Here is a 288,358-nt window from a genome sequence, read left to right as displayed (position 1 = left end):
CCTCCACTGGTGGATACTGTTTTATCATATGGACTAGAACCCTGGGATCATTCTGTAGAACATATTTCTGAGAATGTCATTTCTGGGAATTCTTTAAAGCTGCTGGTGTGTTCCAGTGGTAATTTTAGCATGAAAATATTGGTGGGGCAAACAAACAAAAACTGTGGGATGCATGCCAGCAAAGCCACTACACAACACAACACTAAACAATACATTAATTGCACTATAACGGTGACAAACAGTGCCCACAAACTGTTAGGGCCTACATAAAGCTGTCCCAACAGCAGAGTCCCAACAGCACTCCCAACACCTTACCACTGCTACACCTGGCTATCAGCGGAGCCTTGTCTGGCAGCGAAACAGTTCATTCAGCCTCATTTACTGCCTTTAAAAAAAACATTGTTGATATGGCTGACTTGCTTAAACAAATGTGGTTTCTACTGAAAATTGAGATGTACAAACTATGGCATAAGGGGACGACAACCGGATAAAAGGAAATCCGTAATTTCGATTAAGACATTAATGAGTGAGATAAGGACGGATGCAGTCAATATAACTATTTGTTCAGCACTTTTGAAATGTACAGCGACAGAATTCAGAAGATGGGCCGTTCTTACAGTGTTCTCCCTGTACACCAAGTCAGAACCGTAGGATAAATAAAGGGGGCATATAAGCAGAAAATGAAAGCTCTTACAATATTCAATGATTACATTTCTCTAAAACAGGTTATAGGCTACATGTGCACCACCAAGTCAGAACAGTAGGCGAAATTAAGAGGGGAAAATAGACCAAATTATTAGGTTGAGGCACATGGGCTACTGACAGCATACCACACAACATACATTTAGTATTACTTTTTTAGCTACAGTATACATATCTCTCTGGCATATTACATAATTTATGCAGCAGCATACAAGGACTCACCTTGTTGTGCTGTGCTCACTTGAACAGGAAGGTGGCGCGGCAGTCCTTCGTGGGCAAATTTTGTCATCAAACTTTGTCATCAAAGTCTGGCATTCTCTGGATTTATGGTGCTTTCAAGACAATTGGGAACTCTGAAAAAAACAAGGTTGAATCATGATGACGTCAGTGATCTTCAGTTCGTAGCTCTAGAAAGAGGCCCGAGTTCCCGATTTACAATTCCGAGTTAGATGACCGTTCAAAACGTATTTTCCCAGTCGGAGCTTGTTTTTTCCCGAGTTCCCAGTTGACTTGAACTCACTGTAGTCAGATTTCCCAGTTCTGAGTTAACAGTTGTTTTGAGCGCAGCACAAATCATGCTTCATTGACAGCATGGCCAATGTTTATCATTTTAAGCTTGGAAAAGAGACCCTTAATCTCAGACTTGGGACCACACAGCCACTCCACTGAATAGCAGGCTAGTGATTGCTTTGCAATGTTTGCAGTTAGCCACTGATTTCTTCCAAACCACTCATTGTTGGATTTGCGAGGTAGGATTTTTTTACACAGAAACTTTCAGTTAAAATGTTGCACTGTGTCTCACTGACACAGAGAAGTGGGAACTAGCTCTCTCTTTGTTTGATTATGCGATTCAGTGTGTGTGTGTGTGTGTGTGTGTGTGTGTGTATGTGTGTGTGTGTGTGTCTTTTGCATGTATTTGGCTATGAGAGATTCTGATAGGTCCATAATACGGCCTCAGTTCACAGTATCATAGATGCCTTCCTCATCACAATTTCACTGTATTTACAGTAGGTCAATGTGTGTATATGGGTGTGCATTTGTGTGTGGTGAAATTATATTTGTTTTGTAAAACAAAAATCATATATTAAATAGCTTCTTAATGCTATGTATACTTTGTGTTTAGATTTTTTCTCGTAAATATTATGATACTGTATCTGTACTGTCATTTGTAAAGGAAGAAGACTATTCCATTTGTATAGTTGTGCTGTGTGTAAAACCATTATTCTAATAGGAGAGGGACAGGAAAGCAGGATCATTGTCTGTAATGATGTATGGAGTCAGTCCGTCTCCTAGATGCCCTCAATGTCACACAAATTATCAACGAACCTACCAGGTACAACCCTAAATCCGTAAACATGGGTACCCTCATAGATATCATCCTGACTAACTTACCCTCTAAATACACCTCCGCTGTCTTCAACCAGGATCTCAGCGATCACTGCCTTATTGCCTGCGTCCGTAATGGGTCCGCGGTCAAACGACCACCCCTCATCACTGTCAAACGCTCCCTAAAACACTTCAGTGAGCAGGCCTTCCTAATTGACCTGGCCCAGGTATCCTGGATGGATATAGATCTCATTCCGTCAGTAGAGGATGCCTGGTTGTTCTTTAACCCTCCTGTTATGTTGTGGGTCAATTTGACCCGTTTCCACTTTTGCGTTGTCTAAAATACTAGTTAACCACTCTTTTTCGCCATGAAATTACATGACTTTTCCTCATTTAGGGTCATGAACCTAACTGCAAAATGTGGACACACTGATGTGTTGTGGAATGTCTGTGTACATTTTGTATACAAACATGATGTTGTGGGTCATTTTGACCCGGAGGCTTTCATGTGTATATATATTTGCACAGGTGCAAAACAAAAAAGTGTCTTTGATGTATTTTGTTTTGACTGGTCCTGGTTGCACTTTTAGAATTGTGTTTGGGTTAAAAGGGCTTTCCCAAGCTTCTCCTCAGTGTGAGAGCAGCAGGTCCCTGACACAGACACTCAAAATGAGCTCCAAAAGATTTTCAATCAATGAAGTCTTATCACAAATTCTGGACTGTGACAGTGAAAAGAAGAAGAGGTTTCAGAGACAGAGGATATTTCAGAGATAGAGGACAATGCTGTTGATGATCCAGATTTTGTCTTCATTGAAGAGGATTCAGAGGAGGAGTCTGCCGTACCATCCCCTACATCAGATGAGAGACAGAGCATGCAACAAGCATCATCAAGAGAAGAGAAGACATGGAAGTCTAAAGATGGTCATATTGAATGGTCACCGTCACCACAACGAGGTCAAGGTAGACTCTCAGCTTCCAATGTAATAAAAATGGTTCCAGGACCTACACGATTTGCTGTCACTCGAGTCCATGACATACAATCAGCTTTTGAGCTCTTTTTACCCCAAGCAATAGAGAAGATTGTTCTGGACATGACCAACTTGGAGGGGAGCCGTGTGTTTCAAGAGAACTGGAAGCCACTGGATCGGATTGACTTGCATGCATACATTGGATTGCTCATATTAGCTGGAGTCTACCGGTCAAACGGAGAAGCAACGGCCAGCCTGTGGAATGAAGAGAATGGAAGGCCAATATTTCGGGCAACAATGTCTCTACAAGAATTCCACATAATTTCTCGGGTGATTCGCTTTGATAACCGTGATACCAGACCGGGTCGACGTGAAAGAGACAAACTAGCTGCAATCAGAGATGTATGGGATAAATGGGTGGAAATTCTACCGTTACTGTACAATCCCAGTCCTCATGTTACAGTTGATGAACGCCTTGTTCCATTCAGAGGACGTTGTCCCTTCAGACAGTATATGCCAAACAAGCCTGCAAAATATGGCATCAAAATATGGGCAGCATGTGATGCCACATCAAGCTATGCATGGAATATGCAAGTTTACACTGGGAAGCCACCCGGCGGAGTGCCTGAGAAAACCAGGGGATGCGGGTGGTGCTGGACATGAGTGAAGGGCTGCAAGGTCATAACATCACGTGTGACAACTTCTTCACATCCTACCGCCTTGGTGTTGAACTACAGAAGAGAAAGCTGACCATGGTTGGAACAATCAGAAAAAACAAACCTGAACTTCCCAGTGAGCTTCTGAAAATGCAGGGCAGAACTGTGCATTCCTCTAAATTTGCTTTCTCTGAAAATGCAACTGTTGTTTCATACTGCCCAAAGAAGAACAAGAATGTTCTTGTAATGAGCACAATGCACAAAGATGCATCGCTGAGTGCAAGAGAGGACATCAAGCCACAAATAATACTGGACTACAATTCCACCAAAGGAGGAGTTGACAATTTGGAGAAAGTCACAGCAACATATAGTTGTCAGCGCATGACTGCCCGCTGGCCTTTGGTGATTTTCTACAACATTGTGGATGTGTCTGCTTACAATGCCTATGTCCTGTGGACTGAAATCAACCAGCAATGGAATGGTGGCAAATTGTACCGACGCCGGCTTTTCCTAGAGGAGCTCGGCAAAGCTCTCATCACTCCCAAGATCCAGAGGAGAGTCCGGCCTCCTCGGTCGACAGCAGCTGCATCTGCCGTCCAGAAAATTCAAGCTGGACCATCAACACATGCCTCCAATCAACCAGAAATGGATCCAGTGGATACAGGCAGTGGCAAGAAACGGAAAAGATGCCAGCTCTGCCCCCCTCGACAAGACAGTAAAACAAGCACCACTTGTGTAGAATGCAATAAATACATCTGCAGAAAGCACACACACACATTGTGTTCAACATGTAGAGAGAAAGACTGAAGGGATAATATGGACCAATAGGGGGGAAAAAACCTACTTGGGGAAACTGAAAAATCTTGTTTGTGAGAAAGGAAATATGTTTAACAAATAGTTCTTAAATATTGTTTAAAAAAAAATAAAAAGTATTGTATTTCTTCTTTCTGAAATGTCTGATAAGACAAAATAAAGTTGTTTCTGTTTTTACTTAATTCTTTGACTGTCTTGAGTGTGTTTAAACTGTGCGGGTCAATTTGACCCGTAACATAATGGATGTCATTTTTTTCCAGCAAAGCACAAGGGTTAAAAGTAATTTCCTCTCAATCTTAAATAAACATGCCCCATTCAAAAAATACAGAACTAAGAACAGATATAGCCCCTGGTTCTCCTCAGACTTGACTGCCCTTGACCAGCACAAAAACATTGTGTGGCGTACTGCATTAGCATCAAATAGCCCCCGCGATATGCAACTTTTCAGGGAAGTTAGGAACCAATATACACAAGCAGTTAGGAAAGCAAAGGCTAACTTTTTCAAACAGAAATGTGCATCCTGTAGCACTAACTCCAAAAAGTTTTGGGACACTGTAAAGTCCATTGAGAATAAGAGCACTTCCTCCCAGCTGCCCACTGCACTGAGGCTAGGAAACACTATCACCACCGATAAATCTACAATAATCGAGAATTTCAACAAGCATTTTGCTACGGCTGGCCATGCTTTCCACCTGGCTACCACTACCCCGGCCACCAGCTCTGCACCCTCCGCTGCAACTTGCCCATGCCCCCCCCGCACTTCAGCCACGCTCAAGGTCCTAAACGATATTATAACCGCGATCGATAATAGACAGTACTGTGCAGCCGTCTTCATCGACCTGGACAAGGCTTTCGACTCTGACAACCACTGCATTCTTATTGGCAGACTAAATAGCCTTGGTTTCTCAAATGACTGCCTCGCCTGGTTCACCAACTACTTCTCAGATAGAGTTCAATGTGTCAAATCGGAGTGCCTGTTGTCTGGACCTATGGCAGTCTCTATGGGGGTGCCACAGGGTTCAATTCTTGGGCCGACTCTTTTCTCCGTGTATAGCAATGATGTCGCTCTTGCTGCTGGTGACTCTCCGATCCACCTCTACGCAGACGACACCATTTTGTATACATCTGGCCCTTCATTGGACACTGTGTTAATAAACCTCCAAACGAGCTTCAATGCCATACAACACTCCTTCAGTAGCCTCCAACTGCTCTTAAACACTAGTAAAACTAAATGCATGCTCTTCAATCGAAAGCTGCTGGCACCCGCCCACCCGACTCGAATCACTACTCTCGACGGGTCTGACCTAGAGTATGTGGACAACTACAAATACCTAGGTGTCTGGTTAGACTGTAAACTCTCCTTCCAGACTCACATTAAGAATCTCCAATCCAAAGTTCAATCTAGAATTGGCTTCCTATTTCGCAACAAAGCCTCCTTCACTCATGCTGCCAAACATGCCCTCGTAAAACTGACTATCCTACCGATCCTTGACTTCGGCGATGTCATTTACAAAATAGCCTCCAACACTCTACTCAGCAAATTGGATGTAGTCTATCACAGTGCCATCCGTTTTGTCTCCAAAGCCCCATATACTACCCACCACTGTGACCTGTACGCTCTTGTTGGCTGGTCCTCACTACATATTCGTCGCCAAACCCACTGGCTCCAGGCCATCTATAAATCACTGCTAGGCAAATCCCCGCCTTATCTTAGCTCATTGGTCACCATAGCAACACCCACCCGTAGTATGCGCTCCAGCAGGTATATCTCACTGGTCATTCCCAAAGCCAACACCTCCTTTGGCCGCCATTCCTTCCAGTTCTCTGCTGCCAATGACTGGAACAAATTGCAAAAATCTCTGAAGCTGGAGACTCTTATCTCCCTCACTAACTTTAAGCATCAGCAGTCAGAGCACCTTACCGATCACTGCACCTGTACACAGCCCATCTGAAATTAGCCTGCCCAACTACCTCATCCCTATATTGTTATTTATTTTGCTAATTTGCACCCCAGTATCTCTATTTGCACATCATCTCTTGCACATCTATCATTCCAGTGTTAATACTAATCGTAATTATTTTGCACTATAGCCTATTTATTGGCTTACCTCCATAACTTGCTACATTTGCACACACTGTATATATATTTTCTGTTGTATTTTTGACTTTATGTTTTGTTTTACCCCATATGTAACTCTGTGTTGTTGTTTTTATCGCACTGCTTTGCTTTATCTTGGCCAGGTCGCAGTTGTAAATGAGAACTTGTTCTCAACTGGCTTACCTGGTTAAATAAAGGTTAAAAAAATAAAAAACATATGACAAACAAAGCAGCTTTAAGAGCTGTTCAGTGAGCAGGGGGGGAGTGATATAGGAGCACCGGAATAATGGATTGACTGTGTGTGGATGTGTGCATGTGTACAGAGAGGGTGAGAGACAAACTGATATGCAAAACATATATATATTTGTTTAGTGCAAAAAATGTGCGGCTCAAAACAGGTGGGGCTCTGCCCTGAATGACGGGTCGCCACTGGTGTGTTCAGTATTTGGGACATGCAATTCATTGATCCTTTTTTTAACCACAACCTCTCTCACATTTCCTAAAGGCCCTAGACTGTTCAATAAGGACACAATAAAGCCTTGGTCATAATGATGTCAGCTCAAACAAGGCAGAGCAGAGGCCTCACCTCATCAGGGAACATTACATTACTAATCTCCTGAACAAAGGTACGCCTACTTTATCTCAACTAGACCCATTCTTGCACACAGTGTCAGAAATAATCAATATTCTATGCATTATCAGTACCAACACACACACCTATGCTTGCATATACACACACACGCAAGAACATGGTCAGAGATAGAGTGAGAGAGAGACAGAGAGAGAGAAAGAGAGATGAGGTCTCCCCACTCATTGAAAACCTCTTGGGTTTCCCTGATCCTAGTTACCTGATATCAGCAGCCTTCCTCACTACGGTTGCCATTGGAACGTTGATCCAGGGAAGGGGCACACCTATGTTTCACCTGAGGAGGCAGGATGGGGGATTCTGCTCTCTCAACAGGTGAGAGAGAACACACTGGCTGTTGAAGTAATATGGCTACTGGTTAATCTGCCAATATGGCTACAGGTTCATCTGCCTCACCTAAAGCCCATTCTGGTGGGAAGCTGCTATAGACCACCAAGTGCTAACAGTCAGTATCTGGAGTACATGTGTGAAATGCTGGATAATGTGTGTGATATCAACAGAGAGGTATATTTTATGGGTGATTTATATGTTGACTGGCTTTCATCAAGCTGCCCACTCAAGAAAAAGCTTCAAACTGTAACTAGTGCCTGCAACCTGGTACAGGTTATCAGTCAACCTACCAGGGTAGTTAAAAACAGCACAGGAATGAAATCATCAACATGTGTTGATCACATCTTTACCAATGCTGCAGAAATGTGCTTTAAAGCAGTATCCAAATCCATTGGATGTAGTGATCACAATATTGTAGCCATATCTAGGAAAACCAAAGTTCCAAAGGCTGGGCCTAATATAGTGTATAAAAGGTCATACAATACGTTTTGCAGTGATTCCTATGTTGTTGATATAAATAATATTTATTGGTCTGTGTTGTGTAATGAGGAGCAACCAGACGCTGCACTTGACATATTTATGGAATTGCTTATTCCAGTTACTAATAAGCATGCACCCATTAAGCAAATGACTGTAAAAACTGTTAAATCCCCAAGGATTGATGAGGAATTTAACATTTGTATGGGATGAGGCAAAAGGAATGGCAAATAAGTCTGGCTGCACAACTGATTGGCAAACATACTGCAAATTGAGAAATCATGTGACCAAGCTGAATAAAAATAATAAGAATCTATTACTATGAAACAAACATAAATGACATAAAGAATGATAGTAAAAAGCTTTGGAGCATAAACTCAGCTCCATCATTCATTGAATCCGATGGCTCATTCATCACAAAACCCACTGATATTGCCAATTACTTTAATGATTTTTTCATTGGCAAGACTAGCAAACGTAGGCATGACATGCCAGCAACAAACGCTGACACTACACATCCAAGTATAACTGATCAAATTATGAAAGACAAGCATTGTAATTTTGAATTCCATAAACTGTGTGTGGAAGAAGTGAAAAAAGTATTGTTTTCGACCAACAATGACAAGCCACCGGGGTCTGACAACTTGGATGGAAAATTACTGAGGATAATAGCGGACGATATTGCCACTCCTAGTTGCCACATCTTCAATCTAAGCCTACTAGAAAGTTGACAACAGACTTTCAGCACGCTTACAGGGAAGGATATTCAACAAGCATGGCACTTACACAAATTACTGATGAATGGCTGAGAGAAATGTATGATAAAAAGATTGTGGGAGCTGTTTTGTTAGACTTCAATGCGGCTTTTGACATAATCGATCATAATCTGCTGATGGACAAAATTATGTGTTATGGCTTTACACCCCCTGATGTACAGTGGGGGAAAAAAGTATTTAGTCAGCCACCAATTGTGCAAGTTCTCCCACTTATAAAGATGAGAGAGGCTTGTAATGTTCATCATAGGTACACGTCAACTATGACAGACAAATTGAGGAAAAAAAATCCAGAAAATCACATTTTAGGATTTTTAAATAATTAATTTGCAAATTATGGTGGAAAATAAGTATTTGGTCACCTACAAAAAAGCAAGATTTCTGGCTCTCACAGACCTGTAACTTCTCCTTTAAGAGGCTCCTCTATCCTCCACTCGTTACCTGTATTAATGGCACCTGTTTGAACTTGTTATCAGTATAAAATACACCTGTCCACAACCTCAAACAGTCACACTCCAAACTCCACTATGGCCAAGACCAAAGAGCTGTCAAAGGACACCAGAAACAAAATTGTAGATCTGCACCAGGCTGGGAAGACTGAATCTGCAAATGGTAAGCAGCTTGGTTTGAAGAAATCAACTGTGGGAGCAATTATTAGGAAATGGAAGACATACAAGACCACTGATAATCTCCCTCGATCTGGGGCTCCACGCAAGATCTCACCCCGTGGGGTCAAAATGATCACAAGAACGGTGAGCAAAAATCCCAGAACCACACGGGGGGACCTAGTGAATGACCTGCAGAGAGCTGGGACCAAAGTAACAAAGCCTACCATCAGTAACACACTACGCCGCCAGGGACTCAAATCCTGCAGTGCCAGACGTGTCCCCCTGCTTAACCCAGTACATGTCCAGGCCCGTCTGAAGTTTGCTAGAGTGCATTTGGATGATCCAGAAGAGGATTGGGAGAATGTCATATGGTCAGATGAAACCAAAATAGAACATTTTGGTAAAAACTCAACTCGTCGTGTTTGGAGGAAAAAGAATGCTGAGTTGCATCCAAAGAACACCATACCTACTGTGAAGCATGGGGGTGGAAACATCATGCTTTGGGGCTGTTTTTCTGCAAAGGGACCAGGACGACTGATCCGTGTAAAGGAAAGAATGAATGGGGCCATGTATCGTGAGATTTTGAGTGAAAACCTCCTTCCATCAGCAAGGGCATTGAAGATGAAACGTGGCTGGGTCTTTCAGCATGACAATGATCCCAAACACACCGCCCGGGCAACGAAGGAGTGGCTTCGTAAGAAGCATTTCAAGGTCCTGGAGTGGCCTAGCCAGTCTCCAGATCTCAACCCCATAGAAAATCTTTGGAGGGAGTTGAAAGTCTGTGTTGCCCAGCGACAGCCCCAAAACATCACAGCTCTAGAGGAGATCTGCATGGAGGAATGGGCCAAAATACCAGCAACAGTGTGTGAAAGCCATGTGAAGACTTACAGAAAACGTTTGACCAGTGTCATTGCCAACAAAGGGTATATAACAAAGTATTGAGAAACTTTTGTTATTGACCAAATACTTATTTTCCACCATAATTTGCAAATAAATTCATAAAAAATCCTACAATGTGATTTTCTGGATTTTTTTTCCTCATTTTGTCTGTCATAGTTGACGTGTACCTATGATGAAAATTACAGGCCTCTCTCATCTTTTTAAGTGGGAGAACTTGCACAATTGGTGGCTGACTAAATACTTTTTTCCCCCACTGTATTGTGGCTAAAGAGTTATATTATTTATCGATTGACTATGACTTTTCAGATCACCCAATAATGCTTTCTGCAGCGTTAGCTCCAGGTAAATATTGCAATCCTTTAGCCATTCCTGGACCTGTGGCCAAAAACAAGCTACAAATGGACAGTACCAAAACAAATGATCTAATGATTCTGTCTCTTTGCAGCAATATCTGCAGAGCTGGGAAGATTGTATCCCCCATATAAATAACATTATATTGGTAGCAAGGATTTTATACAATAATTTAAATTGAATAATTATAAGTTTTGAATCCGTTGTCGTTTTGCGTATCAGTTCATAAACACTATGCCATGGAATCGGTACGTCAAAAATCTCTTCCCAACTATTTTGCAATGTATATGGGATGGCTGTCAATCCTTTGGTCCTTAAATGAAACTGGTATATAGTTCCTTACTTTTTCCCCCTTCCACTTTCCTCTTCCATTTTTGCGTTAATGCTGCAATTATTTGGTTGTAATTTTGGGTAGAGCAGACATTTCTATATGTTTTTGTTAACTGCCTGTGCGACATAACTCCACCAGTCCTACCGATTATATCATTTACGAAGATTATCAATTAGTATATTTGAGTTTAACCACAATATTTGTTGCATTATTTGTTCTGTCGTTTCTGGAGGATTAAATTGAAATTGCAACCAACTTTCTATGGCTTGTTTTAGAAATAGTGATATTTGGGAGATTATTTGTAATCTGAATAAAGGGGAAAAGGCTATTCTTGAACTTTGGGTGAGACAATCTTACTAATTTGCTAGAGAACCAGTTCGGATTTAAGTATAACTTTTGTATGAATGAAGCTTTTAGTGATAGGTCTAACGCTTTAATATTTAATCATTTCTGTCCTCCGAGTTCCAAATAAAATGGAATATTATTTTCTCATATAATTTAAAAAACTGTTCGCTAGGCGTAGGCAAGACCATAAGCAAATAGGTAAACTGGGATAATACTAAAGAGTTAATCAGGGTGATTTTTCCACAAATTGACAGGTATTTACCTTTCCATGGTAACAAGATCTTATCTATTTTTGCTAACTTTCTATTAAAATGTATTGGAGTGAGATTATTTATTTCATTTGGGATATGTATTCAGAGTATATCCACATCACCATCAGACCATTTTATTGGTAAACTACATGGTAATGTAAAAATTGTGTTTTTTAGTGAGCCAATATGTAATATAGTACATTTATCATAATTTGTTTGTAGTCTAGAGAGGTTAGAAAATGTATCTAGATCCTCTATGAGGCTGTAGAGGGATTCAAGTTGTGGATTTAAAAGAAAACATGAATCATCAGCACATCTTTGTTTTTAAGTCCTGGATTTCTAATCCCTTGATATTATTGTTGGATCTGATTTTAATAGCTAACATCTCGATGGCCATAATACATAGATATGCCGATAGTGGACAACATTGTTTCACTCCTCTTGACAGTTTAAAACTTTCTGAGAAATAGCCATTATTTACTATTTTACACCTAGGGTTACTATACATGATTTTAACCCAATTTATAAGAGATTCTCCAACATTGAAATGCTCCAGGCATTTATACATAAACCCCAGTCGTACTTTATCAAATGCCTTTTCGAAGTCTGCTATGAATAGCAGTCCTGGTTTCCCAGATTTTTCATAGTGTTCTATTGTTTCCAGTACATGCCTTATATTATCTCCAATGTATCGTCCATGTAAAAAACCTGTCTGATTAGAATTAAGTTGGAAATGTACATACACTTAGGTTGGAGTCATTAAAACTCGTTTTTCAACCACTACACTAATTTCTTGTTAACAAACTATAGTTTTGGCAAGTCGGTTTGGACATCTACTTTGTACATGACACAAGTAATTTTTCCAACAATTGTTTAAGAACAGATTATTTCACTTATAATTCACTGTATCACAATTCCAGTGGGTCAGAAGTTTACATACACTAAGTTTACTGTGCCTTTAAACAGCTTGGAAAATTCCAGAAAATGATATCATGGGTTTATAAGCTTCTGATAGGTTAATTGACATCATTTGAGTAAATTGGAGGTGTACCTGTGGATGTATTTCAAACTCAGTGCCTGTTTGCATGACATCATGGGAAAATCAAAAGAAATCAGCCAAGACCTCGGAAAAAAAATTGTAGACCTTCACAAGTCTGGTTCATCCTTCGGAGCAATTTCCAAACGCCTGAAGGTACCACCTTCATCTGTACAAACAATAGTACACAAGTATAAACACCATGGGACCACACAGCCGTCATACCGCTCAGGAAGGAGACGCGTTCTGTCTCCTAGAGATGAACGTACTTTGGTGCGAAAAGTGTAAATCAATCCCAGAACAACAGCAAAGGACCTTGTGAAGATGCTGGAGGAAACAGGTACAAAAGTATCTATATCCACAGTAAAACGAGTCCTATATCGACATAACCTGAAAGGCCGCTGAGCAAGGAAGAAGCCACTGCTCCAAAACCGCCATAAAAAAGCCAGACTACGGTTCGCAACTGCACATGGGGACAAAGATCATACTTTTTGGAGAAATGTCCTCTGGTCTGATGAAACAAAAATATAACTGTTTGGCCATAATGACCATCGTTATGTTTGGAGGAAAAAGGGGAATGCTTGCAAGCTGAAGAACACCATCCCAACCGTGAAGCACGGGGGTGGCAGCATCATGCTGTGGTGGTGCTTTGCTGCAGGAGGGACTGGTGCACTTCACAAAATAGATGGCATCATGAGGAAGGAAAATTATGTGGATATATTGAAGCAACATCTCAAGACATCAGTCAGGAAGTTAAAGCTTGGATGCAAATGGGTTTCCAAATGGACTATGACCTCAAGCATACTTCCAATGTTGTGGCAAAATGGCATAAGGACAACAAAGTCAAGGTATTGGAGTGGCCATCACAAAGCCCTGACCAAAATGCTATAGAAAATGTGTGGGCAGAACTGAAAAAGTGTGTGCGAGCAAGGAGGCCTACAAACCTGACTCAGTTACACCATCTCTGTCAGGAGGAATGGGCCAAAATTCACCCAACTTATTGTGGGAAGCTTGTGGAAGGCTACCCGAAACCTTTGACCCAAGTTAAACAATTTAAAGGCAATGCTACCAAATACTAATTGAGTGTATGTAAACTTCTGACCCACTGGAAATGTGATGAAAGAAATAAAAGCTGAAATAAATCATTCTCTCTACTATTATTCTGACATTTCACATTCTTAAAATAAAGCGGTGATCCTAACTGACCTAAGACAGGGAATTTTTACTAGGATTAAATGTCAGGAATTGTGAAAAGTTTTTATATTTGGCTAAGGTGTATGTAAACTTCCGACTTCAAATGTAACTGCCTTATTGTTACATTGGCAGCAGCTAATGGGGATCCTTAATACAAAAAAATACAAATACCTTTAATTTTACTGTAACCTCAATCTGGCCCGTGTAAAAATCACTTGATCAAAAACAGGATTATACAAATGCTCTCATCATTACAATCATCAAGCAGCTGACTTTTAATGGTTGGAATGAGGCAGACATACAGGCAGGCAGGCAGGCAGACAGACAGACAGAGACAGAGACAGAGACAGAGACAGAGACAGAGACAGAGACAGAGACAGAGACAGAGACAGAGACAGAGACAGAGACAGAGACAGACAGACAGACAGACAGACAGACAGACAGACAGACAGACAGACAGACAGACAGACAGACAGACAGACAGACAGACAGACAGACAGACAGACAGACAGACAGACAGACAGACAGACAGACAGACTTACAGTGAGGTATGACAGGAGGACAGTAGGAGGAAGAATAAAGAAAGGAATGTTTGTAAATGATGAGGAACTGAATGATTCCAACTGGGCCAGACTAGAGAGAATGACTAGGCAGATTCACTTTCACGTTTTCTGTAGAAGTAGGTCGGCTGGCCAGCGACGTTGCCATGTGGCTGATTAACATGCAATCTGAAGAACAGACAGCAAAGTCCAACAGGCAGCTGATAGGGATGCATATTTAATCATCCTCAAGGACCCCCATCCACAACGGGTTATCACAGATTCTTTAACCCCTATAGAGGAAACAATGATTGTTTGTGTGTGTGTGTGTGTGTGTGTGAGTGAGTGAGTGAGTGAATGAGTGAGTGAGTGAGTGAGTGAGTGAGTGAGTGAGTGAGTGAGTGAGTGAGTGAGTGAGTGAGTGAGTGAGTGAGTGAGTGAGTGAGTGGCAATTAGCCATCTGTCCGACTGTAGTCAGTGTGTGAGGGGTGTCTAGGGAGGGACAGGGCTGTTTACTGCAGATAAAGCTCAAAGGGACTCAGTAAAGACCAACCATGGTGTCCTTTGGGCAAATCAGATTTCAATGTAGCCTACATAAAGCCAAACTCACTCTGAATTTATTTTCATATACAGCTTGTGTAAGAAAAGTTAGAGTAGTTACATTAAACTATTCAATGTTATTTAGCTAGTCTACTCAAATGAGCAATGAAGCTGATCAATGTATAAATGTGTTGACATGATAGCTCAGCTGAACCGTACACAGCTTGTTTCCAAAGCTAAGCAGGGTACATAGAGGTAGGCATCTGGATGGTAGACTCGTTCTCACTTGTTCTGTTTACAATGCTGGTTGAAATGAGATGAAAACAGTGCTGGTTTATCACCTTTTTCAAATCCAATATATTTTCCACATTGATTCCACGTGACAATACATTGACAAATTACATTGAAACAACGTTGATTCAACCACTTTGTGCCCAGTGGGAACCCATATCTCCCTTGGCTCGCACAATACTGTATTACTGTAAATCAGGGTTGGGGTCAATTCGTACTAGCTAATTCAATTAAACTGAATTTCCAATTAAATAATTGAAAAAATAGCATCTATTTTCCCACCTCACCTGTAACACTGACACAGCTAAACCAGGGATAGCTATCTCTAGCTGGTATCAAACTGTCAACAGTTGGTTACTTCTCAAGACTAGTGCGCACAGTAGGCTACTGACATTTCAATTCAATACAACTCGTTTATCCCTTCAGGGGCAATTAAGGAAGGCATAGTCGGATTACAAATATCAACATCCTCCTCATTTAGTACAGTATAGAGACAACAGACATCACATTTCCAAGACATACAAGACAAGAGAGTTGAGGCTACTGTGAGGACAGGCTCAAATCCTCACAACAAGACGGTAGACTGTTCTGCCTGCCTTGTTGAAGGGAAAGAAGACATTCTTCTTTAGGAAAGGACTGGTCATAGGGCAGTTCTGGCAAATACCAGATGGGCTGGTCAATCTTTAGCCCAGTGGGCATGTCTAATTAAAAAATGTTGGCGCAGAAATGCCCAGGCCGATTTCTGGTCCCAGTCTGTCTCTATTCCTCTTTCTACAGTATCCTTGTGTTCTCCCTGATAATTCTCAGGCAAACCGTCTGTTAATAATATTTTTATCAGGACAGGTGAGGACCTGTGACTCATATTTACAATTCAACATGTCTTTCAGCTATTTACGTCTGTAAACAACAGATAAATGTACAAGTGTTGTGAAAGAGAGAGAGAGGAGGATATTTTTATTTACTGTAACTAAGACTATCCCATTGTGTTTACAAATGATCTGATTACATCAGTTTACTAGAAAAAAGAAAAAAAAAATTACAGGGAAAGCAGTTGCATAATTTGCATTCTGAAAAGTGACTGACTTTAAAAAAAGATTAGGTCACCTCAATGACTTGAAAACAGAAACACACATCTTGAAGGTAGTTTATGTCATTTACTGTAGGTTAGTGTGCCATTCACAGTCAATTAGTAACAATCCTTTTTTTATTTATGGTGTTACAGCACTTAAAATGACTGCTTCCATTAGTGTGTATGTCATACTGTATGTGTGTGTGTTTGCCTTGCATTCTTTTTTAATAGGCTACCACTGTGTAAACAGTTTGCGTTGTGTCCAGGTATTGTGTCTAAGGCATTTCCATGTAAAAGGACCAACATGTGAAGTTCATAGGAGCATGTCAAAGCTGGTGCCACATGAATGCTAGGAGTCTATATTATTTAGAAATTAAGGCATATATACATTTTCCACCCATTTTCTATCCTAAATACTAGGAATAAGCAAAGGCTGTGATTTCTGGTCAAATAGATAGAAAATAGGTTTTAGAAAACATCTAACAGAAAAAAGTATTAAAAGGAATTAGAAATACATCAAAACACAATAATGTTGATGTAAAGACCCCTGCCAACTAATTTTAACAGTTATATTAAGTTTTGGAGAAATTATTTGTGTTGTGTAAGGTTCAGAAACATTCCCCTGTGCCATGAAATTCAATTTCCAAAAACACACGTACTGTATCTTTAAGAACTGTACTTTCAGATTTCTCTCCATCATGACTAGGGAGGATAATGAAAGTTCACAGAAGTAACAAAGGTAGACCTTCCAATTAGTTATAGTGTTTCTACTGATATGGTTTATGAATTATTTTGTGATTAAAACAAATAATTATATTACCGTATTGGTAACATAATTTCTAAAAATGCTGCAGTTGATTTGGTTACAATGTGAAATCATACTGATCTACAGTTGGGTCATCTCTCTCTCTCTCTCTCTCTCTCTCTCTCTCTCTCTCTCTCTCTCTCTCTCTCTCTCTCTCTCTCTCTCTCTCTCTCTCTCGTTAATGTCACATCGCCCAACTCTTACTGACACCTACCCATGAGCCTCCATTTACTGTAACCAGCATCCTTACCCACTGAGCACCGACCGACACCGGACGTCAATGGACATTGAAAAGTATTTGAATTTTGGTCAGTCTGCCCTGGCCTTGATTTCAACATCTACAGATGTCGTTTTTTTGGTACAGTCTGGACCAGCTTTAATTTCAATGTCCACAGATTTGAGTATAGTTCAGTGCAGTACAAGAGAGCATCGTAAAGTACAGTAGAGTACTGTAAAGTAAAGTAAAAAAGTTGAGTGTTGTATATTTCAGTACAGTCCTGTACAGTATTGTACAGTAGAGTATAATAGAGTAGAGTAGAGTTCATTACAGTATACAATAGAGCACACTCGAGTTGGGTACACTATAATGTACTGTATTGTACTGTACTCTATTTTAATGTACTAAACTATACTCTACTTTACTGTACTGCACTGTACTGTACTCTACTCATTAAAATAATAGCCAGTGTGTACACTAATAATACAAATATGCAAAGGAGGATATTGCATCACCATGAAGAGAAAGACATTCAAACCCATGTAATACAGATCAGGGACCCATGATGAAATTACGTTACCCTAATTCTGTTACCGGGTGTAAATCCACTTCACTTACTGTAGTTCAATAACCAACTGAACACTCCATTCTTTCTGCAGACATCTTTGAATCTTCATTCGGAGCAGATATTTAACAGAGTTTTTGGAAAATGTGGTCACATAAAAAAGTGAGGGAGATTTTACCGAAATTCAGTACCAAACTGTGCATCTGTACAGTTCTTCCAGTAAATGTGTTTTTGTAAAATGTTCTGCATAAATTGTGCATACATTTGTATGGTTTGTTAAACTTTAAATCAATGGTTGTTGTTTGGCATACCTATTAAAGTGAACAATCTGAGTTTCAGCGCAATTCTGTAAACATCTCTGTCCTTTCTTACACTCTTAGAAAAAAAAGGGTTCCAAAAGGGTTCTTTGGCTGTCCCCATAAGAGAACCCTTTTTGGTTCCTGGTAGAACCGTTTTTGGTTCCAGTTAGAACTATTTTGGGGGACTATGGGGACAGCCGAAGAACCCTTTCAGGTTCTAAATAACACATTTAGTTTCTAAGAGTGTACACACCCCTGTGTGTTTGCATTGTATCAATAAATAACATGGCTCACTGGAAAACAGAAAAAGCACAAAAAGGCCAAAAAACCCTGACTAGGGTTATAATTTAGGTTGAAACTGGATCGGTTTTACTTTTACGGACATAGATTAAGTAAAACCAAGAGTAAGCCTGGTTAACTTTAGTCCCGAAGGATCCCTCATCTAATTTTCATATATCAGTCGCTAAGAAACTTTATTTCAAACATTTCGTATCTTGTGTGTGTGTGTGTGAGTGTGTGTGTGTGTGTGTGTGTGTGTGTGTGTGTGTGTGTGTGTGTGTGTGTGTGTGTGTGTGTGTGTGTGTGTGTGTGTGTGTGAGACAAGGCCTTGAGTGGTCATGCTCTGTGTAACATGGAGAGACATGCAGAGTTAAGTGACTGAGACACAGGGTCATGCAGGTACAGAATCGTGCTCTGGGAGTGCATGGGGAGACACAGAGGCAGCAGCAAACACAAACCTGTTGTTTTCCAAAGGAGTACATTATGGCTGTCTATACTGACAGTGTGTGAAGATACACAGCACAATCTTCAGGCGGTGAGAAGGGGACATGCAGTTTGCTGGATAACATGTCCAGTAGGCCTACTAGTCTATTGGTCTGATGTCAGTTATTTTTCAATGTTACACATTTTCTGTTAGTCAGCATCAAATCAAATCAAATGTTATTTGCCACATGCGCCGAATACAGCAGGTGTAGACATTACAGTGAAATGCTTACTTACAAGTGTCACGGATTCAGCCGAGGCTGCCCCTCTTCCTTGCTCGGGCAGGCTTCGGCGTTCGTCGTCACCGGAGTACTAGCTGCTACCGATCCATGTATCTATGTTCGACTTGTTTTGTCTTTATTGGTCACACCTGTTTCCCATTATGTAGTTATGTCTTCCCTATTTAACCCTCTGTCTCACACTGTGTGTTGTGCGTGTTTGTTCATGTTTCAGTTGTCGTTAGTGTGCGGGTTTATTCCCTCCCTGCGTGGAGGTTGTTGTTCATTCTTTTACCTTCGAGTAAAGTACGCCTTTTGATTAGCTCTGTGTCCTGCGCCTGACTTCGCCTACCGCATTACACTGACGCCTTGACAACAAGCCCTTAACCAACAATGCAGTTTTTTTAAAGAACATTTTAAAATAAAAAAAGTGTTAATTAAATACAAATAAAAAATAATAGCAAATAACTAAAGAGCAGCAGTAAAATAAAATAACAGTAGGGAGGCTATATACAGGGGGGTACCGGTAATTGAGGTCATATGTACATGTGGGTAGAGTTAAAGTGACTATGCATAAATAATAAACAGAGTAGCAGCAGCGTAAAAGAGGGGGATGGGGTGGGGTGGGGGTGGCAGTGCAAATAGTCCGGGTAGCCATGATTAGCTGTTCAGGAGTCTTATGGCTTGGAGGTAGAAGCTGTTGAGAAGCCATTTGGACCTACACTTGGCGCTCCGGTACCGCTTGCTGTGCGGTAGCAGAGAGAATAGTCTATGACTAGGGGAGTCTTTGACACTTTTTAGGGCCTTCCTCTGACACCGCCTGGTATATAGGTCCTGGATGGCAGAAAGCTTGGCCCCAGTGATGTACTGGGCCATACACACTACCCTCTGTAGTGCCTTGCGGTCGGAGGCTGAGCAGTTGCCATACCAGGCGGTGATGCAACCAGTCAGGATGCTCTCGATGGTGCAGCTGTAGAACTACTAGAGTGTGTGTTGTTTAAACCTCGTCCCCAGGCTCAATACCGGTAAATGCGTGAGCCTAAACGAAATGCCAAGAAAACTATGGGCAATTACACCATTATTTAACATTATCGCATGTCAGCTGCATGAAAATGAGCGAATTGACTTGAAACTGGCGGTATTCCCTCAAAATTGCATTGTGGTTAGAGGAGAACATTAATATTTTGCCACAGTGGAGATAAGTGGCCGAGATGCGCGAACAGCAGTGGATGCATCAATTCAGGCTACAAGTGTAGTGTGCCTAATGACAATCATTGAATGTCATTACACTTTTAGTTTTTTAGGGGGGTTTTCCATTCAACAAATTGTGGGCACACAGTGCACTGTTTGGAAGATGGAATTATTTTGTGAGAGGACAAACGTGCACGGGTAACCAACAGGAGCACCTTTTGAAGTGATAATTTGACAATCAGATGAAAACATCATGACTGGTTGTGCTTATTCCACATTATACATGATAAAAGTTATATGGCATATCTTTATTAGGCCTACTAGGCCGACAGAGATCATACCAACTTAATAGAGATTATATATGTCATTCTATGATTAGACCCATAAATCTTTTCCCACATTAAATATGTTACCCGTACCGGTAAGAAATTAAATCTACTTTCACCCCTAAATTGACCTCCATACAAAAAATCACCACTTGGTCTGCTTATCGCTGTACTCTCGCGTGGAGAGATATTGACGGGAGAGGAGCCTCTCGTGTTGCCTTTTCCTCTCTGGTTATGTGCTGAAGATGCACAAGTGGTAAAGGTGCTGAGGCTACACTGCCTTATAGGCTGATGTTTATGCAACTCATCAGCCAATCAAATTCAAATTGCGGATGGAGGGACAGCAAGAACCATTTTGAAATCGTACATGCAGTTGTGCCTAACTGATGCAGCTCAAAAAGGTAAGAAAGAACATTGCATCCAAAAACACTGAAATACTATTTGCAAAGACTATTTCCAATTTATACAGGCTGATATAGATTAGCTAGCTGCTTTGCTGGTTAGTTATATTTTCAAATTAGCTAACTCAGCTTGCTAGCAAGCTAGCAAGCAAGATAGCTAGCTAGCGGCATATGACTGACTATTTGGCTAATGTTTTTCATCTAACTACATAATGCAGCAAGTACAGCTACAACTATTACAAACTGCTTAGCTACCTATTTTCTCTGAAACAATTAGCTCATCACAAGCTGTAACTTAGCTGGCTGGTAAGATATACAGAACAAAATATAAACGCAACATGTAAAATGTTGGTTCCATGTTTCATGAGCTGAAATAAAAGATCCGATAAATTTTCCATATGCACAAAAAATGTATTTCTCTCAGATTTAGTGAGCATTTCTCATTTGCCAAGATAATCCATCCACCTGACAGGTGTGGCATATCAAGAAGATGATTAAACAGAATGATCATTAAACAGGTGCACCTTGTGCTGGGGACAATAAAAGGTCACTCTAAAATTTGCACACAACACAATGCCACAGACGTTTTGAGGGAGCGTGTCATTGGCATGCTGACTGCAGGAATGTTCACCAGAGCTGTTGAATTGAATGTTAATTTCTCTACCATAAGCCCATAAGCCCCCTCCAATGTCGTTTTAGAGAATTTGGCAGTACGTCCAACCGGCCTCACAACCGCAGACCACGTTTAACTACACCAGCCCAGGACCTCCACATCCGGCTTCTTCACCTGCGGGATGGTCTGAGACGAGCCACCAGGACAGTTGATGAAACTCTAGGTTTGCTCAACCAAAGAATTTCTGCACAAACTGTCAGAAACCGTCTCAGGGAAGCTCATCTGCGTGCTCATTGTCCTTACCACGGTCTTGACCTGACTTCAGTTTGGCGTCGTAACCGACTTCAGTGGGAAAATGCTCACCTTCGATGACCACTGACACGCTGGAGAAGTGTGCTCTTTACGGATGAATCCCGGTTTCAACTGTACCGGGCAGATGGCACACAGCGTGTATGGCATCGTGTGGGCGAGCGGTTTGCTGATGTCAATGTTGTGAACAGAGTGCCCCATGGTGGCGCTGGGGTTATGGTAAGGGCAGGCATAATCTACGGACAACGAACACAATTGAATTTTATCAATGGCAATTTGAATGCACAGAGATACGTGACAAGATCCTGAGGCCCATTGTTGTGCCATTCATCCACCGCCATCACCTCATGTTTCAGCATGATAATGCACAGCCCCATGTCGCAAGGATCTGTACACAATTCCTGGAAGCTGAAAATGGCCCATTTCTTCCATGGCCTACAGTTCTACTGATCAGACATGTCACCCATTGAGCATGTTTGGGATGCTCTGGATGGACGGTTATGACAGTGTGTTCCAGTTCCCGCCAACTTCGAACAGCCATTGAAGAGGAGTGGGACAACATTCCACAATCAACAGCCTGATCAACTCTATGCGAAGGAGATGTGGCAAATGGTGGTCACACTAGATACTGACTGGTTTTCTCATCCACACCCTCTACTTTTTTTTTTTATAGATTAGGGCCTAATTAATTTATTTCAATTACTGTATATATATTTTTTACTTTCACCTTAATTTACTTAGCTCCGCTAATGCAGCTAGCTAGTTTAGCCTACACAAACACCCGGCTCAAACAGAGAGGGATGCTATGTTACCTAGCTGGCTATGGCTAGCCAGCACTGGAACTCTTCAAGGTAAGAATTTGGTTTTATTAATTTATTTAATGCCACCGGTGCCCACCGGTGTAACTGCTAAACTGCTTGCCATCTGTACACTGTACATTTACATTTTAGTCATTTAGCAGACCCTCTTATCCAGAGCGACTTACAATTAGTGAGTGCATACATATTTTCTTTTTCATACTGGTCCCCGGTGGGAATCGAACCCACAACCCTGGCGTTGGAAGCACCATGCTCTACCAACTGAGCTACAGGGGACTGTACTGCATGATTGTAGCGGGTTTACTAATGCATTAGTTCTAGTAGCTATGTTGTTTACTTGACGTTAGCTAATATGGTCACAACAATGTAGTCTGTGTGTAGTGGTTAGCGATTGGAAAGGTTTTTTCGTCTGGTCACAGACAGCTGATGTGTTGTCCAGTGAAGTCCACAAGCGAAGGAAAAAGGTGAGAGGAGAAGAGCGCGTAGATGCAAGAAGAAATTATACAACCATCTCGCTGCTATGAAAGTGAACTGTGCTTGCATGTGATCAGGGGTGTATTAATTCCGCCAATTCTGTTCAAAAACGTTCTTAAATGGAAGCAAACAAAACGAAACGGGAATAAACATACCTGAATTTGTCCAATAGAAACTCTTGTTTGCAACTGTTGGACTAATGATTGCACCCTAGATCAGTGAGATTCAGGCAAGATTGTGGAAGGCGACATTGAATATGTCTATGTCTGTCACCTTGATTACTCAAAACTTTCATTCATAGGCTAGGTTGTAGCAACCTCATGATGGGTATAAGGAAAATTTTACCTAAACCTATCGATGTTACATTGAGCTGAGTGAATGGAATATGAATGACAGTCATCAATATGCTGTAATAGAAATAAGGCCATGCTCATAAAAAAATGTTATGTCCTCCCTCATCTTAAACGGCACCGACTGCCACTGATGTATATACTATACAGTGAGGGAAAAAAGTATTTGATTCCCTGCTAATTTTGTACGTTTGCCCACTGACAAAGAAATGATCAGTCTATAATTTTAATGGTAGGTTTATTTGAACAGTGAGAGACAGAATAACAACAAAAAAATCCAGAAAAACGCATGTCAAAAATGTTATAAATTGATTTGCATTTTAATGAGGGAAATAAGTCTTTGACCCCTCTGCAAAACATGACTTAGTACTTGGTGGCAAAACCCTTGTTGGCAATCACAGAGGTCAGACGTTTCTTGTAGTTGGCCACCAGGTTTGCACACATCTCAGGAGGGATTTTGTTCCACTCCTCTTTGCAGATCTTCTCCAAGTCATTAACGTTGAGGCTGACGTTTGGCAACTCGAACCTTCAGCTCCCTCCACAGATTTTCTATGGGATTAAGGTCTGGAGACTGGCTAGGCCACTCCAGGACCTTAATGTGCTTCTTCTTGAGCCACTCCTTTGTTGCCTTGGCCGTGTGTTTTGGGTCATTGTCAAGCTGGAATACCCATCCACGACCCATTTTCAATGCCCTGGCTGAGGGAAGGAGGTTCTCACCCAAGATTTGACGATACATGGCCCCGTTCATCATCCCTTTGATGCAGTGAAGTTGTCCTGTCCCCTTAGCAGAAAAACACCCCCAAAGCATAATGTTTCCACCTCCATGTTTGACGGTGGGGATGGTGTTCTTGGGGTCATAGGCAGCATTCCTCCTCCTCCAAACACGACGAGTTGAGTTGATGCCAAAGAGCTCCATTTTGGTCTCATCTGACCACAACACTTTCAGCCTGTTCTCCTCTGAATCATTCAGATGTTCATTGGCAAACTTCAGACGGGCATGTATATGTGCTTTCTTGAGCAGCGGGACATTGCGGGCGCTGCAGGATTTCAGTCCTTCACGGCATAGTGTGTTACCAATTGTTTTCTTGGTGACTATGGTCCCAGCTGCCTTGAGATCACTGACAAGATCCTCCCGTGTAGTTCTGGGCTGATTCCTCACCGTTCTCATGATCATTGCAATTCCACGAGGTGAGATCTTGCATGGAGCCCCAGGCCGAGGGAGATTGACAGTTATTTTGTGTTTCTTCCATTTGCGAATAATCACACCAACTGTTGTCACCTTCTCACCAAGCTGCTTGGCGATGGTCTTGTAGTCCATTCCAGCCTTGTGTAGGTCTACAATCTTGTCCCTGACATCCTTGGAGAGCTCTTTGGTCTTGGCCATGGTGGAGAGTTTGGAATCTGATTGATTGATTGCTTCTGTGGACAGGTGTCTTTTATACAGGTAACAAACTGAGATTAGGAGCACTCCCTCTAAGAGTGTGCTCCTAATCTCAGCTCGTTACCTGTATAAAAGACACCTGGGAGCCAGAAATCTTTCTGATTGAGAGGGGGTCTAATACTTATTTCCCTCATGAAAATGCAAATCAATTCATAAAATCTTTGACATGCGTTTTTTTCTGGATTTTTTGTTTGTTATTCTGTCTCTCACTGTTCAAATAAACCTACCATTCAAATTATAGACTGATCATTTCTTTGTCAGTGGGCAAACGTACAAAATCAGCAGGGGATCAAATATTTTTTTCCCTCACTGTACATACCTGGATAGGGGCGCATGAGATTACCATGGAGGGGGAAAGCAGCATCTCCAACAAACACATGCAGGACTGTGGTTGTGGTGCCAGGCAGGTATTGAGGTGGTGGCAACTCGAGCTTCCCCTCGAGGAGACGAGACCCAAAGGTGCCCTCCTGAAACACTCCTTCATCGCTTTGCCGTCCGTATGCCCCCACGTTTACCATGGTGAAATGATAGTGGCCATCACATACTCCAAGAAGCACTATGGAGTCTGTGCCCTTGTAATTGAAATAATCACTACCCGCTGAAGGAGGTGCCTTGACCTGGACGTGCGGCCCATCAATACAAGCAAGGCAATTTGGAAGGTTCCACACCCTCCAGAATTAGTTTACGATGTCTTTTCACTGGTAACCTTTAGGAAAGCAGACGAACTCGCTCCTCGGGTCTGTCCAAAGGGCTTTGCAAACCTCAGAGAGAATCGCAGACACCGTGGAGGAACATAGCTTGTAGCTTGCAGCCACACTATCCTGAGAACTCCCAGAAGCGAGGATCCGAAGGGTCACCGCCAAACGCTCGGACACATCCACCGAAGTACTATGGGTATTCACATGTTTGATGTACGGGGCAAGGCGCTGGATGAGATCGTCGAATCGGTTAGGAGACATCCTGAAGTACCGAAAGTGCATCTCCTCATTAATGCCACACATTTTCTGCACAAGTAGGATTTCTTGCTGTCTGGTTATATTAAGAGGTCGCACTGACCATCTTCTCCTGCATTTTCTGCGGTTCCTCTTTCTCCGCTCCAACATAAGACACAGCAACTCTTCCTCCTCTTCATCGATAAGTGTCTCTTCATCATATGTTGCCTTTTTGTAATGTTGTGTTGTTTGTATTGTATCACCCCTATCCTCTTCTTCTACAGATATTCAGAAATGTTCTGCTGAATTGTACATTGATCGTATATGCTGCCACCTATTGTATTGGATGCGTATGCTAATCTCCGCTCCGTAACGTTGTTACAAATTCTACTGTGTATAATGTTAAATGTAACCCTGCCTTGTTATAAAGTCTACTGTGTATAGTGTAAAATGTAACCCTGCCTTACATAAAGGCTACATAATTAATAATTGCAGAAGAGCACTGTAATCAGATTAACAAATTATAGGTTTTATGACATAACATTTCAATACTTTTCTACATTGAAACCTGTATGTCTTGTTTATTTTTAAAAGTCCAATGCTTAACATTGTGTGTGTGTGTGTGTGTGTGTGTGTGTGTGTGTGTGTGTGTGTGTGTGTATAGAATGAAATATATGTTTAAAGACATTGTAACCATTGTTTGCATAATGCTGAGCCCTGCAATAGTAGTTGACTAAACTACAGAGTATGTTGTCCATTGAAGTTGTCTCTTTTGATATCAGATTCAGAATGAACGATAACAAGGTTTTTGGGAGTTTGAAGGGGTTTGATTCACCTTAGGCCAGGAGTGGCTGCAATTGGCCCTGTTTGTTTACGTTTACTTTATTTACAAACATTGGAGTAAAACAAGCTTATATTTTGTGTTCTGATGGGGTACGGCAGTTGAACTAAGCTCATGAGACATTTATATGTTATATTCTTCAAGAATCAATGGGTCCAAAAATGTATTTTTCTGTAGCAACTAAGGATTGTCCCTTTAATCAGAGACACGTGTTACAGTCAACATGACTGCTTGTCATTACAGTAGAAAATTAATGCTTACAGTTGGAGGGAAAATCTCCAACCCAAATGTAGTATCCAGGCAACCAATACACAGAATGCTCTTAAGAATTTTTTCCTAAAGCCAAACAGATCAGAGCGGTACACAGTACTAGTAGATTGGAGAATGAATCTGCTTGTGACCGTGTATCTAACTATCAGCTCAATGTATCTCTCCCAGTAAGAATCCACAGTTAGAAAGATTGATAAAGTAGCTACCAGTATATACATAGATACATGTATGTGTCGTGTCCCTCCCTTAAATGCATATGATGTTGTGTATGATGTGTTATTATAAGTCTATGGTATGAAACCCCTCCTCCAGTCTGCTGCTGCACGTCGACCGCGATGCCTGCAATGCCTGCTCTGCATCCTGGTCACCATGACGACCCACCTTCCCCATTTTCAGCCTATCCCTCCAGGTGACAGGGGTACATTGGGGGGTGGGAGAGGGGGAAGGGACGGGGGTACTAACGGGAACCTGTCCAGGGGTGTAGGTCAAGGGGGTAGAGACTGGCCTCTGGATGGGGGGTCTGTTGGTCCTCCTCAGCAGCCCCAGACGGGAGGGCTTCCTCTGGGCTTGTTCTGCTGCCTGCTGCTGCTGGCTCTGGAGCTGTTGCTGGAGGATCATCTGGACATCGTCCTAATAAAGATACGTTTTTTATTAATCTCATCATGGTATTCCAGTATTGCAATTGTATTTATATTGTTTATCTTTTTCTGCCCACTGCTGCAACTTCTACCCCTTAGACACCAAACTTGGTACAACTTGGTATATATTCTGACTACTTGGGCAGTGCACCATTGTCTTTCTAGTTCAATCTGACCTAGGATCAGCTATGTACCCTAATTCACAAATGGTTATGATCAGGAGAAAGAATAAGCCAGCTGTTGCTAGATCAGTGGTCTACTGTCACCAAGAGGGTAATATATGTAATATAATGTTCTATTGCACCACTAGAGGGAGCTGGTCTCTCACAAGATGACCCCTGAGGCCCCAGTCTCAATTACTACAGTATCATGCCAGGACACCAGCTGGTGATATTACAGTGTAAATAATGTATGTGTATTTCATACCTATGCAGGGCCGGACACAGTCAAATTTTACAATAATTATATTTTGTTTGTTTTTACTCCTGAACTTCCTCCGATCATTTTCATGATGCCCATCTGGTTTGCTTCTATATGCCATATTTTTCTAACTGTGCTCTTTCACAAAAGCTCTCAACATATAACCTATATACTTATTATGGACACAGTATGCTTTACATTACTTATCTTGTTGTTATTAGTTGTTGTTATTAGTCCCATCCTTCAGCTCCATTCAACACCTCCCATCTATCTCTTAACACCATCCATATATTTTTCAACTGTACTGTGATGTTTTACAAAAGTTCTGAACATTTCTATTCTCATTGTTTATACAGATCGTAAATTGAAAATAAACAATTTTGCTAAAAGTATTATTATATTATTGATCGATTGACTATGGCTTTTCAGATCACACAGTAGTGCTATCTGCAGGTTTAGCTCCAGGTAAATATTGCAATTGTTTAGCCATTCCTGGACCTTTGTCCAAAAACAAGCTACAAATGGACAGTACCAAAACAAATGATCTAATGATTCTGTCTCTTCGCAGCAAAATCTTCAGAGCTAGGAAGATTGTATCCCCCATATAAATAACATTCTATTGGTAGCAAGAATTGTATATAATAATTTAAATTGAAAGATTTTAAGTTTTGAATCCGGCGTCGTTTTGCGTATCAGTTCATAAACACTATGCCATGGAATCGGTATGTCAAAAATCTCTTCCCAACTATTTTGCAATCTATATGGGACGGCTGTCAATCCTTTGGTCCTTAAATGAAACTGGTATACCTTTTTATTTATCACAATTTTCTTTAACCAATTATGTTCTTTAATGCAAGGCCGACAGACAAGTTCCTTACTTTTTCCCTCTTCCACTTTCCTCTTCCATTTTTGCGGTAATGCTGCAATTATTTGGTTGTAATTTTGGGTAGAGCAGACATTTCCATATGCATGTGTGACATAACTCACAATTTTATTTTATCAATTAGTATATTTGAGTTTAACCACAATATTTGTTGCAATATTTGTTCAGTCATTTCTGGACGATTAAATTGAAATTGCAACCGACTTTCTATGGCTTGTTTTAGAAATAGTGATATTTGGGAGATTATTTCCTTTTCAAATAACTTAAAGTGAGAGGTTGTAATCTGAATAAAGGGAAAAAAGGCCATTCTTGAACATTGGGTGAGACAATCTTACTAATTTGCTAGAGACCCAGTTCGGATTTAAGTATAACTTTTGTATGACTGAAGCTTTTAGTGATAAGTCTAATGCTTTAATATTTAATAATTTCTGTCCTCCGAATTCATATTCATTATATAAATAGGCCCATTTAATTTTGACTGGCTTGCCGTTCCAAATAAAATGGAATATTATTTTCTCATATAATTTAAAAAACTGTTCACTAGGCATAGGCAATACCATAAGCAAATAGGTAAACTGGGATAATACTAAAGAGTTAATCAGGGTGATTTTTCGACAAATTGACAGGTATTTACCTTTCCATGGTAGCAAGATCTTATCTATTTTTGCTAACTTTCTATTAACATTTATTGGAGTGAGATCATTTATTTCATTTGGGATATGTATTCCGAGTATATCCACATCACCATCAGACCATTTTATTGGTAAACTACATGGTAATGTAAAATTTTTTTAGTGATCCAATACGTAATATACTACATTTATTAATCCAGAGAGATTAGAAAATGTATCTAGATCCTCTATGAGGCTGTGGAGGGATTCAAGTTGTGGATTTAAAAGAAAACATGAATCATCAGCACATCTTTGTTTTCAAGCCCTGGATTTCTAATCCTCTGATATTATTATTCGATCTGATTTTAATAGCTAACTTCTCGATGGCCATAATAAATAGACATGCCGATAGTGGACAACCTTGTTTCACTCCTCTTGACAGTTTAAAACTCTCTGAGAAATAGCCATTATTTACTATTTTACACCTAGGGTTACTATACATGATTTTAACCAAATGTATAAGAGATTGTCCAACATTGAAATGCTCCAGGCATTTATATATAAACCCCAGTCGTACTTTATCAAATGCCTTTTCGAAGTCTGCTATGAATAGCAGGCGTGGTTTCCCAGATTTTTCATAGTGTTCTATTGTTTCCAGTACTTGCCTTATATTATCTCCAATGTATCGCCCATGTAAAAAACCTGTCTGATTAGAATGAATAATGTCCGACAATACCTTTTTAATTCTATGCGCTATACATTTTGCTAGAATTTTTGCATCATAACACTGAAGTGTAAGGGGCCTCCAATTTATATTTTCCACTTGTATCCTGTTTCAGTAATAATGAAATCAGACCTTCTTCTTGAGTGTCTGATAATCTACCATTTACATAGGAGTGGTTAAAACATGCTAATAACGGTCCTCTGAGTATATCAAAAAAGGTTTGGTATACCTCAACTGGTATGCCATCCAACCCTGGAGTTTTCCCGGACTTAAAGTCTTTAATTGTATCCAGAAGTTCCTCCTCTGTAATTTCACCTTCACATGAGTCTTTCTGTATGGCTGTTAATTTTACATTATCAATAGAAAAAAATCTCTACAATTTGCTTCAGTTAGAGGAGATGGAGGCGACTGAAACGAAAACATATGCTTAAAGTACTTTGTTTCTTCCTTCAAATTATCATTTGGTGAATCATGGGTGACTCCGTCATTTGTAACCAGTTTCAGTAAATTATTTTTGGTAGCATTCCTATGTTGAAGATTAAAAAATAATTTGGTGCATTTTTCCCCATATTCCATCCAGTTTGCTGTATTTGTATAATATATTACACTTGATCTTTCTTGAATAAGTTTCTCCATTTCTTTTTGTTTCTCTAATTTATTCTGAGCCTCTATGTTACAGTTTTTATTGCTATCTATCTGTTCTGTTAGACCTTCTATTGCCTTTGTAAGTGTGGACTCTTTTGACATAAAATGCTTTTGTTTTCGAGATGAGTACTGAATTGCATGGCCTCTAAAGGCACATTTAAAGGTGTCCCATACAATAAGGGGATTTGATGTACCTATGTTATGTCGGGAAAAAAAACAGTTATAAATTCCTCTGTCCTAGTTAAAAACAAGTTATCATCCAATAGGCTTTGATAAAATTTCCAATATCCTCGCCCACGTGGAAATTCAGTAAGAGTAATGTATATGCCAATTATATGATGGTCCGACCGCATTCTGTCCCCTATCAACACTTTTTAAACTTTTGGTGCCAACAAGAATGACATAAGAAAGAAGTCAAGACAACTAGCTTAATTGAGTCTCCGCCATGTATATCTCACTAGATCAGGATATTTAAGCCTCCATATATCTACTAGTTCTAATGTATCCATGACATTCACGATTTCCTTAAGAGCACGAGGGTGATTGTTTGTAGTGTGATTTACTTTACGGTCCATTGAGCTATTTAAAACGGTATTATAATCTCCCACCATAATAATAGAGTCTTGAATTGCTTGCAGAGTTGATAATTTATTATATATATTTTCAAAGAAGTGTGGATCATCATTATTTGGTCCGTAGTGTGTAGTTCCTGTATTTAGCTACACCACTACATGGCAAAAAAGCAATTAACTACTGAAAACACTCCCAATATTAGAATTGTGTTGAACTACCACCAAGCTACTACAAAATGTTATTCAATTACTCATTTAACTAAATGTAGTTTACCCCAACACTGGTGTTAAACCATGGGTAATTTGCTATTGGCCCCTGATTAGTCAGAGCTTGTTTTCCACAGTAACACCTCTCCCCAGCTGAGCTTATATGTTCCCACTGTATGTCTCAGACATATCCCTTTTTCCTTCCCATAGACTGTGACGCTCTCTCTCTCTCTACTCTCTCTCTCTGCACTCTATCTGTCTCTCCCTTCCTCCCTCTCCTTCTCCCTCTCTCCCTCTCTCCCCTCCTCCCTCATCCTTTCCCTCTTCCCTTGTCCATCTCCCTCCCTCTGTCTCTCCCTCTCCCCCACCCCTCCCTCTATCTCTCTCAGTACCTTCCAGGTCTCTAGTTCCAGAGCGAGCTCCAGTCGTTTCTGCACGGCCTCCAGCAGCTGGTTGTTAAGTAACATCATCTCTGTCTTACTGTGGAGAAGCTCCGCCTCCATGGCCTTCTTCCTGTACAACAGGAAGTCGAATAAAACAAAATATCAATGTTATTCTTCTACAGACGAGCGGCATTGACAACTCTCTTTGCCGTGGTGTGTGTGTGTGTGTGTGCGGTGTGTGCGTGTGTGTGTGTTAGTGTGTGAGCCATGTGTGTCTGCATGTGTATTTGTGTGTGTGTGTGTGTGTGTGTATACTCACTTCTCCATGGCATCATCTCTGTCACGTAGTGCCTGTTGTAGAACAGCACTGTCATCGACACCGTTTTCTCTCTGACCCCCGGACTTGGAATCCTTGGTAAACAAAGGAAAGAGTGGTTGGGAAAGAAAGGAAGTTTGTTTTATTGACATTCATAGGTGTCATTGACATAAAATAATGTTTCTTGCAGTGCCGGTCGGTGCCGTTTAAGATGAGCATGGCCTTATTTCTATTACAGCATATTGGATGACTCATTTATTTTCCATTCACCCAGTTCAATGTAACATTGATAGGTTTAGGCTACTACATGATACTCACATTTTCCCTATACCCATCATGAGGTTGCTACAACCTAGCCTATGAATGAAAGTTTACAACGCAGGTGCACACAGGACGAGATAAATATTTTAGGTGACAGTGACACATGGACAGACAGTGACACATTCAATACCACCTTGGGCACTCTTGCCTGCATCTAGCTGATATAGGGTGTAATCATTATTCCAACAGTTGCAAACGAGAGTTGGACAAATGCAGGTATGTTTATCCCCATTTTGTTCCGTTTGCTTCCGTTTAAGAAACGGTTTTCATAGTAGCCACGTTGTATTCCTTCTCTCATCTTTGAGCTCTCCTCCCCTCACCTCTTCCCTTAATTTGTTGACTTCAATGCACAACACATCAGCTGTATGTGACCAGGCGAAAAAAACATTCCAAAACAAACCATATCATAACCGCTACACACAGCCTACATTGTTGTCACCATATTAGCTAAAGTAACATCATAGTCAGAACCCCACCTGTTTTGGGCCCCACCTGTTTTGCATGTTATTTTGGCATTAATACATGTCACATATCAGTTTGCAAACAATGTAAAAAAAACAAAAAAACATTGCCGCATACAAACATGGTCTCAATTTCGCTTTCTTGAGTCAGGCAGCTCCAAACTGCAGGTATTTCAGCCTAGCTCAATGCTTTCTGTGGTGGTGGGGCAGCCAGTGGAAAATACAGAGCGTAGGGGTTGGTAATGTTCTCTAGTTGCGCCGTGATCGGCTCAGTGTTCTGTCACTCATGGGGACACTGTGTCACTGCAAACTCTATGGGGAACTCGGGCCTCTTTCAAGAGCTTCGACCTGAAGATCACTAACGTCATAATTCAACCTTGTTTTTTTCAGAGTTCCCAGTTGTCTTGAAAACACCATAAATCCAGAGAATGCCAGACTTTGATGACAAAGTTTGATGACAAAATTTGCCCACGAAGTACCGCCGCGCCACCTTCCTGTTCAAGTGAGCACAACAAGGTGAGTCCTTGTATGCTGCTGCATAAATGATGTAATATGCCAGGGAGATATGTATACTGTAGCTAAGAAAGTAATATTAAGTGCATGTTGTGTAGTAAGCTGTTAGTAGCCAATGTGCCTCACCCTAATAATTTGATCACTTTTCCACGCATAATTTAGCCTACTCTTCTGACTTGGTGGTGCATATGTAGCCTATAACCTGTTTTAGAGAAATGTCATCATTGAATATTGTAAGAGCTTTCATTGTCTGCTTATATGCCCCCTTTTTCTGACTTGGTGTACAGGGAGAATACTGTAAGAACGGCCCATTTTCTGAATGATGTCGCTGTACATTTCTAAAGTGCTGAACAAATAGTTATATTGACTACATCCGTCCTAGCTCGCACATTAATGTCTTAATCAAATCACGGATTGCCTCTTATCAGCTTGTCGTCACCTTATGCCATAGTTTGTACATCTCAATTGTCAGTAGAAACCACATTTGTTTAAGCAAGTCAGCCATATCAGCTATGTTTTTTTAAAAGGCAGTAAATTAGGCTGAATTAACTGTTTTGCTGCCAGACAAGGCCCCGCTGATAGCCAGGTGTAGCAGTGGTAAGATGTTTGGACTGCTGTTGGGACAGCTTTATGTAGGCCCTAACAGTTTGTGGGCACCGTTTGTCACCGTTATAGTCCAATTAATGTATTGTTTAGTGTTGTGTAGTGGCTTTGCTGGCATGTATCCCCAAAAATTTTCGGGAGTTTGCTCCACCAGGATTTACACGCTAAAATCACCACTGATTACAGTGTAAAGTAAGTAAGCAGTTTAGCAGTTACATTGGCGGGCCCCGGTGGCAATAAATTAGTCAAACCAAACGCTAACTTTGACATGCAAGAGTTCCAGTGTTGTGTTGGATAGTCATAGCCAGCATAGCATCCCTCTGTTTGAGCAGGGTGTTTCAGTAGGCTAAACAAGCTAGCGGGCATTTGCTAGCTAAGTAAGTGAACTGAAAGTGAAAAAAATGAATGAATCTTCAAAACTGTTGAATTATTGTATTTCTCTCTCTTTCAGTCAACTACTCACCGCATTTTATGCACTGCAGTGCTAGCTAGCTGTAGCTTATGCTTTCAGTACTAGTTTAATTCTCTGATCCTTCATTCTCTGATTGGTTGGATAACATGTCAGTTCATGCTGCAAGAGCTCTGATAGATTGGAAATTGTCATTATTATTGTGTAAGTCTATGGAAGGGGGTGAGAACCATGAGCCTCCTAGGTTTTGTATTGAAGTCAGTGTACCCAGAGGAGGACGGATGCTAGCTGTCCTCCGGCTACGCTATGGTGCTACCCTACAGAGTGCTGTTGAGGCTACTGTATACCTTCATTGCAAAACAGTGTGTTTTAATCAATTATTTGGTGACGTGAATACAGTGAGGGAAAAAAGTATTTGATCCCCTGCTGATTTTGTATATTTGCCCACTGACAAAGACATGATCAGTCTATAATTGTAATGGTAGGTTTCTTTGAACAGTGAGAGACAGAATAACAACAACAAAATCCAGAAAAACGTATGTCAAAAATTTTATAAATTAATTTGCATTTTAATGAGGGAAATAAGTATTTGACCCCTCTGCAAAACATGACTTACTACTTGGTGGCAAAACCCTTGTTGGCAATCACAGAGGTCAGACGTTTCTTGTAGTTGGCCACCAGGTTTGCACACATCTCAGGAGGGATTTTGTCCCACTCCTCTTTGCAGATCTTCTCCAAGTCATTAAGGTTTCGAGGCTGACGTTTGGCAACTCGAACCTTCAGCTCCCTCCACAGATTTTCTATGGGATTAAGGTCTGGAGACTGGCTAGGCCACTCCAGGACCTTAATGTGCTTCTTCTTGAGCCACTCCTTTGTTGACTTGGCCGTGTGTTTTGGGTAGTTGTCATGCTGGAATACCCATCCACGACCCATTTTCAATGCCCTGGCTGAGGGAAGGAGGTTCTCACCCAAGATTTGACATTACATGGCCCTGTCCATCGTCCCTTTGATGCGGTGAAGTTGTCCTGTCCCCTTAGCAGAAAAACACCCCCAAAGTATAACGTTTCCACCTCCATGTTTGACGGTGGGGATGGTGTTCTTGTGGTCATAGGCAGCATTCCTCCTCCTCCAAACACGGCGAGTTGAGTTGATGCCAAAGAGCTCGATTTTGGTCTCATCTGACCACAACACTTTCACCCAGTTCTCCTCTGAATCATTCAGATGTTCATTGGTAAACTTCAGACGGGCCTGTATATGTGCTTTCTTGAGCAGGGGGACCTTGCGGGCGCTGCAGGATTTCAGTCCTTCACGGCGTAATGTGTTACCAATTGTTTTCTTGGTGACTATGGTCCCAGCTGCATTGAGATCACTGACAAGATCCTCCCGTGTAGTTCTGGGCTGATTCCTTGCCGTTCTCATGATCATTGCAACTCCATGAGGTGAGATCTTGCATGGAGCCCCAGGCCGAAGGAGATTGACAGTTATTTTGTGTTTCTTCCATTTGCGAATAATCGCACCAACTGCTGTCACCTTCTCACCAAGCTGCTTGGCGATGGTCTTGTAGCCCATTCCAGCCTTGTGTAGGTCTACAATCTTGTCCCTGACATCCTTGGAGAGCTCTTTGGTCTTGGCCATGGTGGAGAGTTTGGAATCTGATTGATTGATTGATCCCTTTAAGAGTGTGCTCCTAATCTCAGCTCGTTACCTGTATAAAAGACACCTGGGACCCAGAAATCTTTCTGATTGAGAGGGGGTCAAATACTTATTTCCCTCATTAAAATGCAAATCAATTCATAACATTTTTGACATGTGTTTTTCTGGATTATTTTGTTGTTATTCTCTCTCACTGTCTCTCACTGTTCAAATAAACCTACCATTAAAGTTATAGACTGATCATTTCTTTGTCAGTGGGCAAACGTACAAAATCAGCAGGGGATCAAATACTTTTTTCCCTCACTGTATATTTAGTATAGTTTTATGTAAAAATGAATTTCACTGAGGAGGATGGTCCTCCCCTTCCTTCTCTGAGGAGCCTCCACTGGTTTCTTGGTATTGATGATATACATGCGTTTAACAATCCTTAATGTCTTGTCTTGTAGACATACCCTCAGCAGTTATTCTGCCTAAATTGTTTGCTGATACATTCTGATAGGATTTAAGCTCACCTGAGACTATATGAGTGCAAGCCTGGGTCACATGTACTAAGACCAAATATATATTTTGAAATCCCAAAATGTTAATAGATGTTCTTGTTTTGACAATCAGGTAGCACCTCCTCAAAATGTTTGTGCCATTAAACCATGACACCCTATTTGGGTCTACTGAATATGTCCTTAAGGACCATGGTCTGAGCTCACCTGTACCGTGTGGCTGAGACTTGAGAGCTACTTTAGACTCACCTGTACTGTGCGGCTGAGAGGTAGTTAAAACTAACCTGTGCTGTGTGGTTCAGTGCTAGATTGCGGGCTACGTTCTGCAGCAGAACCAGTGCTGTATCCAGACTGTTCTCCTGACCAGAGGGTTCTACTGGGCTGGACTCTGTCAGAGGAAGCAACAACCTCAGAATGGACTGAACCTCCTCTGTAACCTGGAGAGAGATAGGGGTAGCGAGGGGGGGAGTGAGAATGGTAGCGAGAGGGTAAGAGCAAGGGGGTTGAGTGAAAGAGAGAGATAGAGAGAGAGAGGGGGGAGGGGGGATGGGTGGGTGGGAGAGAGAGAGAAGAGGGGCGTAAAGAGGGAGAGAGCGAAAGAGGGGAAAGAAAGTTCAACATACACACAGACTTCTAAAGGTGATGTGCTCCACAGAAACCAAAAGGACTAATTTCTTGTGTGCAGTAAGTAATACTCCATTCTCACACAGTTATCAGCATACTCCGTTCAAGCCCCATTGTTGTGTGCTTCTTGTTGTTCTTCAACCTCTATACATCACACTGTTTTTGTTTTGTGTTTCAACGATTGTATGACCAGGCCTTATGCCTTTGAAAGGATCTTTGAAATATCTGGTTCTACTTGAATGCTCTGAATGCTTGTCTGTATTTGTGTGTGTGCGTGTGTGTTTGTGTGCGTTACCCTCTCTCTGTGCTGACTCCAACCCAGTCCCTCTCTGTTCTCCTGTAGTTTGTCCACCTGAGCCTTCAGCCTCAGACTGCGCTTCCGAGACAGCTCCACCTCGCGACGCACCTCCTTCAACTGAACACACAGAAGTAAGTTTGTAAAGAAACACGTTAATCAACTTCCTACAAGAATTCCCCTTTTCACTTCAACTAGACATACACAGACACAGTGTTACATGCAAACACACACACACACACATATACAAACCACCTTCGAGGCAGTACCTTTAACCATGCATGCACGCACACACACACATAGACACACACATGCACATGCACACAACCTTTCCCTCAAAAAAACACAGTGTCATGAAAAACTCGGACACAGTGGTAAACAGAAACCTAATCCAGATTCCTGGATGATGAGAGAAATAGCACACGCACACATTTCTCACTCTCTCTCTGTCTCTCTCTCTCTCTCTCTCTCTCTCTCTGTCTTTCTCTCTCTCTCTGTCTTTCTCTCTCTCTGTCTTTCTCTCTCTCTCTGTCTTTCTCTCTCTGTCTTTCTCTCTCTCTCTCTGTCTTTCTCTCTCTCTCTGTCTTTCTCTCTCTGTCTCTCTCTCTCTCTCTCTCTCTCTCTCTCTCTCTCTCTCTCTCTCTCTCTCTCTCTCTCTCTCTCTCTCTCTCTCTCTCTCTCTCTCTCTCACCGTGTCTGAGACTGGTCCTACTGTTCTGCGTCTGCTGAGTGGTCGTCCACTCCTGATGAGGTCGGGTAAGATTCCATCTATGTAGCTCCGTCTGGAAGTGCTCCTATCCTCACGGACCGCATCAGAACCGTCTCCTTCTCCCTCACTGACCACAGTCAAACCCTCTGGACCGTCATTCGCTACGGTCAAACTTTCTCTGACCACGGTCAGCTCACCAGACCCATCAGGACCAGCATCTTCTATGGTTAGAAACGGCATCGAACAGTCACTGATCATAGACATGGTCAACAGTTCAGGACCGTTGTCCCCCTCTTCAGTCAGGGGAGTCAACCCTTCTGTTACCACATCCTCTTGCTCTAGTTTGGTCGTGGTCGAGCTTGAATCTTCCTGTGTTTGTGATACATCTCTCATTATTGTAGACCGTGTGGTTGAACCACCCCTGACCGTGTCAGGCCGCTGTGGTCCATCTTCCAGGGTGTCCAGGGAGTAGCAGAGGCGTTCCATGGCAGTGAACCGTGGTCTCAGTCTCTTGTTTAGGAAGGAGAAAGCCATAGGGTCTCCCATGGTCTAACACAGTGGCCACCACCACCAAACAGCAAACCAACAAGAGAGGAGAGTTATAGAGAAAGAATGGAAGAGGAGCTCACAATCTCACTGGGACATCAAAAACTGACTGCCAGTGAGAAGAGGATATGACAGAGTGAGAAAAAAAGAGGAAGAGAGAAAAATAACCGTGGGGGTGGGGGGTGGGGGGGAACACACAGAATGTCTAACAACTTGTTTTTCCTGATCTTTGAGGGACATGAATAGGACAAACACATGTTATGGGTGATGATGTCATTGTGTGGTGTCAGAAGAGGCTGCACCCTCACCTTACTTTCGTCAACTTGTGTTTTAATTGCTACAGTGACGGTGTAGCCTGGATATGGATATATCAACAGGGCTTGAGGGAAGTGGCCCTTTGATGCCTTAACATGAACACAATCAGACACAAATTACAGATATGATGTACAACATCTAACTGTTTATATTGCCCTGTTATCCTATAACAACACTGTGCTACACAGATACCCATTACAGGAGGAGGAGGAGAAAGTGTGTGTGAGAGATAGAAGAGTAAAGAGAGGGGAAAGGACAGAAAGAACAGAAGAATGGGGACAGAGAAAGAGAGTGAAAAACATTAGGGAGTGGATTAGAGATAAAAATCAGTCTCAGATACAAACAGTTTCAGTACAGACTGACTTTCTTTGGAAATGGTCAAATATGTTGAAAGAAGAAGAAAATGGAGAAGTGCAAACCCAGCATGACTACATCACTTCCCTAATGTGTGTCCAACTAGGAACGGAAAAACACCACCTTCTCACTGATACTCCTGATAAATAATCATTTTGACACAGCGGAAGGAGGCAAAGAATGTGGGATCTGTTTAGCCCCTGTAGAAGAATGCCGAGTGTGTATACAGCAATGCTCTGTGATGTTATTCTCATTTGTTCCGTCCCAGTAATCCCTTGTGTATCACAATGAAACCAGAAAACTCCTCAGCAGCCATTCACTCCACAGAGAGTAAACAATATATATTTATTTATTTTATTTAACCTTTATTTTATCAGGGAATCATACTGAGACCAAGGTCTCTTTTACAGATGAGCCCTGAATTACATAAATTACAGAAAATACACACATCAAAATATAAATACAAAATGCAAGCAGAATGAAAGAAAGAAAAACACGGTCATAAAAAACAAACACATTCATTGGTAATAAGGTCCTCAATCAGCTTTCTGAATTGCCCTAGAGGCACCAGAACATCAAATTTAAGAACATTTTGAAGATTGTTCCACAAATAAGGTGCAAGAAAACTAAAAGCTGATTTACCTAACTTAGTAGATACCAAAGGAATTTCCAGAGTTAGCCATCCCTGAGACCGGGTGTGGTAACTCGTATGTCTGAAGTTTAGTAATGATGTCAGGTACAGTGGGAATTTTTGTAAAAGGGCTTTATAAATGAAAACATAGCAATGTATCAACCTAGGTGACATCAAAGAGGGCTAACCAACTTTCTGGTAGAGAATGCAGAGTACTAAAATTGTCACCCATGATAAAGCACAGTACACTATGATAAACTGCATCTAATGGCTTTAATGAAGTGGCAGCTGCGTTCATATAGATGATGTCGCCATAGTCTAGGACGAATAGGAACGTTGAATGAATAATCTGCTATCTACTATTTAGCGAGAGGCAGGACCTACTGTATTTCTATGGAAGAAGCCCATTTTTATTCTCAGCTTTTTAACTAACTCATCACTATGCTTTTTAAAAGACAGCTTTTCATCTATCCAGATGCCCAGATATTTGTAATCAGGGACACGATCAAAATAGACACCTTCCAAAGTACATATGCTTAAATCATCAGACTTTTTTTTATGCGCTCTAGAGAACAACATATACTTAGTTTTACCTGCATTCAGTACTCATTTCAGGTCAATAAAGTGTTTTTGTAATACAATGAAGGCAGACTGTAGTTCAGATAGAGTCTGTACAACCGTGGGGGCAATAGCATACACAACAGTATCATCGGCATACAAGTGCAGGTTACAATTTTTACAGACAAGTTGATTTTGTTAATGTAAACAGTAAAAGGTACAGGACCCAGAATCGACCCCTGCGGGACACCTTTCGTAATTGTAACGATCCCGGCAGTCTGAGTCGGGTCCTGTCTGGTGACTAGTTTTTCTGTTCGTGATCTCCAGTTTCCCGAGGGTTCGGGAACGCTCCGGGGAGCTCTCTTGATTTCCGCACCTGCATCCCATCAGCAATCTGCACACCTGGTCCTGATCATCACCCTTCTTAGGCTCTGGCCTAACATCCATTCCCTGCCGGATCGTTAGCCATGAACAGTAGGTTTACCAGAGTATCAGTCTTAGAGCCTAGCGTTAGTTTTGTTGTTTTTGCACCTTGTTGGTTTGTTGCTTACTTACCCCCGTTTTGTTCCATCTGCAGTCACCCGTCCGGAACCTTCATCCAACCTCTGCCTGGTGGTCGGGCGGCTGCCGACTCCAGGATGGGATCACCCACTGCACCCCCAACAACTAATCAACGCCGCCCGCTCTGTTCCCTGGATTATTCAGCATCACTCTTGAATTTGTAATAAACACTCACCTTCGTTTCAACTTACCTTGTCCTGGTCTGCTTCTGGGTTCTGGCTTAGCAACTCGTGACAGAACGATCCGGCCTGGATCTAAGAACGGCAAGGCGGACGCCTTGTCCCGGATGTTCTCCAAGACGGAGGAGAGTGGGTCCAAGACCGAGACAATTCTCCCCCGGAACTGCGTCGTGGGAGCAGTTATGTGGAAGATTGAGGAGGAGGTGCTGGCGGCCCTTCGGACTCAGCCCGGTCCCGGTAACGGTCCACCCGGTCGGTTGTTTGTGCCTGAGTCGGTTCGTCCTGCTGTCCTCAAATGGTCCCACGCCAGCAAGATGGCTTGTCACCCTGGCGTGGCTCGGACAATGGCGTTTCTTCGCAGACGTTTTTGGTGGCCTGCCATGGCCGAGGATACTCGGGGTTTTGTTGCTGCCTGTCCAGTGTGTGCGCAGAATAAGAGTACCAATCGGCCCAGCTCTGGACTACTTCACCCCCTTCCTATTCCCCGGCGACCATGGTCGCATCTGGCCCTGGACTTCGTCACTGGGTTGCCCGCTTCTGAGGGGAACACGGTCGTTCTGACTATCGTGGACAGATTCAGCAAGTTCGCCCACTTTGTGCCAATTGCCAAGCTTCCCTCTGCCTCGGAGACGTCCGAGATCCTGGTTAGGGAGGTTTTCAGGGTCCACGGTTTGCCCAGTGATATCGTTTCCGACCGTGGCCCTCAGTTTACCTCTGCTGTCTGGAAGTCCTTCTGTTTGGCCATTGGAGCTACAGTCAGTCTCACATCTGGTTTTCACCCCCAATCCAATGGTCAGGCGGAGAGAGCCAACCAGAAGATGGAATCCACGCTACGCTGCCTGGTCTCTTCCAACCCCACCTCCTGGGTCTCTCAGTTGCCTTGGGTTGAGTATGCCCACAATACTCTCCCTACATCTGCCACTGGGATGTCTCCCTTCCAGTGCCTGTATGGCTACCAACCTCCCCTGTTCCCTTCTCAGGAGAAGGAGCTCTCAGTGCCTTCTGTTCAGGCCCATATTCGTCGTTGCCACCGGACCTGGCATCGGGCCAGAAAGGCACTCCTTAGAGTTTCGGACCGGTATCAGCTCCAGGCGAATCGTCGCCGGATCCCCGCTCCCACCTATTCCATCGGAGATAGGGTCTGGTTGGCCACACGGGATCTTCCGTTACGGACTGAGTCTAGGAAGTTGTTACCGAAGTTCATTGGTCCGTTTGTGGTGGAGAAGGTGATCAATCCGGTGGCAGTTCGACTCAAACTCCCGAGGACGCTCAGAGTCCATCCCACCTTTCATGTCTCCTGCCTCAAGCCTGTTTTCCTCAGTCCTCTGTTGCCTCCTCCGCCTCCTCCTCCTCCTCCTCGGATGATCGGAGGTGGTCCTGCCTACACGGTGCGTCGCATCATGGATTCCAGACGGCGGGGCCGGGGTTTCCAGTATCTCGTGGACTGGGAGGGGTATGGTCCTGAAGAGAGGAGTTGGATTCCGCGGCGACAGGTCCTAGATGCTGACCTCATCAGTGACTTCTACCGCCTCCATCCTGGCGCTCCGGGGAGTCCGCCCGGTGGCGTTCGTCGGAGGGGGGTACTGTAACGATCCCGGCAGTCTGAGTCGGGTCCTGTCTGGTGACTAGTTTTTCTGTTCGTGATCTCCAGTTTCCCGAGGGTTCGGGAACGCTCCGGGGAGCTCTCTTGATTTCCGCACCTGCATCCCATCAGCAATCTGCACACCTGGTCCTGATCATCACCCTTCTTAGGCTCTGGCCTAACATCCATTCCCTGCCGGATCGTTAGCCATGAACAGTAGGTTTACCAGAGTATCAGTCTTAGAGCCTAGCGTTAGTTTTGTTGTTTTTGCACCTTGTTGGTTTGTTGCTTACTTACCCCCGTTTTGTTCCATCTGCAGTCACCCGTCCGGAACCTTCATCCAACCTCTGCCTGGTGGTCGGCGGCTGCCGACCCAGGATGGGATCACCCACTGCACCCCCAACAACTAATCAACGCCGCCCGCTCTGTTCCCTGGATTATTCAGCATCACTCTTGAATTTGTAATAAACACTCACCTTCGTTTCAACTTACCTTGTCCTGGTCTGCTTCTGGGTTCTGGCTTAGCAACTCGTGACAGTAATATCCAGGAAACCTGATTTAACACCATCAGTAGATATACATTGAGTTCTATCTGTCAAGTAATTTTTAAACCAGTTACATGCAGCCTGGTCTAGGCCAATTGAGGAAATCCTCTGAATTAGCAGTGAGTGATCAACAGTATCGAAAGCCTTTGACAGGTCAATGAAGAGGGCAGCACAATGTTGCCTTTTATCCATACATTTAACCACATCATTTATAACTAGGGATGCAGCAGAGATAGTGCTATGACATGGTCTAAAACCCAACTGATGTACACTACCAGTCAAAAGGTTGGACACACCTACTCATTCAAGGGTTCTTCTTTATTTGTACAATTTTTTACATTGTAGAATAATAGTGAAGACATTAAAACTATGAAATAACACATATGGAATCATGTAGTAAACAGAAAAGTGTTAAACAAATCAAAATGTATTTTATATTTGAGATTCTTCAAATAGCCACCCTTTGCCTTGATGACAGTTTTGCTTGGCATTCTCTCAACCAGCTTCACCTGGAATGCTTTTCCAACAATCTTGAAGGAGTTCCCACATATGCTGAGCACTTGTTAGCTGTTTTTACTTCACTCTGCGGTCCGACTCATCCCAAACCATCTCAATTGGGTTGAGGTCGGGGGATTGTGGAGGCCAGGTCATCTGATGCAGCACTCCATCACTCTCCTTCATGGTATAATAGCCCTTACACAGCCTGGAGGTGTGTTGGGTCATTGTCCTGTTGAAAAACAAATGATAGTTCCACTAAGACCAAACCAGATGGGATTGCGTATCGCTGAAGAATGCTGTGGTAGCCATGCTGGTTAAGTGTGCCTTGAATACTAAATAAATCACAGACAGCGTAACCAGCAAAGCACCCCCACACCATAACACCTCCTCCTCCATGCTTTATGGTGGGAAATACACATGCAGAGATAATCCGTTCACCCACACCGTGTCTCGCAAGTACACGGCGGTTGGAACCAAAAATCTCAAATTTGGACTCCAGACCAAAGGACAAATTTCCACCGGTCTAATGTCCATTGCTCGTGTTTCTTGGCCCAAGCAGGTCTCTTCTTCCTAATGGTGTCCTTTAGTAGTGGTTTCTTTGCAGCAATTCCACCATGAAGGCCTGATTCACTTATCCTCTGCAGCAGAGGTAACTCTGGGTCTTCCATTCCTGTGGCGGTCCTCATGAGAGCCAGCTTCATCATAGCGCTTGATGGTTTTTGCGACTGCACTTGAAAAAACTTTCAAAGTTCTTGAATTTTCTGTGTTGACTGACCTTCATGTCTTAAAGTAATGATGGACTGTCGTTTCTCTTTGCTTATTTGAGCTGTTCTTGACGTAATATGGACTTGGTCTTTTACCAAATAGGGCTCTCTTCTGTATACCCCCCTACCTTGTCACAACACAACTGATTGGCTCAAACGCATTAAGAAGGAAAGAAATTCCACAAATTAACTTTTAAGAAGGCACACCTGTTAATTGAAATGCATTCCAGGTGACTACCTCATGAAACTGGTTGAGAGAATGCCAAGAGTGTGCATAGCTGTCATCAAGGCAAAGGGTGGCTATTTGATTAATCTCAAATCTCAAATATATTTTTCTTTGTTTACATGTTTTTTGGTTACTGCATGATTCCATATGTGTTCTTTCATAGTTTTGATCTCTTCACTATTATTCTACAATGTAGAAAACAGAAAAAATTAAGAAAAACCCTGGAATGAGTAGGTGTGTCCAAACTTTTGACTGGTACTGTACATTTAGAATATATTTCAAAGATAAGAAAGATCTTAGCTGAGAATTAATCAAGGATTCAGATATTTTAGCTAGGCAGGAAAGGTTAGAAATAGGAAGATTAATTATTTAGGTCACAAGGGTCACCACCTTTGTGAAGGAGGAGGACATGGGCCGCCTTCCAAACCTTGGGGATCGTACCAGATATAATTGTTAGGTTAAAAATATGGGTTAGTGATTCAGCAATCAGGGGGCAGAGAGGTGCAGCAGAAATGGATCAAGCATATCAGGTCAAGTGGATTTATTTTTTACATCAATCTTAAGCAAGGCATCTAGCACATCACAAATAGCAAACTGTTGAAATGAAAAAAAAAATCACTAGAAGTTGATGGTTTAACCGTAGAGTCAGCTACAGTGCATTGCAAAAGTATTTATACCACTTGGCGTTTTTCCTATTTTGTTGCATTACAACCTGTAATTTAAATGGATTTTTATTTGGATTTCATGTAATGGACATACACAAAATAGTCCAAATTGCTGAAGCGAAATGAAAAAAATAACTTGTTTCAAAAAATTCCAAAAAATAAATAATGGAAAAGTGGTGCGTGCATATGTATTCACCCCCTTTGCTATGAAGTCCCTAAATAAGATCTGGTGCAACCAATTACCTTCAGAAGTCACATAATTAGTTAAATAAAGTCCACCTGTGTGCAATCTAAGTGTCACATGATCTGTCACACCTGTTCTGAAAGGCCCCAGAGTCTGCAAGACCACTAAGCAAGGGGCACCACCAAGCAAGCGGCACCATGAAGACCAAGGAGCTCTCCAAACAGGTCAGGGACAAAGTTGTGGAGAAGTACAGATCAGGGTTGGGTTAATCAGAGAGGCAACAAAGAGACCAAAGATAACCCTGAAGGAGCTGCAAAGCTCCACAGCGGAGATTGGAGTATCTGTCCATAGGACCACTTTAAGCCATACACTCCACAGAGCTTTACGGAAGAGTGGCCAGAAAAAAGCCATTGCTTAAAGAAAAAAATAAGCAAACACATTTGGTGTTCACCAAAACGCATGTGGGAGACTCCCCAAACATATGGAAGAAGGTACTCTGGTCAGATGAGACTAAAATTGAGCTTTTTGGCCATCAAGAAAAACGCTATGTCTGGCGTAAACCCAACACCTCTCATCACCCCGAGAACACCATCCCCACAGTGAAGCATGGTGGTGGCAGCATCATGCTGTGGGGATGTTTTTCATCGGCAGGGACTGAGAAACTGGTCAGAATTGAAGGAATGATGGATGGCGCTAAATACAGGGAAATTCTTGAGGGAAACCTGTTTCAGTCTTCCAGAGATTTGAGACTGGGATGGGGGTTCACCTTCCAGCAGGACAATGACCCTAAGCATATGTCACGCCCTGACCTATAGAACTCTTGTTTGTTGAGTCAGGGTGTGGAATTCTATGTTAGACATTCTATGTTTCAGTTCTAGTTTTTCTATTTCTATGTCTGGCCGGGTATGATTCCCAATCAGAGGCAGCTGTCGCTCATTGTCTCTGATTGGGGATCATACTTAGGTAGCCCATTGCCTGCTGTGTATTGTGGGATCTTGTTCCTGTTAGGCTGGTATGTGTATAGCCCTTTGGACTTCACGTTACGTTGTTTCTTGTTTTGTTTAATGTTTATTTAGTTAATAAACATGTACGCTTTTCACGCTGCACCTTGGTCCGACCCGTCTCTCAACGATCGTGACAGCATACTGCTAAAGCAACACTTGAGTGGTTTAAGGGGCAACATTGAAATGTCTTGGAATGGCCTAGTTAAAGCCCAGACCTCAATCCAATTGAGAATCTGTGGTATGACTTAAAGATTGCTGTAGACCAGCGGAACCCATCCAACTTGAAGGAGCTGGAGCAGTTTTGCCTTGAAGAATGGGCATAAATCCCAGTGGCTAGATGTGCCAAGCTTACAGAGACATACCCCAAGAGACGTGCAGCTATAATTGCTGCAAAAGGTGGCTCTACAAAGTATTGACTTTGCACGCTCAAGTTTTCAGTTTTTTTGTCTTATTTCTTGTTTGTTTCACAATAAAAAATATCTTGCATCTTCAAAGTGATACAAACCCCCAAAAAATCCATTTTAATTCCAGGTTGTAAGGCAACAAAATAGGAAAAATGCCAAGGGGGGTGAATACTTTCACAAGCCACTGTACACAGCTGATTCAAATAACCAACTCATCATCAAGTTTTGAATATTAGAATCAGCTGTGTAGTGCTTTGGCAAAAAACAAAACGTGCACCCAGTGGTGCCCCAGGACCGAGTTCGGGAAACCCTGAGCTATTGCACCAATAGCATCCTCCATCGCAGCAAGGGGGCGGTAAATCCCAGCAACCAAAAATGGTGTATTCTGGTTTATGGACACAACTATGAGCTCACATTTCTTGGGATCAGAAATCAGATTTTACATATATGGCCAGTCTTCCCCCTTTCTGTAATATGACACATCTAAATACATTATAATAATTTAAACTGAACAAAAATATAAACACAACATGTAAACTGTTGGTCCCATGTTTCGGCAGGTAGCTTAGTGGTTAAGAGCGTTGTGCCGGTAACTGAAAGGTCGCTGGTTCTAATCCCTGAGCCGACTAGGTGAAAAATCTGTCGATGTGCCCTTGGGCAAGGCACTTAACCCTGATTGCTCCTGTAAGTCGCTCTGGATAAGAGTGTCTGCTAAATGACTAAAAATGTAAAATGAGCTGAAATAAAAAATCCCAGAAACGTTCCATATGCACAAAAAGCTTATTTCATATTTTGTGCACAAATGTGTTTCCATCCCTGTTAGTGAGCATTTCTCCTTTACCAAGATAGTCCATCCACCTGACAGGTGTGGCATATCAAGAAGCTGCTTAAACGGCATAATCATTACACAGGTGCACCTTGTGCTGGGAACAAAAAAAGGCCACTCTAAAATGTGCAGTTTTGTCACACAACACAATGCCACAGACGTCTCAACTTTTGAGGGAGCGTGCAATTGGCTTGCTGACTGCAGGAATGTCCATCAGAGCTGTTGCCAGGGAATTGAATGTTCATTTCTCTACCATAAGCAGCCCCCAACGTTGTTTTAGAGAGTTTGGCAGTCCATCCAACTGGCCTCACAACAGCAGACCACGTGTAACCACGCCAACCCAGGATCTCCACATCCGGCTTCTTCACCTGCGGGATCGTCTGAGACTAGCCACCAGGACAGCTGATGAAACTGAGGAGTATTTCTGTCTGTAATAAAGCCCTTTTGTGGGGAAAACCTCATTCTAATTGGCTGGGCCTGGCTCCCCAGTGGGTGGGCCTGGCTCCCAAGTGGGTGGGCCTTTGCCCCCTCCCCTGCCCAGTCATGTGAAATCCATAGATTAGGGCCTAATACATTTATTTCAATTAACGGATTTCCTTATATGAACTGTAACTCAGTAGAATCGTTGAAATTGTTGCATGTTGCGTTTATATTTTTGTTCAGTATAATTCAATGTCTTTATCAGATACAGAACCATTTAACCATGTTTCCGAGAGAACTAGAATGTCAGGACATGAGTCCTGTACCCAAATGTCACTTGTGTCCATTCTTGAAATCATACTTCGCACATTTAGGTGCATTAGCCCAAGCCCCCTAGGAGATTTAAAGTCAGAGGGGGTATTAAGCTCATTCCCATAAGAGGTAACAGGCTTAGGGGTCATCTGCAGCTATTTATTGAGTGAGCTGAGACTTTGCCAAGGTCCCTAGCCAACCACATGAGAGCAGAGCAGACTCCACATCAAATTAAAGATTTTTCTTGATCAAATAACAACTTTTTGTGCAGTATTAATTTACCATCCTTACAAACCACTTAATGTAAATGTACATTAATGTATCGTACATAGGCTGGTCATCTAGGTTTGGTACCATTCCATCACCATGAAGAAAAACAATGCACAATACAGTAATTGAGTACATTGAGACAGCAAGTGATTGTGGTGATGTGGCTCAGTTGGTAGAGCATGGCGTTTGCAATGCTAGGGTTGTGGGTTCGATTCCCATCGGGGACCAGTATGAAAATGTATGCACTCACTAATGTAAGTTGCTCTGAATAAGAGCATCTACTGAAAGGAATGAATAGACCATTTCAGTTTACACATATAAATAAGTTGCATTTGCAAAGTATTTCATGAAACTGGAAAACATATATCAAGCAAGTATTTTTATATTCCACAAGTATTATCAGATTAACTGTTTTGTACAGATAATTACCAGACTCAAGTTACAAATGCTGGTAAACACTCAAATACAAATACATTTTGTAAAAACAAATCACAAAGGTAGTGCACTGGGCCTTTACTAGTATTAGCGGACCAATAATAAACGATGTGGTCTGTAAGCAGGCAGCATGTAAAAATGTATGTGTATGTGTGGGCCTAACCATAAAGTAGTGCAGAGCCTCCACCTAGTAGGTGAAATACCCCTAAAGAATATATAGGGTGTTTCTCAATATGCATACTACTGTGCTCCACAGTCTCATGCTCCAAGTGCATTCTCAGAGGACGTTCTCTTCAGTGCGTTCTTGTGAGGACGAGAGTGTGGAGAACACATAAAACATTTCATTTGAGAAGCACTCGCACGCCCCCTACTGTACTACATCACGCTGCACGCTCACTGAACCTTCATCCAGCCAGGACAATGGCAACAATAGAGACGAAACAAGATATACACAAAGCAAACATTTTACTTGATAATTATCAGCTAGATATATGTGAATCGTAATAATGTAGCTAACCAGATATTATAACAGGCAAAAATGACCTAAAACCAATTTTATCCATGGCAGATGTCAATTCTTCGTGGGTAGCTAGCTAACAATTCTTCATTGCTATCTGGCTAGCTAACAGTAGTAGCTAGCCAGTTAGCTCTGTTGACTTACTATGGGCTTACGACCTACAGTGGGTATTGTAGGCAGGTAACCATGCCAAATGAACACAGCGTGTATTTATTAACATATCAAGATAAAATATTGTAGTCAGGCAAGATATGAGATGTGAATAGGCAACATTTCATTCCGAAGTCGGAGTGTATTTTCTCTCACTTCAGCTATAATAATGGCTGCCATTGATTTCAATAACATTTGGGTCATTTGTATGTGGTTGCATCATATTTCTTTGCATACTTTCCATTGAAGCTTGCATCGATGTATGCTTCAAAATATGTACAAATGGAGCACGCATTCGAGAAGTGCCCCCTGTGCACCGTTTCGCATACTTTGATTTGGACTCATACTCCGACCCTCCCGTGCTCCAATTTGCGTGCTAGGAGCACCATAGTATGCATTTTGAGAAACACCCATAGTTTATCCACTAGGAAATATAATATGCCTACACAGTATATAGAACTACACACCAATTAAATATCCCTTTAACTAAAGCAAGGAATGAACAGTTATTAATTATTATTGAACTCAAGACGTAAGTGTAATCTCAATCAAATCAGTCTCAGTAGAAAGCTCAAACTGGAATCATATGTAACCCAACAATTATTATTTAACACATTTCAATGCTCAAATAAATCACAGATATACACTTATTTAGGACCTGGTACCAGGGATTGAAGATCCCCTTCAAACCAATAAAAGAAATAGCAGAGTAATTAGTCCCCAATCCAATGAAACTCACAGCCCGGAATCCAGGTCACATGTGTGTGACTGATGATAAGCACACGAGTGCAAACAGTCCAACGGGCCTGTCACTCAGAGCTCAGTCTCTCACAGCATCTCCAACTGTTGAGGAGAGCAAACAGTCCCAACGGGCCTGTCACTCAGAGCTCAGTCTCTCACAGCATCTCCAACTGTTGAGGAGAGCAAACAGTCCAACGGGCCTGTCACTCAGAGCTCAGTCTCTCACAGCATCTCCAACTGTTGAGGAGAGCAAACAGTCCCAACGGGCCTGTCACTCAGAGCTCAGTCTCTCACAGCATCTCCAACTGTTGAGGAGAGCAAACAGTCCAACGGGCCTGTCACTCAGAGCTCAGTCTCTCACAGCATCTCCAACTGTTGAGGACAGCAAACAGTCCAACGGGCCTGTCACACAGAGCTCAGTCTCTCACAGCATTTCCAACTGTTGAGGAGAGCAAAAGCAGAGGTCTTCCGATGCCAGTTGAACCCCAACAACAACAAAAAACGCTGTCCTCATGGTGGTCGGGGATGCGGGGCTGGGGCTAACAGTTCATTAATGGGGTTCCTCAGATGGAGTTAAACTAACTTTTTAAAACAATAAAACAATTAACTAGCCGTCTTGAGAGCTCACAGAGTTTGTGGGCTTCACCTTCTCCTCCCTCTCTCAAACCTTAGACTGTTGCTTAGCGATGGCTCCATCTCTAAAATATGTCCCCCATGCAACAATGTAAGTCCTCCATCGGGGTCTTGAGAGGCAATAGGACTGATTTGGTTAGATACATTTTATAGCTTGAGATTAAGCAACATGTATCTATGATCTTCGATGCGTTTGGGAGCAATTGAGATACATTGTCTAGATAGAGTAAAATATCGTCTGCGTTTAATGAGATTAAATGATGAGTAGATTTTAGGGAAATCAATATTATTTCCTTCAATTGACGAACTGCCTCGGGCCAGGGGTTCCATGGATAATAAGAATAGCAAAAGCAAAATTGGATCGCCTTGTCTGCTGCTTCTAATAATTCTGAACAAAGCAGAGCAGATATTCCCTGTTATACAGTAACTATGGCTGAGGGATTGGTACATAGTATTTTAATCATATGAATGAAGTTGGAGCCAATTCCCATATGTTCCAAGACTGACCAGGCATATGACCATTCTAGTCTATCAAAAGCTTCTTCTGTATCGAGAGATAAGGAGCTGTTGTTTCTGATGAAGCATCTAAGGTATGTAATAGTCGACGGAGGTTATCCAATGATAAATGCTTTTTAACAAACCTGCTTTGGTCGGTGTAGAATAATTTCGGTAAGTAAGTCTCTAGACGGGACGACAACATTTTAGAAATATCTGTGTTTATCAAAGAAAGGGGCCAACAGTGAGAACACTGGTGGTATCCTTACCTTTTTTAAATAAAAGTGAAATTAGTGCTGTATTCACATCTCTCCCAAATGAACCTTTGTGAACGGCTGTATTAATCGTTTTGCCCAATGGTGGACCTAACTGATTCCAAAATGTTAAATAGACCTCAGGAGGAATATTGTCCCATCCAGGTGTATTGTTCATGCTTTATTCATGCTATCCAATACCCTTTTGAGTTAATTGAGAGAGATTCGGGCTCCCAGCGAAGTGGCCTACTCTGTTGAGAGAACAGGAGTTCTTAATTCTTTTAGAAAATACTTAGTCTGGCTTGGTGTGGATTTAGAATCAGAGGTGTACAGTTCTTTATAGAACTGGGAGAATCTTTGATTGATTAATTTGGGTTCTGATAGTAATTCCCCTGTTTCAGATTCAATAGTTGCTATCTCAGCTAATTGATCATTACTGCATAGCTTGTTGGCCAGTAAATGACTGGGATGATTACCATGGAAGTAATGGTTGAGTCTTACTCGATGGATGGCAAATTCTGCTCTCTGTCTTAACAATAATTTAAGTTCTGACTTTGGAAAGAGTAATAGCTACCTGGTCTGAAAAGAATGTTTGTTGAGAACGCTCTAACACAGTTTCTTTAATTGTGATTTATTCAACCAAGATGCAAATGCAGTTGCATTATATTTAATAAAACCTTTGGTGGCATCCCATAGAATCCGGGGGTCATCGACTGAATTGTTATTGATCATTATGAATTAATTTAGTTCCATTTCAAATTTATCACAGAATATAGGATTTTGTAGTAATGAAACGTTGAAACGCCATCTTGTGGCTCTTTTAGGAGATTCTGAAATGTGAAGTTGGCAGTAGTAATCGTGGTATTTAGACAAGCTCACATGTCTTAATTAAAGAAAATAGAGGTGTAGATAAAAGTATGAAATCGATTTGTGATTCCCCTTCTAGCTTAGTTTGCGCTGTTTCCAGGTCATGGAGTCGCCCCTCTGTCACATTGGCTGCTGTCTCCAAACGTTCCACTTCAGTTGAGTAGGTATCCACTTTAGAAGTGAGCAGTGCAAAATATTAATTTATTGGTTTTAATTGCAAGTCGAGGGCAGAGGTAATTTCCTCACAAACAATCTCTCGGATAGTAGTGGCCAACTCTTTCTGTTGTTGGGGGTTGAGAGCCGCCATTTTCCCACAGGTGAATTGTGAACAGACAGAATATGCCACCCAGGGGAGCGAAATAGACCTGCTATTGTTCCTTGTAATACAGTGGACGTCCCACACCTTAATGTGATGTTATATGTTGACAATTATTTGAAAATAAGTCCATTAATTCATAGTTATTTAGTAAAATAAAGCCACGAGAAAGCCACGCATGTCACCGGAACACACCGTAATCTGATTACTTTCTGGTTGCACCATTCCTGTGAAGAAGCATCTTGTTTTTAGGACACACCAGTCAAAAATTATGTAGACCATGGTCAAGGTCAAATTGCAGGTCAAATTAACCCAGAACCTCATGGATGTCACTATTCCAGTACCGGGTCTAATTTAAAATTTTCTTTAGACTCAATGTGCCCTCAAATGTCTTGGGGCTCTGAGCAAATTTTAGGTCTTGTGAGCGAAAACTTGAACGTTGTGAGAATTTTGTGCAACCTCCAGCACGTGTTTACAATGAACACTGAGATTGTACCCTTACAGTTTTAGACAGTAGCCAATAGGCTATTGTGGCTATTTGATCATAATGTAAGCCTACCAACAAAACCAATGGAGCCAATCATAACACTTTCACATGGAAATAGATTTTGATTTCTATGATATAGCCTACAGTAGCCTATATGTGGTGTTCAATGCAGGCCTACATTGCATGAGACTTTTAAAAATTAAGCTTGACACTAATTAATGATTTTTACCTGGTCTGTAACTCCATATGGGCCAAATAGGTGACTGTCAATTGCATTGTATTTTGTTGTATAATGCAAGAAACCACTTTAGAAAATAAATTATTAACACCATACAGAGAATTAGACAATATAGGCTACCCCTCTGCTTATTGGTTTATTTGCATATTCAAGCCTGTCTCAAAATACAACAGTGCCCCTTTAATTAAGACATAAGCTTTTTAACTGACAGGCTTTTCAAAGACAGCTTGAAATGTAGCCTACATGTTTTGTCCTCTTGTAGGAAGCTGTAACTCCCCATTGCTGACCTATACTTATCTATAACTCCATTGCGTGCTGGCTCTGCCTACAAAAAAATCACAGACTCAATCTTGCAAAGTTAGATTGGTTTTGGTTTGTTGCATTGAAAAGGGGCTGATATGTTGATTCGATCACAGAAAAAACATTGATCTATATAGCGCAAACTAATGGGGGCAACTCAGTGAAGTTCAATCTCTTGCGTCTCTGTGCAGCCTGGCATTTCTTCTGCGTGGCAGCCCTGGGAGACGTGCACGGCCAAGCACGCACTCAGTTTAGAGGGAACATTGCTTACTCATAATTGCACGGTCCGGACGTGTGAGGGGGCTGAGCAGTCTGTGCCATGCAGCGAGCCTCACTACATGAACTTTGTTACAGTTCCCACCAAGTGAGTATGTTACACACCTGTCTGTGTGTGCCGGGGGGGGAGGGGTTATATAATACACATGCAAGCCTGCGCAGACAGGTGTGATATGCATACAAGCGTCACACACGCACGGTATAAAACTTATATACATACAATGGGCTCCTTTTAATTGAAATAAGTCACAGGAAACAGACGTTTACTTTCATTTAGACATTTATGAATTTTCTTAAATGAGAGTAGAAATGTCTTCAAAGGGGTCAGGGAAACAGCAAGGTGGAATACAGAGAACCAGACAAAAAAGTTAACAGTTCCTCTCAGAAATGATTTCAAAATGGCACACAATGGACACAAGGCTCACATGACTAACAGAATATTTGAGAACAACCTGGATCTCCTTGTCACGACCAGCAACCGCCAGCAGTGAGACACCAGGCGAAGAGGAGCAGGCGTGATTACATTCAACACACACCCGGTGTTGTGACCAGAACGGCTCACCATCACTGATCCACTCATCACCACCTGTGTGGCCATTTCTGATAGTACAGCAGATGTTTATGACAATTGAAAGAAAAACACTTGCGCAAAGCAACAAAATAACAACAATAAAACATACAAATCTCATAATTTGAGTAAAAGGAGGTTTGCTTAAGTAACTAAGGCTGCGTTTACACAGGCAGCCCAATTCTGATCTTTTTTTTCACTAATTGGTCTTTTGACCAATCAGATCAGCTCTGAAAAACATCTGATGTGAGAATATCTGATGCGATTGGTCATTAGACCAATTAGTAGAAAAAATGTCAAATTGGGCTGCCTGTGTAAACGCAGCCCAAGTGCTAGTCGACCCTCGTAAATCACATGGCTGGTGTGTCTCAATCAAAGAGCAGAGGTGTTGAGACGAGTCCTCAATTAAAAACAGGGTTTTACAAAATGTACATATACACCTTGTACAGTGAATCCCTAAATCCCATTCGTTTTCTCTGTAGCACGTATTGTTCTATTCATCAGTCAGAAACAAGAGTGTAATACTAGTTAATTTCATTGGATTACAGTTAAATGATAGTACTCTGTCCTGCAGCTTTTCTCATATTCCAGAGTAGGTTCTTGAGCTCTGTGTCGGAAACATCCGTGTAGTGTGATGTCGCAAATTAATCTACTGATACTGATGCACGTCAGGCAAGTTTACGTCAATCAATCAGCTAGCTCACACACACACACACACACACCCCTACCGCAACACGACCGCACTCTGACACACACACGCACACAAAATGCAGACATTCAGTTTTGGATCTCCCCACCATTTCTCCAAGCACACAGTCATAAACACAGAGGGAGAAACATCTTAATTGTTACCACCACCACAAATCTACCTCCCGCACCCCCCTTGCCCAGTAGGACCACTTCAACACTATTGGTAACAGCTAGTTCCAGAAAAGAGCACTTGGATAAAATCACAGAAATATGACTCCTTATAAACTGTAACAATCAGAGAAGGGGGGGCGGGTATTGTTCTCATTTGTGTAAACAAGAACAAACAAGAATCACTTCAGTGTTTTTTTCTTATATCCAGCAGTGTGAGTTACTGGGTTTGTGTGAGAGGGACAAGGGGAGATAGAAAGAGGGAGTTTCAGAGAAAGAATGAGAATGAGAGCGAGAGAAAACAAGAAAAATGAGAGCGAATCTGTGTCCAAATCTGTGGAGCAGTAGTGTCCTATAGCGCCACCTATAGGTTCTAGTCCTCCCTGTGCATGGCTGATGTGCTACTGCTGCTGCTGACAACGTGAGGTACTGAGGTCCTGTGCAGTTCACAGGCTGCATTTGTGCATGACCATAGTGTAGGCGGGGTTTGAGAAGACAAGATGGCTGCAAGCCTCGGCACTTAGAACCCCGCTGTAACCAGAGATCCATCGGCCTATGTGGTGTCTCAAGACTGCAGTCTTTTTTATAAGTGTGGACGCGAGTGAGTGAGCTGATGTGGTGTGTCTCTCCAGTGTGTGTGCACCCGTGTGTGTATGGTGTTGACTGTCACTCTCGTATGCTGGCGGAGTAAGAGAACTGGGGGAAGTGCGCTGGCTGGTTGGGGTCCTCACAGTCCAGGTTGTCATCTGGAAAACAGAGAAAACAGTCAGTGTCAGCGCAGTAACGTCGTCACTGCTGGTGGCATATTGTGTCATAAATCAAGTTTCCCTCCAACCTTTTTATGCAAGTAAAGTATATGTTGGATTAAAAAATGTCACGACAGACCTGATCGAAACAGCAAATTTGTCAGTAAACTTTACAAATGTAGCCAAAACTAAATACGCTAGACAATAGTACTGGGGGGAAAATATATATCTACACAGTTACATATCGGGATACTATTTTTGACGATATATCGTATCGTATTGACAATGTCGCAATATTCTTTTTGCGCTAGTTTGCTGTACCTGCACCAAAACGCCAGTATTTTTCCTTCATAGCTTTTTCTCCATCTTTTTAAATAGGGAGCCAATTTGTTTTCAGCAGTTTTTTACCTGACTGAACAAAACTTGTTTTCTCATGTTCTCGTCTCTCTTCAGCAGACATATGGTGAGCAATATGTTTGTAACATTGAATTGCAATAAAATCACAGTATCGAATCGCAATACGTATAGAATCATGAGAATCACAATACATATCGTATTGGCACCCAAGTATCGTGATATCGTTTTGCAGGATCTTTTTTGTGTCTGTAAAATTAATTATGCTAGAAATTGCAGTGGAAACGCCTTTATGCTCAAATATCCATATCGAAATAAACTTGGAGTCACAATGTTCACCATGTTGTGTGGTCCACCCACTACGACTCGGGAAAGCATGCAGTTTATTAGGCTACAGATGAAATAGGTTATGATGAACTTCACAGGGTGGTGAAAGTGCACGATGAGCTTGATGCTCCTTTTGTTTTTCATGCAAATGTTTGAATATTCGCGTGAACATCTGTCGCCAATTGGATGAAAACCTAGCTACACACTAATAAAAACGCTTGCACACGCACATGCACACACAACCGCGCACACACACAAACTCACACTTGTCTGGAGGCGTGACTGTGATGGTCTGTGCTGTGAACTCATCGTCAAAGTAGCGGGTGTCGGTCTCCGACGTCACCTGAGGCTTGAAGGGAGGAGTCAGCTGAGGATGGAGAGAGCAGTGATTGGCTAATGGTCCAGAAGTAGACATCACAGTACCAGTACTAACCTTTCCTATACCATCTCAGAAGATTTGTAAATCATATTGGCCGAGTTCGAGAGCATCAAATGTGTGATGCAATGTGGGTAAATTTTGATTGACTGCCATCTACAAATAATACCGATCTATGATGCAACCAGCTCTGTGGCCTTGTGGTTAAAGTGTCCGCCCTGAGATTGATAGGTTGAGTCATACCAAAGACTCTGAAAATGGGACCTGATGCCTCTTTGCTTGGCACTGCATATTTTAGAGTGGCCTTTTATTGTCCCCAGCACAAGGTGCACCTGTGTAATGATCATGCGGTTTAATCAGCTTCTTGATATGCCACACCTGTCAGGTGGCTGGATTATCTTGGCAAAGAAGAAATGTCACTAACATGGATATAAAAAAAATAGTGCCAAACATTTTTAGAGAAATATGTTTTTTGTGCATATGGAAAATGTCTGGGATATTTTATTTCAGCTCATGAAACATGGGACCAACACTTTACGTTGCGTTTATATTTTTGTTCAGTATAGGTGGGTGAGGGCAGAGTGGCGTGCATTTGAGATTGCGTCGTCTATGGATCTGTTAGAGCGGTATGCAAATTAGAGTGGGTCTAAGGCAGGGCTGCCCAACCCTCTTCCTGGAGATCAACTGTCCTGTAGGTTTTCAGTCCAACCCTAATTTAGCATATCTGATTCAGCTAGTTAAGGTCTTGTTGAGCAGCTAATAAGTAGAATCAGGTTTGTTAAATTACAGTTGGACTGAAAACCCACAGGATGGTAGATCTCCAGGAGACGGTTGGGCAGCCCTGTTCTAGGGTGTCTGGGATGATGGAGTTGATGTGTGCCATAACCAGCCTTTCAAAGCACTTCATGATTACAGATGTGAGTGCTACAGGGTGGTACAGGGTGGTAGTCATTGTGGCATGAAGCCTTCGAGTTCTTGGGAACAGGAATGATGGTAGTCAATTTAAAAACGTGGGGATTACAGACTCGGACAAGGAGAGGTTGAAAATTACTGTAAATATGCCTGCAATCTGATCTGCGCATGCTCTGAGAATGTGCCCTGGAATACCGTCCAACCCCGTGGCCTTGCGAGTGTTGACTTGATTAAAGACCTTACTCACGTCGGCCTCAGAGCGCGAGATCACCCAGTCTACCCAGTGGGGGCCCTCACGCACAGTATGGTGTTATTGTTATTGTTGAAGTGTGCATAAAATGCATCGAGTTAGTCTGGTAGAGAGGCATCGTTGGACAGATCATGGCTGGGTCTTCCTTTGTAATCCGTAATGGACTGTATTCCCTCCCACATGCGACGGGCGTCGGAGCCTGTGTATTATGATTCCACTTTATTCCTATATGGTCCTTTTTCTCATTTGATGACTCTGCGGAGGTCGTAGCGGGACTTGTTCCTGTCCTCAGCAGTAGCCCCAGGGTTGTATACAATAGCTCTGTGTGCGGTAGCCCTGTCCTTTAGTTTAGTGCCAACCTCTGTGTTAATCCAGGGATTTTGATTGGGGAAGCAGCGAACCTTCACTGTGGGGACAACTTTCGCCGATGCATTTCCTTATGAAGCCGGTGACGGAGGTGATTGTTGTAGCTTGTTGATGTTATCGTCAGAGTCTCTGAACATATTGCAATCATTAAGGAAAAGGATTCAGGATCCTCTCTGCTTGGCACTCAGCATTAAGGAAAAGGATTCAGGATCCTCTCTGCTTGGCACTCAGCATTAAGGAAAAGGATTCAGGATCCTCTCTGCTTGGCACTCAGCATTAAGGAAAAGGATTCAGGATCCTCTCTGCTTGGCACTCAGCATTAAGGAAAAGGACTCGGCTTTAGGCCCTGCGATATACTAGCGCCCTGTCCAGGGGGTGCACGAGGTGTACTTCTACATCAAGCTGCCTCCCGCTACAGAAACAGGTGATAGTCTCCTGCCCTATGGGGCGTTCTAGCTCAGACAATTGACTTATTGATGATGCAAGGTCATTTGGTGATCAGTCATTCAGCAGTTGATGTCAAACTGCAACTGCCAAAAAATGACCTGGAATGCCACCATTTTTTGACTGACACTATCAGTACCGCTAATCTATCAGCCTCCATTCACTCACCTTCCTATCTACCACATCCTTCCACTTGATGGAGGTGAAGAACTTGTGGGACATCACATCTTTGGCATCATCCGGTCCTCCCCCTAACCTGTCAATAAACAACAGAATATCAGAGACCCCAGCTTGCATCTCAACAGTATATTCTACTGCATTAGGGGCTGTGTTGGCAGGCCGCAATCATGCGCGAGCGCACACACCTTTTTTGAGCAGACACCCAGCCAAACACACACTAAAACAAATGGTGTACTTACTGAGCAGGCCAGTCAAACAGTCACACAGACCTACATCCCAACCCCACCCCGACGTACCTCTGCTTGGGGTCCTTTTTGAGCAGGCCTGCGAGCAGTGCCTTTCCCTCGGGGGCCAGGTTCCGGGGGAAGCGGATCTCCTCCATGAGGATGAGCTCAAACAGCCGCTCATGGTCCTGGTTGTAGAAGGGCAGCCGACCGCACATCATCTCGTACATGACCACGCCCAGGCCCCACCAATCCACAGCGCGACCGTAGTCATTGTCCTCCAGCACCTGGACGGGCAGGGAGGGAAAAATGTCTTAGTCACTTTATGGGGGCCTTCAAAATAAATGTTCCATAGGCAATTGATTGATGACATTAGCATACAGTAGGAGGTATCCTTCTAAATACTCACTGCATTAAGATTAACATAAAAAACCATACAATGGAGAATCAGTAGATAAGCCAACCAATCTTAAGCAGGGTATCTGCAGGTTCCATGAAGTTGAATTAAAAAACGTTAAGACCTTTTTTTAATGCCACTTGGAATGCAATTTAATACCAGTTTTGAGGTCTGCGCGCACCACACACCTGCTAATATTCCATTCCAGAAATGAGCCCATGTTGGCAAAAATAAGTGTTTTTAGGGCTGGCTCTTTCACCAAAGGCCATAGCCTACATGGTTCATATTATCAGGCAGGTGTGTTATTTTAGCAATGAGCATTAGCAATGAGCATTCTCCTGTAGCCTAACAGATGTAGTAGCATAGTGCCTAGGCTATAGACGGCTGAAGAATGGGTTTGCCCATGTGCATTTGTTTAGGGAAGCCCTATGGGCTAATCATGACAAACTAGCTAGATGACAAACTAAGTGTTCAGAATTGTGGCTTCGATACCAATACCAGCTTTGAATAATTATACTCAATACCATAACTGTGAAAAAATGTCAAATATACACCACTGTTAACGTTTAAAACACATGGTCAACTCTCCATCTGGAGAGCGAGGCCACTGGGTGTGCAGGCTTTTGATCCAGCACTGCTCAAACACACCCGAGTCAGCTTAACAAGGTCCTGTTGAGCAGTTGATTTTTAGAATCTGGTGTGTTAAGAGTAGGGCTGGAACAAAAGTCTACACACCCAGTTAGGCTTGGGCAATATACCGTTAATACTGTATACCGGGGTATTTCGAAATACTGACGGTATGATACTCGCGGGGACTGTGGGGGTGCATTCCACACATAACTAAGATGTGTCAAATAAATGATATGCAGCTCAGGGCTCCAGCTATGCATTTGGTTTGCCAACTTGACACCCCCAATAAAGGACTGGTTTTGCAGGTGGTGACCAGAGACCACTTCTCAGTTCCTATGCTTCCTGGCTGATGTTTTGGTCACTTTTGAATGCTGGCGGTGCTTTCACTCTAGTGGTAGCATGAGATGGAGTCTACAACCCATACAAGTGGCTCAGGTAGTGCAGCTCATCCAGGATGGCACATCAATGCGAGCTGTGGCAAGAAGGTTTGCTGTGTCTGTCAGCTTAGTGTCCAGAGCATGGAGGCGCTACCAGGAGACAGGCCAGTACATCAGGAGACGTGGAGGAGGCCGTAGGAGGGCAACAACCCAGCAGCAGGACTGCTACCTCCGTCTTTGTGCAAGGAGGAGCAGGAGGAGCACTGCCAGAGCCCTGCAAAATGACCTCCAGCAGGCCACAAATGTGCATGTGTCTGCTCAAACTGTTTCTGACCGACTCCATGAGGGTGGTATGAGGGCCCGACGTCCATAGGTGGGGGTTGTGCTTACAGCCCAACACCGTGCAGGACGTTTGGCATTTGCCAGAGAACACCAAGATAGGCAAATTCGCCACTGGCAACCTGTGCTCTTCACAGATGAAAGCAGGTTCACACTGAGCACGTGACAGACGTGACAGAGTCTGGAGACGCCGTGGAGAACGTTCTGCTGCTTGCAACATCCTCCAGCATGACCGGTTTGGCGGTGGGTCAATCATGGTGTGGGGTGGCATTTCTTTGGGGGGCCGCACAGCCCTCCATGTGCTCGCCAGAGGTAGCCTGACTGCCATTAGGTACCGAGATGAGATCCTCAGACCCCTTGTTAGACCAAATGCTGGTGCGGTTGGCCCTGGGTTCCTCCTAATGCAAGACAATGCTAGACCTCATGTGGCTGGAGTGTGCAAGAGGAAGGCATTGATGCTATGGACTGGCCCGCCCGTTCCCCAGACCTGAATCCAATTGAGCACATCTGGGACATAATGTCTCGCTCCATCCACCAACGCCACGTTGCACCACAGACTGTCCAGGAGTTGGCGGATGCTTTAGTCCAGGTCTGGGAGGAGATCCCTCAGGAGACCATCCGCCACCTCATCAGGAGCATGCCCAGGCGTTGTAGGGAGGTCATACAGGCACGTGGAGGCCACACACACTACTGAGCCTCATTTTGACTTGTTTTAAGGACATTACATCAAAGTTGGATCAGCCTGTAGTGTGGTTTTCCACTTTAATTTTGAGGGTGACTCCAAATCCAGACCTCCATGGGTTGATACATTTGATTTCCATTGATAATTTTTGTGTGATTTTGTTGTCAGCACATTCAACTATGTAAAGAAAAAAGTATTTAATAAGATTATTTCATTCATTCAGATCTAGGATGTGTTATTTTAGTGTTCCCTATAATTTTTTTGAGCAGTGTAGATTAAATTGTTTTTTTCCCCCCTCATCAATCTACACACAATACCCCATAATGCCAAAGCAAAAACCGGTTTTTAGAAATGTACCACATTTAAATAAGTATTCAGACCCTTTACTCAGTACTTTGTTGAAGCACCTTTGGTAACGATTACATTATCAAGTCTTCTTGGGTATGACGCTACAAGATTGTAGACCTGTATTTGGGGAGTTTCTCCCATTCTTCTCTGCAGAGCCTCTCAAGGTCTGTCTGGTTGGATGGGAATCGTTGCTGCACAGCTATTTTCAGGTCTCTCCAGAGATGTTCGATCGGGTTCAAGTACAGGCTCTGGATGGGCCACTCAAGGACATTCAGAGACTTGTCCAAAAGCCACTCCTGTGTTGTCTTGGCTGTGTGCTTAGGGTCGTTGTCCTGTTGGAAGGTGAACCTTCACCCCAGTCTGAAGTCCTGAGCGCTCTGGAGCAGGTTTTCATCAAAGATCTCTCTGTACTTTGCTCCGTTCATCTTTCCCACGATCCTGACTAGTCTCCCAGTCCCTACCGCCGAAAAACCTCCCCACAGCATGATGCTGCCACCAACATGCTTCACCATAGGGATGGTGCCAGATTTCCTCCAGACGTGACGCTTGGCATTCAGGCCATTTCAATCTTGGTTTCATCAGACAGGAGAATCTTGTTTCTCATGGTCTGAGAGTCTTAAGGTGCCAAACTCCAAGCGGGCTGTCATGTGCCTTCTACTGAGAAGTGGTTTCCATCTGGCCACTCTACCATAAAGACCTGATTGGTGGAGTGCTGCAGCGATGGTTGTCCTTCTGGAAGGTTCTCCCATCTCCACAGAGGACCTTGAATGCTGCAGAAAATTTTTGGTACCCTTCCCCAGAGCTGTGCCTCGACACAATCCTGTCTCGGAACTCTACGGACAATTACTTCGACCTCATTGCTTGGTTTTTGCTCTGACATGCACTGTCAACTGTGGGACCTTATATAGACAGGTGTGTGCCTTTCCAAATCATGTCCAATCAATTGAATTTACCACAGGTTGACTCCAATCAAGTTGTAGAAACATCTCAAAGATGATCAATGGAAACAGGATGCACCGGAGCTAAATTGAGTCTCATAGCGAAGGGTCTGAATGGTATTTATGTAATTTGTAAAAAACTGCTTTTCCTTTGTCATTATGGGTATTGTGTGTAGATTGCTGAGTAAAAAATTAAATATATATCCATTTTAGAATAAGGCTGTAACCCAACAAAATGTGGAAAAGGTCAAGGGGTCTCAATACTTTCCGAAGGCACTGTATGTACGTGTATGTACATATATATATATATATATATATATATATATATATATATATATATACACACACAGTGGGGAAAAAAAGTATTTAGTCAGCCACCAATTGTGCAAGTTCTCCCACTTAAAAAGATGAGAGAGGCCTGTAATTTTCATCATAGGTACACGTCAACTATGACAGACAAAATGAGAAAAAAAAATCCAGAAAATCACATTGTAGGATTTGTAATGAATTTATTTGCAAATTATGGTGGAAAATAAGTATTTGGTCAATAACAAAAGTTTTTCAGTACTTTGTTGTATACCCTTTGTTGGCAATGACACAGGTCAAACGTTTTCTGTAAGTCTTCACAAGGTTTTCACACACTGTTGCTGGTATTTTGGCCCATTCCTCCATGCAGATCTCCTCTAGAGCAGTGATGTTTTGGGGCTGTCGCTGGGCAACACAGACTTTCAACTCCCTCCAAAGATTTTCTATGGGGTTGAGATCTGGAGACTGGCTAGGCCACTCCAGGACCTTGAAATGCTTCTTACGAAGCCACTCCTTCGTTGCCCGGGCGGTGTGTTTGGGATCATTGTCATGCTGAAACACCCAGCCACGTTTCATCTTCATTGCCCTTGCTGATGGAAGGAGGTTTTCACTCAAAATCTCACGATACATGGCCCCATTCATTCTTTCCTTTACACGGATCAGTCGTCCTGGTCCCTTTGCAGAAAAACAGCCCCAAAGCATGATGTTTCCACCCCCATGCTTCACAGTAGGTATGGTGTTCTTTGGATGCAACTCAGCATTCTTTGTCCTCCAAACACGACGAGTTGAGTTTTTACCAAAAAGTTATATTTTGGTTTCATCTTACCATATGACATTCTCCCAATCCTCTTCTGGATCATCCAAATGCACTCTAGCAAACTTCAGGCGGGCCTGGACATGTACTGGCTTAAGCAGGGGGACACGTCTCGCACTGCAGGATTTGAGTCCCTGGCGGCGTATTGTGTTACTGATGGTAGGCTTTGTTACTTTGGTCCCAGCTCTCTGCAGGTCATTCACTAGGTCCCCCCGTGTGGTTCTGGGATTTTTGCTCACCGTTCTTGTGATCATTTTGACCCCACGGCGTGAGATCTTGCGTGGAGCCCCAGATCGAGGGAGATTATCAGTGGTCTTGTATGTCTTCCATTTCCTAATAATTGCTCCCACAGTTGATTTCTTCAAACCAAGCTGCTTACCTATTGCAGATTCAGTCTTCCCAGCCTGGTGCAGGTCTACAATTTTGTTTCTGGTGTCCTTTGACAGCTCTTTGGTCTTGGCCATAGTGGAGTTTGGAGTGTGACTGTTTGAGGTTGTGGACAGGTGTCTTTAATACTGATAACAAGTTCAAACAGGTGCCATTAATACAGGTAACGAGTGGAGGACAGAGGAGCCTCTTAAAGAAGAAGTTACAGGTCTGTGAGAGCCAGAAATCTTGCTTGTTTGTAGGTGACCAAATACTTATTTTCCACCATAATTTGCAAATAAATTCATTAAAAATCCTACAATGTTATTTTCTGGATTTTTTTCCTCAATTTGTCTGTCATAGTTGACGTGTACCTATGATGAAAATTACAAGCCTCTCTCATCTTTTTAAGTGGGAGAACTTGCACAATTGGTGGCTGACTAAATACTTTTTCCCTCACTGTATATATATATATATATATATATATATATACATTTAATAATAATAAAATAATTTTAGAAATAGCGCTCCTTGTGTGCACATTCTGTAATACCGTATGCTCCGTTATGGTACAGAAACGTTATGAAAATCTGGATACCGCCCAACCCTACAACCAGTAGCTATTTTTGAGGTATTATGCTATAACATTATAACATACATTTAGCCTACAACCAAAAAGTATAATAAAATAATTCCCTCATTCAGTGAATCAGGTATCAAATGGCTATACTTCGAAGCAAGTACTCTAGACTGACTTTTTCCAGGGCCAAGTAAGACATTAAAGAAGTTAGCTATTTCACCTGAAATATGCTGGATATTTGGATGTCAAAATAGGATCCAGAATAATCAGATATCTTATTGGCTCCTTAGAGATGTATGCATATTGGCCTAGGCCAGGGTTCTCCAACCCTGTTCCTGGAGTTACCCTCCTGTAGGTTTTCACCACAGTGAGTCTAGAATGGCCTCTCGCCTTGTCTCTTTTCCTGCATTTGTACTGTTACAAAAAGAGGCAACGGGTGAAAGCATAATACCAATGTTTCCTGTCCAGTTTTTTCAGATTCTTACTGACAAAGGGAAGAGGACACCAAGGGGAGAAAGCAGTTTAAGACTATCAAGACTATCAGGGACGTGTTTATTAGGGCACTGAACGGGACATATTTTTCTATGGAAAATAAAAAGTAGTGTTTCCAGGTAGTCCCTTCCTGTTTTAGTTTGTTTTCTTGTTTGGTGCTTAAAGCTGGAATCCTTAATAGTGAAACAGCCACGTCCATTTGCAATATTACAACATCAAATTTTTGCAAATAACACACTCTTTTTTTCCCCTCTGATATCATTGCTCACGTGATGATTATTTTTTTATGCTGCGGGGCCCTCCTCAGCTCCACAACAAAAACAATAACTGTGGCGGGGTAGCCAGTGGCGCCGTTTTCCCCCTACTGCAGATTCCATCTAATGAACACGACTACGGTCTCATGTATGCCAACTGTGTAGCACTTGCTTGGCCACTAGTCATGCCCAGCACCGGGCCCTCACCTCCGGTGCCAGGTACTCCGGGGTGCCGCAGAAGGTCTTCATGGTGGCGCCGTCCGTGATACCTTCCTTACACAGCCCAAAGTCGGTGATTTTAATATGTCCGTCATTGTCCAGCATTAGATTCTCCAGCTGAGAAAAGACACCGGGATGGATGAGACATTAGAACAGAGTCCCTGGTGATGTCACTATCATCAAGGTTACAGTTGAGTAAGTTAATCAGTCTGCATCCTGACAGAACACCTACTTATAGGATTATCTTGAAGGCTAGCTAGCAAACGGAATCACACTTACGAGTGTCAATTGATTTAAAAAGTTGTCATACCAACAATTTTTTGAGAATGGTGAATGGCACTTCTGTAAACGTCTTGAGAATTTACATGATAAGGCATGATTATTATTACAATTCGGAGAGGAAAAAATAAATTAATGGAGCACGACAGCAGAATGTCTTTGGAACAACCCAAATCCTTTGATGTATCAAGGGAGAGAAGAGTAGGACAAAATCAACACAGTTAGTGCTTACCTTCAGGTCCCTGTATACCACATTACGAGAGTGGAGGTACTCCAACGCAGATACAATCTCAGCGCCATAGAAACGGGCCCGGTCTTCCGTGAACACGCGATCCCGAGACAGGTGGAAGAAGAGCTGGAGAGAAGAAGACAGCAAAAGTGTGGTTGCTGATGCGTATGTGGTTGAATCACATACGCGTCAGCATACATGGACACATATTCTTTGTTTAATGCCAGTGGCAGGACATTAGTAAAAATAGAAAAGAGTAGAGGGCCTAGAGAGCTTCCCTGCGATACACCACACTTTACATGTTTGACAGAGTAGATTCCATTAAAGAAAACCCTCTGAGTTCTATTAGATAGATAGCTCTGAATCCACAATATGGTAGAGGTTGAAAAGCCATAACACAAGTTCTCAACAACCGGTTTATGGTCAATAATATCAAAGGCTGCACTGAAATGTAACAGTACAGCTCCCGCAACCTTCTTATCAATTTCTTTCAACCAATCATCAGTCATTTGTGTCAGTGCAGTACATGTTGAGTGCCTTCTCTATAAAACATGCTGAAAGTTAATTTGTTTACAGAGAAATAGGAAAATGTTGTTTGATCAAATACAATGCTAACAGTTTTCTAAGAGCTGGCAGCAAGCTGATAGGTCTGCTGTTAGAACTAGTAAAGGATGCTTTACCACTCTTGGGTAGCGGAATGACTTTTGCTTCCCTCCAGGCCTGAGGACAAACACTTTCCTCTAGGCTCATATTAAAGATAACAGATAGGAGTGGCTATAGAGTCAGCTACCATCCTCAGTAGCTTTCCATCTGAGTTGTCAATGCCAGGAGGTTTGTCATCTAATGAGATGTATTTTGCAAAAACAACTAACAAGCTTAGACCTTAGAATACATGTCACAAAACTATCTGAATCCATCAGAACGGTATCATTTGTTATCAAATGGTCATTTCACCATTCACTAGATCAGTGTTTCTTAATCCTGGTCCTGGGGTACACATTTAGTTTTTTCTCTCTTGTAATAAAGATTTGTGTCAACTGTTTTGCAAAAAAGTGTTTAGCATTTGCATTTAGCATGAAAACAATGTGAAATGAGAAACGTATTATTTTGGCCATGTGGATCCCAGTTTAAATCACAGTGTTCAAGCAATTGAGAAAACTGTAATGACACATTCATGTTTGTGTGTGTGTGTGCGTGTGACATTGGGACACCCACCTCTCCTCCGTTGGCGTATTCCATCACAAAACATAATCGGTCATGAGTCTGGAATGCGTATTTCAGTGTCTGGAAGAGTGGAATGAGACAATTGATCAATTTCACATCCCGCATGCCCTCCTATAAATAAACAGCATGTGTGGGTGTTCTGTTCTGGACCAGCACATGTAATGAGGTGACAGTAACACGGACCACTCACCGTGAGGAAGGGATGGCAGGTGTTCTGTAACACTCTGCTCTCTGTAACCGTGTGTGCAACCTCATCCTGGACACACATTTACACAAATTAGATCAGAGGGTCAGCCTTTCACAGCAACAATAAACACAGAGTACTTAGACCCTTAGCTTATAACTAATTATAAACTGGGTGGTTCGAGCCCTGAATGCTGATTGGCTGAAAGCCGTGGTATATCAGACCGTATACCATGGGTATGACAAAACATTTATTTGTACTGCTCTAATTACATTGGTAACCAGTTTATAATAGCAATAAGGCACCTATGGGGTTTGTGATATATGACCAATATACCACGGCTAAGGGCTGTATCCAGGCACTCCGCGTTGCGTCGTGCATAAGAACAGCCCTTAGCCGTGGTATATTGGCTATATACCACACCCCCTCGGGCCTTATTGCTTAAATACACCACTCCCCACATAGTATGCCTTATACAGGACAATAGGACTAAATAGATTAGGCCTAATAACAAAGGATCTTCATTTCCCAATAAATTGATGGCTAGTAGTCTTCACCACTGTAAAGTGGTATAGGTTCGGCCTATTTCTTTACCTTAGCGATGATGACCTCCTTGCGCAGGATCTTCATGGCGTAGTACATCCCCGTGGCTTTCTCCTTCACCAGGATCACCTTGCCAAACGTGCCCTTCCCCAGCAGCTTCAGGTAGTCAAAGTCACTCATCGTCTGACAACACAGATACAGGGTTGAAAATTCAACCATCTTATCTTATGTAACCAAGCCCAGCCAAACACATTGATGTATGATACTTTACGAAACAGATCATTCACACCATAGGCTAAATTGCCACGGGGGATAGGGGGCATGTCCCTACCCAATATTCAGAGCAGGTCGATTCGCCCACCCCAATAATTTATTTAAAAATAATAATAATAATAATAGGTTGGGGGCCTGACAGCATATGAACAAGTCCTAAGTAAAGGCAAAACGTGTAGAATTGCAGAAAATGTAACTAACAGTCGACTTTGGGTATGAAAAACGGTCCAACTCCTCCTCTTTCTCAATTTTCTAACAGAAATGGGGTGTGCCTTTGGTAGTTCAGCAATGTATCATTCTGGTCATGCGCGCCGCAACTGACATAGCTAGTTTGTTAGCTAAGCTAGACACTTGTAGCTAGCTAGCCAGTAACTCATCAAGTATGTGTTGACGTCATTTCACAGGATTGGTTTTTGGACGGAAGCTGTAGAGATCAGTAAGAAATGGCACTTCTGTATAGCCAAATATCTTATTCATCCATTTTCAATTTTGTTTTTAACGCATTAAATGACCTGGTATGATGGTGCATTGATCAGTTATACAGTTTAAAGCAGTTATTTTTGACCAAAGCCGACCTTTAAAAGTAACTGTCCAGTGTTTCCAGATTTCTATGAAATATGACCTATAATTAATTATAATATGAGTGAAATAGTTCCTTCCAACATTTTTTTATTAAGAATGCTAAAAATCAGCTTTTCTGTGTTGGAATGGTGTGGGCGTACCCCAACAACAAAATGGTGTGGGCGTATACCGGTCAATAAAAATATTCACATGAGTAGACCGCTGATTGGCCAGCTCATCTTCCTCTATGACGTAATAGCAAGCATTTTTTAAATGGTCTGTTTGAGATACAAGTTTGAAACAGGGTTTTTGAAGTATTTTCTTTCTCTAATTTATGCTTTGGCCACAAATACGAATATAGGATGAGTCAACAACATTATTTGGGTATGAGTTAACAGAATACTAATTTTTAAAAGTGAGATTTGGACAGTTACTTTTAAACTGCAAAATGTTCTCTGCCCCATGGCAAAATGTGTAGAGAATTGCAGGAAATTAAAATGTTTACTCCTCCCCAAATAATGTTTTCCCTATCCTTCCACTTATACTGTGTTTTCAAAATACCCCTCCATGGAACCCCTCAAGACAGGCATAATAAGTCATGTCAAACCATATAGAATTGAAGGAAACTAATTCCGGAAGAGGACCCTTTACAGATCATCTCCCCAAATATATACACCACATACATGCGTAGGAACCAGTGGAGGCTCCTCAGAGGAGGAAGGGGAGGACCATCCTCCTTAGTGAATTTCATAAAAATAAATAAATGAAACATTAAAAAAGTTATCCTTTTTAGATAAAACTATACTAAATATATTCACACGTCACCAAATAATTAATTAAAACACTGCTTTGCAATGAAGGTCTACAGTAGCCTCAACAGCACTCTGTAGGGTAGCACCATGGTGTAGCCGGAGGATAGCTAGTTTCCATCCTCCTCAGGGTAAATTTTCGTCAATACTAAAACCTAGGAGGCTCATGGTTCTCACCGCCTTCCATAGATTTACACAGTAATTATGACAATTTCCTGAGGACGTCCTTCAACCTATAAGAGCTCTTGCAGCATGCACTGAAATGTTGTCCACCCAATCAAATGATCAAAGAATGAATCTAGTACTGAAAGCAGAAGCTACAGCTAGCTAGCACTGCAGTTCATAAAATGTGGTGCGTAGTTGACTCAAAGAGATAGAAAGACAATAGTTGAGAAGCGAGAGATTTTTTTTCACTTTCACTTAGCTAGCAAATGCAGCTAGCTATTTTAGCCTACTCAAACACCAGGATCAAACAGAGAGGCAAGCCATGTTAGCTAGCTGGCTATGGCTATCCAACATTGGAACTCTTCCAAGTCATGGTAAGCTTTTGGTTTTATTAATTGATTGCCACCGGGGCATGCCAATGTAACTGCTAAACTGCTTGATGACTGTACTGCATGATTGTAGCAGGTTTACTAACGCGTTAGTTCTAGTAGCTATATTGACTAGCTATGACGTTAGCTAATATGGGGACAACGATGTAGGCTGTGTGTAGCAGTTATGATATGAAGGTATGGCTTGAAGAAGGTGAGAGGAGGGTGCGTAGATGCAAGAAGGAATTCTACAACAAAGAAAATGATCATGCGGTTTGTATGTAGCTGCTATGAAAGTAAACAGTTTGCGTGTGATCAGGTGTGTATTCCTTCCACAGATTCTATTAAAAAACGTTTCTTAATTGGAAGCAAATTTAACGAAACGGGGGATAAACGTACCTAGATTTGTCCAACAGAAACTCTTGTTTGCAACTGTTGGACTAATGATTACACCCTAGATCAGCTAGATGCAGGCAAGAGTGTGCAAGGCGGTATTGAATGTGTCACTGTCTCACCTTGATGACTAATTTTCTCTCGACCTGTGCACCTATGTTGTAAACTTTCATTCATAAGCTAGGTTGTAGCAACCTCATGATAGGTATAGGGAAAATTCTAGCATCATGTGGTAGCCTAAACCTATTGATGTTAGATTGAGCTGGGTGAATGGAATATGAATGACAGTCATCCAATATGCTGTAATAGAAATAAGGCCACACTCTTTAAAAAAACCTCATCTTAAACGTCACCGACCGCCACTGGTAGGACCAAACCAGGATTCAGCACCCAACCATATTGGAAGAATAATCTGTGAGTGAGCATGTTGTCTATCATGTCATAGAAACATGAGGACATGCATGTACGTACACACACTCACCACTTTGGAGCGGGTCTTGGACATGGCCACATCCATGCTGCTGTTATCGCTGGGAGAGCCAAACAGGTCCATGGGCTCCTCCTCCTCTCGCACCTTCAACCCATTGGCCACTGCCTGGATGGCACGCATCCACTCCTCTCTGACACACACACACAGCCAAAGAATGTGCAATTACTACACCATCGTGAGCTTGTAGAATTCCATTGAACCACTCCCTCCACCTCCATGTTGACTACTGTTATCCCTCCTCCCCACTCTCTTATCTACCTTTTCCATTGGCCCATTATTACACCCCGTAGTTGCCCCTATCCCCTCCTTACCTCTCTGCATTGCTTTCTACATGGAAGGTCCTCTCGATGACCGTTGTCCACTGCAGGCAGCGGATAACGAACGTGTTAGGCTTAGGCCGCTCTGTCTTCATCAGCTGGCATTCTGGGACAAACGGGGGAGGATTACGGCATTACAAATGTTTTAATGTCGCAATCCAGTGTTTTTACCTCGTTGTTTCATTTATAGTGTGAAGACCCCCAAAGCAACATCTAGTCATGTACAGAGGTGGCTCTGCAAACCCTGCAAAAATAACAAACACTGCCACAGAGGCAAGAGCACGGGACATCAACATCAAGTTTTCCCTTTGAAGGACACTCACCTCCCACTGAGAAGTTGTTGAGTGGGGGCAAGCTCTGGTCGGAGAGCTCAGGCTTCTCTTTGTAGCCGATGAAGGAGCCGTCACTCTTCAGGATGAAGTAGCGCGGCCTCCAAGTCTTAATGTACTCACCTGCATAGAGAGACACACGTGGGCTTGAGTACACACCACCTGAATACTCTCATATAGCCTAGTCTGAGGTCAGCCACAATGTACATTCAGTGGCAACTACATACAGCGTGGATTAGAATGTCTCTCTGCCTGGCTTTGTCAGACAATGTTTTTGAAATTGTGTTTCGAATGTTATTCTATTTGCTGTGTATAATAAGAAATTGCAAGTCCTCACCTCTCTTGTGGAGCCATCCTTCTCGTACTACGCTGACCTCATTCATAGTCAAGGGTGGGATAGTCGTGGAAGGGGGTAGGGGAGGGGAACGGGTGGGGTTAAGGGAGGGGGGCCTGGGTGACTTGGACTGGTCAGGAGGGTGTCAGTGTTTACAATAACCCAGCACCTAAACAAACAAAGCACAACACGAGAGGAATATTAATGTGTTTGCAAGACATAGGCTAGCCTACACAGACTATGAAGAGATGAGCATAGATTAAGTGATTTGCGTCCAAGATGATTTTCTAGACAAAAACATTACTGCCATCTAAGCTTTCTGGCAGAATCACAAAAAACTAAAACTTTTATGAAGCATAGCTTGTATTTGACGATGGGGCAAGACTTGAATGGTGCTGCAAGAACGGATAGATCAGAGAAATGTGCCAGAGGGTACCAGTAAGCACCCCAGCACAGCTGGGTTAAAGTGTTGCAATGGGTGTACAGAGAGCATACGAGGTCGAATTGGTCAGCTAGCTAGGCTAGCAGACACTGTCAAATCAGCTGTTTAACCTATAGCTAAAGCAAAACCTGTCAGAAACGAGTAAAGATGGCAAATTAGTTAGCGAGGCTACATCAAGTTTCAGGCTGACTTGAGTAGCTCTGAGAGTCAAGACAAGCTGAAAAAGTCAGGCTGAAACTTTATGTAACTAACGTTAACGTGCTACAGCTAAACAGATAGCTAGCTAACTGGAGAGCAATGGCTCGAGTCAATAACTACTCAATTTTGTTGGCAATCAATGTGCAATGAATGGATGGTTGATTTGTTGCTAGCTAAATTAAAATAGTAAATTGAAAGGGCATGGCATAAACGGTCTAAATGTTGGCTCGCCACTTCTATCTGTAACGTTAGATCGGCTATTCCTGTTTTTGGTAACCAGCTCACACGACACTAGCTAGTAACTATCTAATCATAGCAGCTAGCTATCGTTAGCTGGCTAGCACTGTTAGCAGACAAGTAAAGCTTCAACTCTGTTTGCACAAGGACTGACAACACCTGTCACTTTTCCACCCGCAACCGAAACTAAAACGTAACGTACAAATTGACCTTCTTGACAACAACTTGGCGATTTAGCTACTCTTTAGCTAATATTGTAAACAAACAGAATAAACGTCTAACTTACTATAACCTTTGACGTTAGCTAGCTAAACTAGCTACCTAACTTCCATTTATACTCCCCACCATGGCCTCGTCTTGGGGAGAAAAAGTAGACACCGATGAACCCTCTCAAGACTGTTCCCTGTAACGTTACAACAAGGCGATCTCAGTAGTGTAGCTAGCTAGCTAACGTAACGTTACCTGAGTTTCGGCTGCTTGCTGCGGTGGCGTGTTTGAGTCAGGGTGCACTAGTCTTCTAGTATGTATACGCTGCAGAGCAGTAGCTAGCTATTTGCTCTTTGAATTAAAATGACCAAACCTGTAAAACATATACATGCATATTTATACGCTGTTTTCTCTCCACGTTGTTCTTGTTTAGGTCCGTCTATTTTACAGGCTCAATCCAGTACTTTACAGGCCATCCGAGAAGGAGTCCCAAAAAGGCTTAAAAACGGAAATGACGCAGCTGGGGGACGTTGTGCGTATTTACGAGCGTCAGCCTGAGCAAGAAGGCATATCAAATATTGTTTTAACCAACCCAAGATAGACCAGAGCCTGTCGTTTCCAATGGTAACAAATTATTCAGAACAGGGAAGAAGGTGGTCAGAGCCAAGCACGAGCTAGCGAGATACTATTGGCGCGTTCTAGCATTATTTGCATATTTCCGCCTACTCTGTGAAGTGCGCGTGTGCGTTAACTAAATTCGCCCATGCACTCCTAAACAACGCCATTTTTTGAAACTTTTGCAAAGTGTAACGTTTACAAAACGTAGTCCACTCTCTTTTCTACACATTCTAGGTTTGAAAATAGAAAACTGTATTGAGATCAAATGTTTAATCGAAGAGAAAATGTGCAGAATGTCGACCAAAATTAATCTCGCTCCATCTTCTCCCACTGCCAGCCACTGGGCTTCCTCTCATCACCATATTTGGTAGTGAGTGGAAGCGCCAACCAGATGCTTCACATTTAAACATACGGTGAAATATCTGGCTCATTGTTATATCTGTGTGCATGATCTTCTTTAAATTTGTTTTGGCAGACCGCAACCAACTGAAAGGTGGATACACCGCAAGCTACTGGACTGGAGTGTTAATCTATTTCTCTTATCTAGCCCTGTGTTTCCGCCTACTGTTCTGGAGTTTTAATTCATTACACTTTGTGACACAAAAAGGGAAGGGACAAAAGACAGGGAAAAGGGAAGAAAAACTGCCATACCAACGGACCCTACACCCATTAAAACCTCACCACTATTCCACTACTTGTCCCTATCTGATCCTACACCAGGCTGGCATCCTGGGAGGATGGGACACTATCGTTCAACACACCTTGTAACTCTTCTGCAGTAAAATCTCGTACACCCAAGTACTTCTCTGCAGCTGCCACCACAACATCTACTTACTGTAATTTACATTCAATTTCTGCGGTACAGTTGAAAACCATGGCTATGAACACTAAGAAACCAACTTTACAGAAGCACATGTTATTCCTATCACTCTCTATTGGCCTCGGTCTACTCACAGGGAGCTTCTTAGGATCCCTCGCCCTGAAACCATGATCCCCTACTACTCTCTTCACTGCCTCAGCATACGACACCATCTGTACTACTCTGATCCTGGCAACCTCAACCTGCCTTTCTCTCACCAGACACTTCTGATCTCCAGCACCATGGGTACCACTACAGTTACCACACACAACTTTTCCCACCGATACTACAGATTCCTTTGTCACATACCCTCCTGCACACTTCTCACAACTAGGAATCTCCCTCCTACACACTGCTACAACATGACCATAAGCTTGGCACATAAAACACTGTAATGCGTTCGGGACAAAAGCTCTCACGGGATAACTGACACATCCTAACTTCTCTTTGTTGGGTAAAGACTCTGCATCAAAACTCAGCCGGACAGACAGTGTCTTCTCTGTTCCACCACACTCTCAACCGGGTCTGTGTCACACCAAACGGCGGGCGTCACAGACACCAGGAATCTTCCATTTCAGTTGATCCTCCTCAACCCTTAACGCCACCCAAGTTATCACTCCTTTCAAAGGCGCCCTGCTCCGGAGACTAAACCAAGTCACAGTTCTTGTCCCTAGGCGAGTGGTGCGGAGTGCCCACTCCCTCTGAACGGAAGTAACACAAAAAATCATCACGATTCCACTTCGAGCTACTTTCACCAACTCAACAGTCCCCAACCTCCTCTCCACCCAACCTGATACCACATATAGATCAGCCAGAAGGCAATAATCCATTCTCTCCAAAAATCTCACTCCCAGTGGGCCAGAATCATCCTTGTCATCATCAGTCTAGGATCCAGTTGCACAGGACCCTGAGCTTAGTGATGAGCTTGAAGGGCACTAAGGCGTTGAAGGCAGATCTATATTCAATGAACAGCATTCTTACATACAGTGCATTTGGAAAGTATTCAGACGCCTTGACTTTTTCCACATTTAGCTACGTTACAGCCTTATTCTAAAATTGATTTTATTTTTTTATCCTCATCAATCTACACACAATACCCCATAATGACAAAGCGAAAACAGGTTTTTAGAAATGTTGGCAAATGTATTACAAAATAAAAAACAGAAATACCTATTCAGCCCCTTTGCTATGAGACTCAAAATTGAGCTCAGGTGCATAGTGTTTCCATTGATCATCCTTGAGATGTTTCTACAACTTGATTGGAGTACACCTGTGGTAAATTCAATTGATTGGACATGATTTGGAAAGGCACACACCTGTCGATATAAGGTCCCACAGTTGACAATGCATGTCAGAGCAAAAACCAAGCCATGTTGTTGGATGAATTGTCCATAGAGCTCCGAGACAGGATTGTGTCGAGGCACAGATCTGGGGAAGGGTACCAAAACATTTCAGCATTGAAGGTCCCCAAGAACACAGTTGCCTCCATCATTCTTAAATGGAAGAAGTTCGGAACCACTAAAACTCTTTCTAGAGCTGGTCACCTGGCCAATCTGAGCAATCGGGGGAAAGGGCCTTGGTCAGGGAGGTGACCAAGAATCCAATGGTCACTCTGACAGAGCTTCAGAATTCCTCTGGGGAGATGGGAGAACCTTCCAGAAGGACAACCACCTCTGCAGCACTCCACCAATCAGGCCTTTATGGTAGAGTGGCCAGACAGATGCCACTCCTCAGTAAAAGGCACATGACAGCCTGCTTGGAGTATGCCAAAAGGCACCTAAAGGACTCTCAGACCATGAGAAACAAGATTCTCTGGTCTGATGAAACCAAGATTGAACGCTTTGGCATGAATGCCAAGCGTCATGTCTGGAAGAAACCTGGCACCATCCCTACGGTGAAGCAGGGTGGTGGCAGCATCATGCTGTGGGAATGTTTTTCAGTGGCAGGGACTGGGAGACTAGTCAGGGTTGAGGGAAAGATTAACGGAGCTGTGGGCCCGCCGCTGATCCACGGCCCTAACTTTTTTTTAAAGGTATTTGTGACCAACAGATGCATATCTGTATTCCCAGTCATGTGAAATCCATAGATTAAGGCCTAATTTATTTATTTCAATTGACTGATTTTCTAATGTAATTCAGTAAAATCGTAGAAACTGTTGCATTTTGCATTTATATTTTTGTTCAGTGTAGTTAATAAATCCAATGTGAAACGTGATAACTATTGTATCCTTACATAGCATTGAAAAGTTTAATCCATTCTTCTCTAATTGCAAATCTCTTTCCCTAATTTCTGAATTACTCTTGTAACGTCAGTAGGCTACAGGGGCAGGTAGCCTACTGACACATTTACATTTTACATTTTAGTCATTTAGCAGACGCTCTTATCCAGAGCGACTTACAGGAGCAATTAGGGTTAAGTGCCTTGCTCAAGGGCACATCGACAGATTTTTCACCTAGTCGGCTCGGGGATTAGAACCAGCGACCTTTCGGTTACTGGCACAACGCTCTTAACCACTAAGCTACCTGCGACACGCTTTGCATACGCTTTGCATACTGCTTTCGAAACACCCATTTCTTTCCCAGTGGTGACCCGTCATTCAGGGCAGGTTGGGCAGAGCCCCACCTGTGTTGAGCCCCACATTTTTAGCTAAAAAATATACATATATATTTTGGGGGTTTGCCTATTTTGCATGCTATTTTGGCATTAATACATGTCACTTATCAGTTTGCAAACAATGTAAAATAAACTAATTGAGTTAATAAAGCCACATACAAACATGGTCTCTTTTTTGGTTTCTTGAGTAAGGTGTTTCAGCTTAGCTCAGTGGTTTCTGTGGTGCTGGGGCAGCCAGCGGAAAATATGGAGCTTAGGTGTTGGTAATGTTCTCTAGTTGCGCCGTGATTAGCTCAGTGTTCTGTCACTCGTGGGGACAGTACGTCACCACCAAGTCTAAGGGTAGAGCTTGAAAATTAATGCCCCTTGGGTACTGCCATCGAGTTATATTAGAAGTGCCCATCCAAGAAGGCTCAAGGTCATTAGCCACAGATAAAATGACGTCAAATCACGTTATATCTACAGTAGCTTTGATTAGACGGATCATGTCAACATACTTTCAGAATTTTAGCCAGCAGTCATCATCATGAATCAAGTTGACAATCTACTGGCAAGTCCTTTTTAATCCTTGTCATATGAAGATAAATAATGAAGAAAAATTTGAGATATAACGTATGTGGACATTACACAACAAGTTTGAAATCGCTAATTCAACAATGAGTGGTTTGGAAGGAATCCGCGGCTAACTGCAAGCATTGCAAAGCAATCACTAGCCTGCTATTCAGTGGGGTGGCTTTGTGGTCCCAAATCTGGGATTAAGGGTCTCTTTTCCAAGTTTAAACTGATAAACATTCAACATTGGCCATGCTGTCAATGAAGCATGATTTGTGCCGCGCTCAAAATAACTTTTAACCCGAAACTGTGAAATCTGACTTCAGTGAGTTCAAGACAACTTGAAACTCTGGGAAAAAATGAGCTCCGACTGGGAAAATACGGAACTTGGAATTGTAAATCTGGACCTCGGTCCTCTTTCCAGAGCTACAACCTGAAGATCAATGACATCATCATGATTCCATCAAAGTTCCCAGTTGTCTTGAAAGCACCATAAATCCAGAGAATGCCAGATTTTGATGACAAAGTTTGATGACAAAATTTGCCCACGAAGGACCGCTGCTCCACGTTCCTGTTCAAGTGAGCACAGCACAACAAGGTGAGTCCAAAAATGTATTGTATGCTGCTGCGTAACTGATGTAATATGCCTGGGAGATATGTATACTGTAGCTAAGAAAGTAATACTAAGTGTATGTTGTGTAGTAAGCTGTTAGTAGACCATGTTCCTCACCCTAATAATTTAGTGTATTTACCCCTCTTAATTTAGCCTACTCTTCTGACTTGGTGGTGCACATGTAGCCTATAACCTGTTTTAGAGAAATGTAATCATCGAATATTGTAAGCGCTTTCATTGTCTGCTTATCTGACCCCTTTATTTATCCTATGGTTCTGACTTGCTGTACATGGAGAACACTGTAAGAACGGCCCATGTTCTGAATTCTGTCGCTGTACATTTCAAAAGTGCTGAACAAATAGTTATATTGACTACGTCCGTCCTAGCTCGCTCATTCATGTTTTAATCGAAATTACGGATTGCCTCGTCTGCTTGTCGTCCCCTTATGCCATAGTTTGTACATCTCAATTGTCAGTAGAAACCCAATTTGTTTAAGCAAGTCAGCCATATCAGCTATGGTTTTTTAAAAGGCAGTAAATGAGGCTGAATGAACTGTTTCGCTACCAGACAAGGCTCCGCTGATAGCCAGGTGTAGCAGTGATAAGGTGTTGGGACTGCTGTTGGGACAGCTTTATGTAGGCCCTAACAGTTTGTGGGCACCATTTGTCAACGTTATAGTGCAATTAATGTATTGTTTAGTTGTTTTTTTCCCCCACCAAAGTCGGCACTGTCCTTTCCACACGACCACTACTTTGCTTTTGATATACCCACTCGCCCATACTCTGGTCGCCATTTTGGGCTGGAGTTAACCCCTTCTCGTTAATTTGACAAAAGCTGTATCCCTTTTAGCCATGCCCAGATGTCTGGGCTGGTGGCTTTTTCAACATTGCAGCCGACATTGCAGGTTACTGACATTGCAAGCGACTGCCGACTGACTGATCTACAAATCACCTTTGATCATAAATAACTACTCATTAATATTTGTAGATGAGTCTATCAGTCACAATTTACCCACAATGCATCACAGATTTGATACTCTCGAACACGACTGTAAAAAAAAGTAATTTAAAAAAGTTTGCTGCAAGGCCTTGCGAGAACAGGGTAGCTGCAGCCCAATATGGCGTCCGGAGTATTGGCGAGTGGGTGTGTCGAAAGTAAAGTAGTGGGTGTGTTGAAAGCGCTTTGCTATAGGGCTACGATGGGCCATGCCCCTCTCTCCGAGTTTATGGTTACAGAAATGACAAACCCACAAATGTTTAGCATACAAATTTCAACAACATGCTGGTTGTCTGGTTCCAAAACGTTGAATAGGTACAAAAATCTCCATGGTGAACCATTCTTTCAAAAGATTCTAAATCTGTCATATATGACAGAAAAGTCAAGAGGTACAACACTGAGTACATACCAGAGATATGCAAACAAACTATTCATCCCATACAGCAGTGCAGTGCATATCGTCCAATCAAAGAGCAGATAGAAGTCGGTGACCACTGGAATCTTTCCTTAGAAATTCAGAAAAACATGGCGGTTGTTGATTGGGCTAGGTGTTGCGTTTCCAATTTATGTTAGCTAGCAAAGTTACCATACACAGCACTAAAGTAAACCACAAGATATGTTAGCGAACACATGATGGTACTCGAAAGCACTGTCACAGTTGCAAACTGACTTTGTTAGTCAGGTTAGAACCAAGGGGCCAGGGTTCCGACTTCTCCAACAGTCTTGCTTCGGTACTGCAGTTTAACTGACGTCTGGCCAGAAATACAATTTACGTAAATAAGTCAGATTTGAAAATTCCTAATAAGACTTTAGTCATCACCCTTGTGCACAAAAGATCCATTGAATTATTCAAAAAATTGTCGCTGATTGTTTTTCAACCACTTACAGCCGAAGATATTACAATTTTATATTCATTCAATGTCTGCCATGTTTTTGGATGACGTGATGATCCATGCTAGTGCGCATGTGAAGTTGGGCCGTGCAACCTGGATATAGACGGTCCATGAATCGGCGTATGTGAACGGCAGTCTCCAGTTCTTTTATACCTCAGTAGTTAGAACAGACCCAGGGTCTGTTTCTGTGGCGGCAGAAATGCTAAGTCTCAAGGTTAGTGTAGTTTTTGGAGCTCTTTGAAACCAGGAACTGATGGTAAAAGCACGATTTCTTAACACAGAGGTTGAAACATTCATAACAGATGGGCAGTACAATAACACAAATCTCGGGTGAAAATAGAATGTCTACGTTGCACAGTAATATCGCTCTCGCTAATATTTAATATCACCACGGGTTACAAGGATTCTAGTCGGAGCCCTATAGGTTATAAGGTTTTGATTAAGCTGTGTTTTTTTCACTTAGTTTTACACTAATAATTGTACATTTTCAGTTATAAAACTGACCACTGTTTATTTTTTAGTATAAGTACTGATGAGTATCACTCCTACTCCCCAGGAGCTATCATTTGTTGCCTTCTGTAACCGTAAAAGTCTTGGTTTTCTGCACATAAATATCAGAAGCCTCCTTCCTAAGTTTGAGTTATTCACTGCGTTAGCACACTCCGCCAACCCTGATGTTCTAGCAGTGTCTGAATCCTGGCTTAGGAAGGCCACCAAAAATTCTGAAATTTCCATCCCCAACTATAACATTTTCCGTCTAGATAGAACTGCCAAAGGGGGGTGGAGTTGCAATCTACTGTAGAGATAGCCTGCAGAGCTCCATCATACTATCCAGGTCTGTGCCCAAACAGTTTGAGCTTCTACTTCTAAAAATCCACCTTTCCAGAAATAAATCTCTCACTGTTGCCGCTTGCTACAGACCCCCCTCAGCCCCAGCTGTGCCCTGGACACCATATGTGAATTGATTGCCCCCATCTATCCTCAGAGTTCGTACTGCTTGGTGACCTAAATTGGGATATGCTTAACACCCCGGCCATCCTACAATCTAAACTAGATGCCCTCAATCTCACACAAATTATCAACGAACCTACCAGGTACAACCCTAAATCCGTAAACATGGGTACCCTCATAGATATCATCCTGACTAACTTACCCTCTAAATACACCTCCGCTGTCTTCAACCAGGATCTCAGCGATCACTGCCTTATTGCCTGCGTCCGTAACGGGTCCGCGGTCAAACGACCACCCCTCATCACTGTCAAACGCTCCCAAAAACACTTCAGCGAGCAGGCCTTCCTAATTGACCTGGCCCAGGTATCCTGGATGGATATAGATCTCATTCCGTCAGTAGAGGATGCCTGGTTGTTCTTTAAAAGTAATTTCCTCTCAATCTTAAATAGACATGCCCCATTCAAAAAATACAGAACTAAGAACAGATATAGCCCCTGGTTCTCCTCAGACTTGACTGCCCTTGACCAGCACAAAGACATCCTGTGGCGTACTGCATTAGTATCAAATAGCCCCCGCGATATGCAACTTTTCAGGGAAGTTAGGAACCAATATACACAAGCAGTTAGGAAAGCAAAGGCTAACTTTTTCAAACAGAAATTTGCATCCTGTAGCACTAACTCCAAAAAGTTTTGGGACACTGTAAAGTCCATGGAAAATAAGAGCACTTCCTCCCAGCTGCCCACTGCACTGAGGCTAGGAAACACTATCACCACCGATAAATCTACAATAATCGAGAATTTCAACAAGCATTTTGCTACGGCTGGCCATGCTTTCCACCTGGCTACCACTACCCCGGCCACCAGCTCTGCACCCTCCGCTGCATCTTGCCCATGCCCACCCCGCTTCTCCTTCACACAAATCCAGACAGCTGATGTTCTAAAAGAGCTGCAAAATCTGGACCCCTACAAATCATCTGGGCTAGACAATCGGACCCTTTCTTTCTAAAACTAGCCGCCGAAATTGTCGCAACCCCTATTACTAGCCTGTTCAACCTCTCTTTCGTAACGTCTGAGATCCCTAGAGATTGGAAAGCTGCCGCGGTCATCCCCCTCTTCAAAGGGGGTGACACTCTAGATCCAAACTGTTACAGACCCATATCCATCCTGCCCTGCCTTTCAAAAGTTTTTGAAAGCCAAGTCAACAAACAGATCACCGACCATTTCGAATCCCACCGTACCTTCTCCGCTATGCAATCCGGTTTCCGAGCTGGTCATGGGTGCACTTCAGCCACGCTCAAGGTCCTAAACGATATTATAACCGCGATCGATAATAGACAGTACTGTGCAGCCGTTTTCATTGACCTGGCCAAGGCTTTCGACTCTGTCAACCACCGCATTCTTATTGGCAGACTAAATAGCCTTGGTTTCTCAAATGACTGCCTCGCCTGGTTCACCAACTACTTCTCAGATAGAGTTCAATGTGTCAAATCGGAGGGCCTGTTGTCTGGACCTATGGCAGTCTCTATGGGGGTGCCACAGGGTTCAATTCTTGGGCCGACTCTTTTCTATGTGTATATCAATGACGTCGCTCTTGCTGCTGGTGACTCTCAGATCCACCTCTACGCAGACGACACCATTTTGTATACATCTGGCCCTTCATTGGACACTGTGTTAACAAACCTCCAAACGAGCTTCAATTCCATACAACACTCCTTCAGTAGCCCCCAACTGCTCTTAAACACTAGTAAAACTAAATGCATGCTCTTTAACCGAACGCTGCTTGCACCCGCCCACCCGACTAGAATCACTACTCTCGACGGGTCTGACCTAGAGTATGTGGACAACTACAAATATCTAGGTGTCTGGTTAGACTGTAAACTCTCCTTCCAGACTCACATTAAGAATCTCCAATCCAAAGTTAAATCTAGAATCGGTTTCCTATTTCGCAACAAAGCCTCCTTCACTCATGCTGCCAAACATGCCCTCGTAAAACTGACTATCCTACCGATCCTTGACTTCGGCGATGTCATTTACAAAATAGCCTCCAACACTCTACTCAGCAAATTGGATGTAGTCTATCACAGTGCCATCCGTTTTGTCTCCAAAGCCCCATATACTACCCACCACTGTGACCTGTACGCTCTTGTTGGCTGGTCCTCACTACATATTCGTCGCCAAACCCACTGGCTCCAGGCCATCTATAAATCACTGCTAGGCAAATCCCCGCCTTATCTTAGCTCATTGGTCACCATAGCAACACCCACCCGTAGTCTGCGCTCCAGCGGGTATATCTCACTGGTCATCCCCAAAGCCAACACCTCCTTTGGCCGCAATTCCTTCCAGTTCTCTGCTGCCAATGACTGGAACAAATTGCAAAAATCTCTGAAGCTGGAGACACTTATCTCCCTCACTAACTTTAAGCATCAGTTGTCAGAGCACCTTACCGATCACTGCACCTGTACACAGCCCATCTGAAATTAGCCTGCCCAACTACCTCATCCCTATATTGTTATTTGTTTTGCTCATTTGTACCCCAGTTTCTCTATTTGCACATCATCTCTTGCACATCTATCATTCCAGTGTTAATACTAACTGTAATTATTTTGCACTATAGCCTATTTTATTGCCTTACCTCCATAACTTGCTAAATTTGCACACACTGTATATTATATGTATTTCTGTTGTATTTTTGACTTTGTTTTGTTTTACCCCATATGTAACTCTGTGTTGTTGTTTTTATCGCACTGCTTTGCTTTATCTTGGCCAGGTCGCAGTTGTAAATGAGAACTTGTTCTCAACTGGTTTACCTGGTTAAATAAAGGTGAAAAAAAAAAAAAAGATGGGTGTACGGTTGCTTGTATGCGTTGTGTGCTTACTGTGACTGTCGCCCTGATATTGGCTACTACTGTAAGTAGCTACTTCCCACACTGTTGCGGGACAGTAGTAATTGGCAAGTGGGAGCAAAGGACACTGTGTCCAGGTGTTGTTGCCGTTCATGCCCTCCCCATTGAGTAGACTGTATGTATCTAGGTGACATCTCGATGGTTATCACCATTAGTTATTTATTGTGTAGGCTGCTATCCTACTTGAGATAAAATAATTGGAGGGAGAAAAAAGTTGCCACATTAGCTACGGCTGGCGACATCGTGATACAGCTGCCAAGTCGGCAGGCACCTCGATACAACACTGGTGCACTAGTCTTTCGCACCGGCTTATCGACTCGTCAGGCCCTATCAGCCACACAAAACAGCCTTGAGTGGCAACAATCTGCCCAATTCACTGATTTGCTTTCCATACACCCTCCTTCGACACACCCACTCGCCCCTACTCCGGTCGCCATATTGGGCTGCAGCTACCCATATTTGGGACATGCTGGAGACGCATACTAGATCTTACAACTACAGAATAAATATTAGAAACTTAGTCATTCCTCCTCCTCAACCGTCACCCCTCACCTAGTCAAGTCTCAACACTAGTCGAGTTGGATCTTTCTGCGACCCCGCGTCCTGGGCAAGAACCGCCCAGGAAAGAGCCACACAGGGAAACCACACCCAAAACCCGCCCCCTGTTTCAATTGGTTCCTGGATACTTACATCTTATATTTTAGTCATTTAGCAGATGCTCTTATTCAGAGTGACTTTATAGTGAGTGCATACATTTTCATACTTGTTCGAACTGGCGCTCTGTGGGAATAGAAACCCAAACGTGGCGTTGCACGCGGGGCTTCTCTTTAATGACTTCAATTGAGTAATGGGTAACAGCTGGACAGCTGTATCAAGGTGTCGCCAGCGGTAACGATACCTAACATGGCGACCAGTGCACCGGTGTTGTATCGAGATGCTTGCTGACCTGAGGTGCTTTCCACTGGGCATCTGTATCACTGTGTCGCCGGCGGTAGCTCGTAACCTTGCCCATTCTTTCCTCTCCCAGGATTATATTTGAAGTAGGATAGCATTTTACACGAGAAATAACTAATTTGGTAGCCATCTAGATGTCACCGTGATACAGTCTACCCAATGGGGAGAACATGAACGGCAGAGCAAACTTTCCGATATCCCGAACTCACTTCCTTGTTTAGCCAAAATCACTTGCTCGCACTTTGAAATCCACAATGTAGATGGGAGGTTCTAAGGGGTACGCTAGATGGTGATGGATTAAGAGATCAGCCAATGAACATCAAGCGGGAGTTTTTCCCGCTCCTGCCATAGGCTCCATTCAAGTCCCTTTCTGAGATGCTGTGAAACCAGACCGTTCGAAAGAGAAAGAGCCGATTGGTGGACGAGATTAAGTGCCAATGTACGATGTCGATATCCATATTAACAACACTGTCATTGAAATTAGCTTAATTTTAGCTGATTATGATAAATCAGAATTGCCAGATACATTTTCCCAATCTTATACTTCCATGTGTTGTTGTTGTTGTTGGCTCTTTGCATGTATTTCAGCTAATGGAAAAGCTCATCATTGTGAATAAAAGAGTGCAAGGGTAAGTGGTAAAAATAAATTAGGCTTGACCAGAGCAGGGGTAAGGGTTGAGGAGGAGGGGTGACGCTTTACAAGTGAGGAAGAGGAGTGATGCTTGACTTGTGCAGGTTTGATATTTGACTAGGGGAGGGGTGAGGTCTAAGGAGGAATGACGAAGTTCCTGATATGTATTCCATAGATATATCGCTAAAGAGTCTTACAACAGATTAGCTAGCTTCTTATAACATCTATTATTATTATTATTATTATTATTGGATTTATTTGACAATTGAAAAACACAATACAACCATACATGTGGGTTAATGCATTTAAAACCATAGAGAATGAAAAAAAATGTTTTAAACGTATTTCCATTCTGGTCCTCATAAAACAAAACAACAACAACATACACATATAAGCTACACATAGCAGGCTAGGCAGTAGACCTACTAAGGCACAAACCATAAATTCACCAGACATTCTAGCCTTTGGACAAAGTTACACAAATAACAGATAGGACAGGACAAAACATTGCAGTTAAACACTCATGTGCAATAATAGAGCAGCAGGACCCCCAGCTGGTTGGTTGATCTCAGAAATTTCTGAATCATTGATCGGTCATCACTCACATCCGGAAATATTAACGTTTAATATCCATCCAGTGTCTGTCAATCATCTGGCTGACGTGATGACGTCCTCTTCGCTGCTTGCGCTTGCTCCAGTGCGCACTGAGTGCTAGTGCGCAGGCATTATCGGCTCTGTCAAGCAGATGGCAGTGACCATGAAACAGCGTATGCAAACATCAGTAGATTACGTTGAAAACAAAAGGTGTCCATCTTGGCAGCAGTCTCTAGTTATTTTATACCTCAATGGACAGAACCGACACCAACCGACAGCATTTACAAAATGAAGACAAATGAAAAAAGTAGGCCACCAACATTGTAAAGTACATTGCAATTTGAACTTCATAATTGAGAATACAACAATGTGCATTTAAAATAGTATTTAATATGAAAGACAACTTAAAAACGGTATGTTCCTAGAACAAATATTTAACCCAATCAGCCAACCAGGTAGTTTTGATAGGTAGCTGTTTTTGTCTACCTTGATGTCAGATGTAAAAAGTATTCAAAACTTTTTTAGGGGATTGCTATCATACATTTTACATGATAGGCCTAAATCAAAACGTTTTACGGTGTTCTGTGTCGATTAACTCCACATAGCATGGTTAGAGCACTCAGAGGAATTAAAAAAGCATTTGATGATACAACTCAGCAACAACTTTGAAACCATCATAAACATCCTAAAACTTTTTAGACCAATAATGATCTAAACATTAAACACATTTAGGAAAATGACTGCAAACAAAGGTTCCACGGTGAGGGACATCAGTGCTTCCCCATACAGATGTAGGATCTTCATTTGATCACTCTTTTGTTGCTGAGAATTTTATTGCACAGCAGGAAATGCAAACTTGTAGTGTATTCGAGGTTTAAAAAGCCTTCTAAAGTTTGTAATTTCCACTTAAAAATGTCAGACTTGAATTGCCATAACAAAAGATGTATCAACCCCTACAAAAATTTTCCATTAATTATGATCCACATAATAATTCACATTTCCTGTTGCTGCAGGATTATTTTCCTGCTGTAGCAAACTGGCTCAAATTAATATCCTACATCTGTACCTCTCCTAAGGTTGGGATAGTTGCCTGGAATTGGGCCCATGCCGTGAGGGGTTGGTCCTTTCAAAGCAAACAACAATCACAGGAGTGATGGGGGAGAATCGTTTGCAAAGGTGCAGGCTGAGTTGCACACTCCAATGCTGTATCTCCATGTGGGAACACTAGTGAGTCTGTTAGTCAGTCAATCATACTGTATTTCAGGTTCCCCGATTAGATGTACTGTAAGCAGCAAAAAATTTCCATCCGGAGTTGAGTGCATTTGCTGCTCCTTTCCATTTGTAACCAGTCTCCCTCTTTGTGTGCACTATCTTTCCTCTACCTAATCTCTAAACCAAAAAAAAAAGAACTTTTCTTTTCATATGCAAAAAGTAAAAAAATATTGATTGTGATAGACGCACAATCCAAATTCCAAAACGAAAACCTCAACATGTTAAATAGGAATTGGCAACGACAAAAAAACTACACTTGAGTTTTAGTTGAAAATATATATATATCGATATGTACAGATCCCATGTCCCAGGTAACCCATCACTGAAAAAGAGAAAGAGTAGAGACACACATTCACTAGCAGGTAAATGATACTGTACAATCATACTATACACCAGTGGTTCCCAACCTTTTTCGGTTACTGTACCACCAACGAAGTCGAGGGCCGGCAAACCGTGCCAATATATCCTCCAAACACCGGCTTCGAGGGCATTATCACTTTTATACAACGGGTTACCAACATATTCAAATAATGATTTACATATTTTAATTAAAAGCATTATTTTGAAGAATTTATTCATACCATTTCATCCTTCCACAAGATATAATCCTGACAAAATCTAGGGTTGCTACCCAAGCCGGCCGGTCGTTCGTTCTATCGGTTCAGTTGCTAGAGACGCGACCCAGTCATTCAGTATTTTTGTTCTGTATCTATGGACTCGACCCAGTTGTTCGTTTTAAATGTTCCATTGCCATACTGGCTGGCAACGTTCTTATCGCTTGCTTGCTAGCTAGCCAACTACGGCTAACTTAGTCACGTCAAAAAGTGCAGCCAGAATAACAGCAAAGTAGCTGCATTTGCATTTGTTTAAGCTATTTTCTAGTGACATTTATTTGGATACATCCATAATTATTATTTATTATAACAATGAGCTAATGAGGCGCGATTTCGCCCTGCATAGAAAATGTTCTTACTCGTGAGGACACTGCTGTTCAGAGCAGGAGCTACCCAACAACACAGCTAACACAATCACTTCAAACTGAAGATGGAAAGACTGCAAACTAGCTGCACTTCGTTTCGTTTGACCTTTTTTCAATTTACATTTCTTTGTATATATCCATAAAAATTATGCCAGCTGATTCATGATTTCGACTGGCTGAGAAACGCTGCCTACCTGTCTGTCTGTCTCGTCCCGACTCCCGACACGTTCATTACTATGGGACAGCTTGAGATCGAATTTGAATATTGAAACAATGTTGCAAATGTCGGAGAGACAGATAGAAAGGTTTATACAAATCTCAGCTGTTGAAAACTAAATGTTAGTCTAAAATACAGTGGGGGAAAAAAGTATTTAGTCAGCCACCAATTGTGCAAGTTCTCCCACTTAAAAAGATGAGAGAGGCCTGTAATTTTCATCATAGGTACACGTCAACTATGACAGACAAATTGAGGAAAAAAAATCCAGAAAATCACATTGTAGGATTTTTAATGAATTATTTGCAAATTATGGTGGAAAATAAGTATTTGGTCACCTACAAACAAGCAAGATTTCTGGCTCTCACAGACCTGTAACTTCTTCTTTAAGAGGCTCCTCTGTCCTCCACTCGTTACCTGTATTAATGGCACCTGTTTGAACTTGTTATCAGTATAAAAGACACCTGTCCACAACCTCAAACAGTCACACTCCAAACTCCACTATGGCCAAGACCAAAGAGCTGTCAAAGGACACCAGAAACACAATTGTAGACCTGCACCAGGCTGGGAAGACTGAATCTGCAATAGGTAAGCAGCGTGGTTTGAAGAAATCAACTGTGGGAGCAATTATTAGGAAATGGAAGACATACAAGACCACTGATAATCTCCCTCGATCTGGGGCTCCACGCAAGATCTCACCCCGTGGGGTCAAAATGATCACAAGAACGGTGAGCAAAAATCCCAGAACCACACGGGGGGACCTAGTGAATGACCTGCAGAGAGCTGGGACCAAAGTAACAAAGCCTACCATCAGTAACACACTACGTCGCCAGGGACTAAAATCCTGCAGTGCCAGACGTGTCCCCCTGCTTAAGCCAGTACATTTCCAGGCCCGTCTGAAGTTTGCTAGAGTGCATTTGGATGATCCAGAAGAGGATTGGGAGAATGTCATATGGTCAGATGAAACCAAATTGGAACTTTTTGGTAAAAACTCAACTCGTCGTGTTTGGAGGACAAAGAATGCTGAGTTGCATCCAAAGAACACCATACCTACTGTGAAGCATGGGGGTGGAAACATCATGCTTTGGGGCTGTTTTTCTGCAAAGGGACCAGGACGACTGATCCGTGTAAAGGAAAAAATGAATGGGGCCATGTATCGTGAGATTTTGAGTGAAAACCTCCTTCCATCAGTAAGGGAATTGAAGATGAAACGTGGCTGGGTCTTTCAGCATGACAATGATCCCAAACACACCGCCCGGGCAACGAAGGAGTGGCTTCGTAAGAATCATTTCAAGGTCCTGGAGTGGCCTAGCCAGTCTCCAGATCTCAACCCCATAGAAAACCTTTGGAGGGAGTTGAAAGTCTGTGTTGCCCAGCGACAGCCCCAAAACATCACTGCTCTAGAGGAGATCTGCATGGAGGAATGGGCCAAAATACCAGCAACAGTGTGTGAAAACCTTGTGAAGACTTACAGAAAACGTTTGACCTGTGTCATTGCCAACAAAGGGTATATAACAAAGTATTGAGAAACTTTTGTTATTGACCAAATACTTATTTTCCACCATAATTTGCAAATAAATTCATTAAAAATCCTACAATGTGATTTTCTGGAATTTTTTTCCTCATTTTGTCTGTCATAGTTGACGTGTACCTATGATAAATTACAGGCCTCTCTCATCTTTTTAAGTGGGAGAACTTGCACAATTGGTGGCTGACTAAATACTTTTTTCCCCCACTGTAAATGTGAGATAATGTCTAGATGCTTTTATGGTGGAGATCAAGTTCATAAATTGCTTGGCTGGGCTGATGAGAAAGTGGATTGCGCAGTCAGATGGAACAGAGTAAATAGGCATTTTAACGTCATAGATTTAGCCGGTGGTAACTTGTGGAATAGACACCGGCTGGATTGCAGTTTTGACCAATCAGCATTCAGGATTAGACCCACCCGTTGTATAAAACTTCTTAAACACCCCCAAGACAGCTAAACACCCACTTGGGCCAGAGCAGGCCAAGCAAACAGAGAATAACTATTGCTGTACAAACCTTATGCGAACACCCTGGTATGGGCAATCCATCCCGACCCTGGTGATAGAAAAGAAACACCTTCATTAAACAAACATGCAGTATTGCATTGCCCACAGAGAAATACTGATGTCTTGTAACAACAAAGGGGTAGGAGGGCCAGGCTCTGGTAACTATAATGAACTTATCCTCTGCAGCAGAGGTAACTCTGGGTCTTCCTTACCTGTGGCGGTCCTCATGAGAGCCAGTTTCATCATAGCTCTAAATGGTTTTTGCGACTGCACTTGAAGAAACATTCAAAGTTCTTGAAATGTTCCGGATTGACTGACCTTCACGTCTTAAAGTAATGATGGACTGTCGTTTCTCTTTGCTTATTTGAGCTGTTCTTGCCATAATATGGACTTGGTCTTTTACCAAATAGGGCTATCTTCTGGATACCACCCCTACCTTGTCACAACACAACTGATTGGCTCAAATGCATTAAGAAGGATAGAAATTCCACAAATTAACTTTTAACAAGGCACACCTGTTAATTGAAATGCATTTCAGGTGACTACCTCATGAAGCTGGTTGAGAGAATGCCAAGAGTGTGCAAAGCTGTCATCAAGGCAAAGGGTGGCTACTTTGAAGAATCTAAAATAAAAAATATATTTTGATTTGTTTCACACTCTTTTGGTTACTACATGATTCCATATGTGTTATTTCATAGTTTTGATGTCTTCACTATTATTCTACAATGTAGATAATAGTAAAAATAAAGAAAAACCCTTGAATGAATAGGTGTGTCCAAACTTTTGACTGGTACTGTGTATCTGTGCCCCGTCGTGGAGTGTGTGCGCACTGCCGAAGCTGTTTGTTCCCCATTCTTCCTGACTCGTTTTTTATAGATGTCACTGAGGGGTTCCTGGCTTTCTCCAATGACCTTCCCACTGATTTGTATTACCCTGTTAAATGGGTTCTGACTAGTGTTCCCTAGAGCCCCAAACTACCCCACAATATTAAACGATAGGATGGATTCTATAAAGCATTTATAAAATGCTTGGAGGATGGATTGGTGTACATTAAAATTCCTCAAGAACAAGCGTTGTTGACATTCAGAGTAAATCTGTTTGGTGTTCCTTTTGAAGGAGAGCTTGTTGTCAATGATGGTTCCTAGGTATTTGTAGTCTTACACTCGCTCAATGATCTGGCCGTTACTGTCCAGCACAGGGATGGTAGGTTGGTCTCTTCTGAAGTCAATGTAGATAATGGATATTTTACTTTATACCATGGCATTGTTGAATACTCCTTTCTAATTGACTTAAAAGGCATTCTAGAGTGTGTATTATTTCCCTATAACGCACTGTATATTTGCACAGTATAATTCAATGGCTATAGATAGTTTGAGCTGCTTTTGAAAGCAAAAGTCGAATTGAAAACAGTATTGCTATTGTTGAATTCGATTTTCATAATAGCAAGCTAGGACTGATGGTTTGGTTAGCTAAACTAGCAAGTCTATTTGTTTGGTTACGATGGCAAGTACTGTAGATATCTAGTAAACTTGCTAGCTACTTCAGTGGATGTTGAACTCATTTCTACCGGCAAATGAACACATTTCTAGTGACAAGTGTTAGATTATAGCCATGGTATAAAAGGAATAATCAACTCGGGGCTCTATGCGTTCTCTGGAAAATAATGCAATTCCATGGAAGGTCAGTTCCACTCCGCTAACACGTCATGGAATACACTTTCCACATCATTCATTATTTTCCATAGAACGCATTGCCCCTCATTGATTATCCTTTACATAAACTCTGCTCTACCAGATGACTAATATGATGTAGATGTTGAGCGGCTTCACTGCAAGTAGATTGTATGTTTTAAATATTCAATACAAATAATAATAATAACTCTGCTCTACCAAATGTAACCTAATAATTGTATTATTTAGAGAAAGAGAGGTTTGCCCTTGAATGAGAAGACAGTGTTTGAGGAAGAGTGAGCGGAGATGAGGCAACAGGAAGAAGTGACATACCACAGGACAGGGCTGGTCCAGTCCAGGGGGGCCCTGCTCGCCCTTCTGTCCCTTCAATCCCTTCTTTCCCAGCATCCCCCTGTCACCCTGAGAGAGAAGAGTGACAACAATAATATATAATAATATATTTAGCGGATGCTTTTATCGAAAGGGACTTAGTCAGGCCTGCATAAAAACATTTTACGTATGGGTGGTTCCAGGAATCAAACCCACTATCCAAGCGTTGCACGTGCCATGCTCTACCAACTGAACTACAGAGGACCACAGAGGAGACAAACCTCTCATCGAGCATCAATGTCTTCTCCAGATTTTACTATAACATGTTAGGTAAGAGAAGATTAATAAACATTGCCACAGTAGCCACTGTTGTGGCTGATGCCCACCTTCTCTCCTCTGTCCCCTCTGTCTCCTTTTTCTCCCATCAGCCCGGGGAAACCCTGACATGGAGAGAGGTAGTGGTTAATGAAGGGTCTTTATCAACCAGACTAGTAGCAGGGGGGATGTGACAGATTTAGACACACTTACATCTAATCCCGGCAATCCTTGCTCTCCCTGTTGAAATGAAATATGATTGAAGTTAATTCAGAAGCAGCTTATTTTGAAAATACTGCAAGGGTCTCTGATGCCCTGTACATTTCCTCTACAAACAGGTCATATGAAAAATGCTGCTAACCTTTCTCCCTATGGTGCCAGGGAGACCAACCAATCCTGTAGAACCTGGAATACCCTGAATACCCTGTGTGCAGAAATAGTGTCATCAGTTATGTGGGCCGTAATGTCATATGCAGCAGGGTTGGGGCCTTGCTAATTAGTTGCTAATTCCTCATTAATTTTAATTCTTGAATTTTAATTTAATTTGAATTGGCCACACCCCACAGTAAGCAGAATTGGAATTGAATTCAACGAAATTAAAATGGTTAATTTATTCTACACATCACTATTATTACTTTCCCTAGCAAGAAACCAAAAATTGTCACTAAAACAGAAGGGGGAACTAAAAGAATCACTAACAACAACCAAAATGAAACAGGTGGGGTTTTAGGAGGGGTTCTGAAAGACACTCATGGGGGTGTCCACTGAAAGCTGACGAGCAACAACAACTGGGACCTAAAAGACACCCACCATGAGCGCCCACTAAATTTGCCCAAGAAGAGGCAAACAAAATTAAAACCCACACCAAACTTAAAGACAGGAAGCAAACCAAAAAGTGGAGCAAAATGAAAACAGGGAAGATCAGATAAAGGATTGTTTTCGTTTTTGGGTTATGGTCCTTCAACAACCTCTCTCTCAGCAAGCTTAGCGGACCTCTGAAATGATGTCCAAACATGAGCTCATTTGGACTGAAACAAAGAGATTCCTGAACAACCTCACGCGCTGCAAACAGCACAAGACCCCTTCATCCCAGTCTGTCTCTAATTCAAAGCAGTAAGCTCACAACATAGACTTCAAAGTCTGATGAAATCTCTCAAGAACACCTTGAGACTCTGGGTGGTAGGCACTAGAGGAGCAATAGGCAACACCCAACTGTTGCAGCACTCGTTGGAAGACCCCGACATGAAACTCGAACCATGGTCCTGGGGGCTCATCCGGGATCTGAACCGGAATCTGAGCCAGTCCAATTCAAATTCCAATTTCAATTAATGGGTTGAATTGAATTACATTCAGAAATTCCGAATTGACCCCAACCCTGATATGCAGTATGAGTGACACGGAATAGAAGATAATTACCCTTAACCCAGGAGGTCCTCTGTCACCTGCATCCCCTTTTTCTCCTTTCACTATCTCGCCTGGTTCCCCCTGTGAGACATTGACAAAAGCACAATTTCAAGCTGGTGCTTTTAACTACAATCCATCTTCTCTCTGACTTACTGCAAATACAATTTTCATCCCCTATTCTAACGTCCAGCATTTCATTTTCTGTTAGGGCAACATTTTGAATGACAGGGCATTCCAGTGCTGCTTTAGTAACCTAAAGAATCCTGTGTCCTTCTAGGGGCAGGAGGAGATCAGAGCCCTGACTACCCACCTTGGGGCCAGGCATTCCATGATGTCCCTGAAAAACACAATTTGTTATGTCATTCTTTTTGTAAACACTGTTCATCACAAGAGCCTATTAAAGCACATAGATCATTTAAAACACTTTAACAACAAAGTAGACATTGGGGTTTACTAGGTTCCTCTGAGAACAGGTTGAGTATTGAGTGTTTGACAGTCATCTTTTTGCAGAGAGAATATTGGTATCTAGAGAGTTGAAGCTATTGATATCCCCCTATCATTAAGAAGACAGAGAGACCAGTTACCCACCATGAACCCCTGGAGCCCAGGAGGTCCGGGGGGCCCTGGAGGGCCTGCGATAGAGATCATCTGGGCCTGAAGCAGAGAGCATTAGTTAAGATAACCAGAGGTCACACAATCATATAACACTACTCGACCATGATGAGATATCACACTTAACAGTTTGTTATAGATACAAGTTCGGTATCTAAAACGTTACTGACCAGATTGTCCTCAAACCTTGAATCTCCTCTCTCTCCTGTTTTACTGTCAGCTCCCTAAGAGAGAAAAAATACATTATATGGACAAAATATACAAGGCAGTGGGATACTAGGCTACCATGCCATGCCCATAGTCCATTGGGTATCCATCAGGACACAGCCCATATCACACTTACCGCAAACCCAGTTAGGCCCGTCAGACCTCGCTCTCCCTTTTCCCCTGCCACTCCAGGCATCCCGTCATCACCTCTCTCCCCTTTGGCTCCCTACAGAGAGGAGGCACAACATGAGGTGGATACTATGATGTGTAGTACAATAATAATTCATTATCACAGAGTCATGTCATTTACCCTATCCCCATCAGCTCCAGGTGCACCAGGTGAGCCTGAATCTCCCTGTTGGCATGAAGGAGACAGGTAAACATGTGTGTGCCTATTGTCAATCCATAAACCAAAGCCCTACTGTAGTTCACTGCACCAATGCTGCATATGCCAACATATGAGACATTGACACTTACAGTACCAGTCAAGGGTTTTTCTTTTCTTTTTTACTATTTTTTACATTGTAGAATAATAGTGAAGACATCAAAACTATGAAATAACACATATGGAATCATGTAGTAACGAAAAAAGTGTTAAACAAATCAAAATATATTTTATATTTGAGATTCTTCAAATAGCCACCCTTTGCCTTGATGACAGTTTTGCACACTCTTGGCATTCTCTCAACCAGCTTCACCTGGAATGCTTTTCCAACAGTCTTGAAGGAGGTCCCACATATGCTGAGCACTTGTTAGCTGCTTTTTCTTCACTCTGCGGTCCGACTCATCCCAAACCATCTCAATTGGGTTGAGGTCGGGTGATTGTGGAGGCCAGGTCATCTGATGCAGCACTCCATCACTCTCCTTCTTTTTAAAAATATTGTTTTGTTTTTTGTTTGAGTGTTTTTAAATTTTTAGTATTATTTATTTTTATTTTTTGGGGGGGTAGATCAGCTTAATATTGCAGATAGATTGTAACTTCCATCAATGTAATTGTCTGCATCACTTCCAATCCCCCATGTTTTTTATATATATATTCCCCTTTATTACTTTCCAACCCCGCCACCCTTTCCCTACTTTGGGTAAACTAGTGAACAACAATACTTAGGCCTCTAATTCCAGCTTATACTTACTATCTACATTTTATGGACACAGTCAATTTTACAATAATTATATATATTTATATTTTTTTCTTCTCCTGAACTTCTTCTACTCTCAACCTCTCCAATCATTTTCATGATGTCCATCCAGTTTGCTTCTATAGACAAGTTTTTGAGCCGTTTCCGCTCTACTTCCTGAACTCCTCCCATCGATGCAATCCACTTCCGTTCTGCCGGGCTGGGTTTGTTTTGCTAGCTAGCTCCGTTGTGCCGACAAAGCACTGATATCGCAGTGACAAAGAGGATATAAAAATTACAATTACAACATGAAGAAAAGTGGTTCGGGAACGACGTGTGCGGTAGTTGGTTGCAAAAACTTGAGAAAGCACCTGAACGAGTGGTTAGATAGAGAGTGCTACGACCACAAACCAGCTACGAAGAGGCAATGTCCATGCGCTCCATTGTTTACATTTTTTCGCAAGCCTGATACCGACTCGGAATCAAGGACCTGGCTGAAGGCATTGAATCTAAAGAAACCACCCCTCAACGTTTTTGTTTGTTCCTATCACTTTGTTGACCAAAAACCTACCAAGGATAATCCTTTCCCAGAGTTGTGGTTGGGATACAATCGCCCTCCCCAGCCAAAGAGGCGTCAACTCACCCAGCGGATCACTGCCTCCCCCCAGATAAAGAAACGCAGACTTGAATCTGAGGGTAAGTTCAGCAACTTTAGCTATGAAGCTGACAATACTGTTAATTATGAAGAAGTTGTCATACATTAACATTGCTACCGGTATTTTGCTAAAGCAGTTGATTGTTTTGGAGATGGGACAAACAATGCCCACGATAGCTACATCATTAATTGTGTGTGTGTGTGTGTGTGTGTGTGTGTGTGTGTGTGCGCCTGCCTGCGTGTGCCTTAGTCTACATCATAAATACAATGCAAGGTGGCATGCTGTTGTGATGATGATTGTGTGTGTGCGTGTGAGTGCAATGTTGTAGTACACATTTTTCCATTGTGATGTTTGTAGTGAGAGGACTCTATGCCTGCATTAATTTTGCTCCATCCATGTTTTCTCTTCCCCTTTTTAGATGCTCCAGAAACCTGTCAGCCTGTCTGTGAGGCCGAGCCTGCTACACCAAAATTTCGAGATGCCCAGACCCAATGGGAGGATCCGTCACATATTGATCACATTTACTGTTCAACAACACAGTCTGTTAAAGTAGACAAGGCCACACAGTGCGAGGCAGAAATGTGTCCTACTGTGACCAGCACCACGGTCATTGATGATGCTAGGTCCCGGCTGTATACAGGAGTGCTTATGGTTCAATTCTTCACCCTGGTGACGGTGTTGTTGCCTTTCAGTAAGCCATCAATTACCCTTCCTGTTGTTGACCAAATACTTATGACGTTGATGAAACTAAAACTAAACCTAATATTAGGAGATATTGCTCACCGCTTCAATGTGTCTACATCCATGGCAAGCATTGTGATTAGTCACTGGATTGACGTGATGGGTGAACAGTTCAAAGTCCTGATCCCCTGGCTTCCAAGAGAGACCATTCGTGCCACCATGCCCTTGTCGTTTCAGAGGAACTACCCTCGAACCACCTGCATCATTGACTGTGCCGAAAGTGCCATGCAGAGAGCCACAAACCACGACTCAAGGAGTGACACTTTCAGCCAGTATAAATCACGCAACACTGTGAAATATCTCGTCGCTGTGGCCCCTAATGGGCTAATCATGTTTATATCTGATGCCTATGCTGGCAGAAGCAGCGATAAGTTTATCACAATGGACAGTGGGTTCCTAGACTATCTGAGGGCTGGTGATGAGGTCATGGCGGACCGTGGGTTCACCATTCGAGACTTGCTTGATGAGAGAAGGGTCAGTTTGAACATCCCTGCTTTCACCTACAGGCGCAATCAGTTGACCAATGAGGAGACGACACGCACCAGGCGAGTAGCCAATGTCCGCATACATGTGGAAAGAGCAATCCAGAGACTGAAGGTGTTTAAGATTTTATCCCAGAATGTTCCCATCAGCATAGCACCGAAACTGGACAACATCTTAACCATCTGTGCTGGCCTAGTTAACCTGAAGAGTCCACTGATCAGTGAGGTTTAGAATCTTGCCCTGTGTCCCTGTCTACCAACACCCAGCCATGTTGTTCATTAAATACAGATAAACACAACAAATACTGCGTGCATTGTATTTTTTAATATTATATATGAATATTTTCATAGTGATGTAATTGTGTGGGCTGCTTTTGTATTTTACTTTTGAATACCTGTTAAGATTAAACACGCAATCTTTCTTGTTGAAGCCATTTGTTTAGTTTCCTCAAAACAATTAATTAATCCAGTGTTATTTATGTACAGTATGAGCTTACTATGAATTATGAACTGTGTTAAAATAAATTGTAGCACTCTAAGGATTGAAATTACATCAAACTTTATTTTCACTCAAACAGTAGGCACACTGATACAGTGGGGAAAAAAAGTATTTAGTCAGCCACCAATTGTGCAAGTTCTCCCACATAAAAAGATGAGAGAGGCCTGTAATTTTCATCATAGGTACACGTCAACTATGACAGACAAAATGAGACAAAAAAATCCAGAAAATCACATTGTAGGATTTTTTATATATTTATTTGCAAAATATGGTGGAAAATAAGTATTTGGTCAATGACAAAAGTTTCTCAATACTTTGTTATATACCCTTTGTTGGCAATGACACAGGTCAAACGTTTTCTGTAAGTCTTCACAAGGTTTTCACACACTGTTGCTGGTATTTTGGCCCATTCCTCCATGCAGATCTCCTCTAGAGCAGTGATGTTTTGGGGCTGTCGCTGGGCAACACGGACTTTCAACTCCTGCCAAAGATTTTCTATGGGGTTGAGATCTGGAGACTGGCTAGGCCACTCCAGGACCTTGAAATGCTTCTTACAAAGCCACTCCTTCGTTGCCCGGGCGGTGTGTTTGGGATCATTGTCATGCTGAAAGACCCAGCCACGTTTCATCTTCAATGCCCTTGCTGATGGAAGGAGGTTTTCACTCAAAATCTCACGATACATGGCCCCATTCATTCTTTCCTTTACACGGATCAGTCGTCCTGGTCCCTTTGCAGAAAAACAGCCCCAAAGCATGATGTTTCCACCCCCATACTTCACAGTAGGTATGGTGTTATTTGGATGCAACTCAGCATTCTTTGTCCTCCAAACACGACGAGTTGAGTTTTTACCAAAAAGTTCTATTTTGGTTTCATCTGACCATATGACATTCTCCCAATCCTCTTCTGGATCATCCAAATGCACTCTAGCAAACTTCAAACGGGCCTGGACATGTACTGGCTTAAGCAGGGGGACACGTCTGGCACTGCAGGATTTGAGTCCCTGGCGGCGTAGTGTGTTACTGATGGTAGGCTTTGTTACTTTGGTCCCAGCTCTCTGCAGGTCATTCACTAGGTCCCCCTGTGTGGTTCTGGGTTTTTGCTCACCGTTCTTGTGATCATTTTGACCCCACGGGGTGAGATCTTGCGTGGAGCCCCAGATCGAGGGAGATTATCAGTGGTCTTGTGTGTCTTCCATTTCCTAATAATTGCTCCCACAGTTGATTTCTTCAAACCAAGCTGCTTACCTATTGCAGATTCAGTCTTCCCAGCCTGGTGCAGGTCTACAATTTTGTTTCTGGTGTCCTTTGACAGCTCTTTGGTCTTGGCCATAGTGGAGTTTGGAGTGTGACTGTTTGAGGTTGTGGACAGGTGTCTTTTATACTGATAACAAGTTCAAACAGGTGCCATTAATACAGGTAACGAGTGGAGGACAGAGGAGCCTCTTAAAGAAGAAGTTACAGGTCTGTGAGAGCCAGAAATCTTGCTTGTTTGTAGGTGACCAAATACTTATTTTCCACCATAATTTGCAAATAAATTCATTAAAAATCCTACAATGTGATTTTCTGGATTTTCTTTTCTCAATTTGTCTGTCATAGTTGACGTGTACCTATGATGAAAATTACAGGCCTCTCTCATCTTTTTAAGTGGGAGAACTTGCACAATTGGTGGCTGACTAAATACTTTTTCCCCCCACTGTATATTGCACAGCATAAAGAGATCATGTAAACAATGGACATCTGTTGGCTCCTGTGGGCATGACCTAAATAAGGCAGTTTATTTTGGTTTTAAAATGCTGAGATATTTACTGCAGAACTGTAACCTTCCCTCAACCAAATCATCAACAATTTTCGGGAGCATGTGGGCAAAGTAGAATGTGCGCAGCCTTATGATATGCCCCTGGACAAAGCCTTGGTCGTAGGGTACTTCGATTTCTAGGTGCTCAGTTTTGTTCCAGATCACCAACTTGGAGTGCTGAAGCCCTGTGCAGTGCATCCCAATTTGTACCTGCATGTAGTAGCCTTTTGGACCATTGCAGGCAATATGGTAATCTACCCTATCTCCGTTTGCCACAGTTGTGATTTCGCAGTTCTTTGTTGCCAAAAATTCTGCAAGTGACTTGTTTCCCATCACAGGTGATTTGATCTCCAACAGAATGTCGTTGTTTATCACTCCATCGGGAGATGCTGCAAGCCACGGTTCCTTTTCGCACACCACTAAGCCTTTGGTTTCAATGCTGTTGCCCAGAGTTTCCAAATAGTCCCTTGCAAGTTCCTCCCCCTCCGCTCCTTGACGGGTTGCGGCATAGTAGTAGAACCGTGTTCCCAAGCTAGCGTCGACATCGCTGTGTTTACACCGGCAGACGTTGTGCCAACAACTTCCGGCGGAAATTAAATGCATTTGTGTAGAGTTATGGCGCCACCCGGGATACAGCGCGTAAACTTGTCTATATGCCATATCTTTCTAACTGTGCTCTTTCTCAAAAGCTCCCAACATACAACCTATATACTTATTATGGACACAGAATGCTTACATTATTAGTTATCTTGTTATTATTTTGTTGTTAATTGTTATTAGTCCCATCCTTCAGCTCCATTCAACACCTCCCATCTATCTCTTAACACCATCCATATAAGATTTCTATTTGCCATATATATTTCAACTGTACTGTGCTGTTTTACAAAAATTCTGAACCTTTCTATTCTCATTGTTTCTACAGATTGTGAATTAAAAATAAACATTTTTGCTAAAAGTATTATTATATTATTGATAGATTTACTATGACTTTTCAGATCACCCAGTAATGCTATCTGCAATGTTAGCTCCAGGTAAATATTGCAATCCTTTAGCCATTCCTGGACCTGTGTCCAAAAACAAGCTACAAATGGACAGTACCAAAACAAATGATGTAATGATTCTGTCTCTTTGCAGCAAAATCTGCAGAGCTGGGAAGATTGTATCCCCCATATAAATAACATTATATTGGTAGCAAGAATTGTATATAATAATTTAAATGGAAAGATTCTAATTTTTGAATCCGGTGTCGTTTTGCGTATCAGTTCATAAACACAATGCCATGGCATCGGTACGTCAAAAATCTCTTCCCAACTATTTTGCAATCTATATGGGACGGCTGTCAATCCTTTGGTCCTTAAATGAAACTGATATACTTTTTTATTTATCACAGTTTTCTTTAACCAATGTTGTTCTTTAATGCAAGGCCGACAGACAAGTTCCTTACTTTCTCCCCCTTCCACTTTCCTCTTCCATTTTTGCGGTAAGTCTGCAATTATTTGGTTGTAATTTTGGGTAGAGCAGACATTTCCATATGTTTTTGTTAGCTGCATGTGCGACATAACTCCACCAGTCCTACCGATGATATCATTTACGAAGATTATACCTTTTTAAAACATTTTGTCAAAAAAAAAGTGTTTTTGTCAATTAGTATATTTGATTTTAACCACAATATTTGTTGCATTATTTGTTCTGTAGTTTCTGGAGGATTAAATTGAAATTGCAACCAACTTTCTATGGCTTGTTTTAGAAATAGTGATATTTGGGAGATGATTTCCTTTTCAAATAACTGAAAGTGAGTGGTTGTAATCTGAATAAAGGGAAAAAGGCCATTCTTGAACTTTGGGTGAGACAGTCTTACTAATTTGCTAGAGAACCAGTTCGGATTTAAGTATAACTTTTGTATGACTGATGCTTTTAGTGATAGGTCTAATGCTTTAATATTTAATAATTTCTGTCCTCCGAATTCATATTCATTATATAAATAGGCCCGTTTAATTTTGTCTGGCTTGCCGTTCCAAATAAAATGGAATATTTTTTTCTCATATAATTTAAAAAACTGTTCGCTAGGCGTAGGCAAGAACATAAGCAAATAGGTAAACTGGGATAATACTAAAGAGTTAATCAGGGTGATTTTTCAAAAAATTGACAGATATTTACCTTTCCATGGTAGCAAGATCTTATCTATTTTTGCTAACTTTCTATTATAATTTATTGAAGTGAGATAATTTATTTCCTTTGGGATATGTATTCCGAGTATATCCACATCTCCATCAGACCATTTTATTGGTAAACTACATTGTAATGTAAAAATTGTATTTTTTAGTGATCCAATACGTAATATAGTACATTTGTCATAATTTGGTTGTAATCCAGAGAGGTTAGAAAATGTATCTAGATCCTCTATGAGGCTGTGGAGGGATTCTAGTTGTGGATTTAAAAGAAAACATGAATCATCAGCGTACAATGACACCTTTGTTTTTAAGCCCTGGATTTCTAATCCTCCGATAGTATCACTCTCCTTCTTGGTAAAATAGCCATTACACAGCCTGGAGGTGTGTTGGGTCATAGGTTTCAGGACTGGTCATTCAACTGAGACTGCTCTTCTCTGTGTCACGGAGGCTCTCCGCACTGCTAAAGCTAACTCTCTCTCCTCTGCTCTTGTCCTTCTAGACCTGTCTGCTGCCTTTGATACTGTGAACCATCAGATCCTCCTCTCCACCCTCTCCGAGCTGGGCATCTCCGGCGCGGCTCACTCTTGGATTGCGTCCTACCTGACCGGTCGCTCCTACCAAGTGGCGTGGCGAGAAGCTGTCTCCGCACCACGTGCTCTCACCACTGGTGTCCCCCAGGGCTAAGTTTAGGCCCTCTCCTATTCTCGCTATACACCAAGTCACTTGGCTCTGTCATATCCTCACATGGCCTCTCCTATCATTGCTACGCTGACGATACACAACTAATCTTCTCCTTTCCCCCTTCTGATAACCAGGTGGCGAATCGCATCTCTGCATGTCTGGCAGACATATCAGTATGGATGACGGATCACCACCTCAAGCTGAACCTTGGCAAGACGGAGCTGCTCTTCCTCCCGGGGAAGGACTGCCCGTTCCATGATCTCGCCATCACGGTTGACAACTCCGTTGTGTCCTCCTCCCAGAGTGCGAAGAGCCTTGGTGTGACCCTGGACAACACCCTGTCATTCTCCGCTAACATCAAGGCGGTGACCCGATCCTGCAGGTTCATGCTCTACAACATTCGGAGAGTACGACCCTGCCTTACACAGGAAGCGGCACAGGTCCTAATCCAGGCACTTGTCATCTCACGTCTGGATTACTGCAACTCGCTGTTGGCTGGGCTCCCTGCCTGTGCCATTAAACCCCTACAACTCATCCAGAATGCCGCAGCCCGTCTGGTGTTCAACCTTCCCAAGTTCTCTCACGTCACCCCGCTCCTCCGCACACTCCACTGGCTTCCAGTTGAAGCTCGCATCTGTTACAAGACCATGGTGCTTGCCTATGGAGCTGTGAGGGGAACGGCACCTCCGTACCTTCAGGCTCTGATCAGTCCCTACATCCAAACGAGGGCATTGCGTTCATCCACCTCTGGCCTGCTGGCTCCCCTTCCTCTGCGGAAGCATAGTTCCCGCTCAGCCCAGTCAAAACTGTTCGCTGCTCTGGCACCCCAATGGTGGAACAAACTCCCTCACGACGCCAGGACAGCGGAGTCACTCACCACCTTCCGGAGACATTTGAAACCCCACCTCTTTAAGGAATACCTGGGATAGGATAAAGTAATCCTTCTACCAACCCCCCCCCCTAAAAAAAAAAAATAATTGTAAAGTGGTTATCCCACTGGCTATAGGGTGAATGCACCAATTTGTAAGTCGCTCTGGATAAGAGCGTCTGCTAAATGACGTAAATGTAAATGTAAAATGTCATTTTCCTGTTGAAAAACAAATGATAGTCCCACTAAGCGCAAACCAGATGGGATGGTGTATCGCTGCCGAATGCTGTAGTAGCCATGCTGGTTAAGTGTGCCTTGAATTCTAAATAAATCAGAGACAGTGTCACCAGCAAAGCACCCCTACACCATAACACCTCCTCCTCCATGCTTTACGGTGGGAACTACACATGCAGAGATCATCCGTTCACCCACATGCGTCTCACGCAGGTCTCTTCTTATTGGTGTCCTTTAGTAGTGGTTTCTTTGCAGCAATTCGACCATGAAGGCCTGATTCACACAGTCCCTTCTGAACAGTTGATGTTGAGATGTGTCTGTTACTTGAATTCTGTGAAGCATTTATTTGGGCTGCAATTTCTGAGGCTGGTAACTCTAATGAACTTATCCTCTGCTACAGAGGTAACTCTGGGTCTTCCATTCCTGTGGCGGTCCTCATGAGAGCCAATTTCATCATAGCGCTTTGTGGTTTTTGCGACTGCACTTGAAGAAACTTTAAAAGTTCTTGATATTTTCCGGATTGACTGACCTTCATGTCTTAAAGTAATGATGGACCGTTGTTTCTCTTCGCTTATTTGAGCTGTTCTTGACATAATATGGACTTGGTCTTTTACCAAATAGGGCTATCTTCTGTATACCCCCCTACCTTGTCACAACACAAATGATTGGCTCAAACGCATTAAGAAGGAAAGAAATTCCACAAATTAACTTTTAAGAAGGCACACCTGTTAATTGAAATGCATTCCAGGTGACTACCTCATGAAGCTGGTTGAGAGAATGCCAAGAGTGTGCAAAGCTGTCATCAAGGCAAAGGGTGGCTATTTGAAGAATCTCAAATATAAAATATAATTTGATCCGTTGAACACATTTTTGGTTGCTACATGATTCCATATGTGTTATTTCATAAGTTTGATGTCTTCACTATTATTCTACAATTAAAAAAAAAAATTAAAATAAATAAAAACCCTTGAATGAGTAGCTGTGTCCAAACTTTTGACTGGTAGTGTACATTTTGGTCATTTAGCAGACACTCTGATCCAGAACGACTTACAGTCAGATAATATGGGGCGGCGCACAATTGGCCCAGCGTCGTCCAGGGAAGGGGAGGGAATGGCCAGCAGGGCTGTAGCTCAGTTGCATGGCGTTTGCAACGCCAGGGTTGTGGGTTCGCTTCCCACGGGGGGCCAGTATGAAACATTTAATAATGTATGCACTCACTAACTGTAAGCCGCTCTGGATAAGAGCGTCTGCTAAATGACTTAAATGTAAATGTAAAAAAATATAACCGACACACTGTGCATTGCGTATAATATATATAATATATAGGCTACAATGACAAATCTCTCCAGAACAAAATCTCTTCCACAGACAAGGATGGGATTCAAACCCATGCATGCACAGCACAATGGATTAGCAGTCCATCGCCTTAACCACTCAGGCACATCTCAAACACCACTCTCACCTTTGGCCCTTGGCCTCCTGGGGGCCCTGGTGGCCCTGGGGGGCCCTGCAGGAATAATAAAAGGTAGAAAAGTAGAAAATGAAGGTGAGACTTTGTACTGCACAGGGGACTGTTATACATAATGCATACCTAGAAGAATATTATGGTGTGTGATAATTTTAATCATTAATAAAATAGTACTGAATATGTGGGGTTGCAGTACAATGCATAATGTTGTTTCTGATCAACTTTTAAAGGACCCAATTAAGAACTCACCTGAAAGACTTGGCCAAGGCCGATGTTGTCATAGGAGCCAAGAACAGCCTTCTCTCCGGGTAAGCCCTGCAGAGGGAGACAGAGTGAAACACACAGATAGAATGAATGAAGATAAATAAATGTATAATCTTCTTGGAAGATGGGTCTAATGCAGATATTTTTTCATAGACCCACAGTAGATGACTTTAGGTCAAAGAGTGTGATATGAGGAGCCACTCACCACGTCCCCCTGAGGCCCTGTGTCTCCTGTGTCTCCCTTCTCCCCCTGAACGAGAACATAGCTAGAGTGAATACACACAGTGGAACCTCAGCATGCCTGTCATTTCAGTGCATCAGTACATAGTGCCACATGTCTCAGGGCCAAGCCCTGTGAGTTGATACATGGCTGTATATTCACACCATTTACGATTCTTCCTCTTTACCTTCATCCCTGGTAGTCCATCAAGGCCACTCCTGCCCTGGTCACCAGCAGGCCCCTGCTCCCCCTGTCACAGACATGGAGATAGAGTGAGATAGGGAAAGAGAAGGGAGAGAAGGAACAGGAAGGAATAATAATATTTCACACCCTTAGCCCTGGAGGCCCCTGTGGTCCAAGCATGCCATGCTGTCCATCCTCACCCTGCAAGACATCAGATTATTGGAACATGTTAATTTACCTGCAAGACATTAGATTATTGAAAAACATTAATTAACCACAGGTTATATACACTCTTAGAAAAAGGTTTAGATTTGTTCTTAAAGGGGTACAACCGCTTGTCACTGGCGTGGTACCCTGTATGGTCATCCTTTGTACCTTTAGTTATAGGTACATACATGTAATTGTACCCCAGTTCATACCTCAGATAGTACCATCATTACATATAGTCCACAGGTACAAAAGCATGCTTTTTTGCCTTTATAGGGTACCACCACAGTGACAAAGCCATTTGTTCCTTGTAAGTGATAAGTGTACCTCTACAATAGACCACTTTAACTGGTACAACACTTCTATTCACATGTGGCCAAAAATAACTAACTGAAAGCCACAACCCCCACAGTGTGCCTTGCCCTTATTTCACAGTGTGCCTTGCCTTTTCGAGTAAATTGTAGAGTTACCACCCATGACTGTATTTGTTAGTGACAGAGACATGGTTGTTGAATTTTCAGTCCTGTGACCTTCACCAACTGAGTTCCTTGGTGAATGTTACCATTAAAATTAAACTCATTATGACAATACATTACATATCTCATCAGGCTTTATTTTGAGACAAAGTTTTACCCTAATACAGTGGCCTGAAACTCATGGTTTACAAGCCAAATCATGCCTGTAAGTAGCATTGCAAAATTCCAGTACATTTCCCCAAATTCCCAGATATCCTGGTTGAAGGATTCCAGATGCCCTGCTTATTCCCTCCAGTTTCAAGGAATTTTCAAACCAGGATTTCTGGAAAACCTGGGTAATTTGGGAAAGTTACCAGAATTTAGCAACCCTACCTGCAAGTCACATTATGCTGGCTTGCAAAGTGATACGTAATTCCTATTGGAATCCAGCCAGAGTGAGGATATCCAACAGTTGGAATTTTGATTCACCCACAACCTGCATTCATAATAACTTCCAGGGTTAGATACATTGTGAGGAGACTACCTAAGCCATTTAAACTGGGACAACCATTTCAATAATCGGTGCAAAAAATCTAACTAACTGATTGGATTAGTTTAGAAAAATGTATGTTATTTATCTTTGTGTAGCATATGATTAATGAATCAATCAATGTACAGTGGGGGAAAAAAGTATTTAGTCAGCCACCAATTGTGCAAGTTCTCCCACTTAAAAAGATGAGAGAGGCCTGTAATTTTCATCATAGGTACACGTCAACTATGACAGACAAAATGAGATTTTTTTTCTCCAGAAAATCACATTGTAGGATTTTTAATGAATTTATTTGCAAATTATGGTGGAAAATAAGTATTTGGTCAATAACAAAAGTTTCTCAATACTTTGTTATATACCCTTTGTTGGCAATGACACAGGTCAAACGTTTTCTGTAAGTCTTCACAAGGTTTTCACACACTGTTGCTGGTATTTTGGCCCATTCCTCCATGCAGATCTCCTCTAGAGCAGTGATGTTTTTGGGCTGTCGCTGGGCAACACAGACTTTCAACTCCCTCCAAAGATTTTCTATGGGGTGTAGATCTGGAGACTGGCTAGGCCAATCCAGGACCTTGAAATGCTTCTTACGAAGCCACTCCGTCGTTGCCCGGGCGGTGTGTTTGGGATCATTGTCATGCTGAAAGACCCAGCCACGTTTCATCTTCAATGCCCTTGCTGATGGAAGGAGGTTTTCACTCAAAATCTCACGATACATGGCCCCATTCATTCTTTCCTTTGGCCCAGCGTCGTCCAGGGTAGGGGAGGGAATGGCCGGCAGGGATGTAGCTCAGTTGGTAGAGCATGGCGTTTGCAACGCCAGGGTTGTGGGTTCGATTCCCATGGGGGGCCAGTATGAAAAAAAATAAAATAAAAAAAAATGCACTAACTGTAAGTCGCTCTGGATAAGAGCGTCTGCTAAATGACTAAAATGTAAATGTAAATTTCTTCAAACCAAGCTGCTTACCTATTGCAGATTCAGTCTTCCCAGCCTGGTGCAGGTCTACAATTTTGTTTCTGGTGTTCTTTGACAGCTCTTTGGTCTTGGCCATAGTGGAGTTTGGAGTGTGACTGTTTGAGGTTGTGGACAGGTGTCTTTTATACTGATAACAAGTTCAAACAGGTGCCATTAATACAGGTAATGAGTGGAGGACAGAGGAGCCTCTTAAAGAAGAAGTTACAGGTCTGTGAGAGCCAGAAATCTTGCTTGTTTGTAGGTGACCAAATACTTATTTTCCACCATAATTTGCAAATAAATTAATAAAAAATCCTACAATGTGATTTTCTGGATTTATTTTTCTCAATTTGTCTGTCATAGTTGATGTGTACCTATGATGAAAATTACAGGCCTCTCTCATCTTTTTTAAGTGGGAGAACTTGCACAATTGGTGGCTGACTAAATACTTTTTTCCCCCACTGTATATGCAAAAACACATATATTAAAAACAATTGTAAAAAAATCATGATTATGGTACAAATTTGCCTTTTTAGGGTGCCACCCCAGTGATAAAGCCGTTAGTTCCTTTTAGGTGGCAAAAATTGTTCATTGTACCTTATTGGGGGTATTGAGGGTACACAAAATATGTTTGTACTCTGGGAAACAGAAATGTACCATCACACCATACCCCTTTCTTTGAGAGTGAGAGTGTGATGATTGTACCTTTTTATATTCAAAATATTTTATCTTTATCTGCAAAATGTACCCTAAAAGGTACCGAACAGTACCATGTGAGATCATAGTGTGTACCTCTGAAGGTATATTATGTGTACTTCGATCTTTTTGTACCCCAGGGAATAATACAGTAGCCTAACCGTACCCTTATTTCTGAGAGTGTAGGCTACATACATAGTATACATGTATACCGGTATGTGTGGAAGTGTGTCTGCATGAGAAATGTGGATATTTTACCTGTCGTCCAGGAGGACCCATTTGTCCCTGTGTAAAGAGGACACATTATCAGAATGATTTGGGCCATATGCATGGTATTTATATAGCGCTTTTCAAGGACCCAAGTTGCTTTACAATTGTATAAAAGAAAAGCAAGAAACAACTATCTAAAACAATACCAGACTAACCAAAAAGAAAAAGAAACATGAAACAAAGAGTAGGGAATGTATGCACTCACTAACTGTAAGTCACTCTGGATAAGAGCGTCTGCTAAATTGACAAAAAAATAAAATTAAAATAAAAGAGTGGGGCTCAAGGAAAGTGAATACTGTGATGTGATGTGTGAGTATGTGTGTGTGTGGGAGAGAGAGTGTTGGTGTGTGTGCACCTTATTATATCAGAAATACAAAATAATCTTTGAAACATAGGCTACCTCTAATCCATCAGTTCCATCTCGACCAGGTGGACCCTGTGAAGGAAACCTCAAGTTTAATAAAACATCAACAAGTAAAGATGGACCAAATTGAAGAGCGGGGCAATTCAATTGCAAAAATCAAATCAAATGTTATTTGTCACATGCGCTGAATTCAACAGGTGTACCATGACTGGTACTGTATATATATATATTTTTAAATAACACAATAAAATAACAATAACGAGGCTCTATACAGGGGGTACCAGTACCGAGTCAATGTGCGGGGGTACAGGTTAGTCGAGGTAATTTGTACATGTGGGTAGGGGTAAAGTGACTATGCATAAATAATAAACAGCGAGTAGCAGCAGTTTAAAAACAAAGGGAGGGGGAGGTGTCAATGTAAATAGTCCGGGTGGCCATTTGATTAATTGTTCAGCAGTCTTATGGCTTGTTAAGGAGCCTTTTGGTCCTAGACATGGCGCTCCGGTACCGCTTGCCATGCGGGAGCAGAGAGAACAGTCTATGACTTGAGTGACTGGAGTCTTTGACAATTTTTTGGGGCCTTCCTCTGACACCGCCTAGTATATAGGTCCTGGATGGCAGGAAGCTTGGGCCGTGATGTACTGGGCCGTACGCATTATCCTCTGTAGCGCCTTACGGTCAGATGCCGAGCAGTTGCAATTCCAGGTGGTGATGCAAACGGTCAGGATGCTCTCGATGGTGCAGCTGTAGAACTTTTTGAGGATCTGGGGACCCATGCCAAATCAGTCTCCTGAGGGGGAAAAGGTGTTGTCGTGCCCTCTTCACGACTGTCTTGGTGTGTTTGGACCATGATAGTTTGTTGGTGATGTGGACACCAATGAACTTGAAACCCTCGACCTGCTCCACTACAGCCCCGTTGATGTTAAGGGGGCCTGTTCGGCCCGCCTTTTCCTGTAGTCCACGATCAGCTCCATTGTCTTACTCACATTGAGGGAGAGGTTGTTGTCCTGGCACCACACTGCCAGATCTCTGACCTCTTCCCTATAGGCTGTCTCATCGTTGTCGGTGATCAGGCCTACCACTGTTGTGTCATCAGCAAACTTAATGATGGTGTTGGAGTCGTGTTTGGCCACGCAGTCGTGGGTGAACGGGGAGTACAGGAGGGGACTTCAAAGGGTTTCCCTTTGTAGTGCGTAATAGTTTTCAAGCCCTGTCACATCCGAAGAGCATCAAAGCCGGTGTAGTAGGATTCAATCTTAATCCTGTATTGACAATTTGCCTGTTTGATGGTTCGTCTGAGGGCGTAGCGGGATTTTTTATAAGCCTCCGGATTAGTGTCCCGCTCCTTGAAAGCGGCAGCACTAGCCTTTAGCTCGATGCGGATGTTGCCTGAAATCCATGGTTTCTGGTTGGGATATGTACGTACGGTCACTTTGGGGACAACGTCGTCGATGCACTTATTGTTGAAGCCGGTGACTAAGGTGGTATACTCCTCAATGTCATTGGATGAATCCCGGAACATATTCTAGTCTGTCCTAGCAAAACAGTCCTGTAGCGTAGCATCCGCGTCATCTAACCACTTCTGTATTGAGCGAATCACTGGTACTTCCTGCTTTAGTTTTTGCTTGTAAGCAGGAATCAGGAGGATAGAATTATGGTCAGATTTGCCAAATGGATGGAGAGGGAAAGCTTTGTATGCGTCTCCGTGTGTGGAGTAAAGTACACATGCTGGTAGAAATGAGGTAAAATTGATTTAAGTTTGCCTGCATTAAAGTCCCCACCCACTAGGAGCGCCGCTTCTGGATGAGCATTTTCTTGTTTGCTTATGGCCTTATACAGCTCGTTGAGTGCGGTCTTAGTGCCAGCATCGGTTTGTGGTGGTAAATAGACAGCTACGAATAATATAGATGAGAACTCTCTTGGTAGATAGTGTGGTCTACAGCTAATCATGAGGTACTCTACCTCAGGCGAGTTTGGTGGAAAAATTACAAGATTATGTTTAATACTGTTTTATGCAATAGAATAGGGTTCTTAGGAACTCTCTCTTCTGTGTCTGTGTGAACTGAGAGGAGCCTCTGAAGCTGGGCCTGGCAATTGATTTAAGGATGGCTAGGTGATAAAACCAACAGCCACATTCCATTTCATGATTAATGGTGTGTGAGGGAGATGTCTCTGGTCTGACTGAGCCTGCATTTTCATAGACTGAATTGGTGTTTGTGTAATGTAAGGTACCAGGGAGAGATGGCTCGGGTATGGATAATGTTGATAAGAACCTTGTCTTGGGGGCCAAACCCTGGTTTCCATACAATGAGAACAGTCTTCACCGCAGATACTGTCTGCTGTGAATTATTCATTTATTTCATACAAATCCTAACCTTTTGACTCATTCCACACATCTGCTGTTTGTCATGTAGACTGAGAAGGTGTATATTCACTATAAAATATATTTGTATTGTCTGTATGTCAGAGCTCTCAACCCAACAGTCTCACTTACTACCTTATTAATACGTTTTGAATAAAGTAATATCCTGATTAGTGATTGACCTTGTCTCTCCTCATTATTGATTAGAATTTCCACGACATGAGCAATACCTCGAGACTGCTTTAATATTAGACATTGCGCACCATCTGTTACTGACAAATAGACACACACACACCCCCCTTGTCTTACCAGACGTAGCTTCTCTGTCCTGCCGAAAACCCAGCCAGCTCTATATTATCCATGTCGTTGTTCAGCCACGACTCGTGAAATTACAGTTTTTCATGTCCCGTTGGTAGGATAGTCTTAATCGTAGATCGTCCATTTTGTTTTCCATTGATTGCACGTTGGCCAATAGAACGGATGGTAGTGGAGGTTTACTCACTCGCCTACGAATTCTCAAAAGGCAGCCCGACCTCCGCCCCCTTTTTCTCCATCTTTTCTTCACGCAAATGACAGGGATTTGGGCCTGGTCTCGAGAAAGCAGTATATCCTTCGCGTCAGACTCGTTAAAGAACAAATCTTTGTCCAGTTCGAGGTGAGTAATCGCTGTTCTAATGTCCAGAAGCTCTTTTCGGTCATAAGAGATGGTAGCAGCAACATCATGTACAAAATAAGTTACAAACAACACATAACAACTAACAAAATAGCACAGTTGGTTAGGAGCCCGTAAAACGGCATCCAACCTCTCCGGCGCCATTCTTTATCATCCACTAGATGGCATTATTTATACAAATACAACAAAAGTGTTAGGTACTCTAGTAAATGAGTGAAGTGTTTCTGTTGCATCTACTGAGATGGTATTTTTGCTAATTAGAACGATATACATTTATAGAGCAACACAACAAAATGCAAAGCAAAACAATAATAGCAATTTTTTCCAGCTCTAGTGAGATAAAATTAATCACCAGGGGCGCAACTTTGGTTTTAGACATGTCCCCAGTGAATGTTGCTCCCCTGTTAATCACTCTCCTTTAACAAGGAGGTCTAAAGGTAAAATATACACTGATTGTACAAAACATTAAGGACACCTGCTCTTTCCATGACATAGACTGACCAGGTCAATCCAGGTGAAAGCTATGATCCCTTATTGATGTCACTTGTTAAATCCACTTCAATCCCTGTAGATGAAGGGGAGGAGACAGGTTAAAGAAGGATTTCCAAGCCTTTAGAGGAGACATGGACAAAAGATGTATGTGCCTTTGAATGGTGTATGATAGTAGGTGCCAGGCGCACTGGTTTGTGTCAAGAACTGCAACACTGCTGGGTTTTTCACGCTCAACAGTTTCCCATTTGTATCAAGAAAGGTCCACCACCCAAAGGACATCCAGCCAACTTGACACAACTGTGGAAAGCATTCAAGTCAACATGGGCCAGCATCCCTGTGGAGCGCTTTCAACACCTTGTACAGTCCATGCCCCAACGAATTGAGACTGTTCTGAGGGCGGGTGCAACTCAATATTAGGAAGGTGTCCTTAATGTTTTGTACACAAAACTACATATTTTGACACAAAACTAGTTACCAGGACAACTGTCTGTCCTGTCTTGCCTTCACCACCACATGTGCGGAGAAGATGACAAGACATGGCAGACCCACCACCGGTTGCTCTCCTCTAGCTCCTAACGAGGTGGTTTCAGTAAGCTAAGATAAACATAATTAGAGAGACAACAACAGGAAATGGCCTCGCTGCTTGTTGATCTAGAAACATCTGCTGGCAATATGGAGAGCGATGTGATTGACCTCATCTCAGAGCTGTCCTGGCTGGAATGAATCAGATTCTCTTTCATTCAGTAGGAAAGCTAGACAAAGAGAGTGAAAGGAAATGAATGGTTGGCTTTGTGTACTGAACTATTCTGCATTTCACTGATTAACGATGTTCGAGTTCCTTTCTATCCGCCTGAACCACCAGAAAAGGCCAACTGAGCTGAGGATCCTTTATTTATCTCTCCTACCACCATATGCTGATCCATGCTGGTTTATGCTGGTCCATGCTGGTCAGTGCTAGTCTGATGCTGGTCAAGCTGGTCTGACCAGCATGGTCTAACTGGTTCTGCTGGCCAACCAGCATGGTCTAGCTGGTTATGCTGGCAGACCAGCATGATCTAGCTGGTCAGGGTGGTCTGACCAGCATGGTCTAGCTGGTTATGCTGGCATGCCAGCCTTCTTTGTGTGTTCACTGGTGACCAGCCTTCGCTGTATTTGGACACACATTCAAGTCACATTATGCTGGCTTGCAAAGTGATGTTTAAATCCTATTGGAATCCAGCCAGAGTGGATTCCCACAATCTGTATTCAGAATTACCGCCAGGGTTAGAAAGATGAATTATAATAATATAATAATATGCCATTTAGCAGACGCTTTTATCCAAAGCGACTTACAGTCATGCGTGCATACATTTTTTGTGTATGTGTGGTCCCGGGGATCGAACCCACTACCTTGGCGTTACAAGCGCCGCGCTCTACCAGCTGAGCTACAGAGGACCATTAATGAATGAATGAATGAGACTACCTAAACCATCTAAACTGTAACAACCATTTCAGTAACGGGTGAAATAAGTCCAACTAACAGATTGGATTAGTTATAAAAATTTATGTTATTTATCTTTGCATAGCATAAGATACATTAATTGACTAATTAATCAATCAACACTTGTGTACAGCACACCCCCGCAGCCCACGCAAGGCGGGGGGCCCACAGGGTCTTTTCTCTCAGCCTCATGGCAAAATAATAATAAGATAAATAATATGCCATTTAGCAGACGCTTTTATCCAAAGCGACTTACAGTCATGCGTGCATAATTTTTTTTTTTTTTGTGTATGGGTGGTCCCGGGGTTCGAACCCACTACCTTGGCGTTACAAGCGCCGTGCTCTACCAGCTGAGCTACAGAGGACTGTATAGAATAGCAGGTAATTAGCTTTTAAAATGTGAAATTCTCCCAGCCTCATTGCAAAATGTGTAGAATAGCATGAGATTAGCTATGAAACTGCAAATGTTTCTCTCTGCCCAATGGCAATATGTGTAGAATTGCAGGAAATTAGCTTTAATACGGCAACATTTTCTCTCAGCCTCATGGCAAAATGTGTTGAATAGTATGAGATTAGCTATACCTTGCTCAGACCTTGCAGGAGGGCCCGCGAATCTGTGGTATGCCACTGTCAATCAATGTACATGCAAAAACACAGATATTATAAGAAACAATTCTAAAAATCTAACTGCAGTAGAGCATGCTGGGAAATATGATAATGACATGCGTGGTTTTGCAGACCATCAAAATACGCTTGGGAGTCCACCTCACTTGGGATTTGAACACACAACCTCTCGGTCACTGGCGTAGCACATACTCCCTCCCCCACAGCTACTGTACCATATGAATATGTGACGCACAAAAAATGTATGGTCACAGTTTTGTATTGATTTAATGTGTTTTAGATTTTTAAGAAATTGTTTTATTATATGTGAGCCATAACTTGTATTACTTTGATTTCATTATTGGAATCCTCCAGGTTTATGCATTAATATGCCCTGAAAGGTATTGGTACCACTAGGTGGAGCCAACAGAACTGTTGTTTGGTGGCCTTTACACTGGTGATCATGACCTCACTTCCTCATTCTATTGACAGAACTTTTTCTGAAACCAGTACATTTTCTCGTCTCATAATTTCTCCTGTTTTACAGGTTTGTAATGTGTAACTATACAAAATATACCTTGAAACAGTAAGATAACAACATGTTTCACTAACTATTTCATGGGTTGTGTGACATTTAAAGTGTATTTGTTAAGTTGTTTTTGTCCAAGCTAGAAAATGCTAAGTCTCCCCATTATAGGATTTAACATGGAATAAAATCAAATTGGTACAGGTTCAGCCCCTGGTTCGACCGTGATCTGGCAGAGTTACGGAACCTCAAGAAAAGCTTATGACACAAATACTCTGACTAGCTGTCTTTCAGGCAAATGAGAAATAAGTGCACTCAGGCTATCCGGAAGGCCAAAGTTAGTTACTTTAAGGAGCAGTTCTCTCTCTGTAGGTCTAATCCCAAGAAGTTCTGGAAAACTGTGAAAGACCTGGAGAATAAACCCTCCTCCTCACAGCTGCCCATGTCCCTTAATGTTGATGATGTGGTTGTTATGGTTGTGTATGGCTGAGCTCTTTAATCACCACTTCATTAAGTCAGGATTCCTATTTGACACAGCCACGCCTCCTTGCCCGCCCAACACTTCCTTATCTCCCAGCCCTTCTAACATGCTAACCACACCGCCTGTGTTGCGCACGCGAGCTTTGCAAAATAAATGTACACATACATGTTATTCAATCATTTCATCCCTACTGCTCGCGCGCGTCAACGAGCGTCTGCATAGCCAGGCTCTAAAATATAACTTTGTTCTATTTTTGACGCTTGATGCACTGCAAGTCCCGCCTCTCCCATCTCCTCATTGATTTTTAGGAGCATATACCCACGTGGGTGATTGAAAGCTGAACTGAGGTCCACACTCCAGTCCAGTTGGTGGTGGTAATGCACCTTAAAGTTGGTTGCCAACTGCCATATAAAGTCCACAGAAGAAGAAGAAGGAGAGATTACTAGAAACTAACTAGGTTTCCCCTTTAATATGTGGATTAATTGTCAGAGTAGAGAACACACAATTTTGTGTGACTCAGAATGGGTCAAAATTCTACAAAGATCCAGGAAAAAAAGGACCTTGTGCATTTCAGGTAAAATAACCACCAAATGTTTATATCCCAGCACAAATTAGCTAGCAACAGCAAGCTAGCTAGCTAAATGTTCATGAATGTTTCACATGTTTCAACCTGTCCCCAAATTGATATAGTTGGTTCAGAGTTCGTTTTGATATTTCAACCTGCGTGTCCTGTTCGCAGCTGGTGTGGATGGACAGAATCAACATGCGCGCGATGGCGCAAGAGCGTGCCGGTCTAGTCAGCATGTAAAGCAACTAGCCCTGATGCCCCTCCCTCTTTTTCCCCTGCCCCGCTACACAGCTTCTCCCTGAGTCTAAGGTGCTAAAGGAGCTCCTTAAATTTGACCCCCAAAAAACATCTGGGTCAGATGGTTTAGATCCTTTCTTCTTTAAGGTTGCAGCCCCTATCATCGCCAAGCCTATCTCTGACATTTTTAACCTGTCTCTCCTCTCTGGGGAGGTTCCCATTGTTTGGAAGGCAGCCATGGTGCATCCTTTATTTAACGGGGGAGATCAAGCTGATCCTAACTGTTATAGGCCAATTTATATCTTGCCCTGTTAATCAAAAGAGCTGGAAAAACGTGTCAATAATCAACTTACTGGCTTTCTTGATGTCTATAGTATTCTCTCTGATATGCAATCTGGTTTCCACTCAAGTTATGGATGTGTCACTTAAAGGTCCTAAATGATTTCACTACTGCCCTTAATACTAAGCAATGTTGTGATGCTATTTTTATTGACTTGGCCAAAGCTTTTTATACGATAGATCATTCCATTCTTGTGGGTCGGCTAAGGAGTATTGGTGTCTCTGAGGGGTCTTTGGCCTGGTTTGCTAACTACCTACAGTACCAGTCAAACGTTTGGACACACCTACTCATTCAAGGGTTTTTCTTTATTTGTACTATTTTCTACATTGTAGAATAATAGTGAAGACATCAAAACTATGAAATAATACATATGGAATCAGGTAGTAACCAAAAAAGTGTTAAAGAAATCAAAATATATTTGAGATTTGAGATTCTTCAAATCTTCCTTTGCCTTGATGACAGCTTTGCACACGCTTGGCATTCTCTCAACCAGCTTCACCTGGAATGCTTTTCCAACAGTCTTGAAGGTGTTCCCACATATGCTGAGCACTTGTTGGCTGCTTTTCCTTCACTCTGCCGTCCGACTCATCCCAAACCATCTCAATTGGGTTGAGGTCGGGGGATTGTGGATGCCAGGTCATCTGATGCTGCACTCCATCACTCTGAATGCTGTGGTAGCCATGCTTGTTAAGTATACCTTGAATTCTAAATAAATCAGAGACAGTGTCACCAGCAAAGCACTCCCACACCATAACACCTCCTCCTCCATGCTTTACGGTGGGAACTACACATGCAGAGATCATCCGTTCACCCACACTGCGTCTCACAAAGACACGGCGGTTGGAGAAAGAAAATCTCAAATTTGGACTTGTCCATTGCTCATGTTTGTTGGCCCAAGCAGGTCTCTTCTTATTATTGATGTCCTTTACTACTGGTTTTTTTGCAGCAATTCGACCATGAAGGCCTGATTCACACAGTCCCCTCTGAGCAGTTGATGTTGAGATGTGTCTGTGACTTGAACTCTGTGAAGCATTTATTTGGGCTGCAATTTCTGAGGCTGGTAACAATAATGAACTTATCCTCTGCTGCAGAGGTAACTCTGGGTCTTCCATTCCTGTGGTGGTCCACATGAGAGCCAGTTTAATCATGCACTTTTTTGCGACTGCAGTTGAAGAAACGTTCAAAGTTTTTGAAATGTTCTGGATTGACTGACCTTCATGTCTTAAAGTAGTGGACTGTCGTTTCTCTTTGCTTATTTGAGCTGTTCTTGCCATATTATGGACTTGGTCTTTTACCAACTAGGGCTATCTTCTGTATACCCCCTCTACCTTGTCACAACACAACTGATTGGCTCAAACGCATTAAGAAGGAAATAAATTCCACAAATTAACATTTAATAAGGCACACCTGTTAATTGAAATGCATTCCAGGTGACTACCTCATGAAGCTGTTTGAGTGAATGCCAAGAGTGTGCAAAGCTGTCATCAAGGCAAAGGGTGGCTATTTGAAGAATCTCAAATATAAAATATATTTTGATTTGTTTAACCCTTTTTTGGTTACTACATGATTCCATATGTGTTATTTCATAGTTTTGATGTCTTCACTGTTTCACATTCTACAATGTAAAATAAAGAAAAACCCTTGAATGAGTAGGTGTGTCCAAACTTTTGACTGGTAGTGTATCTCAAAGAGTGCTATGTGTAAAGTCAGAACATCTGCTGTGTCAGCCACTGCCTGTCACCAAGATAGTACCCCAAGGCTCGATCCTAGGCCCCACGCTCTTCTCAATTTACATCAACACCATAGCTCAGGCAGTAGGAAGCTCTGTCATCCATTTACAGTGCATTCGGAAAGTATCCAGACCCATCACCTTTTCCACATTTTGTTACGTTACTGCCTTATTCCAAAATGGATTAAATTACACATTTTCCCAATCAGTCTACACACAATAACCCATAATGACAAAGCGAAAACAGGTTTTTAGACATTTTTGCAAATGTATTAAAAAATAACTGATACCTTATTTACATAAGTATTCAGACCATTTGCTATGGGACTCGAAATTGAGCTCAGGTGCATCCTGTTTCCATTGATCATCCTTGAGATGTTTCTGCAACTTGTCTATATACAGTGCCTTCGGAAAGTATTCAGACTCCTTGCCTTTTCCACATTTTGTTACGTTACAGCCTTATTCTAAAATTGATTAAATTGTTTTTTTCCCTCATCAATTTACACACAATACCCCATAAAGACAAAGCAAAAACAGGTTTTCAGTGCCTTTACTCAGTACATTGTTGAAGCACCTTTGGCAGCTATTACAGCATCAAGTCTTCTTTCTTGGGTATGACGCTACCTGTATTTAGGGAGTTTCTCCCATTCTTCTCTGCAGATCCTCTCAAGCTCTGTCAGGTTGGATGGGGAGCGTTGCTGTACAGCTATTTTCAGGTCTCTCCAGAGATGTTCAATCGGGTTCGAGTCCGGGCTCTGGCTGGGCCACTCAAGGACATTCAGAGACTTGTCCCGAAGCCACTCCTGCGTTGTCTTGGCTGTGTGCTTAAGGGTTGTTGTCCTGTTGGAAGGTGAACCTTTGCCTCAGTCTGAGGTCCTGAGCGCTCTGTATTTTGCTCCGTTAATCTTTCCCTCGATCCTGACTAGTCTCCCAGTCCCTGCCACTGAAAAATATCCCCACAGCATGATGCTGCCACCAACATGCTTCACCGTAGGGATGGTGCCAGGTTTCCTCCAGACATGACACCTGGTATTCAGGCCAAAGAGTTCAATCTTGGTTTCATCAGACCAGAGAATCTTGTTTCTCATGGTCTGATAGTCTTTAGGTGCCTTTTGGCAAACTCCAAGCAGGCTGTCATGTGCCTTTTACTGAGGAGTGGCTTCCGTCTGGCCACTCTACCATAAAGGCCTGATTGGTGGAGTTCTTCAGAGATGGTTGTCCTTCTGGAAGGTTCTCCCATCTCCACAGAGCAACTCCAGAGCTCTGTCAGAGTGACCATCGGGTTCTTGGTCACCTCCCAGACCAAGGCCCTTCTCCCCCGATTGCTCAGTTTGACCGGGCGGCCAGCTCTACGAAGATTCTTGGTGGTTCCAAACTTCTTCCATTTAAGAAAGATGGAGGCCACTGTGTTCTTGGGGACCTTCAATGCTGCAGAAATGTTTTGGCACCCTTCCACGGATCTGTGCCTCGACACAATCCTGTCTACGGACAATTCCTTCAACCTCATGGCTTGGTTTTGCTCAGACATGCACTATCAACTGTGGGACCTTATATAGACAGGTATGTGCCCTTCCAAATCATGTCCAATCAATTGAATTTACCACAAGATGCACCTGAGCTTAATTTCGAGTCTCATAGCAAAGGGTCTGAATACTTATTTTAATAATGTATTTCAGTTTTTTAGGTTTAATACATTTCAAAAAAATTGTAAAAACCTGTTTTTGCTTTGTCATTATGGGTTAATGTGTTTCGATTGCTGAGGATTTCTTTATTTAATCAATCTTATAATAAGGCTGTAACGTAACAATGCGGAAAAAGTCAAGGGGTCTGAATATTTTCCAGTTGTACAGTGCATGTCATAGCAAAAACCAAGCCATGAGGTCGAAGGAATTGTCTGTAGAGCTCAGAGACAGGATTGTGTCGAGCATGGTGAAGCATGGTGGTGGCAGTATCATGCTGTGGGGATGTTTTTCAGCGGCAGGGACTGGGAGACTAGTCAGGATCGAGGGTAAGATTAACGGAGCAAAGTACAGAGAGATCCTTGATGAAAACCTGCTCCAGAGCGCTCAGGACCTCAGACTGCGGCAAAGGTTCACCTTCCAACAGGACAACAACCCTAAGCACACAGCCAAGACAACGCAGGAGTGGCTTCGGGACAAATCTCTGAATGTCCTTGAGTGGCCCAGCCAGAGCCCGGACATGAACCTGATCTAACATCTCTGGAGAGACCTGAAAATAGCTGTGCAGCGACACTCCCCATCCAACCTGACAGAGCTTGAGAGGATCTGCAGAAAATAATGAGAGAAACTCCCCAAATAGAGGTGTGCCAAGCCTGTAGCGTCATACCCCAGAAGACTCATGGCTTTAATCACTTCCAAAGTACTGAGTAAAGGGTCTGAATACTTACGTAAATGTGATATCAGTATTTTATTTTTAATAAGTTTGCAAAAATGTATAAAAACCTGTTTTTGCTTCGTCATTATGGGGTATTGTGTGTAGATTTATGTGGAAAACCCCCAATGTAATCCATTTTAGAATAAGGCTGTAACGTAACAAAATGTGGAAAAGGTCAAGGAATCTGAATTCTTTCCGAATGCACTGTATATGCAGATGATACATGGTTCAAAAGTTCGCTAGCTAGCGTCATGCTAAGCGCTAGTTTAGCACTAGCTATATGCTACCTGTGTGAAGCTAGCCACAATAAGGATTAGCCACACTGGTGGAATTTGCATTTCGCCTTCAAAATAAAAGTTGAAAGTGATTCAAACTGATACAAATTGTGGAATCATGCCATATTTGCTCTATATAATGCTGAACAAGTTCAGAATGTTGTTATTTAAATTCCACAAAAGACAATAATTAGTTAATTTGTCAACAAACAATAAAGTACAAATCTGTTGAAATCGCGCCGTGGATATATTAGACTTTAGAATTGCATTGGGGGAGACTTATATGCACTTTACAGACGTACCTATAGTTCTTGGGTCCATGAATTGGGGTATCAGCCTACTCGGTGACACCCACAGAACAGTGAAGAGTGTTCAAAAATATTAGCGTCGTAGGACTTATTGCGGGACTCTGAAACCGGTGTGAAATGAGCCACATTAAGCTCACCAGTCAACCTACTATGTACAGAACATTCATATTGCAATGTACAGCCTTACCCCATTTTGTGTACCCAAGATCCATCGGTATCAGCCTACTCTGTGTAAACTCTTCAGTATTGTAATCTGTGGGTTTCACTAAATTTAGCATTGTAGCTAATATTTATGGACCAAGAGCCATAAGTAAGGCTGTACATTGCAATATGAATGTCAATACACACAATAGGCTGTATAGTGAGGCGATTTCCCACAGTTAAAGTTCCCTTATATGAGCTAGGACGCTAATATTTGTGTAAACTCTTTAGAAGTGTAATCTGTGCATGTAGGTGGATACCCCCATTTCATGGACCCAAGGTCCATAGATAAGGCTGTACAGTGCATTTAAGTATGCTCCCAATGCAATTCTAAAGTCTAATACAGCAACAGTGGGATTTCAACAGATTTTTATTTATTTGTCAAATTAACTAATTATTGTCTTATGTTGAATTTATATAACAACATTTCGACCTTGTTTAGCATTATCTAGTCCAAATATGTCATGATTCCAATATTTGTATCAGTTTCAATCACTTTCAATGGGGGACTTTTATTTTGAAGGCAAAACGAAAATTCCACTTGTGGCTAATCATTATTGTCACTAGCTTCACACAGGTCTATATGCTTAGCTGTTAATGTATAAATGTATTTTACTGTTAGCAGGGCTAGTGGGGGTCATTGTGGTCGATCGTGAAGCATTGGGTAACATTTATGTTTACATTACTACAGTGGGTAACCTGTTGAGATGTGTTGGAAAAACATACATACAAGATAGCATACCCTTTGTAAGTGAATAGCCATTATTTTTGGTACAGATACTAATTCATTGAATAGCAATAGCTATATGTACTGTTAAAGAGACTGAACATAGGATATGCAAGTATGTGAATTTATATTTTTCTACAAAGCAATGTAGAAAAACCAGATAATTGACCCTTGACACATATGTTTATGAAATTCTATTGAGAGATCTTTTCCTGAAACTTTCTCTTGTCTCATCATTTCTCCAGTTTTACAGGAAACATTATCTGTTTTCCTGGTCTCAATCCTGGGAACAAACATGTCATAAGCCATTATATATTTTTTTAGTATTATTACTGAAAATTAGCTCTAAAAGAGCACATTTTCTCTCTGCCCCATACCATGGGGTGGGTCCTCTGTAGCTCAGCTGGTAGAGCACGGCGCTTGTAATGCCAAGGTAGTGGGTTCGATCCCCGGGACCACCCATACGCAAAAATGTATGCACGCATGACTGTAAGTCGCTTTGGATAGAAGCGTCTGCTAAATGGCATTTTATTATTATGTTGTTATGATAGTGTTATCTGGTTTAGGCCTGGCTAATGCTACCACACGTTCATGGATGTTACCCTGAACATATTGTGTAGACCTGTTCTGGATTTATGGTATTTTTTTTGTGCATTTTTAATAATTAATTTTTTCTATGGCTATTGTATTTGAATGCTCTAGTCAGTTATGGTTAAGTGGCTTTACACATGCTGGAACTGCTCAGATGAAACCTATCTCCTGGATGAAACAATTGATCAGCCACTCTCCCCCATCGTCACCTACAGGTACTCCTGGCTGGTTGAGTTAGTGCTGTATAGCCTATTTGAGCCAATGCAAACACAACACTATTTAGGATATCTAGTTTATTCGGTATACTGACTTGCTTTTGAAAGAAATCCTGAACATGCTGCAAAGCAATTGTGGTCCCACAATGGAGCCTGTTTATAGTATCTGTATACTATCCAGAACTTCCCAAAATAATCTAGACATAACTACTAGACATTTATAAAATTGTATTTATTTCACCTTTCATGCTACACAAAGATAAATAGCATAGATTTTTCTAAACTAATCTAATCTGTTAGTTGGACTTATTGCACCCGTTACTGAAATGGTTGTTCCAGTTGAGATGGTTTAGGTAGTCTCATTTATTCATCTTTCTAACCCTGGCAGTCATTCTGAATGCAGATTGTGGTGAATACAAATTCAAATTTGTTGATATCCCCAGTTAGGCTGGATTTCAATAGGATTAGACATCACGTTGCAAGCCAGCATAATGTGACTTGATGCTGGTTTTGCGGATGACCAGCATATACTGGTATGCTGGTGGCCAGCTTATGTGTCTAAAATTCAACGAAGGCTGGTCTCCAGCGAAAACACAATGTAGGCTGGTCTCCAGTGAAAACACAACGAAGTCTGGTCTCCAGACCATGCTAGTTTATGCTGTTTTTATTCAGCGGGGAGTGAGATAAATTAATTAATCAAATTGATTTTTTAAGCCCTTTAGACATCAGCATGTGTTACAATGTGCTTTACAGATACGCAGCCTAAAACCCCAAAGAGCAAGCAATGCAAAGGCAGAAGCACAGTGGTGAGGAAAAACTCCCTAGAAGGCAGGAACCTAGGAAGAGTGGTGGCCAGTCCTCTTCTGACTGATGACTGTAGTGACATGGATGAGAGAGGGGCTGTCTTACCTGCTCCCCAGGGTGACCTCTGGGCCCATCCTTCCCTGTGTTCCCAGATGGTCCTCTAGGACCTGGTGATCCAGGGGGCCCCGGGGGGCCGGGAAGGCCAGCCTGACCCTGGTCACCCTGTATAGGCATGGAGAGAGACGTATGAGATGAGGTAATAATCCCAATTCCCACAGTATTATCAATCAAAACAAATTGCAGAATAATTGTATTGTCACACCCCAGACAAGTTCTTGAACCACTTTCAACATCTTAACTTTGATCAATGTTCTGTACAGTTAATTAAAAACTTGTCTGGCATTAGTCTCTTTTCACAATGTGTCTGGCGTTTGCTGCCAACTATCCTTGCCAATGTCAAAGTGTTAAAGCAAGGCTTAAACTGCTGCTATGCATATTATTCACTCTAGAATACTGTTGAATGCCTGATGTGGTTTTACTCAAAACAAGATGTTTAACACAGTCATATTAACAGCAATTTATTTTGTCAAGTAAACAACAAGCTATTCTTGTTCTCCAATTACCGTAGTTCTGACTGGCATTCTTTCCACCAAATTATCATCCACAAACAATGTAATTTATTCAAACTCACTTTCCAAAAAGACATCATTTATTTTCCCACTCATTTTCTCTCAAATTTGAAGCAGACATATGGAAAGAAGTGGCAGAGCGGCAAACCAAAAAATGCTGGAGGCCAATAACATACAGTGGGGAAAAAAAGTATTTAGTCAGCCACCAATTGTGCAAGTTCTCCCACTTAAAAAGATGAGAGAGGCCTGTAATTTTCATCATAGGTACACGTCAACTGTGACAGACAAATTGAGAATTTTTTTTTCAGAAAATCACATTGTAGGATTTTTAATGAATTTATTTGCAAATTATGGTGGAAAATAAGTATTTGGTCAATAAAAAAAGTTTCTCAATACTTTGTTATATACCCTTTGTTGGCAATGACACAGGTCAAACGTTTTCTGTAAGTCTTCACGAGGTTTTCACACACTGTTGCTGGTATTTTGGCCCATTCCTCCATGCAGATCTCCTCTAGAGCAGTGATGTTTTGGGGCTGTCGCTGGGCAACACGGACTTTCAACTCCCTCCAAAGATTTTCTATGGGGTTGAGATCTGGAGACTGGCTAGGCCACTCCAGGACCTTGAAATGCTTCTTACGATGCCACTCCTTCGTTTGTGTTTCGGATCATTGTCATGCTGAAAGACCCAGCCACGTTTCATCTTCAATGCCCTTGCTGATGGAAGGAGGTTTTCACTCCAAATCTCACGATACATGGCCCCATTAATTCTTTCCTTTACACGGATCAGTCCTCCTGGTCCCTTTGCAGAAAAACAGCCCCAAAGCATGATGTTTCCACCCCCATGCTTCACAGTAGGTATGGTGTTCTTTGGATGCAACTCAGCATTCTTTGTCCTCCAAACACGACTGAGTTGAGTTTTTACCAAAAAAGTTATATTTTGGTTTCATCTGACCATATGACATTCTCCCAATCCTCTTCTGGATCATCCAAATGCACTCTAGCAAACTTCAGACGGGCCTGGACATGTACTGGCTTAAGCAGGGGGGATACGTCTCGCACTGCAGGATTTGAGTCCCTGGCGGCGTAGTGTGTTACTGATGGTAGGCTTTGTTACTTTGGTCCCAGCTCTCTGCAGGTCATTCACTAGGTCCCCCCGTGTGGTTCTGGGATTTTTGCTCACCGTTCTTGTGATCATTTTGACCCCATGGGTGAGATCTTGCGTGGAGCCCCAGATCGAGGGAGATTATCAGTGGTCTTGTATGTCTTCCATTTCCTAATAATTGCTCCCACAGTTGATTTCTTCAGACCAAGCTGCTTACCTATTGCAGATTCAGTCTTCCCAGCTTGGTGCAGGTCTACAATTTTGTTTATGGTGTCCTTTGACAGCTCTTTGGTCTTGGCCATAGTGGAGTTTGGAGTGTGACTGTTTGAGGTTGTGGACAGGTGTCTTTTATACTGATAACAAGTTCAAACAGGTGCCATTAATACAGGTAACGAGTGGAGGACAGAGGAGCCTCTTAAAGAAGAAGTTACAGGTCTGTGAGAGCCAGAAATATTGCTTGTTGGTAGATGACCAAATACTTATTTTCCACCATAATTTGCAAATAAATTCATAAGAAATCCTACAATGTGATTTTCTGGATTTTTTTTCTCAATTTGTCTGTCATAGTTGACGTATACCTATGATGAAAATTACAGGCCTCTCTCATCTTTTTAAGTGGGAGAACTTGCACAATTGGTGGCTGACTAAATACTTTTTTCCCCCACTGTACATGTGTGAGAGAAAGTGATAGAAGAAGAGAGGGTGAGAAGCCAGCTTGAAGGGAGAGAGGGCTGAGATGCGACTAGCTCTACCTTCAGGAGGCGTTTCTGAAAAGTGTGCTGGTCGCCAGAGAGAAAGCCGTGGTCGAAGCGTGGGAAGACCATCTGACTCCAGAGAGAAAGGGAGAGAGGGACGCCACCAGAGACACAGTGAAAAAAAAACAAACAGAAAGAATGTAAGAGAGAGGTTAAACAGAGAGTCAGTAACTAGTATTCTCTACAGGCTTAACAGAAGAAGAGAGGGAGAAGGAGAATAAAGGAAGGGGACGGCAAGGCTGGATGGAGACTCAGAGGACCCGGTCGAGAGAGAGAGAGAGAGGGGTGGGACAAACCTTGACTGTGAGAATCTGATTACTGGGCAGACCTGCAGAGCCCATGAGTGCAGGGAGTCCCTGATGTGAGGTTTGGACAGTGTTGGAAAGGAGCATAAGGATGGAGGAGGGTTGGGTAAGAGGGGGATAATGAAAGACAAGGGTGAGTAGGGTGATAGACAACAGAGGGGGTGAAGGGATTGAATTGAGGTTATTGATCCATCTGTTAGTAAGCACAAAAATCCTGTCTTGGCACAGTTCCAGCATGTGTAAAGCCACTTAACCATAACTGACTAGAGCATACAAAGACAATAGCCATTCTGTCTGGTTTCAATCCTCAAACAATAGAGGCCTAGTTGTCTTGTGGCTGATTGACTTCATATGAATATCAACCATCCATGGAGAGATTCTGGCAGTGTTGTCCATGATTGTGTTAGAGCTGTGGTCAACATGAATTGCAGTGGGTTTAGAGGCTAAAACCATATTCTTCCTGGTGTAATTCACATCTTCCCTCTGCTTTCTCAAATATCAAATTGATATTTTATATTCTAACCTCCCGAGTGGCGCAGTGGTCTAAGGCAGTGCTAGCTGTGCCACTAGAGATCCTGGTTTGAATCCAGGCTCTGTCGTAGCCGGCCGCGACCGGGAGACCCATGGGGCGGCGCACAATTGGCCCAGCGTCGTCTAGGGTAGGGGAGGGAATGGCCGGCAGGGATGTAGCTCAGTTGGTAGAGCATGGCGTTTGCAACGCCAGGGTTGTGGGTTCGATTCCCACGGGGGGTATGATTTTTTTTTATATAATAATAATAATAATAATAATGTATGCACACACTAACTGTAAGTTGCTCTGGATAAGAGCGTCTGCTAAATGACTAAAATGTAATATTGATAACTACAAATTACGTAGCCATAAATAAGCCCTTTGGAGTGCAGACTAGTAAAAATGAACTCAAATGGAAACCAGGCCAGAAACAACTTTGAGGCAGAATAAGAGAGTTGAGAATGACAGGAATGCATCTGCCTCAACAACCCAATGTAAAAATGAGCTAATGTGTATAATATCTTAATAGCAAAGAGTGACTGATTGTGAACCAATTGCTTCTTGATAGAGATATTTGAACATGGCTGGGAGACTAGTGCCCAATGGGTCAGACATCGACCTGGGCTCACGCTGCTCTAGCTTTAATTAACTTCCAAGGTCAGGGGACCCAAACAGCTGGAATAGTATACTTCCAGGGTCATGTACTCCTGCCAAGCTGCTGTTCACTGGGTGATTTACACATGCCCCTATTTCTTCTTCCCAATCAGAAAGTTCAGCTCATGGGATGTTGCAATGATAACTTAGCCAAGCAATTAAACAGACTGTCTAAGACAGATCCTAAAACTTGGTGTTAAAAGGAGGGGCACATTTAACAGTCAAGCGAATCCATGCCTTATATGCTTAGGAACTGGTTCAATCAAAACAGGTTGCCATGTTTCCGAGATAAATCAAAGACAACACCCTGAGCAGAGAGATCTGCAGATGCGCTCTTTTTGTTTCTCACAATACAAATTGTTTCGTTGACTACATGACTCCAAAGTGCATTCTCGCAGTGCAAGAAAAAATATGTTTTTGTCTTATCACGGACACCTGGTAACCAGGTCTTTCTTTTGAGAACTAGACTTATTTGCACAGTGAACAGCAGTGCCCCAGAATGCCCTTCCGTTGGGGCTTAAATACAATAACAAGGCAATAATCATTTAATAGGCCAGCCCAGGCCACCTGTTTCTAATAGAAGTGTGTTAGGCTGTGGGTTACAGGGGAGTCAGTAGGGTTGACCTATCAGGTTACGATAGGTTCAGATGTTATATAAAATACTTTTTCTTTCAGGATTCCTGATCCGTATTTCTTCCTATAATGTGGTAGACAGAATAAACTGTGGGTTAAACAAAGGAAGAGGGTGTGTGGCGGGAGCGTATAAGCATTGTATTTGACCTGAGAGAGTGGAGCTGGTAGAATTCTGGTGTGCTGGTGAATGATAATAGATAATATACAGTGAGTGTACAAAACATTAGGAACACCTTCTTAATATTGAGTTGCACCCCCTTTGCCCCCAGAACAGCCTCAATTTGTCGTGGCATGGACTCTACAAGGTGTTGAAAGCGTTCCACAGGGATGCTGGCCCATGTTGACTCCAATGCTTCCCACAATTGTGTCAAGTGAGGCTGGATGTTCTTTGGGTGGTGGACCGTTCTTGATACACACGGCAAACTGTTGAGCATGAAAAACCCGGCAGCATTGCAGTTCTTGACACTCAAACCAGTGTGCCTGGCATTTAATACCATACCCTGTTCAACGGCACTTAAATATTCTTTCTTGCCCATTCACCCTCTGAATGGCACACATACATGTCTCAAATGTCTCAAGGCTTAAAAATCCTTCTTTAACCTGTCTCCTCCCCTTCATCTACACTGATTGAAGTGGATTTAACAGGTGACATCAATAAGGGATCATAGCTTTCACCTGGTCAGTCTATGTCATGGAAAGAGCAATTTGTCCTAATGTTTTGTACACTCAGTGTATATAGTATATGACATGTTTAACTCTCTCACCCTGGGCCCCATATCTCCTTGATATCCCTAGAGAAAACAGGAAAATGTGAGAACAATATGGATGATCAAAGTACACAACAGGTATATCAAAGGTACAAAGCAAGTTACAATCATGCTTCGAGAATATCTTTCCATTTCATGTTTAACATTTTATTATAACTTTATTAATTGCACTAGACTAGAAAAGTAATTTTACATGAATCCAGAAAATTGTGTGAATTGCTTCCGCTGTTTAAAGTATTTTTATGGTAGTTGAAGACGTTTAAAACAGGTATAGGTGGAAAGTTGATTGAAATTTGATTGCTTCCTACATTTAATTCAGATGTACACATATTTATTTTGAGACATAGAACTAAACATTTTGACTTGGTGGTCAAGGGAAATTGAAGTGTTACTTCTTTGAGTTGCTGAGTCAGAGGCGTTAAGCCTTGTGGGATATTAATTAATATGAACTCGGCAACCGTAACAACCGGCCGTGATCGTGAGTCCCATAGGGCAGCGCACAATTGGCCCAGCGTCGTCTGGGTTGGGGGAGGGTTTGGCCAGGGGGGCTTTACTTGGCTCATCATGCTCTAGTGACTCCTTGTGGCGGGTCGGGCGCCTGCAGGCTGACCTCGGTCGTCAGTTGAACGGTGTTTCCTCCAACACATTGGTGCGGCTGACTTCCGGGTTAAGCGGGCAGGTGTTAAGAAGCGTGGTTTGGCGGGTCATGTTTCGGAGGACGCATGACTTGACCTTCGCCTCCCAAGTCCGTTGGGGAGTTGCAGTGATGAGACAAGATCGAAAAGGGGGTAAAAAACAAAAAAAAGGTAGCTTTTCTATAGGACTAATTGTACTATAGAAAAGGTGTATTTTGTCATACCTTGTCTCCTTTTGGCCCAGGCAGTCCCTGACAATAGAGGAGAAAAAGGAAATAATGGACTGTGATGACCGCTGACAAAACTCATTCCTTCCAAGATACTTTCACTTTCCCTGTAAAGACCCAAATGAAAGCCAGGCCTTCTACGTCTTGAAGGGTTCAGGGTTGTGTGGGTTTGAGGGACACAGCTTTTCTTCACTGATTAACTCTCCCTCTCTTACAATGGGTGGAGGACATATGAGTTTAGGCCTCAACGGGTTACACTCTACAGAATCTCATGATTGCAATTAATTCTGTGATGAGGTATCCGCATGAGGCCTTCTTAGAGTGTGTTTAGATTGCCATGAAGGATATCTGCTAACATGAGCTTTGCGAATGAATGGACACAGGTGTTTAATAACCCTAACACAGATGCAGTATATAGACGTCAGTGTCAGAGTGATGTAACTGGTGTTGGAGCGTTGGGCAGCTGCTGTTGCGTTTCACTATACTGTCAGATAACAGGAGCCTCAACACCCATACTCTCTCCACACGCAACGTATACAGTCCATCTTTACACAGGTCTTGCAACCTTTTTTGCTATGTATATAGTACACATAATTGATGGGGATGCATGCCATTTTACAGTGCATTCGGAAAGTATTCAGACCCCATCCCTTTTTCCAAATGTTGTTACGTTACAGCCTTATACTAAAATGGATTAAATTAATGTTTTTACTCATCAATCTACACACAATACCCCATAGTGAAAAAGAGAAAACAGGTTTTTAGAAATTGTTGCAAATGTATTAAAAATTTAAACCGAAATACCTTATTTACATAAGTATTCAGACCCTTTGCTATGAGACTCAAAATTGAGCTCAGGTGCATCCTGTTTCCATTGATCATCCTTGAGATGTTTCTACAACTTGATTGGAGTCCACCTATGGTACAGTTCAATTGATTGGACATAATTTGGAAAGGCACACACCTGTCTATATAAGGTCCCACAGTTGACAGTGCATGTCAGAGCAAAAACCAAACCATGAGGTCGAAGGAATTTTCCGCAGAGCTCCAAGACAGGATTGTATTGAGGCACAGATCTGGGGAAGGGTACCAACACATTTCTGCAGCATTCAAGGTCCCCAAGAACACAGTGGCCTCCATCATTCTTAAATGGAAGAAGTTTGGAACCACCAAGACTCTTCCTAGAGCTGGCCGCCCGGCCAAACTGAGAAATCGGGGGAGAAGGGCCTTGGTCAGGGAGGTGACCAAGAACCCGATGGTCACTCTGACAGAGCTCCAGAGTTGCTCTGTGGAGATGGGAGAACCTTCCAGAAGGACAACCATCTCCACAGCACTCCATCAATCAGGCCTTTATGGTAGAGTGGCCAGACGGAAGCCACTCCTCAGTAAAAGGCACATGACAGCCTGCTTGGAGTTTGCCAAAAGACACCTAAATGACTCTCAGACCATGAGAAACAAGATTCTCTGGTCTGATGAAACCAAGATTGAACTCTTTGGCCTGAATGCCAAGCATCATGTCTGGAGGAAACCTGGCACCATCCCTACGGTAAAGCATGTTGGTGGCAGCATCATGCTGTGGGGATGTTTTTCAGCGGCAGGGACTGGGAGACTAGCCAGGATCGAGGGAAAGATGAACAGAGCAAAGTACAGAGAGATCCTTGATGAAAACCTGCTCCAGAGCGCTTAATCCCAGGATTGGGGCGAAGGTTCACCTTCCAACAGGACAACGACCCTAAGTACACAGCCAAGACAATGCATGAGTGGCTTCAGGACAAGTCTCTGAATGTCCTTGAGTGGCCCAGCCAGAGCCCGCACTTGAACCCGATCTAACATCTCTGGAGGAACCTGAAAATAGATGTGCAGCAACGCTTCCCATCCATCTTGACAGAGCTTGAGAGGATCTGCAAAGAAGAATGGGAGAAACTCCCAAAATACAGGTGTGCAAAGCTTGTAGCCTCATACCCAAGAAGACTTGAGGCTGTAATCGCTGCCAAAGGTGCTTCAACAAAGTACTGAGTTAAGGGTAGAAATAATTACAGTGCTATGAAAAAGTATTTGCCCCCTTTCTAATTTTCTGTACTTTTGCATATTTGTGATACTGAATGCTATCAGATCTTCAACCAAAACCTAATATTAGATAAAGGGAACATAAGTGAACAAATAACACAACAATTACATATTTATTTAATAAACAAAGCTATGCAACACCCATTTCCCCTGTGTGAAAAAGTAATTGCCCCCTTACACTCAATAACTGGTTGTGCCACCTTTAGCTGCATTGACTCCAACCAAATGTTTCCTGTAGTTGTTGATCAGTCTCTCACATCGCTGTGGAGGAATGTTGGTCCACTCTTCCATGCAGAACTGCTTTAACTCAGTGACGTGTGGGTTTTCAAGCATGAACTGCTTGTTTCAAGTCCTGCCACAACATCTCAATTGGGATTAGGTCTTGACTTTGACTAGGCCATTCCAAAACTTCAAATGTGTTACTTTTTAGCAATTTTCATGTAGACTTGATTGTGTGTTTTGTATTATTGTCTTGCTGCATGACCCAGCTGCGATTCAGCTTCAGCTCACAGACGGATGGTCTGACATTCTCCTGTAGAATTCTCTGATACAGAGCAGAATTCATGGTTCCTTCTATTAAGGCAAGTCGTCCAGGTCCTGAGGCAGCAAAGCATCCCCAAACCATCACACCACCATCACCATGCTTGACCTTTGGTATGATGTTCTTACTGTGGAATGCAGTGTTTGGTTTTCGCCAGGCATAATGGGACCCATCTCGTCCAAAAAGTTGACTCAAGTTTGCCAAAAAGCACCTGGATGATCATCAAGACTCTTGGAATAACTTTCTATGGACAGATGATTCAAAAGTATAACTTTTTGGACGACATGGTTCCAGTAATGCCTGGCGAAAACCAAACTCTGCATTCCACAGTAAGAACATCATACCAAAGGTCAAGCATGGTGGTGGTGGTGCGATGGTTTGGGGATGCTTTGCTGCCTCAGGACCTGGACGACTTGCCTTAATAGAAGGAACCATGAATTCTGCTCTGTATCAGAGAATTCTACAGGAGAATGTCAGACCATCCGTCTGTGAGCTGAAGCTGAAGCGCAGCTGGGTCATGCAGCAAGACAATGATCCAAAACACACAATCAAGTCTACATGATAATTGCTAAAAAGCAACAAATTGGAAGTTTTGGAATGGCCTAGTCAAAGTCCAGACCTAATCCCAATTGAGATGTTGTGGCAGGACTTGAAACGAGCAGTTCATGCTTGAAAACCAACACGTCACTGAGTTAAAGCAGTTCTGCATGGAAGAGTGGGTCAAAATTCCTCCACAGCGACGTAAGAGACCGATCAACAACTACAGGAAACATTTGGTTGGAGTCATTGCAGCTAAAGGTGGCACAACCAGTTATTGAGTGTAAGGGGGCAATTACTTTTTCACACAGGGGAATTGGGTGTTGCATAACTTTGTTTATGAAATAAATATGTAATTGTTGTGTTATTTGTCCACTTATGTTCCCTTTATCTAATAGTAGGTTTTGGTTGAAGATCTGATAACATTCAGTATCACAAATATGCAAAAGTAGAGAAAATTAGAAAGGGGGAAAATACTTTTTCATAGTACTGTATGTAAATGTGATATTTACGTTTTAATTTGTTATACATTTGCAGAATTTTCTAAAAACCTGTTTTTGCTTTGTCATTATGACGTGTTGTGTGTAGAATGATGAGGGGGAAAAATGATTTAATCAATTTTAGAATAAGGCTGTAACATAACAAAATGTGGAAAAAGTCAAGGGGTCTGAATACGAATGCACTGTAAGTCTTAAGATTATGGTGCGTTTCTGTGTTACATTTAGTCCATCAATCGTAATTGCAAATTCTTAATGAGCTGCAGGGAAAGTGTTGAAAAGCAGAGGCCTCACGATTATCGAAAACATTAAGATCGTGTATAAGTGCCTTCAGAACAAGGTAATAAATCAGATCATCTTCTAAGAAAAGGGTACTTTTGAAAGAAGCTCACTTCAGTCAAGACACACCCCATTTATTATTGTGTGTGACATTGTTCCCACCTCTCCTACCATGTAGCAGACCAGCCCGCTGTGGCCCCTTGGACATAGACACAGGCATATGCACAGGGCTGCCTTCAGGGCTGCCTGCCTTCAGGGGCTCATATAGCACACTGATGAACGGATAGGCCTTTCCAGACTAGGAGCACAGCTTTGCCAAGGTGAATCAAAGTTAAAAGGTCTCCCCTAACCAGAGGGTGCTGATAATGAGCTGACCGGTGGAGAATAGAGGAGTGTTCATTTCATTCAGGCAGCCATCCGGCTGCTGAACAGTGGGACATAGGACAGATGTAGGCCCAATAGGACGCAGGGACTGTGAATATGTGTCCATTAACTATTTGTAGTGTTAGTCCTGTGTGGCTCAGTTGGTAGAGCATGGCGTTTGCAACGCCAGTGTTGTGGGTTCGATTCCCACAGGGGACCAGTACGAAAATGTATGCACTCACTACTGCAAGTCGCTCTGGATAAGAGTGTCTGCTAAATTACTAAAATGTCAATGTAAAAATGTAGTGTTTTCCGAATTGCATGTAGTATTGTGCATTGTTTTTGTGTAATTGTATGCTGACTTTACAAAATGAATTTTCATGTAAATGGAAAAATAAAGTATATAGTATCGTATGGTATGGTATCATGTTTTGGCAGATGTTCAGCTCTGCTACATCACATCTGCTTATAATTAGACACCTTGGTGTTTGATCATCCAAAACTGGGAGTTTAACAGACTTCTGAGTTCTCAGTGATTGCCTCCAAGGTGGTTACTGACTAACTCCATTACTGCAGTAATTAATAAAGCTCAATTGTTTTGAGGACATCTAAAAGTCTCTCCTTTGATTAGAATTATTACCACGACACAGATAAGATGATTATCATACATACCTGGCTTCCCATGGGACCAGGAGCACCCTGTATATGGGAAGACAACGTTTAAATCACAGAATGATTACATCACAAGTCATACATAGCAAAAGTAGAACGCATAAAATGTTCACGGTAATGAAATTAACACATCATTGAATAGAGCTGTACTGTATAAAGTGCACTGTGAGCTGAACATCAGCACCATATCACAACATTAAGATGATGAACATGGGTACTTACAGGCTTCCCATCCATTCCAAGTGGGCCCTAGAATACAGAAACATTTATCAAAAATACATATGTTAAAGATAAACACGGTTATGTACAGTATATGCAAGTTTTGGTAGCAAAAATATCAGATCAATTGGGCACACAGCTGGCCAACGATTAAGCAGGCCATAGACAAACATAGGTACAAATCCAGTCAGTCTAGAGTCCACGTTCACTGTATCGCAAAGCCATTATGTAGGTCGCTGTCCATTGCTACACAGGTGCTGAAATGCTCTTGAAGTTTGTACAAATAACTATTATAATATTCCACAGCCAGTAGGGTGAAAAAGACGGATGAAGATGCAAGGATTTTAAGCGAAAGAGAGGTACATCAACTATTCTGTGAATACTGTAGGGGGAACTGTGAGTCCAACTGGGCCCACATGTGGTTCGGTCATGAACAGAGTTTGGACTCACATCCCAGTTATTATTGGAGCAACTTTACAGGTTTGTGCATTTCCCTGTTGATCTTAAGTAAGCATGTGGGCTGCCAACACATGCAACCCAACCCATCTGGACCTACTGTCAGAACAACTGTCTTAAACCTTTGTCTGAGTAGAAGGGAAAGAGAAGGTAAAGGGGATATCTAGTCAGTTGCACAACTGAATGCATTCAACCGAAATGTGTCTTTCGCATTAGCCAAACCCCTCTGGAAAAATCTTCCGTTCTGCCCTTGAGCAAGGCAGTTAATCCCAAACAACAACTGCTCCCCGGGCGAATTAACCATTTGATGTTATTAAGACCTCAACACACACAACCAAATGTGAGACAGCTTGAGACCACAAAATAACACCTTTTAAGTTCCTGAGAGGTTGATAAGTTACAGCACCATAAATGAATTCTGTCCTTGAGGAGAAACTTGTAGAGATGCAGTCAGTAGACTTGTTTGAATTGCAAAAGAGAGCTTTTCCTGATGTATCAAGTAGATGGCACTCTCTTATGGTCCAGGAGAAGTGCAGGTGACTACACACAATAGCGGAACAACTCAACTGGAGCCATAAGGGAAGATAACCATAGTCTAGGACAGGGCTCTCCAATTCTGTTCCTGGAGAGCTACCGTCCTGTAGGTTATCTCTCCAACCCTAATCTAGCGCACCTGATTCTAATAATTTTATTTTATTTATTTTATTTATTTCACCTTTATTTAACCAGGTAAACCAGTTGAGAACAAGTTCTCATTTACAACTGCGACCTGGCCAAGATAAAGCAAAGCAGTGCGATAAAAAACAACAACACAGAGTTACATATGGGGTAAAACAAAACAAAGTCAAAAATACAACAGAAATACATATAATATACAGTGTGCAAATGTAGCAAGTTATGGAGGTAAGGCAATAAAATAGGCTATAGTGCAAAATAATTACAATTTAGTATTAACACTGGAATGATGTGCAAGAGATGATGTGCAAATAGAGATACTGGGGTACAAATGAGCAAAATAAATAACAATATAGGGATGAGGTAGTTGGGCGGGCTAATTTCAGATGGGCTGTGTACAGGTGCAGTGATCGGTAAGGTGCTCTGACAACTGATGCTTAAAGTTAGTGAGGGAGATAAGTGTCTCCAGCTTCAGAGATTTTTGCAATTTGTTCCAGTCATTGGCAGCAGAGAACTGGAAGGAATTGCGGCCAAAGGAGGTGTTGGCTTTGGGGATGACCAGTGAGATATACCCGCTGGAGCGCAGACTACGGGTGGGTGTTGCTATGGTGACCAATGAGCTAAGATAAGGCGGGGATTTGCCTAGCAGTGATTTATAGATGGCCTGGAGCCAGTGGGTTTGGCGACGAATATGTAGTGAGGACCAGCCAACAAGAGCGTACAGGTCACAGTGGTGGGTATTATATGGGGCTTTGGAGACAAAACGGATGGCACTGTGATAGACAACATCCAATTTGCTGAGTAGAGTGTTGGAGGCTATTTTGTAAATGACATCGCCGAAGTCAAGGATCGGTAGGATAGTCAGTTTTACGAGGGCATGTTTGGCAGCATGAGTGAAGGAGGCTTTGTTGCGAAATAGGAAACCGATTCTAGATTTAACTTTGGATTGGAGATTCTTAATGTGAGTCTGGAAGGAGAGTTTACAGTCTAACCAGACACCTAGATATTTGTAGTTGTCCACATACTCTAGGTCAGACCCGTCTAGAGTAGTGATTCTAGTCGGGTGGGCGGGTGCAAGCAGCGTTCGGTTGAAGAGCATGCATTTAGTTTTACTAGTGTTTAAGAGCAGTTGGAGGCTACTGAAGGAGTGTTGTATGGAATTGAAGCTCGTTTGGAGGTTTGTTAACACAGTGTCCAATGAAGGGCCAGATGTATACAAAATGGTGTCGTCTGCGTAGAGGTGGATCTGAGAGTCACCAGCAGCAAGAGCGACGTCATTGATATACACAGAGAAAAGAGTTGGCCCAAGAATTGAACCCTGTGGCACCCCCATAGAGACTGCCATAGGTCCAGACAACAGGCCCTCCGATTTGACACATTGAACTCTATCTGAGAAGTAGTTGGTGAACCAGGCGAGGCAGTCATTTGAGAAACCAAGGCTATTTAGTCTGCCAATAAGAATGCGGTGGTTGACAGAGTCGAAAGCCTTGGCCAGGTCAATGAAAACGGCTGCACAGTACTGTCTATTATCGATCGCGGTTATAATATCGTTTAGGACCTTGAGCGTGGCTGAAGTGCACCCATGACCAGCTCGGAAACCGGATTGCATAGCGGAGAAGGTACGGTGGGATTCGAAATGGTCGGTGATCTGTTTGTTGACTTGGCTTTCAAAAACTTTTTGAAAGGCAGGGCAGGATGGATATGGGTCTGTAACAGTTTGGGTCTAGAGTGTCACCCCCTTTGAAGAGGGGGATGACCGCGGCAGCTTTCCAGTCTCTGGGGATCTCAGACGTTACGAAAGAGAGGTTGAACAGGCTAGTAATAGGGGTTGCGACAATTTCGGCGGCTAGTTTTAGAAAGAAAGGGTCCAGATTGTCTAGCCCAGATGATTTGTAGGGGTCCAGATTTTGCAGCTCTTTTAGAACATCAGCTGTCTGGATTTGTGTGAAGGAGAAGCGGGGGGGGCATGGGCAAGTTGCAGTGGAGGGTGCATTGCTGGTGGCCGGGGTAGTGGTAGCCAGGTGGAAAGCATGGCCAGCCGTAGCAAAATGCTTGTTGAAATTCTCGATTATTGTAGATTTATCGGTGGTGATAGTGTTTCCTAGCCTCAGTGCAGTGGGCAGCTGGGAGGAAGTGCTCTTATTTTCCATGGACTTTACAGTGTCCCAAAACTTTTTGGAGTTAGTGCTACAGGATGCAAAATTCTGTTTGAAAAAGTTAGCCTTTGCTTTCCTAACTGCTTGTGTATATTGGTTCCTAACTTCCCTGAAAAGTTGCATATCGCGGGGGCTATTTGATGCTAATGCAGTACGCCACAGGATGTTTTTGTGCTGGTCAAGGGCAGTCAAGTCTGAGGAGAACCAGGGGCTATATCTGTTCTTAGTTCTGTATTTTTTGAATGGGGCATGTCTATTTAAGATTGAGAGGAAATTACTTTTAAAGAACAACCAGGCATCCTCTACTGACGGAATGAGATCTATATCCATCCAGGATACCTGGGCCAGGTCAATTAGGAAGGCCTGCTCGCTGAAGTGTTTTTGGGAGCGTTTGACAGTGATGAGGGTGGTCGTTTGACCGCGGACCCGTTACGGACGCAGGCAATAAGGCAGTGATCGCTGAGATCCTGGTTGAAGACAGCGGAGGTGTATTTAGAGGGTAAGTTAGTCAGGATGATATCTATGAGGGTACCCATGTTTACGGATTTAGGGTTGTACCTGGTAGGTTCGTTGATAATTTGTGTGAGATTGAGGGCATCTAGTTTAGATTGTAGGATGGCTGGGGTGTTAAGCATATCCCAATTTAGGTCACCAAGTAGTACGAACTCTGAGGATAGATGGGGGGCAATCAATTCACATATGGTGTCCAGGGCACAGCTGGGGGCTGAGGGGGGTCTGTAGCAAGCGGCAACAGTGAGAGATTTATTTCTGGAAAGGTGGAGTAGAAGCTCAAACTGTTTGGGCACAGACCTGGATAGTATGATGGAGCTCTGCAGGCTATCTCTACAGTAGATTGCAACTCCACCCCCTTTGGCAGTTCTATCTAGACGGAAAATGTTATAGTTGGGGATGGAAATTTCAGAATTTTTGGTGGCCTTCCTAAGCCAGGATTCAGACACTGCTAGAACATCAGGGTTGGCGGAGTGTGCTAACGCAGTGAATAACTCAAACTTAGGAAGGAGGCTTCTGATATTTATGTGCAGAAAACCAAGACTTTTACGGTTACAGAAGTCAACAAATGATAGCTCCTGGGGAGTAGGAGTGATACTGGGGGCTGCAGGGCCTGGGTTAGCCTCTACATCACCAGAGGAACAGAGGAGGACTAGAATAAGGATACGACTAAAGGCTTTAAGAACTGGTCTTCTAGTGCGTTGGGTACATAGAATAAAGGGGGGCAGTTCTCCGGGCGTTGTAGAAAAGATTCAGGGCATTATGTACAGAAAAGGATATGGAAGGATATGAGTACAGTTCAGGTAACCCTAAGCGTTGGGTAACAATGAAAGAGATAGCGTCATTGGAGGCATCGATGGAGCCGGTCTCGGCGTGTATGGGGGGAGGAACAAAGGAACTATATGAGGCAGTTTGAGAGGGACTAGGGGTTCTACATTGAAATTGTATAATAAGAACTAACCCAAACAGCAATAGGCAAGGCATAATTGACATGGGAGAGAGGCATAAAGCAGTCACATGTGTTATTAGAGAGAGCTAAGACACAACTGGAAATAGCGATAACGTTTGGGCTAAGACTAAACAGAATAAACAGGACAGGGTACCGTGTAAAGGAACAGTCCAGCAGGCATCAGCTGTGCAGCTGAGTGATCATAAGGTCCAGTGAACAGCAATATGTGAGTCCGAGAGCAGTTCAAATTGGTGCTTCAGCACAGATAGCAGGGTGCTAGCGGGCCGGGGGAGGCAGATGGATCTTCGTGGTCGTCGCAACGGGAAGCCTGTTGAAACCACATCAGACTATTTCGTCGGCAAACCAGTCGTGTTGGATCGGCGGGGCTCAGTGTCAACACTAGGAGGTCCCGTCCGGTTGACAGAGAGGTAGATAGCCGGGAGATGGGCCTGAGGCTAGCTCAAGGCTAACTGGTGCTTGCTATAGGGTAATGGTAATCAGCCAACAACAGGTTGCAGCTAGCTAGCTGGTTGTGATGATCCGGCGCTAGGGTCCAGTGATTCCGGCAGAAAGTCCAATAAGCTCTGGGGTCGATAGCACGCTGGGTCGATAGCACGCTGTGCAGACTGGCCGACGAATTGTCCAGGCTAGAGCTAGAGCTGGCTGGTGGATAGTGTAGGCCACGGACAATGGTGACGACGCTAACGGTGACTAATAACAGGTAGCCACTATTTTCAGCTTACGGTTCTTGATGAAAGTTATAAAGAAATAATAGAATCCTTTCCACGTTGGGTGAGGCGGGTTGCAGGAAAGTATATTTTGTTAAAGAATGAAAGTAAAAAATTGAGAAATATAGACAAAAAAACAAGAAACGGGATATTTACACAGGACGATAATTAGCTGGTTGATAAGCTGAATCAGTTTAGTAACACCTTGGGTTGGAGCAAAAACCTATAGGACAGTAGCTCTCCAGGAACAGGATTGGAGAGCCCTAGTCTGGGACTCTAGGTTAGGGAATATCATATTCTAGGTCATATCAAATCAAATCTTATTTGTCACATGCTTCGTAAACAACGGGTGTAGACTAACAGTGAAACGCTTACTTACGGGCCCTTCCCAACAATGCAGCGAGAATGACAATAGAGAAATAATTGAAAAGTAAAACACGTAATAATAAAACTAATAATAGATACACAATGAATAACATATGAGTAACACAATGAATAACACAATGAGTAACATATTATGCGGGTTTAGAGTATTAAAATAATATAACATTTGCTCAGAAAAGAGAATTAGAGTGACATTTACCGGGTAACCATCCCGTCCAGGCGTGCCCTGTTAGGATTATACAGAACACTAGATAAGATAATATAATTGAAGGTTAAAATTAACATGCTTTTAAACAATCTCACTTAATGCTGGGCCCTTAATAATAATAATAATAACTATATTTCTATAGCGGTTTTCGATACAAATAACGAAGTGCATCACATCATAAAATAATCAAATAAAAGTACTAACAAAGAAACAGACAGGAGAAAGGAGATTTTTAAAAGATAGCTAATTCAAATTATAAGTTGAAATCAAACATTTAAAGCATCTTTATGAAAGTGTGTCTTCAGCAGGGATAAAAAAAACGGAACTTAATCTGCAAGCCTGTTGACCATTCCAAAGTCTAGGGGCCCTAATGGCAAATGCCTGGTCTCCTTTCATTTTCAACCTAGATTTTGGAATGGTCAACAGTGCCCTGCCAGAGGATCTCAGGCTGTGTCCTGGCTCGTAGCGAGATAAAAGATCAGAGATATACAGTGAGGGAAAAAAGTATTTGATCCCCTGCTGATTTTGTATGTTTGCCCACTGACAAAGAAATTATCAGTCTATAATTTTAATGGTAGGTTTATTTGAACAGTGAGAGACAGAATAACAACAACAAAAAATCCAGAAAAACGCATGTCAAAAATGTTATTAATTTATTTGCATGTTAATGAGGGAAATAAGTATTTGACCACTCTGCAAAACATGACTTAGTACATGGTGGCAAAACCCTTGTTGGCAATCACAGAGGTCAGACGTTTCTTGTAAAGTTGGCCACCAGGTTTGCACACATCTCAGGAGGGATTTTGTCCCACTCCTCTTTGCAGATCTTCTCCAAGTCATTAAGGTTTCGAGGCTGACGTTTGGCAACTCGAACCTTCAGCTCCCTCCACAGATTTTCTATGGGATTAAGGTCTGGAGACTGGCTAGGCCACTCCAGGACCTTAATGTGCTTCTTGAGCCACTCCTTTGTTGCCTTGGCCATGTGTTTTGGGTCATTGTCATGCTGGAATACCCATCCACGACCCATTTTCAATGCCCTGGCTGAGGGAAGGAGGTTCTCACCCAAGATTTGACGGTACATGGCCCCGTCCATCGTCCCTTTGATGCGGTGAAGTTGTCCTGTCCCCTTAGCAGAAAAACACCCCCAAAGCATAATGTTTCCCACCTCCATGTTTGACGGTGGGGATGGTGTTCTTGGGGTCATAGGCAGCATTCCTCCTCCTCCAAACACGGCGGAGTTGAGTTGATGCCAAAGAGCTCCATTTAGGTCTCATCTGACCACAACACTTTCACCCAGTTCTCCTCTGAATCATTCAGATGTTCATTGGCAAACTTCAGACGGGCATGTATATGTGCTTTCTTGAGCAGGGGGACCTTGCGGGCGCTGCAGGATTTCAGTCCTTCACGGCGTAGTGTGTTACCAATTGTTTTCTTGGTGACTATGGTCCCAGCTGCCTTGAGATCATTGACAAGATACTCCCGTGTAGTTTTGGGCTGATTCCTCACCGTTCTCATGATCATTGCGACTCCACGAGGTGAGATCTTGCATGGAGCCCCAGGCCGAGGGATACTGACAGTTATTTTGTGTTTCTTCCATTTGCAAATAATCGCACCAACTGTTGTCACCTTCTCACCAAGCTGCTTGGCGATGGTCTTGTAGCCCATTCCAGCCTTGTGTAGGTCTACAATCTTGTCTCTGACATCCTTGGAGAGCTCTTTGGTCGTGGCCATAGTGGAGAGTTTGGAATCTGATTGATTGATTGCTTCTGTGGACAGGTGTCTTTTATACAGGTAACAAACTGAGATTAGGAGCACTCCCTTTTAAGAGTGTGCTCCTAATCTCAGATTGTTACCTGTATAAAATACACCTGGGAGCCAGAAATCTTTCTGATTGAGAGGGGGTCAAATACTTATTTCCCTCATTAAAATGCAAATCAATTCATAACATTTTTGACATGCGTTTTTCTGGATTTTTTTGTTGTTATTCTGTCTCTTACTGTTCAAATACACCTACCATTAAAATTATAGACTGATCATTTCTTTGTCAGTGGGCAAACGTACAAAATCAGCAGGGGATCAAATACTTTTTTCCCTCACTGTAGCATGTATAACTTTCTCCAGATCAGCGACTGAAATAAAATAATTCACTTTAGCTATATTTCTTAGATGATAAAAGCAGAATTGGACAACCTTCTTTACATGCAGCTCAAGGTTTTGGTCAGTGTCAAAGAAGACCGCAAGGTTTCTGGCCGTAGGCTTTACATTGGTGGACAAATGATCAAGGTTATTTACAATCTGGTTTCTAGGGGCCAAATAAAACAACCTCTGGTTTCTTCTCATTGAGCCAGATTAAATTGTCAGACATCCAACATTTGATGTCAGCAAGACACTACACAGCTTGGTCACTGGGTCGGAATGGTAAATAAAGCTGTGTGCCATCCACATAGCAGTGAAACTGAATGTTAAGATTGCGGATGATGTCACCTAGGGCTGTGGCGGTCACAAAATTTCGTCAGCCGGTGATTGTCAAGCAAATAACTGTCAGTCTCACAGTAATTGACCGTTAATTAACATAAACACAAATTTAGCATCTCCTGGCTTCCACACATAGCCTACAAGCCACTGATGCAGACCTTTGGAACATCTACATTTTAAAAAGTCTAATAAATCCATGTAATATAGCCTACACCTTCACAATAAATCCATTATTTATTTTAGACAGGTCTAAAGAAGCAAGATAAGAAGAGAATGTAGTTTCAGAAGAAAATAATAGCATACTCTGAGTTGTCCTTATGTTAGGTCCTGATGTGGCTATGCCAAATGGCTGTGGGCTACACTAGTTCATTTAGCAGACAAGATTTGCTTAGAATTCCGTGGCATTATTATTTTTTATTTAACCTTTATTTAACCAGGTAAGCCAGTTGAGAACAAGTTCTCATTTACAACTGCGACCTGGCCAAGATAAAGCAAAGCAGTGCGATAAAAACAACAACACAGAGTTACATTTGGGGTAAACAAAACATGAAGTCAAAAATACAACAGAAAATATATATACAGTGTGTGCGAAGTTATGGAGGTAAGGCAATAAATAAATAGGCCATAGTGCAAAAATAGTTACAATTTCGTAATTAACACTGGAATGATAAATGTGCAAAAGATGATGTGCAAATAGAGATACTGGGGTGCAAATTAGCAAAATAAATAACAATATGGGGATGAGGTAGTTGGGTGGGCTAATTTTAGAATGGCTGTGTACAGGTGCAGTGATCAGTAAGCTGCTCTGACAACTGATGCCTAAAGTTAGTGAGGGAGATAAGAGTCTCCAGCTTCAGAGATTTTTGCAGTTCGTTCCAGTCATTGGCAGCAGAGAACTGGAAGGAATGGCGGCCAAAGGAGGTGTTGGCTTTGGGGATGACCAGTGAGATATACCTGCTGGAGCGCAGACTACGGGTGGGTGTTGCTATGGTGACCAGTGAGCTAAGATAAGACGGGGATTTGCCTAGCAGTGATTTATAGATGACCTGGAGCCAGTGGGTTTGGTGACGAATATGTAGTGAGGGCCAGCCAACAAGAGCGTACAGGTCACAATGGTGGGTAGTATATGGGGCTTTGGTGACAAAACGGATGGCTACATCCAATTTGCTGAGTAGAGTGTTGGAGGCTATTTTGTAAATGACATCGCCGAAGTCAAGGATCGGTAGGATAGTCAGTTTTACGAGGGCATGTTTGGCAGCTTGAGTGAAGGAGGCTTTGTTGCAAAATAGGAAGCTGATTCTAGATCTAACTTTTGATTGGAGATGCTTAATGTGAGTCTGGAAGGAGAGTTTACAGTCTAACCAGACACCTAGGTATTTGTAGTTGTCCACATACTCTAGGTCAGACCCGCCGAGAGTAGTGATTCTAGTCAGGTGGGCGGGTGCAAGCAGCGTTCGGATGAAGAGCAAGCATTTAGTTTTACTAGTGTTTAAGAGCAGTTGGAGGCTACGGAAGGAGTGTTGTATGGCGTTGAAGCTCGTTTGGAAGTTTGTTAACACAGTCTCCAATGAAGGGCCAGATGTATACAAAATGGTGTCGTCCGCATAGAGGTGGATCCGAGCATCACCAGCAGCAAGAGCGACATCATTGATATACACAGAGAATAGAATCGGCCCGAGAATTGAACCCTGTGGCACCCCCATAGAGAGCCAGAGGTCCAGACAACAGGCCCTCCGATTTGACACATTGAACTCTATCTGAGAAGTAGTTGGTGAACCAGGCGAGGCAGTCATTAGAGAAACCAAGGCTATTTAGTCTGCCAATAAGAATGCGGTGGTTGACAGAGTCGAAAGCCCTGGCCAGGTCGATAGTATGAAGAATACAATTGAACAAAGCTGAATAAAATAGAAAGGATATTTTCTCCAAACAATTTGAGGGAGTGCGCACATGCGGCTATTCTGTGTTGAGCGGTTAACAAAGAAATAGGTATTCCTATATGCTTAATTTAGAGTTATTCATTTAACTTTAGTTGTTCTACAAATGTTGGGCTAATAAAGAATATCACATTTACATAAGTATTCAGACCCTTTACTCAGTACTTTGTTGAAGCACCTTTGGAAGTGATTACAGCCTCAAGTCTTCTTGGGTATGACGCTACAAGCTTGGCACACCTGTATTTGGGGAGTTTTTCTAATTCTTCTATGCAGATCCTCTCAAGCTCTGTCAGGTTGGATTGAGAGCGTTGCTCTACAGCTATTTCCAGGTTTCTCCAGAGATGTTAGATCGCGTTCAAGTCCGGGCTCTGGCTGGGCCACTCAAGGACATTCAGAGACTTGTCCCGAAGCAACTCCTGTGTTTTCTTGGCTGTGTGCTTAGGGTCGTTGTCCTGTTGGAAGGTGAACCTTCGGCCCAGTCTGAGGTCCTGAGTGCTCTGGAGACTGTTTTCATCAAGGATCTCTCTGTAGTTTGCTCAATTCATCTTTGCCTCGGTCCTGACTAGTCTCCCAGTCCCTGCCACTGAAAAACATCCCCACAGCATGATGCTGCCACCACCATGCTTCACCACAGGGATGGTGTCAGGTGTCCTCCAGACGTGACGCTTGGCATTCAGGCCAAAGAGTTCAATCATGGTTTCATCAGACCAGAGAATCTTGTTTCTCATGGTCTGATAGTCTTTAGGTGCCTTTTGGCAAACTCCAAGCAGGCTGTCATGTGCCTTTTACTGAGGAGTGGCTTCTGCCTGGCCACTTTACCATAAAGGCCTGATTGGTGGAGTTCTACAGAGATGGTTGTCCTCCTGGAAGGTTCTCCCATCTCCACAGAGCAACTCTAGAGCTCTGTCAGAGTGACCATCGGGTTCTTGGTCACCTCCCTGACCAAGACCCTTCTCCCCCGATTGCTCAGTTTGACCAGGTGGCCAGCTCTAGGAAGATTCTTGGTGGTTCCAAACTTCTTCCATTTAAGAATGATGGAGGCCACTGTGTTCTTGGGGACCTTCAATGCTGCAGAAATGTTTTGGTACCCTTCCACGGATCTGTTTTTATACATTTGCAAAAAAATATAAAAAACCTGTTTTTGCTTTGTCATTATGGGGTATTGTGTGTAGATTGCTGAGGATTTGTATTTATTTAATCCATTTCAGAATAAGGCTGTAACGTAACAAAATGTGGAAAACGTCTATGGGTCTGAATACTTTCCGAAGGCAATGTAAGCGCAGCAATGCGCTCATTGTAGTAGGCTATAAGCGCGAATGTTCCATTAGAGGAAAACACCATTATCAAAGGTGACCGCAAATGCAATTATGCATGAGAGTTTGGAATCTGATTGATTGATTGCTTCTGTGGACAGGTGTCTTTTATACAGGTAACAAACTGAGATTAGGAGCACTCCCTTTAAGAGTGTGCTCCTAATCTCAGCTCATTACCTGTATAAAAGACACCTGGGAGCCAGAAATCTTTCTGATTGAGAGGGGGTCAAATACTTATTTCCCTCATTAAAATGCAAATCAATTTATAACATTTTTGACATGCGTTTTTCAGGATTTTTGTTGTTGTTATTCTGTCTCTCACTGTTCAAATAAACCTACCATTAAAATTATAGACTGATCATGTCTTTGTCAGTGGGCAAACGTACAAAATCAGCAGGGGATCAAATACTTTTTTCCCTCACTGCAAGTATTCCCTCTGCACCCTTGTCTTTGTGTGTGATTGTTTATTGTGAGGATAGTGAAGCTCGGTTGAGCTCCTAGTATTTTGTATCGCTGGGTTATTTTCCCCGTGTGCCTTGTTGGTTCCAGTGCACCTGTTTTGCGCACTGGACTGTTTGATGCATTACTGCGTAACTCTGTATAAATCATTTTATTCTGTGATTTACCCTCCTGCGTCTGACTCCGTCAAATCACACATCACAAACCCCTTATTTTTGTTGGCACAAAACTACCTCCATACTTCCATTGATTAACTGAAGATGGCGCCGGAGGGGATGGCTGCGGTTTTATGGACTCTTCACCAACCGTGCTATTTTGTGTGTTTTTTCGCATTGTTTGTAACTTATTTTGTACATAACGTTGCTGCTACCATCTCTTATGACCGAAAAGAGCTTCTGGACATCAGCACAGCGATTACTCACCTTGAAATGGACAAATAATGTTTCTTTAATGAGTCGGGCGAGAGGGATTTGCTCCAGACATCCGACAGGGCCCTCATCCCGTCATTCGCAGTAGAAAGAAAAGGAGATATCGCGGAAGGAGATCGGGGTGTCTGGTAAGGAGCCGGCGACGAGTGGCTAATCTGCCTTTGCCATCGATACTATTGGCCAATTTACCATCGCTTGATAATAAAGTGGACAAACTACAGGCAAGAATATCCTACCAACGGGACATTGAAAACTGTAATATCTTATGTTTCACCGAGTCGTGGCTGAACGAAGACATAGATAACATACAGCTGGCGGGTTATACACTGTATCGGCAGGATAGAACAGCAGCCTCTGGTAAGACAAGGGTTGGCGGTCTATGTATATTTGTAAACAACAGCTGTTGCACTATATCTAAGGAAGTCTCAAGGTTTCACTCGCCTGAGGTAGAGTATCTCATGATAAGCTGTAGACCACACTATCTACCAAGAGAGTTTTCATCTATATTCTTCGTAGCTGTCTATTCACCACCACAAACCGATGCTGGCACTAAGAGCGGACTCAATGAACTGTATACGGCCCAGTGACACGAGCCTATCAGACGAGCTAAATTAATTCTATGCTCGCTTCGAGGCAAATAACACTGAAACATGCATGAGAGCATCAGCTGTTCCGGACGACTGTGTGATCACGCTCTCCGTAGCCGATGTGAGTAAGACCTTTAAACAGGTCAGCATTCACAAGGCCGCAGGGCCAGACGGATTACCAGGACGTGTACTCCGAGCATGCGCTGACCAACTGGCAAGTGTCTTCACTGATATTTTCAACCTCTCACTGTCTGAGTCTGTAATACCAACATGTTTCAAGCAGACCACCATAGTCCCTGTACCCAACAACACTAAGGTAACCTGCCTAAATGACTACCGACCCGTAGCACTCACGTCTGTAGCCATGAAGTGCTTTGAAAGGCTGGTCATGGCTCACATCAACACCATTATCCCAGAAACCCTAGACCCACTCCAATTTGCATACCGCCCCAACAGATCCACAGATGATGCAATCTCTATTGCGCTCCACACTGCCCTTTCACACCTGGACAAAAAGGAACACCTATGTGAGAATGCTATTCATTGACTACAGCTCAGCGTTCAACACCATAGTATCCTCAAAGCTCATCACTAAGCTAAGGTCCCTGGGACTAAACACCTCCCTCTGTAACTGGATTCTGGACTTCCTGACGGGCCGCCCCCAGGTGGTAAGGGTAGGTAACAACACATCCGCCACACTGATCCTCAACACGGCGGCCCCTCAGGCGTGTGTCTTCAGTTCCCTCCTTTACTCCCTGTTCACTCATGACTGCATGGCCAGGCACGACTCCAACACCATCATTAAGTTTGCTGATGACACAACAGTGGTTGGCCTGATTACCGACAACGATGAGACAGCCTATAGGAAGGAGGTCAGAGACCTGGCCGTGTGTTGCCAGGACAACAACCTCTCCCTCAACGTGATCAAGACAAAGGAGATGATTGTGGACTGTGGACTACAGGAAAAAGAAGAGGACCGAGCACGCCCTCATTCTCATCGACAGGGCTGTAGTGGAGCAGGTTGAGAGCTTCAAGTTCCTTGGTGTCCACACCATCAACAAACTAACATGGTCCAAGCACACCAAGACAGTCGTGAAGAGGGCACGACAAAACCTATTACCCCTAAGGAGACTGAAAATATTTGCATGGATCCTTAGATCCTCAAAAGGTTCTACAGCTGCACCATCGATAGCATCCTGACTGGTTGCATCACTGCCATCCAGGACCTCTATACCAGGCGGTGTCAGAGGAAGGCCCTAAAGATTGTCAAAGACTCCAGCCACCCTAGTCATAGACTGTTCTCTCTGCTACCGCACGACAAGCGGTACCGGAGCGCCATGTCTATGTCCAAGAGGCTTCTAAACAGCTTCTACCCCCAAGCCATAAGACTCCTGAACATCTAATCTAATGGCTACCCAGACTATTTGCATTGCATCTTTGGGTATTCTTTCTTAAAACTGCATTGTTGGTTAAGGGCTTGTAAGTAAGCATTTCACTGTAAGATCTACACCTGTTGTATTCGGCGCATGTGACAAATTTGATTTGATTTGTATGGGATACCTTTAGACGAAACTCAGAACACCATCGAGTTCGTGAGAGTCTCCCCTTTCTATAGAGTGGTCATGTTAGTTTGTAGGCCAAACCATTTGGATGCTACAGACGTTTTTTGAGGAGACATAGGAGATATTGGTCTGACAAACAGGCTGTAGCTCTGCCACTTTCCACCACAGATGCAGTAGGATGACATAGGTGGATGCGGTTGTTTTGAGACGCAGCCCATGCAAAAAAACAGATATATCTAGCTTAAACTGACGGATTTTGACAGGGATTTTTTTATTATGTTACTTAGATTGAAGCACCGGGGTTAAACAGAATTTCTCATCAGATCATCCGTTATCCAATAGTTTACAAGTTATCAATATTCAGACCAATGACACATCGGTTTCCTTACCCTGTAAGCAGTCTTTTGACAAAGTATGACAGCAATCCATGCTTTGGTTTAGTTTCCCTGGCACTGTTTCCCAATGCATTTGTGGCATCATGATCAAATCATCTTTAAGTTACTTTGTTGAGCTTCACAATCAATTTGAGATACTTTCGGATGATTTGGATGAAAAATGATAATATTGGTTCCATTACTTAAATGAGATTTGTGCCACTAATGCTAAAATGTTTGCATTTGGAAACTGCCAGGGAAATAAAACCAATGCATGGATTGCTGTCATACCTTGTCCATAGACTGCTTACAAGGTAAGGAAACCAATGTGTCATTTTGTAATTTGGGTGAACTATCCTTTTAAGTAAGCAAAAACTGATGATTTACCTGCTGTTGCCTCCCATGTGCTAGGTGTTCATTCACTTACCTTATCTGAAGCACAGCCCACTAGGTTAGTGCAGATCAAACACATACACATCTACTATAACCCCATGACCATGGTGAAAATGGTACTTACTGGAGATCCTGAAACAGAAAACAAACAAGGATATATAAATACAGTTAGTGATGATGACATGTGAACAGTTTAATACTGGTAACTTTCATGTTCTACTTTGGAGTTGTGACTAACTCAGTGGGAGGTTGATTTTTTTGACCATAATAGCCCAACCCTGTTGATAATGTATGTCCTGTGTCACCACAAAAGATGGTTAACATCTACTCTTTCATTTTAGACACATTTTTACCAGTCGTTGTCATAACAAAAACTCAGTTCCCATAATGCCTTGTTTGTTCGGCTGTCATTGCAATCACGAGACATAATGATGGCATGATGAGTTTGATTACAGAAGGCTCTGCCCTCCTGACTTTGTTCTTTCCCTGTGTGTGTATCTGTCCTGCATCACACACACAAATGCATGCACGCTTACACACACACACACACCACAATGAGGATATCTAGGCCTGTGTAATAGCAATGTTCCCCTACTGACATGATGAATCACATATACTAGTTGGACAATGCTAATTCCTCTGTTTTCACCAGTGTGGTGTGTGTTCTAGCCTGCCAGGAGTCAGGAACACTAGAGCGAGCAACCATAGAGATAGATAAAGGATTTCTAGATGAATACCCCGTTTTAGCATGGATATTGCCATAATGGCACAGATACACGGAGTGTACAAACCATTATGAACACCTTCCTAATATTGAGTTGCATGCCTTTTTGCCCTCAGAACAGACTCAATTCGTCAGGGCATGGACTCTACAAGGTGTCGAAAGCATTCCACAGGGATGCTGGCCCATGTCGAGGCCAATGTAACTGTAGAGCGCGGAAAACCCAGCAGCGTTGCAGTTCTTGACATACTCAAACCAGTTCGCCTGGCACCTACTACCATACCCCGTTAAAAGGCACTTAAATCTTTTGACTTGCCCATTCACCCTCTGAATGGCACACATACACAATCCCATGTCTCAATTTTCTCAATGCTTAAAAATACATATTTAACCGGTCTCCTCCCCTTCATCTACATTGATTGAAGTGGATTTAACAAGTGACATCTTCTGCCAGTCCTCTCGCTGTCATGGTGAGAGGGAAAGGGATCCAGAGAGAAAGGGTTCAAGAGAGAAAGGGATCCAGAGCAGAGGATGAGGATCCCAGCCAGGCCAGGAGGAACCCTGCTGGGTCAGGGAGTGAAGTGGAGTGGAGTCAGGTCACTAGACAGAAGCCAGAAGGCTGCTTTTTATGGAGACGTACGTCGCTGAGCTGGGGGTGTTGTGGAGCCAGTGGAGTAACCTTACTCAACCCCCCACCGCAGCAGCCATCACACAGAAAACAAAGTGGCACCAATCCTCTCCATCCCCCTAACTGCATGCGTGTTCTACACTATCTAGGGCAGAACTGACAGGTAGAGAATGGATGCCAGATATAGGCAGGCCAGAACCTTGGGCCAGGATGTGAGAATGTACTGATGAGATGAGATGCTCCTCTTCAGACCACCTGGGCAGAGGCCCTCCAGAGCCACATGAGCCATGTGATTTACCTCCAACGCCACCCACCACTATACATCATGGATGAGCTTTGTCTGTGATCCACATTTGGGCACCAGACGTGGAGTAAAGGCTACTGTCGGGATTACAGATCTCTGTTGTGGTGTAGTCTAGATTTCTACTATCTTCTCTCTAGGGCACATTCATTTCCATATCATAGCTGAGAAGATGAGTACACTATTTTTGGGAAGTTCCGACATTTGCACTAAAACCTTGCTAAGTCATCAAGGGAAATGTGTAACACTGGCAAGGGGTTCTGGATTATTTGGGAATTTTTCTTCTGGTATTTTCAAATAAGGTGTTTTGATTATCATAGGATGAAAAGTTATTGTGCATCTTTTTCTGATCACATGTTAATGTACAGCGCTATGAAAAAGTATTTGCCTCCTTTCTAATTTTCTCTACTTTTGCATATTTGTGATATTGAATGTTATCAGACCTTCAACCAAAACCTAATATTAGATAAAGGGAACAATAGTGAACAAATAACACAACAATTACATATTTATTTCATAAACAAAGTTATGCAACACCCAATTCCCCTGTGTGAAAAAGTAATTGCCCCCTTACACTCAATAACTGGTTGTGCCACCTTTAGCTGCAATGACTCCAACCAAATGCTTCCTGTAGTTGTTGATCAGTCTCTCACGTCGCTGTGGAGGAATTTTGGCCCACTCTTCCATGCAGAACTGCTTTAACTCAGTGACGTGTGGGTTTTCAAGCATGAACTGCTCGTTTCAAGTCCTGCCACAACATCTCAATTGGGATTAGGTATGGACTTTGTCTAGGCCATTCCAAAACTTCCAATTTGTTGCTTTTTAGCAATTTTCATGTAGACTTGATTGTGTGTTTTGGATCATTGTCTTGCTGCTTGACCCAGCTGCGCTTCAGCTTCAGCTCACAGACGGGTGGTTTGACATTCTCCTGTAGAATTCTCTGATACAGAGCAGAATTCATGGTTCCTTCTATTAAGGCAAGTCGTCCAGGTCCTGAGGCAGTAAAGCATCCCCAAACCATCACACCACCACCACCATGCTTGACCTTTGGTATGATGTTCTTACTGTGGAATGCAGAGTTTGGTTTTCGCCAGGCATTACTGGAACCATGTCGTCCAAAAAGTTATACTTTTGAATCATCTGTCCATAGAACGTTCTTCCAAGAGTCATGATGATCATCCAGGTGCTTTTTGGCAAACTCGAGTCAACTTTTTGGACGAATGGGTCCCATTATGCCTGACGAAAACCAAACACTGCATTCCACAGTAAGAACATCATACCAAAGGTCAAGCATGGTGGTGGTGGTGCGATGGTTTGGGGATGTTTGCTGCCTCAGGACCTGGACGACTTGCCTTAATAGAAGGAACCATGAATTCTGCTCTGTATCAGATAATTCTACAGGAAAATGTCAGACCATCCGTCTGTGAGCTGAAGCTGAAGCACAGCTGGGTCATGCAGCAAGACAATGATCCAAAACACACAATCAAGTCTACATGAAAATTGCTAAAAAGCAACAAATTGGAAGTTTTGGAATGGCCTAGTCAAAGTCCAGACCTAATCCCAATTGAGATGTTGTGGCAGGACTTGAAACGAGCAGTTCAGGAGAATTGGGTGTTGCATAACTTTGTTTATGAAATAATTATTATAATAATGAATGATTTGTTCACTTATGTTCCCTTTATCTAATATTAGGTTTTGGTTGAAGATCTGATAATATTCAGTATCACAAATATGCAAAAGTAGAGAAAATTAGAAAGGGGGCAAATACTTTTTCATAGCACTGTAAATAGTTGGAAATTGTGAAATAGGCAAAAAAAATTATAGCCAAGTCTTATAAAGGCTCTGCCTTTAACACTGAAGTCACCTTGTCTACATGCTAACTAACTCCCCATCCCTTGCTCAGGTCTGTGATGGGAAATTCCATAGTAACAGAATGACGCTGTGACTCCGATTTTACAAAAACCAATTTTCTTGAAGAGCAGTGCAAATGTAAAGTTTTGTAACAAAATGACGATAAAATCTCCATCAGTTTTTTATGTGACTAAGTTTTCCAAAAACTCATTATCTACTCTGAATGAAGATTCAAAGATGTCTGCAGAAACAATCGGGTGTGAGCTATGATATGACACCTTGAGTTAAAACATTTTTTTGTTGGTTATTAAACTACAGTAAGTGAAGTGGATTAACACCTGATAACAGAATGACGGTAACAGAATGACATCATGGGTTCCTGATCTATACTAAACAGAAATGCATAATTATGGATATGTGATGTATTCATTGTGTTGTATCCTGAATAGGTACACAAAGGTAGAACAATGCAATATGCTCCTTTGCATGTTTGGGCATTATTCTACACATGAGCTATTATTCTATTGAGCTCCCTTGCCTCAAACGAGACCAGATTTGGTCTGAACCAATCATAGACGTCTATGTTTCACAAGTTTGGGCATCCCAGTAGAGTACAGTAGAGCACAGTACAGTACAGCACAGCACAGAACAGCAGAGCACAGTAGAGTAGAGTTCACTATAGTACCGTACAATATAGTACATTATACTGTATTCTACTCTAGTGTGCTCTACTGTACTGTACTTGTACTGTACTAAACTGTACTTGGTTCCGTGGTTGCCATGTCGCCGTGAGGTAGCCTATGCAGAGAGCTCTGTAAATATTATACATATGTTATTGTTTTGAAGTGTTTTTCAGAGCATTTTTTTAATCAACTTTTTTTGTTTTTCATAACTTGTGTGTAGATTGATGAGGGAAAAAACAATTTAATCAATTTTAGAATAAGGCTGTAACCTAACAAAATGTTGAAAAAGTCAAGGGGTCTGAATTCTTTCCGAAGGTCCTTTTACATGGAAATGGCCTGATCTATTATCAACAGAAAGGTGACATCATATTGGAATTCCTTTCCATGCTTTTCTAATATTTGAACTGCTGGTCACATTGCTGGAGCCCAGGGGAGCAGTTAGTGAGCCTCCCCTTACAGCCTGATGACACACTGCCAGCTAATAAATTACCTGTGAATTCTGGCTAAGGATGCTGTGATAAGGGTTGTATGGGTCCACCATGTTTCATATCCACAGAAAAAAGGTCAAAATTGACACAATTCTTTATATGGTAAATGTTAAAGAACATTCCAAGAAAATTGAACTACACACTATTAAAAAAGGATGTGATAAGAAAGAACCCAATTCTAGTAGTGGATATTTGCATTCCGCCCGGAGCTAGCGCATAACGTTCTGATAACCATATGTTTCTTAGAGTTTGGTGAGAGCGTGGTTGTCCTGAGCTCATTTTGCATACAACCTTCCCAAAACGTTCTGCAGGATAGTTGCTTGGCTTTGGAGAATTCTCAGCACATTTAAGGAACTTGACAAAAAAATGTTATTTACTTGCTATTTTACTACTTCAACAGAACATTTCCTTAAACCTTGAACATGGTTACATTTAATGTCAATTTTCATTTAATTTTATATTCAGCTTGTATTTACCTGTGGGCTGCCAATCAATTTTATTTAAAAAAAGGTACATGAATACAAAGTATTGATCATTATGACCATATTATAGATTTAAAAAGTAATAATACATTTAGTATGTAAAGGAAAATAAACAAAAAGAAGTGAGCCTACACTCCCAGCCTCACATCCCATTATCCCAACCCCACCCATCCAACCACCCACCTCCCGCCTGCCCCCCCACCCAGAAACCATGTTTTCCACCCTTCCTAGTGACTAGGTTTGCTTGTCAGTCACCAAAGGCCTCAATCGTTCCTTGACTAGCACCATTTATTCTCACTGTTGATAATTCTACTGTTATAATTTCTAATAGTAACTGTATCCACTGGGGAGAGAGTGAGGTGATTGCCATCTAAGAGCCAACATCGTTTTTGCAGCAGTGCTGCCTGCCAGCAGTAATATTATGTTTTCAAATAATCTGGAATGTTCTCAAATAGTTCAGAGAACGTTAAGAATCAATGTTCTTCTGTGAGAATTTCAGTACTTAAGCATAACGTTTCCTACAGGTTTCCTCATGGTTCTATTTAAAGTAATTTTCTCAAATTGTTCCAAGAACGTTAAGAAACAACATTCTTCTGTGGGAATTTCAGTACTTTAGCATAATGTTTCCTAAAGGTTTCCTCATGGTTTTATTTAAAGTTATGTTCTCAAAATTGTTCCAAGAACGTTAAGCACACTTTCCATAAAAAACACAAGAAAACGTTAGTAACGTTCAGAGAACGTTCTAAGAATGTTATTTAAAAACATACATTCCACTCTCAGAACATGAAGAAAACGTTCCATAAAAACTACAAGAAAACGTTTAACATTTAGAGAACGTTCTAAGAATGTTATTTAAAAACATATCCATTCGTTCTCAGCATCAACACAACTCTCTCTATCCTCTATTTTGCTAAGTGTGTTCAGGTGTGTTGGCATTAATCGGTCACACCTGATCTTAATGAGTGCTTGTTTCCTTTGAAATGGGATCTGTTTGAATAGACTAAAATGAACAGCTTTTTATGCGTAAAAAAACACGGCATGCTAGCTCCAACCTTGTGGCGTAGTGGACTAATTCCAAGGATAGAGAAAATAAGATTATATGTTTGAATCTCACTGATGCAGAAGGAAATGAATGTCCATGTGTCCTATCTGTGCTTGGATTTTCTTATTGAAACATTCAGTGAAAGTTTTAAGGAAGTAATTCAAGCACCTCAAAATAACATATAATTTCCGTTCTCAGAGCGTTAATAAAACCTCCCAGGAAAACTTTCAAGGAACCAGAGTAAAATGTTCTCAGTACCTCCCTGCAACCTGAAAATAAACTTTCCCAGAACAGGAGACATTTTCACTTCTGTTCTCAGAACGTTTAAAAAACGTTCAGTTTCACCAGTCAGGAGACATATGGCTTCATTCCAACAAACAATGTGAAACCAAAAACATACGTTCCCATCCATACAGAGGTCTGTGTATAATTATTCCTGAGAATGGATGGATTTCTTCAGATGAAACAGAGAGAAGTGAGGCTAGCCAGGCAGGCGATACTGGCAGGGTGAAAAGTCATTCACCCAAGGAGCCTGCAGCTGCACACTGTCAAACCTCCCATGGCTGGCTGCAACCAGGGACTGTAGGGAGGTACTGTACAGTTCACTCAGATGTGTTGGTCTCTTTTATACACTCTACCCCAGGGTTTCCCAACTAGCCCGTGGGTAATTTTTCGGAGAAAAAAATAATTATATTAATACAGTATATATATATGTTTTTTATTGTTGGACATAAAAGACTAAGTCAGCTACAAGTGATTTTAGTTTTAGAAATCTGTTCCAAAGCATTCCCACACATAATAGAGAGATATATGTGATCGTATATAAATGTAAGCAAGGTTTGAAATAATAAATAAACATCCCCATTAACACACACTGCTGAGGAAGATAAGCACTGAAAACACTGAGGGAACATAGAAAAAATAGAGAATATTTACCAGGGTCGCCTCGCCTTCCCAGCCTTCCCCGTTTTCCTGGAGGCCCTAGAAGGATGACAGAGGAACAGACGTTATTTATTCGTCTGTTTGTTAGTTTACTCATTTAACATACGGGTTGCCTATATTTGCCATTCAACAAATGATTTGTTTTAAAGTACAACAACTGAATTGAATTAAAATCATTTCCCTTTAATTTGAACACATCCCCTGTCTTTTGTTGTCACCACAGTTTGGGGTTACAGCTTCAAGAAACATCCCTATTTCATAGTGTGCAACTTACAGTATACAGCTTCCAGTGAGGAATGATCTGTTTACTTCTCAGATATCTGAACTAGTCAGGAAGTGATCATGTTTGTACAAGTCCGATAAGGTTCTTCCATTACAGAGTATCATTTGTGTGTAGAGATAGGAGGAGATGGTGAACATGACCTGCCAAAACTGATGCTATGACAATGGGTTTACAGATCACTAACTGATGAGGGAGAGAATCTAGGAGGCTGATAGACATAGTCAATATCAGAGACTCAGCGTGAGAAAAATGGCCTTTCTGTTTCCCATTCATGAAGACAGGCTCAGGGATGAGTGTGGAAGCTTCCCCTGGCGTGTAAACCCTGAAGATAAGGGGGCTGGGAAAAGGGCTGGGAAAAGGGCTATTCCTGACAGCAGCGACCGGGGAACACACACACGTACGTGTCCCCTCAGCTTTCCCCTGGCTGCATCTGCAGGAAGACCCCAGCCCGGCCAACAGTGACATCACATGCAAGCCAAATAAGTAATGGTGTCTGTCAACAGCGCATAGCAACCTGCTCTAATGAGAGTCCAGTGCAGCCTCTCTGATACATAAGAACAATGTTTAGAGTCCTATCTGCAAACACACTAGTGACCTGACCAGACATGATGAGGAAAAGCTCTTCCGCCAGAGTTTCAATTCAGACAAGTCAAAGCCGGGCAGCCATGGATAATGAGTAGGATTTGAGATACGATCAAAGCTTTGGAATCACCTGGGTTTTTTATCGATATATTGCATGCATTTTATCAACCTATTAAAATGTGTTATGGCTCGTAGAGGGAAACTGTGAGTCAAAATAAGAGAGTGATGAGTGTAGAGCTTCAATGTGCTGTTCAACTCCTCTCCCTCTGGATTGTATTTGCTGGTGGCTGTGTGGACTTATCCCTCCGAAGCCAGGCCATACGTAGTTGGATGCCTCCTCGTATCGTTAACCGCCACATGGATCAGGGACTGCAGCCATTATACAGTCCACCCAGATCAAACAAGACCACCTGACCCACACTCTCCACAGATAACATGTTCAACATGCATTCACCCTGACGCACTGGCCCAAGAGTCATAGTCAAACACATGCAAGGTATGAGAGCTCAAGAACAAATGACAAGTATGGTATTAATAAGAGCATACTGTACTAAGATCATATTGTTTTAGCAATCGCTGCAGCTCACGTGCAGGGGGAGGATAGCTACTCTCAGATGACGTGAGCTCAGTATAACTTTTACCAATGGGACGGTTCCTTGGACTCAATTCACAACTTAGCAGAACTGAACAAAAAAAATTTGAATTAACATTTAAATATTAACGTGAATGTCCTCTTTGTTTTATTCAACAAATTCAACATGTACAATTTGCATGCCTATTTAGGCACTAGACAAATAATCAGTGTTCCACACTATTATTGTCAGTATACAGGAGGATAGGCCTACATCTTTTAAAACTAGAGTCCTATTGTAGATATATGGTGAGTGAACCCTCTCTGCCTTCTGTCTGTCTGCTGAAATATCATGACACTACATTCCATGTAAATCCTATTAAAGGGAGAACATGTGGTGTGTACACTAAACTTTGTGTGCGTGATGTTGCCCCTCTTCAGAACTAATCACAATCAACATCGAGCAAGAGATTTAAATACAAATGTCAAGGCCAACTGTTCCAGAGAAAAGAGCGCACAGCAGGACAAATGTGGTTTAACTCTACCCATCGTCACCAAAAAAGATCATAAAGCACGTGATGTTTCCCTGATATGGCTATAATTAGAGTAACTGTAGTGAACACAAAGAATGTCCTTTTTGAAAGTCATTTTGGTAGCTGACTCTCTCATGATCTTTATTAGGTATGGAAGAGGTCCAGTAGAAAGGGGGAGAGAAGAGGGTGCAAACACTATCTTAATAGGGAACTTCAATCACCAGGTACCATACATTGTGCCAAAGACCCACACCTCTACCAGTGTTGGATTAAAAGCCTTAGCAGTACTGGAATGCTCACACGAATAGAGGGAATTTATAATGAATTGCATGGACATTACTTTAGCAGGTGGTACGTGTTAGCTTCTTACATTTTTTTACACCACAAAAGAGCTTATACTGTGCTGAGGGTGTGAAAAGGAGGAGGAATGAGAAATAACTGGGGTCGACACCCCCATTCACTTAGTATCAAATTCAGACCAGACGTGGATTAGTGGTGCTTATCCACATCTTAAGATGCCACAGTGTAGCTACAGGATGGACCCAAAGTAAACCTATAGCAGAAATGGCCAACACAGGAAGGAGCTTTTTTTCTGGGCCAAGATTGTGTGTTGTATGGAACTGGCTAAATCCACATGCACATTAACTTTGGCAGAACAATCAACCTGGCAGAACATTCAAACAAACCAGTATCTTTTAAAGCTTAATTCTAGATTGCCCTAGAGGTAAATATATTAAGAACAAGTCTGATACAAAAACAAAAAGCAATTGATGAGAGTACATATTAAGGGAGAATGTCTGATACAAAATGTTGTCATAGCGCAATATTATCTACAGAGAATAATAGAGTTATTGAGAGTTATGGTAAGGGATATGTTTTATCTTAGACAATCTCTTGGGTCTGTAGAGACAGCGAGGGAGCATCCGTTTCCAGTTATGTGTCTCTGATCCTAGTCCTGCCTTTAGGAACTGCACATAAAAACAACGCTAAACAGTAAATCACAACTCCAGCCTCTTCTATTTTGGCTGGGACACAAATCGAAGACTCCCTGCCATTAAATGAGGATATGTCCTCCTCATTGGACAAATGGATAACAGTTGACATTGACAACAGTGATTGGTATTACAGTTAAAGTTGAAAGTGTGTTTAGCAACAAGCGAAATGATTTGTCACTTGAAGATTTAACTTATTCCTCCAAGACGAGCACCCTGATTTTATTGCTATATAAACCTGCTTCTAATGATTGGTCCTCTGTAGCTCAGTTGGTAGAGCATGGTGCTTGCAACGCCAAGATAGTGGATTTTATTCCTGGGACCACCCGTACATAAAATGTATGCACGCATGACTGTAAGTCGCTTTGGATAAAAGCGCTTGCTAAATGACATTATTACACATATTATAAAATGATCCGTTCAGGAGACTGTCGAGCTACAGTAAATGATACAAAAAGTTTGAAGATGACAGACAGGGAACATCTAAAACCAGGAAAAGGTTTGATTTAAATGTATTACAACTGGCCCATGTGTTAGAGAATCAGCAGTAGAGTGCTGGCTTCGTTTGAGGAGGCATAATAAAACCCCATTAATGGAAGAGAAAATATCCCCTTGTCCAAAATCATCACATTCTCCATTACAATAAGAGAAACACTAGCGACACATCCCAACTGCTGCTTAAAAATAGACTTTAGATCTCAACAGACCATGTTTTCATGCTGGGCTTGTTCTGAAAAGCGATTCTTGCTCATACTAATCGTTACTCTTATATATATATATATATATATATATATATATATATATATATGTATGATACCCATTGATTTTTGAAGAATATGACTTATGAATGCCTCATGAGCTTAGTTCAACTGATTCCCTATCAGAACCCAAAATATACATTTTGTAATTGTAAACAAACACTGTATAACCTCAAAACATGGTTAAAACTATAAGTGTGAGTCAGTCCTTGCATCCATAGCTCTATCTATACATTTGAGAGTGGTTACATTTAACCAACCCAATCTCAGAGCTGAAAAACAGTGCAGAGGTGACTGCTTTTTGTTGTTGTAGGAACTGCATATTTCCACATTAAAGAGTGGACATGAGACAAAACCTATCATTTTATGCTCGTTACGATGTTCCTTATGGGGTGAATGGTGGATAGAAATGATTTACTTCCTCAGTGTCACTTTTCTTCATCCATAATACAGCAGAAGACGGTATTGTTGAACAGCTCCCTATGGTGCAAAAACTGTTTCAAATTACAAATCCATCTTGTGGTTAGGATCTTTAGCGGATGTCACCAGCAATTATATTACACTCCCTGCCAGTCCTAAAGCTCAGAAAGTTTCATATGAAGACAGCAGTGTCATAAGTTTGGTCAATATTCACTTCTGAAAAAAAGCCCAAATGTTCTATGCACATTTTATGCATTAGGCTACACATTTTCCTTCTAGAATGTGATGGAAGTTGAAGTCCACACACTACAGGCAGTCTCTACCAATAGTAAGACTAATAGCACACAGCACTTCAAAGCAAAACTCTCCAGGTAGCTGGCATATAGTATGGAACCATGGGTGGAATTAACAGATCCTAGCCCAAATGGTTTTAATCTAGTGATGACATAAATCTGATGAAGAGGACCCCTCAATCATAAAAAGTGCATAATGCTACAGAAACTACCAAACACATGCTACTGAGCAGCATCAGACACTATAGAAATGTGAACAACAGCCTATTCCAGCCTATTCCTAGCAAAGCACTGCTTAACAGTGATGAGAGGTAGGCATCAAGGAATTCACAGTGAATAAGCCTGTAGTTAGGATAGATCCATGGAATGTGAAACAGCCCATATCTATGGATTCCAAACACTGTTACTGATTGCATAATGTAGCTATGAATTCAAACACACGGAGGTAACAATTACTGATCTCAATAAAGCATGTCCTGGCTGTGTGAGAGAGCTTTATTATATACTGAACAACAATATAAACACAACATGTAAAGTGTTGGTCCCATGTTTCATGATCTGAAATAAAAGATCCCAGAAATAAAAGATCCCAGGACCTCCACATCTGGCTTCTTCACCTGCGCGTTTGTCTGAGACCAGCCACCAGCGGTTTTCTGATGTCAACATTATGAACAGAGTGTCCCATGGTGGCGGTGGGGTTATGGTATGAGCAGGCATAAGCTATGGACAACGAACACAATTGCATTTTATCGACGGCAATTTGAATGAACAGAGATACCGTGACGAGATCCTGAGGCCCATTGTCGTGCCATTCATCCACGCCATCGCCTCATGTTTCAGCATGATAATGCACGGCCCCATGTCGCAAGGATCTGTACACAATTCCTGGAAGCTGAAAATGTCCCAATTCTTCGAAGCCCTGCATACTCACCAGACATGTCATCCATTGAGAATGTTTGGGATGCTCTGGATCGACAGCATGTTCCAATTCCCGCCAATATCCAGCAACTTCGCACAGCCATTGAAGAGGAGTGGGACAACATTCCACAGGCCACAATCAACAGCCTGATCAACTCTATGCGAAGAAGATGTGTCGCGCTGCATGACACAAATGGTGGTTACACCAGATACTGACTGGTTTTCTGAGTCACATCCCTACCTTTTTTTAAAGGTATCTGTGACCAACAGATGCAAATCTGTATTCCCAGTCAGTGTAATTACTCCTAATATCTTCTTTATGAAAACTATCCATGTTATTTCAGACCCATAAAATCTGTCTACATAAATGTCATTTTCTGAGAACTTGATAGTTTACTAACTTGGAAGGCTTTTAACATCTTGTATAAATGAAAATAATGCACAACATCTTTCTTATCAAGAGTCAGTGACCAAAGATCAAACAGAAAATGACAGAGAAACATACAACCTTGGCCAGAGCAACAGTGATACTGATAACATATTACTACTCCTCTGAGACAAATACATGACTTAATGACCAGAAACAACTATCACACCAAGTTTACTATTGGCTCATTCACCTCTCACCTATCATTATGCCCCTACGATGGTTTTGGTAAACGAAGATGTGTACTCAATCAACTTAAAATGAAGGATTCTGTGTGTATGGATAAGGAATAATGAAGAGCTGCACATGCAGACTCTTGACTGTAGCCAAGGTAGTCATAACATGCTGTCAAATAAAGAAGAGGAGATGTGGTCTGATTCGTACCTGGCCCATCCTGCTTCAACGAGACAACATCATGTACGCATTTGATTTCCCCTGATTTTCATTTGAATGAGGTAAACTGATTTATCTTTCAACAGCTATTTCTAATGAAACATGGTCATAAGAAAACACATACATTTTCAACATTATACTGCACATGAACTGCTGAGAAATTAACACTATAAAGTACTATCCTTAATAATTCAAGATCTGTAACTTCCACAAGCCAAAATAGGAGTGTACCAATACACGTTGATCCTGGTAGCCACTTTCCACTTTGAGCAAACCTGATCCTTTGTTATGGCTGTAGAGAAGCACAAGTTAATGTAGAGGGAAAGTTACTTATTACACCCCCTGCTAAGGGAAAAGAGAGTGCAAAAGGGTTTCAGTTCAAAGGCTGTACTTCATCAAGGTGCAACTGCAACGCATCATGACATGTACAGTGGGGAAAAAAAGTATTTAGTCAGCCACCAATTGTGCAAGTTCTCCCACTTAAAAAGATGAGAGAGGCCTGTAATTTTCATCATAGGTACACGTCAATTATGACAGACAAATTGAGAAAAAAAATCCTGAATTTATTTGCAAATTATGGTGGAAAATAAGTATTTGGTCACCTACAAACAAGCAAGATTTCTGGCTCTCACAGACCTGTAACTTCTTCTTTAAGAGGCTCCTCTGTCCTCCACTCGTTACCTGTATTAATGGCACCTGTTTGAACTTGTTATCAGTATAAAAGACACCTGTCCACAACCTCAAACAGTCACACTCCAAACTCCACTATGGCCAAGACCAAAGAGCTGTCAAAAGACACCAGAAACAAAATTGTAGACCTGCACCAGGCTGGGAAGACTGCATCTGCAATAGGTAAGCAGCTTGGTTTGAAGAAATCAACTGTGGGAGCAATTATTAGGAAATGGAAGACATACAAGACCACTGATAATCTCCCTCGATCTGGGGCTCCACGCAAGATCTCACCCCGTGGGGTCAAAATGATCACAAGAACGGTGAGCAAAAATCCCAGAACCACACGGGGGACCTAGTGAATGACCTGCAGAGAGCTGGGACCAAAGTAACAAAGCCTACCATCAGTAACACACTACGCCGCCAGGGACTCAAATCCTGCAGTGCAAGACGTGTCCCCCTGCTTAAGCCAGTACATGTCCAGGCCCGTCTGAAGTTTGCTAGAGTGCATTTGGATGATCCAGAAGAAGATTGGGAGAACGTCTTATGGTCAGATGAAACCAAAATATAACTTTTTGGTAAAAACTCAACTCGTCGTGTTTGGAGGACAAAGAATGCTGAGTTGCATCCAAAGAACACCATACCTACTGTGAAGCATGGGGGTGGAAACATCATGCTTTGGGGCTGTTTTTCTGCAAAGGGACCAGGACGACTGATCCGTGTAAAGGAAAGAATGAATGGGGCTATGTATCGTGAGATTTTGAGTGAAAACCTACTTCCATCAGCAAGGGCATTGAAGATGAAACGTGGCTGGGTCTTTCATCATGACAATGATCCCAAACACACCGCCCGGGCAACGAAGGAGTGGCTTCGTAAGAAGCATTTCAAGGTCCTGGAGTGGCCTAGCCAGTCTCCAGATCTCAACCCCCATAGAAAATCTTTGGAGGGAGTTGAAAGTCTGTGTTGCCCAGCGACAGCCCCAAAACATCACTGCTCTAGAGGAGATCTGCATGGAGGAATGGGCCAAAATACCAGCAACAGTGTGTGAAAACCTTGTGAAGACTTACAGAAAACGTTTGACCTGTGTCATTGCCAACAAAGGGTATATAACAAAGTATTGAGAAACTTTTGTTATTGACCAAATACTTATTTTCCACCATAATTTGCAAATAAATTCATTAAAAATCCTACAGTGTGATTTTCTGGATTTTTTTTCTCATTTTGTCTGTCATAGTTGATGTGTACCTATGATGAAAATTACAGGCCTCTCTCATCTTTTTAAGTGGGAGAACTTGCACAATTGGTGGCTGACTAAATACTTTTTTCCCCCACTGTAGGCCTATCTGTTTAGCAGGCCTATTTAAGAGGTGTCTGGGGCAGAGTCTGCAAGCTTTCACTCCAGACTGTCACTAGACCACCTGTTCTATATTACCATTATTTAGGCTGAATATCTCTTCCCAAACATATCCCAAACATCTCCTCAGTGTGCGTGTGTTTATGGGGTAGGGTGGGGGTTTGTGGGTGGGTGTGTAGATGTTTGTGTGTGCATGGGTGGATGTGTTTTACCAAGGTTACTGGACAACAGGACAAGGACATCTGGAGTAAGCCTTTATAAAACTCCTTATATCTGATATAGGAACTAACATTGACGTGTCCATCTACTCAAGCAGTCCAACATCAAATCAAATGACATGTTATTTGTCGAATGCTTCGTAAACAACAGATGTAGACTAACAGTGAAATGCTTACTTACAGGGCCCTTCCCAACAATGCAGAGAGAGAAAAGAGAGAAATAATAGAAAAACTGAAAAATAACACGAGGAATAAATACACAATGAGTAACGATAACTTGGCTATATACACAGGGGTATCAGTACCGAGTCGATCTGCAGGACCATGGACCATGATAATTCCTTAGTGATGTGGACATTGAAGCTCTCGACCTGCTCCACTACAGCCCTGTCAATGTGAATGGGGGCGTGCTCGGCCATCCATTTTCTGTAGTCCACGATCAACTCCTTTGTCTTGCTGACGTTGAAGTTAAGATTGTTGTCCTGGCACCACACTGCCAGGTCTCTGACCTCCTCCCTGTAGGCTGTCTCATCGTCGTCGGTGGTCAGCCCTACCACTGTCGTGTTGTCTTTAAACTTAATGATGGTGTTGGAGTCGTGTGTGGCCACGCAGTCGGGGGTGAACAGGGAGTACAGGAGGGGACTAAGCACGCACCCCTGAGGGGCCCCCTTGTTGAGGGTCAGCGTGGCGGATGTGTTGTTGCCTACCCTCCCCACCTGGGGGTGGCCCGACAGGAAGTCCAGGATCCAGTTGCAGAGAGAAGTGTTTAATCCCAGGGTCCTTAGCTTCGTGATGAGCTTGGAGGACACTATGGGGTTAAACACTGAGCTGTAGTCAATTAACATCATTTTCACGTAGGTGTTCCTTTAGTCCAGGTGGGAAAGGGCAGCGTGGAGTGCCATAGAGATTGCGTCATCTGTGGATCTGTTGGGGCGGTATGCGACTTGGAGTGGGTCCAGTGTGTCTCGGATGATGGTGTTGATGTGAGCCATGACCAGCCTTTCAAAGCATTTCATGGCTACATATGTGAGGACTACAGTGCGATAGTCATTTAGACAGGTTACCTTGGCATTCTTGGGCACAGGAACTATGGGTGTCTGCTTGAAACCTGTAGGTATTACAGACTGGGTCAGGGGCCTTGTGAATGTTGACCTGTTTAAAGGTCCTACTCACATCGGCTACGGAGTGTTCACACAGTTGTCCGGAACAGCTGGTGCTCTCATGCATGGTTCAGTGTTGCTAGCCTCGAAGCGAGCATAGAAGGAATTTAGCTCATCTGGTAGGCTTGTGTCACTGGATAGCTCGCGGCTGGGTTTCCCTTTGTAATCCGCGATAGTTTGCAAGCCCTGCCAGATCCTGTATTGATGCTTTTCCTGTTTGATGGTTCGTTGGAAGGCGTAATGGGATTTCTTATAAGTGTCCGGATTAGTGTCCCGCTCCTTGAAAGCGGCAGCTCTAGCCTTTAGCTCAGTGTGGATGTTGCCTGTAACCCATGCTTCTGGTTGGGATATGTACGCACGCTCACTGTGGGGACGACGTCGTCGATGCACTTATTAATGAAGCTGGTGACTGATGTGGTAAACTCCTCAATGCCATCAGAGGATAGAGTTATGGTAAGATTTGCAAAATGGAAGGCGAGGGAGAGCTTTGTATGTGTCTCTGTGTGTGGAGTAAAGTTGATCTAGAGTTTTTTCGCCTCTAGTTACACAGGTGACATGCTGGTACACATGAGGTAAAACAGATTTCAGTTTTCCTGCATTAATTTCACTGGCCACTAGGAACACCGCCTCTAACATATACAGTATATTAAGGTTTATTTGGAATTGTACACATTTGCAGCCAAAAGCTGAATTGTAGTATACAGTGCATTCGGAAAGTATTCAGACCCCTTCCCTTTTCCCGCATTTTGTTACGTTACAGCCTTATTCTAAAACGATTAATTGTCACTATTCCGTCGTGGATGTGGTGGAGGAGTCAAGCGCAGGAAACAGAGGTTAAGTCCAACAAGACTTTTAATAGTCTCAAAAACAAGCGAACAAACCCCGACCTCGAAAACACGAAGTGGCGAGGGAAAATTACGCACACGCGTAAAACACTAAACATGGAAAAATGACACGGAAAACAAACACGTATCATAAACACGGTGGCAACAGAATAACAACACACAAATACCCTAGATCACAACACGGAACTTATAAGACACGTAATCAACTCCCAAACAGACACAGGTGCGACAGACAGACAAAAGCAATCAAACACAGAAACATAGAGCGGTGGCAGCTAGTACTCCGGGGACGGCGAACGCCGAAGCCTGCCCGAACCAGGAGGAGGAGCAGCGTCGGCCGAAACCGTGACAGTACCCCCCCTTGACGCGCGGCCCCAGCCGCGCGCCGACCCCGGCCTCGGGGACGGCCAGGAGGACGCGGACCCGGGCGCGTGGGATGCCCATGGTGAAACTCAGTCAGGAGGGAAGGATCGAGTATGTCCCTCCTGGGCACCCAGCACCGTTCCTCCGGACCGTACCCCTCCCACTCCACGAGATACTGGAGACCACTCCTCCGGCGCCTCGAGTCCAAGATGGTCCGGACCCTGTACGCGGGACCCCCTCGATGTCCAAAGGGGGCGGAGGGGTCTCTCCAATCTCATCTTCTTGGAGTGGGCCAGCTACCACCGGCCTGAGAAGAGACACATGGAACGAGGGGTTAATATTTTTATACTCAATTGGCAGTTGTAACCTGTAACACACCTCGTTCAATCTTCTCAGGACTTTGAAGGGCCCCACAAACCGCCGACCCAGCTTCCGGCAGGGCAGGCGGAGGGGCAGGTTTCGAGTCGAGAGCCAGACTCGATCTCCCGGTGCGTACACCGGTCCCTCACTGCGGTGGCGATCGGCGCTCGCCTTTTGTTGACGGATGGCACGCTGCAGATGGACATGGGCAGCGTCCCACGTCTCTTCCGAGCGCCGAATCCACTGCGTCCACCGCAGGGGCCTCGATCTGGCCTCGTGCCACGGTGCCAGGACCGGCTGATAACCTAAAACACACTGGAAAGGTGTTAAGTTGGTGGAGGAGTGGCGGAGCGAGTTCTGGGCCATCTCTGCCCAGGGGATGAACCTCGACCACTCCTCCGGCCGGTCCCGGCAATAGGACCTCAAAAACCTACCCACATCCTGGTTGACACGTTCCACCTGCCCATTACTCTCTGGGTGGTACCCCGAGGTAAGGCTTACCGAGACCCCCAACCGTTCCATGAACGCTCCCCAAACTCTGGAAGTGAACTGGGGACCTCGGTCAGACACAATATCCTCGGGGACCCCATAGTGCCGGAACACATGGGTAAAGAGGGCCTCAGCGGTTTGTAGGGCAGTAGGGAGACCCGGCATGGGAAGGAGACGACAGGCCTTGGAAAACCGATCCACAACGACCAATATGGTGGTATTCCCCTGGGAGGGGGTAGGTCCGTTACGAAATCCACCGATAGGTGGGACCATGGTCATTGTGGAACGGGCAGGGGATGTAGCTTACCCCTGGGCAAATGTCTAGGCGCCTTACACTGGGCACACACTGAGCAGGAGGAGACATAAACCCTCACATCCCTAGCTAACGTTGGCCACCAGTATTTCATGCTCAGACAGTGCACGGTCCGGCCAATACCTGGATGTCCAGAGGAGGGTGATGTATGAGCCCAATAAATAAGACGATCACGGACCTCGAGCGGAACGTCGTCCGCCCCACAGGACACTCGGGGGAGTAGGGTCGGTACGCAGTGCCCGCTCGATTTCCGTATCGACCTCCCATACTACCGGAGCCACCAAACAAGATTCCGGCAATATGGAAGTACGCTCGTTGGACCTCTCCTCCGTGTCATACCGCCGGGACAGGGCGTCTGCCTTGCCATTCTGGGACCCTGGGATGTATGTGATCTTAAAAACAAACCGGGTTAGGAACATATTCCACCTAGCCTGACGAGGGTTCAATCTCCTAGCTGCCCGGATGTACTCCAGGTTACGGTGATCAGTCAGAATGAGGAAAGGGTGTTGAGCCCCCTCAAGCCAATGCCTCCACACCTTTAGGGCTTGGACTACGGCTAACAGCTCCCTGTCCCCAACATCATAGTTGCGCTCCGCCGAGCTGAGCTTCTTCGAGTAGAAAGCACAGGGGCGGAGTTTAGGTGGCGCGCCCGGACCGTTGTGACAGGACTGCCCCAATACCGGTCTCGGACGCGTCTACCTCAACCTGGAATGGTAAAGAGGGATCCGGATGCGCCAGCACCGGAGCCGAGGTGAACAGGTTCTTAAGTTTGACAAATGCCCTGTCCGCCTCAGCCGACCACCGCAAACGAACCGGACCCCCCTTTAACAGGGACGTAATGGGAGCTGCAACCTGTCCAAAACCCCGAATAAACCTCCGGTAGTAATTAGCAAAACCCAAGAACTGCTGCACCTCTTTTACAGTGGTTGGAGTTTGCCAATTACGCACGGCCGATACCCGGTCTACCTCTATCTCCACACCAGACGCGGACAACCGATAACCCAAAAAGGAGACGGACTCCTGGAAGAACAGGCATTTCTCTGCCTTGACATACAAGTCATGCTCCAACAGTCTTCTCAACACTCGGCGCACCTGGGCTACATGCTCGGCTCGAGTAGCAGAGTACACTAGGATGTCGTCGATGTAAACTACTACCCCCTGCCCATGCATGTCCCGGAAAATCTCGTCAACAAAGGATTGGAAGACTGACGGGGCATTCATTAACCCGTATGGCATGACGAGATACTCGTAATGACCCGAGGTGGTGCTAAATGCTGTCTTCCATTCATCCCCCTCCCTAATGCGCACCAGATTGTACGCGCTCCTGAGATCCAACTTTGTGAAGAATCGCGCTCCGCGTAATGACTCCGTCATCGTCGCAATCAGTGGAAGTGGGTAGCTGTATTTAACTGTGATCTGATTGAGACTACGATAATCAATACACGGGCGCAATCCCCCGTCCTTCTTCTTCACAAAGAAGAAACTCGAGGAGACTGGGGAAGTAGAGGACCGTATGTATCCCTGTGCCAAGGACTCGGCTATGTATGTCTCCATAGCCGCTGTCTCCTCTTGAGACAGGGGATACACATGACTCCGTGGAAGAGCCGCTCCTGTTTGGAGATTTATCGCACAGTCCCCCTGTCTATGAGGAGGTAGCCGTGTTGCCCTCGATTTGCTAAACACGAGTGCTAAATCCTCATACTCGGGGGGAATGCGCAGTGCGGGCACTTGGTTCGGACTCTCTACCGAGGTCGCCCCTACGGAAACACCTAGACATCTCCCTACACACTGAGCAGACCACTCCATAAGAGCCCTCTGTTGCCACGCTATGGTAGGATCATGGGTGCTTAACCAGGGAAGGCCCAACACCACAGGGTACGCAGGGAGAGTCAATCAGATAAAACTGAATGATCTCCTCATGACCCCCTGCGTCGTCATCGTCAGTGGTGCCGTGACCTCCCTGATCAGGCCCGACCCCAACGGCCGGCTGTCTAATGCGTGGACAGGAAATGGATCGTCTACCGGCCGAAGGGGAATCCCTAACCTACTACAAAATGCCCGATCAATAAAGTTCCCAGCTGCGCCTGAATCTACTAGCGCCTTATGCTGGGAATGAGGTGCCACCTGTGGAAACCTCACAGGAATACTCATGTGACCCACAGAGAGCTCTGGGTGAGTGGGGCGCCTACTCACCTGAAATGACTCCCCAGTGCGTGGCCTGTTGTCACCTCTCCCAGGAGACCCTCCCCAGCACCTGGCCGCAGTGTGTCCTCCACGACCGCAGGTGGTGCAGGGATGGCCCCCCTCGGGTTCCCTCTCCTCCTCTCTCTAGCGCCAGCACCCCCCAGCTCCATGGGAATCGGCTCGGGGCGCTGGAGGGTGGACTGGACGACCCCCACTCGGGACGTCCGCGGGTAGCCAGCAGGGTATCCAGACGGATGGAAATGTCCACCAACTGGTCAAACGACAGGTTGGTGTCCCTGCAGGCCAGCTCCCTACGAACGTCCCCTCGTAGACTACACCGGTACTGGTCGATGAGGGCCCTCTCATTCCACCCCGCATCCGCCGCTAGTGTCCGGAACTCCAGTGCGAACTCCTGTGCACTCCTCTTCCCCTGTCGGAGGTGGAATAGACGCTCTCCCGCCGCTTTCCCCTCAGGGGGATGATCGAAGACAGCCCTGAAGCGGCGGGAGAACTCCGCGTAGGTGATGGTAGCGGCGTCTATTCCCCTCCATTCGGCGTTGGCCCACTCCAACGCCTTGCCGGAGAGACAGGAGATGAGGGCGGAGACGCTCTCGTATCCCGAGGGCGCCGGGTGTATGGTGGCAAGGTAAAGTTCTACCTGCAGGAGGAATCCCTGACACCCGGCTGCAGAACCGTCATATGCCCTCGGGAGTGAGAGCCGAATGCCACTGGGTTCCGGTACTGAGAGAGGAGGACTGGCCGTTGGTGATGCGATGTTGTAAGGGTCCTTGGCCACCTCAGAGTTCACCAATCGGCGCAGAGCGTTGGACACCTCGTCCATGGCGGTCCCGAGTTGCCGGATCATGGCGTCCTGGAAGTTGATCCGGTCCAGCAGGGATTCGGGTGCCGCCGCTGTTCCTGCTGACTCCATGATGGTGTGTTGTTCTGTCACTATTCCGTCGTGGATGTGGTGGAGGAGTCAAGCGCAGGAAACAGAGGTTAAGTCCAACAAGACTTTTAATAGTCTCAAAAACAAGCGAACAAACCCCGACCTCGAAAACACGAAGTGGCGAGGGAAAATTACGCACACGCGTAAAACACTAAACATGGAAAAATGACACGGAAAACAAACACGTATCATAAACACGGTGGCAACAGAATAACAACACACAAATACCCTAGATCACAACACGGAACTTATAAGACACGTAATCAACTCCCAAACAGACACAGGTGTGACAGACAGACAAAAGCAATCAAACACAGAAACATAGAGCGGTGGCAGCTAGTACTCCGGGGACGGCGAACGCCGAAGCCTGCCCGAACCAGGAGGAGGAGCAGCCTCGGCCGAAACCGTGACATTAATACTACAATCTACACACAATACCGCTTAATGACAAAGTGAAAACAGGTTTTTCGAAATGTTTGCAAATGTATTACAAATAAAAAATTCAGACCCTTTGCTATGAGACTCGAAATTGAGCTCAGTTGCATCCTGTTTCCATTGATCATCTTGAGATGTTTCTACAACTTGATTGGAGTCCACCTGTGATAAATTCAATTGATTGGACATGATTTGTAAAGGCACACACCTGTCTATATAAGGTCCCACAGTTGACAGTGCATGTCAGAGCAAAAACCAAGCCATGAGGTCGAAGGAATTGTCCGTAGAGCGCCGAGACAAGATTGTGTTGAGGCACTGATCTGGGGAAGGGTACCAAAACCCGTACCAAAACATTTCTGCAGCATTGAAGGTCCCCAAGAACACAGTGGCCTCCATCATTCTTAAATGGAAGAAGTTTGGAACCACCAAGACTCTTCCTAGAGCTGGATGTTCGGCCAAACTGAGCAATCTATAAACCTGTTTTTGCTTTGTCATTATGGGTTATTGTGTGTAGATTGATGAGGGAAAAAACAATTTAATCAATTTTAGAATAAGGCTGTAACATAACAAAATGTGGAAAAAGACAAGGGGTCTGAATACTATCCGAATGCACTGTAAGTAAGTAAATAAAATATAATAAAAAATATGAGATGTAGTATACAATATTACAGATAAGCAGCATTAAGCAGTCTTACAAAGTAAGGCATAGGGCGGTTCTAGTATCTGTCAGTCCGAGTAGGGGGAAGGTTCAGTTTGTGACTGGACCGGGTAGATCTGCCACTGACATGGCCTTAATAATGTTGTAATCCTGTGATTTTTGCGAGCTTCTGGGCAAAGGATCTGCAGAGGTGGGTGCCGAAGGACTCCAAGGACTGCAAGCCCAGGTCACTGCATGCAGAGTCGTAGGAGGTGTAGGTGGGGCCCATGATGATTTTGGTTGCACGCTGTTGGATCTTCTTAAGTTGTTTGTGTTGGTGGGCTGTGAGACCTGAGTGCCATACTGGAGTGGCGTACTAGAGCACTGGACGGATAAAGCAGATGTAGACTGAAGGTTGAAGTGGCGAAGATAGTTCATCATGAAGAACCTTCGTTTCCCTTTGGTGGTAATGTCAGAGATGTGTGTGTCCCATTGTAAGTTGGCTTGGAATGTCATACAGAGTTCTTTGGCACTGGACAAAACATCAAATGTGTGCCCGGAGATGGATAATGTCAGAGGTGGGTCAGGATTGTGGCTGAAACAGGTGTACATGACTTTGCGCTTTGTTGGGTTGAGCTTCATCTTGTTTTGTTCTGACCAGTCGGCTAGTTGGTTGAGGTATGGTAAAAGTGTCACATATGTGTCTTGATTCAATTAGGTTCAGGTCATTCACCAAGGCCCAGGAGTTGGATAGGGTACCTTCTGATGCACCATTGATGTGAGCCACAAATACAATTGGACCAAGCCCTGGGGGAGGCCACAGGATAGTTTTTGGGATAGAGTCTCATGGTATCTTGTCACCTGGCTACGGACGGAATGAAAGTTGCAAATCCATGGCATGATCTCTGGTTGGACAGATAATTGCAAAAGGTGTTTCATTGCAATGGTGTGATCCACAAGATCAAAGGCCTTGATGTAGTCTGTCAGGACCTATGTGTTGGAGGTGCCACTGGTGTTTGCTGTTCTGTACAGCTAGTCTGCCATGCATACAAGGCAGTTGTAACATGCTCCATCACTTAATGGGTTTCAGAACTTGGCTAAACCTCTAAACACACTAGAAGGACCAAAATACCTACGGTATTATTAGCAGACTACATTTGGATGGTGTACAGATGAGACAACAGTTTCCAGAACCAACAACTATTCCCCCATAGTGAGAGATGACGGTCTTCATCGTTCACCACTGCATATTACATTTTATATCAAACCAAATATGAGGATTTGTGTGTCTGGTAAATAAAACCAGTCAGCAGAATCAAACACTAAACCATGGCCATAATTGAAGCCATGGGTGATGGCAGTTTTATCCATTCAGCTAACGTATTTATGTATTTGACTCCAAACCAACTCAAATGCCTGGCATAATGAGGCTTTAGAGATATGTTTATCTTTCTTTACAAAATATTCTATTGTACTCCCTGAAACATATTTGTGAGAGACTATAATTGTGAGGCCCCCAGAGCTCTGTGTGGTACGCCAGTGAGAAAGTCTTAATGAAGATTTACACTGACATCTTAGCATCACTTGGGATCTTGGGATCTTAGCATCACAATCAACATTTACATTTGGAGTACTTTGACTTCGCACAAGTCCTTAAGACTGCACAAAATAATCTTGGGACTTCTGCTATACTAAGGCACAGGCAAATCACTTGCTGGTATAAAGGATACATTGGATGAGAATTTGGAAATAATATAGAAATTAGCACAAATCTCTCTTCTAAGGCTGTAGGCCTGATGGGTAGAATGTGACATCATGGTGTGATTATCTGTAGAGGAGCAATAGTTGAATGGCCTTCCATGGAGAGACCACTCTGTGCACCAGATGGGCTTTGTAAAGAAACCTGGAATGCATCTCGGCCTCTTTCATGTGGACCAGTACAACAAATACAATAATAAACAGCAGTTCTAGTTACTGGGGTTAGTTCAATCAATTTCCCAGTTTGTTTTTGTTTCCTTTGAATTGACAAATGGGTGACCTAAAGTGGGCCCTCCACCAGTGGAGTCTCCTCAGTGGAGGAAGGTGAAGACCATCTTCCTCAGTGAATTTCATAAAAATAAAAATAGTTAGATAAAACAATACCAAATAAATTCAAGTCACCAAATACTAGATTAAAGCACACTGTTTTGCAATGAAGATCTACAGTAGCCTCAACAGCACTCTGTAGGATAGCACCATGGTGTAGCTGGAGGACAGCTAGTTTCCGTCCTCCCCTGGGTACATTGACTTCAATACTCAAAGAGAGAGATAGACAATAGTTGAACAGTTTTGAACAAATTAATTTCTTAAAGAGTTATCTTTTGTATTTTTTTCACTTTCACTTACTTAGCTAGGGAATGCAGCTAGCAACAGTAGTTTAGCCTACTCAAACACCCAGCTCAAACAGAGATGGATGCTATGTTACCTAGCTGGCTATGGCTATCCAACACCGGAACTCCTTCAAGTCAAGGTAAGCTTTTGGCTTTATAAATGTATTGCCACTGCTAAACTGCTTGCTAACTGTACACTGTACTGCATGATTGTAGCGGGTTTACTAACGCGTTAGTTCTAGTAGCTACAGTATGTTGACTTGACGTTAGCTAATATGGTGACAACGATGTAGGCTGTGTGTAGCGGTTAGTGGTTATGATATGAAAGTTTGGCTTGGAAAGGTTTTTTTCACCTGGTCACAGACAGCCATTGTGTTGTGCACTGAAGTCTACAAGCAAAGGGAAAGGGTGAGAGGAGTACAGCACGTAGATGCGAGAAGGAATTATCCAACGATCAAAGGGATCATGCTGTTTGTATGTGGCTGCTATGAAAGTGAACTGTGTTTGCGTGTGATCAGGTGTGTATTCATTCCACCGATTCTGTTGAAAAGAAAACCTTAAATGGAAACAAACGGAACGAAGCGGGGATAAACATACCTGAATTTGTCTAATAGAAACTCTTGTTTGCAAGTGTTGGACTAATGATTACACCCTAAATCAGCTAGATGCAGGCAAGATTATGCAAGGCGGTATTGAATGTGTCAATGTCTGTCACCTTGATTACTCAAACTTTCATTCATAGACTGGATTGTAGCAACCTCATGATGGGTATAGGGAAAATGAGCGTATCATATAGTAGCCTAAACCTATCGATATTACATTGAGCTGGGTGAATGGAATATGAATGACAGTCATCCAATATGCTGAAATAGAAATAAGGCCATGCTCATAAAAAAATAATCGTCCTCCATCATCTTAAACGGCACCGACCGCCTCTGCCCTCCACTCAAGGACAGGCACGTGTGTGTACAAGAAGTGTTGATGTCTGAACTCTTACTTAATCTTTCGCATCTCTTACGCATGGTTGCATTGAAATAAGACTTCCACAGAAGACTGTGAAAGCTATGACTGTGTCAGTGTGCCTGTGTATGTGTGCGTGACTTACATTTGCCTATATTAATTCCTATCTGTTTTCTTTCACAGTGTATATGCTGAATTAGCTAGAATAAACATTCAAATAGTGATCTAAGATAAACTACCTGTGAACAGGATATAGTTTGCTGCTGCCCGTAAATTCCATTATAATAGAACAAAATGGATTCTCAGAGGCCTCTCAGATTCAGGCCGTTTTCAGGGCGCCGGTAAAAGCTGTTGCCTTGACCTCCTCAAGACCATTTACTTCAACAGTGTTTAGCTGATTCAGAAGCTAGCTCAACACATTCTCTACAAGCCTGATATCTAACGAGCAGTGGCGGCTCCTGAAAAAATTCTCAGGAGGGGCAATTTTTCTGATGATTTAGGTGACCTACACACATTTTTAAAAAGATATGTCCAGCAACAACATGAAGACAGGGGCAGCATATAAGTCAATACCAGAAGCATTTATTGACTGATCTCAAAAGTGTTGGCTTACAAAAGCAAAATAAGTTATCACAGTAAAAAATAATCAAGGGTGTTCTTTCACATTCCTCAACACTGCATAAACAATATGTATGGCTTTGTAAAAATGAACAACCATATTCTGGCCAATTGTATAGATTTGTAAATATGAACAACCATATTCTGGCCAATTGTATAGATTTGTAAAAATGAACATGAACAGATTTTTTTGAATGGCAGTACCTTTCAAACATGTCTGCTTGCAGTAAGGTAGCACTCACAAGGTGGCCAGAGAAAGAGAACCTTTCTTTGGTGTGATCCAGGATGGTGTTGCAGACCTCTTCAGACAGCCTCTGCTTCTCCTCTTCTCTCAAAGCTGTTCTGGGTCTTTTGGCTCCTGTTGCTTCTTGCAGCTGCTGTTGAGAGGAGTCCCTGAAGGCAAACAGACCAATGTGTTTGTTGGCTTTGTACAGTATTGTTGTCTATGTGATGCACAGGTATATGCAATGTATCCATGTATAGTACAAATACTTCAGTTCCACTTAAAATGGGCAGGGATGCATAAAGTCTTTAGTGTTTAAGTTAGCCTTTGTGTCTCACATAGCCTGGATGTTCAGCACAGTATACAGTGGTGCTCATAAGCTTATGATCCCATGCTAAAGTTGACTAAAAAGAGGAATAAAAAAGAAAAGAAAATTGGTGTCCTTAAAGGTTGGATTTTCCAACTTTTTTAATTAAGTCATTAAGATCAATTTCCAAAAGATGATTTTTTTATTTTTTTATTCCTCTTTTAGTCAGCTTTAGAATGTGTTCATACACTTATGAGCACCACTGTACAGTACACATAGTATATAAAATAAGATAGATTACACCACTGGCCATATATAATGACAATAATGTAATTTCAAACACAAATGCAGTCTCCTTTCATGCATACATTTTCAAATAAAGCTCTGCTTTGAGAAAGATCGAATGATATTGTTTAATCTTTATCTTACCTTATGGCCTGCACACTGCTTGCGAAGCTGTCGAGGGCACGTTTGATAAAGACAGCATCGATGTCCTTATTCTGTAGCTTCTGGTACGGTGGGCTGGTCAAATGAACCCAATGAACCCGTCCGGATGGCTTCAAAACATTCTATGAGGTCGTCTCGATTCTCGTAGACAGTGTTCACGACTCTGCTGTTGCTAACCTCATCGTTGTGGCGGCGGACAGCTAGCCTGTATCCCTCATCCAGTTGAGTGGCAATATTCACTCTCACCAAAGCAGACAATCTCAAACAGCTATCAATGTGGGTCTTTGACAGCTCATTTTTCTTAATCTTTTCTGAAAGATGGTGCATGTCGGTTACACCAGTCGCTGTCCAAGCGTTGCTGTCTGCCGTTCATGGTTACGTTACGTTACGTATGACGAAAGCGCGTAAGTGCAAGCCCTCAGACACCCATAGAGAATGTATTGAAAGCTCAGAAATTAGAAAAAAAAATATTTTACATTAGAGGCTATGAGAGACTTCTGGGCGATTTTCAACCTGACTGAAATCGCCCCCAAAACGGCGGGGACATTTGAAGCACGACTTTAGCCTGATTGGACATTTAGTGGCTGGCAGATCAGACGTGAACACTGAACTACTGTTGCCATGATATAATTGATTAGAAAAAAATCCCTTCCTTTTCCCGTTTGGCAGTGCGTCGCCCATATCGCCCTATTGAACACACCGCCCATGCTAACGAGTTTGATAACAGGATGATGGAGCACCAATCTGTGAATGAGAGGAGAATGGAAACAAGGCCTAAATGTACAGTCCATTCTTATCAGTGGTCTTGTTATAACATTCAGAAGTGAGGTTAAACCCACAGTGGTCTCAGTGGTACTCACTCAGACAAGAGACGGATGTACTGAACTCAAGGTGAGATTACCTTGGCAGTGTGAAATACAGGTCACATGAATGTCTGCTATGGGTCTGATACTGGGAGGAAATATTGGTGTCAGCTCCTAAAGTAGAGGTGCTGAGCGTCTTTCCCACCCTGGTTTGAGTATGTGAGTGGGTGAATATGCATAGAGCATATAGTGGACATCCTTTATGCTAACTGGTAACAGGTGTCATAAAAATTTTCTTACTAATAGGTAAGATGAAAGGAGAGTAAATCGCAGATTGAGTTTTGATCGACCAACCCAGTATCACCGATGATTGTGAAATATACTTCTAACCACAAGCTAGAAAAAATTAATCACTTTAAACAAAAGTATATCCTCTTTATCCACTGCTAAACCCAACCGAGGTCAGTGACGACAAGTTTCCTTAGCTTCATGCTTGACCTTATGCTATTAGCAAGCAGTGTTCTGACTCAAATCAACACACAAAAGTCACAGAATGATCTGTAGCACACAAATGGATGACTTTTCGCCATAGGGTTGATTGAAATGTTTGCAGTTTGTAATATGATTTCTGAGTGAGACTGACTAACAAAATCAATGGGGGCCCCCCGGCCGGTAATTTGACCATGATAACAAGTTTAGATAGCTGGCTGCTTTTCTAATTTAGCAATCTAAACAATTTTAGCTGACAGGGACTAATTGACTGACGATCAGTGACTGACATAACAGAAAAACTGCTGATGCACAACCAAATTTCGAAATTGCACCATGTGTATTCTACTATTCTAACTCGCAACAGTAAATTGAGACCCAGACAGATTTTTTTTATGTGGGGTGAAGTGGGGTGGGGGGAAATTGATCTAAGGGCCTTGGGCCACAAGTTGCCCATCTCTGTCCTAGACATTTTGGCCATGACAGAGACATGGATCACCCCGGAGAACACTGCTACTCCAGCTTCTCTCTCTTCATCTGACTGCGTCCTCTCTCATAGTCCGAGATCACCTGGTCGTCGTGGTGGTGGCACAGTGCTACTCATTTCAACTAAGTGGAGATTTTCTATTTTCTTCCTCACTCACCTGTCCATCTCCTAATTTGAATTCCATGTTCTCACTTAACATTGTTGTCATCTATCGCCCACCAGGTGCCCTTAGAGAGTTCCTCAATGTGACTCAAAAAAGGAAACTAAGTGTATGTTGCACTTCACAGGAGAGGCATTTCAATGTAAACATTTTTATTTTTTTTATCAAAATGCGTTTTTTGGCAGAAATGCCTTCTGGAAAATGTGAACTTTCATGTGCCTTAATAACAAACTTGTATTCCATCCGTAAATACGAATACAATTGTTAACTTACGAGCCTAGTTGGTTTAGCCACCGAAAAAGACAGGAACCTTCCCACTAGCCATGATTGGCTGAGATAATGGATGGGCTGGACATGCCGGCAGATGAGTTTGAATTGGTCTGCCATGTAGCATGCTTCTGTCTATAACGTGAGCTGTTCAGTATGTGTTGATAGTCCTTTCTACCATTTGAAAAGAAGGTTTACGACATCCTCTCCTCATTCACAATCCCCTGATCCCACTGACACAGAACTACCTTACGCCTTGACCTCTTTCTCCGCTAGTGAGGTCCGGCCGCCCAACAACCTGCCCGCTCGAACCCATCCCCTCCTCCCTTCTCCAGACCATCTCTGGAGACCGCCTCCCATTCCTCACTTCCCTCATCAGCTCATCCCTGACCACTGGTTGACTTGACCACCCCTCTGACCACCCCTCTGACTTCAAAATGGCCAGAGTCGCTACCCTCCTCAAGAAACACTCGACCCCTCTGACGTCAAACTACATATCGGTATCCCTTCTTTCTTTTCTTTCTAAAACACTTGAGCATGCCGTCTCTGACCAATTCTCTCACTATCTCTCTCAGAATGATCTTCTCCTCTGTTCTCATCCTTCTAGATCTATCCACTGACTTCAACACCGTGAACCTTCAGATCCTCCTCTCCACCCTCTCAGCGCTGGGCGTCTCAGGCTCTGCACACTCTTGGATTGCATCCTACCTGGCAGGCCGCTCCTCCCAGGTGATGTGGAGATGATCTGTGTCTGCACCACATACTATCCCTACTGGTGTCCCCCAGGGTTCGGTTCTAGGCTTTCTCATCTTCTCTTTATACACCAAGTCACTTAGCTCCATCATATCCTCACATGGTCTCTCCTATCATTGCAATGCGGATGACTTTTGAGTCATCTTAATCTTTTCTTTTTATTGGCCAGTCTGAGATATGGCTTTTTTTTTGCAACTCTGAAGGTCAGCATCCCGGAGTCGCCTCTTCACTGTTGATGTTGAGACTGGTGTTTTGCGGGTACTATTTAATGAAGCTGCCAGTTGAGGACCTGTGAGGCGTCTGTTTCTCAAACTAGACACTCTAATGTATTTGTCCTCTTGTTCAGTTGTGCACCGGGGCCTCCCACTCCTCTTTTTATTCTGGTTAGAGCCAGCTTGCGCTGATCTGTGAAGGGAGTAGTACACAGCGTTGTACGAGATCTTCAGTTTCTTGGCAATTTCCCGCATGGAATAGCCTTCATTTCTCAGAACAATAATAGACTGACGAGTTTCAGAAGAAAGTTATTTGTTTCTGGCCATTTTGAGCCTGTAATCAAACCCACAATTGCTGATGCTCCAGATACTCAACTAGTCTCAAGAAGGCCAGTTTTATTGCTTCTTTAATCAGCAAAACAGTTTTCAGCTGTGCTCACATAATTGCAAAGGGGTTTTCTAATGATCAATTAGCCTTTTAAAATGATAAATTTGGATTAGCAAACACAACGTGCTATTGGAACACAGGACTGATGGTTGTTGATAATGGGCCTCTGTACACCTATGTAGATATTCCATAAAATATCAGCAGTTTCCAGCTACAATAGCCATTTACAACATTAACAATGTCTACACTGTATTTCTGATCAATTTGAAGTTATTTTCATGGACAAAAAAAATGCTTTTCTTTCGAAAACAAGGACATTTCTAAGTGACCCCAAACTTTTGAACGGTAGTGTATGTAATAAAAAAAGAACTGTGGACATTTTAGTGTTTTCGAGCTGAAACTATATACTCTGGACTGCATAAACTGCATAATTCTAGAGGACTTCTCGTCTAGTTTTCAGCTTTTCACTCTCCTGGCTGACCTCTGATCTCCACACTTGAGAAAGACCAGAATCAACCCGGCACTCAGCCATGTACTGTCTAGAGACTGAAACTCAAGCCTTTAAGCTGCATCATTCATTAAAACACTACAATGGCCCAATGGTCTCTTGTCTGTTGTTCCCCAACATTTTCTAAAACAATAACTTCTCCACTAAAATGGAATATGAGTTACTGTGTGTCTGTTGGAATCAAAACAACAGGGGCATCTGCTTGCGATAGATCATTATACAAAACATTGCTATTGGAATCAGCCTTGTAAGTTAAAGATGGCCCAAGTCTGTCATTCCAAACCAGCTGCACATAGCTCCTTTACATAGCCTGTATAGAGAGGAAACTCAGGCAGCACTATAAACCTGACCTCCAGTGGCACACTGGGCCGTACTAACCACATTTGGGGCCCTGGGCAAGACAATTTTAGAGGCCCCCCTCTTGGTGGTGGAGAGAAAATGTTGCAGTTTTAAAGCTAATGTCCTGCAATTCTCGATATTTTGCCATTGCTTATGCTGTGTTCTTATGTTACCTGAGTGACTCAAACGTTAAAACAAAATCAGTAGGGGCCCCCTGGAGGTCGGGGCCCCAGGGCTAGTACCCTGTGTGCCCGGTCGGCAATCCGGCCCTGCTCTTAGGGAAACCCCATGAAGGAGTTTATCAGCCAGACTATCACCACATGGGTTCTGTCTCCACTCAGAGGGAAGAACCAACACAGGTCCTGCTGTCTTCACCCAGAGGAAACACCCAACACAGGTCCTGTCTTCACCCAGAGGAAACACCCAACAAGGTCCTGTCTTCACCCAGAGGGAACACACAACACAGGCCCTGTCTTCACCCAGATGGAACACCCAACACAGGTCCTGTCTTCACCCAGAGGGAACACCCAACACAGGCCCTGTCTTCACCCAGAGGGAACACCCAACACAGGCCCTGTCTTCACCCAGAGGGAACACCCAACACAGGTCCTGTCTTCACCCAGGGGGAACACACAACACAGGCCCTGTCTTCTCCCAGAGGAAACACCCAACACAGGCCCTGTCTTCACCCAGAGGGAACACCCAACACAGGTCCTGTCTTCACTCAGAGGGAACACCCAACACAGGTCCTGTCTTCACCCAGAGGAAACACCCAACAAGGTCCTGTCTTCACCCAGAGGGAACACCCAACACGGGGCTGTCTTCACCCAGAGGGAACACCCAACACAGGTCCTGTCTTCACCCAGAGGGAACACCCAACACAGGTCCTGCTGTCTTCACCCAGAGGAAACACCCAACACAGGTCCTGTCTTCACCCAGAGGGAACACCCAACACGGGGCTGTCCTTACTGACAGTCAGATATACCCTCTTATCCTGCTGTTAAACACAGGCAGATAGGCAACCGTTTGTTTAGCCTACATGTCACATTTTACCACTGAGGTAGAAAAGCTGATGTATATTTGGCCTATAGAAAGGAGACTGCAATTAGCCTTCCAGATAATAGGATGATAGTCCATGGAAAGGAGCATTACTTATCAAACAACTTTAGCACTTAATTGCAGAACACTTAGAAAGCAATACATACAGTTACATGACAGAGTCCGTTATCAGGTTATCTATCAGATGCTCAGGGCACTTAAAGCTCTAGTGAACCACTTGCTTTTCAATAAAACTAATTGTGGCATTTCATCTGGTCTCAATTGCATAAAGAATTGGAGCATAAAGCGATTTTGCCTTTTTCTTGTTTGCGGAGCCCTTTGAAGTCTGTTAATGAATGAAACCTGTTAAGGAATGTGAGCTGTTCATCCAAAGGGAACAAACCATGTAGAAATGAGAGAGTGAGAAATGTAGCGAAACCACTTCCGCACCTTGTTAAAAATTGTTGGGCGGCATCAGGCCATCTGAAGCACAAGTGTGGGAAAATGAATCCCACAGGTATGTCCTTACAGACAATGGCATAATTATGTTGACACTAATGACTGTATAACGCTATCCTATGATAGTAAAATAAATATAGTTTACAACGTCTTTAATTTATTTGACAAGACTGCCAGCCTGTGCCACATAGTATGAATCTTTATACTGTAGTAAGATTAATTCAAAGGACACTGTGGTATGGGCCACCTATGGCCACCCACAGTCCACTGTCAGAAGAATCACCTCACTGCTAACTTGGAGACAACCTGATCTGGGACCAAAAGCCTCCTGAACAGCTTCTACCACCAAGCCATAAGACTGCTGAACAGTTCAAATGACTACCCTAACTATTTGCATTGACCCCCTTTTTATACTGAACAAAAATATAAATGCAACATGCAACAATTTATACGATTTTACTGAGTTACAGTTCATATAAGGAAATCAGTCAATTGAAATAAATGAATTAGGCCCTTATCTATGGATTTCACATGACTGGGCAGGAGCGCAGACATGGGTGGGCCTGGGAGGGAATAGGCCCACCCACTTGGGTGCCAGGCCCACTCACTGGGGAGCCAGGCCCAGCCAATCAGAATTAGTTTTTCCCCACAAAAGGGCTTTATTACAGACAGAAATATTCCTCCGTTTCATCAGCTGTCCGGGTGGCTGGTCTCAGACGATCCCGCAGGTGAAGAAGACGGATGTGGAGGTCCTGGGCTGGCGTGGTTACACGTGGTCTGAGGTTGTGTGATCGGTTGGACTTACTGCCAAATTCTATAAAACAACGTTGGAGGAGGCTTATGGTAGAGAAATGAACATTCAATTATATGGCAACAGCTCAGGTGGACATTCCTGCAGTCAGCATTCCAATTGCACGCTCCCTAAAAAATTTAGACATCTGTGGAATTGGTAAAGTCTACACCTTTTGTATTCGGCGCACGTGACAAATAAAATACGATTTTAGGGTGTCTTAAGACACATGCACACATTTAACAGTTCATTACCCATCCAAGAATGTCCCAGCCCAGCTTCTCCCTCACCTACTTATTGTAGTCTGGAGTAACACATAAATCCTACCCCTTCATAGTGGATGGTCTCCAAGTGAAGATAGGTCTATGTTTCAGTCTAGCTGGTCTTCGTCAGGTATCTCCAGTCTGACCCCCATGCTCTCTCTCTCTCTCTCCAGTCTGACCCCCATGCTCTCTCTCTCTCTCTCTCTCTCTCTCTCTCTCTCTCTCTCTCTCTCTCTCTCTCTCTCTCTCTCTCTCTCTCTCTCTCTCTCTCTCTCTCTCTCTCTCTCTCTCTCTCTCTCTCTCTCTCTCTCTCTCTCTCTCTCTCTCTCTCTCTCTCTCTCTCTCTCTCTCTCTCTCTCTCTCGCTCTCTCTCGCTCTCTCTCTCTCTCTCTCTCTCTCTCTCTCTCTCTCTCTCTCTCTCTCTCTCTCTCTCTCTCTCTCTCCCCCTCCAGTCTGACCCCCACTCTCTCCCCCTACTCTCTCTCTCTCTCTCTCTCTCCAGTCTGACCCCCACTCTCTCTGTCTGTCTGTCTGTCTGTCTGTCTGTCTGTCTGTCTGTCTGTCTGTCTGTCTGTCTGTCTGTCTGTCTGTCTGTCTGTCTGTCTGTCTGTCTGTCTGTCTGTCTGTCTGTCTGTCTGTCTGTCTGTCTGTCTGTCTGTGACTGGCAGGGTCTATTTACAACAGCACTGAGTAGACACTGAGTCTGTGCCTGTATTGGCTCTTGTCTTGCATTAAAAAAGAAAAGCAAGACACAGCAGGATGAAGGAACAGTCCAGAACAAAACAAAAACCCTAAGTTGGGTCAAACAATAAGAATAGCCAAGGATATGAGACATTTCTATGAAAGGCAGAATCCATTTCATTGCTTGGACAAAAATGTTATCCATCTCATGATGTTCACTGAAACAGTAAACCAGACCATACTCGGATCTTCTGGATAATATAATCTCATAGTGATGTGCCAAACCCAATGGCAACATGAGGTCCTAAGGTAGGCCGGATAGTTCTCAGTGGCCTTTGATCAGACAAGCACTAATCTGGAACCAATGTCCAAGCAAAGTTACCCACTTCGCTCCATAATAAAACACATATTTATCTTGGAGCATCCTATAAAGTTAGATAAACTCCACACACTCAGAGCTAGGGTAAGGCAGTAAACATTTTGGAGTAGCCATAATAGAAGCATCCTTATTTATTATTCTGTTTCATGAGCATTCCAAATAAAAGGTAAAGGAACTGAACTGGAGGGCTGGAGCTTGGAGAGAATGGATGCAGGCTCACAGTATCATGGCAATGCAGAATGTAGGCCTAGTCCAACAGATAGAATTCGAAATATCATATCATCCGCCTACGATCCCAGGGGAATGATCAAACTCATACTAAGCTGACCAACACTTACGTTTCATGTTGACTATTGAATAGTTTATGTTGTTCTCTGCAAATATCAAAGCAGTGACTCGCTCCTGCAGGTTCATGCTCTACAACATCCGTAGATTGCATCCCTACCTCACACAGGAAGCGGCGTAGGTCCTAATCCAGGTACTTGTCATCTCCCGTCTGGATTCCTGCAACTCGCTCTTGGCTGGGCTCCCCGCTTGTGCCATCAAACCCCTGCCACTTATCCAGAACGCTGCAGCCCAACTGGTGTTCAACCTTCCCAAGTTCTCCCATGTCACCCCGCTTCTCCGCACGCTCCACTCGTATCCATCCCAAAAATGTACTACGACTGTGATATGTGGATGTCCCCCCTAGCTATCTTAAGATGAATTCACTAACTGTAAGTCACTTTGGATAAGAGTGTCTGCTAAATGACAAAAATTTTAATTAAGCTTTGACTTAATTGCACACCCTTCCCAAAAACCACCAAAACCTCATCTCCATCTCTATACCTCTGGTGTTCAGTTCTCATCTTCACAGCAGCTCACGCTGAATAAACCTTGATTTCTAAAGTGATAAAACCAGAACAGTAGTGATTAATGGCCCCCTGCATCTCCAGACCAATAATCTAAACCTAATGGGGAAATTAACATAAAATAACAAACCAGTTAGCCAGTCACAACCAACTGCTATCTCTCACTGGTGACAGGTCTGACCACAGGGCAAGCCCCACAGAAACATATACAGACATAGGAGATAGAACAGTATCGCAGCCCTGGTTCCCATTAGAGCCAGGGACAGGAGCGAGAGAGCGACACCTGCCCCCGACACCACAAACAGACTCCATGGAGGAAATTACTGGGAATCAATGAGCGCTCATTTCCTGTGATCGCGAGGCCAAGGGCAGACAACAGTGTCAGAGCAAGCAATGAAGGTCGCCATGCAGGCTGTTCACAATATGTTAGCAATGACATCAGCACCATAAATCTAACAGGGATGTACAGTCGTGGTCAAAAGTTTTGAGAATGACACAAATATTAATTTTCACAAAGTCTGCTGCCTCAGTTTTTATGATGTCAATTTGCATATACTCCAGAATGTTATGAAGAGTGATCAGATGAATTGCAATTAATTGCAAAGTCCCTCTTTGCCATGAAAATGAACTTAATCCCCAAAAAACATTTCCACTGCATTTCAGCCCTGCCACAAAAGGACCAGCTGAGATCTTGTCAGTGATTCTCTCGTTAACACAGGTGAGAGTGTTGACGAGGACAAGGCTAGAGATCACTCTGTCATGCTGATTGAGTTAGAATAACAGACCGGAAGCTTTAAAAGGAGGGTGGTGCTTGAAATCATTGTTCTTCCTCTGTTAATCATGGTTACCTGCAAGGAAACACGTGCCGTCATCATTGCTTTGCACAAAAAGGGCTTCACAGGCAAGGATATTGCTGCTAGTAAGATTGCACCTAAATCAACCATTTATCGGATCATCGAGAACTTCAAGGAGAGAGGTTCAATTGTTGGGAAGAAGGCTTCAGGGTGCCCAAGAAAGTCCAGCAAGCGCCAGGACCGTCTCCTAAAGTTGATTCAGCTGCGGGATCGGGGCACCACCAGTGCAGAGCTTGCTCAGGAATGGCAACAGGCAGGTGTGAGTGCATCTGCACGCACAGTGAGGCAAAGATTTTGGAGGATGGCCTGGTGTCAAGAAGGGCAGCGAGGAAGCCACTTCTCTCCAGGAAAAACATCAGAGCCAGACTGATATTGTGCAAAAGGTACAGGGATTGGACTGCTGAGGACTGGGGTAAAGTCATTTTCTCTGATGAATCCCCTTTCCGATTGTTTGAGGCATCCGGAAAAAGCTTGTCCGGAGAAGACAAGGTGAGCGCTACCATCAGTCCTGTGTCATGCCAACAGTAAAGCATCCTGATACCATTCATGTGTGGGGTTGCTTCTCAGCCAAGGGAGTGGGCTCACTCACAATGTTGCCTAAGAACACAGCCATGAATAAAGAATGGTACCAACACATCCTCCGAGAGCAACTTCTCCCAACCATCCAAGAACAGTTTAGTGATGAACAATGCATTTTCCAGCATGATGGAGCACCTTGCCATAAGGCAAAGGTGATAACTAAGTGGCTTGGGGAACAAAACATCGACATTTTGGGTCCATGGCCAGGAAACTCCCCAGACCTTAATCCCATTGAGAACTTGTGGTCAATCCTAAAGAGGCGGGTGGACAAACAAAAACCAAGCATTGATTATGCAAGAATGGGCTGCCATCAGTCAGGATGTGGCCCAGAAGTTAATTGACAGCATGCCAGGGCGGGTTGCAGAGGTCTTGAAAAAAGAAGGGTCAACACTGCAAATATTGACTCTTTGCATAAATGTAATGTGATTGTCAATAAAAGCCTTTGACACTTATGGAATGCTTGTAATTATACTTCAGTATACCATAGTAACATCTGACATAAATATCTAAAAACACTGAAGCAGCAAACTTTGTGAAGACCAATACTTGTGTCATTCTCAAAACTTTTGACCACGACTGTACACTGAGTAGACTGCTCTTTCCATGACATAGACTGACCAGGTGAATCCAGGTGAAAGCTATGATCCCTTATTGATGTCACTTGTTAAATCCACTTCAATCAGTATAGATGAAGGGGAGGAGACAGGTTAAAGAAGGATTTTTAATCCCTGAGACAATTGAGACAAAGTGAATGGGCAAGACAAAATATTTAAGTGCCTTTGAAAGGGGTATGGTAGTAGGTGCCAGGTGGACCGGTTTGATTGTGTCAAGAACTGCAACGCTGCTGAGTTTTTCACGCTCAACAGTTACCGTGTTTATCAAGAATGGTGCACCACCCAAAGGACATCCAGCCAACTTGAATCAACTCTGGGAACCATTGGAGTCAACATAGGCCAGCATCCCTGTGTAACGCTTTCGACACCTTGTAGAGTCCATGCCCCGACGAATTAAGGATGGTCTGAGGGCAAAAGGGTATGCAACTCAATTTTAGGAAGGTGTTCCTAATGTTTTGTCCACTCAGCGTAGCTTTGGCAGGCAACAACATCTCATCACTGAATCAACGTCATTATAATCCTTCTCATGCCTACTCATCTATTCTTACCAAAGGTTCTAGACTACAGCTAATGGAAACCAAAATGTTGCTTTCTTTAAAGTGTTACGCTTTCTCCACATTTCCCTGAACAATGTACCTATTTACTCGCTAAACCTGTACAGAATCATTAGCAGAGAAGTGAAGACATAGCTTACCCCAAGTGAAAAATGGAATGTTTAGAGAGATTGATTCGTGCTCAACCTCAGTCCCAGCTTCAGTCCCAGGAGTCTGGCATGGCCTGGTGCTGAGGCCAGGGGGGAGCCAGACTGGGGTCTCACACACCACACATACTGACACAGCAGCACCCCGAGGCCCCCCCAGCCCCCTGGGGGCCACCCTGCATCTACCTGCTATACCTGGCCTGGGGAATTCCTTCCTACACACCTTCACTAGGCAAAGGAGCACGGTGAATATACCAAAACCATATCCACAAGCCCTCTGAATAGAGATTCCCTCCTGGACCTAATTGAAAAAGTGGACAAATTGAAATGGCGTAGGCTACTGTGTGTGCTCGAGAGAAAAATGGAGTAAGCAGTGAGTCACAAAACAGATGTTGCATACACATGTCAGCAGCAGCATTCATTTCTGTTCTGCTCCAATCCTCCATAGGTTCTATTCCACTCAAGTCAAATAATTTACAATTTGGTATAGTAACAAGTGGTGCGCATTTAAAGAGAGGTTTATCAGTTTTAGGCATTACCTGCTCACTTTTTGATGCTGTACAGAGAAAAAAGTAGTGTGTCTCGTTACTATTTTATCCACACTTGGAGCTGAGCTAAACCATGGTTTACCCTACATACAGTGTATGAGTCAGGCACCTGGAGATGTGCTCATTTGGAAGCGCTGTGAGACAAAGCCCCTTCTGTGAAGAACTTTCTCACCTCTCAGTCTCCTACCTAACACTGGCAGGTGTGCAGGGACTAGATTAAGATGTAGACTAAAATTAAGACTACCGGGGACTAATAGAATGAATGGTAACGGAAACTTGTGTGAGGTCTTGTGTCCTATGTTACGGATATATACAAAATATATAAACATTTACAATAAAACATGCAATTATAGAGCAGAGTTTACAGTGCTAAGAAAGCGTGTCTAGGCAACTGTCAGCTTCAGACCTGATGAGACATATCCTGCTTAGATGTGAGTCAAACATGACACATATAATATAATCTTTCTACTCAACTAAATATATATGAGAAAAATAGTTAAAATACTATTTTTACTTGAAGAGAGAAAAATATATATATATTTTATTCCCTAGGGAGTCATCTATTGTTTTCCTCTAACAGACATAAATAGTAACAAAAATCACAGCAAATAATATATTGTGCTCACATTTTCTCAATATGTCACATAATGTTGTTTGCCAGGAGAGAAAATTGCCAATAGGACTGTGTTTTATTTCAGCATTCTCTTCTTAGCAACAAATGCCAAAAAGTATTCTCTAAAAGCTACTAAAATGACTCAACATACAACATTGCTTGACAAGAGGCATGATTAATTGCATTTAAATCATGGCCATGCTATTCGATTTGTGGTCCTCTGTAGCTCAATTGGTAGAGCATGGCGCTTGTAACGCCAGGGTAGTGGGTTTGATCTCCGGGACCACCCATACGTAAAAATGTATGCGCACATGACTGTAAGTCGCTTTGGATAAAAGCGTCTGCTAAATGGCTTATTATTATTTGAGTCAGAGTGTGTTGGAGGAAACTCATAGAATACTGTTAAAGACATGTTTATGAAAAGTGAATATATTTTCTGATGTACACAGACCACAATACATGACAATACCATGATGTTACACATTTGCAAATCTGAAACTACTTAAAGAGATTGTCATTGTCTTAAATCATTATTTATTATCCCCAACACCGTGACAAATCTCTCCTCAAATTAACTAAATCTGCACAATGTTAACCAAAATCTAAACCATAACCCAGCCATGAAAATCTGGAGGAATGATGTAAAAAAAAAAAAAAAAAGCTTGAAGCCAGCCAAACTCAACTGGCGGACCGTGGTCCGGATCCGGACCCAGAACGGGTTCAATATTTTTAAAGTTATTTATAACCTGTAAGAATATCCAGTTGATCAACTACTAGCCCATGCTACCTAGATAGGTAGGTTAGGCTAACCAGCTATCTAAATCTTGTACTTATCATGGCCAGATTACATGCCCGGGGGCCCCCAATGATTTTGTTGATTCACTTAGGTATAATATAAACCCACATAAGACATAGCAGAATGTGTGGGATAGCAGGAAATTCGTTTTAAAACGACAACATTTTCTTTGCGCCAACAAAAGCAGTGTGAACAGTTTGAACAATTTGGGGGGCGCATGCGTTGCGAGGTGGGGGTTTGTTACTACGCTGATAAATGACAATATCCATCCGAACCTTTGCCACCTAGGACATTTGTGTGACCGGACCTTCTCAAATAGTACTTGAGTACCCCTGCTCTAAACTGTCTCTCTTGGTTTGTCCGTCGGATATGTCCTCTCTTATTTTGACGGTGATGTTTTGTCTACTGTTGTTTTAATGTCAATACCAGGTTCAGAACAACCTCCACAGTCTGAAAATGGATGCAAATGTTGCACACACACTTGAATAATGATGACGACTTTCAAGCGTGTAGAAGTTTAGAACCTTTACTTTTATTTTCTGAAATCACAAGACATACAGTGGTTCCTCAATATACATTTTTGAGTTTATGCCACAGGGCATTGAGGTAGATTGTAATATAGTATGATACATTGCAAGGGGGAGTTAGAATGCTGATTATGCTTTTGGGCTCGGTGTAAAGCGTTGGTACCCATGCGCTAATGTCTCTCTCCTCACTGAATGACTGCACGAATTGATGAATGGGTGATAGAAACCAGATGAAAACGGATAATTGTACACAGCACGTCAGACGTGCCTGTATCGTCACTCGGTCTCGTTCTACTGATGGTCAATCATGTCTGTATCACAAATAAAAGGATGTAAACTTGTACAAAACACTTCTCTCACATTTACAAACATATGATATGAACACATTCACATTTGCACTCGTATTTTAGGTCACAGATGGCTAATTTCATATCTCACTATGACTCAATACCTAGCTATGCACTCGGTTAGTATTCAACACACTAGGTATTTCTCTACAGTATATCTGCTGAACTTTTAGACCAGCATCACTTATTTCCCTGATACCCTTACTTGTGTAATAACACTTTTATGCACTTAAAGATATCTTTGCTCACCTGAAATCACAAGACAGACACATCACATCAGACATGCAGATTATGGGATGTTTGTTGTTTGCATCTCTTAATATGCAGCTGCGTTTTATTGCCATGTGACTACATAAATCAGCTAAAGAAGCAGGAATAGTGGAGGGGGACAGGGAAGGCCACATATGGCGCTGATTATTTGTTCGTTTTTTTCTTGGACGGCAGAGAAACCATGGTTGGTGTTAATGTTTATTCTGCCTCAGTTCTCTTACCTACACGCAAGCACTTCCTCTGTGGCGGCTGTGGCTGAGCATTGTGCTAATGGGTTGCAGACAGACGTGAGTATGAGAAAGAGAGAGAGAAAGAGACAGAGAGAGATTAGGGCTCCTGAATTGACCCGAAAGGATCTTTAAAGGCTTTGAATGTTAATTTCCTCCAGTGCAAGACTAATGTATCGACTAATAAAGCATAGTAGTTATATGTAAGCACTGCAGGAGAAGAAGATGGAAGGCCATGGGTCCACCCTGAGAATCAGCGTTGTGATCAGAATGGTACCATATTGTATTGAGTTTATTTTGAATTGCTCCATTCTGGGCCTTCACCAACATGCTGAAGTGGTGTGGTGGCACAATCTCATGCAGAGAGCCAAATAAACCACAGCATGAGGAAACAACAACAGTGGAACCAGGCTCCAGTTATACAGCCAAACCATAGATGAGTCCAAGGGGCTCTGACCCAATCAGACCACTTTCAAAGAACTTACAACACCAATAACACAGTCCACCCAGCCACAATCCCCAACCATTAAAACCCTATTAGACATGGAGGAAATGCGTTGGCTAATTCTGCTCTCTACAGACCCACTGTACTGTAATAAGGAACAATGCATCTGCAGTGATTACACCAAGGCAATACAATTCTCCTGCAGCTGGTGTATTGCAATTATCATAGAACTTAATGATACACCATTTAATGTATTGTTTCAAGTTTTTGTTTAAGAGAAGTACTGCATACGTAAACTCTCATAAATCATCTGACACAGTATCCTAAACGCAGTAATCAGCCTGGTGATCAGGGAGAGTAGGCAGAACAGTGGTGGTGAAACCTTGTTTGTTGTGATTGTGATGGAGATATATGGACCCCAGGCATGAAGGAGTCCTGCACTCTCTCCTTCTCTTACATTGTGGCCTTGTCACGGTCGTCTATCTCGTCTAAGTATGACCAAGGCGCAGCGTGTCCAAGAAACATGACTTTATTTGAGTAAAGCACGTAATACAAAACAAAAGACGACTCAATGAAGTCCACGGTACACTGACCGAAACGGAACAAAAACCCACAAACACAAGGTGAAAACACACAGTTTAAATATGGCTCCCAATCAGAGATAACGAGCCGACAGCTGACACTCGTTACCTCCGATTGGGAGTCATATGACTAACAAGAACAATCAAAACCAAGCACACCCAAATACCCAACATAACCAAACCAAACCCAACAAAACGAATACACCCTGGCTCAAATATAAAAGTCCCGGAGCCAGAGTGTCACAGTACCCCCCCCTAAAGGTGCGAACTCCGGGCGCACCAGCATACACTCTATGGGAGGGTCTGGGTGGGCGTCTGTCCACGGTGGCGGCTCTGGCCCTGGTCGTGGTCCCCACCCCACCTTAGTCACTATCCGCTTCCGTAGCCTCCTCCATATGACCACCCCCCAACTAAACCCCACTGGATTAAGGGGCGGCACCGGATTAACGGGCAGCACCGGACTAAGGGGCAGCACCGGACTAAGGGGCAGTACCGGACTAAGGGGCAGCACCAGGATAAGGGGCAGCACCGGGCTAGGGACAGCACCGGACTCAATGGCGGATCCTGGCTGGCTGGCTCTGGCGGATCCTGGCTGGACGGCTCTGGCGGATCCTGGCTGGACGGCTCATGGCAGGCTGAAGGATCTGGCTGCTCACGGCTGGCTGACGGATCTGGCTGCTCATGGCTGGCTGACGGATCTGGCTGCTCATGGCTGGCCGACGGATCTGGCTGCTCATGGCTGGCCGACGGATCTGGCTGCTCATGGCTGGCCGACGGATCTGGCTGCTCATGGCTGGCCGACGGATCTGGCTGCTCATGGCTGGCTGACGGATCTGGCTGCTCATGGCTGGCCGACGGATCTGGCTGCTCATGGCTGGCCGACGGATCTGGCTGCTCATGGCTGGCCGACGGATCTGGCTGCTCATGGCTGGCTGAAGGATCTGGCTGCTCATGGCTGGCTGAAGGCTCTGGCTGATCCTGTCTGGCAGAAGGCTCTGGCTGATCCTGTCTGGCGGAAGGCTCTGGCTGATCCTGTCTGGCGAAAGGCTCTGGCTGATCCTGTCTGGCGGAAGGCTCTGGCTGATCCTGTCTGGCGGAAGGCTCTGGCTGATCCTGTCTGGCGGAAGGCTCTGGCTGATCCTGTCTGGCGGAAGGCTCTGGCTGATCCTGTCTGGCGGAAGGCTCTGGCTGATCCTGTCTGGCGGAAGGCTCTAGCGGCTCCGGTCTGGCGGACGGCTCTGAAGGCTCATGGCAGACGGGCGGCTTATGCAGCGCTTGGCAGACGGACAGTTCAGACGGCGTTGGGCAGACAGGCAGTTCAGGCGCCGTTGGGCAGACGGGCAGTTCAAGCGCCGTTGGGCAGACGGGCAGTTCAAGCGCCGTTGGGCAGACGGGCAGTTCAGGCGCCGTTGGGCAGACGGGCAGTTCAGGCGCCGTTGGGCAGACGGGCAGTTCAGGCCCCGTTGGGCAGACGGGCAGTTCAGGCCCCGTTGGGCAGACGGCAGACTCTGGCCGTCGGAGGCGCACCGTAGGCCTGGTGCGTGGTGCTGGAACTGGAGGTACCGGGCTGAGGACACGCATCTCAGGGCTAGTGCGGGGAGAAGCAACAGGGCATGCTGGACCCTGGGAACGCACATAAGGCCTAGTGCGTGGTGCCGGAACTGGTGGTCCCGGGCTGAGGACACGCATCTCAGGGCTAGTGCGGGGAGCAGCAACAGGACGCACAGGACTCTGGGGACACACAGGAGGCTTGGTGCGTGGTGTAGGCACTGGTGGTACTGGACTGGAGCGGGGAGGTGGCGCCGGAAATACCGGACCGTGCAGGCGTACTGGCTCCCTTGAGCACTGAGCCTGCCCAACCTTACCTGGTTGTATACTCCCCATCGCCCGACCAGTACGGGAAGGAGGAATAACCCGCACCGGGCTATGTAGGCGAACCGGGACACCATGCGTAAGGCTGGTGCCATGTAAGCCGGCCCGAGGAGACGCACTGGTGGCCTGATGCGTTGGGCCGGCTTCATGACATCCGGCTCAATGCTCAATCTAGCCCGGCCGATACGTGGAGCTGGAATGTACCGAACCGGGCTATGCCTGCGTACAGGAGACACCATGCGCTCTACTGCGTAACACGGTGTCTGCCCGTACTCTCGCTCTCCACGGTCAGTCCAGGGAGTAGGCGCAGGTCTCCTACCTGACTTCGCCACACTCCCTTTTAGCCCCCCCCCAAGAAATTTTTGGGTAGTACCCACGGGCTTCCAGCCTCGACTCCGTGCTGCCTCCTCATACCACCTCCTCTCGGCTTTAGCTGCCTCCAGCTCTTCACAAGGGCGGCGATATCTCCCGGTTGTGCCCAAGGACCCTTTCCATCCAGTATCTCCTCCCATGTCCATGAATCCTTGATAGGCGTCCATAAATCCTGTTGCCGCTTGACACGCTGCTTGGTCCTTTTATGGTGGGTTTTTCTGTCACGGTCGTCTATCTCGTCTAAGTATGACCAAGGCGCAGCGTGTCCAAGAAACATGACTTTATTTGAGTAAAGCACGTAATACAAAACAAAAGACGACTCAATGAAGTCCACGGTACACTGACCGAAACGGAACAAAAACCCACAAACACAAGGTGAAAACACACAGTTTAAATATGGCTCCCAATCAGAGATAACGAGCCGACAGCTGACACTCGTTACCTCCGATTGGGAGTCATATGACTAACAAGAACAACCAAAACCAAGCACACCCAAATACCCAACATAACCAAACCAAACCCAACAAAACGAATACACCCTGGCTCAAATATAAAAGTCCCGGAGCCAGAGTGTCACAGGCCTGGGATGCAAATACAACTCAGCAAGGTGACCTTGCCACTGCACTGTCTCCTCCCCATCTCCCTCCCTCCACATACTATAAGAGAAAGCCTCCTTGCACATGTCTCTACTGCGGTGTGCCTCTGGGCTGTGGTGGGGCCAACTCTTAACATGGTCGACCTAAAGAGAGCTGAGAGAGTTAATGGTAGTGAGGGAACACACAGATACTGCACAGGAATCTGGCACAGAGGTATTGTACTGTGCTGTACCACTGCATTCAAGACAACTTTTAATAAGATCCAAACAGGGACCGCTCCATCCATGTTGAAAAATGACTGGTCCCTGAGAATGATTGTCTTTGACTTCATCATGACTTATTGGGAGTGGAACATTGTGCTTAAGGCCAGTGTATGTGTATATTCTAAATTAAAATAATAACTTAAGTTAGAAATTTACTGGGGTGGATGGGGGGGTCCAAAATAGGGGACAGTTGTCAAACTTTTTTGGGGAGTTTTTTTTTTTTTAAATTGGGCACAGGGGAGGGTAGTGTGTTCTTTCCCGGGTTTACATTCACCCTTTTGCAAGTTTTACAATATAATTTCTTCCATCCTTGCCAAATTTCCTCATCTGCTTGCGTGCACCTCCCCTATATCAAGGTGTTTTGGTACTTCCCTTATGCACTATGCTTTCCGCGCGCTAACTATACCACACAGGTCAATATAGTCTACCAGTCTAACTGTTTATCCTGCCCTCTATCCACCATTCATAGTGACAATAGTGGTAAATGGGTCATTTGTCCAGGTCTGCAATATGCTAACTAGCAATCATACCAATCATTAAAAGCTGCACCAATTTTCAATATAAACGGAGAGGCCATGGTGTGTCATTGTGCATTAAATTAAATAATACAAAATCTAATCAAATCAACGTTTATTGGAACAGTCAAGACATGATTTATTAGAACAGTGGTGCAGCTCAAAAGCTCCCTTATTGATCTTGTTTAGGGACAATACAATTATCCTACCTAGACTAGCCTACAACAACATAAAAAAACATGTCATTTGAATAATTGCGCAAAAGCCTTGTGACTTGAATATTTTTCATTCCATTTGGATCAGCTGTGGGTCTACTCTCGATAGTTTATAAGGTCTAGAATGGGACAGAATGGGACAATCTGGCTGTATTTTAAGTTCTGATACTGAGATGCACTGTCTGTTGAGGATCATCATTCTCTCAAGTCATCCTATAATAATGTGGCCACATATGCTCACAGAAGGTCCAGTTATAGTGAAAGCTTAATGCACGCTCTGCCTCCTCTCTAATCCGAGCAGCTATACCTCGTGTTTTAATCTGATTAGGCTACTTCAAAAGTATTCTGTAGGCTACCTGCGCACGTTCGTCCAAAATATAATTCCAGCATCCAAACTGCAGATTGTGGTGTTGAAAACGCAAACCATGATGTTGAAGTGCCAGAAGTGAGTAAGTATGCTTTGCTTATTGGTTGTGGTACATTGGCAGAGAAACATGTTTTGTTGGAAAATGTGTTGCATATACAGTTGAAGTCGGAAGTTTACATACATTTAGGTCTCCACAAATGTCTTGTTAACAAACTATAGTTTTGGCAAGTCGTTTAGGACATCTACTTTGTGCATGACACAAGTCATTTTTCCAACAATTATTTACAAACAGATTATTTCACTTATAATTAACTGTATCACAATTCCAGTAGGTCAGAAGTTTACATACACTAAGTTGACTGTGCCTTTAAACAGCTTGGAAAATTCCAGAAAATGATGTCATGGCTTTAGAAGCTTCTGATAGGGTAATTGACATCATTTGAGTCAATTGGAGGTGTACCTGTGGATGTATTTCAAGGCCTACCTTCAAACTCAGTGCCTCTTTGCTTGACATCATGGGAAAATCAAAAGAAATCAGCCAAGACCTCAGAAAAAAATGGTAGACCTCCACAAGTCTGGTTCATCCTTGGGAGCAATTTCCAAACGCCTGAAGGTACCACGTTCATCTGTACAAACAATAGTACGCAAGTATAAACACCATGGGACCACGCAGCTGTCATACCGCTCAGGAAGGAGACGCGTTCTGTCTCCTAGAGATGAACATACTTTGGTGCGAAAAGTGCAAATCAATCCCAGAACAACAGCAAAGGACCTTGTGAAGATGCTGGAGGAAACAGGTAAAAAAGTATGTATATCCACAGTAAAACAAGTCCTATATCGACATAACCTGAAAGGCCGCTCAGCAAGGAAGAAGCCACTGCTCCAGAACCGCCATAATAAAGCCAGACTACGGTTTGCAACTTCACATGTGGACAAAGATCTTACTTTTTTGAGAAATGTCCTCTGGTCTAATGAAACAAAAATAGAACTGTTTGGCCATAATGACCATTGTTATGTTCGGAGGAAAAAGGGGCAGTCTAGCAATCCGAAGAACACCATCCCAACCGTGAAGCACGGGGGTGGCAGCATCATGCTGTGGGGGTGCTTTGCTGCAGGAGGGACTGGTGCACTTCACAAAATAGATGGCATCATGAGGAAGGAAAATTATGTGGATATATTGAAGCAACATCTCCAAACATCAGTCAGGAAGTTAAAGCTTGGTCGCAAATGGGTCTTCCAAATGGACAATGACCCCAAGCATACTTCCAAAGTTGTGGCAAAATGGCTTAAGGACAACAAAGTCAAGGTATTGGAGTGGCCATCACAAAGCCCTGACCTCAATCCTATAGAAAATGTGTGGGCAGAACTGAAAAAGTGTGTGCGAGCAAGGAGGCCTACAAACCTGACTCAGTTACACCATCTCTGTCAGGAGGAATGGGCCAAAATTCACCCAACTTATTGTGGGAAGCTTGTGGAAGGCTACCTGAAACATTTGACCCAAGTTAAACAATTTAAAGGCAATGTTACCAAATACTAATTGAGTGTATGTAAACTTCTGACCCACTGGGAATGTGATTAAATAAATACAAGCTGAAATAAATCATTCTCTCTACTATTATTCTGACATTTCACATTCTTGAAATAAAGTGGTGATCGTAACTGACCTAAAACAGGGAATCTTTACTAGGATTAAATGTCAGGAATTGTGAAAAACTGAGTTTAAATGTATTTGGCTAAGGTGTATGTAAACTTCCGACTTCAACTGTATTAACTTGGGTCCTGCCTGAAACTCGTGCTAGCAAACATTGTATAAAATATTCTGGTCCCTCAGAGTTTCCCATGCCAGTGAGCTCCGTGTCATTTCAATAACTTAGCTTCTCAAAGATGCCCTCTGGTGGTCAAACTAGCATTAATGGCAACAATGGCTGACAGTAAAATACTATGACGTCATGCACTCGAACTGGCCATACCATTCCGCAGCACACCGCAAGCTGTGCTGTGGTATGATGCAACTTTTAAAGGACAAGCCACAGTAGCAGTACTGTCTGTCTGTCTAGCCCCTGATCCACTGATCCATGACAAGCAGAGAGATACCAGGAGTGATTCAATACTGCTGTGGACTAAATTGGGTGTTTCTTGGTAGTCTTAAACAAATCTACTTTGAAACAAAAGTATACACCTCAGACACATGGTTATCGGCTTTAAAAAATGAAGACACCTGTTCCATGTCATGTTACATTTTAAGTTTGCATCCCAATATTACACTTTATATACAGTACCAGTGAAAAGTTTAGACACACCTACTCATTCAAAGGTTTTTCTTCATTTTTACAATTTTCTACATTGTATAATAATAGTGAAGACATCAAAACTATGAAATAACACATATGGAATCATGTAGTAACCAAAAAAGTGTTAAACAAATCAAAACATATTTTATACTTTAGATTCTTCAAAGTAGCCACCCTTTGCCTTGATGACAGCTTTGCACACTCTTGGCATTCTCTCAACCAGCTTCATGAGGAATGTTTTACCAACAGTCTTGAAGGATTCCCACATACACTGAGCACTTGTTGGCTGCTTTTCCTTCACTCTGCAGTCCAACTCATCCCAAACCATCTCCATTTTGGGTTGAGGTCGGGTGATTGTGGAGGCCAGGTCATCTGATGCAGCACTCCATCACTCTCCTTCTTGGTCAAATAGCTCTTACACAGCCTGGAGGTGTGTTTTGGGTCATTGTCCTGTTGAAAAACAAATGATAGTCCCACTAAGCGCAAACCAGATGGGATGGCGTATCGCTGCAGAATGCTGTGGTAGCCATGCTGGTTAAGTGTGCCTTGAATTCTAAATAAATCACAGTCAGTGTCACCAGCAAAGCACTCCCACACCATCACACCTCCTCCTCCATGCTTCACGTTGGGAACAACATATGCAGAGATCATCCATTCACCTACTCTGCGTCTCACAAAGACACGGCGGTTGGAACCAAAAAAGTCAAATTTGGACTCATCAGACCAAAGGACAGATTTCCACCATTCTAATGTCCATTGCTCGTGTTTCTTGGCCCAAGCAAGTCTCTTCTTCTTATTGGTGTCCTTTAGTAGTGGTTTCTTTGTAGCAATTTGACCATGAATGCCTGATTCGCACAGTCTCCTCTGAACAGTTGATGTTGAGATGTGTCTGTTACTTGAACTCTGTGAAGCATTTATTTGGGCTGCAATCTGAGGTGCAGTTAACTCTACTGAATTTATCCTCTGCAGCAGAGGTAACTCTGAGTCTTCCTTTCCTGTGGTGGTCCTCATGAGAGCCAGTGTCATCATAGCGCTTGATGGTTTTTGCGACTGCACTTGAAGAAACTTTAAAAGTTCTTGAAATTGACTAACCTTCATGTCTTAAAGTAATGATGGACTGTCGTTTCTCTTTGTTTATTTGAGCTGTTCTTGCCATAATATGGACTTGGTCTTTTACCAAATAGGGCTATCTTCTGTATACCACCCCTACCTTGTCACAATACAACTGATTGGCTCAAACACATTAAGAAGGAAAGAAATTCCACAAAGCTGTCATCAAGGCAAAGGGTGGCTACTTTGAAGAATCTCAAATATAAAATATATTTTGATTTGTTTAATCCTTTTTTGGTTACTACATGATTCCAAATGTGTTATTTCATAGTTTTGATGTCTTCACTATTATTCTACAATGTAGAAAATAGTAAAAATAAAGAAAAACCCTGGAATGAGTAGGTGTGTCCAAACTTTTGACTGGTACTGTACATCACAGAAGACTGAAATATAACAAAACAGTTTGACATAGAAACACCGGATTTTCGGCAGATTAAAAAATAATAGCGTTTATTAATTTTGAAATTTTGAAAAATATTAAAAACACCCATGAAGCCACTAGAGGGCGATTTGGTCATTTGACTGCAGGAAAGGGCTACACCCACTGACACCATGATGAGAAACAGCTTTAGACCACACTACAAGTAGCAGTGGATGAGTATCATGTAAACGTATTTAGGCTTCTAAGCTCCATGAGAACCAGTAGCAGAAATAATAGTGAGATAAGGACTTTGAGATAAGACGTTCAACAGCAATCAAACTGGTAAAAGGAGTCTGTTAGGCAAAAGGTTTGTCACATACTTTATGATTTTCACTTTCAATCTACCTTTTACATTTGCGTTCCCCTTTGTCGCTTTGACTTCTAACCTCTAACAAAATCTGACCTTGAGGCTGGCACGTCAGTGTGACCTCAGTCTGGAGAGCAGCTATGGTAGATAACCCGGGTGTCAGCCCCTGCTGGGGGAAGGAGAGGGGGAGGAGGAGAGGGGGAGACAGGGGGAGTGGGGGTGGTGGTAGTGACAGCTGTGGCGCTGAGAGAGAAATGGCATGCTGTCCCAGGCTGAGTTTCACGTGCTGAGCCAAATACCCAACAGGTCACACATACTCCCCCACATAGTCCACCACACTCACTCACACAGACTGTAGACCCATACACAGACAGACGGACACGCTGAAAAACACACACGGGTATACAATATAAACACATCCATGCTATCGGCATCCAAATCCCCACTACTCCACTGTGGTGATTAAATAGCCATTCCCTAAATCCCAGTAGTTCGTTAAACTATTTACAGGAAAAACACGAATCAGAGGCATGTCATCAATTCAATATAATTGCCCAAAAGCCATGTTGCCTTGTTTACTAAACCTGACCTGCCAATGACCCTGCATGGTGTTAATCCAAACAGACAGGAAGGGGCCTGGTCAGTTGACATAAACATTTGATCTGGTGGGTCTGGTTAGACCATAGAGATACAGGTAACTGCCAAAATAAAGGAAACACCAACAACATAAAGTGCCTTAATAGGGCGTTGGGCCACCACGAATCAGAACAGCTTCAATGCAACTTGGCATAGATTCTACAAGTGTCTAGAACTCTATCGGAGAGATGCAACACCATTCTTCCACGAGAAATTCCATCATTTGGTGTTCTGTTGATGGTGGTGGAAAACACTGTCTCAGGCGCAGTTCCAAAATCTCCCATAAGTGTTCAAATGGGTTGAGATCTTGTGACTGAGACGGCCATGTCATATGGTTTACATCATTTTCATGCTCATCAAACCATTCAGTGACCACTCGTGCCCTGTGGATGGGGGTATTGTCATCCTATGGGGGCATATCCATGGTAGCCAAAATAATGGCCTGCCCAACATTTTTATACATGATGGGATGTTCATTGTTTAATTAACTAAGGACCACACCTGTGTGGAAGCACCTGCTTTCAATTTAGAGCATTTTGTATTCCTCATTTACTCATGTGTTTCCACTATTTTGGCAGTTACCTGTAGATAGAGGACTCTAGATAGATATAACCAATTTTAGCATGGACATTGCCATTTTAAAGTAGTCAACTTGGTGGGACTTCCTATGGGTTGGGAGTGATCAGTCAATGATCAGAGCATTGTCTAATGTCTTCTTCTTTAAATTGGGTTGCTATGGTTTGTAAATGGCACACCACTTCATTTCAATATGGACATTTGGGTAATATTTGGTTGAGACGTTGATCAATGAGATTTCAACCTTTATTCACCCACTCACAAAGACAGCCAGAGGTTTGTTGAATTCCCATTGTGTTATCACTATGCTTTCAAAACATCTAAAAGTACAACCAAATTCCAATGGAAAAACAATGTCTGATTTTTGGTTTAGTTGTCATCTAAATGTGTTATCACTACGCTTTCAACCATTTAAAAGCACAACAAAGTTAAAATGGTAATACAATGTCAGATATTCTGCAATTATACAACAACTTAATGTGTTATCACTTTGCTTCATCTAATAGTACAACCAAAAGACCTGGATTGCAGATTACATTAAAAGTTCATGGTGCAAGTGATCAATGCCTTTCGAGATTCTGCGCAGATTATTACAGCAATTGTGAAGATCTACACAGACTTGTGACCTTTGCGTGCTATCTTGAACATACATGCTTTCCATGATTACATAAGAAGACATTTAGAGTTACAGTAAGCTAACCTCAAAATGTGGCCACGGATGTGTTACTCATTTTAAGGTTGAATAACTACTGTTGCATTAGTTTATGTATGTATGTATGTATGTATGTGTATGTGTATGTTTTATTTTCACATACACCGGATACAGTGAGGGAAAAAAGTATTTGATCCCCTGCTGATTTTGTACGTTTGCCCACTGACAAAGAAATGATCAGTCTATAATTTGAATGGTAGGTTTATTTGAACAGTGAGAGACAGAATAACAACAAAAAAATCCAGAAAAACGCATGTAAAAAATGTTATAAATTAATTTTCATTTTAATGAGGGAAATAAGTATTTGACCCCCTCTCAATCAGAAAGATTTCTGGCTCCCAGGTGTCTTTTATACAGGTAACGAGCTGAGATTAGGAGCACACTCTTAAAGGGAGTGCTCCTAATTTCAGCTTGTTACCTGTAAAAAGACACCTGTCCACAGAAGCAATCAATCAATCAGATTCCAAACTCTCCACCATGGCCAAGACCAAAGAGCTCTCCAAGGATGTCAGGGACAAGATTGTAGACCTACACACGGCTGGAATGGGCTACAAGACCATCACCAAGCAGCTTGGTGAGAAGGTGACAACAGTTGGTGCGATTATTCGCAAATGGAAGAAACACAAAAGAACTGTCAATCTCCCTCGGCCTGGGGCTCCATGCAAGTTCTCACCTTGTGGAGTTGCAATGATCATGAGAACGGTGAGGAATCAGCCCAGAACTACACGGGAGGATCTTGTCAATGATCTCAAGGCAGCTGGGACCATACCCACCAAGAAAACAATTGGTAACACACTACGCCGTGAAGGACTGAAATCCTGCAGTGCCCGCAAGGTCCCCCTGCTCAAGAAAGCACATATACAGGGCCGTCTGAAGTTTGCCAATGAACATCTGAATGATTCAGAGGAGAACTGGGTGAAAGTGTTGTGGTCAGATGAGACCAAAATCGAGCTCTTTGGCATCAACTCAACTCGCCGTGTTTGGAGGAGGAGGAATGCTGCCTATGACCCCAAGAACACCATCCCCACCGTCAAACATGGAGGTGGAAACATTATGCTTTGGGGGTGTTTTTCTGCTAAGGGGACAGGACAATTTCACCACATCAAAGGGACGATGGACGGGGCCATGTACCAACATATTAATGATTAACTTGAAAATAACATCTGAAATCAACCAAAGCATAAAACCCTTGGAATTTTAGTTGAACCCTGGGTTGAATTGAAACAAAAGCTGTTGATGACTTTGCAAACACTATATAGGCCTAAATAGTATCATTGATGATATACTCTATGACATAAAGTATTATTACATTTCATTTGCTCTGTTAAATGTCTCTCAATAATCATTCTCACGATAGCACATTGGTAGTAGTCAGTGACAAATATAAAAGCTAAGCAGCACTGGGCTTGGTTTCAACTCTGGATGGGAAACCAAGTTAGTAGCTGTACATCAACTCTTCAGTAAGAAGATACGTTGAAGATACGTTGAAGATCTGACGTTGTTTCAAAGGTACAAATTCAACATATTTTATACAAGGTTTGTCTATGTTGAAAATAGGTTACAATGTTGACATAATCCTGTGGTTGAAATTTCACCCTCAAAACAACAGTTGATTACCTTTTTCAAATCCCAATGTATTTTCCACGTAGATTCCACATCACAATACATTGACAAATTATGTTGATCACGATGTGACAACAGAGTTTGTACACACTCTACCAAGTGTTAGTATCCCCAACAAGGATAAAGTAACCAGAATCTGTCTGCACTTTATAATGTAATGGACATCAAACCATGTGTTTTTCTCTGGGGAGGATGGCAAAAGTAAACAGCAGTTAAAAACGTCCTAGTGAAGCGCTCAGTGTCAACATTGTCTGCGTGTGAGGAGCCTCTTCAATGAAGTTAGGAGAGCGGGAATGGGATTAGAGCCCAACTATCTCCCCAACCAATCACAGAACTCCACTGCAGTACACATAATTAGCAGATTGTCATCAGAAAAGGATCACAGCATGCAAACTCTCCTAAATAGTTGGGCTTTTAAAGGCTTTGCCAGTTTCTGCAAGAAAACAACAAATACATCCACTATCAGGAGCCATGATTCTGCGCTGAGACATTCATTGACAAGCATTGTAGATCACAGCATTGCCAACTAAGATAGAATTGACTGATGATAAGCATGAGATGTTAAAATGTATGCCAAACAAAAACCATTGATTTCAAAGTTTAACAAACCATACAACTCTATTCAAAACCAATCAAGGTCTACTTTTAACAATTTACACTGAACATTTTACAAAAACACATTTATTGGAAGAACTGTGCAGATGCCATGGTACCAGAATTTCGGTAAAATCTGCTCAGTTTTCCAAAAACTCTGTTAAATATCTGCGCCAAATTAAGAATTAACGATGTCTGCAGAAAGAATGGAGTGTCAGCTATGACATGACACATTGACCTTGAAAAAAATCCATCTTGGTTATTGAACTACAGTAAGTGAAGTGGATTTACACCCGGAAACGGAATTGTGGTAATGGAATTTTATCATGGGTCCCTGATCTGTACTACACAGAAATACATAATTATGGATATGAATGTCGTTCTCTTCATGGGGATGTATCCTAAATAGGTACACAAAGGTAGAAATGTGCAGTATCCTCCTTTGCATATTTGGGTATTATTCTACACACTGGCTATTATTTGAATGAGCTCTGCCCCCAAACAAGACCAAATTTGGTTGGTTCAGACTGGACCAAATCTGAACAAATCATAGACGTCTATGTTTCAAAGTTTGGACATCAAAGTGCAGCACAGTAGAGCTCAGTAGAGTACAGTTCATTACAGTACAGTTCAGTTCAGTTCAGTAGAGTACCGTAGAGTACAGTAAAGTATAGTTCAGTATAGTAAAGTACAGTAGAGTTCAGTACAGTACAGTGCATTATAGTGTACTCAACTCTACTCTACTGTACAATACAGTACAGTATTGTACTGAACTATACTCTACTTTTCTTTACTGTACTCTACTGTGCTGTACTGTACTTTTATTTACTGTACTGAACTATACTCTACTTTTCTTAACTGTACTCTACTGTGCTCTACTGTAATGTGCTGTCCAAACTTGTGAACCCAACTGTGGTTTGTGACTACAATGATTTTCCATTGTAGCCAATTCAATTGCAGAAATTCCATTATTGATTTTTTGGAAATTCTGTTACCGATTTGGTAACGGAATTTCGAGTTTTAATCACGTAAAGCTGCACTATGTAACTTTTTGGCCAAACTGAACAAATTCACATAGAAATATGAGTTATAGTCTAAGAAGTGGTAGATCGGTTCTATGTGCACTATTTCTATGCTTCCTGTAGATCAGCTTTAATATTGCAGATAGATTATGGCTTCCATTAATGTAATTGTCGGCATCAATTCCAATACATTTTCCTTTATTATTTTCCCCTAACCCTACCACCCCGCCCCTAATTGGAGTAAACTAATGGACAACAACACTTAGGCTTCTACTTCCAGATTATACATACAGTGCTATGAAAAAGTATTTGCCCCTTTCTAATTTTCTCTACTTTTGCATATTTGTGATACTGAATGTTATCAGATCTTCAACCAAAACCTAATATTAGATAAAAGGAACATAAGTGAACAAATAACACAACAATTACATATTTATTTCATAAACAAAGTTATGCAACACCCAATTCCCCTGTGTGAAAAAGTAATTGCCCCCTTACACTCAACAACTGGTTGTGCCACCTTTAGCTGCAATGACTCCAACCAAATGCTTCCTGTAGTTGTTGATCAGTCTCTCACGTCGCTGTGGAGGAATTTTGTCCCACTCTTCCATGCAGAACTGCTTTAACTCAGTGATGTGTGGGTTTTCAAGCATGAACTGCTCGTTTCAAGTCCTGCCACAACATCTCAATTGGGATTAGGTCTGGACTTTGACTAGGCCATTCCAAAACTTCCAATTTGTTGCTTTTTAGCAATTTTCATGTAGACTTGATTGTGGTTTTGGATCATTGTCTTGCTGCATGACCCAGCTGCGCTTCAGCTTCAGCTCACAGACGGATGGTCTGACATTCTCCTGTAGAATTCAAGTCGTCCAGGTCCTGAGGCAGCAAAGCATCCCCAAACCATCACACCACCACCACCATGCTTGACCTTTGGTATGATGTTCTTACTGTGGAATGCAGAGTTTGGTTTTCGCCAGGCATTACTGGAACCATGTCGTCCAAAAAGTTATACTTTTGAATCATCTGTCCATAGAACGTTCTTCCAAGAGTCTTGATGATCATCCAGGTGCTTTTTGGCAAACTTGAGTCAACTTTTTGGACGAGATGGGTCCCATTATGCCTGGCGAAAGAGGGGTCTGAATACTTTCCGAAGGCACTGTATATATATATACAGTAGGGAGAACAAGTATTGATACACTGCCAATTTTGCAGGTTTTCCTACTTACAAAGCATGTAGAGGTCTGTAATTTTTATCATAGGTACACTTCAACTGTGAGAGACGGAATCTAAAACAAAAATCTAGAAAATCACATTGTATGATTTTTAAGTAATTAATTTTCATTTTATTGCATGACATAAGTATTTGATCACCTACCAACCAGTAAGAATTCCGGCTCTCACAGACCTGTTAGTTTTTCTTTAAGAAGCCCTCCTGTTCTCCACTCATTACCTGTATTAATTGCACCTGTTTGAACTCGTTACCTGTATAAAAGACACCTGTCCACACACTCAATCAAACAGACTCCAACCTCTCCACAATGGCCAAGACCAGAGAGCTGTGTAAGGACATCAGGGATAAAATTGTAGACCTGCACAAGGCTGGGATGGGCTACAGGACAATAGGCAAGCAGCTTGGTGAGAAGGCAACAACTGTTGGCGCAATTATTAGAAAATGGAAGAAGTTCAAGATGACGGTCAATCATCCTCGGTCTGGGGCTCCATGCAAGATCTCACCTCGTGGGGCATCAATGATCATGAGGAAGGTGAGGGATCAGCCCAGAACTACACAGCAGGACCTGGTCAATGACCTGAAGAGAGCTGGGACCACAGTCTCAAAGAAAACCATTAGTAACACACTACGCCGTCATGGATTAAAATCCTGCAGCGCACGCAAGGTCCCCCTGCTCAAGCCAGCGCATGTCCAGGCCCGTCTGAAGTTTGCCAATGACCATCTGGATGATCCAGAGGAGGAATGGGAGAAGGTCATGTGGTCTGATGAGACAAAAATATAGCTTTTTGGTCTAAACTCCACTCGCCGTGTTTGGAGGAAGAAGAAGGATGAGTACAACCCCAAGAACACCATCCAAACGGGAAGCATGGAGTTGGAAAAATCTTTCTTTGGGGATGCTTTTCTGCAAAGGGGACTGGGCGACTACACCATATTGAGGGGAGGATGGATGGGGCCATGTATCGCGAGATCTTGGCCAACAACCTCCTTCCCTCAGTAAGAGCACTGAAGATGGGTTGTGGCTGGGTCTTCCAGCATGACAACGACCCGAAACACACAGCCAGGGCAACTAAGGAGTGGCTCCGTAAGAAGCATCTCAAGGCCCTGGAGTGGCCTAGCCAGTCTCCAGACCTGAACCCAATAGAAAATATTTGGAGGGAGCTAAAAGTCTGTATTGCCCAGCGACAGCCCCGATACCTGAAGGATCTGGAGAAGGTCTGTATGGAGGAGTGGGCCAAAATCCCTGCTGCAGTGTGTGCAAACCTGGTCAAGACCTACAGGAAACGTATGATCTCTGTAATTGCAAACAAAGGTTTCTGTACCAAATATTAAGTTCTGCTTTTCTGATGTATCAAATACTTATGTCATGCAATAAAAAGCAAATTAATTACTTAAAAATCATACAATGTGATTTTCTGGATTTTTGTTTTAGATTCCGTCTCTCACAGTTGAAGTGTACCTATGATAAAAATTACAGACCTCTACATGCTTTGTAAGTAGGAAAACCTGCAAAATCGGCAGTGTATCCCTACTGTATATATATATATGTCTGAAGCAGCAAACTTTGTGAAGACCAATACCAGTGTCATTTTGTGTATCAGTTCATAAACCATGTGCCATGGAATCGGTACATCGAAAATCTCTTCCCAACTATTTTGCAATCTACAGTTGTGGTCAAAAGTTTTGAGAATGACACAAGTATTGGTCTTCACAAAGTTTGCTGCTTCAGTGTTTTTAGATATTTTTGTCAGATGTTACTATGGTATACTGAAGTATAATTACAAGCATTCCATAAGTGTCAAAGGCTTTTATTGACAATTACATTAAGTTTATGCAAAGAGTCAATATTTTCAGTGTTGACCCTTCTTTCTTCAAGACCTCTGCAATCCGCCCTGGCATGCTGTCAATTAACTTCTGGGCCACATCCTGACTGATGGCAGCCCATTCTTGTATAATCAATGCTTGGAGTTTGTTAGAATTTGTGGGTTTTTGTTTGTCCACCCGCCTCTTGAGGATTGACCACAAGTTCTCAATGGGATTAAGGTCTGGGGAGTTTCCTGGCCATGGACCCAAAATGTAGATGTTTTGTTCCCCGAGCCACTTAGTTATCACTTTTGCCTTATGGCAAGGTGCTCCATCATGCTGGAAAAGGCATTGTTCGTCACCAAACTGTTCTTGGATGGTTGGGAGAAGTTGCTCTCGGACGATGTGTTGGTACCATTCTTTATTCATGGCTGTGTTCTTAGGCAAAATTGTGAGTGAAATAAAGAAAAACTTTTGACTGGTAGTGTACATAATTATAGAGAGCATACAAAAATGATATGGTAATACAAAATGTACGTTTACACACTCCCAGGAATGTCATAGATGATGGATCATTAGCTTATACACTAAATTTCACACATCTAGATGGCCGGGCGGGGTGGGTGTGGAGCCAGACAGCAAGGGTTCAAACTGTAGAACCCAGTTCCTACATTTGAATATAAAAATTGATTTGATCAAACAAAACTATGCTACATTTTATCTCTGGGACCCTCAGGATGACAAATCAGAGCAAGATTACTGAATGTAAGTACAATATTTAGAGGTGAATGTATCAAACCAGTTTCCACTGTAATAGCTACTGTAAATTGGACAGTGCAGTTAGATTAACAAGAATTTAAGCTTCCTGCCCATATAAGACATGTCTATTTCCTGGAAAGTTTGCTGTTACTTACAACAGTCATGCTAATCACATTAGCGCACGTTAGCTCAACCGTCCCGTATACGGGACACCGATCCCGTAGAGGTTAATTAAAAAACGATATAGACTATTAGCTTTCATTTGACACCGAATTTGACATGCTCCTATGAACTTCACATGTTGGTGCTCATGGATCCTTTTACATGGAAATGTCGAACAACAAAACACTAATACCCTTGCCTTTCTTGCACTACATTGAACTTGTCTGTTCTTACTAGCATTGACTTTGCTGCTAGCTGCTTTATTGAGGAATACTTGAAGTCTTTAGTCTAAGACGTTGTCACGCCCTGGCTCTGGGACTCTGTTATGTTGAGCCAGGGTGTGTTGTTTCTATGTGTTTTGTGTGCTAGGTTGATTATCTAGTTCATTTGTTTCTATGTTGGCCGGTGTGGTTCTCAATCAGAGGCAACGTGAATCAGCTGTTGCTTATTGTCTCTGATTGGGAACCATTCTTAGGCAGCCTGTTTTCCACAGTGTGTTGTGGGATCTTGTTCCGTGTTGGTTTTGTATTGTAACCAAGGACTTCACGTTATCGTTTTGTTGTTTTTTTGTTTGTGTGGTGAATCTAAATAAAAGTATATTCACTTATCACGCTGCGCATTGGTCCACTCCATTTAGCGATCGTGACAGACGTTGGGAGAGGTGAGCTAAGCTGACATATGGAATTGTTTTAAGATGGTCATACAATAGATCATTTAGCTATTTGATTTTGAATTTTAGGACCCTTTTAGGTATAAAAATAAAATAAAATAAAACATTTGATAAAATATAGATTTTGGCCTTTACTACTAAAGCCCATAGAAACGCATTAAATAACACTTTCATAAATGGCAAAAAGGACAGTCAAAAAATACATAGAAACAAGGGTTTGTAGTGTTACATACTGCAACTTTAAGTGATTAAAACTTGAAATTCCGTTACCAAATAAAACAATTTTTTACACATACAGTTGAAGTCGGAAGTTTACATACACTTAGGTTGGAGTCATTAAAACTTGTTTTTCAACCACTCCACAAATTTCTTGTTAACAAACTATAGTTTTGGCAAGTCGGTTAGGCCATCTACTTTGTGCATGACACAAGTAATTTTTCCAACAATTGTTTACAGACAGATTATTTCACTTATAATTCATTGTATCACAATTCCAGTGGGTCAGAAGTTTACATACACTAACTTGACTGTGCCTTTAAACAGCTTGGAAAATTCCAGAAATTCTCAGAGGTAATATCAGGGGACACGCAGAGCTTGATGTTAAACTGTGAAGAAACATGGCATGCTGCCACACAGATGAAGGAAAACAAAAAACCCAGGATTCTCTGGCTGACTGGAGGCATTTGAGATATTTGCAATTAAGATTAGAGCTGGCGGCGCTAAAACTGATCAGGCTACTCTTACACACAGCAGCATGCTCATGCAACCTGACAGCATGCCAGCCAACATTTGCAATCACACCCCCTTTCAGAGATCTTCTAGATCCAGGGACCCTTCTTTGAAACTCAGACTCCCTGGCGTAGGCTTTTATAAGATGGGAGGGTGTGCCATGGGTAAATAAAAGTAAAAGGTTATGTAACATTAAGAAAAAGGAGAGGTCTGAAAGTGAGGTGTTTCTTTTGCTGCTAATGGGCCTTTGGACACAATTGAGTGACATCCCCACTCATTTAAAGCCACTCATCAGAGAGTGGAGGAATGTCACCCTAAATTACCTTTCAAATCTGTTTTGAACAACTTGTTGTTGGGAGGGAGGTCTACAGTATCTGTGCTGATGGATGAGAACAAGACAAGATGATTTTCTAAAGGGAAGATACATAATAGATATACATCTGGCATGCACAAACACATAGACAGAGACAAACACACACAGAGACACTCATGCATGAACACACGCAGACACACACGTTCTCTCTCTCTCCCTCACACACACACAAAATGACACATCTAACTTTATCAGACTACACAGTCGTCAATGTCGCAAAAACAACTTTCTTGACCTGTGACTTAAGGTTATTATAGTAAACTTAAACTGAAACTAATACGAAAACGAATCATGAAAAAACAACTTATAGAGAAAGAAAATAATTAACAAACCTTTTATTGGGGTGGGGGGGCAAAAATTGAATGAGGTTTTCAAGCGTTTTTTTTTCTAATGGGGTTTTCAAGCTTCTGAATCTGGCAGGTCACATTGAGATTGATTTTATAATTTAAAGGTAGACTCAGAGAGATGACGTTGCCACGAGCAGCACCACAGATATTGGGCGCATTTGATTGGTAAGGCTAAAGCAACCGACTGTAGATGAAAGTTGAGGAGTGAGGTCCGGGGAGGTGCATCTGCGACAGCCAAAAGTCGGACACGGATGTGGTTTTCCAACAGCAAGGCTCAGATCAACATGGCAGTGTTGCCATTGTTTATAAAATGCTTTCTTTATAATGTCGAAAAAAACATGTATCTAACCCCCATATCACACACACTCACAAACTGAAATCATAAAATGATGTGTGTACATTGTACAATCAATTAGTGAGAGAGAGCCTCAAAACATCACATTCATTTGTATATATCCACTGTATACAAAAATCGCGACAAATTAGTTCCTGTTTCAATTATGTCTTTGGTCATGTTAGTGTGGGTCAAACTTAAATACCCTAATGATTGGTTGACAATAGAGTCTCCCACAATGCAGGCGATGGCTGCAGGATGAAGTTGGGGAAGAGCTACTGCAGAAACTTGCAGTCAAAATTTCATGACCTTTGATCACATGATTTTTGTAAAGTTCATGCAGTTGACATGTAGGCGCAAGTTGGACAATTTTTATCCCCAGAATGCAACACACTTTGAAAGGCGGTGACTACTTGACAAAAGTGATCTGCTAAAGCGGCCATTGTGATGAGCACGATGCAAAACTTTGCTCTCACACAGTCACACAGAGTATTTGCTCATGTGCACGGGTGCACTTAACGGTGCTACAACATGGTAGCTACGGGACCAAAACAGCTGAGAAGTTTAGCCTCACGCTTCAACGCTCTGTGTTGTTGTGGAAATTGACCCACTACTACTGTTTACTTTGTGCATCTATTCTACGTCATCTCGCTGAGTCTACCTTTAAACCTAACCTAACCTATGACCTGACACATCACCTTATGCATTACTGCCCCACAGTGACAAGATGTGACATTCCCAAAAACGATACAACATGTAAATGTCTCCCAACAAGGGGCGGCAAAGGGAGGGTATATTACTTTTTTATGTAATTTATCACAAGATATCTAGTGGCCCTTTTGAGTACTTCAGAATATCACAGGTGTCTGTAATTATCGCTGGCCCTCTGTGGCCTTATCACATGTAAAATAGATAAAATAACAAAATAAGTTTATAAAAAATATATATTTGAATGATGAAGCTGTAAAACATTATCCTAAATATAAACCATCAATTTAGTACTTCCATTGGTGTTTAATATGAGGGTTTCAGCATGAAATATCCTTTATATAGTTTTTACACACTTTTATTTATTTTACTATGTCAATAGCCTATGTCTTTGTTGTAAATGTTTTTGCGCCAAACTGGTGGCAGTTGTGAAAAAAGTCAATAGTTGGAAGAGTTAATTGAAAATAATGTCATTGTTGATTAGATGCTTTTTTCATTAATTAGGCTATTTTCTCTTTAACCATATGGTCTATTCACTGGAAACTCATGGACAATATGGACACAGATATATATATAAAAAAATGATATACTATATATGAATACATTTTAAAAATGTTATTCAAGTATACATTACCAAAGTTACCATAGAGCGCCATTTTTGGAAGATTCCGGTAACTTGAAAGTACCGGTAGCCCCCCACGCATAGACGACTTTCTGTCCCTAATCCTACATCTAAAACTAAATAATATAAAATAGAAATGTTTTGATAAAATTGTAACTAAATAAAAACTAGTAATGTGGATCTAAAAACAAACTGAAACTAAACACAATTTCAAAGAAAATCATAAAAACTGTAGAAATAAAAACAAATATAAAAACACAAAACAGGTACAGTACAGGAGAGCTACAGTACTGCTCATGTTGTTTAGCACCAGCCTGTGAAGTGTAAAAGTATATTTCCCCCAGACCGTTTGTTTAACAAATTATGACAGCAACAGGCCTGCAAAGTCCACTCCAAAGCCAAAACTTTTTGGGGGACAAAATACATGTAAGATTGAATGAACGTTTTTGCAAGCACAGAGCAATGAAAGCAATGAAAACAGTGTTGAGACTCAATCAAAAGGAGCGTGTACCACACATCAAAATGAAACATGGATTTATGTGACAAGGACTTTGGTAATGCAGGTAGCCTGTTACCACAAAATATATCTGTGTCTATTTCAGCAGCACCATAAGTTATAGTGAAACTCCAATGGGACAGAGCAGCTTAGTGGAGGGGTAAAAACCATCCACCCAAAACAAATGAGAGGACATATCAGGATTTGAGGGTTTACACCTAGAGACACCCAGGGAGAGGGGGACAAATCCCTCAATCTACCACACAATTAACCATTCAAACAATCCCCTAGGATTCTGGATAATTAAACTTAACATGCCATAATCATTTCCATACCCCTTCCATCTCAGAGAGTAAAAGGCCTCACATTTTATTCAATGAAATTGTGAAATGTTGAAGAGAATGGAGGGAGAGAGATTTTACAGCGGTGCTGAAAGCCAGCCAAATGCCCTCCCACAGATCATGGACAGATGCTTTCAATAAGGGACTAAGCTTTCATTGTTTCCTTTACCCATATTTTGAGGCAAATATGTACAGACTGGTTATTTCAATAAACCCCCTTACTCAAGACTCAACTTCCTTTTTGAACAAGAGAAGTTTGTACAATGTGCAGGCATATTCTTCTACACAGATATTCAACATGTACATTGCATTTTAGAGGCCCATAAGAAATCATGCCCATTATCTTTGTGTAAGGATTACCTTGTCAAGTAAGCTGTTTTACAATTGTTTAGTTACCTATACAGTGTGGGAAAAAAGTATTTGATTCCCTGCTGATTTTGTACGTTTGCCCACTGACAAAGAAATGATCAGTCTATAATTTTAATGGTAGGTTTATTTGAACAGTGAGAGACAGAATAACAACAAAATATCCAGAAAAACGCATGTCAAAAATGTTATAAATTGATTTGCATTTTAATGAGGGAAATAAGTATTTGACCCCCTCTCAATCAGAAAGATTTCTGGCTCCCAGGTGTATTTTATACAGGTAACGAGCTGAGATTAGGAGCACACTCTTATAGGGAGTGCTCCTAATCTCAGTTTGTTACCTGTATAAAAGACACCTGTTCACAGAAGCAATCAATCAATCAGATTCCAAACTCTCCACCATGGCCAAGACCAAAGAGCTCTCCAAGGATGTCAGGGACAAGATTGTAGACCTACACAAGGCTGGAATTGGCTACAAGACCATCGCCAAGCAGCTTGGTGAAAAGGTGACAACAGTTGGTGCGATTATTCGCAAATGGAAGAAACACAAAAGGACTGTCAATCTCCCTCGGCCTGGGGCTCCATGCAAGATCTCACCTCGTGGAGTTGCAATGATCATGAGAACAGTGAGGAATCAGCCCAGAACTACATGGGAGGATCTTGTCAATGATCTCAAGGCAGCTGGGACCATAGTCACCAAGAAAACAATTGGTAACACACTACGCCGTGAAGGACTGAAATCCTGCAGCGCCCGCAAGGTCCCCCTGCTCAAGAAAGCACATATACATGCCTGTCTGAAGTTTGCCAATCAACATGATTCAGAGGAGAACTGGGTGAAAGTGGTGTGGTCAAATCGAGCTCTTTGGCATCAACTCAACTCGCCGTGTTTGGAGGAGGAGGAATGCTGCCTATGACCCCAAGAACACCATCCCCACCGTCAAACATGGAGGTGGAAACATTATGCTTTGGGGGTGTTTTTCTGCTAAGGGGACAGGACAACTTCACCGCATCAAAGGGACGATGGACGGGGCCATGTACCGTCAAATTTTGGGTGAGAACCTCCTTCCCTCAACCAGGGCATTGAAAATGGGTCTTGGATGGGTATTCCAGCATGACAATGACCCAAAACACACGGCCAAGGCAAGGCTCAAGAAGAAGCACATTAAGGTCCTGGAGTGGCCTAGCCAGTCTCCATACCTTAATCCCATAGAAAATTTGTGGAGGGAGCTGAAGATTCGAGTTGCCAAACGTCAGCCTCGAAACCTTAATGACTTGGAGAAGATCTGCAAAGAGGAGTGGGACAAAATCCCTCCTGAGATGTGTGCAAACCTGGTGGCCAACTACAAGAAACGTCTGACCTCTGTGATTGCCAACAAGGGTTTTGCCACCAAGTACTAAGTCATGTTTTGCAGAGGGGTCAAATACTTATTTCCCTCATTAAAATGCAAATCAATTTATAACATTTTTGACATGCGTTTTTCTGGATTTTTTTGTTGTTATTCTGTCTCTAACTGTTCAAATAAACCTACCATTAAAATTATAGACTGATCATGTCTTTGTCAGTGGGCAAACGTACAAAATCAGCAGGGGATCATATACTTTTTTCCCTCACTGTATATGTTGTCATTCCAATTTAGGGAGTTTTCTTTGAGGTTGTATTTATCACGTTTTGGTCAAAAGCATGAGATGTAGAGGAGAAGTACCAAACCCCTGTAGTGTGGAGGGATGCTACAACACATACAAACCATGCATGTGTGCACACAAACATATACAAAGAGTCAGACATACAGTGGGGGAAAAAAGTATTTAGTCAGCCACCAATTGTACAAGTTCTCCCACTTAAAAAGATGAGAGAGGCCTGTAATTTTCATCATAGGTACACGTCAACTATGACAGACAAATTGAGATTTATTTTCTCCAGAAAATCACATTGTAGGATTTTTAATGAATTTATTTGCAAATTATGGTGGAAAATAAGTATTTGGTCACCTACAAACAAGCAAGATTTCTGGCTCTCACAGACCTGTTACTTCTTCTTTAAGAGGCTCCTCTGTCCTCCACTCGTTACCTGTATTAATGGCACCTGTTTGAACTTGTTATCAGTATAAAAGACACCTGTCCACAACCTCAAACAGTCACACTCCAAACTCCACTATGGCCAAGACCAAAGAGCTGTCAAAGGACACCAGAAACAAAATTGTAGACCTGCACCAGGCTGGGAAGACTGCATCTGCAATAGGTAAGCAGCTTGGTTTGAAGAAATCAACTGTGGGAGCAATTATTAGGAAATGGAAGACATACAAGACCACTGATAATCTCCCTCGATCTGGGGCTCCACGCAAGATCTCACCCCGTCGGGTCAAAAAATCCCAGAACCACACGGGGGGACCTAGTGAATGACCTGCAGAGAGCTGGGACCAAAGTAACAAAGCCTACCATCAGTAACACACTACGCCACCAGGGACTCAAATCCTGCAGTGCCAGACGTGTCCCCCTGCTTAAGCCAGTACATGTCCAGGCCCGTCTGAAGTTTGCTAGAGTGCATTTGGATGATCCAGAAGAGGATTGGGAGAATGTCATATGGTCAGATGAAACCAAACTAGAACTTTTTGGTAAAAACTCAACTTGTCGTGTTTGGAGGACAAAGAATGCTGAGTTGCATCCAAAGAACACCATACTTACTGTGAAGCATTGGGGTGCAAACAGCATGCTTTGGGGCTGTTTTTCTGCAAAGGGACCAGGACGACTGATCCGTGTAAAGGAAAGAATGAATGGGGCCATGTATCGTGAGATTTTGAGTGAAAACCTCCTTCCATCAGCAAGGGCATTGAAGATGAAACGTGGCTGGGTCTTTCAGCATGACAATGATCCCAAACACACCGCCCAGGCAATGAAGGAGTGGCTTCGTAAGAAGCATTTCAAGGTCCTGGAGTGGCCTAGCCAGTCTCCAGATCTCAACCCCATAGAAAATCTTTGGAGGGAGTTGAAAGTCCGTGTTGCCCAGCGACAGCCCCAAAACATCACTGCTCTAGAGGAGATCTATATGGAGGAATGGGCCAAAATACCAGCAACAGTGTGTGAAAACGTTTGACCTGTGTCATTGCCAACAAAGGGTATATAACAAAGTATTGAGAAACTTTTGTTATTGACCAAATACTTATTTTCCACCATAATTTGCAAATAAATTCATTAAAAATCCTACAATGTGATTTTCTGGAATTGTTTTTCTCATTTTGTCTGTCATAGTTGACGTGTACCTATGATGAAAATTACAGGCCTCTCTCATCTTTTTAAGTGGGAGAACTTGAACAATTGGTGGCTGACTAAATACTTTTTTCCCCACTGTAGCAGCTTCTGGAGTAAGTATTAAAGCTTACAGGCCTCTCCCAGGGAAGTCCTATATATTATTACATTGTTAAGAGGGACAGTTATCTGGGCTGATCCGCCTGTTCTGAGCGCTGCTCTCTGACCCGCTCAGTGAACATGTGCCAGTAAGTGGTTTTACAGCCCATGAAGCCTTGAGGCACAGGTCACAGAATAGTTATGCAAAACATTTCTAAATCTCTCTTCCGCTCTCTCAGCATCCCTCTCTCTTCTCCATCTTCAGAATGTAATATCAAGTTCTAGTTATGAAAAACAAGAGGCCTATAAAATAATACATGGGTTCTACAATATTACAAGTTTTTTCAGCACACAATCATAATACACAACAGATGATGTATCAATGACGTAAATTGCAAATGTAAAGTCAGGTCATCATCTATCCTTTTCCCTCACCAAGGTATGGCAGTACGACTAAAACAGTCTTGGCACTAGTGGTCCAGAGGCGCCTGCCTGTTTACTGCGTCACAAACCAGCACCAAAGAAAACATCAGTGAATGCAGGGCCTCCATTTCAAGCCCCTCAAGTACTTGTGTTTTGAAATACTCCCATGTCTCTTTGAGAGAGCACAATGGCACCACTTGGACAAAGACCAGCTAATCCCACAGTTCCATGGGTGAAAAGATGCCATGGTGAAGAGTGAAGGACCACCTGCATCGTCAAATGGAGTTAAAGATGCTTTGTGGTGCTTGAAGAAAGAAAAGGGTTTATCATAAAGCAGAACATTGTTTAATCTGAACAGATGCAAGGTAGGAAACCAGTGCCCCTCTCTCAGTGCCCTGCACTTTAAAGGATGGAGGGCTACAAACGCTGTCTTTTATACCACAAATCCAGCCTTTCCTTCCTTTACAACAACGCACTAATTCCTTGAGATGCAAAGAACCAATGCACAAGCACCACCTGTCAATGAAAATCGAACCAATTGAAATGTGAGTGTGCAGCTAGCGTAGACAAGGCTTTGTTACCTTCATTAGTTCATGTTTACTCACCATCTCCATCCTTTGTTTCCCCCTTTTAAGTGTTTTCATGTTTAGAGCCGTGTACACAAAACCAGCGGCCAACCTAGCCATGACAAAATAGACCCTTTTGTTGTTTCTAAGAATACAGTCTTCCGTTGCCTTCAGCATGTGGGTCTACTTCTTAATTGGGGGGCCAATGCTCTTCAAACCAGTGTAGATAAATGTTCATGAGGTTGCAAAAGCATTCATCCGTTCAGTTCCTGAACTTTGAGATGAGGGGTTGTACTAAAGGTCTTCTACCTTCAGTCAGGTCCCACTCAAATGAAACCATTCCATCTCTGAATGTTGGCAATGCCAATGAATTCATCTTGCCCCGTGTTGTAGATGCTGTAGAGTGGAAAACTGGAAATATTTTGGCAGTCACAACAGGGGACCGATCAACTAAAGGTGAGCTATGTTGCTGTGAAATCACATAGAGACACACATAATGCTTAAAAGCAATGAGTAGCAATGAAGAGGCACGTCCTTCCAATGATTCTGTAGTATACCTGTCAATCTTGTTTCAAGCAAAACACTACGCTTTGGAAAATAAAATATAAGATGAGAGCAAAAAGTGTACTTATTCATACAAGGTTAAGCATACCCTGTCTTCTCCGCTTTCAGTCAATAGACGGTTATAAATCTTAATGTTCTATGACCGAGCTGGCTCAATAAGGCCATGCCGTCAAACAGTCTCTCTGGATCTGAAACCACATTTTACTTTTCATCACTTCCACATGTGAGGGCTTCTTGCTGTATAAAATTGATGAAAAGTATTCAGCTTGTGGCCTTGACCACAGTGTCAGTCGGCTCAGAATGTCACTGTTCTACTATTCTCAAAACATGATGAGCAGTGAGTAATGGGGCGGTACTGTTGGAGTGAATGATGGCATACAGTATGCTACTAGGGAGACAAACATTTTGAAATGAGACTGAGTAAAGGAAGCCAACGAGTGGTGCAGTAACAGTGCTTTAGTGAGAACCAGAGACATATTTAGAAAATACACTAACAGTCCAAAGTTTGGACACACCTACTCATTCAAGGGTTTTTCTTTATTTTTACTATTGTTTACATTGTAGAATAATAGTGAAGACATCAAAACTATGAAATAACACATTTGGAATCATGTACTAAACAAAAAAGTGTTAAACAAATCAAAATATATTTTATATTTGAGATTCTTCAAAGTAGCCACCCTTTGCCTGAAACCACATATTTTGATTTGTTTAACAATTTTTTGGTTACTATATGATTCCATATGTGTTATTTTGTAGTTTTGATATCTTCACTATTATTCTACAATGTACAAAATAGTAAATATAAAGAAAAACCCTTGAATGAGTAGGTGTGTCCAAACTTTTTACTGGTACTGTAAATACATGGCTCTGGTGAGAACCAACTCTTCCAGGATACATCACTATGCTCTTGCCAGCACTGCACTCTGAAGCCATCCATACATATCACTACGAGCAAGCTTACATTCCACCCTGGAGGGTGAGGCGACAGTTGACCCCAGGTCTCAGGAAAGGAGACCACACTGTCGTGCCATCCACCATCGCCACACAGACACAATATATAAAATGTCAACGCCTGTCTGGGCAACATTTCAACATTTCAAAATATAAATCCAGGCAGGGCTTGAGGGAGGATCAACACACAGTATCAGCTTGAATTCCATTTCGGACTCTGTACATTTCCATGCTGCTTTAAAGTCATGCAGAGGAAAATGGACTCAAGTGCCACTGTACATTTCCATGCTGCTTTAAAGTCATGCAGAGGAATGTGAGTAATCACATTTTGACATTTGGGAGGAAGCGTCTTAGTACAGGACAGGAGAATAAACTCTCACACCTTCAATACATGCAGCAGCATACAGATTTGTTACTGTCGGTCTTTCTTTGAGATTTTCTATAGAGCTTCTATAGGCTTTTAAAGAGCGACTGCCCCTAAAAACCATCTAATCCCTTTGAAAACGGCCAATGTAGCATTAATCTGAGTCAGAAACAGTTTCTAGTGTCAAAATGTACTACAAAGTGTAAATAGGATCATTTTGGTCATAAAGTCAGTCTCGTCTAAAACTGAGTTTGGAACCTCAGTGCGTCACAACGAGTAAATGAAGGTTGGGTTTGGATTATACAATTATGTAAATAAATCATGCCCCGTTTTGCCAAGCTCCACGTGCAAATCGCCCCTCTGCCCACTTCGCTTCCCTTCATTGAGGGAGTTCTATACTCAACTAAAATATAAACGCAACATGTGAAGTGTTGGTCCCATGTTTCATGAGCTGAAATAAAAGATCCCAGAAATGTTCCATACGCACAAAAAGCTAATTTCTCTAAAATGTTGTGCACAAATTTCATTACATCCCTGTTAGTGAGCATTTCTCCTTTGCCAAGATAATCCATCCACATGACAGGTGTGGCATATCAAGAAGTGGATTAAACAGCCACTCTAAAATGTGCAGTTTTGTCACACAACACAATGCCACGAATGCCTCAAGGACCTCCACATCTGGCTTCTTCACCTGCGGGATCATCTGAGACCAGCCAACCAGACAGATGATGAATCAGTGGGTTTGCACAACTGAAGAATTTATGCACAAACTGTCAGAAACCGTCTCAGGGATGCTCATCTGCGTGCTTGTCGTCCTCACCAGGGTCTTGACCTGACTGCAGTTCGGCATCGGAACCGACTTCAGTGGGCAAATGCTCACCTTCGATGGCCACTGGTACACTGGAGAAGTGTGCTCTTCACGGATGCATCCCGGTTTCAACTGCACTGGGCAGATGGCAGACAGCGTGTATGATGTTGCATGGGAGAGCGGTTTGCTGATGTCAACGTTGTGAACAGAGTGCCCCGTGGTGGCGGTGGAGTTATGGTATGGGAAGGCATAAGCTACGGACAACGAACACAATTGCATTTTATTGATGGCAATTTGAATGCACAGAGATACCGTGATGAGATCCTGGGACACATTGTCGTATTATTCATCTGCCGCCATCACCTCATGTTTCAGCATGATAATACCACAAGGATCTGTTCACAAGGATCTGTACACAATTCGTGGAAGCTGAACATTTCCCAATTCTTCCATAGCCTTCATACTCACCAGGTATGTCACCCATTGAGCTTGTTTGGGATGCTCTGGATCGACTTGTATGACAGACTGTATTTTTTATCCACGCCCCTACTTTTTTTTTTAAAGGTATCTGTGACCAACAGATGCTTATCTGTATTCCCAGTCATGTGAAATCCTTATATGAACTGTAGCTCAGGAAAATCTTTGAAATTGTTACATGTTGCGTTTATATTTTTGTTCAGTGCATTACGCTGGCCTGGGTTGAACCGGGCAATGGCTTGTCACATCATCGGGCAAAAGCGGGGAGGTAGGAGCGCCCTTATCAAATCAAACAGTAACCTGCGCGCGCTCGGTCATGTTGTCAACAAGGCAGCTAGGTGCATCATCCAGAAACCTACATCTAATTTCTATAAAATAAATGTTTGAATTTTCAAAGTAGTTTTCATTGGGAAGGCAGATAAAGCTCACACATGGGAGGCAGCCCGGATCCAAAATAAGTGCAATCACTTTTCACCCGGTCAAACTCCTCCCACCTGGGTAACCTGGGCAAGATAAACAAATCCCCTCATTGAATGGGGCTCCGTTGTTTCTTTGCTCCCAACGCGTTCAAAGGATCACAGACGTTTGAGACTGAAAATCCCTAGCTAATACGGATTGACCAACTATGTTTTGCATCCCCTGCCAAAGGACCCTATCATGTGGTGAGTATATTGGTAGCTAGACCATAGACTGCTGGTTATATATCTTGTTATGTTAATTTTGTAGTGATGAAAAACCAAGGTTTTCTGAAGCCTTTGGGGCTTTCACCAAATGGTGCCAAAAAACTTTACTTTGAGCTTTTAACACAATGCACATTAGTGACATCTGCTGGTCAGAAATGAAAAGCAGCGTTTGATGTTCATATAAGTTTATTCCACAATATATAAAATCTCTGTGGCGCAGTGGTTACTCGTGGATCTTAGGCTATTATCAGTTACTGTTACAGCTTCGCACCTTCCATCATGTTTCCTTTTTATGCTGTGAATCCTATTTTTTTTGCTGTCAAAAACTGTGAATCTATTTAGGATAGAAGCTTATACTTTACTAAATAAAACTATTGTTTGAACAACAATGTGCAGAAAGTGTGGTGTCACAACTATTTTCTAAATAATACGCCTTCGCCGGGATTCGACCCCATTCCCTGTCGTCTGTGAGTGTTCTAGTCCCCGAGCTGAGCTACCGTTCAGGTGACACTATGGGAAAAAATGCAAACTACATTGTAAGTGCATTGTGAAGTAGAGGTCGGTGTCTGAAAGCAACTTGGAATCGAAGAAAGCAACGAAACCAGGGCAAAATCAGTGTCTGAAAGCAACTTGGAATCGAAGAAAGCAACGGAACCAGGGCAAAATCAGTGGGATCTCGCATTTTGCAACACACGGTTTGAAAAACAACGTGATCAAACGGACGTCACTGATCAAGTGATAATGTTACTTTGAAACGAGCATCGGTACATTGTGTCGGATCAGTAGTGCTTTGAAAACTACATTGGAGCATCGGAGATCCAGTATCAATAGTCCCATCACTATTATTTTAAAAATCATTATCACTATCATTGCTAGCATTGATGATGTTAGCTAGCTAGCAGTGGCGGTCGGTGCCGTTTAAGATTAGGGTGGGCAATTAATTTTTTATGAGCATGGCATTATTTCTATTATAGCATATTGGATGACTGTCTGTCATTCATATTCCATTTACCCAGCTCAATGTAAAATCGATAGTTTTAGGCTACTACATGATACTCAAATTTGCCCTATTCCCATCATGAGGTTGCTACAACCTAGCCTACAAATAATAGTTTATAACGTAGGTGCTCAGGTTGAGAGACAAATTGGAGAAATCAAGGTGTCTGACAGTGATACATTCAATACTGCCTTGCACACGCTTACCTGTATCAAGCTGATCTAGAGTGTAATCATTAGTCCAAACAGTTGCAAAACGTAATATTTTTTAAAAAAACTGTTCAGCTATTGTCTTTCTCGCTCTGAGTCAACTACTCACCACATTTTATGTACAGTGCCTTGCGAAAGTATTCACCCCACTTGGCATTTTTCCTATTTTGTTGCCTTACAACCTGGAATTAAAATGGATTTTGGGGGGGTTTGTATCATTTGATTTACACAACATGCCTACCACTTTGAAGATGCAAAATATATTTTGTGTGAAACAAACAAGAAATAGGACAAAAAAAACAGAAAACTTGAGCGTGCATAACTATTCAAACACCCTCCCAAAGTCAGCTCCTTCAAGTTGGATTGGTTCCGCTGGTGTACAGCAATCTTTAAGTCATACCACAGATTCTCAATTGGATTGAGGTCTGGGCTTTGACTAGGCCATTCCAAGACATTTCAATGTTGCCCCTTAAACCACTCAAGTGTTGCTTTAGCAGTATGCTTAGGGTCATTGTCCTGCTGGAAGGTGAACCTCCGTCCCAGTCTCAAATCTCTGGAAGACTGAAACAGGTTTCCCTCAAGACCTTCCCTGTATTTAGCGCCATCCATCATTCCTTCAATTCTGACCAGTTTCCCAGTCCCTGACGATTAAAAACATCCCACAGCATGATGCTGCCACCACCATGCTTCACTGTGGGGATGGTGTTCTCGGGGTGATGAGAGGTGTTGGGTTTGCGCCAGACATAGCATTTTCCTTGATGGCCAAAAAGCTCAATTTTAGTTTCATCTGACCAGAGGACCTTCTTCCATATGTTTGGGGAGTCTCCCACATGCCTTTTGGTGAACACCAAACGTGTTTGCTTATTTTTTTCTTTAAGCAATGGCTTTTTTCTGGCCAGTCTTCAGTAAAGCCCAGCTCTGTGGAGTGTACGGCTTAAAGTGGTCTTATGGACAGATACTCCAATCTCCGCTGTGGAGCTTTGCAGCTCCTTCAAGGTTATCTTTGGTCTCTTTGTTGCCTCTCTGATTAATGCCCTACTTGCCTGGTCCGTGAGTTTTGGTGGGCGGCCCTCTCTTGGCAGGTTTGTTGTGGTGCCATATTCTTTCCAATTTTTTATAATGATTTAATGGTGCTCTGTGGGATGTTCAAAGTTTCTGATTTTTTTATAACCCAACCCTGATCTGTACTTCTCCACAACTTTGTCCCTGACCTGTTTGGAGAGCTCCTTGGTCTTCATGGTGCCGCTTGCTTGGTGGTTCCCCTTGCTTAGTGGTGTTGCAGACTCTGGGGCCTTTCAGAACAGATGTATATATACTGAGATCATGTGACAGATCATGTGACACTTAGATTGCACACAGGTGGACTTTATTTAACTAATTATGTGACTTCTGAAGGTAATTGGTTGCACCAGATCTTATTTAGGGGCTTCATAGCAAAGGGGATGAATTCATGCGCACACCTCTTTTCCGTTATTAATTTTTTATAATGTTTTGAAATACGTTTTTTATTTTTATTTTTATTTCACTTCCCCAATTTGGACTATTTTGTGTATGTCCATTACATGAAATCCAAATAAAAATCCATTTAAATTACAGGTTGTAACGCAACAAAATAGGAAAAAACGCCAAGGGGGATGAATACTTTTGCAAGGCACTGTACTGCAGTGCTAGATATCTGTAGCTTATACTTCAGTACTAGATTCATTCTCTGATCCTTTGACTGGATGGAAAACATGTCAGTTCATGCTGAAAGAGCTCTGATAGGTTGGAGGACGTCCTCTGGAAGTCCTTACACAGTGCATTCGGAAAGTATTCAGACCCCTTGACTTTTTCCAAAAAAAAAATTGTTACGTTACAGCCTTATTCTGAAAATTGATTAAAACATGTTTTTCCCGTCATCAATCTACACACAATACCATACAATGACAAAACAAAATCATGTTTTTAAATGTTTTTGCAAAAAAAAAAGAAAAAACCTGAAATATTACATTTACATAAGTATTCAGACCCTTTACTCAGTGCTTTGTTGAAGCACCTTTGGCAGCGATTACAGCCTCGAGTCTTCTTGGGTATGACGCTACAAGCTTGGCACACCTGTATTTGGGGAGTTTCTCCCATTCTTCTCTGCAGATCCTCTCAAGCTCTGTCAGGTTGGATGGGGAGCATTGCTGCACAGCTATTTTCAGGTATCTCCAGAGATGTTCGATCGGGTTCAAGTCCGGCCTCTGGCTGGGCCAATCAAGGACATTCAGAGATGTGTCCCGAAGCCACTCCTGCATTGTCTTGGCTGTGTGCTTAGGGTTGTTGTCCTGTTGGAAGGTGAACCTTCGCTCCAGTCTGAGGTCCTGAGCGCTCTGGAGCAGGTTTTCATCAAGGATCTCTCTGTACTTTGCTCCATTAATCTTTCCCTCGATCCTGACTAGTCTCCCAGTCCCTGCCACTGAAATACATCCCCACAGCATGAAGCGGCCACCACCATGCTTCACCGTAGCGATGGTGCCAGGTTTCCTCTAGACGTGACGCTTGGCATTCAGGCCAAATAATTCAATCTTGGCTTCATCAGACCAGATAATCTTGCTTCTCATGGTCTGAGAGTCCTTTTGGTGTCATTTGGAAAACTCCAAGCAGGCTGTCAAGTGCCTTTTACTGAGGGGTGGCTTCCGTCTGGCCACTCTACCATGAAGGCCTGATTGGTAGAGAACTGCAGAGATTGTTGTCCTTCTGGAAGGTTCTCCCATCTCCACAGAGGAACTCTGGAGCTCTGTCAGAGTGACCATCGGGTTCTTGGTCACCTCCCTGACCAAGGCCCTTCTTCCCTGATTGCTCAGTATGGCCGGGCGGCCAACTCTAGGAAGAGTCTTGGTGGTTCCAAACTTCTTCCATTTAAGAATGATGGAGGCCACTGTTTTCTTGGGGACCTTCAATGCTGCATAATTTTTTTGGCACCCTTCCCCAGATCTGTGCCTCGACACAATCCTGTCTCTGAGCTCTACGAACAATTTGGCTTGTTTTTTGCTCTGACATGCACTGTTAACTGTGGGACCTTATATAGATAGGTGTGTGCCTTTCCAAATCATGTCCAATCAAACAATTTACCACAGGTGGACTCCAATCAAATTGTAGAAACATCTCAAGGATGATCAATGGAAACAGGATGCACCTGAGCTCAATTTCGAGTCTGATAGCAAAGGGTCTGAATACCTTTCTGTTTTTTATTTTTAATACATTTGCAAAAATTTCTAAAAACCTGTTTTCACTTTGTCATTATGGGATATTGTGTGTACATTGATGAGGGAAAAACATAATTTCATCAATTTTAGAATAAGGCTGTAACGTAAAGAAATGTGGAAAAAGTCAAGTGGTCTGAATGCACTGTAATTACTGTTCACATCTATGAAAGGGGGTGAGAACCATTAGCCTCCTCGGTTTTGTATTGAAGTCAATGTACCCAGAGGGGGATGGAAAATAGCTGTCCTCCGGCTACACTATGGTGCTACCCTACAGAGTGCTGTTGAGGCTACTGTAGACCTTCCTTGCAATACAGTGTGTTTTAATCAGTTATTTGGTGATGTGAATATATTTATTATAGTTTTTTCTAAAAAATTATAACTTTTTTAATGTTTCACTATTTTTATTTTTATGAAAATCACTGAGTAGTTTGGTCATTCCCTTCCTCCACTACCTACATTATGAGATTATTATGGATAAGAGCGATATTATTTGTATTGTCAAGCATCAATTACCATGTCACCAGAATAAGACTAGCTAGCTATCTACACTGAACAAAAATATAAATGCAACATGCAACAATTTCAAATGAAGTTATTTTCGATGTAGGCAGATGTTTTTCATATGGTCTGCATGAAAATAGAGGATTGTAAAAAACTAAAGCAGCATACGTAATCTCATAATAAAACAAACTTCTCTTTCCCTGCTTGGCATTGCTGGTTGGCCTCCAGCAGGCAGGGTGGAAGTATTCAGTATGCAGGTCTCTGTGCTGCGGGAGGGAGGGAGGCCCAGTGGAGCTGTAAGTCCCTGGAGGCTTACGCTTCATATCTCAGACAACTACTTCATCCCCTCCTCTCTCCCTCCCACCCTGCTGCAATAAAACCACATCTCCTTAATGACCACATGAAATAGTTTAGCCAAAGCCCCCACCCCGTCTAGTTAAATGTGCTCCTTAAAGATACACAGAGACAGAGCACTCATTACAGAATATTACTCTCTCAAGGTGGGTTTCAGACTAATTTAGAATTAGCGATAACGTAAACAATTTGTTAAAAAGACACCACTGCACTGTGTTTTTCTCTCCTTACCCCCTGTGATTTCCCATGTCATCTGGATAAATCACACTTGCAGTGTTATGATCAGACCTGTCCAATAAACATGTCCAGATTATAGTGTCAGAAAACAACTGTCAAGAGAAAGACCAGTCTTCAAACATGGACAGTCTCATTGGTGAGTTTCTGTCTGTCTGTGACCGTGAGTGACTTATATTACTCTTTCCTCTCTGTGAGGAGTGTTACATTTCTCTGCTTGGAGCACATAGCACCAGAGCATGTCCATACACAGTACTGTCTGTGTTGTGACAGACTAGTGTAGGTTCTCGATTTTAATCCCTCAATCCACATTGGTTAGATTTTGCCTACATACTAAACTAGGTTATAATGTATGTAGTGTGCTATTGTCATGTCTCCTCCTACCTTCTGATCATTGGTAGACACAGAGAATTCCTGCCGATACAATGGAGAGACACATGCATTTGTTTGAGTGTCATTACATGACCACAAAAATGGTCATACATGTTTTTGATGAGTTGCACCTCCAAGCTTTACACTCACCAAGCTTCTCCTAAAAGGTATTTGATCAGTGTTGAATGATTATGAGATTCTAGTACAACGCTTTAAAGCCAGACTCAGTAAGTCTAATTTACTTAATTTGTGATTGTAAAATATCAAACTGTCGGGGCGACAAAACAAACCCAGGCAAGACATAATGTTAACTAACCTAGGCAAGACGTCATAACGTGCTCTATCAGAGAGTTCTCAAGCGGCCGCTAGGACAGCCACCCTTCCAACAGTCAGTACCAGACAGATGGTGTTCTCGTTTGTTTGTAGCCTACAACAAGCATGTATACTGAGCAAAAATATAAACGCAACATGCAACAATTTTCAAGATTTTACTGAGTTACAGTTCATATAAAGAAATCAGTCAATTGAAATAAATTAATTAGGCCCTAATCTATGGATTTCACATGACTGGGAATACAGACATGCATCTGTTGGTCACATATACCTTTAAAAAAAGGTAGGGGTATGGATCAGAAAACCAGTAAGTATCTGGTGTGACCACCATTTGCCTCCTGTGGCGCGACACATCTTCTTTGCATAGAGTTGATCAGGCTGTTGATTGTGGCCTGTGGAATGTTGTCCCACTCCTCTTCAATGGCTGTGCGAAGTTGCTGGATATTGGCGGGAACTGGAACACACTGTCATACACGTCGATCCAGAGCATCCCAAACATGCTCAATAGGTGACATGTCTTGTGAGTATGCAGGCCATGAAAGAACTGGGACATTTTCAGCTTCCAGGAATTGTGTGCAGATCCTTGCGAGGTGATGGTGGCGGATGAATGACACGACAATGGGCCTCAGGATCTCGTCACGGTATCTCTGTGCATTAAAATTTCCATCAATGAAATGCAGTTGTCCGTAGTTTATTCCTGCCAATACCATAACCCCACTGCCACCATGGGGCACTCTGTTCACAAAGTTGACATCAGCAAACCGCTTGCCCACACAACACCATACACGCTGTCTGCCATCTGCCAGGTTCAGTTGAGACCGGGATTCATCAGTGAAGAGCACACTTCTCCAGCGTGACAGTGGCCATCGAATGCGGAGGTCCTGGGTTGGTGTGGTTACACATGGTCTGCAGTTGTGAAGCCGGTTGGACGTACTGACAAATTCTCTAAAACTGTTTGAGGCGGCATATGATAGAGAAATTAACATTCAATCCTCTGGACATTCCTACAGTCAGCATGCCAATTGCATGCTCCCTCAAAACTTGAGACATCTGTGACATTGTGTTGTGTAGCAAAACTGCACATTTTAGAATGGCCTTTTATTGTCCCAAGCACAATGTGCACCTGTGTAATGATCATGCTGTTTAATCAGCTTCTTGATATGCCACACCTGTCAGGTGGATGGATTATCTTGGCAAAGAAGAAATGCTCACTAACAAGGACGTAAACAAATTTGTGCACAACATTTGAGAGAAATAAGCTTTTTGTGCGTATGGAATATTTCTGGGATCTTTATTTCAGCTCATGAATCATGGGACCAACACTTTACATGATGCGTTTATATGTTTGTTCAGTATAGTTGGCTAACGTTAGCCTACCGCAATTCAACTCGGATTTGGCTTGGAAACACAATAGCATTTCAAAATAATGCAATAATTAGTAGGACAACCTTTTGTCATGATTGTGATGTCGCCAGATTGACTTTGGATGCAGTATAACTTTAGCCAGCTAACTAAGATTGAGTGGCCCAGTGGACCACTGTATTTTAGCTAGCTAACATTAGCATTGCAAGCAATTGTTTTACTTTGCTAGTAACAGTAATGGCAACATTGCCATCTCTCTAAAGTACATTTGACGACATCATAATCTGGCAAAGTTGTTTCCTACTAATTATTTGCCTACATTAGCAATCATATTTCCATGGTGGTACTAGCTTACTCATGTATGACTACAGCAGTGTACTAACTAGCAGCAAGAAACTCAAACCAACCCAGGGCAAAACATGTCACAGTTGGTTGCATAGTGTAACGGTGTCACCGGCCTGTGTCTAATCCAATCTGGGGCCAGTCAGTCTACATCTGTGAAGCATAGCTTCCAAACGAGATTACGTTATTTCTTGATCTGTGTTTAAAATTGAGGGATGATGACAATCGTTGGCCATGTTTTTCTGTTAAAGAAAGTGCACAGTTGGGTGTCAGACTGATCCCCTGGTCATGAACGGATGACGGGACCTACCAGAAGGAGCCAATATGGGTATCATAGCATGTCCCTCAATGTGATTGCAATGGTTTAGGGACCTCCAAAACTGATTTCATTCACTGTTCACTTGCTATTTTCACAGCTTGTCAGGAAAGACCTCAGAATAAAAGTGTGTCAAGCGACACAAGTACCCTTGTGACACATCCTCAGTTGTTGCCAGTCTCCCTAGACTCCTATGAAAAGGACACGCCATCATGAGGCCTCTGATACTGACCCAAGTTACTGCCCTGATGACACAGATGGCTTCATCAACAACGACAGGCAATGTGTGTTATCTGAAAAGTTGAATAAAAAAATACCCAGCTTGATAAACTAGTAGGCTAATTCCCCATCCAAGCAGATACAACTAGTAGAGTCATTTTGATTGTGAAGTGCATTATCAAAAAGCTTTGTCCTTTCCTTAGAACAACATGCAATTTACCACTCCTGTATATTATATCACCTTTCACAGGCCCTACCAGTCAACACCACCTCATAAGATTGCCTGCTGCAGTTGTTTGAGAGATGTCCAGTTTTCAGTCGAACATGCAGCGTAGAGAAGACCAGCAAGTGGGCCCTCATCAGCATCATGCAGACATGCCCTCACTGTGAGTATTCCTATGAATGGAACAGTCAGCCACATGTTGGCAAGTATCCAGCCAGCAACCTTCAACTGTCAGTGGCAACAGCTTTCACAGGCTCGTCATCAGTACAAATACAGAAGGTAACTCACTAACATTTTTACATTTACATTTTAGTCATTTAGCAGACGCTCTTATCCAGAGCGACTTACAGGAGCAATTAGGGTTAAGTGCCTTGCTCAAGGGCACATTGACAGATTTTTCACCTAGTCGGCTTGGGGATTAGAACCAGCGACCTTTCGGTTACTGGCACAATGCTCTTAACCACTAAGCTACCTGCCGCCCAGATTGTGAAACGTAATTTATGTACACTGACATTATTTGTTGCTTATTTTCTACTTCTTTGATGCATATAATGTCCAGGGCATAAGCTAGCCTGGTAGAACCAGCCTGATCGCTGTTTTCACCATTCTATTTCACTTCACATTTGATCAAACTGTATCTGAAGTGAAATAGAAAGGTGAAGGCAGCGATCAGGTTGGTTCCACCAGGCTAATCATAACCACCATTGATAATGTAATCAGTGCTTGTGTGTGTGTGTGTGTGTGTGTGTGTGTGTGTGTGTGTGTGTGACCGACCAGTATCTTTGATGAGGCGCCAGGAGCTGATCTGGCAAAGACCTTACCTCCAGACTCAACTCTTGCCTGCTCACCAACGGTCATCAATGGGGAGAACAGAATTAGGTAGGTTTAGTCTGACTTGTTCAAACTTCAACATAGTATATATAAGTTTTTACAAATTAAAAACGTAAAGCTGAAATGTATTGGAGTCAATAAGTATTCAACCCCTTTGTTATGGCAAGCCTAAATAAGTTCAGGAGTACAAATGTACTTAACAAATCACATAATAAGTTACATGGACTCACTCTGTGTGGAATCATAGTGTTTAACATGATTTTTGAATGACTAGCTCATCTCTATACCCCACACATACAATTATCTGTAAGGTCCCTCAGTTGAGCAGTGAATGTCAAATACAGATTCAACCACAAAGACCGGGGAGGTTTTCTAATGCCTCACAAAGAAGGGCACCTATTGGTAGATTGGTAAACATAAAAAAGTAGACATTGAATATCTCTTTGAGCATGGTGAAGTTTTTAATTACACTTTGGATGGTGTATAAATACACCCAGTCATTACAAAGATACAGGCGTCCTTCCTAACTCAGTTGCCGGAGAGGAAGGAAACCGCTCAGGGATTTCACCATGAGGCCAATGGTGACTTTAAAACAGTTACAGAGTTTAATGGCTGTAATAGGAGAAAACTGAGGATGGACCAACAACATTGTAGTTACTCCAAAATATTAACCTAATTGACTGAATGAAAAGAAGGAAGACTGTACAGAATAAAAGTAAAACTGCTAAAAATGTACTTTATGTCCTGAATACAAAGCGTTATGTTTCGGGCAAATCCAACCCAACACATCACTGAGTACCACTCGTCATATTTTCAAGCATGGTGGTGGCTGCATCATGTCATGGGTATGCTTGTCATCGGCAAGGATTAATTAGTTTTTTTAGGCTAAAAAGAAACAGAATGGAGCTAAGCACAGGCAAAATCCTAGAGGTTCAGTCTGCTTTCCAACAGACACCGGGAGACAAATTCACTTGACAGAGCTTGAATATTTTTTTTATCCAGGTGTGCAAAGCTCTTAGAGACTTACCGAGAAAGACTCACAGCTGTAATCGCAGACAAAGGTTATTCTAACATGTATTGACTCAGTGATGTGAATACTTATGCAAATGAGATATTTCTGTATTTCATTTTCAATACATTTGCAAACATTTCTACAAACATGTTTTCCCTTTGTCATTATGGGGTATTATGTGTAGATGGGTGAGAAAAAAATAACAATTTCATTCATTTTGAATTCAGGCTGTAACACAACAAAATGTGGAATAAGTCAAGGGGTATGAATACTTTCTGAAGGCACTGTATGTGTTCACAGAAACATGTATGGAGCCAGGACATGGAGTTGCAAGATGATGTGAAGTCCAGACTGACAGACGGGCTTGATACTGATGTCTCCGAATGGAGAGAGACTGGCACTAGGCATACATGTTTACTAGACACAACTTTTACTTGTATTGTCTTATTGTCTTTTTTTATTATTGAATTGAATAGTATCAGTCACTATGGGGAGGAGAAACCCTGTGTATTCTGCACCAGGATAAGGGAACTCCTGTTATATATGGACACCACACAGGAAGGTATGACCACTCTGACATGTTCGCCATGGTAGCCCCATTACCACCAGACAAAATGCCGATAGGCAAAGTATCTGTATCGGCTAGGAATGACAGAAAGATGAAAGGTGCACATTGTTATATTAAGCAGAAAACTGATTCTATGGTATTATGTAAAGGGTTGTTTATTCTACATGGACCTGTTACTACATTTGAGTTACCAAACCACAAGGCAGCAGCTACTCTTCCTGGGGTCCTGCAACATTAAGGCAGTTGTATACAATTTAAAATATTACATGACATTATATTTCATAACTTTACCCAATACATTTAGTGTGTTCCCTCAGGCCACTACTCCACTATCACATATTTACAATACAACATCCATGTGTACGTGTGTGTAGAGTGAGTGTCTATATGTATGTGTGTATGTACAGTTGAAGTCGGAAGTTTACATACACCTTAGCCAAATACATTTAAACTCGTTTTTTCCCAATTCCTGACATTTAATCATAGTAAAAATTCCCTGTCTTAGGTCAGTTAGGATCACCACTTTATTTTAAGAATGTGAAATGTCAGAATAATAGTAGAGAGAATGATTTATTTCAGCTTTTACAGTGGGGAGAAAAAGTATTTAGTCAGCCACCAATTGTGCAAGTTCTCCCACTTAAAAAGATGAGAGAGGCCTGTAATTTTCATTATAGGTACACGTCAACTATGACAGACAAATTGAGAAAAAGAAATCCAGAAAATCACATTGTAGGATTTTTTATGAATTTATTTGCAAATTATGGTGGAAAATAAGTATTTGGTCACCTACAAACAAGCAAGATTTCTGGCTCTCACAGACCTGTAACCTCTTCTTTAAGAGGCTCCTCTGTCCTCCACTCGTTACCTGTATTAATGGCACCTGTTTGAACTTGTTATCAGTATAAAAGACACCTGTCCACAACCTCAAACAGTCACACTCCAAACTCCACTATGGCCAAGACCAAAGAGCTGTCAAAGGACACCAGAAACAAAATTGTAGACCTGCACCAGGCTGGGAAGACTGAATCTGCAATAGGTAAGCAGCTTGGTTTGAAGAAATCAACTGTGGGAGCAATTATTAGGAAATGGAAGACATACAAGACCACTGATAATCTCCCTCGATCTGGGGCTCCACGCAAGATCTCACCCCGTGGGGTCAAAATGATCACAAGAACGGTGAGCAAAAATCCCAGAACCACACGGGGGGACCTAGTGAATGACCTGCAGAGAGCTGGGACCAAAGTAACAAAGCCTACCATCAGTAACACACTACGCCGCCAGGGACTCAAATCCTGCAGTGCCAGACGTGTCCCCCTGCTTAAGCCAGTACATGTCCAGGCCCGTCTGAAGTTTGCTAGAGTGCATTTGGATGATCCAGTAGAGGATTGGGGGAATGTCATATGGTCAGATGAAACCAAAATAGAACCTTTTGGTAAAAACTCAACTCGTCGTGTTTGGAGGACAAAGAATGCTGAGTTGCATCCAAAGAACACCATACCTACTGTGAAGCATGGGGGTGGAAACATCATGCTTTGGGGCTGTTTTTCTGCAAAGGGACCAGGACGACTGATCCGTGTAAAGGAAAGAATGAATGGGGCCATGTATCGTGAGATTTTGAGTGAAAACCTCCTTCCATCAGCAAGGGCAGTGAAGATGAAACGTGGCTGGGTCTTTCAGCATGACAATGATCCCAAACACACCGCCAGGGCAACGAAGGAGTGGCTTCGTAAGAAGCATTTCAAGGTCCTGGAGTGGCCTAGCCAGTCTCCAGATCTCAACCCCATAGAAAATCTTTGGAGGGAGTTGAAAGTCTGTGTTGCCCAGCGACAGCCCCAAAACATCACTGCTCTAGAGGAGATCTGCATGGAGGAATGGGCCAAAATACCAGCAACAGTGTGTGAAAACCTTGTGAAGACTTATAGAAAACGTTTGACCTGTGTCATTGCCAACAAAGGGTATATAACAAAGTATTGAGAAACTTTTGTTATTGACCAAATACTTATTTTCCACCATAAATTCATAAAAATAAATTCATAAAAAATCCTACAATGTGATTTTCTGGATTTTTTTCATTTTGTCTGTCATAGTTGACGTGTACCTATGATGAAAATTACAGGCCTCTCTCGTCTTTTTAAGTGGGAGAACTTGCACAATTGGTGGCTGTATTTATTTTATCACATTCCCAGTGGGTCAGAAGTTTACATACACTCAATTAGTATTTGGTAGCATTGCCTTTAAATTGTTGAACTTGGGTCAAACGTTTCGGGTAGCCTTCCACAAGCTTCCCACAATAAGTTGGGTGAATTTTGGCCCATTCCTCCTGACAGAGCTGGTGTAACTGAGTCAGGTTTGTAGGCCTCCTTGCTCGCACACGCTTTTTCAGTTCTGCCCACATATTTTCTATAGGATTGAGGTCAGGGCTTTGTGATGGCCACTCCAATACCTTGACTTTGTTGTCCTTAAGCCATTTTGCCACAACTTTGGAAGTATGCTTGGGGTCATTGTCCATTTGGAAGACTCATTTCCGACCAAGTTTTAACTTCCTGACTGATGTCTTGAGATGTTGCTTCAATATATCCACATCATTTTCCTTCCTCATGATGCCATCTATTTTGTGAATTGCACCAGTCCCTCCTGCAGCAAAGCACCCCCACAGCATGATGCTGCCACCCCCGTGCTTCACAGTTGGGATGGTGTTCTTCGGCTTGCAAGCCCCCCCTTTTTCCTCCAAACATAACGATGGTCATTATGGCCAAACAGTTCTATTTTTGTTTCATCAGACCAGAGCACATTTCTCCAAAAAGTATGATCTTTGTCCCCATGTGCAGTTGCAAACCGTAGTCTGGCTTTTTTAAGGCGGTTTTGGAGCAGTGGCTTCTTCCTTGCTGAGCGGCCTTTCAGGTTATGTCGATATAGGACGCGTTTTACTGTGGACATAGATACTTTTGTACCTGTTTCCTCCAGCATCATCACAAGGTCCTTTGCTGTTGTTATGGGATTGATTTGCACTTTTCACACCAAAGTACGTTCATCTCTAGGAGACAGAACCCATCTCCTTCCTGAGCAGTATGGCGGCTGTGTGGTCCCATGGTGTTTATACTTGCGTATAATTTTTTGTACAGATGAAAGTGGTACATTCAGGCGTTTGGATATTGCTCCCAAGGATGAACCAGACTTGTGGAGATCTACAAAAAAATTTCTGAGGTCTTGGCTGATTTCTTTTGATTTTCCCATTTTGTCAAGCAAAGAGGCACTGAGTTTTAAGGTAGGCCTTGAAATACATCCACAGGTACACCTGTAATTGACTCAAATTATGTCAATTAGCCTATCAGAAGCTTCTAAAGCCATGACATCATTTTCTGGAATTTTCCAAGCTGTTTAAAGGCACAGTCAACTTAGTGTATTTAAACTTCTGACCCACTGGAATTGTGATACAGTGAATTATAAGTTAAATAATCTGTCTGTAAACAATTGTTGGAAAAATGACAAAGTAGATGTCCTAACCGACTTGCCAAAACTATAGTTTGTTAACAAGAAATTTGTGAAGTGGTTGAAAAACAGGTTTTAATGATTCCAGCCTAAGTGTATGTAAACTTCCGACTTCAACTGTACCTGTGTGTGTGTGTCTCTTCACAGTCCCTGCTGTTCCACAAATCTGATTTTACTGCTTGCATCAGTTACCTGATGTGGAATAGAGTTCCATGTAGTCATGGCTCTGTGTAGTACTGTGCGCCTCCCATAGTCCGTTCTGGACTTGGGGACTGTGAAGAGACCTCTGGTGGCATGTCTTGTGGAGTATGCATGGGTGTCCGAGCTGTGTGCCAGTATTCCAAACAGACAGCTCGGTACATTCAGCTTGTCGACACCTCTCACAACAACAAGCAGTGATGAAGTCAATCTCTCTTCCACTCTGAGCCAGGAGAGACTGACATGCATGTCATCAATGTTAGCTCTCTGTGTACTTTTAAGGGCCAGCCGTGCTGCCCTGTTCTGAGCCAACTGCAATTTTCCCAAGTCCGTCTTTGTGGCACCTGACCACACTACTGAACAGTAGTCTAGGTGCGACAAAACTAGGGCCTGTAGGACCTGCCTTGTTGACCTATTCAAAGCTTCCTCCAGGATCTCTCCATACATCTGCCTGCAGTTATTGATCTCAGACTGCAGGTTTGTTTGTTGTGATTGAGTGGGGGAAACCGCTGCATCCAGTTTATACGGACCAATATCACATGCCACTTGCACTCAGTGCGCACAGGGAGCAGCGACAGTGTCATCACGTCATCCAAAAACATGGCAGACATTGGATGAGTATAAAATGTTAATATCTTCGGCTTTGAGTAATGGAAAAAAAATCGTCCTCAGCAAAAATTATTTGAATAATTCATGGATGTTTTGTGCACAAAGGTGATGACTAGAGTGTCTTATTAGGAATTTTCAAATCTTACTTCTCTATGTGGCCGTGTATGGAAAAACATATTTTTGGGCCAGGTGTCAGTTAAACTTCAGTACCGAACCAAAACTGTAGGAGCAGTTGAAACTGTGGTTCTAGACCAAAACCCTGGCCCCTTGGTTCTGACAGATGGGTGTGCCTTGGTGGTGGCAAGAACACACCCAAGAAACACCCACATCAAACCACACCTCCAAGTCAACTCATGTTTGGCTTCTGTCATGGCCCCCAGCATTTCTTGAGGAGCAACACAAAAAACAATGCCAAATCAGCAGGTGCAGTTCCGCTTTAAAGCCAGGTATAGCACACTTGACCCCATCCATTATACTGCACAAGTGTATGTACACTGAGTGTACAAAACATTAAGAACACCTGCTCTTTCCATGATATTGACTAACCAGGGGAATCCAGGTGAAAGCTATGATCCCTTAGTGACCACGTTTACATGTTCACAGGATTCCGGATAGTAGCTCATTTCCCGCTTATGGTCTTATTCGGGATAAGCTGTTTACATGCACCTTTGATATCCCGCTCATGAGTATCCCTGTACCCATGAATAAACAGAATAATCCTAGTTTAAGTGTATGGGTTGTTACAGGCTTTGGTTTTTCCATTTATGTTTTGAGGTTTGACTTTGGCATGTATAGCACTTTAGCATGTAGGGCGTGCCGATTGGTGTCACCTCATTAGTCAGTATGTGTTCCACCTGTGCTGGTTTGTCATCTCATTAGTGGGAAGGTGTTTCACCTGTGCTGGCCCAGGTGCTATTTAAGAGTGGCTGGCCCAAGAGACATTTGGTCACTGCTCCTCCAAAGTGTTCTTGTGGGAAAAGCACAAAGTGTACTCCACTTTATCTCTTGACCAGAGTTCAGATTTGACACTGTTAAAGCTGCTATCCTTCGGACTTATGAGTTGGTCCCAGAGGCATACAGACAACAGCTCCATAAATTACGAAAGACAGAATCACAAAGCAAGTTCGCAAGGGAACAAGCATGTCTTTTTGATTGGTGGTGTGGTTCTCGAGGTCAAGGACCTTGAGGATTTAAAGACACTCTCAAGCAGTTCAAGAATTGCCTTTCAGGAAAGGGTTGCGACATACATTTATGAGCACAAGGACCTCACTCTTGAGAAAGCTGCAGTTCTTGCAGATGAGTTTGTGTTGACACATAAAACTACCTTCACAAACAAAGCACCCAATAGTTATCCTTACAAAAAAAGCAATCCAGAGAAGTCACCTCCTAATGCGAGGTTTCAGTCCATTTCTAAAGTGCCCAAAGATAAAGATTGGCAGAAAGCAGTTTTTTTGTATCCGCCAGTTTGTCATTACTACCACGAGAAATGACACATTGTCTCTGTGTCCTAAGTTGAAACAGAAATTAGAGAGAGAAAAGGTGGTTTCTTCCTGTGGGAGAAGAACTCCAGCTCATTAAGTCTCTGGTTTTCCAGATTGACTGACCTTCATGTCTTAAAGTAATGATGGACTGTCGTTTCTCTTTGCTTATTTGAGCTGTTCTTGCCATATTATGTCTTTTACCAAATATGTCTATCTTCTGTACACCCCCCCTACCTTGTCACAACACAACTGATTGGCTTAAACTTTTAAAAAGGCACACCTGTTAATTGAAATACATTCCAGGTGACTACCTCATGATGCTGGTTGAGAGAATGCCAAGAGTGTGCAAAGCTGTCATCAAGGCAAAGGGTGGCTACTTTGAAGAATCTCAAATATAAAATATATTTTGATTTAACACTTTTTTGGCTACTACATGGTTCCATATGTGTTATTTCATAGTTTTGATGTTTTCACTATTATTCTACAATGTAGAAAATAGTAAAAATAAGGAAAAACCCTTGAATGAGTAGGTGTGTCCAAACTTTTGACTGGTACTGTATATACATTTATAAATAAACGAGGTGGCTGTTTTGTCTTGCATTTAATTGTTGACAGCAAGTAGACGCCATGTTTATATTGCAGAAAGCGACGCGTTTAAGATGATTATGTTGTGCAATGGAAGTTGTTTTCTGTTGGTGGTGAGCAAACTTCTCCAAGAAAAATATAGGATATATTTGTTGTCTTAAGGGGGAAGGTGTTACAGGCTTTGGTTTTTCCATTTATGTTTTGAGGTTAGACTTTAGAACGTGTAGCACTTTTGCATGTAGGGCGTGCCGATTGGTGTCACCTCGTTAGTTAGTATGTGCTCCACCTGGACTGGTTTGCCATCTCATTAGTGGGAAGGTGTTTCACCTGTGCTGGCCATGTTGCTATTTAAGAGTAGTTGGCCCAGTGCTCCAGTTGTCTTGAGTGATGTGGAGGGACTCTCCCTATTTGATTTCTAGAAAAACATTTATTTGTCTGATTTTGTTTTGAACCATCTTTTTGGTGTGGTTCTTGTCTTTAAGTTTGGTGTGGGTTTTTATTTTGTTTGACTGTTCTTGGGCAAATTTTAGTGGCCGCTCATAGTAGGTGTCTTTTAGGTTCCAGTTGTTCTTGCTAGTTAACTTTCAGTGGACACCCCCATGAATGTCTTTCAGAACCCCTCCTAAAACCCCACCTGTTTCGTTTTGGTTGTTGGTCACTTTGTTAGTTCCCTCTTCTGTTTGAACAACATTTTTGGTTTTCTTGCTGGGGAATGTAACAGGGTTAAATGGAATGGTAACTGAAATATGGACACTGACTGTAGGCCTATAACCTCTCACATGTAGCGTCATATAAAATGAACTCCTGCAGAATTATGCATTTCTTGCAGTGAAATTATACATGTTATTTTTGTCTCAGGAAAAGGAGTGGAGCAATATGAATTTCTTTCAGCATCTCTTGAGAAAATGTGAATGTGTGTCATATTTTACACTGTTATGCGAGCACACAGTATTTCAACCACATAAAATATGCACCCAAGACTAACAAAGTCTTTTCAGAAAGGCATTTTGTTGTTTTCTCAGCTTTTCATTTCCTTAAAACCGGAAAACAGAATTTTACAAAGGACCATTCTTTCCACTGTTATGGAGTTTTTCTACCCAGTCTCTAAACGAAATGGACAACTACCGGTGTTAACTAGATTACTAATGCATTCATTCTATCAACGTAAGACATTCAGGTGAGCACTACTTTTATTTAGTCTTCTGGTGCAACAAGTTATGACAGAAGAGAATCTGCATGTATCAAACTATAGAAGACAAACAAATGGCCTACCAAATGTCAGAAATTATAACATGGACTACCAAATGGGGAGGGGGGTGCAACTCAATATTAGGAAGTTGTTCTTAATGTTTTGTACACTCAGTGTATATACAGTGCATTTGGAAAGTATGCAGACCCTTTGACTTTTTCCATATTTTGTTACGTTACAGCCTTATTCTAAAAGTGATTATTTTTTTGTATCATCAATCTACACAAAATACCCCATAATTACAAAGCAAAAACAGTTGTTTAATTGTTTTTAATTAAAAAATCACATTTACACAGTACTTTGTTGAAGCTGTGTGCTTTTGGAAGGTGAACCTTTGCCCCAGTCTGAGGTCCTGAGCGCTCTGGAGCAGGTTTTCATCAAGGGTCTCTGTACTTTGCTCTGTTCATCATTCCCTCGACCCTGACTAGTCTCCCAGTCCCTGCCGCTGAAAAACATCCCCACAGCATGAAGCTGCCACCACCATGCTTCACCGTAGGGATGGTGCCAGGTTTCCTCCAGACGTGACGCTTGGTATTCAGGCCAAAGTTCAATCTTGGTTTCATCAGACCAGAGAATCTTGTTTCTCATGGTCTGATAGTCTTTAGGTGCCTTTTGGCATACTCCAAGCGGGCTATCATGTCCTTTTTACTGAGAAGTGGCTTCCGTCTGGCCACTCTACCATAAAGGTCTGATTGGTGGAGTGCTGCATAGATGGTTGTCCTTCTGGAAGGTTCTCCCGTCTCCACAGAGGAACTCTGGAGCTCTGTCAGAGTGACCATTGGGTTCTTGGTCACCTCCCTGACCAAGGCCCTTCTCCCCCGATTGCTCAGTTTGGCTGGGCAGCCAGCTCTAGGAAGAGTCTTGGTGGTTCCAAACTTCTTTCATTTAAGAATGATGGAAGCCACTGTGTTCTTGGGGACCTTTCAATGCTGCAGACATTTTTTGGTACCCTTCCCCAGATCTGTGCCTCGACACAATCCTGTTTCGGAGCTCCACGGACAATTCCTTTGACCTCAAGGCTTGTTTTTGCTCTGACATGCACTGTCAACTGTGGGACCTTATATAGACAGGTGTGTGCCTTTCCAAATCATGTCCAATCGATTGAATCAAGTTGTATTAACATCTCAAGGATGATCAATGGAAACCGGATGCACCTGAGCTCCATTTCGAGTCTCATAGCAAAGGGTCTGAATCCTTTTCTGTTTTTTATTTTTAATACATTTGCAAACATTTCTAAAAACCTGTTTTCACTTTGTCATTATGGGGTATTGTGTGTAGATTGATGAGGATTTATATTATTTAATCCATTTTAGAATAAGGCTGTAACGTAACAAAATGTGGAAAAAGTCAAGGGGTCTGAATACTTTCCAACTCCACTGTATATTATATTCACCAGTAACAGGCTTAGACAAATTAAACTTTGCAAATAGATGTGCTTATAGGCCTATGCACTGGCTTCCTCTGAATAGTTTTGAATTGAATAACACTAATCAAAATGACTAATTGTTGGGATGTTTGAGAGAAGTCAAGTTGACTGATAATGTAACAGTAAACCATTTAATATTTTAAATTCCTTCTATCAACCTGGGAGTAGAAGCCACCTTTCATCGAGCAGGAAACATACCTGGAGGACAGGAGCACTCTTGAATGACCTCCCTGGTAGTGCGAAGTTTGGGCAGTGCTATGGTCAGTCTCTGAAAGGGGACAACAAGAATGCACAGTGCATAATGTTTATTTGAATGTAGGTTAAATGTTAGATATAAGTATATCTGCTCATCATGCATGGTAATTGTTATTTAGTGGTAGTAATTGACAACCATTTTTGAATGGATCTCCAATTGGATCCCAAATGACTGAATTTGGAGATCAGTCTGAATTAAGGTGTCAAATGAGTAGTTTGCCTAGAGATGAATCATGTTACTAATAGGGCTGTCAGAGATAATCAGTTAACTTTGAATCATGATTAATCGCATTGTCTGAAAGCATCAAAAATACAATCTATACAGCTAAAAACAAATCTAAAGTTAAAAACAATGCGATATCAAAACAAGTTGACTTTGAGGTTAAAGAAAGTGGGCTTTATCAATTTACCTGATTTGACCTTGGACAAAATCAAGAAGTCAATATATTTTTAATGCTTTTTGTATAAAAAAAATCATAAATTACAGCTCAATTTGAGCAAATTCTGAATTTGCGTTTATCGCGATTAATCACAGCAAATCCTGCAATTAACTATTTTTTATCGTTTGACAGCCCTAGTTACTTGATTATAGTGAACAGCTACCACAATGTTGTGATAAAATAGGCAATCTTACGGAAATCATCCTTCAAAATATTGCATCACTGTCTGATACATGTTTATTGACATCTTTTTTTTAAATTACACTTTAAAGTCACCCTCACCTCTTGCACAAGTTTTTCAATGATTTCCTGAAGGCCAGGTACTGTTCCATTCTCATCCTGCGCGAATGCATCCGGATGGATCAGGGACATTCTCTCAATCTCCAATGACTGCACTCTGTACTCCAGGTACGATGTCTTGAAGAATACCAAAAAACAAAACGCCATAGAACACACCGACAACATGATGCAAAAGACAATTGGCAGCCCTCCTAAACAATGTGAAAAGTTTGATTTGTGGCAGTTGATAGATTCCATGGCCTTCTTATTCTCTGATTTTGCGTGGGATCCCATCCTGACGTCGCCAGCCAAAAAAGTACTATAAATAAATTGTAGTCTTTTTCCTGTGTGCAACATTTCCTGCTACAAATAATTATATTGTCGTACTGCCACTTTGTTACAGTACCGGAGCCATCACTAGAATGAACGTTTATGCTCTGAATATCTGTGAAAGGGGAGGGAAGCAACGTGGGCTGTGTAGCTGCGCTCACGCGCTCTCAGGTTGAATGATTTGGACCAGTCAGACACCGACAGGATGCCAAATACCAATGTCGTTCTTGGCACTCCCTGAAGTCCCTTCAATCAAATTAGGCTGCCTGATAATTCATCTCTAGAATAATGGTGAATAAATGGATGAAAACCAGAATAATTAAACTCTTATTCTAAACTAACCCAATGAATGTATAATAAAACAAAACGATTGCCTAGTCATTCATTTATATATCCACTAAATGGCACTATACTTTGAGAAAATATTGAATTATACAATTCTTACCCAATAATGAAAAAAATGGGGGGGTAATTTAAATGTCATTCAACATTTGAATAAATAACATTGTATAAACAAATAAATCTCTTCAAGGAAAGGTCCATGCCCAAAGTGGATGAGGTGCACTTGTCTATTTCAAATCCCATCGCTTGCAGGTGTGGAACTGGAATCTACTCATGGGGTGTTGTATTGCCATCAACTGGATAAATATGACTACTACAAGCAGACCAACAGACTGCATTCTCATCACTGTTTGTCCTAGTGACCATGCTGCCTTGAAAACGACCAGAAACCATGTCTAACAATCAATCACAACTTTTACGAGCAATCATTTTTTCCCAATGATGTAAAATGTGGCTGACAATATTATATGACAAATCCATTAATTTGAAGTAAAAAAAAAAAAGAAAAGAAAAAAGGAACACAATGTGAAGGAACACAATTTTGAAAACATAGTAAACAAGTTTATTCATAAATCAAAAAGGGATCAACAGGAGTCACAAAAAAGTTAAATAAATTCAATCTGAAGGAAGCAGGCAGGTAAGCTCAATCGGTATGTAAACGAGGGTAATCATCTCATAGATAGCGGACTGATGCAGTCTATAGAAGTCTCCCTTGGAGTAGAGAAATGTAGAGTAGTGCGCGCTGTGGTCTTCAAGGTCACTTTTTCCTCTCCTTCCTCATGGGGTGGAAGAATGGATGCCAGATGGCCTCTTCCAGGGTGAGCCTCCTGGACACGTCATACTCCATCATACTGTGGATCAGGTCAAACAGCTGCTCGTGGTCTGAGCTCCTAGAGGACATGTATTGCTAAGGGGACAAGAGAAACAGTATATATTAGAAACAGCATCTAGTTGTTGTACAGTATTTAATATGTGCAGATCAATTGAGGTTGTTCCAGTGATTGTTTTCTGGTATTTCTGATTCACAAAAGGGTGCTTGCTAGTTGCTACTGAATTGATTGATTTTCTAAGCTAGTTAAAAATAACACAGTACATACATTTTAAAAACTTGACAGGGATATACAATATACAACAATAAAGTCAGTGACTTACTTCCATTGTGGTCCCTAATGTGCATGGTGCTTATCATACAGGTAACTGTAATAGTGTTTGAGTTTTACCTTGAGTGGTTTGCAGTGCTTCCTCACATATCTCCCTGAGGAACTGTGTTCATCCCAGTCCAGCCGGTCATGATGCACATAGCGCCGCTTCCTGGGGACAAAATAAAACCATTTACACATTCTTAATTGACAACATAACCATTTGTCAATGATCATGTAAATTATCTGCATCTTGAAATTGAGACTCAATCATTAACAAACACTAAACCTACTTGGTTTTCTGTAGCAGGTGTACAGGTATGGGCCCCAGAACCCTCTCCATCATGGCCAGGTGTTCTTTGCTGTCATGAGTCTGAAATTTCACAAAGTTAAAGTCCCCCAAAGATACTAGCCTGGTCCCAGATATGTTTGTGCTTTTGCTTACTCTATTGTCATGCCAAACATGGCAAGAGAGCAGAAATAGGGCTGTTACGGTGACTGTGTTACCGCCACAGCGGCAGTCATGAGTCATGACCGCAGTCAAATTCTACATGACCGCTGAGTCAAGGTAACTAGGTTTCTCCAAAACTGCACTGTGATGCCACTGATGGTCATTAGCAGCCTACCAAAACATGCTAACTACCAGTTGCTAATAGCCTGGTACTCAGCGCTCTATTGTCCCTCTAATCACTCAAATGCAAACGCAATATAGAAAATCTAATCAAACACTTCATGACAGCCCTGGCATTCAGAGTTCGAGCGGAATAGGATCACCTGTTGCGCAGTAAGAGCCAGCTCCTCACAGCTGGTTGATGCATGGAATGAAATAAGTGTTCCTATAATAAGCCCATGTTGAACAACATTTCTATATACTATGTAATTGTGTGTGAAAATATAGTTTTGATGGCCTCGATTAAAAAAGCAGATCCATCAGCTTTCTACAGGCTTACTATATTTATTTATAAACTTTCCTAATATTAAGCACATTGCTTCGCTTTACAACCGGAGTAGCCTACCTGGCTGGCATAACAATGAACTGCGGGAAAAGCTATTTAAGTGCATATCTCTCGCTCTCTCTCTCATATATAAGTATAGTCAGAGGATCTATCAATTGTATAACACACTAGGGAAAGGAAACATATAGTCAGTCATTTTATGACATAATCTCCAACTCCTGTCATCAAGGGCTCAATCATTTTAGTCAACAAAGCTGTTGAAGCTTGTGTTAACAACTTCCAAAACATTTTACATCGACAAAAGCACATTGCTTCGCTTTACAACCGGAGTAGCCTACCTGGCTGGCATAACAATGAACTGCGGGAAAAGCTTTTAAGTGCATATGGATTGTGGTGCATATGGATTGTGGTCCTCTGTAGCTCAACTGGTAGAGCATGGCGCTTGTAACGCCAGGGTAGTGGGTTCGATCCCCGGGACCACCCATACGTAAAAATGTATGCACACATAAAAGCGTCTGCTAAATGGCATATTATATTATGTCTTTTTTTCCCCTGCCCCGACAGGTGCATGATAATGGCCTATTCTAAATTCAAACTAATTCCACACATTTTAGTACATGTAAAGACAAAATTAAATTCAGAATACTCTGAGGGGTGAGAATATCACTTGTGAATGATGCCCAGCATGTGCAGTCTAAGGCAAGAAACAGCGCATGCTTTTGCTACTTTTTCAAATCATAGTCGCATGCATCATGTAGCCTAGCCCATAGGCCTATATGTTTTGATAAGGTTTGTATCATAACTAAAAGTGGCCGAATAACTCCAAGTGTAGCTTGTTGACCCCTGGAACAGGGTAGGAGAGCCCATAGCGTAAAGAGTGAAACGTGTTCTTATAAGCCCAGTCATTGCGCAATCGCATGTGAAAACAGTTTTGACTGGCCACTATTTAAAAGAGGATCCCAGCTTTCTCGTGCTGCAATATTTATTGCTCAATTCTTTAAATTAATCACATTAATTTGCTTTACAACTGGTGTAGCCAACCAGGCATATAAAAAAATATAACCGCACATAACCTCTATTCGAGTGCAGTTGACTGATTACGTTTTTTTTTTTTTGGGGCCATTCTAAAATCAAAAATAATTCCACACATATATTAGTAGGCTATATGTAAAGACCAGATTAATTGAGAATAGTCTGATGGGTGAGAATATTATCAAGTGCTCGTCAAATTGTGAATGAGAGACTTGGGCCAATTGAGATCGCGTGTGACTAACACATTTCAGTTAATTACTAAAGGTCCTGCCTTGGGCCAATTTAGTAAATTACGGATCTCTATGACAAAACGCATCATTCACCCAAGTTTAGTCAAAATCGGGCCAGTGCCGCCAGATATCGCGTGTGAGTAACGTACGAACGGAGACAGATCTATAGTCCCCTACCCGAGTCATGGGGGAGAATTCACTTTGTAAGTGCTCAACACAGAATAGCCGCATGTGCGCGCTCCCTCGGAAATCGGTTGGGAAAAATCTTGTCTGCTAAATGAACTAGTGTCGCTCACAGCAATATTGCATAGCCAGACTCAGAATATGCCATTCTATTCTTCTGAAATAGGCTGCATTTTCTTCAAATGATCATGTTTAAGACCTGCCCAAAATAAACAGTGGCTTGTAGGCTATGCGTGGAAGATGCTAAACGTGTTTATGTTAAATAAGGGTCATTTACCGTGAGACCTGCAGTTATTTGCATGACAGTTACCAGCTGACAATTTCATGACCGCCACAGCCCTAGGCAAAAAGACTGGCACCCAGGCTACAAATATCAGTCCAAATATTTTTACAAAGGATCTCCCTCTACTGCTCCTGTACCTACCTGGAACAGTGTTAACCCAAGGTAGTACTCTAGGAGAATGCAGCCCAGACTCCACACATCACACGACTGGTTCCACCCCAGCTCTGTGAAAACAAACATTACAACAATTTAGACAACAGCCTATTGGACTTCCATCCATTCCTCACTCTCACCAACACATTGGTTTCTCAACACTTACCAAGGATGACCTCCGGTGCTCTGTAATGGCGGGTGGAGACCACTGAGGTGTGGTGCTCGTGGTCAAAGGTGGCGTTACCAAAATCTACCACTTTCACATCTAGGTTCTTCAAAGTTCTCTCATCCCGTTTCTGCATTTGAAAACACAGGACACTTATTACACACAGATCTAATACACACTATGTCAGGCAGGCAAGTCAGAGGTGGAGTCAGAGAGACACTCCACCAAACTGTCTGCTGCAGCACTCCATACTGACTGGAGAGGAATGGGTAGGGGTGTGCCGATCTGGACTTACTGACTGGTGGGGACTGGGTAGGGGTGTGCCGATCTGGACCTACTGACTGGAGGGGACTGGGTAGGGGTGTGCCGATCTGGACTTACTGACTGGTGGGGACTGGGTAGGGGTGTGCCGATCTGGACCTACTGACTGGAGGGGTCTGGGTAGGGGTGTGCCGATCTGGACCTACTGACTGGAGGGGACTGGGTAGGGGTGTGCCGATCTGGACCTACTGACTGGAGGGGTCTGGTTAGGGGTGTGCCGATCTGGACCTACTGACTGGAGGGGTCTGGGTAGGGGTGTGCCGATCTGGACCTACTGACTGGAGGGGACTGGGTAGGGGTGTGCCGATCTGGACCTACTGACTGGAGGGGTCTGGGTAGGGGTGTGCCGATCTGGACTTACTGACTGGTGGGGACTGGGTAGGGGTGTGCCGATCTGGACCTACTGACTGGAGGGGAATGGGTAGGGGTGTGCCGATCTGGACCTACTGACTGGAGGGGAATGGGTAGGGGTGTGCCGATCTGGACCTACTGACTGGTGGGGACTGGGTAGGGGTGTGCCGATCTGGACCTACTGACTGGTGGGGACTGGGTAGGGGTGTGCCGATCTGGACCTACTGACTGGTGGGGACTGGGTAGGGGTGTGCCGATCTGGACCTACTGACTGGAGGGGTCTGGGTAGGGGTTTGCCGATCTGGACCTACTGACTGGTGGGGACTGGGTAGGGGTGTGCCGATCTGGACCTACTGACTGGAGGGGACTGGGTAGGGGTGTGCCGATCTGGACCTACTGACTGGAGGGGTCTGGTTAGGGGGTGCCGATCTGGACCTACTGACTGGTGGGGACTGGGTAGGGGTGTGCCGATCTGGACCTACTGACTGGAGGGGACTGGGTAGGGGTGTGCCGATCTGGACCTACTGACTGGTGGGGTCTGGGTAGGGGTGTGCCGATCTGGACCTACTGACTGGAGGGGAATGGGTAGGGGTGTGCCGATCTGGACCTACTGACTGGAGGGGACTGGGTAGGGGTGTGCCGATCTGGACCTACTGACTGGTGGGGTCTGGGTAGGGGTGTGCCGATCTGGACCTACTGACTGGAGGGGAATGGGTAGGGGTGTGCCGATCTGGACCTACTGACTGGAGGGGAATGGGTAGGGGTGTGCCGATCTGGACCTACTGACTGGTGGGGACTGGGTAGGGGTGTGCCGATCTGGACCTACTGACTGGAGGGGTCTGGGTAGGGGTGTGCCGATCTGGACTTACTGACTGGAGGGGAATGGGTAGGGGTTTGCCGATCTGGACCTACTGACTGGAGGGGACTGGGTAGGGGTGTGCCGATCTGGACCTACTGACTGGAGGGGTCTGGGTAGGGGTGTGCCGATCTGGACCTACTGACTGGTGGGGACTGGGTAGGGGTGTGCCGATCTGGACCTACTGACTGGTGGGGTCTGGGTAGGGGTGTGCCGATCTGGACCTACTGACTGGAGGGGTCTGGTTAGGGTGTGCCGATCTGGACCTACTGCCTGGAGGGGTCTGGGTAGGGGTGTGCCGATCTGGACCTACTGACTGGTGGGGTCTGGTTAGGGGTGTGCCGATCTGGACCTACTGACTGGAGGGGTCTGGTTAGGGGGTGCCGATCTGGACCTACTGACTGGTGGGGAATGGGTAGGGGTGTGCCGATCTGGACCTACTGACTGGTGGGGTCTGGGTAGGGGTGTGCCGATCTGGACCTACTGACTGGTGGGGAATGGGTAGGGGTGTGCCGATCTGGACCTACTGACTGGAGGGGTCTGGGTAGGGGTGTGCCGATCTGGACCTACTGACTGGAGGGGACTGGGTAGGGGTGTGCCGATCTGGACCTACTGACTGGAGGGGACTGGGTAGGGGTGTGCCGATCTGGACCTACTGACTGGAGGGGTCTGGGTAGGGGTGTGCCGATCTGGACCTACTGACTGGAGGGGACTGGGTAGGGGTGTGCCGATCTGGACCTACTGACTGGAGGGGTCTGGTTAGGGTGTGCCGATCTGGACCTACTGACTGGAGGGGTCTGGGTAGGGGTGTGCCGATCTGGACCTACTGACTGGAGGGGTCTGGTTAGGGGGTGCCGATCTGGACCTACTGACTGGTGGGGACTGGGTAGGGGTGTGCCGATCTGGACCTACTGACTGGAGGGGTCTGGGTAGGGGTGTGCCGATCTGGACCTACTGACTGGTGGGGTCTGGGTAGGGGTGTGCCGATCTGGACCTACTGACTGGAGGGGAATGGGTAGGGGTGTGCCGATCTGGACCTACTGACTGGAGGGGAATGGGTAGGGGGTGTGCCGATCTGGACCTACTGACTGGTGGGGAATGGGTAGGGGTGTGCCGATCTGGACCTACTGACTGGAGGGGAATGGGTAGGGGTGTGCCGATCTGGACCTACTGACTGGTGGGGACTGGGTAGGGGTGTGCCGATCTGGACCTACTGACTGGAGGGGAATGGGTAGGGGTGTGCCGATCTGGACCTACTGACTGGAGGGGTCTGGTTAGGGGGTGCCGATCTGGACCTACTGACTGGTGGGGTCTGGTTAGGGGGTGCCGATCTGGACCTACTGACTGGAGGGGACTGGGTAGGGGTGTGCCGATCTGGACCTACTGACTGGAGGGGTCTGGGTAGGGGTGTGCCGATCTGGACCTACTGACTGGAGGGGACTGGGTAGGGGGTGTGCCGATCTGGACCTACTGACTGGAGGGGTCTGGGTAGGGGTGTGCCGATCTGGACCTACTGCCTGGAGGGGTCTGGGTAGGGGTGTGCCGATCTGGACCTACTGACTGGTGGGGTCTGGTTAGGGGTGTGCCGATCTGGACCTACTGACTGGAGGGGTCTGGTTAGGGGGTGCCGATCTGGACCTACTGACTGGTGGGGAATGGGTAGGGGTGTGCCGATCTGGACCTACTGACTGGTGGGGTCTGGGTAGGGGGTGTGCCGATCTGGACCTACTGACTGGAGGGGACTGGGTAGGGGTGTGCCGATCTGGACCTACTGACTGGAGGGGTCTGGTTAGGGGGTGCCGATCTGGACCTACTGACTGGAGGGGTCTGGGTAGGGGTGTGCCGATCTGGACCTACTGACTGGAGGGGTCTGGTTAGGGGTGTGCCGATCTGGACCTACTGACTGGAGGGGTCTGGTTAGGGGGTGCCGATCTGGACCTACTGACTGGTGGGGACTGGGTAGGGGTGTGCCGATCTGGACCTACTGACTGGTGGGGACTGGGTAGGGGTGTGCCGATCTGGACATACTGACTGGTGGGGACTGGGTAGGGGTGTGCCGATCTGGACCTACTGACTGGAGGGGACTGGGTAGGGGTGTGCCGATCTGGACCTACTGACTGGTGGGGACTGGGTAGGGGTGTGCCGATCTGGACCTACTGACTGGTGGGGACTGGGTAGGGGTGTGCCGATCTGGACCTACTTGCATTCGTTATCGAATCCATAATTCGACTGTGGACAGTTGCATTGGATGATACACATGACTGGAAAAACTGAAGTGTTTTAATTAAATGCTTAAATAAAAGGCTGGCAATATATCTAATCGTCTCCCTGCAAGTTTCTAGACCAGGAAAGCTGCAGATCAGCAGCAACGGATGTGTGTGTATATGTAATCATTCAACTTACCATTTTGGCATTGTATTCCATGTCATAGTCAGAATTGACAAAGAGAATATTCTCTGGCTTCAGGTCAGTATGGGTCAGTTTATTTCGATGGAGAACTATAAAACAAAAATTGGTGTAGGTGTTAAGATACCTTCCTTTGTTTCTAAATTCCAATTTACATAAAGAAAACTATCCACCATCTGATAGTATAGTGCACACCGTGCAAGTTACAATGATTTTGCATGAAGATAATTAGTATTAGGTTATTCAAATTCCAAGACACTTGATGTTAAACTCCATATACAGAAATAGAACTTCCCATTTCCATGTTGCTTTTTCCAAAAAAGCTGTATTTTTTATTTAAATTTAACCAGAAAAGTCCCATTGAGACTGGGAGTCTCTTTTACAAGGGAGATCTGGCCAAGAAGGCAGCAGCAGTCATTTCAACATTACAAAATGTAAAATATATATAGTACAATAATGAGACGATTCAGCCTACAGGAAAAAAGGTACACTCCTCCTGAACAGAGTTTTGCAGCACCAGAGTTTTACTCACAGGACACAGCTCTGAAGATCTGGTAGGCCATGTGTCTGATCTGGTCCACAGTGAAAGGCATGAAGCCATTCTCCTTCAGAAAGTCAAAAGTGCTGAGACCCAGAAGCTCAAACACAATGCAGATGTGGCCATGGTAATCGAACCAGTCCAGCATGCGCACACAGCCACTATATGAGGGCAATAAGAAAACATTACCACCAATGTTCCCTCCAATTTTTTGGGCCACTAAGCGGAAACTTGAACAATGTGAGAATTCTGTGCAACTTCCGGCGCGCGTTTACAATGAACACTGAGGCTGTACCCTTACCGTTTTAGACAGTAGCCAATAGGCTATTGTGGCTATTTGATCATAATGTAGGCCTACCAACAAAACCAATGGAGCAAATCCCATAACACTTTCACATGGAAATAGCTTTTGATTTCTATAATATAGCCTACAGTAGCCTATATGTGGTGTTCAATGCAGGCCTACAATGCATGAGACTTTTAAAAACATTTTTACATTATGAAGGGCTTGACATTAATTCATAATTGTTTACTTGGTCTGTAACACCATGGGCCAAATAGGTGACTGAATTGCATTGTGTTGTATGATGCAAGAAACCACTTTACAAAATAAAAGGTAATTATTATTACCATACAGAGAATTAGACAATGTAGGCTACCTCTCTGCCTATTGGCTTATTTTCTTAGTCAAGCCCGTCTCAAAATACAACACCGCCCCTTTAAATAAGACATAAGCTTTTTACCAGACTGGCTTTTCAAAGACCGCTCGAAATGTAGCCTACACATTGCGCTCGTAGGAAGCAGTAACTCCCCATTGCTGACCTATACTTATCTATAACTGGCCTAATAACTCGCTAACTAGCAAAGAATATCAACAAATGTGATCTGAAAAGCGCGAGTGCTCGATGGCTACCCCCGCCAATAGAATTCTACTCCATTGCGCTCTGGCTCTGCCTACAACAAAATCACAGACTCAATCTTGCAAAGTTACATTTGTTGCTTGCATTGAAAAGGGGCTGATATGTTGTTTCAATCACTGAAAAAACATTGATCTATATAGTGCAAACTAATGGGGCGAACTCAGTGAAGTTCAATCTCTTGCGTCTCTGTATGGCCTAGCATTTCTTCGGCGTGGTAGTCCTGGAGGTGGTGCGCAGATTAGCGGGAACGTTGATTACCACGTTTGTATAGCACCTCCAAGCACCTAAGCAGCTGGACAGAGGTATATAAGAATGTTGTAGGCTAAAATGTGTGTCCCTTAGTCCCGGTTACTCACAAGGTTCTCTCGTCGTCCAGGGAGTTCATCTGTTCCAGCACCTCTACCTCAGACATAGCGGCCTCCCGGTAACGATCAATGTTCTTAATGATCTTCAGCGCCACCCTATTGTCATTACTACAAAAGCAGAGGTTGACAGAGAGAAAAGCATTGAGATAATGCCATGAGTGGAAACCCATCCGGTTGGCTTGAACAAGAAATAAAGATTTGTGTTACTTACTTCGAGTTGTCAATACATTCCACCACTTTCCCAAATGCGCCTTCTCCTAAAGTGGATACAATCTCATCTAAAGGGGCAAAGGAGAAGCTGTTAGTACATCAGAACAGAGCGTCTACAACACAAGAACAGATCAAAACTAGACTAGCAGCTACTCACTCTGGCTACATAGCATTTGTCACTTCCCTCCTATTCCTAGGAAACTACTACAATAATAGTTCTCTAGCCTTACTGCTAATAGACGGATGAAGAGAAAAAAACTCTTCCAAATCTCAAAGGTTTAACATATTTCTTAAAAGATTCCAATGCCCCGAAGCTATACCCTACCTATACTGACATTCAAACATACAGACAAAAGGGTTACAGAAAGAAAGGTTTGTGTTCTATACATCTTGCTTTTAGTACGAGTCCATTGTGATAGATCAGGTGACCCTCCTCATCATCCTCAAAACTTCTGGATCTCTTCCTGCGGTGACTCCTCTGGAAGGGGAGGGGGGAGGGGGGGGTTCATGGCCACCAGCATCACCACCATCATCACCATCATCATCATAAACCCGCCAGAACCAGGACAGAATGCGCCAATCATTCATTCAGCGGGAGGAAGTTGATGAGGGGGAGGATATTCGGCCCATTCAGAAACCCAGGCCAGGCCACGGCAGCAGCAATTTCAAATGCATCCCCGAGAAACGCACAGGTGCCACCATAATGTGTGTTACAGAAGAAAAACATGGCAACATATTTTCAGACATGACTCACAATAGAAGTTCTTTCAAGAAATTATAAGAGTAGTGATACAACAGAAGTGCAGTAGGACATCATCCACGGTTCAATGGCTGAGTTTTATGGAAGCATAGCATCTAATATTTGTGCCGAAATTAATATCTTAATCCAATCACTTAGATTGAACTGATTGTTTAACATTGTTTTTAAATAATAAAGCAAAGCACTGTTTTGGAATACCAGACCAATTAGTAATAACTATGCAAATTCAAATAACAAAATGATCAACCATAGATGATTACTGTTCTACTATGCGATCACCCAATTCCACAGACAGAAATAGTTAGACAGGTGGAGAGTATCATACCGAGTCAGAGCACCCCTGGCTGTGACGACGGGAGCGGTGTCGTGTGCGACTGCTCTGGTGGCTCCGACCACTGCGTGCGGAGGATTTGCTGTAGTGGTGCCAGTCTCTGTTCCTCCGCTCTTTACCCTTGGCCCCATCCCTCTCCTTGTCCCCATGGCTCTCCCTCTCCACACTGGGCTCCCGGGCCCTCCGCTCCCTGCACTCCAGCCTCTTAGAGTCAAGGTGACACCTGTGGCCAAGGCAGACTACAGTTCACACACACAACCTGGAAACTACAAGGTCATGTTCATTGGTCAAGTGGGAGAGAGTTATTTAAAAACACATTTTTAAATCAAGCAATCACAGCAATCTTTTGATGGGATATAACTTGTGATCATACACTGCATGTGAAATTCTGACTGATTACCATCATTGGCTCGACAAGTGTCCACTTGCTAAGGATGAGAATAAGGGATGAATACAGAATACAACAGGGATGTTGATAAGGTAATCTCAGGCTTGTGGTATTATTCATCAGCTCTTGCAGCAGGGGTGTAGGAGGAATGTTATGTCTTGACCGGTCAGGCGCCAGTAGGCAGCATCAGCCAAGTATCTAAAGACCTCCTTCCCCTCCCCACGACACCCATGTTATAGACCGGACTGTCGTCATGCCTGTGAGAGGGGTTAGTAACCTCTCACACACATTCCACATTCATGCCTGGAATGGAGGTCATTCCTTCACCTGACAATGTTATAGTAGTAAATCCCACCTCCCATCAGCTGTCATGTTATGGCATGGAGTAGTAACTTGATCACAAGAACACCAAGGATTTATTGGTCAATACTGTGTTTATGATTGCCGTGGAACCTGCAAACTTGTACTTGCATACTTGTTCAATGCAATTGTAAATAGACAAAAGTATACAAATTCAGCAGCACGGTTAGTGCACCCTATCAAATGAATATTTGGGTGAATCAAATGACTTAAAATGATAAAAAATTGCATTTCCAACAGTACTTGTTTCTTTATTTTTGTGTTTAACCCTGAAAATTATATTTTATCTAGGCCTACATAAACAGTACAAAGAACACAATCCCGGTTAATGTCCAGGAATACTATTCCTGTGATTGTATAACTGTTTACAATTAATAGTCATTGTGGTGTTTACATTTGAATTCCCCTTGCCATAATAAAATGTTAGATGTTCTGATAGAGGTCTTATGACAGTATCTTCAAGAATATCAGCTGAACATTTTCAACAAAGCTGACCCTAAATAGAATCAATTACATTCTTCATTCGTCGTAGCTTTAATAGTTGATGTTACATGAGCAGAATGTCTTATTTACCTTTCGTATGTTTTATAGTGGTGGTAGCGCCTCGGTCTCTTTTCCCGGTCACTGCTATGTGAACTTCGCCTCTGCCGTTTGCGAATCTCCAGCTTCTCCTCATAGCTATACTCCTCAACCCAGCCATCAGGGTGTCGCATGCGCTTGGAACGCCGCATCTGCCAAACAAGTAAAGGCAGTGAGTCTATGCAATAAAAATTACGACGACTTAGAAAGCCTATCCTCATGCATTCCTTTACATATAGGTTGTAAAATCCATGCCAGCTGCAATGAAGAGAACACGCTGCCCCTGGCTCCTGACAGGACTCCTGACTGTCTGCTTGTCATGTCTCACATGTTGTCAGCTGTGCCTGGACTGTGGACATACTTAATGTTCTACTTCAGAACAAAATATATTAATACAGCTAAAGTTAGCTAACCCATGTTTGGCTGATATAAAGGACAGATGCTAGCTAAACGTTAGCTGGTATGTGTGAGGCTGTTTAAATCGCTTAAAATCCACACATGAAACGTTAGATAGCCAGCTACATTGTATAATTACAACGTAGCTGTGTCATACCAGTATTCGTTAAGCAACACCACTTCCTTGGGTCGTCACTAGTTACCACAGACAGAATCATAAAGCCCGCCTATTTCTACAATTTATCTTCTTAAAATCTGACTTTAAACCTAACCCCACTGCTAACCTTATACCCTAACCTTAAATTAAGACAAACCTAAATGTTGGTTTTCATTCATTTTTACGTGGCTGTGGTTACGTTAACTAGTGGAAACCACTTCCTTGTGTTATGTTAACTAGGTAATAGTTAGTTAGCTATGTCAACAATAACCAACAATTCCCTACTGCGCTAACAACAGGTAGCTAGCTAACGTTAGACAACTGTTTATCGGTTAGTTTCGATATGCCACCATCAGATAGTTACCTTCAGACAAATAAATAAACTCTAACATGCTGCAACTGACAGTTCTGGAACGAAGAGGCTAGCTAACGTTAGCTTTAACGACAAGATGGTTTATTGAGCTTTTAAGTTTAACGTAGTGAGCTTATATTTCACAGTTAAACACAAAAATACCCTCACCTTAAACAACTGGTTGTCAAGTTCTGAAATAAGACCCTGTACTTTCCAGCCAAGCTAAGGGAACGATATTTTAAACCAGGTTGCAAATTATTTTACGACCACTGGTATACATTCTCCTAATCCTCAAAAAAATGGCGACCGTGTGGTTTGGAACAAAGCCCTTTGACGTCAGCGGAAAGATGGGAAATGAAGTTCAGTCCGCTCACTCAACGCATATCTACTCAATTTCAACGTTGCCGAAATGTATCTCCTAGTTTGATACTGACAGATCATTATTTCTACCGTAAATATAAAAGCAGTCTCTCACCTCAACTTATCAGATACATACAATATTGTATCCAGTTAACCCTGGACATAACTTTTTCCAATGAGAAAACCATGACAAAAGCATCAAAAAAGGTTCCATACATTGCCCTCTCTCAAAATGAGTAGTCTTGAGGAATTTGAAAGAGGCAAAATATGTGTCCTTCCATAATAGCTCAGCAGAAACATTCAGAAAATGTTGTTGGGGTGTATACAATGGCAACATGAAAAACATTTAAGCAATAAGGAATGAGAACCTTTGGTATGGCCTAACAGTAGATCCCCCAATGATGAGTTATGTCATGAGAAAACACTATTTCCAGATGGTCATTCAGTGTTGACACAAATAAATTGACCTGACCTAACACGGCTGATGCCATAAATCGTTTTTGGACATGGGGAGATAATAATTTGCTGGCAGGGTTGCATGTTTATGACCATCACTTCAGCTAATATTAGCCCCTCTATTTTATGAATATCGTTGCAGCTTCGCTTACAGGTCTGTTTTTCAATGCAGCTGGTTCAAGTGTAAGCACAGATGCACAGTCAGGTCTATAATTATTGGCACCCTTGCTAAAGATTAGTAAAAAAAATACAAAAATGTTTTATGACATTGGAGAATACATTGGGCGGGATCATAGACCATTCCTTCATTCAGAATCTTTCCAGATCCTTGATATCCTTCGTATGCTCTTATGGACTGCCCTCTTTAATTGAAACCACAGGTTTTCAATGGAGATCAAGTCCGGAGACTGAGATGGCCATTGCGAAATGTTGATTTTTTTGTCAATTAACCATTTATTTGTGTAAGTGTGATATTTCTAAAAACCTGTTTTTGCTTTGTCAACATCAACATTTCGCAATGGCCATCTCAGTCTCCGGACTTGATCTCCATTGAAAACCTGTGGGGGAACAATTGAATCAATATTAGAATAAGGCTGTAACCTAACAAAATGTGGAAAAAGTCAAGGGGTCTGAATACTTTCCGAAGGCACTGTGTGTGTACAGTACCAGTCAAAAGTTTGGACACACCCACTCATTCAAGGGTTTTTATTTGTACTATTTTCTAAATTCTAGAATAATTGTGAAGACATCAAAACCATGAAATAACACATGGAATCATGTAGTAACCAAAAAAAGTGTTAAACAAATCAAAATATATTTTAGATTTTAGATTCTTCAAAGTAGCCACCCTTTGCCTTGATGGCAGCTCTTGGCATTCTCTCAACCAGCTTCATGAGGAATGTTTTTCCAACAGTCTTGAAGGAGTTCCCACATATGCTGAGCACTTGTTGGCTGCTTTTCCTTCACTCTGTGGTCCAACTCATCCCAAACCATCTCAATTGGGTTGAGGTCGGGTGATTGTGGAGGCCAGGTAATCTGATGCAGAAATCCATCACGCTCCTTCTTGGTCAAATAGCCCTTACACAGCCTGGGGGTGTGTTTTGGGTCATTGTCCTGTTGAAAAACAAATGATAGTCCCATTAAGCGCAAACCAGATTAGATGGCGTTTCACTGCAGAATGCGGTGGTAGCCATGCTGGTTAAGTGTGCCTTGAATTCTAAATAAATCACAGACAGTGTCACCAGCGAAGCACCATCACACCTCCATGCTTCACGGTGGGAACCACACATGCAGAGATAATCCGTTCACTGACTCTGCGTCTAAAAGATACGGCGGTTGGAACCAAAAATCTCACATTTGGATTTATCAGACCAAATTACAGATTTCCACCGGTCTAATGTCCATTGCTCGTGTTTCTTGGCTCAAGCAAGTCTCTGCTTCTTATTGGTGTCCTTTAGTAGTGGTTTCTTTGCAGCAATTTGACCATGAAGGCCTGATTCACGCAGGCTCCTCTGAACAGTTGATGTTGAGATGTGTCTGTTACTTAAACTCTGTGAAGCATTTATTTGGGCTGTAATCTGAGGCTGATAACTCTAATGAACTTATCCTCTGCAGCAGAGGTAACTCTGGGTCTTCCTTTCCTGTGGAGGTCCTCATGAGAGCCAGTTTCATCATAGCGCTTGATGTTTTTTGTCACTGCACTTGAAGAAACTAAAATAAAGTTGTTTAAATTTTCCGGATTGATGGACCTTCATGTCTTAAAGTAATGATGGACTGTCGTTTCTCTTTGCTTATTTGAGCTGTTCTTGCCATAATATGGACTTGGTCTTTTACCAAATAGCGCTATCTTCTGAATACCACCCCTACCTTGTCACAACACAACTGATTTGCTCAAACGCATTAAGAAGGAAATAAATTCCACAAACAAGAAACGAATTGAAATTCATTCCAGGTGACTACCTCAAATCCAATCCAATTTATTGGTCACATACACATGGTTAGCAGATGTTATTGCGAGTGTAGCGAAATGTTTGTGCTTCTAGTTCTGACAGTGCAGCAATATCTAGCAAGTAATATCTAACAGTTCTACAACAAAAACCTAATACACACAAATCTAAGTAAAGGAATGGAATAACAATTTATAAATATATGGATGAGCAGTGTCATTATCAGAGTGGCATAGGCTAAGATGCAATAGATCGTATAGAATACAGTATATACATATGAGATGGGTAATGCAAGATATGTAAACATTACTGAAAGTGGCATTATTAATGTGAATAGTGTTCCATTTATTAAAGTGACCAGTGATTTTCAAGTGTGTATGTAGGCAGCAGCCTCTCTGTGCTAGTAATGGCTCTTTTACAGTCTGATGGCCTTGAGATAGCTGTTTTTCAGTCTCTCGGTCCCAGCTTTAATGCACCTGTACTGACCTCGCCTTCTGGGTGATAGCGGGGTGAACAGGCAGTGGCTCGGATGGTAGTTGTCCTTGATTATCTTTTTGGCCTTCCTGTGACTTTGGGTGCTTTAGTTGTCCTGGAGGGCGGGTAGTTTGCCCCCGGTGATGCGTTGTGCAGACCGCACCACCCTCTGGAGATCCCTGAGGTTTTGGGCGGTGCAGTTGCCATACCAGGCGGTGATACAGCCCGACAGCATGCTCTCAATTGTGCATCTGTAAAAGTTTGTGAGGGTTTTAGGTGACAGGCCAAATGTCTTCAGCCTCCTGAGGTGTGGGTGGACCATTACAGTTTGTCAGTGATATGTACGCCGAGGAACTTAAAACTTTGCACCTTCTCCACTGCTGTCCCGTCGATGTGGATAGGGGGGTACTCCCTCTGCTTTTTCCTGAAGTCCACGATCATCTCCTTTGTTTTGTTGATGTTGAGTGATAGGTTATTTTCCTGACACCACACTCCGAGAGCCTTCACCTTCTCCCTGTAGGCTGTCTCATCGTTTGTTATCTGCAAACTTGATGATTGAGTTGGAGGTGTGCATTGCTACACAGTCATGGATGAACAGGGAGTACATGAGGGGGCTGAGCACACACCATTGTGGGGCCCCAGTGTTGAGGATCAGTGAAGTGGAGATGTTGTTTCCTATCTTCACCACCTGGGGGCGGCCCGTCAGGAAGTCCAGGAAACAATTGCACAGGGCGGGGTTGAGACCCAGCGCCTCAAGCTTAATGATGAGCTTGGAGGGTACTGATGTGTTGAATGTTGAGCTATAATCAATGTACAGCATTCTTACATAGGTATTCCTCTTGTCCAGATGGGATAGGGCAGTGTGCAGTGTGATGGCAATTACATCGTCTGTGGACCTATTGAGGTGGTAAGCAAATTGAAGTGGGTCTAGGGTGACAGGTAAGGTGGAAGTGATATGATCCTTGACTAGTTTCTCAAAGCACTTCATGATGACAGAAGTGGGTGATACTGGGCGATAGTCATTTTGTTCAGTTACCTTTGCATTCTTGGGTACAGGAACAATGGTGGCCATCTTGAAGCATGTGGGGACAGCAGACTGGGATAGGGAGAGATTGAATATGTCCGTAAACACACCAGCCAGCTGGTCTGCGCATGCTCTGAGGACGCGGCTAGGAATGCCGTCTGGGCCGGCAGCCTCGCGAGGGTTAACACGTTTAAATGTCTTACTCACGTCGGCCACGGAGAAGGAGAGCCCACAGTCCTTGGTAGCTGGTGCGTCGGTGGCACTGTGTTATCCTCAAAGCGGGCACAGAACTTGTTTAGCTAGTCTGGCAGCAAGATATCGGTGTCTGCGACGTGGCTGGTTTTCCTATTGTAGTCCGTGATTGTCTGTAAACCCTGCCACATACGTCTCATGTCTGAGCCGTTGAATTGCGACTCCACTTTGTCTCGATGTTGACGTTTTGCCTGTTTGATTGCCTTGCGGAGGGAACGACCACTCTGTTTGTATTCTGCCATATTCCCTGTCACCTTGCCATGGTTAAATGCGGTGGTTCATGCTTTCAGTTTTTTGCGAATGCTGCCATCTATCCACGGTTTCTGGTTAGGGTAGGTTTTAATAGTCACAGTTGGTACGACATTTACTATACACTTCCTTATAAACCCACTCACCGAATCAGCGTATACGTCTATATTATTCTCATAGGCTACCCGGAACATATCCCAGTCCGCGTGATCAAAACAATCTTGGTCAGACCAGCATTGAATAGTCCTAAGCATGGGTGCTTCCTGTTTGTGTTTCTGCCTATAGGAAGGGAGGAGCAAAATGGGGTTGTGGTCAGATTTGCCGAAAGGAGGGCGGGGGAGGGCCTTGTATGCATCGCGGAAAGTAGTGTGACCATGGGTCAGTTTTTTTTTCAGCGCGAGTGCTACAGTCAATATGCTGATAAAATTTAGGTTGCCTTTTTCTCAAATTTGCTTTGTTAAAATCCCCAGCTACAATAAATGCAGCCTCAGGATATATGGTTTCCAGTTTGCATAAAGTCCAGTGAAGTTCCTTGAGGGCCGTCGTGGTATCGGCTTTAGGGGGGATATACACGGCTGTAACAATAACCGAAGAGAATTATCTTGGGAGATAATACGTTCGGCATTTGATTGTGATGAATTCTAGGTCGGGTGAACAAAATGACTTGAGTTCCTGTATGTTGTTACAATTGCACCATGAGTCGTTAGTCATGAAACATACCCCCCCACCCTTCTTCTTCCCAGAGAGATGTTTATTCCTGTCGACGTGATGTACTGAGAACCCAGATGGCTGTATGGACGGGGACAGTATATCCCGAGAGAGCCATGTTTCCGTGAAACAGAGTATGTTACAATCCCTGATGTCTCTCTGGAAAGCAACCCTTGCCCTGATCTCGTCAACTTTGTTGTCTAGGGACTGGACATTAGCGAGTAATATTCTCGGAAGCGATGGGTGGTGTGTGGGCCTCCTAAGTCTGACTAGAAAACCGCTGCGGCTCCCTCTCCTCTGGCAGCGTTGTTTTGGGTCGGCCTCTGGAATCAGTTCAAATGCCCTGGGTGGTGCGGACAAAGGATCCACTTCGGGAAAGTCGTATTCCTGGTCATAGTCCTGGTAAGTTGACGCTGCTCTGATATCCAATAGGTCTTCCCGGCTATATGTAATAACACTTAAGATTTTCTGGGCTAACAATGTAAGAAATAATACATAAAAAAACTAAATAATGCAAAGTTTCCTAAGGACTAGAAGCGAGGCAGCCCTCTCTATCGGTGCCATCTTATAGGATGAAGCTGGTTGAGAGAATGCCAAGAGTGTACAAAGTTGTCATCAAGGCAAAGGGTGGGTACTTTGAAGAATCTCAAATATAAAACATATTTTGATTTGTTTAACACTTTTTTGGTTACTACATGATTCCATATGTGTTATTTCGTAGTTTTGATGTCTTCACTATTATTCTACAATGTAGAAAATAGTAAAAATAAAGAAAAACCCTTGAATGAGTAGGTGTCCAAACTTTTGACTGGTACTGTTTATGTAATATATATTTTAATAGTCTGTTTTTATTGATCTATACAATATATTAAATACTTGTTTACTTTCTAGCATTCAAAATAAGATCTATTCACTACTGGGACAAGTCACAAGGGCACATTGCTTGCCCTTAGTACTTTAAACAATGCATTAAGATAAGGTTTTGCAGTATAAAAGGAGTTATAGATAAACAGCTCGTTATAAACAAAAACATGTACGATGTCTATTTGTCATTTTAACGTGTTTTTCATGGTTTTTCAATGCCAACGCAATTCAAGAATGACCCAAAAGATAAAGACAGTTATTTATGAGAAAATACAAATGATGTGATCATCTCACGTCACAATACTTTCAATGAAAGGAAGAAATATGTTTTATTTTACCTCTGAGAAATGACCACCAACAAAAGTATTCTTCAGCTTCTGTATTGTTCATCCAACGCTCTCCAACCCTGTTCCTGGAGCACTGCCCTCCCATAGTTTTCTACTCCAACCCCAGTTGTAACCAACCTCATTCAGCTTATCAACCGGATTAGAGTTGGAGCGAAAACCTACAGGACGGTAGCTCTCCAGGAACAGGGTTGGAGTGACCTTGTTCATACTGACCTAATTTCAGTCTGTCTGCTATTTGATGTTTCCATCAGTAGGGGGCATAGACACTTCATTAGTCAAAGGACAATATGTGCCGCAACACAAACACTGCTTGGAACATTTGATTCGTTCTTCCAACTGAATGACTGACTGGACTCAACTTTATGAATCCACACAAAGCACATGCCTGTTTGTGTGCCACAGCCACAAACAAAAACAGGCATTTGGCTTTTCAGGTATATTTAACCACAGACGACCATGGATACTGTTTGTGAAAGACTGGATCAGTGAAACCCAGTCATGCAGGTTTATTTGGTTTCATTTGGAATACCCTGAGTATGATTTTAAAAAATGAATGTCAGGGAATATAGCTGAACTATTAGTTTAATGCGTTTCAATGCAAGGTCAATCTGACCACTTACACTTCCTCACTTGGTGAGACTGACAGACTTAACTCTTGACCCCAAAGAAAGTGGAGGGGAAAAGAGCTTAAGGCATGTGTATGAATGAAAATGGAAACCATTAGCAGCTCCTCTTAAACCAATAATTCAATTTAACTAAAGAGTATAATAAGGGGTGAAAATGAGGAGTGGTGGAATGGGGTCGGGTGGGATGGGGTCGGGTGGAATGGGGTCGGGTGGAATGGGGTCGGGTGGGATGGGAGGAGTGACTGTTTTCATTTTCTGAAGAGCACCCCCCCCACCCCCCTCGCATGAAGAGTGTGAGTCCCTTGTTTTGACACATAGGGAATTGAAAGCTCTCAGTGGTAATTGGAGTACCTCCCTGATGTGGTCAGAGTAGGGAACTGAATCACCTTTTGTCACACAGTAGCCTATAGGGACTGGGCTGGCCAATACCCCATCGCCGATACCAGGAGTCTATATGCCAGGAGTACAGTTAAATACTTTAACTGGTTTCACTTTCAGAGTTGTAATCCTAACAAGAGAAGCAAACATCAAAAAGATAATTGCATTGTCTTTTTATCTCACTCGTGATATCCCCGTCTTCTATCTCCCATGATAGTAGTAACACGATGGACAAGAACTTTAAAGGAGTAGCTAGGTCGTTGTATATGTAATGGTCTCATGGTACCCCTTTCACTGTGACATTCATAGACTGGCACCTGACCACATAACTCCAGCCAAGCCAAACAGATTTGATGGCATCAGTAAAGTCTACTGAGGAGGAGCGCTCCTCACGCCAAATGAAGTGGGTCTCTCTGGTCAGGATCAATATATCCCTGAGCATCTGCCAGGCCAGGATCATAAATCCAAGATGCTATGGGAGAGAGCTAGAGGGATGGAGGCTAGAGAGGGGGGGAGAGAGTGAGAGGATGGTAGAGTAAGGAGAGAGAGGCTCCTCTTAGCGTAATGGATGACGGTTCAAAAGTTTAACGTGCCGGGCACCCGCTCGCGTCTTTATAACCCCTTGAGTCATTGTGTGTGGGTGAGGGCGGTGCACATTGATGGCCATTAAACAAAATGGGAAAGCTGGGGGGGTGGGGTGTAGTGGGGTGGGCTGTGCATTAGGGAAATTGCCTCCGCCTGCGACGCTGCATTGTACTGAAGTAATTACAGCTGGTAGAGAGATGCTGAGGCCGTGCTTTGCCTCTGCGTGTGCGGCCGTTGTGGGTTGGTCTGCCGCAACCCAACACAGCACGGCTAAGGGGATGGGGCTGTATGGTTATTGATGAGGTGGATGAGGAGGGAGATAGCAAGAGATCAGGAGAGAGAGAGAGAGAAAGGGAGAAAGGGAGAAAGAGAGGGGGAGGAATGGGCGGGGATCCATGACATGGCAGTCCTAGGAAGCCTTCGGGATGTTTGGTCGGTAGGGAGTGCTATCAGTGGAAGGTAAAGGTGTTTTACATGCTAAATCAATTGGATCATTATGGGTCAACTACATGTGCTTAGAGGACTGGGCCGTTGGCTACGCTAGGTGATTACTAGAGCTGGACATACACCTGCAGTATGGGACTCACCTGCTTCAAGTCTTGGAAGTACAACAGCGCCACTCAGAAAGGTGAGTGAGATGTCAACCCTTGCCTCACACACTCCTCCTATCATACTATCCATCAGCCATTATCATGAGACAGGTCTTGGTCATTTGAACCTGGCTTGGGCAGGTCTACTTTGTGATTGTTTCCTCATATTCAGCAGAAAGTAAGCATGCTTTACTGTGACCATAGTGAAAAAGCTAAATGTAGAGTTACTTTACACTACAACCTTTGGAAATACTTCAGTACTTTTACCATTCATATTGCTTTTTCATAATATGCATCAATAAAGCTAAACTCAAGGCAAAAGTGTGAGTTATGAAGAATCTTTCTACTAATGTTTCTACTTGTTGAAAATGAAATACTTGCACTGATGTCCTTATGTGGCCAAATGTCATACAGTTCAGTTCATGTGTATGGCAGATGATTCAGTGTGTACAGACCATGCTTGATCATTTCTAATTTGATCATATCACTATGGAATGCTGGGGGTAAGAGGAGGGCAACTCAAAGAGCATTAATTACATCCCCAAGGGAGAATTGGGTCATCCAGTCCTGATGTACTTTCCCCTATCAAACACTCATATGCAGATAACATGGGGCTCCGAGGGGGACCAGAGAGTGATGTAGTGATGTAGTGATGTAGTGTCTCTTGGTGCCCTTGAGTGACATCAGTGCATGTTCATTGGTGTTCCGAGGTAGGAGGAAGGGGGGCAGGAGAGGAAGAGTACATTAAAGCTGTTTTAACCAGGCCCCTGATTTACAGTACCTGACGGATGTGGGACAGGGAGGAGAGGAGGGTACTCAAAATAATGAGCTGAGGGAGGGGATGAGATAGGGATGAGACAGTCATCTGACAAAAGACTAAAAGATTGAGCATCATTCTACTAATTGTAAGTTCCTCTGGATAAGAGCGTCTGCTAAATGACTAAATGTACAATGTAGAGGAATGTGGACAAACAGGCTGGAGTGTAATTGTTGTTAGGAAAGGCTTGTTCTACCCCATAACGCTGTTGCATTACACTAAATAATCTTGGAATGAAATCACTTAACTTTCCTGAATCAATATAAATAATTGAGAGTCTCTGATAAAGATCACACACTGTACACCCACATCACATGTAGGGTCTGCTCAGCTCCGTTATCGCAGCTTAGGTTGAGGAATGCCTTGTATTCAGAGCTGCTTGGAACAGGCTATTACAGTAGAGGTGTAGCTATTGATAAAGCCACTTAGATGGGCTTATTTTACATCGCTGTCCTTGTTAAGAAAAGTGTCTCGCCTGAAATGAATCACCGTCCGCACTCTTTCCCAGAGAATGTGTGCAGAATTGAGAGCACCGTTTTTATTGCCTCCAGAACCCCATAACTTGATTTATATCTCCGGGAAAAATGTATGAAAAAAGGCAGCAAGAGTTTTAATTAAATTATGAAAATCAATGAGCTCCTCTTCCCTTGTTGAACCCGAGAAGTGCTTAAAGATAAGGAATGGCCACCTGATTCTATCCGGGCTCTTGTCCAGCTATCATTCTAGCAGAGAGGACACAGTGACCGGAAGGAGCTAGAATCACGTCCTGTACTATTACAGAAAAATGGCCTGTTTAATTGTCTGGAATTAATCCCAACAACTCGCAGTCGGCAAGCATAAATCACACGTACAGGAAAACCATTCTTCTGAGACTGGTGTATATACAGTAGATCATTGAACATTACTACAGCACTCCCACTTGTTATTTCCAAGAAAGCCCACTTGTGTACATAAGGATCCTGCACTGCTTTTCCCAGCACCCACACTCTTCAAAGATGAACAAGATTTCAAAGAGAAGGAGAGTGGGGATTGTGAAATGCATGGAATGAAAAACAGTATTAATCTGTATCGCCATTTAGGGATTTGTCATGTTTGACTGGTGCTGTGGTGTGACGGTACGACCATGAGAGGATCTCAGTCTGTGGGCCTGTGGAGACAGGCAGAGAGGACAGACACTGACACTGCATATACCAGTTCATTCACGCACATTCTGACCCTCTCTCTGTTTGAGTGAAGGAGAGATGAAAATACCTGACCTGCACTATCAGAATTACTGTAATTGTAACTAGGCCACTCAGGAACATTCAATGTCCTTGTGTTTTAGGTTATTGTCCTGCTGAAAGGTGAATTTGTCTCCCAGTGTCTGTTGGAAAGCAGACTGAACCAGGTTTTCCTCTATGATTTTTCCTGTGCTTAGCTCTATTCCGTTTATTTTTCATCCTAAAAAATCCCTAGTCCTTGCCGATGACAAGCATACCCATAACATGATGCAGCCACCACCATGCTTGAAAATGTGAAGAGTGGTACTCAGTGATGTGTTGTGTTGAATTTGTCCCAAACATAACGCTTTGTATTCAGGACATAAAGTAAAGTTTTAGCAGTTTTACTTTTATTCTGTACAGTCTTCCTTCTTTTCATTCAGTCAATTAGGTTAATATTTTGGAGTAACTACAATGTTGTTGGTCCATCCTCAGTTTTCTCCTATTACAGCCATTAAACTCTGTAACTGTTTTAAAGTCACCGTTGGCCTCATGGTGATATCCCTGAGCGGTTTCCTTCCTCTCCAGCAACTGAGTTAGGAAGTACGCCTGTATCTTTGTAGTGACTGGGTGTATTGATACACCATCCAAAGTGTAATTAATAACTTCACCATGTTCAAAGGGATATTACGTGTGTGTGTTTAAAAAAAAATAAACATCTACCAATAGGTGTCCTTCTTTGCAAGGCATTGGAAAACCTCCCTGGTCTTTGTAGTTGAATATGTGTCTGAGATTCACTGCGCGACTGAGGGACATTACAGATAATTGTACTTGTGGGGTACAGAGATCAGGTAGTCATTCATTCAACAATCTTGTCCATGCTATCTTGTTAAGCACAATTTAATCCTGAATTTATTTAGGCTTGCCATAACAAAGGTGTTGAATACTTATTGAATCAAGACATTTCAGCTTTTCATTTTTAATGAATTTCATTCACCCACAATCATCATTCAGAATGACTACCAGGGTTAGAAAGATGAATAAATGAAATATACCTAATTTATCTAAACTGGAACAACCAGTTCAGTAACGGTACAATAGGTCCAACTAACAGATTGGATTAGCATAAACTGGTAACCAGCATACCAGCATCCCAGCATAAGCTGGTCACCAGCATACCATCATAAACTGGTCACCAGCATCATCAGCTTGACCAGCTGGTTGGCCAGCCTAACCAGCTAGACCATGCTGGTCAGACCAGCTTGTCCAGCATGGACCAGCTTAAAATTTTGGCTAGTCTGCAGTTTTTCAGCAGGGCTGCAGTCACGCGTCTTTGCTATCTGTCTGTGACTCTTTCTCACCCTCTCTCCATCCATGCCTCCCTCCCTCCATCACAGGTGGGAACAGAGACGTGCTGGTCAGCCCTGGCTCATATTTCTTCCTCTCCAACAGCTGTGGTCAGGGAGAGGAGTGGCTCAAGACCCTCAACAAGGGTGTCTGGATACCCTTTACAGGTAGCATCACTACTACATACATATACACTACTAAACGCTCATTACCACACTCAAATGCATACACTTGGCGCTCTCACTGTCTTGAACAAACAATCAATTCAGTCACGCCATATCATTTATTTCAGTTCAACAGACCAGAGTCTGACTCCTCCAGTCTCTACAGGGCTTAGCCCAACCCTGTGTGTGTGCATACCTGAGCCTCACCTCCCCTCTGCCTCCTTGGTGGGCACAGCTGTGTGTCTGCCTTGGCTGGGTGCCTGCTGGGCTTCACGCCATACCCAGTTTGCACATAACATTCTCAGAACCATATGCAAGGGGAAGGGGGATACCTAGTCAGTTGCACAACTGAATGCGTTCAACCAAAATGTGTCTTCCGCATTTAACCCAACCCCTCTGAATCAGAGAGGTGAGCTGCCTTAATTGACGTCATCGGTGCCCGGGGAGCAGTTGTTGTTAGGGGTCAGCTGTCTTGCTCAAGGGCAGAACTGCAGATTTTTCCAACTTGCCAGATCAGGGATTTGAACCAGTGATCTTTCAGTTACTAGCCCAACACTCTTAACCGCTAGGCTACCTGCCTCCCAACACAATCTCTTTCTTAGAGCTTGGTGAGAGCGTGGTTGTCCTATGGATATTTTGCATACAACCTTCCCACAACTTTCTGGTAATGGTGCCGGACAGTTGCTTGGCTTTGGAACATTGTCAGCACATTTAAGGAACTTGACAAAAAACATTATTTTCATTACTTTAACAGAACTTTTCCTAAAACTTCAAACATGGTTACATGTAATACGCATTTTGGTGATATTCTATGAATTGGGAATGTTCAACAAAAAAAAACGTTATTCTGTGGGAATTTTAGAAACTACAGGTTTCCTCATGATTCTATTTAAAGTAATGTTCTCAAATCACAGGAGGTTGGTGGCACCTTAATTGGGGAGGACAGGCACGTGGTAATGTTTTGCCCATCTTAATCTTTAATTTTTATTGGCCAGTTTGAGATATGGCTTTTCTTTGCAACTCTGAAGGTCAGCATCCCAGAGTCGCCTCTTCACTGTTGACGTTGAGCCTGGTGTTTCACGGGTACTATTTAATGAAGCTGCCAGTTGAGTACCTGTGAGGCGTCTGTTTCTCAAACTAGACACTCTAATGTATTTGTCCTCTTGCTTAGTTTTGCAACGGGGCCTCTCACTCCTCTTTCTATTCTGGTTAGAGACAGTTTGCGCTGTTCTGTGAAGGGAGTAGTACACAGCGTTTTACAGTTTCTTGGCAATTTCTCGCGTGAAATAGCCTTCATTTCTCAGAACAAGAATAGACTGACCAGTTTCAGAAGAAAGTTATTTGTTTCTGGCCATTTTGAGCCTGTAATCGAACCCACAATTGCTGATGCTCCAGATACTCAACTAGTCTCAAGTAGGCCAGTTTTATTGCTTCTTTAATCAGCACAACAGTTTTCAGCTGTGCTAGCATAATTGCAAAAGGGTTTTCTAATGATCAATTAGCCTTTTAAAATGATAAACTTGGATTAGCAAACACAACGTGCCATTGGAACACAGGACTGATGGTTGCTGATAATGGGCCTCTGTACGCCTATGTAGATATTCCATTACAAATCAGCCGCTTCCAGCTACAATAGCCATTTACAACATTAACAATGTCTACACTGTATTTCTGATCAATTTGATGTTATTATAATGGACCAAAAAATTTATTTTATTTAGAAAACAAGGACATTTCTATGTGACCCCAAACTTTTGAACGGTAGTGTAATTTATCTTGTCCTTGATTGCAGCCCATTTGTGTAGGGCATGTTATTAGCCAGACAAAACCGCTGAGATCAACAATCGTGGCAAAATGTATCCTCAAGCCTACTACTTTTTTCATAGTTTTTTGGCTATTTGATGTTTAATTTTTAGAAAAAGTATATAAATAGCAGCTAACTACTGTATATAGCTATAGATAGTAGGTTAAACTGCATAATGAAACAATCCATAGTAAGCTAGTGTTTAGAAGGTGGACTGACAATTTTTTAAATGATAATGCCTGAGAAGCCTGTGTTTGGAGGACAAACAACCAATGTGAAACCAAAAACATACGTTCCCACAACTTCCAAAGAACCAAATGTAATAGCTGGGTAGTTACCCAAAGAGTAAGTCAACCAGAACCAGCAATCCCTAATTGGCAAGCCTGGTGAACTCAATGGCAGCATTGGGGTAGATAAAAAGGCTAAAAAGGGTCTAGAAAGGGGTGGAAACCCGGTGTAAATCAGTGACGCCTCGCAACACATCAAATCAATCAAATGCCTTCCTTGGGCGGAGAGTGTTCAAGCAGAGTTGTAATGCCTTCATCGACTCGATTGTGTGTATAGAGCACACTTCTGACAAAACAGAATTCTTTTTTTCCTCAAACTGTTCTTACATTTTCTGCAATGTTGCAAACTAGCATACGCAACGACTCCGCAAAATGTGTCCTACCTGGTTGGACAACAGTAACGAACATAACACGCAGCACCCCTTCTGTGGGCGGAGGGTTCTTGAAATTTAACATCCAATAAACATTTTGCCGTTTCTGCTAATACAAAATTCTCCAGAGGTCCTAGAAGTCTGAAAAGCACAGAGGGAGTACACACGCGCAAGCACACAGGTTGAGCTGAGACGTGCAGGCCTAGTGCTGACTTCCCTTGTGAGGAAATATTGATCCTTACACACAGACCTGAGACAGGCATTGGAAGAATGACTAACATAATCATCCTTTAATATTTCCATCAAAGAACTACAGCATCAGGCCATCACAGAGGGAATTCACTGGGTCAAAATACTCGTTGTTGTACTCATAAAGACCTGAATGTCCTTAGATTACTTGTGTGCCTATCACAGGAATCTGACCCCATAGCCTGGTCAATGCACAGCAACACATTTCACAAGAGAGATTAACATTCTCAATGAATTCCCCACACCACCCCGGAGCAGTTAGTTCTTCCATCGCTCAGTCTATTGCCTGTCTCCGACACGTCCTTCAGGAGAGAGATTTTCACAGATTAGAGGCCATCATGGCTCACTGAGGCCATACATCCACCTCATTCACATCCAGCTAATGTCCAGCAAGAGAGCCAGAGAGCCAGATTCAGCTGGGGCTGGGGCCAGTTTAGCCCCATATAGTCTTGGACCACCAGGGGAAAGGGGTGGTTCATAATGGCTCAGTGGAAAATTATTCTGAGGGAGCTGGCTGCCTGCAGGCAGAGTAGTATGCTAGGACAGAGGAGAGTGGGGGGACAAAAAGGGTTCTAACTCATTTACTTTTAGTCAATCTGTGACACTGTTCTCCCTTGTTAATGATTCCCGGGCAGGGAGAGATAGGAGAGACAGAAGGTGCCGGCGCCACCTTGGCCATGCTCCAGTGAGTATGGTGGGGAATAGTTGATAAGGGAGGGAGGTGGGGTAGAGAAGAGAGGGGGTGGAGTAGGCAGGGGCTGGGGAGGGGGCTGAGCCAGGCTAAATAAAAGAGAAAGAGTCAAAGACATAACACTGTGTACTCATACTTATGGTTGGACCGTGGGGATCTTTGAAGGAACCCTAAGGACTACGACCTGAGGGAACAAACATAATCGAATTGGTGAAAAAGATAGCAGCTCAAGGGAGGACTGAGAGTGTATTGGAGAGGGAGGGAGGTATGACACTGGCTGTGTGAAAACAATGGCATGAGGAGGAATGGATGGGACAAGGAGGGAGAGACACGTGCCGCAAGGACACAGCTTGCTCCTCTGGACAAACTAAGTGGTGCTAACCAAGCAAAATTACTGCTGGACAACGCTGGAACACTAACGTCATCTCCTCTGGGTAGGGAGGGAATAACATACTCCCTGTGGCTGTCACAGTCAACACTGCTATAATAACAGGACACCTTCTTCTAGGAGAGCTGGCAGCTAAGTGGACTCTTTTGTCAACACAATCCAGCCTGAAAGTGTTTCCTCTGGATTTTCAATGCTCGCCAGATTGAGTTCAGATAAGCATCGTGGAAGGACTTGCGCCCTGGGAACCAAGTCTGAGGTGAGCGTGAGAGGTGCCGAGCTACTGTACAATTGCCCCCTCGATACTCTTTACCTGCATTCAGCAACAACATGTGGAGTAACTTTTCGGACATTTACAATGTTTAGTGGTGATAAGGACCTGTTTTATCAGTAGAACATTTAGTGTTGCCGGACTCTCCGATCTCCTGTGAAATAATTATCTTAGGAATCTAAAGAGGGGACCTTAGCCACCAAAAATAAAGAGGGGATTTTACTTTCCAAAGTTCAACATCCCGTATTACATTTTGACACGGCTCATGTTCCCATGGCTGTTCTATTCATTGGGATGTTTGCTCCATTGCATGCCTGAGTGATTGTGAGTTTGTGATATGTCAGGCATGTCACAATGCTTCTTCTTGTAGGATGAAATTCTTTCCATTGGAATGCTCATTCATCTGATTAGGTCACATAGTTGAGCTCAAGGACCATTGTTCAGCATTGACAAGGAACGTCTCTGCCTCCTCATTTCTTGAGTCATCAGAGCAAAGAGCCTTATCTGTTTACCTGAAGAGAGAAAAGGAGGCGGGGAGAGGAGGAGGGAGGGTGAGAAGAAACACAACACAGAGTACCAGCCAGGAGAGAGTTTACAAAACAAAAGAGAGGTAGATAGGGGTGGGCCGCTTGGGAAAGAATGCACTGGTCTAAGCAGCGACAAGCTGTCACAGGCCATCCCATCAAACAGCCAGACTGGCCAAAGAGGAGAGAGGGGAAGAAAAGAGGTGAAAAGGAGAGTGAGATCTGGACGGGGAGAAAATAAGTGTGAAGAGAACAGAGAAGATGCCGGAGAACAAGGCGACAGCGTGCAGGACCAGCAGCTACCTGTCCCACTCTGCTTACAGGAAGATCAAGCGGGTGCTGAGCTTCAGGAGGCGTGAGTATCTCAGGCCCACAGAGGCCCACAGAGACACACAGAGACACACAGAGGCACACAGTGTGAGGCAGGCTGCGTAGACAGGTGGTTTGGAGTATGGAGGGTTCGAGTACACTTGTCTGAAGAAAGGAAAATCCCTGAACCATCAAACTAACACTCTATCATCCTCCGTTTATTCATTTAGCCTGGGTGATCTTAAACTCTCTCTCCTCAGGCGTGTTTGGCCAGCGGTTGGAGGAGACTGTTCTGTACGAGCGGCGTTACGGGGTCCACATGGCACCTCTGGTGGTGGAGCAGTGTGTGGACTTCATCCGGGAGCGGGGGCTTCTGGAGGTAGGGCTGTTCCGCCAGCCAGGCCAGGCCACGCTGGTCAAAGAGTTGCAGGATGCCTTCGACGCTGGGGAGAAGCCCTCCTTTGACAGGTAAGAGCTCTCCAGTCAACACAAACAGAAACACCACTGTTGAAAATGAAATTAGACCTATTCTCCAGCTATATCTGTATGTTCCGTTATGTGTAGGTGCGTGCCCCCATACGGTGGTAGGGATGTGCTGTATTCTAAGTGTGTGTGTGTATTTGTCATCCTAGCAGTACAGACGTGCACACCGTGGCGTCTCTCCTGAAGCTTTATCTGCGGGAGCTGCCAGAACCACTCGTGCCTTTCTCCAGATACCAGGACTTCCTGGTGTGTGGCAAAAAGATCTCCTCTGAGAGGAAGCACGTAAGTCTCCGTCCAGCTGCATCATGCACGCCATGCTGAGATACATCTGATAAACAGAGACATAACACAACCACCATCCTCTGATCTAAAAGTTCTAAGGAGAAATGTAATTGATAAAGTCCATTGATGGTAGCGCACTACTTGCAACAATATCTTCCCCGGTGTCCCCAAGGGTTTGACAGAACTACAGCATCTTATTCATGAACTTCCAGTGGCTAACTTTAACCTGCTAAACTACATCTGCCAGTAAGTCTACAATTTACCTGTAATTCATTAGTAATTATCTCACATCAAGATAACATCAAATCTGCATACAACATACCTCACTTTCAATGCACTTTCAATGCAATGCAAATATAATTGTTTGAATCACTATAGACTTGGCCTGTGGCGCAGTTACAGTAGCTTACAACATACAGAACAACAAACATTAACATCTGTTCAACCATGACACATTTCTGTATGTTATGTAGCAGCTGTGACAAAATCGACCCTGCCCAAGTCTCATGCGGATAAATCACTGCCAATACAGGTTTTTGAACGAAGTCCAGTCCTATTCCAGCGGCAACAAGATGAGCACCCAGAACTTGGCGACTGTTTTCGGGCCTAACATCCTACGACCCAAAGCTGAAGATCCAGAGAGTATCATTGGAGGTGAGTGTGGTTCAGAAAAAAGGACATGAATCAGAGATAGCCTACAGATATAGAGCCAGACAGAGACAGATATAGACAGATAAAGATAGGGGCTGTGTCTGTCTGTCTGGGTGGCCTTGAGACAGTGTTTCTATCAACACAGTGTTGTGTAACATGCTGCGTGCAATGTGATGCTGTTTGTATGTTGTTTGTACTATAGGTGTCCTGCTGTGACTCAGTGTGTGTCCGTCCTTCTGTTCCCCAGGGGCAGCCGTGGTGCAGCAGCTCATGTCTGAGCTGATCAGGGAGCACCGGTGCCTTTTCTCCAGGGAGGGGAGAGACGTAGACGCCCCCGGTTCCTCACGACCAGACTCTTACCCCTGTCATATATGGAAAGGAGACCCATTCGAGGGGGCGCACACCCAGCCCCAGTCGCATGACTCCAGGCTGGGCATAACAGCCAAGCTCCTCCCCCAACAACAGCTAGCCCACCATCCTTCCCCTTGCTCCCGCCAGCTCTCCGTGCCTCTGATTGCTGAGAGGAGAGGGTCGGCCCAAAGCCGGCGTGAAACCAGCTTAGCCTCACGCCTGTTCAACACAGACAACCAGCAGCCAGCTGAGGGGTTCTCTCCATTGATCCCTGCTGTTGGGTCTCTGTACCACAGATACACTCTGTCCCAGTCAGAGTCCCAGCCCCCTGAGAAAGCACACAGCCCCCACCTTCACCCTCACCCTGCCTCCCCACTCACAGCCTCTGCTTCCACTGTGACGATACAGGCTGACCCAGACCACAGCAGCAGCATGCTGCCCAGTGGCTGGACAGGCCCAGATGATCCCAGCTGGGCTGCAGAGCAGGGGACCACTGGCACCAGTGGAAGCAGTGAGGCTCAGGACAGCACTCTGTCTGTCTATGACAACTTGGACACACTCCAATGCATGGATGAGGTGGCTGCTGATGGTGGTGCGGGCAGCCCAGCTGGTACAGTGGAGGTGGAGGCGGGCACGGCAAGCGTGGCAGACACCAGCAACTCCTGGTCCTCCTTTGAGATCCTGCACCTGGACGACAGTGGGAGTGGTGTGGTTAGAGCTAGCCTAGGACGGGGGTCCACCAGGTTCCCCTCCTTCAGGACTGACCCAGGAGAGGAGGACCTCCATCCTAACTCCCCAGCCTCCTCCTCTGTCCCCATTGATGACCCCCTGAGCACGGGCAGCTCGGAGGTCTTCCTGCCCTCTGCTCCCCCTGACCCCCACGGCCCCCCGGCCTCCCAGGCCATGTACTGTCTCCTGGCTGGCCTCAGGCAACAGATGGCCAGGCAGAGGGCTGAGTTCGAGGCCAAAATCCAGAGGTAATGGAGCTGTGAATAAATCATGCCAATGCATCAGCAGTCCTTTTCAAATGTCCATATATATTCTATATACAGTCTTCAACATGTGTCAGGTTACGCTAACATGATGTGATGTTACATGTTACGTGCTGCACCACAGTCCTGTTGTACCACCAGTGTGAAAGCTGTGTGTGTGTAACTCCTTGTCCCCGTCTCTCCTGTCTCTCCCAGGTTTGAGCTGCGTAACGAGGCCCTCCATGGGGAGGTGGTGGGACTGCGGGCCAGCCTGGAGCAGCAGCGCCGCTGGTACAGCGTGGCCGAGATCAAGATCCGCAATGTGGAGCGTGCCCGGGCCGACGCCGACCGCCGCAACACCACGCTGCAGAGGGAGATGGAGCAGTTCTTTGACACCTTCGGAGAGCTGAGAGCTGAGACCAGGAAGAGCGAGCGCATCGTACAGAGCTTCTGATGGCCAGTCAGATTAGAGAAAGATTACACTATCAGAGCACTACAACAGCAGCATCAGGAGCATGCAAACACCCATGATCTGAATGGAATGTAAATTGAACTGTCTGTTGCCATGATAAATCCATATTGGATTTGTCTCATAATGATACATGTTTGAGGATGGTTCTAAGAAAGCTTTGAGATGGAACCAGCTGGGATGGACAACTCTACTCGGATGCCTTGGACCTAATATAGTTCAACCAGACACATTGACAACCATACCAGAACAGAATGAGATGGAGACGATGGAGAGTAACACAAGCTATTGAACTCACTAAAAGTTTCTATGACTGAAATGAGCCCTATAATATACAGAATCAAAGCTTGGAGAATGACACTTACTGGATCTATAATGGAATATATTGGCTGACAGCTGGCCGTTGGGATAACAGAGCCCCAGACCCAATCAGTAAGTCCTGAGCCACATAGGAAAAGTACTGAAAGAGATGTGGAACACCGTGATCGTCTAGGAATTAACAGAACAAGCCCATGGACCAGGGGTATTCAAATCTTACCCTATGAGGTCCGGACTACTGCTGGTTTTATGTTCTACCTTAAAATGAATTGCACCCACATGGTGACCTAGGTCTAAATAAATTCCTGATTAGAGGGAAATAATTTTTTAAAAAAGCAGTGAAACTGGCTTCGAGGTACAGATTTGAATTTGAGGGCCATAGAAAAACAAGGTGTTGAAATGCAGAAAGGATGCACTATTCCCAATCTTTGACAAAATCCCACATCCATTTAGACACCGTGTGAAAGCTGATCTTAAATAGATTCTGATTTAGTGTATCCAAGTATTTGCATATTGTTCTGAGTTTGTCTAAGAGTCTAAGAAAAGACTAATGTTACTGATGCATTTTTTCCCACTGCTATAATTATGAATGATTATATAATTTGGGACCCATCTGAACACTATTTGATGACAGAACAGGCTGAGTAACACCTTTCAACAGTTCAAATTGTATTTGTCACATGCTTCGTAAACAACAGGTGTAGACTAACAGTGAAATGCTTACTTACGGGTCCTTTTCCAACAATGCAGAGTTAAAGGTAAAGATACATTTTTAAAATAAAAATAGAAATAGTGACACAAGGAAAAAAACACAGTGAATAGCGAATAACAATAACAAGTAAAAGTAACATGGCTATATACAGGGAGTACCAGTACCGAGTCGATGTGCAGGGAGGGGTACGAGGTCATTGAGGTAGCTATGTACATATAGGTTGGGGTAAAGTGACTCGGCAATAGGATAGATAAGACAGTAGAAGCAGAGTATGTGGTGAGTGTGTGTGTATGTGTGTGTGTGTGTGTGTGTGTGTGTGTGTGTGTGTGTGTGTGTGTGTCTGTGTTGGGATGTCAATGTAAGTATGTGTAAGTAAGTAGAGGCTGGTGGGAGGAGCTATAGGAGGATGGGCTCATTGTAATGGCTGGAATGGAATCAATGGAATGGAGTCAAACATGTGGTTTCCATATGTTTGATGTGTTTGATACAGTTCCATTGATTCCATTCCAGCCATTACAATGAGCCCGTCCTCCTATAGCTCCTCCCACCAGCCTCCACTGGTGTATGTAGAGTCCAGTGTGTGTGTGTGCATAGAGTCAGTACAAGAGAGTTAGTGCAAAAATGGTCAATGCACTTAGTCCGGGTAGGCATTTGATTAGCTATTTAGAAGTATTTTTTAGCAGTCTTCTGGCTTGGGGGTAGAAGCTGTTCAGGGTCCTGTTGGTTCCAGTCTTGGTGCACTGGTACCGCTTGACGCTTGTCCACCATTGTTCCTGTACCCAAGAAAGTGAAGGTAACTGAACTAAATGACTATCGCCCCATAGCACTCACTTCTGTCATCATGAAGTGCTTTACCAACCGATGATGCAGCCAGTCAAGATGGTCTCAGTGGCGCAGCTGTAGAACCTTTTGAGGATCTGAGGGCCAATGCAAAATCTTTTCATCCTCCTGAGGGGGAAGAGGCGCTGAGGTGCCCTCTTCACAACTGTGTGGGTGTGTTTGGACCATGTTAATTCCTTAGTGATGTGGACACCAAGGAAGTTGAAGCTCTCGACCCTCTCCACTACAGCCCCATCGATGTGGATATGGGGGTGTGCTCGCCCCTCCGTTTTCTGTAGTCATTGGAGCCTTGTAGCTTTTACACAAAACCAAAATGTGTAGTTCAATATTTCTGTCCAGAATTCTTATTATTCATGATGTTATTTACATGATGAGAGCAAAATTATGCTTATCTTCCATGAAAACATACTTTTACTAAATAATGTTGCAGTGGAATGTGCGCACACACACACACACACACACACACACACACACACACACACACACACACACGTATGTAATAAAATAACTCTTAAGCATATAGATCCCATCTACTGTTCAAGTATTTTATTTTGCAGAATAAATGTCCTCCCTTGATGTCAAATGATAATAATCTCGGAGTTTTTGCATATTTTTCCAGACAGGACGAATAAAGTGGAACATATTCGTTTTTTTCAATCACTTTGGCAAATTTTTTAGATGTACAGTAATTTATATATTTCCAAACTTGTAATGGCCTCTATCTTATGTTCAGAACCTTTGATTGTGCATTCGTTGAGGTTTCACTTATCTTTCACCCCCAAGTAATTCATGCAAAATCTAAGTTTTCCGTGAAATACCATGAGCACATTTTGTTTAGCCACCAATACATCAGATAATGATAGGCTCACCATTTAGTCATTTTAACTTCCATTTAATCAAATAGCAAAAAATACAGGATACACATTTCAAAACAGTTTTTTTAAAGTGCTGAATAGAAAGAATAGTATATGGTAAATATTATTTTCCATACAGTATTTGACTAAAACTTGGCATGTACCATTTTTTTAAATAAATGTATCCAATGGCAGGTTGTGAGCATGTTGAGAAATATGTCAGTCTTAGTTTTATTATCCTTATACAGTACATACATAGGACAAATCATCAGAAATAGGGGTATTGTAAAGCAGTTGGCTACTGTAAAAAAAATAAAAAATCCCCATGCAACATACAGTATCGCCTGTCTCTGCTTGAAATTCATCAGCTTACAGTGTATCAATGAAATTCAGATAATGAGTGGAATATATTGTTTTATACAATGGGTGGTTCTAATCCTGAATACTGATTTGTTAAAACCGCATTCCAGCCAGTGTCTATTCCACAAGTTACCACCGGCTAAATCTATGACGTTAAAATGCCTATTTACTCTGTTCCATCTGACTGCACAATCCACTGTCTTATCAGCCCAGCCAAGCAATTTATAAACTTGATCTCCACTATAAAAAGCATCTAGACATTATCTCACATTTATTTTCGACTAACATTTAGTTTTCAACAGTGGAGATTTGTATAAACCTTGCTGTCTGTCTCTCCGACATTTGCAACATTGTTTCAATATTCAATTTAGATCTCCAGCTGTCGGATGTATCCAAATAAATGTCACTAGAAAACAGCTTAAACAAATTCTAATGCAGCTACTTTGTTGTTTTCTGGCTGCACTGTTTGACGTGACTGTAAGTTAGCAATAGTTGGCTAGCTAGCAAGCAAGGGATAAGAACGTTGCCAGCCAGTATGGCAATAGAACGACTGGGTTACGTCCATAGATACAGAACAAAAAGACTGAACGACTGTGTCGCGTCTCTGGCAAGCGAACCGATAGAACAAACGACCAGCCGGCTTGGATAGCAACCCTAGATTTGTGACG

The 288,358-nt window shown here is 43.0% G+C and overlaps 5 protein-coding genes and 1 non-coding gene across 8 annotated transcripts; 1 reads left to right on the top strand and 5 right to left on the bottom strand.

Moving 5' to 3' along the window:
- Nucleotides 1-22,971: 22,971 nt before the first annotated feature.
- On the bottom strand, nucleotides 22,972-23,045 carry trnag-ucc. Its single transcript has one exon. It is a non-coding gene; the product is annotated as a tRNA-Gly (tRNA).
- A 3,877-nt stretch (nucleotides 23,046-26,922) lies between these two features.
- LOC121580267 lies at nucleotides 26,923-39,226 on the bottom strand. Its single transcript, XM_041895325.1, has 6 exons — nucleotides 38,543-39,226; nucleotides 37,852-37,971; nucleotides 37,217-37,369; nucleotides 32,479-32,570; nucleotides 32,169-32,289; nucleotides 26,923-27,706 (listed from the first exon to the last, which is right to left on the bottom strand). Exons 1-6 carry the CDS (start codon nucleotides 39,104-39,106, stop codon nucleotides 27,356-27,358), a joined length of 1,401 nt encoding a protein of 466 aa, XP_041751259.1. The 5' UTR covers nucleotides 39,107-39,226; the 3' UTR covers nucleotides 26,923-27,355.
- A 16,149-nt stretch (nucleotides 39,227-55,375) lies between these two features.
- On the bottom strand, nucleotides 55,376-75,664 carry LOC121579671 (RAC-beta serine/threonine-protein kinase). The gene is made up of 14 exons (XM_041894467.2): nucleotides 75,298-75,664; nucleotides 73,962-74,127; nucleotides 73,619-73,747; nucleotides 73,290-73,401; nucleotides 72,970-73,108; nucleotides 69,971-70,102; nucleotides 69,383-69,448; nucleotides 69,184-69,252; nucleotides 67,972-68,094; nucleotides 67,449-67,577; nucleotides 60,791-61,005; nucleotides 60,483-60,570; nucleotides 58,231-58,333; nucleotides 55,376-57,285 (listed from the first exon to the last, which is right to left on the bottom strand). Exons 2-14 carry the CDS (start codon nucleotides 74,005-74,007, stop codon nucleotides 57,206-57,208), a joined length of 1,431 nt encoding a protein of 476 aa, XP_041750401.1. The 5' UTR covers nucleotides 74,008-74,127; nucleotides 75,298-75,664; the 3' UTR covers nucleotides 55,376-57,205.
- A 13,546-nt stretch (nucleotides 75,665-89,210) lies between these two features.
- Nucleotides 89,211-251,115, bottom strand: LOC121579670 (collagen alpha-1(XXIII) chain). Of its 2 annotated transcripts, XM_041894465.2 has the most exons (30): nucleotides 250,022-251,115; nucleotides 249,243-249,312; nucleotides 161,250-161,294; nucleotides 154,242-154,249; nucleotides 144,584-144,610; nucleotides 138,530-138,556; nucleotides 138,308-138,334; nucleotides 133,349-133,375; nucleotides 132,487-132,513; nucleotides 129,916-129,975; nucleotides 127,239-127,355; nucleotides 112,164-112,199; nucleotides 111,752-111,778; nucleotides 108,781-108,834; nucleotides 108,638-108,700; nucleotides 108,436-108,480; nucleotides 108,216-108,281; nucleotides 107,961-108,005; nucleotides 97,565-97,609; nucleotides 97,391-97,480; nucleotides 97,218-97,271; nucleotides 97,024-97,089; nucleotides 96,746-96,772; nucleotides 96,448-96,516; nucleotides 95,393-95,455; nucleotides 95,245-95,271; nucleotides 95,103-95,156; nucleotides 94,720-94,806; nucleotides 92,727-92,765; nucleotides 89,211-89,812 (listed from the first exon to the last, which is right to left on the bottom strand). In XM_041894465.2, exons 1-30 carry the CDS (start codon nucleotides 250,373-250,375, stop codon nucleotides 89,810-89,812), a joined length of 1,749 nt encoding a protein of 582 aa, XP_041750399.2. In that variant the 5' UTR covers nucleotides 250,376-251,115; the 3' UTR covers nucleotides 89,211-89,809. The 2 variants fall into 2 exon arrangements, with proteins under 2 accessions (XP_041750399.2, XP_041750400.2); XM_041894466.2 differs by lacking the exon at nucleotides 144,584-144,610.
- A 101-nt stretch (nucleotides 251,116-251,216) lies between these two features.
- On the bottom strand, nucleotides 251,217-264,435 carry clk4b (CDC-like kinase 4b). 2 transcript variants are annotated; one of them, XM_041894463.2, is made up of 13 exons: nucleotides 264,291-264,435; nucleotides 263,212-263,369; nucleotides 261,885-262,113; nucleotides 261,187-261,277; nucleotides 260,801-260,867; nucleotides 260,581-260,697; nucleotides 259,299-259,465; nucleotides 258,764-258,858; nucleotides 254,833-254,962; nucleotides 254,655-254,737; nucleotides 252,123-252,202; nucleotides 251,911-252,001; nucleotides 251,217-251,597 (listed from the first exon to the last, which is right to left on the bottom strand). In XM_041894463.2, the coding sequence occupies exons 2-13, from the start codon at nucleotides 263,367-263,369 to the stop codon at nucleotides 251,448-251,450; spliced, it is 1,458 nt and encodes a 485-aa protein (XP_041750397.1). In that variant the 5' UTR covers nucleotides 264,291-264,435; the 3' UTR covers nucleotides 251,217-251,447. The 2 variants fall into 2 exon arrangements, with proteins under 2 accessions (XP_041750397.1, XP_041750398.1); XM_041894464.2 differs by lacking the exons at nucleotides 261,187-261,277; nucleotides 263,212-263,369; nucleotides 264,291-264,435 and having other exon boundaries at nucleotides 261,885-261,973.
- An 8,162-nt stretch (nucleotides 264,436-272,597) lies between these two features.
- Nucleotides 272,598-285,659, top strand: si:ch211-247j9.1 (rho GTPase-activating protein 24). The gene is made up of 8 exons (XM_041894462.2): nucleotides 272,598-273,019; nucleotides 276,395-276,511; nucleotides 281,660-281,867; nucleotides 282,032-282,164; nucleotides 282,337-282,410; nucleotides 282,697-282,818; nucleotides 283,063-284,143; nucleotides 284,354-285,659. The coding sequence occupies exons 1-8, from the start codon at nucleotides 272,968-272,970 to the stop codon at nucleotides 284,589-284,591; spliced, it is 2,025 nt and encodes a 674-aa protein (XP_041750396.2). The 5' UTR covers nucleotides 272,598-272,967; the 3' UTR covers nucleotides 284,592-285,659.
- The last annotated feature ends 2,699 nt before the right edge of the window (nucleotides 285,660-288,358 follow it).

This window comes from Coregonus clupeaformis, chromosome 13, assembly GCF_020615455.1.
Source record: "Coregonus clupeaformis isolate EN_2021a chromosome 13, ASM2061545v1, whole genome shotgun sequence".
Lineage (NCBI taxonomy): Eukaryota > Metazoa > Chordata > Actinopteri > Salmoniformes > Salmonidae > Coregonus > Coregonus clupeaformis.
The sequence above is the reverse complement of the archived record's forward strand: the minus strand, read 5'-3'. Positions and strand labels throughout refer to the sequence as shown.

Bases quoted from the DNA above. Each gene is read 5' to 3' on its own strand.
- LOC121579670 (XM_041894465.2), bottom strand. From the start codon at position 250,375: ATGTTGCACACAGGAAAAAGACTACAATTTATTTATAGTACTTTTTTG. The intron at 161,295-249,242 runs GTATGTTTCCTG...TCATCCTTCTAG, and splicing joins AGAGTGCTCCTGTCCTCCAG to GGCCTCCAGGAAAACGGGGA. The intron at 127,356-129,915 runs GTTTGTCCCACC...ATGCCTATACAG, and splicing joins ATCAGATTCTCACAGTCAAG to GGTGACCAGGGTCAGGCTGG.
- LOC121580267 (XM_041895325.1), bottom strand. From the start codon at position 39,106: ATGGGAGACCCTATGGCTTTCTCCTTCCTAAACAAGAGACTGAGACCA. The intron at 37,972-38,542 runs GTGAGAGAGAGA...CTGTGTGTTCAG, and splicing joins TAGGACCAGTCTCAGACACG to TTGAAGGAGGTGCGTCGCGA. The intron at 32,571-37,216 runs GTTAGTTTTAAC...TTGTTTACCAAG, and splicing joins CACTGAACCACACAGCACAG to GATTCCAAGTCCGGGGGTCA.
- LOC121579671 (XM_041894467.2), bottom strand. From the start codon at position 74,007: ATGAATGAGGTCAGCGTAGTACGAGAAGGATGGCTCCACAAGAGAG. The intron at 73,109-73,289 runs GTAAGGAGGGGA...TGTGTGTGTCAG, and splicing joins GTAGAAAGCAATGCAGAGAG to AGAGGAGTGGATGCGTGCCA. The intron at 67,578-67,971 runs GTAAGCACTAAC...GTCTTTTCTCAG, and splicing joins TGGTATACAGGGACCTGAAG to CTGGAGAATCTAATGCTGGA.
- si:ch211-247j9.1 (XM_041894462.2), top strand. From the start codon at position 272,968: ATGGGACTCACCTGCTTCAAGTCTTGGAAGTACAACAGCGCCACTCAG. The intron at 273,020-276,394 runs GTGAGTGAGATG...CCTCCATCACAG, and splicing joins CAACAGCGCCACTCAGAAAG to GTGGGAACAGAGACGTGCTG. The intron at 281,868-282,031 runs GTAAGAGCTCTC...TTGTCATCCTAG, and splicing joins GAGAAGCCCTCCTTTGACAG to CAGTACAGACGTGCACACCG.
- clk4b (XM_041894463.2), bottom strand. From the start codon at position 263,369: ATGCGGCGTTCCAAGCGCATGCGACACCCTGATGGCTGGGTTGAGGAG. The intron at 254,963-258,763 runs GTAAGTTGAATG...TTTCAAATGCAG, and splicing joins TGGAATACAATGCCAAAATG to AAACGGGATGAGAGAACTTT. The intron at 252,203-254,654 runs GTAGGTACAGGA...GTGAAATTTCAG, and splicing joins TTGGGTTAACACTGTTCCAG to ACTCATGACAGCAAAGAACA.